Source organism: Scyliorhinus torazame, chromosome 18, assembly GCF_047496885.1.
Source record: "Scyliorhinus torazame isolate Kashiwa2021f chromosome 18, sScyTor2.1, whole genome shotgun sequence".
Taxonomy (NCBI): Eukaryota; Metazoa; Chordata; class Chondrichthyes; order Carcharhiniformes; family Scyliorhinidae; genus Scyliorhinus; species Scyliorhinus torazame.
In genome coordinates, this window is record NC_092724.1 from 120,141,125 (window position 1) to 120,429,482 (window position 288,358).

General features: G+C 49.1%; 3 protein-coding genes across 8 annotated transcripts; 2 read left to right on the forward strand and 1 right to left on the reverse strand.

Annotated features, from left to right (window-relative positions):
- Positions 1 to 6,626: 6,626 nt before the first annotated feature.
- On the forward strand, positions 6,627 to 160,724 carry LOC140395466 (protein HEATR9-like). Of its 5 annotated transcripts, none has more exons than XM_072483242.1 (17): positions 6,627 to 6,716; positions 39,472 to 39,509; positions 41,754 to 41,865; positions 43,862 to 44,010; positions 44,935 to 45,061; positions 77,390 to 77,446; positions 83,751 to 83,807; positions 111,183 to 111,243; positions 117,634 to 117,764; positions 118,633 to 118,821; positions 119,827 to 119,919; positions 122,471 to 122,590; positions 130,815 to 130,888; positions 139,574 to 139,625; positions 143,143 to 143,229; positions 151,388 to 151,479; positions 156,162 to 160,724. In XM_072483242.1, the coding sequence occupies exons 3-17, from the start codon at positions 41,764 to 41,766 to the stop codon at positions 156,223 to 156,225; spliced, it is 1,455 nt and encodes a 484-aa protein (XP_072339343.1). In that variant the 5' UTR covers positions 6,627 to 6,716; positions 39,472 to 39,509; positions 41,754 to 41,763; the 3' UTR covers positions 156,226 to 160,724. The 5 variants fall into 5 exon arrangements, with proteins under 5 accessions (XP_072339343.1, XP_072339347.1, XP_072339346.1 ...); XM_072483244.1 differs by lacking the exon at positions 6,627 to 6,716 and adding an exon at positions 38,016 to 38,036; XM_072483246.1 differs by lacking the exon at positions 119,827 to 119,919.
- A 31,503-nt stretch (positions 160,725 to 192,227) lies between these two features.
- On the reverse strand, positions 192,228 to 213,130 carry mrpl27 (mitochondrial ribosomal protein L27). Its single transcript, XM_072483248.1, has 4 exons — positions 212,855 to 213,130; positions 201,085 to 201,210; positions 200,303 to 200,370; positions 192,228 to 195,230 (listed from the first exon to the last, which is right to left on the reverse strand). The coding sequence occupies exons 1-4, from the start codon at positions 212,895 to 212,897 to the stop codon at positions 195,024 to 195,026; spliced, it is 444 nt and encodes a 147-aa protein (XP_072339349.1). The 5' UTR covers positions 212,898 to 213,130; the 3' UTR covers positions 192,228 to 195,023.
- Positions 213,131 to 213,611: 481 nt separating this feature from the next.
- eme1 (essential meiotic structure-specific endonuclease 1) lies at positions 213,612 to 245,828 on the forward strand. 2 transcript variants are annotated; one of them, XM_072483249.1, is made up of 9 exons: positions 213,612 to 213,773; positions 227,929 to 228,868; positions 230,528 to 230,667; positions 233,258 to 233,347; positions 235,714 to 235,835; positions 236,742 to 236,859; positions 237,719 to 237,834; positions 238,644 to 238,833; positions 245,149 to 245,828. In XM_072483249.1, exons 2-9 carry the CDS (start codon positions 227,971 to 227,973, stop codon positions 245,314 to 245,316), a joined length of 1,842 nt encoding a protein of 613 aa, XP_072339350.1. In that variant the 5' UTR covers positions 213,612 to 213,773; positions 227,929 to 227,970; the 3' UTR covers positions 245,317 to 245,828. The 2 variants fall into 2 exon arrangements, with proteins under 2 accessions (XP_072339350.1, XP_072339351.1); XM_072483250.1 differs by lacking the exon at positions 238,644 to 238,833.
- Positions 245,829 to 288,358: the final 42,530 nt, after the last annotated feature.

A 288,358-nucleotide genomic window follows, 5' to 3' on the forward strand; every position in this document is an offset into this window, starting at 1 on the left:
GATCCCGAAGGTGAGGGGAACGGAGTATACGGCTATAGCCATTTCGGATCACGCTCCACACTGGGTATACTTGGAGATAGGGGAGGAAACAGGAGAGCGCCCACCCTGGAGAATGGACATGGGACTAATGGCAGATGAGGGGGTGTGTCTAAGGGTGAGGGGGTGCATTGAAAAGTACTTGGAACTCAATGATAATGGGGAGGTCCAGGTGGGAGTGGTCTGGGAGGCGTTGAAGGCGGTGGTTAGAGGGGAGCTGATATCAATAAGGGCACATAAAGGGAAGCAGGAGAGTAAGGAACGGGAGCGGTTGCTGCAAGAACTTTTGAGGGTGGACAGACAATATGCGGAAGCACCGGAGGAGGGACTGTACAGGGAAAGGCAAAGGCTACATGTGGAATTTGACTTGCTGACTACGGGCACTGCAGAGGCACAATGGAGGAAGGCACAGGGTGTACAGTACGAATATGGGGAGAAGGCGAGCAGGTTGCTGGCACACCAATTGAGGAAAAGGGGAGCAGCGAGGGAAATAGGGGGAGTGAGGGATGAGGAAGGAGAGATGGAGCGGGGAGCGGAGAGAGTGAATGAAGTGTTCAAGACATTTTATAAAAAATTATATGAAGCTCAACCCCCGGATGGGAGGGAGAGAATGATGGGCTTCTTGGATCGGCTGGAATTTCCCAAGGTGGAAGAGCAGGAAAGGGTGGGACTGGGAGCACAGATTGAGGTAAAAGAAGTGGTGAAAGGAATTAGGAGCATGCAGGCGGGAAAGACCCCGGGACCGGATGGATTCCCAGTCGAATTCTATAGAAAATATGTGGACTTGCTCGCCCCGGTATTGACGAGGACCTTTAATGAGGCAAAGGAAAGGGGACAACTGCCCCCGACTATGTCTGAAGCAACGATATCGCTTCTCTTAAAGAAGGAAAAGGACCCGCTACAATGCGGGTCCTATAGACCTATTTCCCTCCTAAATGTAGATGCCAAGATCCTGGCCAAGGTAATGGCAATGAGAATAGAGGAATGTGTCCCGGGGGTGGTCCACGAGGACCAAACTGGGTTTGTGAAGGGGAGACAGCTGAACACGAATATACGGAGGCTGTTAGGGGTAATGATGATGCCCCCACCAGAGGGGGAAACGGAGATAGTAGTGGCGATGGATGCCGAGAAAGCATTTGATAGAGTGGAGTGGGATTATTTGTGGGAGGTGTTGAGGAGATTTGGTTTTAGAGAGGGGTATGTTAGATGGGTGCAGCTGTTGTATAGGGCCCCGATGGCGAGCGTGGTCACGAATGGACGGGGATCTGCATATTTTCGGCTCCATAGAGGGACAAGGCAGGGATGCCCTCTGTCCCCATTACTGTTTGCACTGGCGATTGAGCCCCTGGCGATAGCGTTGAGGGGTTCCAAGAAGTGGAGGGGAGTACTTAGAGGAGGAGAAGAACACCGGGTATCTTTGTATGCGGACGATTTGCTACTATACGTGGCAGACCCGGCGGAGGGGATGCCAGAAATAATGCGGATACTTGGGGAGTTTGGGGATTTTTCAGGGTATAAATTGAACATGGGGAAAAGTGAGTTGTTTGTGGTGCATCCAGGGGAGCAGAGTAGAGAAATAGAGGCCCTACCGTTGAGGAAGGTAACAGGGGACTTTCGTTACCTGGGGATCCAGATAGCCAAGAATTGGGGCACATTGCATAGGTTAAATTTAACGCGGTTGGTGGAACAAATGGAGGAGGATTTTAAGAGATGGGATATGGTATCCCTGTCACTGGCAGGGAGGGTGCAGGCGGTTAAGATGGTGGTCCTCCCGAGATTCCTCTTTGTGTTTCAGTGCCTCCCGGTGGTGATCACGAAGGCTTTTTTTAAAAGGATTGAAAAGAGCATCATGGGTTTTGTGTGGGCCGGGAAGACCCCGAGAGTGAGGAAGGGATTCTTACAGCGTAGCAGGGATAGGGGGGTGCTGGCACTCCCGAGCCTAAGTGAGTATTATTGGGCCGCTAATATTTCAATGGTGAGTAAGTGGATGGGAGAGGAGGAGGGAGCGGCGTGGAAGAGATTAGAGAGGGTGTCCTGTAGGGGGACTAGCCTACAGGCTATGGTGACAGCCCCATTGCCGTTCTCACCGAGGAACTACACCACAAGCCCGGTGGTGGTGGCTACACTGAAGATTTGGGGACAGTGGAGACGGCATAGGGGAAAGACTGGAGCCTTGGGGGGGTCCCCGATAAGAAACAACCATAGCTTTGCCCCGGGGGGAATGGATGGGGGATATGGAATGTGGCAAAGAGCAGGAATAACGCAACTGAAAGATCTGTTTGTGGATGGGAAGTTCGCGAGTCTGGGAGCGCTGACCGAGAAATATGGGTTGCCCCAAGGGAATGCATTCAGGTATATGCAACTGAGGGCTTTTGCGAGGCAACAGGTGAGGGAATTCCCGCAGCTCCCGACACAAGAGGTGCAGGACAGAGTGATCTCAAAGACATGGGTGGGGGATGGTAAGGTGTCGGATATATATAGGGAAATGAGGGACGAAGGGGAGACTATGGTAGATGAACTAAAAGGGAAATGGGAAGAAGAGCTGGGGGAGGAGATCGAGGAGGGGCTGTGGGCAGATGCCCTAAGCAGGGTAAACTCGTCGTCCTCGTGTGCCAGGCTAAGCCTGATTCAGTTTAAGGTATTACACAGGGCGCATATGACTGGAGCACGGCTCAGTAAATTTTTTGGGGTGGAGGATAGGTGTGCGAGGTGCTCGAGAAGCCCAGCGAATCATACCCATATGTTTTGGTCATGCCCGGCACTACAGGGGTTTTGGATGGGGGTGACAAAGGTGCTTTCAAAAGTAGTGGGGGTCCGGGTCGAACCAAGCTGGGGGTTGGCTATATTTGGGGTTGCACAAGAGCCGGGAGTGCAGGAGGCGAGAGAGGCCGATGTTTTGGCCTTTGCGTCCCTAGTAGCCCGGCGCAGGATATTGTTAATGTGGAAAGAAGCCAAGCCCCCGGGGGTGGAGACCTGGATAAATGACATGGCAGGGTTTATAAAGCTAGAGCGGATTAAGTTTGTTCTAAGGGGGTCGGCTCAAGGGTTCACCAGGCGGTGGCAACCGTTCATCGAATACCTCGCAGAAAGATAGATGGAATGGAAAAAAGAAGGCAGCAGCAGCAGCCCAGGATCGGGGGGGGGGGGGGGGGGGGGAGGAGGAACCAGAAGGACTCTCAGGGTTGTTAATATATACTGTGTAATATGTATAGGTCGTTGCTACAGATAATTATATATTGGACTGTTAAATTATATTTTTGGAGAGTGTTACTTGTGATAAGGCAGTTGCCAATTAGGGTTAGTTTTCATTTTTGTTATTTATTATTTATTCATTTTTTGTTTATAAAATAGGTCATTGTTATTTGTGTTGTTATAATATTGTGTAAAGGATGCACAATGTACTGTGTTGGTTGACCAAAAATTTTCAATAAAATATTTAATTAAAAAAAAGGAATTGTTTCAGTGACTCACCAGGAATATGTCACCTCGTCGCTAGTAGATGCCGGGAATAGACCTGATTTACAGGGCGAATGTAGTGTCCTTTCAGCAACTCCATCGCGGCATCGAAGTCGTCCGTGTCCTCGATCAGGGTGTAGACCTCTGGGCTCACCCTCGAGTGCAGGATCTGCAGTTTCTGTTCTCCTGTGGGTGTGTTTTCTGCCATTTCGACGTAGCCGTTGAAGCACGCCAGCCAGTGCTTGAAAGTCGCCGCCGAGTTTACTGCATGGGGGCTGAGTTGCAGACACTCCGGCTTCATTCGGAGCTCCATTCTTTAAATCTAGCTTATTAAATTGATGCACGATTAATGGCTACTAAAGCGATGTTGTAGTCCAACTGAAGGCTTTAATAAGCTAGATGTTTCCCCCAGCTGCTCAGGTACAGAAAGAAAGCTGCTGGGGCGGCACGGGCTCTTATACCCCGCCTTGCAGGGCGGAGCTACCATACAGCTTGACCAATGGGAAACATACATAATCTACCAATAGTGTTCCAGCAATACCAGGTACCGTAATACTTCTACACAGACTACCACAGTGTGGCTCTCTGAGTGAGTGTGTGTGATTAATGTGTGGCTCTCTGAGTGAGTGTGTGTGATTAATGTGTGGCTCTCTGACTGAGTGTGTGTGATTAATGTGTGGCTCTCTGAGTGAGTGTGTGTGATTAATGTGTGGCTCTCTGAGTGAGTGTGTGTGATTAATGTGTGGCTCTCTGAGTGAGTGTGTGTGATTAATGTGTGGCTCTCTGAGTGAGTGTGTGTGATTAATGTGTGGCTCTCTGAGTGAGTGTGTGTGATTAATGTGTGGCTCTCTGAGTGAGTGTGTGTGATTAATGTGTGGCTCTCTGAGTGAGTGTGTGTGATTAATGTGTGGCTCTCTGAGTGAGTGTGTGTGATTAATGTGTGGCTCTCTGAGTGAGTGTGTGTGATTAATGAGTGGCTCTCTGAGTAAGTGTGTGTGATTAATGTGTGGCTCTCTGAGTGAGTGTGTGTGATTAATGTGTGGCTCTCTGAGTGAGTGTGTGTGATTAATGTGTGGCTCTCTGAGTGAGTGTGTGTGATTAATGTGTGGCTCTCTGAGTGAGTGTGTGTGATTAATGTGTGGCTCTCTGAGTGAGTGTGTGTGATTAATGAGTGGCTCTCTGAGTGAGTGTGTGTGATTAATGTGTGGCTCTCTGAGTGAGTGTGTGTGATTAATGTGTGGCTCTCTGAGTGAGTGTGTGTGATTAATGTGTGGCTCTCTGAGTGAGTGTGTGTGATTAATGTGTGGCTCTCTGAGTGAGTGTGTGTGATTAATGAGTGGCTCTCTGAGTGAGTGTGTGTGATTAATGTGTGGCTCTCTGAGTGAGTGTGTGTGTTGAGGTGTTAATGCTTTTGCCTTACCACAAAAAACATGTTAAAAAGTAATCAGGACTCCAGTTCTTTGCATGTGGCAGAAGCAAGCCATGCCCAATAAAGGCATTCATTATAATATAATGCTGATGCTGGAATCTGAAACGAAAACAGAAAATACTGGACGACTCAGCAGGTCTGACAGCATCTGTGGCGAGAGGAGGGAGCTAATGTTTTGAGTTTGGATGATTTTGTCAAAGCTTTGATGTATACTTATTTGTAACTCGAAATGTTAGCTTCCTTTTCTATCCACAGATGCTGTCAGACCTGCTGAGATTGTCCAGTATTTTCTGTTTCTGTTAAAGGCATTCATTACTTTGAAAATATGAATTTGAGTCAGTTTGGAATCTTTTAGAACTGATTTCTATTTTAAAATGAACAATATGAAATGCCAAAGATGACTGCCAAAGGTCATCTGACCTGCTCTGTGAATTCAAACACGGCCACCTTGCCTCATTCTAGACAGGGCAGCATGAGGCGCAGTTGTTAGCACTTGGACTAAAGCGGTGCTGAGGACCCGGGTTCGAATCCCGGCCTGGGTCACTGTCCGTGTGGAGTTTGCACATTCTCCCCATGTCTGCGTGGGTTTCACCCCCACAACCCAAAGATGTGTAGGTTAGGTGGATTGGCCACGCTAAATTGCCCCTTAATTGGAAAAAAATAATAATTGGGTACTCTAAATTTACAAAAAAAAACATTCCAGACTAAGAGATGTCAACTACCCATATTCTGACACCATCCAAAAGACATTCCTGAATTGAATGGGTCTGTCTGAAACAAAAGTGGCAATTGTCTCAATCACCTCAGGATGAATGTCTTCAAATAGTAATGAAGGTAGTGGCTAATCAACCTAAGACCTAAGTGTTGTCTACAGAAAGACACAGCAGCAGAAAGGGCAATGACATCTATGCTTCAGAACTCGAGGTTGTAACTTTGCACTGATCCTTTTTTGGGTCAACCTATACAGCAAGCCAACCTCTGGTAACGTGACTACCAGCAACTAATTTTGTTACCTGCAGAGTGTTCAACACTTCAAAAGCATTCTGAAAATCACTTTGGTACATTAGTCCGGTTGCTGAACTTACTTAAGCTGCACTTCAGAAATACATCCTTTCCATCTGGCCTGCAATGATATTTTCCTCAACAAGACAATCATGTGAATGATAAACTGTTCCTTTTGTTCTGACTTGTAAAAGTGCACTATTCTCTGCAACTGTATTTTCTTTGAATGTGTGTGACTGACTATATGCAAATGCACAGCATTAGATTTCAGGGTGAGGGTGTGAATAAACAATCCTCTTTATTTGAACCTACAAAAGCTTGGTGGTGATTTTCAAATTGTCCACACTCTCAGGAGTTAAGAAACACGCCCATTTTCCTTTGAAAAACTTGCAGATCTACAGAGAGTGGGGAAGGGAGCAGAAATTTCAGTGGTTCTGTCTCACCCTGTGGGTAACAATTGCCATGGTGTTGAGACCTCTCACCATTGCCACTCTCAGCCATTTCTCTCTTAGGTCCCATGCCTGGATCAAGGCTGCAATGAGAGGTGGAACTGGCTGAGCCCACACGAGCACTTTGGCAAACAGGGTTTTGGTATATGCTATGAGAATTATCGAAGGAGGAAGAGCAAGCCGCCACCAGCAGGAGGACAAGGCAGTGCGACATTGACAGGGGTGATCCAGCAGACCAATGAGATGCGGAGAGGGAGTTACCCCGCTATGATTGTAGCAACCGAGTGCGGAGCGGAGTTGGTGACAGCGTCCGGGCAGCGGGACTGAGGACCCGGCAGAGGGAGGTAGGAAGCTCCTGTAACTCGGGGGGGGGGAAAACACAGTCCTCGGCAGGTGAAACTTTTTGTTGGTAACGATTTGTTTTCAGGGGATCGGGTGAGGAGCGACTTCTGCCGGCTCTGAGCCCCTGCTGAGCTGCTCGACGCAGTTCGCGGTCATATGAAAAATCCCTGGCTTCGTGAGAGGTCGGGGTCCTTTCAGTATGACTTGACCATTGGCCTCTGTGCTGCTGAACCTGCTGCTGCTGAGGGGTTGGTAGAGAAATTAAACAGCGGTTCTAATCTTGTCACATTTCACACACACCGCTAGTGTATGTGGCTCATGCGTTTCTTTTCATCTGTATGTGCCTGTTTGTGTCCATGTACCTGTTTGTGTCCATCTGCCTGTTTGCGTCCATCTGCCTGTTTTTATCCATGTGCCTGTTTGCGTCCATCTGCCTGTTTGTGTCCATGTGCCTGTTTATGTCCATGTGCCTGTTTGTGTCCATGTGCCTGTTTGCGTCCATGTGCCTGTTTGCGTCCATCTGTCTGTTTGCGTCCATCTGCCTGTTTGTGTCTATATGCCTGTTTGCGTCCATCTGTTTTTATCCAAGTGCCTGTTTGTGTCTATGTGCCTGTTTGTGTCTATGTGCCTGTTTGTGTCTATGTGCCTGTTTGTGTCCATCTGCCTGTTTTTATCCATGTGTCTGTTTGCGTCAATCTGCCTGTTTTTATCCATGTGTCTGTTTGCGTCCATGTGCCTGTTTGTGTCCATGTGCCTGTTTGTGTCCATGTGCCTGTTTGTGCCCATGTGCCTGTTTGTGCCCATGTGCCTGTTGGTGTCCAGGTGCCCATTTGTATCCATGTACCTGTTTGTGTCCATGTGCCTGTTTGTGTCCATGTGCCTGTTTGTGTCCATGTGTTTGCGTCCATGTGTCTGTTTGTGTCCATGTGTTTGTGTCCATGTGTCTGTTTGTGTCCATGTGTTTGTGTCCATGTGTTTGTGCACATGTGCCTGTCTGTTCCACGTGCCTGTCTGTGTCCATGTGTTTGTTTGTGTCCCTGGTTTGTTTGTGCGCATGTATCTTTTTGTGTCCATGTGCCTGTTTGTGTCCATGTGTTTGTTTGTATCCACATGCCTGTTTGTGTCCATGTGCCTGTTTGTGTCCATGAGCCTCTTTGTGTTTATGTGCCTCTTTATTCCACATGCCTGTTTGTGTCCACGTGCCTGTTTGTGTCCACATGTTTGTGTCCCTGGTTTGTTTGTGCACATGTGTCTGTTTGTGTCCATGTGCCTGTTTTTATCCATGTGTCTGTTTGCGTCCATCTGCCTGTTTTTATCCATGTGTCTGTTTGCGTCCATGTGCCTGTTTGTGTCCATGTGCCTGTTTGCGTCCATCTGCCTGTTTATGTCCATCTGCCTGTTTGCGTCCATGTGCCTGTTTGCGTCCATGTGTCTGTTTGCGTCCATGTGTCTGTTTGCGTCCATGTGTCTGTTTGCGTCCATGTGTCTATTTGTGTTCATGTGTCTGTTTGCGTCAATGTGTCTGTTTGCGTCCATGTGTCTGTTTGCGTCCATGTGTCTGTCTGTGTCCATGTGTCTGTGTCCATGTGTCTGTGTCCATGTGTTTGTGCCCATGTGCCTGTTTGTGTCCATGTGCCTGTTTGTGTGCACGTGCCTGTTTGTGTGCACGTGCCTGTTTGTGTCCACGTGTTTGTTTGTGTACATGTTCCTGTATGTGTCCATGTGCCTGTTTGTGTCCACGTGCCTGTTTGTGTCCACGTGCTTGTTTGGGCACATGTGTTTGTTTGTGTCCATGTGCCTGTTTGTGTCTATGTGCCTGTTTGTGTCCACGTGTGATGTGTACATGTGCCTGTTTATGTCCATGCGCCTGTTTGTGTTCATGTGCCTGTTTGTGTCCAAGTGCCTGTTTGTGTCCACGTGCCTGTTTGTGTCCACGTGCCTGTTTGTGTCCACGTGCCTGTTTGTGCCCACATGCCTGTTTGTGTCCATGTGCTTGTTTGTGTCCATGTGCCTGTTTGTGTCCACGTGCCTGTTTGTGTCCACGTGCTTGTTTGGGCACATGTGTTTGTTTGTGTCCATGTGCCTGTTTGTGTCTATGTGCCTGTTTGTGTCCACGTGTGATGTGTACATGTGCCTGTTTATGTCCATGCGCCTGTTTGTGTTCATGTGCCTGTTTGTGTCCAAGTGCCTGTTTGTGTCCACGTGCCTGTTTGTGTCCACGTGCCTGTTTGTGTCCACGTGCCTGTTTGTGCCCACATGCCTGTTTGTGTCCATGTGCTTGTTTGTGTCCATGTGCCTGTTTGTGTCCATGTGCCTGTTTGTGTCCATGTGCCTGTTTGTGTCCATGTGCCTTTTTGCGTTCATGTGTCTTTTTGCGTCCATGTGCCTGTTTGTGACATTATGCTCGTTTGTGTCAATGTGTCTGTGACCATGCATTTGCGTCTGTGTTTGTTTGTAAGGCTGGAATTTTCTGGCGGTTCCCACGAACGGGATCTTCTAGTTCTGCTGCTGGTTTGGCAGGGTTTTTCAGACGTCATGTCCACGGTCTTAAAAACAAGGGTGGTGCCGAGTCCAGAGGTGACGATTTTCGGAGTGTCAGAAGATCCAGGAGTCCAGGGGTGAGAGAGGCCTTTGCCTCCTTGGTAGCCCTGAGACGGATATTGTTAGCGTGGAGGGACTAGAAGCCCCCAAATTCAGAGATCTGGCTTGGTGACATGATTTGGTTTCTCAGACTTGAGAAAATCAAGTTCGCCCTAAGAGGGTGTGGTAGTCTGTGTAGAGGTATTACGGTACCTAGTAATGCTGGAACACCATTGGTAGATATTGTATGTTTCCCATTGGTCAAGCTGTATGGTAGCTCCGCCCTGCAAGGTGGGGTATAAGAGCCTTTGTCGCCCCAGCAGCCTTCTTTCTGTACCTGAGCTGCTGGGGGAAACATCTAGCTTATTAAAGCCTTCAGTTGGACTACAACCTCGCTTTAGTAGTCATTGATCGTGCATCAGAGGGTCAATGCTAGGGTTCGTCCGGAGATGGCAGCCGTTTGTCGACTTCTTTGGAGAAAACTAATTGTCAGCAGAGGTTGGGGGTGTGGGGGGGTGGGGTGGGGGGAGTTAGATTATTGTTTAGAGGAGGTGGGACTTGTGAGGGAGGGATTGTGAGGGAGGGAGGCGGTCTTTGCATTATGTTTATATTTGTATTTGTACTGTTTGCTGTTATTATTATAAAATTATAAATGCCTTAATAAATGCCTTTTTAAAAAAAATACTTCTCCCGTATGGGCAAACTAGTTTTAAAACTTGTTATTACCACTCTATGTGATACCAAGAAACGACCGATGGAACTTTATAGGCCTTGACAACGTTCCGGCAAAGTGATGGAAGGTGTCATCGACAGTGCTGTCAAGCGGCACTTACACAGCAATAATCTGCTCACTGATGCTCAGTTTGGGTTTCACCAGGGCCACTGAGCTCCTGATCTTATTACAACCTTGATCCAAACATGACAAAAGAACTGAGTTCAAGAGACTAGAAAGGTGAGAGTGACTGCCCTTGGCATCACAACAGCATTTGAGCGAGTGTGGTACCAAAGAACCCAAGCAAAATTGAATTCAGTCGGAATCAACAGGAAATCTCCCCACTGGTTTGAGTCACAAGTGGCACAAAAGAAGATGGTTCTTGTTATTGAAAACCAATCATCTCAGCCCCCGACTTCACTGCAGGAGCTCCTCAGGGTGGCGCCAGAAGCCCAGCTATCTTAGCTGCTTCATTCTTGACCTTCCCTCCATCATAAGGTCAGAAATGGGAATTTTTGTTGATGATTGCACAATCAAAACTGCTGGACCAATCAAAACTGCTCAGATACTGAAGCAGCCTCTGCCCACATGAGTATGACCTGGACAATAAATGGTAGCATTTGGTGCTGCACAAATGCCAAACAATAACCATATCCCACATGAGAGAACCTAACTATCTCCCCTTGACATTCAACAGTATTACAATAGCTGAATTCCCCACCATTGTTACGATCCCCATAGAGTCCGAATATATCTAAAAATATATATTTGAACTTCCAATTAATAGTTGGAAGAATGGCATGTCATGTTTTCAAGTTGTAATATGATTGCCAAATTCAATCCAAAATGGTTCTTAGCTCCAATCGTTTATTTCTGTTCTTTTTCTTACTCAGCCTGGTAACTTCTAACCCCACAATTCTCCTTCATGGTGAAAATCTTCCTGGTGATCCTCTCTAGCACAGCTAGGTAAATCATCCAGCCTCATTTTAATTCCTCATGAATTTAGTCTTTTCTATTTATGCACAAACTTCCAACCACATGTAGGTGCCATGAACTGTGGTCTCTTTCTGCTGTCTCTTTCTCTCTCTCTCTGTGCATCACATGGGCCTTGTATCCAGATAGAGATGCTGATTCATTATCCTTGAGAGCCAGAATCTCTCTCTCTCCTTTCAGACTAATCTGTCCATGGTATTCCATGATATATCCATGACTACCTCTGTACCCTTCCCATCACCATGGAAATGTGCATCACATGGGCCTTGTATCCAGGTAGAGATGCAAATTCATTATCCTTGCGAGGCAGAATCTCATCTTGGAACTAAATGGACAGTTTAAAGCTAATTACAACCTGACGGTTCATAACACTTTTCTGGTACTTTGCAGTAAGTCTCCAGCGGCTACAAGAGCAGGTCATAGGCTGGGAACTTTGCAATGAATAAGTCACGTCCTGACTCCCAAAAGCCTGTCCACCATTCCATGAAAGAGTCTCCAATTGCCTAGGTGAGCGAAACTCCCACAACTCCAAGAAGCTCAACATCATCCAGGGCAAAACAGTCTGCTTGATCATCCGCCTGCTTAAACATTGATACGTTCCACCACTGGTGCATATTGGCAGCAGTCCCATATACAAGCTTCTCTGCAGCAACTAGCCAAGCATTTTCACCAAACCCTCTACCATTGACGAACAAGGGAACACTACCTGCTGCCCATTCCCTCCAAGTCACACGACACCCTGACTTGGCAATATATTGTCATTCCTTCAGTGCCACCGATTCAAAACCCTGGAACTCCCTCCCTAGCAGCACTATGGCTACAACACATTAACTGCAGCAGTTCAAAAAAAGTAGCTCACCACCACCTTCTCAAGGGCAATTAAGAATAGGCAATAGATGCTGACCTAGTCAGCCATGCTCACATCCCATGAACAAATAACATAATTTTTTTCAATAGACACAGCAATTGGAGATCACCAGATCGAACTGGTGAGCTGATGTGAACAATTATTGGTAGAGATCATGCTGCAAAGTCTTCAGCAGCATTGTGAGCATCACCCCCAAGTCTGTATATTGTCAATTTACACAGCAGTAGAGACATTAGAGACAGGAAAAGGGAGAGAGATAACTTTATTTAAATTTTATCGGTGAACAATGTTGTACAAGATTAATTAGAAGGAGGGACATCTCGCGACCTTCATGACCTTAGAACATCAACAACCCTGTACAGCAAATAGAATACATTTTCAAATGCAGTGTTACAATCCCCATAGCACATAGGACATAGAACATACAGTGCAGAAGGAGGCCATTCGGGCCATCGAGTCTGCACCGACCCACTTAAGCCCTCACTTCCACCCTATCCCTGTAACCCAGGAACCCCACTTAACCTTTTTTGGCCACTAAGGGCAATTTATCATGGCCAATCCACCTAACCTGCACGTCTTTGGACTGTGGGAGGAAACCAGAGCACCCGGAGGAAACCCACGCAGAGACGGGGAGAACGTGCAGACTCCGCACAGTACTGATAACTTTTTTTAAAGTAAGGGATCTCCACGACGCCAACGGAAATAACTAAGATTTCACGTAAGACTTCCAAACAAACAAATGAGCACAAACAAATATTAGCAGATAACTGATGCATCAAACAAAAGGAAAAGACACATTAATAACATAACCCAAATATGCTCCCAATCATTTTAAAAAAATTTTTTTTAAAGATATATTTTATTCAAGATTTTTTTGCCAAACATAACAGTACATAGTGTTTCCTTTATACATCAATAAAACAATATAAATAACAATGGCCAGTTTTAAACAAATAAATAAATAATATTTGAACAAAATCAAAAACAAAACTAAATGGCAACTGCCTTGTCCACGATAAATACTCTCCAAAAATACAGTCCAACAATCCAATATACAATTACATATACTAAATACCTATACATATACAATAACATCCCTGAGAGTCCTTCTGATTCCCTCCCCCCGGGTTGCTGCTGCTGTCTTCTTCTTTTCCATTCCCTCTATCTTTCTGTGAGGTATTCGACGAACGGTTGCCACCGCCTGGTGAACCCTTGAGCCGACCCCCTTAGAACGAACTTAATCCGTTCCAACTTTATAAACCTTGCCATGTCATTTATCCAGGTCTCCACACCAGGGGGCTTGGCTTCCTTCCACATTAACAATATCCTGCGCCGGGCTACTAGGGACGCAAAGGCCAAAACATCAGCCTCTTTCGCCTCCTGCACTCCCGGCTCTTCTGCAACCCCAAATATAGCCAGCCCCCAGCTTGGTTCGACCTGGACACCCACCACCTTCGAAAGCACCTTTGCCACCCCCACCCAAAACCCCTGTAGTGCCGGGCATGACCAGAACATGTGGGTATGATTCGCTGGGCTTCTTGAGCATCTCCCACACCTATCCTCTACTCCAAAAAATTTACTGAGCCGTGCTCCAGTCATATGCGCCCTGTGTAACACCTTAAATTGTATCAGGCTTAGCCTGGCACACGAGGACGATGAGTTTACCCTACTTAGGGCATCAGCCCACAGCCCCTCCTCAATCTCTTCCCCCAGCTCTTCTTCCCGTTTCCCTTTCAGCTCATCTACCATGATCTCCCGCTCGTCCCTCATTTCCCTGTATATGTCTGACACCTTACCGTCCCCCACCCATGTCTCTGAGATCACTCTATCCTGCACCTCCTGCATCGGGAGCTGCGGGAATTCCCTCACCAGTTGCCTCGCAAAAGCCCTCAGTTGCATATACCGAAATGCATTCCCTTGGGGCAACCCATATTTTTCCGTCAGCGCTCCCAGACTCGCAAACGTCCCATCTACGAACAGATCTCTCAATTGTGTTAACCCTACTCTTTGCCATGCTCCAAATCCCCCATCTATTCTCCCCGGAACAAACCTATGGTTATTTCTTATCGGGGACCGCACCGAGGCTCCCGTCTTTCACCTATGCCGTCTCCACTGCCCCCAAATCTTCAGCGTAGCCACCACCACCGGGCTTGTGGTGTATTTCTTTGGTGAGAACGGCAACGGCGCCGTCACCATCGCTTGTAGGCTAGTCCCCCTGCAGGACGCCCTCTCCAATCTCTTCCACGCCGCTCCCTCCTCTTCTCCCATCCACTTACACACCATTGAGATATTGGCGGCCCAGTAGTACTCACTTAGGCTCGGTAGTGCCAGCCTCCCCTATCCCTACTACGCTGCAAAAATCCCCTCCTCACTCTCGGGGTCTTCCTGGCCCACACAAAACTCATAATATTCTTCTCAATTCTTTTAAAATAAGCCTTCGTGACCACCACTGGGAGGCACTGAAACACAAAAAGGAATCTTGGGAGGACCACCATTTTAACCGCCTGCCACCATTTTAACCGCCTGCACCCTCCCTGCCAGTGACAGGGACACCATGTCCCATCTCTTAAAGTCCTCCTCCATCTGCTCCACCAACCGCGTTAAATTTAGCCTATGCAATGTACCCCAATCCAATCATTTATTATGGAAGGATTGTTCTTGGGAAAGCTCCAGTTCTCCTCCTGCTGCTTTGCAACGGCATCTTTTCCTCTGTTACGTGAGCCTCTGTGAGAGCCGCTGTAAACTGCCGCTCGACACCATTATGAGTTTCTATTTGAGTTTCTGGCCCTTCTCAACTTCCATCGCCATGACAACGTGAAACCATGTGGGCACTACTCCAAACTGAGGTATTGACCAGGAATTCACCGCCCAACGTTTCAAAGCTATCTGTTTTACTTTGGGCTTGAGGTACATTTTAAAACATAATCGTCTTGCCAAGTTCCGCTTTCGTGACGGTACGTTACTTGATGCAATGTAGGAAACATTGGCGCCAACTTGAGCACAGCAAGATTCCACAAATAGCATTGAAATAAATGGTCAGATCATCTGTTTTTATGGTGTTGATTGAGGGATAAATATTAGACCGGATATCTGGAGGCATTGTTCTGGCCTTCTTCCGAAATACCATGGGTTCTCTTAAGTCTCCCCGAGAGGGCAGACAGGACCTCAGTGTAATACCCCATCAGACAGTGTGGTGCTGGAGAGTTAGGAACAGCTTTGAGACTGCTATATATATGCAGATAGCATGGGCGGCATGGTGGCACAGTGGTTAGTACTGCTGCCTCACAGTACCTGGGGCTTGGGTTCAATTCCGGCCTTGGGTGACTGTGTGGAGTTTGCGCGTTCTCCCCATGTCTGTGTGGGTTTCCTCCAGGTGCTCCGGTTTCCAAAGATGTACAGGTTAGATGGACTGGCCATGCTAAATTGCCCATTAGTGTCCAAAGATGTGCAGGTTAGGGGCAAAGTGTGGGTGAGGGGGACTAGGTAGGGTGCTCTTTCAGACGGTCGGTGCAGGCTCGATGGGCTGACTTGCCTTCGTCTGCACTGTAAGGATTTTATGTTTCACACTGAAGTACTGATAATTTGCAGTCCAGGTGAAAGTGTAATGAGATAATTTCTTTACCAGGTAGGTTGAGAGGTAGACAACTCACACTCGCTGCTGGATAGGTTGAAGGTTTATTTAATCACTATTGGCTACAAAGTTGACTAACAGGAAAGTTCACTTTGGTTTCATAGACGGTGTTACAAATCTACCATTTCTTGAACCATTAGCGAAAGAATCACTGGCTAACGGAAAATGAATAAGTTTGTGTTTCACGGAATGCTAAGAATGATAGCTTTGTTAATCACTCCTGGCAGTGAGCTCCGGGGAAATACTCAGGGAGTTCGGTAATAATAGCATTGAGAATTTGGAGGCAGTTTCGCCAAAACTTCGGGTTGGGGGCAGGGTCAAGGGAAATGCCAATTCAGGGAAACTACAGATTTGAGCCAGGGAAGTGGGATGGAAATTTTCGGAAATGGGAGGAGAAGGGGATTAAGACGCTAAAACATTAGTTTCTTAGGGGTCGGTTTGCAGGACTGAAAGAGCTGGAAGCGAAGTATAGGCTGGAGCAGGGGGAAATATTTAGATACATGCAGGTTCGAGATTTTGCCAGAAAGGAGATACAGAGCTTCCCGGAGGAACCGGCCTCCACATTGCTGGAGGAGGTGCTGACGACAGGGGGACTGGAGAAGGGGGTAGTGTCAGCGATTTACGGAGCTATTTTGGAAGAGGATAAGGCACCACTGGAAGGGATCCAAAGCGAAGTGGGAGGAAGAGTCGGGAGAGGTTATAGAGGAGGGGTTCTGGTGTGAGGTGCTCCGGAGAGTAAATGCCTCCACCTCGTGTGCGAGGGTGGGGCTGATCCAGCTGAAGGTGGTATACAGAGCACACCTCACGAGGGCGAGGATGAGCCGATTCTTTGAAGGAGTAGAGGATGTGTGTGAACATTGCGGGGGGGGGGGGGGGGGGGGGCGCTAATCACGTTCATATGTTTTGGTCCTGTCCAAAGCTAGAGGATTACAGGAAGGAGGTTTTTAGGGTAATTTCCAAGGTGGTGCGTGTGAAACTGGACCCGGGCCCCCGGGAGGCCATATTCGGGGTGTCGGACCAGCCAGGGTTGGAAATAGGGGTGGAGGCAGATATCGTAGCAGATATTGATCGCCCGGAGGCGGACCCTGTTGGGATGGAGAGCAGCCTCTCCACCCTGTGCCCTGGCGTGGCGGGGGGACCTGTTGGAATTCTTGACTCTTGAGAAGATTAAGTTTGAACTGAGGGGAAGGACGGAGGGGTTCTACAATTCATGGGCATTATTCATTATGCACTTTCAAGAACTGGATAACATCGAACATTAGTTGGGGGGATGGGTGGGAGGGTTGGGGGAGGGAGGCTGTGTGTGTTAATGGTGACTGTGGGTGATTCCTGATTCCTTTTTGTCATTTGTTTATGTAAACATGCGGGCTAATGTTTGGGGGTTGGTGTGAGGATGGGACCGTTGTTATTGATATGGGGATTGACATATTTGTTGCTGATTATTGTTTATTGTTGGTGGGTGTAAATTTGGGAGAAAATGTAAAAAAGGAGGAGAATAAAAATATATATTTTTAAAAATCACTCCTGGCAGTGTGCCTGTCTTCCAACGTGGGTGTTGCTCAGATTTCATGCACTTAGAATGAATGGTTTCAATGCTTTAAATAGGAAACCTAACTGGGAACAAAAGGGTTTGAGATGTCACTGGCTGCAATCTAGATTAATACTTTGTAATTACCAGAGACAGCAGACCAGAGGAAACATCATTAAATGTTAAATCAATGTTAATATTGCTGTGTTTATAATGGAAGGGAAAGCAATAGAATAACTGGGGGAGTAACTGGAGTGAGCTAACTCCGAGTGTTTCAGTATGTGTATCTGATTCCAGCGCAGTTCGGGAACAGGTCCATCAGATCCCTAAGGAATGTTGGAAAGGTTGAAGGCGACTAGGGGCTTTTCACAGTAACTTGATTGCAGTGTTAATGTAAGCCTACTTGTGACAATAAATATTATTATTATTAGATGGATGTGGAGCTCGAGATGAAGCCATTGGTTGACATCTTCTATTAAACTGGTGAAGAAGCCACAATGAATGATTTGTCACATCATTCCGAGCTTCTGGGCATTCCTCTAGTTCATAGCTCACAGCAGTGTCTCATTGTCCTAATGATTGGTGCTCTCACTTAATTAATTTCCTGGGTCTCTCTACAGAATAGTGTAAAAGCACATATCTGAAACGTTCACACTTTACTCCCTGCACAGACACTGCCTGATTTAGAACACAGAACATAGAACGATACAGTGCAGTACAGGCCCTTCAGCCCACGATGTTGCACCGACATGGGGTATACTTATCCCTTTCCATCACTAACGTAAACGTCACCGAATTGTGGTCACTGTCCCCAAAGTGCTCACCTACCTCCAAATCTAACACCTGGCCTGGTCCATTACCCAAAACCAAATCCAATGTGGCCTCGCCTCTTGTTGGCCCGTCAACATATTGTGTCAGGAAACCCTCCTGCACACATTGTACAAAAAACGACCCATCTAATGTACTCGAACGATATCTTTTCCAGTCAATATTTGGAAAGTTAAAGTCTCCCATAATAACTACCCTGTTACTTTCGCTCTTATCCAGAATCACCTTCGCCATTCTTTCCTCTACATCCCTAGAACTATTTGGAGGCCTATAGAAAACTCCCAACAGGGTGACCTCTCCTTTCCTGTTTCTAACCTCAGCCCATACTATCTCGGAAGAAGAGTCCCCATCTAGCATCCTCTCCGCCACCGTAATACTGTTCTTGACTAGCAGCGCCACACCTCCCCCTCTTTTGCCTCCTTCTCTGAGCTTACTAAAACACCTAAACCCCGGAACCTGCAACAACCATTCCTGTCCCTGCTCTATCCATGTCTCCGAAATGGCCACAACATCGAAGTCCCAGGTACCAACCCATGCTGCCAGTTCCCCAACTTTATTTTGTATACTCCTGGCATTGAAGTAGACACACTTCAAACCACCTACCTGAACACTGGCCCCCTCCTGCGAAGTCAAATCTGTGCTCCTGACCTTTATACTCTCAATCTCCCGTACCCTAAAACTACAATCCAGGTTCCCATGCCCCTGCTGCTTGAGTTTAAACCCCCCCAAAGAGCACTAACAAATCTCCCCCCCAGGATATTTGTGCCCCTCAGGTTCAGATGTAGACCATCCTGCCTGTAGAGGTCCCACCTTCCCCAGAAAGAGCCCCAGTTATCCAGAAATCTGAATCCCTCCCGCCTGCACCATCCCTGTAGCCACGTGTTTAATTGCTCTCTCTCCCTATTCCTCATCTCATTATCATGTGGCACGGCCAACAACCCAGAGATAACAACTCTGTTTGTTCTCGTTCTGAGCTTCCATCCTAGCTCCCTGAAAGCCTGCCTGACATCCTTGTCCCCTTTCCTACCTATGTCGTTAGTGCCAATGTGGACCACGACTTGGGACTGCTCCCCCTCCCCCTTAAGGACCCGGAAAACATGATCCGAGACATCACGTACCCTTGCACCTGGGAGGCAACATACCAAACGTGAGTCTCTCTCGCTCCCACAAAATCTCCTATCTGTGCCCCTGACTATCGAGTCCCCAATTACTAATGCTCTGCTCCTCTCCCCACTTCCCTTCTGAGCAACAGGGACAGACTCCGTGCCAGAGGCCCATACCCCATGACTTACCCCTGGTAAGTCATCCCCCCCACAAGTATCCAAAGCGGTATACTTGTTACTCAGGGGAACGACCGCAGGGGGTCCCTGCACTGACTGCTTCTTCCCAGTCCCTCTTACAGCTACCCATCTATCTCCAATCTTTGGTGTAACTAATTCCCTGAAGCTGCTATCTATGACCCCCTCTGCCTCCCGAATGATCCGAAGTTCATCCAACTCCAGCTCCAGTTCCCTAACTCGGTCTTGGAGGAGCTGGAGATGGCTGCACTTCCTGCAGGTAAAATCAGCAGGAACACTAACGGCATCCCTCACCTCAAACATCCTGCAGGAGGAACATTGCACTCCCTTCCCTGCCATCCCTCTAACTTCCCACCTTGATCTGATTAATAAATACATTAAAAAAAAAATAATGTAAATATGGCACCATTTACAGAATGCTGTCACCAAATCTGTGTTTGATTTGGATTTCCAACATCCATAATATTATGGTTTCTGTTTCATGCCCTGTTTTGATTGTCTGCAACATGTATTTAAGGATGGCACGCAACTGAACTATTCAAGAAGCAGCGACATTTGGGGAGCATATCTCTAAGAACATAGAAATTTCCATAATATCCACGTTCATTTTTTAATTCATTTACAGGATGTGGGCATCACTCGCTAGTTGCCCACCACAATTCCTGTGGTGGGGGAAGGAGGATCCCCCTCCTTGATGAGGGGTTAGGGGTGCTCCACTTGTCAATAGGGTGGGGGTCAACATTTGCATTATGGGGTGGAGGGGCTCTTTTCTTTGGATGCTGGGATTGGGGAGCCCATTCAAAATGGTTTTGATTTGATTTACTATTGTCACATGTGTTAGTATACAGTGAAAAGTATTGTTTCTTGCATGTTGTACAAACAATGTATTCTATACATAGGGATCAACTTAATACGAGGTAGGTCCATTCAGAAGTCTGATGGCAGTAGGGAAGAAGCTGTTCTTGAGTCGGTTGGTACGTGATCTCAAACTTTGGTATCTTTAAACTGATAGACCAGGTTAGGCTGCGCAAAGGATGGGTGGGGCAGGTGTTCCATTCGGGGCTGGATGCGAAAAACAGGGGGGTGGCTATATTAGTGGGGAAGCGGGTATTGTTCGAGGCAAAGACTATAGTGGCGGATAACGGGGGCAGATACGTGATGGTGAGTGGCAAACTACAGGGAGAGATGGTGGTTTTGGTAAACGTGTATGCCCCGAACTGGGATGATGCCAATTTTATGAGGCGAATGCTAGGACGCATTCCGGACCTAGAGACAGGAAAGCTGATAATGGGGGGAGACTTTAACACGGTGTTGGAACCAGGGCTGGATAGGTCGAAGTCCAGGACTGGTAGGAGGCCGGCAGCAGCCAAGGTGCTTAAAGATTTTATGGAGCAGATGGGAGGTGTGGACCCGTGGAGATTCAGTAGACCTAGGAGTAAGGAGTTCTCGTTTTTCTCCTATGTCCATAAAGTCTATTCGCGCATAGACTTTTTTGTGCTGGGTAGGGCATTGATCCCGAAGGTGAGGGGAACGGAATATACGGCTATAGCCATTTCGGATCATGCCCCACACTGGGTGGACTTGGAGATAGGGGAGGAAACAGGAGGGCGCCCACCCTGGAGAATGGACATGGGACTAATGGCGGATGAGGGGGTGTGTCTAAGGGTGAGGGGATGTATTGAAAAGTACTTGGAACTCAATGACAATGGGGAGGTCCAGGTGGGAGTGGTCTGGGAGGCGTTGAAGGCGGTGGTTAGAGGGGAGCTGATATCAATAAGGGCACATAAAGGGAAGCAGGAGAGTAAGGGACGGGAGCGGTTGCTGCAAGAACTTCTGAGGGTGGACAGACAATATGCGGAAGCACCGGAGGAGGGATTGTACAGGGAAAGGCAAAGGCTGCATGTGGAATTTGACTTGCTGACTACAGGCACTGCAGAGGCACAATGGAGGAAGGCGCAGGGTGTACAGTATGAACATGGGGAGAAGGCGAGCAGATTGCTGGCACACCAATTGAGGAAAAGGGGAGCAGCGAGGGAAATAGGGGGAGTGAGGGACGAGGAAGGAGAGATGGAGCGGGGAGCGGAGAGAGTGAATGAAGTGTTCAAGACATTTTATAAAAAATTATATGAAGCTCAACCCCCGGATGGGAGGGAGAGAATGATGGACTTTTTGGATCGGCTGGAAATTCCCAAGGTGAAAGAGCAGGAAAGGGTGGGACTGGGAGCACAGATCGAGGTAGAAGAAGTGGTGAAAGGAATTAGGAGTATGCAGACGGGAAAGGCCCCGGGACCGGACGGATTCCCAGTTGAATTCTATAGAAAATATTTGGACTTGCTCGCCCCGGTACTGACGAGGACCTTTAATGAGGCAAAGGAAAGGGGACAACTGCTCCCGACTATGTCTGAAGCAACGATATCGCTTCTCTTAAAGAAGGAAAAGGACCCCCTACAATGCGGGTCCTACAGACCAATTTCCCTCCTAAATGTGGATGCCAAGGTCCTGGCCAAGGTAATGGCAATGAGAATAGAGGAATGTGTCCCGGGGGTGGTTCACGAGGACCAAACTGGGTTTGTGAAGGGGAGACAGCTGAACACGAATATACGGAGGCTGTTAGGGGTAATGATGATGGCCCCACCAGAGGGTGAAACGGAGATAGTAGTGGCGATGGATGCCGAGAAAGCATTTGATAGAGTGGAATGGGATTATTTGTGGGAGGTGTTGAGGAGATTTGGTTTTGGAGAGGGGTATGTTAGATGGGTGCAGCTATTGTATAGGGCCCCAGTGGCGAGTGTGGTCACGAATGGACGGGGATCGGCATATTTTCGGCTCCATAGAGGGACAAGGCAGGGATGTCCTCTGTCCCCATTACTGTTTGCACTGGCGATTGAGCCCCTGGCGATAGCGCTGAGGGGCTCCAAGAGATGGAGGGGAGTACTTAGGGGAGGAGAAGAACACCGGGTATCTTTGTATGCGGATGATTTGCTACTATATGTGGCGGATCCGGCGGAGGGGATGCCAGAAATAATGCGGATACTTGGGGAGTTTGGGGATTTTTCAGGGTATAAGTTGAACATGGGGAAGAGTGAGCTGTTTGTGGTGCATCCAGGGGAGCAGAGTAGAGAAATAGAGGACCTACCGTTGAGGAAGGTAACAAGAGACTTTCGTTACCTGGGGATCCAGATAGCTAAGAATTGGGGCACATTGCACAGGTTAAATTTAACGCGGTTGGTGGAACAGATGGAGGAAGATTTCAAGAGATGGGATATGGTAGCCCTGTCAATGGCAGGGAGGGTGCAGGTGGTTAAGATGGTGGTCCTCCCGAGATTCCTCTTTGTGTTTCAGTGCCTCCCGGTGGTGATCACGAAGGCTTTTTTTAAAAGGATAGAAAAGAGCATCATGGGTTTTGTTTGGGCCGGGAAGACTCCGAGAGTGAGGAAGGGATTCTTACAGCGTAGTAGGGATAGGGGGGGGGCTGGCACTACCTAGCCTAAGTGAGTACTATTGGGCCGCTAATATTTCAATGGTGAGTAAGTGGATGGGAGAGGAGGAGGGAGCGGCGTGGAAGAGATTAGAGAGGGCGTCCTGTAGGGGGACTAGCCTGCAGGCTATGGTGACAGCCCCATTGCCGTTCTCACCGAGGAACTACACCACAAGCCCGGTGGTGGTAGCTACACTGAAGATTTGGGGACAGTGGAGACGACATAGGGGAAAGACTGGAGCATTGGGGGGGTCCCCGATAAGAAACAACCATAGGTTTGCCCCGGGGGGAATGGATGGGGGATATGGAATGTGGCAAAGAGCAGGAATAACGCAACTGAAAGATCTATTTGTGGATGGGAAGTTCGCGAGTCTGGGAGCGCTGACCGAGAAATATGGGTTGCCCCAAGGGAATGCATTCAGGTATATGCAATTGAGGGCTTTTGCGAGGCAACAGGTGAGGGAATTTCCGCAGCTCCCGACACAAGAGGTGCAGGACAGAGTGATCTCAAAGACATGGGTGGGGGATGGTAAGGTGTCAGATATATATAGGGAAATGAGGGACGAAGGGGAGACTATGGTGGATGAACTAAAAGGGAAATGGGAAGAAGAGCTAGGGGAGGAGATCGAGGAGTGGCTGTGGGCAGATGCCCTAAGCAGGGTAAACTCGTCGTCCTCGTGTGCCAGGCTAAGCCTGATTCAGTTTAAGGTATTACACAGGGCGCATATGACTGGAACACGGCTCAGTAAATTTTTTGGGGTGGAGGATAGGTGTGCGAGGTGCTCGAGAAGCCCAGCGAATCATACCCATATGTTTTGGTCATGCCCGGTACTACAGGGGTTTTGGATGGGGGTGACAAAGGTGCTCTCAAAAGTAGTAGGAGTCCGGGTCGAACCAAGCTGGGGGCTGGCTATATTTGGGGTTGCACAAGAGCCGGGAGTGCAGGAGGCGAGAGAGGCCGATGTTTTGGCCTTTGCGTCCCTAGTAGCCCGGCGCAGGATATTGTTAATGTGGAAAGAAGCCAAGCCCCCGGGGGTGGAGACCTGGATAAATGACATGGCGGGGTTTATAAAGCTAGAGCGGATTAAGTTCGTCCTAAGGGGGTCGGCTCAAGGGTTCACCAGGCGGTGGCAACCGTTCGTCGAATATCTTGCGGATAGATAGATGGGGGAAAAAGAAGGCAGCACAGCAGCCCAGGATTTGGGGGGGGGGGGGAAGAGGGGTGGGGGGGGGTTTGCGGGGGGGGTGTAGCTTGTGACAAGGCAGTTGCCAATTAGGGCTAGTTTTCATTTCTGTTATTTAATATTTATTCATTTTTCGTTTTTTGTTTATATAAAATAGGTCATTGTTATCTGTGTTGTTATAATATTGTGTATGGGATGCACAATGTACTGTGTTGGTTGACCAAAAATTTTCAATAAAATATTTATTAAAAAAAAGAGAAGGCTGCTCTGACGTCTGCAGTGGTGATCTCAGATACAAGTTCATCCGCGGCTTCTGGGGTGGAGGGCTCGCTCTCGCTGACCTCTTGCTCAAAGCAGGCATAGAATGCGTTGAGCTCATCAGGGAGGGGTGCGTTGGAGCTGACGATTTTAAATGCCTTCATCTTGTAGCCCGTTATGTCTTGCAGACCTTGCCATAGACGGTAGGGATCCGTGTGGCTAGCCTGGGACTCAAGCTCGGTCCGGTACTGTCTTTTGGCATCTTTGATAGATTTCTTTAGATCATATCTGGCTTTATTGTAAAGGTCAGGGTCGCCTGACTTGAACGCCTCAGACCTAGACTTTAGCAAGCAGTGAATATCCCTGTTCATCCATGGTTTCCGGTTGGGAAACACACGGATTTGCTTCTTTGGCACACAGTCTTCTACACACTTACTAATGAAGTCAATTACTGTAGTGGCATACTCGTTCAGGCTGGTCGCAGTTTTTAAATACTGACTAGTCCACTGACTCTAAGCAGTCCTGTAGGAGATCATCCGATTCCTCAGACCAACAATGCACGACTTTCTTTGACGGATTCTCCCGCTTGTTTTTGCTTATAAGCTGGGAGCAGGAGCACAGCCTTGTGGTCAGATTTGCCAAAGTGTGGTGGGTGATAGATCGGTAGGCATGTTTGATATTTGTGTAGCAGTGGTCCAGGATGTTTGAGCCTCTGGTGGAACAGGTGACGTGTTGGTGGTAACTTGGTAGTATGCTCTTGAGCTTGGCCTGATTCAAGTCCCCAGCTACAATGAACAAGGCCTTGGGATGTTTCGTTTCAAGGCTATTTGTGGTGGTGAATATTTCGTCCAGTGTGAATTTTCACGTTCGCATGGGGTGAGATGTAAACTGCCGTCAGGATAACGGAGCTGAACTCCCGCGGAAGGTAGAAGGGGCGGCATTTTAGCGTCAGATATTCTAGGTCCGGGGAGCAGAAACTCTCCAGTGTTGCTACATCTAGGCACCAGGAGGTGTTGATTAGGGGGCAGACCCCACCTCCCCTTGCCTTGCCTGAGGCCGCCGTACGGTCCATTCGGTGGATTGAGAAGCCTTCTGGTTGTAGGGCACAGTCCGGTGAAGCAGGAGTGAGCTATGTCTCTGTGAAGCAGAGCACACAGCAGTCCCTTAGTTCTCTTTGAAAAGTGAGTCTGGCTTTGAGTTCGTCTAGCTTGTTTTCTAGAGATTGGACATTAGCTGGGAGTAAGCTAGGCAGACGGGCTTTGGGGCCGCGTTGTTTCACTCTGACTTGCAGGCCTGCACGGTTTCCTCGCTTCCTGGAGTGACTGCATCTTTTCGAGTCTGGGAGACGGTGAGAGTATGCAGTGTTAAGGGAATAGTTGTGTCCAATGAGGTGACCCGTAAGTGCTGGGAAACTGGCGTTTTCGCCATTATGCATTATTTTGCTTAGCAAAGGTCTGTGAATTCCACCTCGGCGACGCTCCCAGCGCCAGCGAGACACGGTCCTAATTGTCTGCTGGTGGGAGCACCTCACCTATGGAACGGAGAATTTCGCCCACTGTCTTCCATCTGAATTCTTTGTCCACTGCATCCAATGGAGCTTTTCAGCCAGATATAGCTCAACGGTGACACCTTTTACTATCAGAAAGTGGTGGTTCAAGTCCCAGTTAAATGCTTACATGCAGAATTGATTTTATGGAGCCTTCAAGAGCTGGAAATGTGGAATTAAAGTGGGAGCTGAAATTTAAATTTTACGACAGTGGGTTGAGATGCAGAGATTAAGGCTGGTAGTTTCTGGCCCCACCCACGGCCAGTCCTGCGGAAAGTCAATGGACGTTTGGCTGAAATGAAAACAGAAAATGCCGGATAGACTCAGCATGTCTGGCAGCATCTGTGGAGAGAGAAACAGCGTCAATGTTTCCAGTCCTGTATGACTCTTTGACAGAGGGGCGGCACATGCTTAGCACTACTGCCTCACGGGTCAAGGACCCGGGTTCAATCCCGGCCCCGGGTCACTGTCCATGTGACGTTTGCACATTCTCCCCGTGTCTGTGTGGGTCTCACCCCTACAGCCAAGAGATGTGCTGGGTCGGTGGATTCGCCACACTAAATTACCCCTTAATTGGAATTTTAAAAAAAATGAAAAAAAGACTTCTACAGAGCTTTTTGCTGCTCACTGTATCCTCTGCAAAAAAGCACTAGTACCCCCAGTGGGTGATTTTGAGAATCAAGTCCTCGGATTGTAAGAAAGATAGCAAAAAAGTGAGACTTGTATAATAATTAAAGGCCAAGGAGGGTTGCATCCATAACTGGATAAAAGTTTCTGGGTTTCTGTGGCTATGACTCATCTTTCATTCTCACCCCACAGTATAAATATTTCCCACTTTCTCTGTCTGTTAGCTTTGACAAAGAGTCATCGGACTCGAAACGTTAGCTCTTTTCTCTCCCGACAGATGCTGCCAGACCTGCTGAGATTTTCCAGCATTTCCTCTTTCGTTGCATCCATAACTACCTGAAGCTAACAGCAACTTACCTTAAGAAGATACGTATGGTCCACAGTGAGTGGGAGGAAGAATGCTTGACTTAAAGCTTCTCTCAAAGTCGATCGTTTTCATATCTTGAAGGGGAATCAGATCACTGGATGTAGAATACAACATCAAGAGAGTCAGACAGACAGAAGACTATCATCCTCATTGAACGAGATTCTAAATTCTCTACAACCTAACTGGATTCCTTGATCAGAGGAAATAACGTCTCTCTATTTACCCTATTGCAATCCAATATTGTTTTAAACACTTTGATTAGCTTCACCCTTAATCTTTTATATTCAAGGGAATACAGGCTGAGTAATGCAACCCATGGAAGCCCCAGTATCACTCTGGTGAATCTGCATTGCACCCTTTCTAAGGCCAATGCAGCTTTCCTGAGGTGCGATGGCCAAAGGGTTTGATGATGTATACGCAGGTACCTTGTTGAGTTCAAAGAAGTGTCATATCGGATTTGAAACGTTAACTCATTAATGTTAACATTTCTCTCTCCACATATACTGCTAGATCTGCTGTATTTTAGTTGAGGTTCCCAGTATCTATCGTATTTTGCTTTGATACTACTTTGATGTTGACATGGCTGTGCATACCTTGTCCAGTCATTTTGTTTGATTTGGTTATGTGAAAGGGAAGCTAGGGCATGCTAGCTCCAGAGTTACAATTGTGAGATTTATAAGATTATTATGTTTTAGGACTATATCGCTTGGTTTATACAATGTGTTGAGCTTGGGACTGTGGGCGATATTCTCCCCCCGCACACCTGGTGGGAGAATCGGTGGGATGCCGCGCCAATTGCGCCACGCCGCCCCGCACGCGATTCTCCCACCCCCGGAAACCAGCGGCACGCGATTCACACCGGGCCGCTCGGAGAACCGACGAGCGGCGATTCTCTGGCCCGGATGGGCCGAGTGGCCGCTACGACACGACAGGTTCCCGCCGGCGCCGTCCACCCCTGGTCGCTGCCGGCGGGAACTCTGCGGGCACGCTGGGGTGTAGCCTGTGGGGGAGGGAGGGGGGCTCCTTCACCGGGATGGCCTCCGATGTGGTCTGGCCCGCAATCGGGGCCCCCGGGCCTACCTCCTTCCGCGCGTGGCCCCAGAACACCGGCGTCATGTTGGTGAGAGGCCGGCGTGCGTAAAACGTTCCCCGCGCATGCGTAGGATGGCGCGCCCCAACTGCGCATGCGCAGGATTGGGCTGCCCCGACTGCGCTTGCATGGGTTGGCGCGGCGCCCATTTGGTGCTGCGTAAGGACGCTGGAGCGGCGTGAACCACTCCAGCGCTGTGCTGGCCCCCTGTGGGGGCCAGAATGGGTCGTGCCCGGGCCCTGCTCGCGCCGTCGTGAAACACAATGGCGTTCACGACAGGGTGAACACTTGGCCTCCATATCGGAGAATCGCCCCCTGTATCTTTACATTTAGGGTTATTGGGGGTCACATTAAGTGCTGGAGACTTGTCTGACAGTATGCCTGGGTGGATTAATTGTAAGAGATTAGAATAAGATTTGCTTCCTTTTTTGAGAGGGATGTACAATGACAGCTGTTCCTAAATCTACAAAGGACCTGCATTTCCTGAAGTCTCAGAAAGGTTGCTTCAATAACAAGTTGTAAACAGTTGAGCTGGAACCTACCCCTTTAATTTAAGATGAAAGGGCAGTTATAATCAAAGATAACTGATTAGCATTTTAACTTCGACACAAAGCTAATGGGCGGGATTCTCTAACAATGGGGCTATGTCCCCACACCGGCGTGAAAACTAGCGTCAACGACTCCGGCGTCAACGGCCCCCGAAAGTGATAATTATCCCCTTTCTAGGGGGCTAGGTTGGCGCCGGAGTAGTCCCCGCAGCTCTAGCCGGCGCGAGTTCACGCATTCGCGGAATGGCCGGCGTATTTCCGCACATGCGCGGGGGTTCCCTTCTCCGCGCCGGCCCCCGGGCAATATGGCGGAGCCCTACAGGGGCCCGGTGCGGAGTGAAGTAGGCCCACATGGAATCAGCCCGGCCGCCGATTGGTAGGCCCCGATCGCGGGCCATGCAACCGTGTGGGCCCCCTGGGGTCGGACCCCCGCCCCCCTCCAGGACGGCCCCCGCACACTCACCTTCCAGGTCCCGCCGTGTGGGACCTGAGTAATCCACGCTGGTGGGACTCGGCCAACCTCATAGGCCACTCGGGCCATCGGGGCCCGGAGAATCGCCTTGAGGGCACTGTCAACGGCCCCCGACCGACGTGGCGGCAATCCTGAGGGTGCCTGAAAATCGGCGGCGGATAATAGGGAAGCCGGCATCGGGGCAGAGGGGCGCGATTCTTGCGCCCCCCTCCCCGGGGATTATCTGACCCGGCGCCGGGTCGGAGAATCCCGGCCAATGCATTTCCCTTTGCCGTGGGGAAGAAGCTGAGGAAACCATTTTGAGATCAGGTTACAGGTTTCCCTATAACCCAGGCATATCACAGAGAGACTGGGGTTGCAGCTTTGTCCTGTGGGGTCTGCAACAAACTGATTGCAGAAGAGCAAAGTAAGTAGTCAGCCAGGCCTGCACCATAAGCAGAGAAAATGCTGACTTTAACATTCACCATGTGGAATGCAGATGGGTGCTCATGCTCAGTTTAAAGAGTTAAAGCAAGGCTGCAGGGTTCTTCTAGCTGGAGCTAGAGGGAGCATCTCCAGGAAAACTCTGATGTTGGAGATAGTACTGCGAAAGGGAGCTGCAAATCACTTTGGTTTGGTTCCTGAGAGTTGGATGTCTGCTTCAAAGACTTGAGTAATATCCAATGTGGCTAGTTAACCTTTGGAGTAGAAAACAAGAATTGCTTCTCACTCATCTCCCTCTCATATTGGACACTTTCCCTTTCCTGAGCATGTCACGGAGTTTAGCAGCGCTTGGGAGGAGCAGGTGACTCTGGACCTATGCTTCCCAAAGTTCTGCATTACTGGGCTTTTCCTCATCTCTTGTTTAGCATTGTTGTTGATTAATTGGTGGAGATCAGTTGCTGTGATTAATCACCACCTCAATTATCATTGTACATGCAGTATTAGAAGGTGAACTCGATTAACCCTTTTTTTTCATCTAGGTATTCCTGTATTTGGGTGTTCATGGGAGGGAAATGTGGGTGGTCTGATTAGTAAGTTTGCGGATGACACATAGATTGGTGGAGTTGCTGATAGTGCTGAATATTGTCAGAGGATACAACAAGATATAGATAGATTGGAGACTTGGGCACAGAAATGGCAGATGGAGTTAAATCCGGACAAATGCGAGGTGATGCATTTTGGAGGATCAAATCTAGGTATGAATTATACTGTAAATGGCAGAACCCTTAGGAATATTACCATACAGAGGGATCTGGCGTGCAGGTCCACAGTTCCCTAAAAGTGGCAACACAGGTAGCCAAGATAATTAAGAAGGTATATGGCATGCTTGCATTCGTCTGCTGGGGCATTGAGTAAAAGAGTTGGGAAATCATGTTGTAGCTATATAAAACCTTGGTTAGACCGTATTTGAAGTATTGCGTGCAGTTCTGGTCACCACATTATCAGAAGTATATGGAAGCTTTGGCGAGAATGTAAAGAAGGTTCACCAGGATGTTGCCTGGTCTCGAGGGTGTTGGCTATGAGGAGAGGTTAAATAAACTGGGATTGTTTTAACTGGAAAGACGGAGGCTGAGGGGAGACCTGATAGAGATCTACAAAATTATGAGAGGCATAGATAGGGTGGACAGTCAGAGGCTTTATCCAAGGGTGGAAGTGTCAATTACTTTTCGTCAGTATTCACACAGGAAAAAGACAATGTTGTCGAGGAGAATACTGAGATTCAGGCTACTAGACTAGAAGGGCTTGAGGTTCATAAGGAGGAGGTGTTAGCAATTCTAGAAAATGTGAAAATAGATAAGTCCCCTGGGCCGGATGGGATTTATCCTAGGATTCTCTGGGAAGCTAGGGAGGAGATTGCTGAGCCTTTGGCTATGATCTTTAAGTCATCTTTGTCTACAGGAATAGTGCCAGAAGACTGGAGGATAGCAAATGTTGTCCCCTTGTTCAAGAAGGGGAGCAGAGACAACCCCCGGCAACTATAGACCAGTGAGCCTTACTTCTGTTGTGGGCAAAGTCTTGGAAAGGTTTATAAGAGATAGGATGTATAATCATCTGGAAAGGAATAATTTGATTAGAGATAGACAACACGGTTTTGTGAAGGGTAGGTCGTGTCTCACAAACCTTATTGAGTTCTTTGAGAAGGTGACCAAACAGGTGGATGAGGGTAAAGCAGTTGATGTGGTGTATATAAAGCGTTTGATAAGGTTCCCCACGGTAGACTACTGCAGAAAATAAGGAGGCATGGGATTCAGGGTGATTTAGCAGTTTGGATCAGAAATTGGCTAGCTGGAAGAAGACAAAAGGGTGGTGGTTGATGGGAAATGTTCAGACTGGAGTCCATTTACTAGTGGTGTACCACAAGGATCTGTTTTGGGGCCACTGCTGTTTGTCATTTTTATAAATGCCCTGGAGGATGGTGTAGAAGGATGGGTGAGTAAATGTGCAGATGATACTAAAGTCGGTGGAGTTGTGGACAGTGCGGAAGGATGTTACAAGTTACAGAGGGACATAGATAAGCTGCAGCGCTGGGCTGAGAGGTGGCAAATGGAGTTTAATGCAGAGAAGTGTGAGGTGATTCATTTTGGAAGGAATAACAGGAAGGCAGAGTACTGGGCTAATGGTAAGATTCTTGGTAGTGTGGATGAGCAGAGAGATCTCGGTGTCCATGTACATAGATCCCTGAAAGTTGCCACCCAGGTTGAGAGGGTTGTTAAGAAGGCGTACAGCTTTTATTGGTAGAGGGATTGAGTTTCGGAGCCATGAGGTCATGTTGCAGCTGTACAAAACTCTGATGCGGCCGCATTTGGAGTATTGCGTGCAATTCTGGTTGCCGCATTATAGGAAGGATGTGGAAGCATTGGAAAGGGTGCAGAGTAGATTTACCAGAATGTTGCCTGGTATGGAGGGAAGATCTTATGAGGAAAGGCTGAGGGACTTGAAGCTGTTTTCATCAGAGAGAAGAAGGTTAAGAGGTGACTTAATTGAGGCATACAAGATGATCAGAGGATTAGATAGGGTGGACAGTGAGAACCTTTTTCCTCGGATGGTGATGTCTAGCACGAGGGGACATAGCTTTAAATTGAGGGGAGATAGATATAGGACAGATGTCAGAGATAGGTTGTTCACTCAGAGAGTAGTAAGGGCATGGAATGCCCTGCCTGCAGCAACAGTAGTGGACTCGCCAACACTAAGGGCATTCAAATGGTCATTGGATAGACATATGGACGATAAGGGAATAGTGTGGACGGGCTTTAGAGTGGTTTCACAGGTCGGCGCAACATCGAGGGCCGAAGGGCCTGTATTACGCTGTAATGTTCTATAAGAGGGCACAGGTTCAAGGTGAGGGGGGAAAGTTTAAGGAAGATGCGCGGAGTAAGTTTTTGATGCAGAGAGTGGTGGGTGCCTGGAACGCGCTGCCAGAGGACGTGGTGGAAGCAGGCACATTAGCGACATTTAAGAGGCATCTGGATGGATACATGAATAGGGAGGAAATAGAGGGATACGGACCGAGTAAGGGCAGAAGGTTTTTTTTAGTTAGGGCATCATGATCGGCACAGGCTTGGAGGGCTGAAGGGCCTGTTCTTGTACTGTACTTTTCTTTGTCCTTCTTTGTTCTATGGGATGTGTGCAAACATTCCTGATACTGGCACTCATTCTAAAGTGCAATGCTTTTAACGAAGGCCTCCCTGATTAGTGCCACCAAGGTTGGAATTGGACTATTTTGTCAACTCTGTCACCATCACGATCTTTGGTCACAGAGCTTCACAGGCTCTGCTACTGTGCAAAGCATTTACTTTATCAAAGCAGGACCCCTGAGCCACTGTTCTTTACATCCCAGTCATGTTAATCTGTGTGATAGATTTGTGCTGGTCTGTATGGCACTGTCTTTACTAACTAAACCGACAGTAGGGCTACATTCTGAGCTAACACTTCTCTCTATTATTAACTTTCCATATGTGGACACTGGTTCCTACTAGCAACTAATCCTGAAGCTGGCAAATGTGTAATTAGCAGCCGAGAGGATTATAGAGAAACTTGGTGGTGGAGACTCTCCGGATTGGCAGCACTTCAACAGGCACGGAGTGAAGTAAGATCGCCATAGCAACAACATAACAATTTGGTGTGAGCCTAGAAATCACTTAATCTCTATTTAATATTCTGGACTTCAGAAATTCACAGGAATTCCTTTCCGTTCGACTTGTATCCAGTGGAGATGGTTGGTCTGGGTGGGGCGGTGTGTTGAACAGCCCCACGATCGATGGGACTGTCCGTTCCAGAAGCCTTCGGGTGTTCCTACCTCCACCTGCTGTACCAGACCATGTATCTGGTGCGCATTAGACAGTGTCCCAGGGGCCTCTTCACTAAAGTACCCAACCGGGGTGAGTGTCTCTGGGATGATGTAGGGTGTTGGAGACAGACGTGAAGGGAAACCAGTGTCATCATCGGACTCAAGCTCTAAGGTGTCCTTGGTCTCGGGTTAATGGCTCATGTTCGTGTCGGTGTCCTCGTCGCTGGTCGGCACCTGGGGATCTGGTTGTGTCTGTGGTGGGGGACACCAGAAGGGCTCGCTCCATCACCAGCAGTTCCTGCAAGACATAAGACGAGATGCATGATTAGACTGCGTGCCAGATGTGTATGTGCGGGGAGGGATGTGTGTTTGGGAGGGGGGAATAGGGGTGGTGGTGGAGCAGGGTGTTGGGGTGGTGTGAGGGTTTGGGGGTGAGGTGGGGGGGGGGGGAATGACACATATGCCGGTTCCTCACCCGATGCCTACCTCCACCCCGGCGACTGCCCTTTCCTTGGGCCCGACGACCACGTCCAGGGGAAGGGTGTGTGTTTGGGGGGGGGGGGGGGGGGGGAGTAGGGGTGGTGGTGGAGCAGGGTGCTTACATCCAGGGCACGATGCTCTGCCACGGTGAAGGGCAGTATTTGACAGTCCGATGCATGCAGCCCAACGGGGTGGGTAGCTGGTGGCTCTAGTGGCCAGGGCACCCGGTTATGGTGGCCGGTATGGGTGCCGGCATGTGGTGCAGGGTGGGGGTTCAGCCGCCCTCCGGGTGGGATGGGGGGGGGTTACCTGTGTGTGGAACCGGGCTTGGTGTCGGGCCACAGTTCTACCTACTTACCCTGGCCGTACTGAGGAGGTTGTGCAGTTTCTTTAGGCACTGCTGGCCGGTTCGGATGGTGTTGCTGATGGCACTGACAACCTCTGCCACTTGCGCCTAGGCATGGTGAACGGCAGTGGCTGGCAATCTCCTTCCCGGGTCGGGGTCCAGGATTGCCCGCCTCCACGGCATCCAGCAAGGTCTCAAACTCAGCGTCTGTAAAATGGGGTGCCGCTCTCCTCACTGCCACCTTATTGGGGAGTGAAGTGTGTATATGCGGCTGAGTGTCTATCGCAAATTTGACGAATCCTGCACCATTTCTCATTGGAGTTGATTGTGTTCCACATGATGCCAGTGCTAGCCCCTTAACAGTCGTTGAATCGGTCCTGTTGTCGAAGTCCATGAATCCTGCCCCGGTGTCAACACTTAGTCGCAGGAATGGAGAATCCTCAGTTCGGGAGGCATTTCAGGATGGAAGGGATGTCGGTGCGAACGCCGCTGTGCGAGAATCATGGGTTTGAGCCGAGGGGGATGGATAGTATATACAGGAGGTGGAGGAAAGCGGGGCAGGTCAAGGTGAGGGATCTGTATTTGGAAAAACGGTTTGCCAGTCTGGAGGAGCTAAGGGAAAGGGTAGAGCTGCCGAGGAGGAGTGAGTTCAGGTATCTGCAGGTTAGGGACTTTGCGCGAAAGGTCTGGAGGGGGTTCCCTAGGTTGCCAGGATACACCCTGCTGGAGCGACTGCTGCTTCCGGATGTGTAAGGGAAGGAAAAATTAGGGATATATGCAAGTGGCTGGGGGAGCAGGGAGGCGAGTGGGTGGTGAAGATCAAGAAGAAATGGGAAGGGGAGTTTGGAGGGGAAATCAACTGGGGAGGATAGAGTGAGGCACTGCGTAGGATAAAAGAGACCTCCTCCTGTGCAAGGATGAGCCTGATACAGTTTAAGGTGGCGCATAGGTTTGATATGACTGAGGTGAGAATGCATGGGTGCTTTCAGGGTGTTGCAGATGAGTGTGAGAATTGTGGGCAGGGGCCAGTGAATCATGTGCACATATTTTGGGGTTGCCGTAAATTGGGAAGATTCTAGGCGGGAGTTTCCGGGTTTGCTCCAGGGTAGTGGAGGAGTGAGTGGACCCAGACCCTTAGGTGGCGATATTTGGGAGCTCATTATTGTGGGCGAGGCGTTTTCAGAACCCCAAAATGTATCATGGAGTTCAACCAACCTCTCCCTTTAATGTATTTGTTGCTTTTCCGAGCACACGGCTTTTTCCGTAGGTGTGGGATTCCAATTATGGACATGTGGGTTTTTAAACACAAAACACTGTTTATTCCATGAACTCAACTTAACATCTTAAATAAACATTGGATCTCTTAACACCCCTTACTTCAAAGATAATTCAGAAAATATTGCCACAGTAAATAATTCCTTAAAATGTTCCTTCAAACTTCCAAGAGACTTAACACCTTTAAACAAAATCACATCAGGTTAAAGGTTTCACTATTATAAGTTTAAATCACCCAAATGATCCAGAGATAGTCTTTCATGGCAGATATCCAGCTCACTGCAAAACACAGTGAGGTACCCTCAATAATGACGCTTAGAGATTAAACTGTAAAGAAGGCTTTATTAGACTAATAACTATGCTACAGCTAGAGACGAGAGCTGACTGCTACACAAACCATGAGGCAGCCCTTTATGTATGGCTCCCAGATGGGCGGAGCCAGAGGCGGAGTCCCCAGGGTTCCAAGCCCGGTCTTAAAGGGGACATCACCATACATGATGATAAGGCAGTAACCGTTCGTCACACACAGACACTCCCCAAACTCTTTTCAAACTGCAAAACTAAAACTGCAAAATAGCTGACCTGACCTCAGCTCTACCCACTCTCTGACATCACTGTTTTCTTAAAGGTACATTGCTTAAACATCCATGTCTTAAAGGTACTCTCACATGACATCGTGGAGAGTAGGAAGGCCGATGTCTTGGCCTTCGCCTCTCTGATTGCACGGAGGCAAATTTTACTGGAGTGGCGGTTGGCATCGCCACCGGGGGTTGCGGCTTGGTTGGGTGATCTGTACGACTTCCTGCAGTTGGAGAAGATAAAATATGAGTTGAGGGACTCAGCGGGGTGGTTTGAGAAAAGGAGGGGGATGTTTATGACTGTGTTTGAGGAGCTGTTCATTGCGGGGTGGGGGTTGAAAAAGGAGGAAAAAGTTTGTACAGACTGTATAGTTGATTGCTGGGAAGCATGCTTCCAGGAGTGTTTATGTGTTGTAACCTGTCTGATACATGTTGATAATAAAATACATTTTTTAAAAAGGAAAGGAGAATCCAGCCGCCAAACTGTCTCAAATCCTTGGCGTGTTAATCCACAACACAAGATGTGGAATCAACAGGAACACCCCATCTTATTTGGAAAATATCATGAACCTGTGAAAAGTCAGACAGTGAGGCAGTCATGTTGTATTTGTCTGTTTATAAGATCAGCTATGAGTAGTTTTCTGATCAGTTCCACCAAAGCCATCTTTTATAATCTTTATTATTGTCACAAGTAGGCTTACATTAACACTGCAGTGAAGTTACTGTGAAAATCCCCTATTGCCACACCCCGGCGCCTGTTCGGATTCACAGAGGGAGAATTCAGAATTCGCCGAACAAGCATGTCTTTCTGAACTTGTGGGAGGAAACCGAAGCACCCGGAGGAAACCCACGCAGACACACAGAGAATGTGCAGACTCCGTACAGACAGTGACCCAAGCTGCAAATTGAACCCGGGTCCCCTGGCGCTTGTGAAGCCACAGTGCTAACCACTGTGCTACCGTGCCGCCATAGTATCAGTTCAACCAGTCGGTGAACCTGCAGGACGTAAGTTAGCCAGAATACAGAACCTGTACCAGTTTCCCAGTGTCACCTGAAAACCAACCTCCTAGACATTCATTCAGTGATTTATGAAAAGTGGACTAGTAACAGCTACTTGAAGGTAAATCAGTGTCAAGAGCGGTGGGATATATTCAAAAGGGAGATTAAAGGATTCAGAGTAAATATGTTCTCACAAAGAAAAATCTAGAGCCCACTTGATGTCAAGGAGGAAAAAATAAGTCAGTAAAGAAAGCTTACGTCCGGCTTCGAGAACTCAATAATACAGAAAGCCAAAAGTAATATAGAAAGGAAAGAAGTGAAATCAAAAGGGAAATTAGGAAAGCAAAGAGAGGACATGTAAGAATTGGCAAGTGAAAACAAGGATGACCCACAAACATTCTATCAATACATTAAGAGTAAGAGGATAATTAAGGAAAAGGCTGTTGCTGCATCTTACAATGCACATGTCCAAGCCCGGGGACCTACGGAGATGCCAGTCCGGGTTGGAGCAGAGGGTTTTGTAAGCTCCCGCCATACATATCCTATTGGGTGAAATACCACTCGTTTATTAGGGGAATTCATATTCCATAAAGCCCAGGGGGAGATCTATTGACGATCGCCGACATCCTTCGTGGCCACCATACCAATTGTGTTTGGAAGTGCATGGTTGAAGGTGTGCCTCTGTAAGCTAAGCTTGTAAGTGAATATCTAAGTGTAAAATGTAAGTTCTATCCTGCCTGGTTATCTGCAATAGAAGACCCAGTTGAGGAGGATTCGGATTTGAAGCATTTCTAGCTCCCTCAGCATTTGAGGCGACAACATTATTGTTGAATTGGAATTGTTGGACAGGATTAATATCACAGGCCCACAACACCGACAAGACACAACCACGTTCCATTGACCTCAGCACTTAATCAAATATAATCACTCATTTGAACATTTGTAATGTTCTATGACCAATTCTTATTGAGTCTTTCCTCCACTGAGACATGAAGACCAAAGATTCCTTGTTTGGAGAAGAAGATCCTCAGAGGAGCGCATTCCTGTTGAATGATTGAAATGAAAAATAAATAATTACTGAATTGTGAAAGATAAATAGACGAGGATACCATTCAGGTTATTCACAAAATGCAAAACGAGGATAAGAGAAAAAAAGGAGATGAAATTATCCTGGACAATATCCAGCACGGACGGAGGAGGGTGAGGGAAGGGGACTGGGGATGGTGCACAATCTCCAGGTACAACACTTTCAACTTGTACCTCAAACAGCATCATGACCCAGAGGCCCCATGATATCACAATGGGGCAGCAACTGCAAAATGCTGTGCCAACACTTTAACTCCAGAAATAAATGGGCTCCATAATGGTGAGTAAAAATGAAGGATGTAGACTCGGCTCTGTTTAACTTTCAATTGGGGACTTAATGAATTACTTAGCATGATGCATCTGAGTGTGTTAAAGAGTGAGGGCTGGCACTGGCAGGGTTGTATTTACAGTTCGCTGATCTTGGGGCTATGTTGATCTCGGGGTGGGGGGGGGGGGGGGCGGTGGGGATTTTCTGCTGGTGTTTGCTATGGGTGAAAATGGCCGTGAGGAGATTTTTTCAGGGGCGGGGGGGCGGGGGGGGGGGGGGGGGGAGGTGGAAAGATCTTTTGGCTGTTTGTTGTTGCCGTGGTTGTTTATTGTTTTTCTTCTTTGTTATGTATATATTTGAAAATGCATCCAATAAATTTTCTTTTAAAATGGCTCTGGGGAGAGGAACATGGCCGTGCACGGTTCTGGCACTGCCAACTTGACACTGTCAGGGTGGCACTGCCGGTAGCCCCTCTTGGGAGCTCAATTGAGGGGGTCCCCTTTTTTGTTGGGGGTGTTTCCGCAGTAATTGTGGGGAAGGCGGTGGGGGGGGGGGTGGGTGACACCCAAGGCTGGAATTGAACCCTGGAGCTGTGAGGCAGCAGTGCTAACCACTGTGCCACCGTGCCTAGATATGGAATGACATTAACCAATTTCCAATTCAATGGCAAAAGTCCTAAACCAGAGAACTCTGAAATATAATTGCCATTGTTTTACTAATATTAGAAACGATAAGTCCATATCATCATTTCTTTTTAGTTTTCCTTTTATAACTAATGTTTTACCTCTTACTCCTCTATTGTGAAAATAGAAACAAAACTTGTTTAATAAATCAGCCATTAACTTTTGATCTGTTACAATATTACCTGTGGTTTTCTTTAATGTACTTACATTTCCCTTAGCCACTTCCTCACTTCATTTATTTATGAATATTATTTACAATTACCCTCTATATTACTTGCAAAATTATTGGATTCCTTTCTTAGAGTTGTTAATTTCATTTTGTGCCTTTTGCTGCTTTCTATAGTTCTATTTGTGCTATGATTTACTACTTTTCTTAGCATTTGGTTAAGCCATTTAAAAAATTTTTTTTTTAAGAGTACCCAATTCTTTTTATTTCCAATTAAGGGGCAATTTAGCATGGCCAATTCACCTACCGACACATCTTTGGGTTGTGGTGGTGAGACCCATGCAGACAGGGGGAGAATGTGCAAACTCCACACGCACAGTGGCCTAGAGCCGGGATCGAACCCAGGTCTTCGGCGCCGGGAGGCAGCAGTGCTAACCACTGTGCCGCCCCTAAGTCATTTGTTTTAACTTCTTACTGCATCTTACCTCGTATATTGCCAAGGGCACTTGACTGTACAGTTGGAAATTTAGCACTTCATTGGTTTTGTTATTGTTCCAAATATTTCTTTCAATGCCTCTCACTGTTTCTTTGTTAACAGCCCATTTCTTCAAAGTCAACTTCCTGAAGATTAAAACGGTTAGTGTATGATCTTTACATATGACAGTTAAATGTATAGTTGTTTATGGGATGTGGACGTCACTGGCTAGGGCAGCATTTACTGCCCATCTCCAGTTGCCTTTGAGAAGCAGGTCTTCTTGAACCACTACAGTCCCTGAGGTGTAGGTACACCCAGGTACATTCTTGTTAGTGAAGGAATTCCAGGATTATGACTCGGCAGAAGTGAAGGAAAAGCAATATATTTCCAAGTCAGGATCAAAAAAAATTGTTTGGAGAGTAACTTGCTGATGGTGGTGTTCCCATGCACCTATGGCTCTTGTCCTTCTAAGTGGTAGTGGTCTTGGGTTTATAAGATCAGAGATCATAGATCATAGAATTTACAGTGCAGAAGGAGGCCATTCGGCCCGTCGAGTCTGCACCGGCTCTTGGAAAGAGCACCCTACCCAAGTCAACACCTCCACCCTATCCCCATAACCCAGTAACCCCACCCAACACTAAGGGCAATCCTGGACACTAAGAGCAATTTATCATGGCAATCCACCTAACCTGCACATCTTTGGACTGTGGGAGGAAACCGGAGCACCCGGAGGAAACCCACGCACACACGGGGAGGATGTGCAGACTCCACACAGACAGTGACCCAAGCCGGAATTGAACCTGGGACCCTGGAGCGGTGAAGCAATTGTGCTATCCACAATGCTACCGTGCTGTCTACCCTGGCGGAACCCAAACTAAGCATTAGTGAGTAGATCATTTCTAAGCAAGTGCCGTTGATGACCCCTTCCATCACTTTACAAATGATCAGAGTAGACTGACATGCCAGTAATTGTCTAGTTTTGATTTGCTATGCTTTTTGTGTTCAGTGGGCAGCACGTTACACAGTGGTTAGCACAGCTGCTTCACAGCGCCAGGGTCTCAGGTTCGATTCCCAGCTGGGTCACTGTCTGTGCCGAGTCTTCACGTTCTCCCTGTGTCTGCGTGGGTTTCCTCCGGGTGCTCCGCTTTCCTCCCACTAGTCCCGAAAGACATGCTGTTATGTAATTTGGACATTCTGAATTCTCCCTCTGTGTACCCGATCAGGTGCTGGAATGTGGCGACTTGGGGCTTTTCACAATAACTTCATTGCAATGTAAGCCTACTTCTGGCAATAAAGATTATTATATTATTATTATTACAGGAAATCATTGCCAGGTAGATGCCAGTGTTGTAGCTGTACTGGGACAGCTTAACTAGAGGCCTGGCATGTTCTGGAGTACAAGTCTATAGTAGTTTGCCAGAATATTGTCAGGGGTCTTAGCCTTTGCAGTACCCAGTGCATTCAGCTATTTTGTAATGTCACGTGGAGTGAATCTATTTGGCTGAAGACTGATATCTGCGATGTTGGGGAGGCCTAGATGGATCATCCGTGCGACACTTCCGCCTGAAGTTCGTTGCAAATGCTTCAGTCCTGTTTTTTACATTGATATGCTGGACTCAACCATCCTTAAGGATGGAGATATTTGTGGAGCCCCCCCCTCCAGTGAATTGTTTAATTGTCCACCACCATTCACGGCTGGATGTGGCAGGCCTGTAGAGTTTGGATCTGATTGTGGGATTACTTAGCTTTGTCTGTTACTTGCTGCTAATGCTATTTGGGGAGCAAGTAGCCCTGTGTTGTAGCTTTACCAGGTTGACACCTTAATTTAGGTATGCCTGACGCTGCTCCTAAACTCTTCTCCTCTTCTTTGCCCTTTTTACAATAATGGGAGAGTGGGGGACATTGCCAGGCCAAGAGGTTACAGGTTGTGGTTGTATTCAATTCTGCTGTTACTGAGAGCCGACAGCACTTCATGGATACCAAGTCTGAAGTTGCTCGACCTGTTCGAGTGGGTAGATCTGTTTAAAATCTATCCCATTTAGGATGGTGATGGAGCCACACAACATGAGGGAGAGGACCTTCAATGCTTGATGGGGACTATGTTGAGGAAGGTTTTACTCTGTGGGTGGGAGTCTCTGGTCTCATCCATGGTGGGACCCATTGCGAACGAGAACGGAAAATGTGTTATTCCAGCCGAAACTCTATTCAATTTTGGCAGCACTGGAAAATCCCAGCCGCGAAAGAGGAAGGAAGATTTTGGCCTGTATCTAACCCCTGCTGTATCTGTCCTGGGAGTGTTTGATGGAACTGTGTAGAGGGATCATAGCTCTGTACCTAAACGATTTAGTATATTGAGGGTAATTATAATGCTAGGATTGAGCTGATGTCTTGCTATTTTATCATAGCCTTTCTAAGATGAGTGAGGAAGAAGAATTGCTGCCAGAGTCAGCAGCAATATCTGAGTTTCAAATGATCTCCTTGTTTGAGAAGAAAAAGGATCATCAATATTTTAAAGAGGTAAGGCAACTTAGAGTGGAATTTTACAGCGTCCCTGTAGTTTAGAAAATGCCGTATCATAGGCAGCAGGCTTTCTGGAGAGACACCTTATTTCTCATCAAATGGGCCTTCAGCTCAAGATTTGCATTCAGGCCTCTGCAGTCTTAAGAGAACAGTAGCCAGAGGCTTGCTGGAGTGAGAGTCAGCCCTTGCAGTAGCCTTCTGGAGAGAATTAGGTGGATCCTTTTGGAGAGAGTTAGTTGGATCTCTTCACCGGGTTGCCAGAATCAAAACTGAAACCAAACTCTAAACCTCAGGACTCTGAAAGGCCTTCCAGTGGAATAATATCCAATCACCACCTGTTACAGGGCAGAGTACAGCCCTTAGGGCCAATTCATTGACCATCGCCTAATCAATCAAACTGAATCCTCACTGATGCCAGCTAGTCTGCAATCACCAATTTAAACCAGCGCAGCCTTCTGGATTCTACTGTTTGAATTAAAGCTACAGGCTTCTTACAGGCTGCTTGCCTTGAAGTGAAATGTCCCTCAATCATCTATAGGTCAACATCAAAATAAAAGGTAGGGGAAATAAGGGAATAAACAAATAATAAACAGGAAGGACCCTTACACTCTTTACCCTTACACCCTTACACCATGCCCACATGTCCGTTCTTGGCCTGCTGCAATGTTCCAGTGAAGCGCAACGCAAACTGGAGGAACAACATCTCATCTTCCAGTTAGGCACGCCACAGCCTTCCGGCCTGAACATCGAATTCAACAACTTCAGATGATTAGCTCTACCCCACCTCGACCCATTTGTTTTCATTTCATTTAAACTGTCTTTTACCATTTCATTCTTTCTTAATATACATTTAATTTACCCCCCCCCCCCCCCCGCCAATCTTATCCACCTTTCCTTCACCTTTCTCCTCTTTGCTACCCCCTCCCCCCACACCTACAGTTCATCCTCTGATGTTAGTTTCCCTGCTGTTTCACGTCTTTTGTCCTCTCTGGGGACTGCCATTAGCACTCTTTCCCCTTGGTTTCTGTGGCCATAAGCACCCGGTTTCCCTGGGTTTCTGTGGCTATGGGTCACCTTTCATTCTCACTCCACAGTATAAATATTTCCCACTTTCTCTGTCTGTTAGCTTTGACAAAGAGTCATCGGACTCGAAACGTTAGCTCTTTTCTCTCCCGACAGATGCTGGCAGACTTGCTGAGATGTTCCAGCATTTTCTCTTTCGTTTCAGATTCCAGCATCCGCAGTAATTTGCTTTTACCCATACACTCTTTGTACGGTTGGAGGCCAATAAGCTCAGAAACGTGCTCAGACCAAGTTGGAAATTACTGCAAATGTTTGACATAGTGCTAGAATTTAATTTCACTGCCACGTTACCCCTACCCATCAGCAGCTTTCCCATTGAAATGCTTATTCATTTCCCTCTTACCAGAATGTTGCCTGGTATGGAGGGCATTAGCTATGAGGAGCGGTTGAATAAACTCGGTTTGTTCTCACTGGAACGAAGGAGGTTGAGGGGAGACCTGATAGAGGTCTACAAAACTATGAGGGGCATAGACAGAGTGGATAGTCAGAGGCTTTTCCCCAGGGTAGAGGGGTCAATTACTAGGGGGCATAGGTTTAAGGTGAGAGGGGCAAGGCTTAGAGTAGATGTACGAGGCATGTTTTTTACGCAGAGGGTAGTGGGTGCCTGGAACTCGCTACCAGAGGAGGTGGTGGAAGCAGGGACGATAGTGACATTGAAGGGGCATCTTGACAAATACATGAATAGGATGGGAATAGAGGGATACGGACCCAGGAAGTGTAGAAGATTGTAGTTTAGTCGGGCAGCATGGTCGGCACGGGCTTGGAGGGCCGAAGGGCCTGTTCCTGTGCTGTACATTTCTTTGTTCTTTGTTTGTTCTTTGAAAGGGGTGAAGGAGCCTTGAGTGCTCACAAGGGTATTTTATTCAATTTGTTCTGTGGTTAAGGACTGTTCTTTACAAATCTGAAACAGGTGTTTCCATCACTGCCAACCAGGTGGTCAGGAGAGAACCCAGAGTGCATCAAACAACAGCCCCACATAATCAGCCAGAAAAGTGTGACCTGTAACACCAAGAATAGCAAACAACAACAGGTGGAGGAACAGAAGAAGAAAAAACTCAAGTAAGAGCAAATCCAACTGGTTGCTTAACATTATTATTATTAACCAGTTAAAAACCAAACCGCCACTTGGGATTGCGTCACTTTCCAGCTTACTGCACCCAGTATCCCTTAAACACTCCCAGGGCAGCACAGGGCTACATACAGAGTAAAGCTCCCTCTACCCTATTCCCATCAAACACTTACAATACTGTTTGCTATGGCAGTGAAAGTTGGAGTGTATTAAAATTTAAAGGGTCCTTCCCAATCTGTCCAATAATAATTACACTGTCCAGGTTACAGAAATAAGAAGCCAGGGAGCATGCGGTCTGTGGCAGCCATTTTCTGCTCCCCTCCCTTTTTCACCAGTGTCCTCCCTGAGAATGACAGCCAATACTGAGGCAATGTCCTACACCCACGAGGAATGAAAGACCAATTTCCAATTTTGTGAGAGGCTCCAGGATGAGAGATTTTGGACATTAGAAATAAATCTGTTCCTTTTATTTCCTTGTTGCTTCGGCACTATAATAAAATCAGATATGGAAGGGGGTGGGGGAGAAAGAGCTATTAAACTGACAGTCAAGAAACATCCAATTGGACAACTGCCTGTTTAGTTGATGAGGGAGGGCAGAGCTTCATGCGATGGATGGATTGGTTGATGAATGGCAGGAATGTGAGGGAGTGACATGGCATGTCCAGATAAATGTCCAACTAGAGAGGGATGTCTTCTCGCAGATGGGGGGGGGGGGGGGGGAAACTGTTGGTGGGCTGGGTTTGGGAGTCGGGCACCAGAGTGGAGATGGATAGGCCAAATGCACGGAAAGCGGGTGATTTACTGTCAACACATTTTGGCTTTCGTGTAACAGGCAGGTTTGTCTGTGTTTTGGGGAACACAGGGATTTAGGAGCATTTGCATTTTTCTGTGACATTAGCTCTGTTATTTTACAGGCATGATTATTACATGCATCGGTTCCGTACAGGAACTTTTGCCATCCTTCTAAGCGTTGGAAAAGCACATAAAAAACCAAGACCAATCAATCAAGAAATGCAACCCTTGAAGTGGCAGAGGGTGAAGGTCAGTGTGACATGGGTGGCAATGTGGGGACTGATGATGCTGTGGGTGTTCACAGTGATGCGGGTGTTCACAGTGGTGTGGGAGTTCACAGTGGTGTGGGTGTTCACAGTGATGTGGGTGTTCACAGTGATGTGGGTGTTCACAGTGATGCGGGGGGTCACAGTGGTGTGGGAGTTCACAGTGGTGTGGGTGTTCACAGTGATGTGGGTGTTCACAGTGATGTGGGAGTTCACAGTGATGTGGGAGTTCACAGTGACGTGGGTGCTCACAGTGATGTGGGTGTTCACAATGACGTGGGTGTTCACGGTTATGTGAGTGTTCACGATGATGTGGGGATTGATGGTGATGTGGGTGTTCACGGTGATGTGGATGTTCACGGTGATGTAGGTGTTCACGGTGGTGTGGGTGTTCACAGTGATGTGGGTGTTCACAATGACGTGGGTGTTCACGGTGATGTGGGGATTCATGGTGATGCGGTTGTTCACGGTGATGTGGATTTTCACGGTGATGTGGGTGTTCACGGTGATGTGGGTGTTCACGGTGATGTGGGTGTTCACAGTGGTGTGGGTGTTCACAGTGATATGGGTGTTCACAATGACGTGGGTGTTCACGGTGATGTGGGTGTTCACAGTGGTGTGGGTGTTCACAGTGATGTGGGTGTTCACAGTGGTGTGGGTGTTCACGGTGATGTGGGTGTTCACGGTGATGTGGGTGTTCACGGTGATGTGGGTGTTCACGGTGGTGTGGGAGTTCACAGTGGTGTGGGTGTTCACAGTGGTGTGGGTGTTCACAGTGATGTGGGTGTTCACAGTGATGTGGGTGTTCACTGTGATGTGGGTGTTCACAGTGGTGTGGGTGTTCACAGTGATGTGGGTGTTCACAGTGGTGTGGGTGTTCACAGTGATGTGGGTGTTCACAGTGATGTGGGTGTTCACAGTGGTGTGGGTGTTCACGGTGATGCGGGTGTTCACAATGATGTGGGTGATGACAGTGATGCGGGTGTTCACGGTGATGTGGGTGTCCACGGTGATGTGGGTGTTCACGGTGATGTGGGAGTTCACAGTGATGTGGGTGTTCACAATGATGTGGGAGTTCACAGTGATGTGGGTGTTCACAGTGATGTGGGTGTTCATAGTGATGTGGGTGTTCACGGTGATGTGGATGTTCACAATGATGTGGAGTTCACAGTGATGTGGGTGTTCACGGTGATGTGGGTGTTCACAGTGATGTGGGAGTTCACAGTGATGTGGGAGTTCACAGTGACGTGGGTGCTCACAGTGATGTGGGTGTTCACAATGACGTGGGTGTTCACGGTTATGTGAGTGTTCACGATGATGTGGGGATTGATGGTGATGTGGGTGTTCACGGTGATGTGGATGTTCACGGTGATGTAGGTGTTCACGGTGGTGTGGGTGTTCACAGTGATGTGGGTGTTCACAATGACGTGGGTGTTCACGGTGATGTGGGGATTCATGGTGATGCGGTTGTTCACGGTGATGTGGATTTTCACGGTGATGTGGGTGTTCACGGTGATGTGGGTGTTCACGGTGATGTGGGTGTTCACAGTGGTGTGGGTGTTCACAGTGATATGGGTCTTCACAATGACGTGGGTGTTCACGGTGATGTGGGTGTTCACAGTCGTGTGGGTGTTCACAGTGATGTGGGTGTTCACAGTGGTGTGGGTGTTCACAGTGATGTGGGTGTTCACGGTGATGTGGGTGTTCACGGTGATGTGGGTGTTCACGATGGTGTGGGAGTTCACAGTGGTGTGGGTGTTCACAGTGGTGTGGGTGTTCACAGTGATGTGGGTGTTCACGGTGATGTGGGTGTTCACAGTGGTGTGGGTGTTCACAGTGATGTGGGTGTTCACAGTGGTGTGGGTGTTCACAGTGATGTGGGTGTTCACAGTGATGTGGGTGTTCACAGTGGTGTGGGTGTTCACGGTGATGCGGGTGTTCACAATGATGTGGGTGATGACAGTGATGCGGGTGTTCACGGTGATGTGGGTGTCCACGGTGATATGGGTGTTCACGGTGATGTGGGAGTTCACAGTGATGTGGGTGTTCACAATGATGTGGTTGTTCACAGTGATGTGGGTGTTCACAGTGATGTGGGTGTTCATAGTGATGTGGGTGTTCACGGTGATGTGGATGTTCACAATGATGTGGAGTTCACAGTGATGTGGGTGTTCATGGTGATGTGGGTGTTCACAGTGATGTGGGTGTTCATGGTGATGCGGGTGTTCACGGTGATGCGGGTGTTCACGGTGATGTGGGTGTTCACGGTGATGTGGGTGTTCACAGTGATGTGGGAGTTCACAGTGATGTGGGAGTTCACAGTGATGTGGGTGTTCACAGTGATGTGGGTGTTCACAGTGGTGTGGGTGTTCACAGTGATGTGGGTGTTCACAGTGATGTGGGTGTTCACAGTGATGCGGGAGTTCACAGTGGTGTGGGTGCTCACAGTGATGTGGGTGTTCACAGTGGAATGGGTGCTCACAGTGATGTGGGGGTTCACAGTGATGTGGGTGTTCACAGTGATGTGGGAGTTCACAGTGATGTGGGTGTTCACAGTGGAATGGGTGTTCACAGTGATGTGGGTGTCAGGGTGATGTGGGTGTTCACAGTGATGTGGGTGTTCACAGTGATGCGGGGGGTCACAGTGATGTGGGAGTTCACAGTGGTGTGGGTGTTCACAGTGATGCGGGTGTTCACAGTGGTGTGGGTGCTCACAGTGATGTGGGAGTTCACAGTGATGTGGGTGTTCACAGTGATGCGGGGGTTCACAGTGGTGTGGGTGTTCACAGTGATGTGGGAGTTCACAGTGACGTGGGTGCTCACAGTGATGTGGGTGTTCACAATGACGTGGGTGTTCACGGTTATGTGAGTGTTCACGATGATGTGGGGATTGATGGTGATGTGGGTGTTCACGGTGATGTGGATGTTCACGGTGATGTAGGTGTTCACGGTGGTGTGGGTGTTCACAGTGATGTGGGTGTTCACAATGACGTGGGTGTTCACGGTGATGTGGGGATTCATGGTGATGCGGTTGTTCACGGTGATGTGGATTTTCACGGTGATGTGGGTGTTCACGGTGATGTGGGTGTTCACGGTGATGTGGGTGTTCACAGTGGTGTGGGTGTTCACAGTGATATGGGTGTTCACAATGACGTGGGTGTTCACGGTGATGTGGGTGTTCACAGTGATGTGGGTGTTCACGGTGATGTGGGTGTTCACGGTGATGTGGGTGTTCACAGTGATGTGGGAGTTCACAGTGATGTGGGAGTTCACAGTGATGTGGGTGTTCACAGTGATGTGGGTGTTCACAGTGGTGTGGGTGTTCACAGTGGTGTGGGTGTTCACAGTGATGTGGGTGTTCAGAGTGATGTGGGTGTTCACAGTGATGCGGGAGTTCACAGTGGTGTGGGTGCTCACAGTGATGTGGGTGTTCACAGTGGAATGGGTGCTCACAGTGATGTGGGGGTTCACAGTGATGTGGGTGTTCACGGTGATGTAGGTGTTCACAATGATGTGGGTGTTCACAGTGATGTGGGTGTTCACAGTAATGCGGGGGGTCACAGTGATGTGGGTGTTCACGGTGATGTAGGTGTTCACGGTGATGTAGGTGTTCACAATGATGTGGGTGTTCATGGTGATGTGGGTGTTCACGGTGATGTGGGTGTTCACGGTGATGTGGGTGTTCACAGTGATGTGGGTGTTCACAGTGATGTAGCTGTTCACGGTGATGTCGGTGTTCACGGTGATGTGGGTGTTCACAGTGATGTGGGTGTTCACAGTGATGCGGGGGGTCACAGTGATGTGGGTGTTCACAGTGATGTAGGTGTTCACGGTGATGTAGGTGTTCACAATGATGTGGGTGTTCACGGTGATGTGGGTGTTCACGGTGATGTGGGTGTTCACAGTGATGTGGGTGTTCACAGTGATGTAGCTGTTCACGGTGATGTAGGTGTTCACGGTGATGTGGGTGTTCACAGTGATGTGGGTGTTCACGGTGATGTGGGTGTTCACAATGATGTGGGTGTTCACAGTGATGTGGATGTTCACGGTGATGTGGGTGTTCATGGTGATGTGGGTGTTCACAGTGATGTGGGTGTTCACGGTGATGTGGGTGTTCACGGTGATGTGGGTGTTCATGGTGTTGTGGGTGCTCACGGTGGTGTGGGAGTTCACAGTGATGTGGGAGTTGACAGTGGTGTGGGTATTCACAGTGGTGTGGGTGCTCAGAGTGTTGCGGGTGTTGACAGTGATGCGGGTGTTCATGGTGATGTAGAAGTTCACGGTGATGTGGGTGTTCACAGTGATGTGGATGTTCACAGTGATGTGGGAGTTCACAGTGGTGTGGGTATCACAGTGATGCGGGTGTTCACAGTGATACGGATGTTGACAGTGATGCGGGTGTTCATGGTGATTTGGAAGTTCACAGTGATGTGGGTGTTCAGTGATGTGGGTGTTCACAGTGATACAGGTGTTCATAGTGATGTGGGTGTTCACGGTGATGTGGGTGTTCACGGTGTTGTGGGTGCTCACGGTGGTGTGGGTGTTCACGGTGATATGGGTGTTCACGGTGATGTGAGTGTTCACGGTGATGTTTTTGTTCACGGTGATGTGGGTGTTCACGGTGGTGTGGGTGTGTGGTAGTATGCATTAGGGGTCATGTTGGACTGTGAAGCCATGATGTCATTGGCTGACAGATCCCAGGTCCTGGTTGGACGTTGACCTCTAGCTCCGCCCTGAAGGCGGAGTATAAGTACCTGGAGTCCTCCCCTGCAGGCAGTCTACTACTGAACTGCGGGGGAAATAGTCACGCTTAATAAAGCCTCATCGACTTCACTCTATTCGTCTCTCGGAGTCTTTGTGCGCTACAATTTATTAAGCGTGACTAAAAAGGACTGTGGAGCTCAGGATCATCCCGGAATGCCTGAGGATCAGCCCCCACGCAGTGAACGCGGCAGCAGCTTTCAAGCACTGGCAGACTTGTTTTGAGGCCTACCTCAGAACGGCCACCGGCCGGGTCACAGAAGACCAAAAACTACAGGTCCTGCACTCGAGGTTAAGCACGGAGATTTTCTCTTTCATCGAAGACGCAGAGGATTTCCAGATGGCGTTCGCAGCACTAAAAAGTCTCTATGTCCGCCCAGTAAACCAGATCTACGCTCGCTATCAACTCGCAACGAGACGGCAAAGACCCGGATAATCGATAGTTGAATTCTACGCCGCGCTACTAATTTTGGGACGAGCCTGCAGCTGCCCGTCGGTGAACGCAAATGAACACACGGACATGTTAAAGTGCGATGCTTTTGTGGCAGGTATGAACTCCTCCCAAATCCGCCAAAGACTTCTAGAAAAAGAGTCGCTAGGACTCTCAGAGGCACGGGCCCTAGCAGCCTCCCTAGACGTGGCCGTGCGAAATACCCGCGCCTACGGCCCCGACTGCGTGGCAGCCCATTGGGCTCCGTACGTACCCATCGCGACAAACTCACCCCCCCCCCCCCCCCGGACACCCCACAGGCTTGCGCGGTCCATACGCCAAGTCGCACCGGGGGCACCCGCTGCTATTTCTGCGGCCAGGCGAAACACCCCCGGCAGCGCTGCCCGGCCCGCGCAGCGATCTGCAAGAGCTGCGGGAAAAAAGGCCATTTTGCGGTTGTGTGCCGGTCCCGCGAGGTCGCCGCTGTCCCGGGAGAACAGGGAGCCCTGCACGCCGCTTACGCTCCCCAACCCCCCCTGCGCCCCATGTACGACCCGCAGGCGCAGCCACTCTGGGCCCCGACCACCGCGGTCCCGGGAGAACAGGGAGCCCTGCACGCCGCTTACGCTCCCCAACACCCCCCCCCCCCCCCACGCCCCATGTATGACCCGCCGGCGCTACCACTTTGGGTCCCGACCACCGCTCTCCCCGGAGAAGAGGGAGTTCTGCGCGGCTCTAACGCCCCCCAAACCCCCCCCCCCCCCGCGCCCCACGTATGACCCGCCGGCGCTACCAATTTGGGTCCCGACCACCGCTGTCCCTAGAGAGGAGGGAGCCCCGCGCGTTCCTAACGCTCCCCAACCCCCCCAGCGCCCCATGTGCGACCCGCAGGCGCAGCCATTTTGGGTCCCGGCCACCACGAGGGTAGGAAGGGCACCGCCATCTTGGACCACCCCAGACCTGTACGACGCATGGGGACGGCCATTTTGTCCACCCCCCGCCGCCGCCATCTTGTGACCCCCCAGCCATGTGCGATGCATGGGGGCAGCCATTTTGTTCACCCCGACGCCATCTTGGACGGCAACAACGGACCCCAGTGTCGACGGATCCACGGGGTTCGAAGAAGACGCTCAACTACTACAACCACGTCTCGCTTCAATAACGCTGGACCAAGCTCGGCCCCGGACACTCCAGACGACGATGACAACGGTGCTGATAAACGGGCACGAGACACCATGCCTAGTCGACTCCGGGAGCACGGAGAGCTTTATCCACCCCAACACGGTAAGACGCTGTTCTTTGACCACCCATCCCAGCGCACAAAAGATTTCCCTAGCTGCAGGATCCCACTCCGTACAGATCAAAGGCTTCTGCATAGTTACCCTAACGGTGCGGGGGAGGGAGTTCAAAAACTACAGGCTCTACGTCCTTCCCCAACTCTGCGCCCCCACATTACTGGGATTAGACTTCCAGTGCAACCTACAGAGCCTTACCTTCAAATTCGGCGGCCCAATACCCCCACTCACTATCTGCGGCCTCGCAACCCTCAAGGTGCAACCCCCGTCCTTGTTTGCAAACCTCACCCCGGATTGCAAACCCGTCGCCACTAGGAGCAGACGGTACAGCGCACAGGACCGGACCTTCATTCGGTCCGAAGTCCAGCGGCTACTAAAGGAAGGCATAATCCAGGCCAGCAATAGTCCCTGGAGAGCACAGGTGGTAGTAGTAAAGACAGGGGAGAAGCAAAGGATGGTCATAGACTATAGCCAGACCATCAACAGGTACACACAACTAGACGCGTACCCTCTCCCCCGCATATCCGACATGGTCAATCGGATTGCCCAATATAAAGTCTTCTCTGCCGTGGACCTCAAGTCCGCCTACCATCAGCTCCCCATCCGCCCAAGTGACCGCAAGTACACAGCCTTCGAGGCAGACGGGCGATTATACCATTTCCTAAGGGTCCCATTTGGCGTCACAAACGGGGTCTCGGTCTTCCAACGAGAGATGGACCGAATGGTTGATCAACACGGGTTGCGGGCCACGTTCCCGTATCTCGACAATGTAACCATCTGCGGCCACGATCAGCAGGACCATGACGCCAACCTCCAAAAATTCCTCCAGACCGCTAAAGCCTTGAACCTCACGTACAACGAGGACAAGTGCGTTTTTAGCACCAATCGGCTAGCCATCCTGGGCTACGTAGTGCGCAATGGGATAATAGGCCCCGACCCCGAACGTATGCGCGCCCTCATGGAATTTCCCCTCCCGCACTGCTCAAAAGCCCTAAAACGCTGCCTGGGGTTCTTTTCATACTACGCCCAGTGAGTCCCCCAGTACGCAGACAAGGCCCGCCCCCTAATACAGACCACGACCTTCCCTCTGTCGACAGAGGCTTGCCAGGCCTTCAGCCGCATCAAAGCGGGTATCGCAAAGGCCACGATGCGCGCCATCGACGGGTCCCTCCCCTTCCAGGTCGAGAGCGACGCCTCCGACGTAGCTCTAGCGGCCACCCTTAACCAAGCGGGCAGACCCGTGGCCTTTTTCTCCCGAACCCTCCACGCTTCAGAAATCCGCCACTCCTCAGTGGAAAAGGAAGCCCAAGCTTTAGTGGAAGCTGTGCGACATTGGAGGCATTACCTGGCCGGCAGGAGATTCACTCTCCTCACGGACCAACGGTCGGTAGCCTTCATGTTCGATAATGCACAGCGGGGCAAAATCAAAAACGACAAGATCTTAAGGTGGAGGGAGGATCGAGCTCTCCACCTTCAACTACGAGATCTTGTATCGTCCCGGAAAGCTGAACGAGCCGTCCGATGCCCTATCCCGCGGCACATGTGCCAACGCACAAATTAACCACCTCCAAACCCTCCACGAGGACCTCTGCCACCCGGGGGTCACTCGGTTTTACCACTTTATCAAGTCCCGCAACCTCCCATACTCCTTAGAGGAGGTCCGTACAGTCACAAGGAACTGCCACATCTGCGCAGAGTACAAACCGCATTTTTTCAGGCCGGATGGTGCGCACCTGATTAAGGCTTCCCGCCCCTTTGAACGCCTTAGTCTGGATTTCAAAGGACCCCTCCCCTCCACCGACCGCAACATATACTTCCTTAATGTGGTGGACGAGTACTCCCGCTTCCCATTCGCCATCCCCTGTTCTGACATGACCGCGGCCACAGTCATTAAAGCCCTGAACACCATATTCACACTGTTCGGTTGCCCCGCATACGTCCACAGTGACAGGGGGTCCTCTTTCATGAGTGACGAGCTGCGCCAGTTCCTGCTCAGCAACGGGATAGCCTCGAGCAGGACGACCAGCTACAACCCCCGGGGGAACGGGCAAGTAGAGAGGGAGAACGGCACGGTCTGGAAGACCGTCCTACTGGCCCTACGGTCCAGGGACCTCCCAGTTTCACGGTGACAGGCGGTCCTTCCGGACGCCCTCCACTCCATCCGGTCACTACTGTGTACTAGCACTAACCAAACGCCTCATGAGCGCCTCCTTGTCTTCCCCAGGAAGTCCTCCTCTGGAACGTCGCTGCCGACCTGGCTGGCGGCCCCAGGACCCATCTTGCTCCGAAAGCACGTGCGGGCGCACAAGTCGGACCCGTTGGTCGAAAGGGTTCACCTCCTTCACGCGAACCCGCAGTACGCTTACGTGGAGTACCCCGACGGCCGACAGGACACGGTCTCTCTGCGAGATCTGGCGCCCGCCGGCAACACACACACCCCCCCGACACCAATCACCCGACCGCCCCCTTCCCAGGAGGATCAGTCCTCCTCCCAGGCCCGACCAGGAATGAAGCCCAAGCTGAAACCGTAAGGCTCCCGGAGAAGACAACACCGGAACAAGCACCACCACCACCACCGGGGCCGATGCGATCGACACGGACGACCAGACCGCCCGACCGACTCGTGGCGTCGATCTAACAGTACAATGTGGACTTTTAACGAGAACATTTTGTCTATTCCTGACGATTACTGTAAATAGTTTGAAACAAAAAAACCTTGTACATACTGTTATAACATGTGAAAGTTTTCCTCCCAGGACCAGCCTTGTAAACCCTTACCACCATGCGAAGCATCACCCCGCCGGGTTCATTTTTAACAAGGGGTGAATGTGGTAGTATGCATTAGGGGTCATGTGGGACTGTGAAGCCATGATGTCATTGGCTGACAGATCCTGGGTCCTGGTTGGATGTTGACCGCTAGCTCCGCCCTGAAGGCGGAGTATAAGTACCTGGAGTCCTCCCCCGCAGGCAGTCTACTACTGAACTGCGGGGGAAACAGTCACGCTTAATAAAGCCTCATCGACTTCACTCTATTCGTCTCTCGGAGTCTTTGTGCGGTACAGGGTGTTCACGGTGGTGTGGGTGTTTACGGTGATGTGGGTGCTCACGGTGATGTGGGTGCACACGATGATGTGGGTGCTCACAGTTTTATGGGTGTTTACGGTGATGTGGGGATTGATGGTGATGCGGTGTTCACGGTGATGTGGATGTTAACGGCGGTGTGGGTGTTCACAGTGACGTGGGTGTTCACGGTGATGTGGGTGTTTACGGTGATGTGGGTGCTCACGGTGATGTGGGTGCACACGATGATGTGGGTGCTCACAGTTTTATGGGTGTTTACGGTGATGTGGGGATTGATGGTGATGCGGTGTTCACGGTGATGTGGATGTTAACGGCGGTGTGGGTGTTCACAGTGACGTGGGTGTTCACGGTGATGTGGGTGTTCACAGTGGTGTGTATGTCCACAGTGATGTGGGTGTTAACAGTGATGTGGGTGTTCACGGTGATATGGATGTTCACCGTGATGTAGGAGTTCACAGAGTTGTGGGAGTTCACGGTGATGTGGGAGTTCACAGTGATGTCGGGATTGATGATGATGATGTGGGTGTTCACGATGATATGGGTGTTCACGATGATGTGGGGATTGATGTTATGTGGGTGTTCACAGTGGTGTGGGTGTTCACAGATGTTGGTGTTCACAGTGATGTGGATGTTCACAGTGATGTGGAGATTGATGGTGATGTGGGTGTTCATGGTGATGTGGATGTTCACGGTGATGTGGGTGTTCACAGTGATGTGGAGATTGGTGGTGATGTGGGTGTTCACGGTGATGTGGGTGTTCACGGTATTGTGGGTGTTCATGGTAATGTGGGTGTCACGGTGATGTGGATGTTCACGGTGATGTGGATGTTCACGGTGATGTGGGTGTTCACGGTGATTTGGAGATTGGTGGTAATGTGGGTGTCACGGTGATGTGGGTGTTCCCGGTGATGTGCGTGTTCACGGTGATGTGGGTGTCACGGTGATGTGGATGTTCACGGTGATGTGGAGATTGGTGGTGATGTGGGTGTTCTCGATGATGTGGCTCTTTACGGTGATGTGGAGATTGGTGGTGATGTGGGGATTGGTGGTGATCTGGAGATTCATGGTGATGTGGATGTTCACGGTGATGTGGATGTTCACAGTGATGTGGGTGTTCACAGTGATGTGGGTGTTCACGGTGATGTGGCTGTTCACAGTGATGTGGGTGTTCACGGTGATGTGGGTGTTCACAGTGATGTGGATGTTCACAGTGATGTGGAGATTGATGATGATGTGGATGTTCACGGTGATGTGGATGTTCACAGTGATGTGGAGATTGATGGTGATGTGGATGTTCACGGTGATGTGGATGTTCACAGTGATGTGGGTGTTCACGGTGATGTGGCTGTTCACAGTGATGTGGATGTTCATGATAATGTGGATGTTCACGGTGATGTGGATGTTCACAGTGATGTGGGTGTTCACAGTGATGTGGGTGTTCACAGTGATGTGGCTGTTCACAGTGATGTGGGTGTTCACGGTGATGTGGGTGTTCACAGTGATGTGGATGTTCATGATAATGTGGATGTTCACAGTGATGTGGATGTTCACAGTGATGTGGCTGTTCACAGTGATGTGGATGTTCATGATAATGTGGATGTTCACGGTAATGTGGATGTTCACAGTGATGTGGGTGTTCACGGTGATGTGGAGATTGGTGGTGATGTGGAGATTTGTGGTGATGTGGGTGTTCACGGTGATGTGGGTGTTCACGATGATGTGGATGTTCACGGTGATGTGGATGTTCATGGTGATGTGGATGTTCACAGTGATGTGGATGTTCACAGTGATGTGGGTGTTCACGGTGATGTGGATGTTCACAGTGATGTGGAGATTGGTGGTGATGTGATTGATGGTGATGTGGGTGTTCACGGTGGTGTGGATGTTCACTGTGATGTGGAGATTGCTGGTGATGTGGAGATTGATGGTGATGTGGAGATTGATGGTGATGTGGATGTTCACGGTGATGTGGAGATTGATGGTGATGTGGATGTTCACGGTGATGTGGAGATTGGTGGTGATGTGGAGATTGATGGTGATGTGGATGTTCACAGTGATGTGGGTGTTCACGGTGATGTGGAGATTGATGGTGATGTGGATGTTCACGGTGATGTGGATGTTCACAGTGACGTGGAGATTGATGGTGATGTGGATGTTCACGGTGATGTGGATGTTCATGGTGATGTGGATGTTCACAGTGATGTGGATGTTCACAGTGATGTGGAGCTTAATGGTGATGTGGATGTTCACGGTGATGTGGATGTTCACAGTGATGTGGATGTTCACAGTGATGTGGGTGTTCACGGTGATGTGGGTGTTCACGGTGATGTGGGTGTTCACGGTGATGTGGATGTTCACGGTGATGTGGATGTTCACGGTGATGTGGATGTTCACGGTGACGTGGATGTTCACGGTGATGTGGATGTTCACAGTGATGTGGGTGTTCACGGTGATGTGGATGTTCACGGTGATGTGGGTGTTCACGGTGATGTGGTTGTTCACGGTGATGTGGAGGTTGGTGATGTGGGTGTTCTCGATGATGTTGGTGTTCACAGTGATGTGGAGATTGATGGTGATGTGCATGCGTGTGCATTTTTATTAGTTTTCTTCTGTTTTAGCAAATAATAAACTTACTCTTTCTTTAACCCGAGAAAGCCTGTTTAACTTGGCTTTAGTTTTAAGCATAAATACATTTGGATGAGAAAAGGTATCCACAAGTAAATTTATCTTTTTCAAATTAACCGTGTTGCGACGATTCAAAAGATTTGAATAAACATGTAGAGCAAGTTCCCGCCTCCTCACCCGGGAGCCATTTGGTGTCCCCTCCAGAATCATAACAATTGGAGCTCATTGGAGCTACGATAGTTCCCAAAGGAGGGAGGGGTGTAAAAGAATTGGTGACCTTACCTGTGACTGGTTGTAAGAGTGTTCATGGTGATGCGGGGATTGATGGTGACACAGGGTTTATGGTGATGGGGTTTGATAGTGATGGTGGTGTTAATGATGATGGGGAGATTGATGGTGAAAGGGGTATTTATGGTGATGTGGGTGTTGATGGTGTTGGTGATGGACGTTTACACTGATGATGAGGTTGATGATGAGGGGTTGATGGTGATGGGGGTGCTTGATGATGATGGGGTGGGTTGCTGGTGATGGGGTGGATTTCTGGTGATAGGGGAGTTGCTGGTGATGGGGGAGTTGCTGGTGAAGAGGGAGTTACTGGGGATGGGGATTTGCTGATGATGGGGGATCGATGGTGATGGGGGGGGGCGTTGCTGGTGATGGGGGATCGATGCTGATGGGGGCGTTGCTGGTGATGGGGGATTGATGGTGATGGGGGGGGCGTTGCTGGTGATGGGGATTGATGGTGATGAGGGGGGCGTTGCTGGTGATGGGGATAGATGCTGATGGGATGTTTATGGTAATGCAGGGTTCATGGTGTTGGTGTTGGAATGATCTGTGACACTATCAAATGCCTTTTGAAAATCCATGAACACCACATCAATGGTGTTACCCATATCAACTTTCTTTGTTACCTCCTCAAGAAACATCAGCGTTAGTTAAACCTCATTTTCTTTTAATGAATCCGTGCTTTTTTCCCTTAATTATATTGCACTTCAAACTGACTATTGTTTTTGTTAAGAACTTTTTTGTCCTGAACTTCTGTTTCCAGAAGTTTACCTATCATTGAAATCAAACAGATTGTCTGTAGTTCCCAGCTTTATCCTTGAACCCCTTTTTGAACAAGGGTGTAACATTGACAATTCTCCAGTCCTCTGGCACCACCCCTGTGTCTAAGGAAGAATGGAAGATAATCACCAGTACCTCTGAAATTTTCACTCTCACTTTCCTCTGTCCCCTTGTATGCATCTCACCCAGTCCTGGTACCTTAACCATTTTAAGTAAAGATTATCTTTCTAACATTTCTGCCTTCTCAAATGTAAATTATTTTAGTGTAGCAGTTACCTCCTCATTCACCTCGGCCTCAGGTGATTCCTGCACTACCTGCCTGCTTCTCTTCGCGACCCATTCCCTCTCTGCCAGTGTATTTCTTAGCTGCAGTGTGACCACCTCTCTACATGTTCTATCCACGTAATGCTTAGCCTTGCAGAAGCACTGTAGTAACTCCACTGCTTTATGGGCTCTCTCCTTCTCTAAACTCTCATTGCTTTATTGGATCTCTTCCCTCTGAATTCCCAATGCTTCATGGGCTCTCTCTCTCTGTACTCCCACTGCTTTATTGGTGTGGTAATCACCACTGTTGAATATATTAGGAGATGTGTGGTAAGGCCCCTGTACTACAGGTACGGTAGTCCCTGCTTGCTGGCTCCGCCCAGTAGGTGGAGTATAAATATGTGTGCTCCCCATACAGCAACCAATTCGCCAGCTGCTGTAGGAGGCCACACATCTTCGTGAAATAAAGCCTCAGTTGTATTCAACTCTCGTCTTTGTGTAATTGATCGTGCATCAATTTATTACACTAAAGTTTTCAGAAGATGGACCTCCGCATCAAACCGGATCGCCTGCAGCTGGATCCGCAATCAGGCATCGCCAAAAAGGACTTTGCACATTGGCCAGCCTGTTTTGAAGCTTACATCAGGTCTGTACCAGACCCAATTCCAGAAGCTCAGAAGATCCGGATCCTCTACTCGCGGCTGAGCTCCAACATCTTTCCATTTATCCAGGACGCGCCGACCTATGATGAAGCCATGGCGCTACTGAAAGAGAACTACGCCCAGCGGACTGACATGCTCTTCGTCAGACACATTCTCTCTACTCGTAGTCAGCTCCCTGGTGAGTCCGTAGAAGATTTCTGGCGTGCTTTAATTCCCCTGGTCAGAGACCGTGACTGTCAGGCCGTCACGGCCACGGAACATTCGAACCTCCTCATGCGGGACGCTTTCGTCACGGGGATAGGGTCAGACCATATCTGCCAGCGATTTTTAGAGGGGGCCACGCTCGACCTCGCGGAAAACAAAAAGCTGGCTCTATCGATGACAATCGCCTCGCGCAATATCCAAGCCTACACGCCCGGCCACGCGGCCCACTCCTACGCATCGTGGGCTCTGCAGACGGCCGCCCCACCGGGGACCCCACTCAGCCAATCCTACGCCTGTGTCACGCGCCAGCCAGCCAACCCCGGGGGCCCCTGATGTTACTTCTGTGGGCAGCAAAAACACCCCCGCCAACGCTGCCCGGCCCGCAGCACCCTTTGCAAGGCCTGCGGCAAAAAGGGGCACTTCGCCACGGTGTGCCAGGCCCGCTCAGTCACCGCGATCGCCCCAACCCCCCCCCCCCCGCCCCCGCCCCCACGTACGGACAGTGGGCGGCGCCATCTTCCCCTCCTCAGACCACGTGCGGCCCATGGGCGCCGCCATCTTTTTCAACCCCCACCACGTGCGGCCCATGGTCGCCGCCATCTTGTCCACCTCACGATCTCCAGCCGCCGCCATCTTGTCTCCCCCACGGCACATGGGCGCCACCATCGTACCAGGACCCATGCCCCCCCATCGTCCGACACCAGCCGCGACTCGCCTCGGTCACGACTGACCAGTCTCGCCCGCACAACCTAGCCACCGCCTCGACAAGCGTGACGATCGATGGGCACGAGATCTCCTGTCTGCTGGACTCCGGGAGCACCGAAAGCTTCATCCATCCCAATACGGTAAGGCGCTGCTCCCTCGCGGTACAACCCGCCAATCAGAGAATCTCCCTGGCCTCCGGGCCCCACTCCATGGCGATCCGGTGGTACTGTATAGCCACACTCACGATCCAGGGCATAGAATTCAGCGGCTTCCGCCTCTACGTCCTCCCCAACCTCTGCGCTGCCTTGCTACTCAGCCTGGACTTCCAGTGCAACCTCCAGAGCCTAACATTGAAATTCGACTGGCCCCTACCACCCCTTACTGTGTGCGACCCTAAAGGTCGACCCACCTTCCCTATTCGCAAACCTAACCCCGGATTGGAAACTCGTCGCCACCAGGAGCAGACAGTTCAGCACCCAGGACCGGACCTTCATCAGGTCAGAGGTCCAGCGGCTGCTTCAGGAAGGCATCATCGAGGCCCGTAACAGCCCCTGGAGAGCCCAAGTGTTAGTGGTGAAAACTGGGAAGAAACACCAAATGGTCGTGGACTACAGCCAGACCATCAATCGGTACACACAGCTTGACGCGTACCCCCTCTCACGCATATCTGATATGGTCAATCAGGTTGCACAGTACCGGGTCTTCTCAACTGTAGACCTAAAATCCGCCTACCACCAGCTCCCCATCCGTAAGGCGGACCGTCCATACATCCGCCACTCTCCGAAACCTCACCTATAACAAGGAGAAGTGCGTATTCAGCACAAACCGCTTAGCCATCCTCGGCTATGTGGTCCAGAATGGAGTTCTGTGGCCCGACCCCGACCACATGCGCCCCCTCATGGAACTCCCGTTCCCCACTGCCCCAAGGCCATCAAACGCTGCCTGGGGTTCTTTTCTTACTATGCCCAGAGGGTCCCAAACTACGCGGACAAGGCCTACCCACCCATCCAGTCCACTCTTTTCCCCCTGATGGCCGAGGCTCAACAGGCCTTCAACCGTATTAGGGCTGACATCGCCTAGGCCGCGATGCACGCAGTCGACGAGACGTTACCCTTTCAAGTGGAGAGCGACGCATCAGATGTCGCTCTTGCCGCCACCCTCAACCAGGCAGGCAGGCCCGTGTCATTCTTTTCACGAACCCTTCATGCCTCCGAAATTCGACACTCCTCCGTCGAAAAAAAGGCCCAGGCTATCGTTGAAGATGTGCGGCATTGGAGGCATTACCTGGCCGGCAGGAGATTTACTCTCCTCACTGACCAACGGTCGGTAGCTTTCATGTTTAACAACACACAGCGGGGCAATATCAAAAACGATAAAAACTTGCGGTGGAGGATCGAGCTCTCCACCTCCAACTACAAAATTTTGTATCGCCCCGGTAAGCTCATCGAGCCCCCCGATGCCCTATCCCGCGATACATGTGCCAGCGCACAGGTGGACCGTCTCCGGACTCTGCATGACAACGTTTGTCACCCGGGTGTCACACAGTTGTACCACTTCATAAAGGCCCGCAATCTGCCCTACTCTGTCGAGGAAGTACGGGCAATCACCAGAGACTGCCAGGTCTGTGCGGAGTGCAAACCGCACTTCTACCAGCCAGACCGTGTGCGCCTGGTGAAGGCCACCCGCCCCTTTCAACGCCTCAGCGTGGATTTCAAAGGGCCCCTCCCCTCCATCGACCGTAACACCTATTTCCTCAGTGTGGTCGACGAATATTCCAGATTCTCCTTCGCCATCCCATGCCCCGACATGACGTCTGCCACCGTCATCAAAGCCCTCAACACCATCTACGCTCTGCTCGGCTTCCCCGCCTACATCCACAGCGACAGGGGATCCTCATTCATGAGCAATGACCTGCGTGAATCCCTGCTCAGCAGGGGTATCATCTCCAGCAGGACGACCAGCTATAACCCCCGGGGAAACGGGAAGGTGGAGAGGGAGAACAGGACGGCCTGGAGGGCCGTCCAACTGGCCCTCCGGTCCAGAAATCCCCCGGCCTCCCGCTGGCAGGAGGTCCTCCCCGATGCACTGCACTCCATTCGGTCGCTCCGATGCACTATGACTAATGACACACCCCATGAACGACTCTTCACCTTCCCCAGGAAGTCCACATCCGGGGTGTCGCTCCCGACTTGGCTCGCAGCTCCAGGACCCGTACTCCTCCGTAAGCACGTACGACTCCACAAGGCAGACCCGTTCGTTGAAAGGGTACAGTTACTCCACGCTAACCCCCAGTATGCCTCCGTGGCGTACCCCGATGGCCGCCAGGATACTGTCTCCCTCAGGGACCTGGCACCAGCAGATTCCCCACACACACCCCTCCGGCCCGGCGCCTCCCTCCCCTCCCCCGGCGCACCCAGCAGCAACCCCTCCGGGACCATCTGTCCGTCCCTGCCCACGCCCGAGGATGAGGAGGATTTTGGCACACTCCCGGAGTCACCGAGCACCAGACCGGCACCGGAATCTCCGCCACCACTGCGTCGCCCCCAACGTCAGATCAAGGCCCCGGACCGGCTAAACCTATAATTGGTTCGGGACTGTTAAAGCACCATGTACGGGACACCAAAATTTTTTTTTGCCCCTGTATATTAAAACTTGTTCTGTATATAGTTCTCCGCCACCCTTGCCGTACTCAATTTTAACAGGGGGTGAATGTGGTAATCACCACTGTTGTATATATTAGGAGATGTGTGGTAAGGCCCTGTACTACAGGTACGGGGGTAGTCCCTGCCAGCTGGCTCCGCCCAGTAGGCGGAGTATAAATACATGTGCTCCCCATACAGCAGCCATTTTACCAGCTGCTGTAGGAGGCCACACATCTTAGTGTAATAAAGCCTCAGTTGTATTCAACTCTCGTCTTTGGGAATTGATCATGCATCAATGGGATCTCTCTCTCTCTCACTCTCTGAACTCCCGCTGCTTTATGGGAACTCTCTCTGTCTCTCTGAACTCCCGCTGCTTTATTGGATCTCTCTCTCTCTCTCTCTCTCTCTGAACCCACACTGCTTCATGGACTCTTCCTCTCTTTCCAAACTCCTAGTGCTTTATGAGCTCTTTCTCTTTCCAAATTCCCAATTTTGACAAAGGGTCACCTGGACACGAAACGTTAGCTCTTTTAACATAGATTAACATAGAATTTACAGTGCAAAAGGAGGCCATTCGGCCCATCGAGACTGCACCGGCTCTTGGAAAGAGCACCCCACCCAAGGTCAACACGTCCACCCGATCCCCATAACCCAGTAACCCCACCCAACCCTAAGGGCAATTTTGGACACTAAGGGCAATTTATCATGGCCAATCCACCTAACCTGCATATCTTTGGACTGTGGGAGGAAACCGGAGCACCCGGAGGAAACCCATGCACACACGGGGACGATGTGCAGACTCCGCACAGCCAGTGACCCAAGCCGGAATCGAACCTGGGACCCTGGAGCTGTGAAGCAATTGTGCTATCCACAATGCTACCATGCTGCCTTTTCTCTCCTTCCAGCTGCTGCCAGACCTGCTGTGAATTTCCAGCATTTTCTCTTCTGCTTTATGGGCTCTCTCCAAATTCCTGTTACTTCACAGGCTCTCTCTGTGAACTCACACCGCTTTATGGGCTCTCTATGTGAACTCACACCGCTTCCCAGGCTCTCTCTGTGAACTCACACCGCTTTATGGGCTCTCTGTGAACTCACACCGCTTTCGGGGCTCTCTCTGTGAACTCACACCGCTTCCCAGGCTCTCTCTGTGAACTCACACCGCTTCCCAGGCTCTCTCTGTGAACTCACACCGCTTTATGGGCTCTCTGTGAACTCACACCGCTTTATGGGCTCTCTCTGTGAACTCACACCGCTTCCCAGGCTCTCTCTGTGAACTCATACCGCTTTCTGGGCTCTCTCTGTGAACTCACACCGCTTCCCAGGCTCTCTCTGTGAACTCACACCGCTTTATGGGCTCTCTGTGAACTCATACCACTTTATGGGCTCTCTCTGTGAACTCACACCGCTTTATGGGCTCTCCCTGTGAACTCATACCGCTTTATTGGCTCTCTGTGAACTCATACCGCTTTCTGGGCTCTCTCTGTGAACTCATACCGCTTTCTGGGCTCTCTCTGTGAACTCACACCGTTTTCTGGGCTCTCTCTGTGAACTCATACCGCTTTCTGGGCTCTCTCTGTGAACTCACACCGCTTTATGGGCTCTCTCTGTGAACTCATACCGCTTTATGGGCTCTCCCTGTGAACTCATACCGTTTTCTGGGCTCTCTCTGTGAACTCACACCGCTTCATGGGCTCTATGTGAACTCATACCGCTTTATGGGCTCTCCCTGTGAACTCATACCGCTTTCTGGGCTCTCTCTGTGAACTCATACCGCTTCATGGGCTCTCTCTGTGAACTCACACCGCATAATGGGCTCTCTCTGTGAACTCACACCGCTTTATGGGCTCTCCCTGTGAACTCATACTGCTTTCTGGGCTCTCTCTGTGAACTCATACCGCTTCATGGGCTCTCTGTGAACTCATACCGCTTCATGGGCTCACTGTGAACTCATACCGCTTTATGGGCTCTCTCTGTGAGCTCACACTGCTTTATGGGCTCTCTGTGAGCTCACACCACTTTATGGGCTCTCTCTGTGAACTCACACCTCTTTCTGGGCTCTCCCTGTGAACTCACACCGCTTTATGGGCTCTCCCTGTGAACTCATACCGTTTTCTGGGCTCTCTCTGTGAACTCACACCGCTTCATGGGCTCTATGTGAACTCATACCGCTTTATGGGCTCTCCCTGTGAACTCATACCGCTTTCTGGGCTCTCTCTGTGAACTCATACCGCTTCATGGGCTCTCTCTGTGAACTCACACCGCATAATGGGCTCTCTCTGTGAACTCATACCGCTTCATGGGCTCACTGTGAACTCATACCGCTTTATGGGCTCTCTCTGTGAGCTCACACTGCTTTATGGGCTCTCTGTGAGCTCACACCACTTTATGGGCTCTCTCTGTGAACTCACACCTCTTTCTGGGCTCTCCCTGTGAACTCACACCGCTTTATGGGCTCTCTCTGTGAACTCACACTGCTTTATGGGCTCTCCCTGTGAACTCACACCGCTTTATGGGCTCTCTCTGTGAACTCATACAGCTTTATGGGCTCTCCCTGTGAACTCACACCGCTTTATGGGCTCTCTTTGTGAACTCATACCGCTTTATGGGCTCTCCCTGTGAACTCATACTGCTTTATGGGCTCTCTCTGTGAACTCATACCGCTTTATGGGCTCTCCCTGTGAACTCACACCGCTTTATGGGCTCTCTCTGTGAACTCATACCGCTTTATGGGCTCTCTCTGTGAACTCATACCGCTTTATGGGCTCTCCCTGTGAACTCACACCGCTTTATGGGCTCTCTCTGTGAACCCATACCGCTTTATGGGCTCTCTCTGTGAACTCACACCGCTTTATGGGCTCTCCCTGTGAACTCATACTGCTTTATGGGCTCTCCCTGTGAACTGACACCGCTTTATGGGCTCTCTCTGTGAACTCACACCGCTTTATGGGCTCTCTGTGTGAACTCACACCGCTTTATGTGCTCCCTGTGAACTCACTGATACGCGATCAATACGCTTGAGTCCACGTGGAGTCATATCGATGCTGCTTTAATCAGATAGAACTGTACGCAGCAGCGAAGTTACAGAAGTGAAGGCTGCTGGGACGGCATTGGTTCTTATACCCCGCCTCTCAAAGCGGGGCTATGCACATTGTCCAATGGTAGACCCCGCGGTCTAGCCAATGGTTATTCCTCTCTCTGGTACCGCAATACCTGGTATTACCACATTCACCCCGTTAAAAAAAAGAGTTGGCGGGGTGATGGCCAGTATTACTGTCGCCTTTTCATGGTAGGACCAGGTATTGCAGATACCATGCTATCGAGGGTTACAGAGAAAGTTCTTGCGTTGTTAATTTTCCTCATGGTGCTGCAATCAGTCTAAGTGTCGGCGGCGATCCTGCTGAGGGCACCGGCAGTAGTGACTCCGGGAACGTGGTGTCTTCCTCCCAGGCAGTTTCGTCACCCCTAGGCGGCGCTGTAAGGTCGAAAGATGGGCAGAAGGAAGGGGTGCCTGTAGGGGGCGTCGGTGCCTGCTCGGCTCTGGGTCGGGGTTCTCCGGTCAGGTATGGAGGGGGAGGGGATGATCGGTGTCGGGGGTGTGTGTGTGGGGGGGTGTGTGTGTGTGGGGGGAGTCGTGGCTCGGGCGTGCGTGGTGCTCCGGCGGGCGCCAGGTCTCGGAGGGAGACCGTATCTTGGCGACCGTCGGGGAACGCTACGTAGGCGTACTGGGGGTTGGCATGCAGCAGGTGGTCCCTTTCGACCATCGGGTCCGACTTGTGCGCCCTCGCATGTTTCCGCAGCAGGACGGGTCCGGGTGTCGCTAGCCAGGTGGGGAGCGAGGTCCCAGAGGAGGACTTCCTGAGGAAAACAAGGAGACGTTCGTGAGGTGTCTGGTTCGTGGTAGTACATAGCAGTGACCGAATGGAGTGCAGGGCCACTGGGAGGACTTCTTGCCAGCGGGAGAGACTGGGAGATTCCTGGACCGAAGGGCCAGCAGGACGGTCTTCCAGACCGTTCCGTTCTCCCTTTCTACCTGCCCATTTCCCAGGGGGTTGTAGCTGGTCGTCCTGCTCGAGGCGATGCCTTCGCTAAGCAGGAACTGGCGCAGCTCGTCGCTCATAAAGGAGGACCCCCTGTCGCTATGGATATACGTGGGGCAACTGAACAGTGTGAATATGGTGCCAAGGGCTTTAATGACTGTGGCCGCTGTCATGTCGGGGCAGGGGATGGCGAAGGGGAAACGAGAGTACTCGTCCACCACGTTCAGGAAGTATGCGTTGCGGTCAGTGGAGGGGAGGGGCCCTTTGAAATCCAAACTGAGGCGTTCAAAGGGGCGGGAAGCCTTGATCAGGTGCATTCTATCCGGCCTGAAAAAGTGCAGTTTGCACTCTGCGCAGATGTGGCAGTTCCTGGTGACTGTACGGACCTCCTCCACAGAGTAGGGGAGTTTGCGGGACTTTATGAAATGGTAGAATCGAGTGACCCCGGGTGGCAGAGGTCCTCGTGGAGGGCTTGGAGGCGTTCTATTTGTGCGTTGGCACATGTGCCACGGGATAGGGCATCGGACGGCTCGTTCAGCTTTCTGGGACGGTACAAGATCTCATAGTTGAAGGTGGAGAGCTCGATCCTCCACCTTAAGATCTTGTCATTTTTAATTTTGCCCCGCTGTGCATTATCGAACATGAAGGCTACCGACCGTTGGTCGGTGAGGAGAGTGAATCTCCTGCCGGCCAGGTAATGCCTCCAATGTCGCACAGCTTCCACTATGGCTTGGGCTTCCTTTTTCACTGAGGAGTGGCGGATTTCTGAGGCGTGGAGGGTCCAGGAGAAAAAGGCCACGGGTCTGCCCACTTGGTTAAGGGTGGCCGCTAGAGCTACATCGGGGGCGTCGCTCTCGACCTGGAAGGGGAGGGACTCGTCGATGGCGCGCATCGCGGCCTTTACGATATCCGTTTTGATGTGGCTGAAGGCCTGGCGAGCCTCTGTCGACAGGGGGAAGGTAGTGGACTGTATTAGCGGGCGGGCCTTGTCTGCATACTGGGGGACCCACTGGGCGTAATATGAAAAGAAACCCAGGCAACGTTTCAGGGCTTTTGAGCAGTGGGGGAGGGGGAATTCCATAAGGGGGCGCTTGCGTTCGGGGTTGGGGCCTATTACTCCATTGCGCACTACGTATCCCAGGATGGCCAACCAGTTTGTGCTAAAAACGCACTTTTCCTTGTATGTGAGGTTCAGGGCGTTAGCGGTCTGGAGGAACTTTTGGAGGTTGGCGTCGTGGTCCTGCTGATCGTGGCCGCAGATGGTTACGTTGCCGAGATACGGGAACGTGGCCTGCAACCCGTGCTGGTCAACCATTCGGTCCATCTCCCGTTGGAAGACCGGGACCCCGTTTGTGACACCAAATGGGACCCTTAGGAAGTGGTATAGACGCCCGCCGTCTGCCTTGACGGCTGTGTACTTACTCACTTGGGTGGATGGGGAGCTGGTGGTAGGCGGACTTGAGGTCCACGGTGGAGAAGACCTTATACTGGGCAATCCGATTGACCATGTTGGATATGCGGGGTAGAGGGTACGCATCGGGCTGCGTGTACCTGTTGATGGTCTGACTATAGTCTATGACCATCCTTTGCTTCTCCCCGGTCTTTACTACTACCACCTGGGCTCTCCAGGGACTATTGCTGGCCTGGATTATGCCTTCCTTCAGCAACCGCTGGACTTCAGACCGAATGAATATCCGGTCCTGGGCGCTGTACCATCTGCTCCTAGTGGCAACGGGTTTGCAATCCGGGGTGAGGTTTGCAAACAAGGACGGCGGTTCAACCTTGAGAGTTGCGAGGCCGCAGATAGTGAGTGGGGGTATTGGGCCGCCGAATTGGAATGTTAGGCTCTGCAGGTTACACTGGAAATCTAATCCCAGTAATGTGGGCGCGCAGAGTTGGGGAAGGACGTAGAGCCTGTAGTTCTTAAACTCCCTCCCTTGCACCGTTAGGTTCGCGATGCAGAACCCTTTGATCCCTACGGAGTGGGATCCTGCAGCTAGGGAAATCTTTTGCGTGCTTGGATGGATGGTCAGAAAACAGCGTCTTACCGTGTCTGGGTGAATAAAACTTTCAGTGCACCCGGAGTCGATCAGGCATGGCGTCTCGTATCCGTTGACCAGCACCGTTGTTGTCGTCGTCTGGAGCGTCCGGGGCCGCGATTGATCCAGTGTCACCGAAGCCAGTCGTGGTAGTAGTGTCGCGGCGTCTTCTTCGGGCCCCGAGGAGCCGTCGATGCTGGGGTCCTTTGTTGTCAACCAAGATGGTGGCGTCCATGGATCACACGTGGTCGGGGGTGGACAAAATGGCCACCCCCATGAATTGCACGTGGCTGGGGGGTCACAAGATGGCGGCGCTCATCCTCCCCTCGTGGTGCCCGGGACCCAAAATGGCGGCACCCGCGGGTCGCACATGGGGCGCTGGGGGGGGGGGTTGGGGAGCGTTTGGGATGCGCTGGGCTCGTTCTTCTCCGGGGATTGCGGCGACCCCCCGGGACCGGCACACTGCCGCGTAATGGCCCTTCTTGCCGCAGCTTTTACAAATTGCTGCGCGGGCCGGGCAGCGCTGCCAGGGGTGTTTCGCTTGTCCGCAGAAATAGCAGCGGGCCCCCCCGGGATGGTCTGGCGCTTTAACCGCGCAAGCTTGCGGGGGGGGGGGGGTGGTTTGTCGCGACGGGGGTCCACGGAGCCCAAGGGGCTGCCGCGCGGTCGGGGCCGTAGGCGCGGGCGTTTTGTGAGGACACATCTAGGGAAGCTGCAAGGGCCCGTGCCTCTGAGAGCCCTAGCGACTCTCTTCCTAAAAGTCTTTGCCGGATTTGGGGAGAGTTCATACCTGCCACAAATGCATCGCGAATTAGCATGTCCGTGTGTTCGATAGCGTTCACCGGCGGGCAGCTGCAGCCCCGTCCCAAAATTAGCAGCGCGGCGTAGAATTCTTTTAGCGATTCTCCGGGACTTTGCCGTCTCGTCGCGAGTTGGTGGCGCGCGTAGACCTGGTTAACGGACCGAACGTAGATGCCGTTCAGCAATGCGAGCGCCGTCGGGAAATCCTCTGCATCTTCTATGAGAGGGTAAATTTCCGGGCTTACCCTCGAATGCAGGACCTGCATTTTCTGGTCTTCTGTGATCCGGCCGGGGCCGTTTGGAGGTAGCCTTCAAAGCATGCTGCCGAGTGCGCTGCGTGGGGGCTGATCTGCAGGCATTCCGGGGCGATCCGGAGCTCCATAGTCTTTTAAGCTCGCTTAATAAATTGTAGCGCACAATGACTTACGAGAGAGACGTAAATGATGAAGTCGATTCCGGCTTTATTAAGCGAGACTTGTCCCCAGCAGCTCAGCAACAGAATTAAGCTGCGGGGAGAGGCTCGGGTTCTTATACTCCGCCTTCAGGGCGGAGCCAGGAGTCGGCAGCCAACCAGGACCCGGGATCTGTCAGCCAATAGCATCACGGCTTCACAGTCCCACATGACCCCTAATACATACCACCACACTCACACCGCTTTATGGGCTCTCTCTGTGAACTCACACCACTTTATGGGCTCTCTCTGTGAACTCACACCGCTTTCTGGGCTCTCCCTGTGAACTCATACCGCTTTGTGGGCTCTCTCTGTGAACTCACACCGCTTTCTGGGCTCTCCCTGTGAACTCATACCGCTTTTTGGGCTCTCTGTGTGAACTCACACCGCTTCACAGGCTCTCTCTGTGAACTCACACCGCTTTATGGGCTCTCTCTGTGAACTCACACCGCTTTCTGGGCTCTCCCTGTGAACTCATACCGCTTTATGGGCTCTCTCTGTGAACTCACACCGCTTTATGGGCTCTCCCTGTGACCTCATACCGCTTCATGGGCTCTCCCTGTGAACTTATACCGCTTCCCAGGCTCTCTCTGTGAACTCACACCGCTTTATGGGCTCTCTCTGTGAACTCACACCGCTTTCTGGGCTCTCTCTGTGAACTCACACCGCTTTATGGCCTCTCTCTGTGAACTCACACCGCTTTATGGGCTCTCTCTGTGAACTCACACCGCTTTATGGGCTCTCTCTGTGAACTCACACCGCTTTATGGGCTCTCCCTGTGAACTCACACCGTTTTATGGGCTCTCTCTGTCAACTCACACCGCTTTATGGGCTCTCTCTTTGAACTCACACCGCTTTATGGGCTCTCCCTGTGAACTCACACCGTTTTATGGGCTCTCTCTGTCAACTCACACCGCTTTATGGGCTCTCTCTGTGAACTCATACTGCTTTATGGGCTCTCTCTGTGAACTCATACCGCTTTATGGGCTCTATCTGTGAACTCACACCGCTTTATGGGCTCTCTCTGTGAACTCACACCGCTTTATGGGCTCTCCCTGTGAACTCACACCGTTTTATGGGCTCTCTCTGTCAACTCACACCGATTATGGGCTCTCTCTGTGAACTCACCGCTTTATGGGCTCTCTCTGTGAACTCACACCGCTTTATGGGCTCTCTCTGTGAACTCATTCCGCTTTATGGGCTCTCTCTGTGAACTCACCGCTTTATGGGCTCTCTCTGTGAACTCACACCACTTTATGTGCTCTCTCTGTGAACTCATACCGCTTTATGGGCTCTCTCTGTGAACTCACACCGCTTCCAAGGCTCTCTCTGTGAACTCACACCGCTTTATGGGCTCTCTCTGTGAACTCACACCGCTTTATGGGCTCTCTCTGTGAACTCATACCGCTTTATGGGCTCTCTCTGTGAACTCACACCGCTTTATGGGCTCTCTCTGTGAACTCATACCACTTTATGGGCTCTCTCTGTGAACTCATACCGCTTTATGGGCTCTCTCTGTGAATTCATACCGCTTTATGTGCTCTCTCTGTGAACTCACACCGCTTTATGGGCTCTCTCTGTGAACTCACACCGCTTCCGAGGCTCTCTCTGTGAACTCTCACCGCTTCAGAGGCCCTCTCTGTGAACTCACGCCGCTTTATGGGCTCTCTTTGTGAACTCACACCGCTTTATGGGCTCTCTCTGTGAACTCACACTGCTTTATGGGCTCTCTCTGTGAACTCACACCGCTTTATGGGCTCTCTCTGTGAACTCATATCGCTTTATGGGCTCTCTCTGTGAACTCACACCGCTTTATGGGCTCTCTCTGTGAACTCATTCCACTTTATGAGCTCTCCCTGTGAACTCACACCGCTTTATGGGCTCTCTCTGTGAACTCACACCGCTTTATGGGCTCTCTCTGTGAACTCACACCGCTTCCGAGGCTCTCTCTGTGAACTCACACCGCATAATGGGCTCTCTCTGTGAACTCTCACCGCTTCAGAGGCTCTCTCTGTGAACTCACACCGCTTTATGGGCTCTCTCTGTGAACTCATACCGCTTTATGGGCTCTCTTTCTCCAAACACCCACTGCTTTATGGTCTCTCTCCCTCTCTGAGCTCCTGCTGCTCTGAGAGCCAATTATTTCTGTGGTAGGTTTTCAACTCTCTTTTGAAAGTCCTTATAAAGAAAATCCATTACTTTCCATTCATCAATTCTCTCTGTCATTTTATCAAAAAATTCAAACTCCACTGGCTTTTCATAAAGCTGCGTTGGCTCTCACTTAAACCTCACCAAGTGTATGTTGATATTTTTCTTTGGTAATTGTTTCTAAATTGAGGTTAAACTGATCAGCCAGTAGTTACTAAGAGTATCCTTACATCCTTTCTTGAATAAACATTTGCCACTGTAAAATCTTCTGGCACCTCCGCCATACATGGCGAGGATTCCGGCACGTTCCTCCACCTCCACCCCGACTTCCATTAGCAACGTGGACTGCAAGTGATCCAGGTCAAGTGACCTATCCACTCTTAGAATAGACAACCTTTCCAGTACATGTTGCCTATTAACTTTCATCCCATCCATTAGTCATCTCGCTTTCTACTGATATTTTGTCAGCATCCTCTTCCTTTGTAAACACCCTGACAAATTACTCATTAAGTATTCCAGCCTTACTTTGTACCTCGAAGCATATATGTCAAAATGTTGGTGAGGCCACATCTGGAGTATTGCGTTCAGTTTTGGTCTCCTTACCTGAGAAAGGACATATTGGCACTGGAGGGAGTGCAGAGGAGATTCACTAGGTTGATCCCAGAATTGAGGGGAATAGATTATGACGAGTGGTTGAGTAGACTGGGACTGTACTCATTGGAGTTTAGAAGGATGCGGGGGGGATCTTATTGAAACATATAAAATTATGAAGGGAATTGATAGGATAGATGCGGGCAGGTTGTTTCCACTGGTCGGGGAAAGCAGAACTAGGGGGCATAGCCTCAAAATAAGGGGAAGTAGATTTAGGACCGAGTTTAGGAGGAACTTCTTCACCCAAAGGGTTGTGAATCTCTGGAATTCCTTGCCCAGTGAAGCAGTTGAAGCTCCTACTTTAAACGTTTTTAAGAAAAAGATAGATACCTTTCTAAAGAATAAAGGGATTCGGGGATATGGTGTACGGGCCGGACATGATCTCATTGAATGGCGGAGCAGGCTCGAGGGGCCAGATGGCCTACTCCTGTTCCTAGTTCTTATGTTCTTATGTTCTTCCTTGTCCCTAAAGGTCTCCATTCTGCCTTTTACTACCTGGTTACTATTTACATGCTGGAAGACTATTTTTGTGTTACCTTTTATGTCAACCATCATTCTATTCTCATTCTCTCTCTTTGCCAGTCTTATTTTCCTCTTCACTTCTCCTCTCAACCCGTGTTGCCCTGGTTCTCACTTGAACAATTCACCTGACATGTATCATACGTCTTCAGTTTTGTTTAATCATATTCTCTAGTTCCCTCATCATCTGAGGAGCGCTGGCTTTTCCCTGGCGGGGCGGGTGCAGACAGTGAAAATAACGGTGCTGCCTAGGTCTCAGTTTGTATTTCAGAACATCCCTATCTTCGTCCCCAAGTCTTTTTTCAGAAAAGTTAATGGGTTGATCTTGGGGTTTGTGTGGCGGGGAAGGCTCCGCACAGGGGCCAGGGAGGGGGGCTGGCACTGCGGAATTTGTCCGATTACTATTGGGCGGCAAATATTGCAATGGTGAGGAAATGGGCTGTGGAGGAGAGGTCGGTGTGGGGAAGGGTGGAGGCGGCAACGTGTCGGGGAAGGAGTTTGAGTGTTTTGTTGTTGGCACCTTTGCCGTTCTCGCCGGCCAGGTACTTTGTGAGCCCAGTGGTGTTGTTGGCTTTAAGGGTGTGGGGGGCAGTGTAGGCAGCACTTGGGGTTAGAGGGTATGTTGTTGGGGCGGCGATCTGCGACAACCATAGGTTCATATGGGCGAGACTGGATATGAGATTCCGGGGGTGTCGGCAGATGGGGATGGAGTACTTCAGGGGCTTGTTTATACGGAGCAAACCTGCGGGGCTGGAGGAGTTGCAGGAATTGTGTGGGTTGCCCAATTGAATGGTTTTAGGTACCTGCAGGTTCGGGACTTTGTGAGGAGAGAGGTGCCTCCTTCCCGGGGCTGCTGCCTCCAGTGTTGGAAGACAAGCTTGTCAGAGGACGAGATAGGGGAGGAGAAGGTGTCGGATATTTATAAGGAATTGATGGAGAGGGAAGTCACCCTGGTGGAGGATGTTAAGCGCAAATGGAAGGAGGAGCTGTGAGGGGAGGTGGGGGCCAGGACATATGCTGAGGCCTTGCGGAGGGCGAATGCGTCCTCGTCTTGTGCGAGGTTAAGCCTCATCCAGTTTAAAGTGGTGCATAGGGCTCACATGATGGTGGCGAGGATGGGCAAGTTATTTGAGGGGAAAACAGGGTTGGGCGGTGCGTGGGGTGGGGGGCCCAAATCACATCCACATGCTGTGGGCATGTCCAATACTGAGGGGGTTCTGGCAGGGGTTCTGTCCGAGGTGCTGGGTGTGCGTGTGGTCCCCGAGTCCGGAGGTGGCAATGAAGACCTGTGGGTCCAGTGCGGGGGGGGGGGGGGGGGGGGGGCCTGATATGTTGGCCTTTGCCTCCCTAATAGCCCAGAGATGGACTTTGTTATGTTGGCGGGACTCAGAGCCGCCAAGCGGCCTGGCAGAATTCAAGAGATTGGAGAAGATCAAGTTCACTCTGCGGGGATTGGTAGAAGGGTTCACCCGGAGGTGGAAACCGCTCATTGATTTCTTCAAGGATGATTGAGGACTCAGCAAGGAGAGGGGGGGGGGGGGGTGAAGGGGGTTAAAATGGGGGAGCTGAGATGTTGTATGGGGTAGGGGACAGGGGGGCAGGAATGTTGTGGTTGTTTCTTGGGTTGACGTGTTCTTCTTCTGATATTTGGTATATTTTTGCTTTAAAGCCCTGAATAAAAATATTTTTAAAAAGGAAATGCCGTCCAGATTACATGGTTAGTCTCCCGGTATTGGTCTTCCGAAGCATCGATGACTCTTGCTCTACTTTTCAGGTGGACTAGAGGAAAAGATGCAGTTAGTCAATTAGAGTTGAGTGATTCTGGTGCACCCTCCATTCGCTCTCTGTCTTGGGACTGGGTCTGGGGCTTCACGATATGGTGTGTTCCTTATCCAGGCAGTTCATCTTCTTTTCGCCTCGAAAAGAAAACCAAAAGTAGCTTTTAAACAGTTTTCCAGACATGTTTGTTTCTCCAAAGCCTTAAACCACCGTGTGATGCTTTTGTAAACAGTCTGCCAGGGACAAGAGGTTTCCAGCTTCTTTAAAACTTCTTCAAAAACTTTTCTTGTACAATGCTGTCTTTCCCAGGAACATCAGCCACTAGAATCCTTGCATTAACCCTTTAAGGCATAGTATCTTTTATAAAAAATACAAATTCTTCCAGAATGTTTTTGATCCTTGAAGATTAAACATTTTCTCTGATTAAAGTGTTTATGACAGGAGGCAGAGTGGATATGGACATCGGATTTCCTTCCTTGAGGGACTTTAGTGAACTAAATGGGTTTTTATGACAATCTGGCCATTACTATACTATCTCATGCCAGCTTTATTTCCAGATTTATTTATTTAAAACGAAAGAAAAACTCATGTTTTTATAGTGTCTTTCAAGATCACTAGTCATCTCCAAGCACTTTACAGTCAATCAAGTACTTTTGAGATGTTATTATTGCCAGGATATATAAAACACAGCAGCCAATTTGTGCACAGCAAGTTCCTGCAAGTGTCAATCTAGTAATCATCAAATTCTGTTTTTGCGATGTTGATTGGGAGATAATGATTGACGGGACACAGGCAATACCTGCCCCTACTCTTCGTAAAGTCTAAATTGTAGCATTCCCTCAGTACTAATTTTGGTCTGCATTCATGTGCTTAAGTCCTGGAATAGGATTTATACCACAAATCTTGTTGAGAGTGCTACCAACTGAGACACATTGCTGTAATTTGTCAAGCCCAAATGCTACGGTGGGTTTTGTACTCCCTCTGGAGCTCTATGGCGGATTTCTGGATTACACGTCTAATAACATAACCATTAGACTGTGATATGAGCCAAAATGTTGGGATGGATGGGATGGTTGCCAGATTTGCTAACGTTGGGAAGAGGACCAAAGGAGGCTACAAAAAGACTCGTAGAGATTACGTGAGTGGGCAAAGATCTGGAAAATGTGGGAAAATGTAATATTGCCCATTTTGGCAGGAAGAATGAAAGAGAAGCCTATTATCTAAATGGTGAGATATTGCAGAGCTCTAAGATGCAGAGGGATCTGGGTGTCCTAGTGTATGAATCACAAAATGTAGGTGCAGCAATAATTAGGAAAGCTAATAGAATGCTATCATTTATTGCAAGGGGAATTGAATAGAAAAGTAGGGAGGTTATGCTTCAGTTATACAGAGGACTGGTGAGGCCACGTGTGGAGTACTATGTACAGTAATGGTCACCTTATTTCAGGAAGGATGTAAATGTGTTGGAAGCAGTTGAGAGAAGGTTTACTAGACTAATACCTGGAATGTGGATTGTCTAATGAGGAAAGCTTGACAGGCTAGGAATGTATCCACTGGGGTTTAGAAGAGTAAAAGGCGACTTGACTGAAACATGCAAGATCCTGAGGGGTCTTGACAGGATGGATGTGGAGAGGATGTTTCCTCTTGTGGGAGAATCCTGAACTGGGGGCCACTTTAAAAATAAGGGTTCGCTCATTTAAAACTGAGCTGAGGTGAAGTGCTTTTCACTCAGAGGGCCGTGAGTCTTTGGAACTCTCTTCCTGAAAAGATGGTGGAAGCAGATTCTTTGAATATTTTTAAGACAGAGATGGATACGTACTTGGTAAGCCAGAAATGATAAGTTATAGGGCCGGATATGTGGGCTGCAGATTTGAGGTTACTGTCAGATCAGTCATGTTCTTATTAAATGGTGGAGCAGGCTTGAGGGGCTGAATGGCCTATTCCTGCTCTTTGTTCGTATATTATATGTAGGAGATTAAAAGTGTTGCTGGAGTCTGCAGTGGGGGTGAGTGTACATTAACTATATCGGAATTTCAACAAATGGACTAATTGTTTTTTCTTGCTGCATTTCATCAGGCCTTGATTCATTTCTAAGTAAAAAGACACTTGTTCAGATCTCGCTGGCATTGACATTCCCTTTTTTTTATTTTAGTATCTTATAAAGTGTCTAAGTTCTGCTGTTCTACTTGAAAGGAAAGATGCTGCTAAGGCAAGTGCCACATTTTCTGTTTTTGATTAAATGAAATAAGTTTGGGATTGGAAAAGGTTATTAGAGACTAACATCTTCCAAGATGTGTGACTTTGTGGATTAGTCACTTTCACATTTGATGTTTGGGTTCAAATACTTCTGAATGGAAATCTCCCTAACCTGTTAGATACGGGGGGGTGATTTGTACAAAATGCATCTGGCCCATAATACACAGCAATTCACATGGGTTCTGAGAATGGGAAGTTCTTGCATTATAAATAGTATTTCAGCTGTGACATTGGATGGGAGAGTTAAGAGGGAGCGTTACGCTGCACACACATGCGTCTCTACCCCAACCACTGTCATCTCTAACATGCCATTGATCTCGCTGACCTTTGCCTTACCTTCGATAACAGAATTGTTAAGGTGCAGAAGGAGGCCATTTGTCCTACTGTGTCTAAACTGGATCTCTGAATACAAAACTTACTGAGTGCCTTTCCCTTGCCTTCTCCCTGTAACCCTGCACATTCTTCCTTTTCAGATGACGGTCTAATTCTCTTTTGAATGAATCCATTGAATTTGCCTCCACCGCACTCTCAGACAGAGCATTCCAGATGCCCTGCACTGCATTAAAAAGATTTTGCTCATATTACTATTGCTTCCTTTACTAATTACTTTAAATCGGTGCCCTCTCATTCTTGATCCTTTCATGAGTGGGAACTGTTTCTCTCTGTCTACACTGTCCAGACCCCGCATGATTTTGAATACCTCTGTCAAATCTCCTCGGAGTCTTCTTTTCTCCAAGGAGAACCGTCCTAACCTCCACTCTATCTCCATAGCTGAAGTTCCTCATCCCGGGAACCATTCACATGTCGGAACCATCCGACACCCAGAAATGGACACAATACTCCAGCTGAACGAATGACTTATACAAGTTCAACATAACCTCCTTGCTCTTGTACTCTATGTCCCTATTGATAAAGCCCAAAGAATACTCGATGCTTTATTAACTATTCCCCACCACCTGTCCTGCCACCTTCCGTGACTTAACACATATACACCCAGTTCCCTCTGCCCCTGCTCCCCTTTTAGAATGGTACCCTTTATTTATACAGTCCCTTCATTTTCTTTCCACCAAAATGATTCACTTCACATTTCCCTGCATTGAACTTCATTAGCCACCTGTCCGCCTATTCCACCAACTTACCTTGTCCTTCTGAAGTTTGCCACTAACCTCCTCACAGTTCACAATGCTTCTGGGTTTCAGATCATCCACAAACTTTGAAATTGCACCCTGTACAACAAGGTCTAGGTCATTAATATAGATCAGAAAAAGCCAGGGTCCCAACACTGACCCCTGGGTAACTCCACCACAATCCTGTTTCCAGGCCGAAAAACATCCATAAACCACTACTCTGTTGTCACTCAGCCAATTTTTATGCCAATGTTGCTACTGTCCCTCTTAGTTCATGAGCTGTAACTTTGCTGAAAAGTCTATTGTGCGTCTCTGTACCACACCTTTTGGAAGTCTGTGTATACCACATCAACAGCATTGCCCCATCAACCCTCTCTGTCACCTCTTTGAAAAATTCCAGCAAGTTAATTAAACATGATTTTCCCTTAAGAAATCCTTACTGGCTATCTTTAATTAATCTGTTTTGTCCATGTGACTATTAATTTTGTTCTCCTGAATTATTGTTTCTGGAAGTTTCCCCACCATTGAAGTTAAACTGACTGGCCTGTAGTTGCTGAGCTTACCCTTACTCCCTTTATTAAACAGGGTGTATTGCAATTCTCCAGCCCTCTGGCACCAAACCGGAGTCTAGGGAAGACTGAAAAATTATGGCGAGTGCCTCCACAATTTCCAATTTCCACTCTCCGTTCTCACCATATCTGTTATAACCTGCCTGCTTACCATTGGCTGGGGACTAATGACAATCCCACAATCCTGTGGGAGTATGAGCTTCCCCAATGAGGGGGGCGGAGAAATAAATCATTAGCAGACTCCCTGTATAAATAAAGCTGGCCAGTTTGGAACCAGCAGGAAGGAGTGAGCAGCAAGCGAAGTTGCTGCTGCTGTTGTGTATATATATGTTATTGTAAATAAATGTTCATTCTTTGTATCCTTAAAACTCGTGCTGGATTCTTCATGGCCCTCACAAAACTGGCGACAAGGGTTAAAGTGAATAGCTGTCTACACTGCTGAAGCCACCTCCCTGGATTTTTGTTGGATACAGGTTGGAAGTTGTTTTCTATTACACCATGCCTCTGTACGGACGTTTGGATGTTTTTGATGCTGCATTGGAAAGCTGGAACCAGTACACACAACGGATGCGTTACTATTTCCGGGCAAACAACATCACCGAAAATGAGCGCCAGGTGGTCATATTGCACACCGCCTGTGGCCCGCATACGTTTGGGGTGATTAGGAGCCTTATGTACCCAACTGCGCCGGACACCAAAATGTTTGATGAACTTGTGAACTTAGTGGGGCAACATTTTAACCCAACCCCGTCCACGATAGTCCAACATTACCGGTTTAATACCGCTGAGAGGACCCCAGGAGAATCCCTTGCCGACTTTCTATCCAGGCTATGCAGGATTGCGGAGTACTGTGACTATGGTGAGACCTTGTCAGAAATGTTACGCGACCGTTTGGTTTGCGGTATTAACAATGCGGCCACCCAGAGAAAGTTGTTAGCTGAGCCAACATTGACTTTTCAACAGGCCATTCAAATAGTATTGTCCCGAGAGAGCGCAGAACGAGGAGTGCAGGAGCTACAGGGAATGGAGGTGCATGCCTCGGGGCGCAACCCCTTCCGTCCGAAAACGTACCCACGCACTCCTGCGATACCTTGGGCGAGGCGACTTCCGGATTGACGCCAGTGGCCGTCGGACATTCCTTCCCAAACGGAGCCTTCTCCGGAACCAATGGATGAGGAGCCATGTCCATGTCAGACTTGTAGGCGCCGACCCTGTCGTGGACGCCGGTCCTGGGGGCGCCAGAGGCACCGTCGTTCCGACTGAAACTGGGACCAGCCCAGGGGCCGTACCTTCCATGTGGATGAACCTGCGGTGACTACTCCTGAGGACATGGAGACGGAGGACGACTGCCTGCAGCTGCATTGTGTGGCAACTCCCCGTGTGGCCCCCATTAAGGTGATAGTACGGGTCAATGGTCACCCGCTTGAGATTGAGTTGGACACTGGCGCAGCGGTCTCCGTGATCGCCCAGAGGACATTCGACCGCATCAAGCAGGATATACAGACCCTTACATTAACCGCCACACAGGCCAGGTTGGCCACCTACACGGGGGAACCATTGGACATTGCAGGAACTACGATGACCCCTGTTGTTTATGGACGCCAGGAGGGGCGTTTCCCACTTATCGTGGTGCGCGGCCATGGGCCCAGCCTGTTGGGTCGGGACTGGTTGCGCCATTTGCAGTTGCAGTGGCAGCACATCCTCCAAACAGTTTCTGGAGGGTTGACTGAGGTGCGAGGACGATACCCAGATGTATTCCAGCCCGGTTTGGGGAAAATAAAAGGGGCCGTAGCCCGTATCCAAGTCGAACCAGGAGCCACGCCACGCTATTTCCGGGCGCCCCTGGTGCCTTACGCCTTGCTCGAGAAGGTAGAAGGGGAGCTCACTCGTTTGGAAACTTTGGGCATTATCAGGCCAGTCCGTTTCGCTGACTGGGCAGCACCAATTGTACCTGTAATGAAGTCGCTTGTGCGGCGACTATAAACCTTCAGTGAATAGGGCTTCCCGACTCGACCGCATTGGATGGGCACTGAGGTTGGAGCAGCCATGCCATTTCTTTATTTATGAGATACTTGCTACAGCTATGACAGAAGTCTTACCAATACGAGACACCTTGCTACTATTAATAATCCTTACTTGTACAGGGAGTCCTCACTTAATAATAATAATCGCTTATTGTCACAAGTAGGCTTCAATGAAGCTACTGTGAAAAGCCCCTAGTCACCACATTCCGCCGCCTGTTCGGGGAGGCCGGTACGGGAATTGAACCTGCGCTGCTGACCTTGTTCTGCATCACAAGCCAGCTTTTAGCCTATTGTGCTAAACCAGCCCCACTTAAAGGGGTGGTTGCGTTCCTGAAAATTGCCACGTTAAGTAAAACCCTTTTAAGTGAAGCATGGTTTCCCGTAGGAATCGTCCTGCGGATGGTTTTTGCCCAGAAAAAATCAATGTAAAAATTGAAATACTGTACCACAGGCTTAAATACTGAATAGTGCAGTAAGTAACTTTAAAATCACTGCCTTGCCTGTAGGCTTCTTCCTTGCAGAGACATCTTTAAAACACCAAGGGCGCGATCGTGTCATTTTGGGCGAGTTTGGCGGGGTTTTATCACCGGCTTTATTGGTGAGATCCACACCAGTATTTACCCACATTTAGGGCACGATTTACCGCTACGTACTGCTGGAATCGGGACAGGACGCGGCCGGTAGATCCCGAGAGAGGCCTCTCCCTCGCCTCGCAATCTGGATCGCAGTTAAGTGAGTTTAAGAACCCACTTCAGCGCACTGACGCCGGATCAAACAGCCACCCAGCATCTATTGGCCTCACCAAGGAAAGTATTTGTCCCTACAAAAGGGGACCAGGCGTACCGGCACTTGGTCGATCAGAGGCCCCCGGGTGGTTGGCCTCCGGCCAGGTTGGCATTCTGGCACAGCTGGTGCCATCTGGACACCTTGGCACTGCCAGCCTGGCACCCTGGCAGTGCCACCCAAGTGCCAGCCTGGTCCTGCCAGGATGCCCAGGTGACACTGCAAGGCTGGTAGGAGAACTGCCAGGGTGCCAGACTGGTAGTGCCAAGGTCCCAGCTGGCATTTTTCCCATGCTGGGGCTCAGGCCCCGGTTTGCCCTGCCGGTTTGTGGGGGGGGGAGGGGGGGGTGCTCAAGGACCCCCCCAACAGGTGAGTTGGGATGTTGGGGGGATCCAGGGGTCGCGTTGGGGCGGGGGCCGAGAGATCGGGGTGCCGTTTTCTCATTTAAAATCTCTTCCTCCACTGAGGATCTCCACTTGTTGGAGCTCTTCAATGCAGGATATGCAGCTATGCGCAGCCTCAGTGGGAGGTTCCCCATTGGGGGCTGGTAAAAACCCAGAGTGTCGTTCGATAGCAGGGTCGTTCTCTGCACTTGACTGTGTTTTATTTTAGTTAAGTCACACCATTAGTCATTTTTTGGGCTTTGGGAGTTTCTCCTTGGTCCATCCCTTACTTAGAAATGTTTTCAACAGTGGCGAGCTGAACTCGCCAACAACACTGCCGTTTTGAAAGGGTGCCCCGATCTTTAAGTGAGTTTGAGGGTCCCCCACACCCTCCACCCACTTTTCACCTCACCAGGGAAGCGAAGGCCAAAATGTCAGCCTCTCTCTCCTCCTGGACTCCCGGGTGCTCCGAAACCCCCAAAATAGCCACTTCTGGACTCATCACCACCCCTGTTTTCAGTACCCGGGACATAACATCCGCAAATCCCTGCCAGTACCCCCTGAGTTTTGGGCATGCCCAAAACATGTGGACATGGCTCGCCGGTTCTCCCGAACATCTGGCGCACCTGTCCTCCAATCCCCAAAATGTACTCATCCGGGCCACTGTCATGTGGGCCCAGTGGACAACCTTGAATTGAATCAGGCTGAGCCTAGCACATGTTGTGGTCGAGTTTACCCTCATATACTCATTGTTTTGTATGATTAATACTTAATATTTTTATTGTTAATCTTCCATTTGTTGACAATTAGTGCCATAGCAGACAATCAAGTTATGATTGACCTGTGATGCTGCATCTCAATTTCTCTTTCCAAACTCTATCATGGGCACCCAGCTCCGGAATTTTTTCGCACCGGAATCTCCCCGACACACTCCCGCCCGGAATCTTGTGGAATTCCTGCCCCGGAATCTCCCTGACACTTCCATTCTGGAATTTCCTCAGAATTCCCAACCAGAATCTCCCTGAAATTCCTTCCCTGTAATCCCCCTGGATCTCCCACCATGGAATCTCCCACCCCAGAGTCTCCTTGACACTCCCACCTTGGAGTTCCCCAGAACTCCCGCCGGGAGTCTCCCTAGCTCTCCTGTCCGGGAACTCCCTGGAGTCTCCCTGGAATTGCCGCCCGAGTCTCCTCGACACTCATACCCCGGAATCTCGCTGACACTCCAGTCCCTGAATCTCCCTGATACTCCCGCCTGGGGTCTCCACCAAATCCTCGCTCAGTTTTGCGCTGCTTTCAATCATGAATCTCATTCCAGGAGCGAGTTGTTATTTCATGTCGATTTTACAATGCTTGTGGTTTTCCTAACAGGCTCTGCAGTGTCTTCGATGCAGCAACAAGGAAGTTGTTTCTGCCCTTTATACCACGGTATGTATCCAAATCAGCAGCAAACTAGACTCCAGTTGTTCATTTCCTAGATTGCTCTCATTTTCCAATCGCTTTCCTTTCTGAGAAATTGTTTTCTGGTCATTCAGTTTGAGACAATGGGCCTGAGTAACAGAACAGCCAGTTTGAGGGTCAAACTCTTTGCATCGCAAGAAAGTAAGGGGAGCACTCACAGGTATGAACCATTTTAGAGTGACATTCCATTGGATCCTAGCAAAGCTACAGGCTGAAAAATAATGAAAAGGTTTGTGCTGTTTATACGTAGAATTGCAGATATCCTGGTGTGGGTTACAGGGTGGAACCTAATCAAAGAGTCCAATGGGATGATTCCACAGAATAACAAATGTCCAGGACGAGGTACAAGCTGGAATCTAATCAAGAAGCTCAGGCTGGTTTATGTTCTAATGCCCTGTTTAAGGGATGGGAGCATGACATCACTGGAAAGGAAGTGTGTCATGCAATCCTGCTTTAGTTTCACTTTTGCTTTTCAGTTGAGTACATACACAACTCTGCAGCTCTGAGGCTGAATTATCCAAAAATGGGGCGCTGACCCCTTGCTGGCATAAAAACGCTGACATTGCTACAAAAAATAAAGACCAATTGACCTACCTGCAGGGGGCTGGCAGGGTCCCAGGGAGCTTCACGCAGCTTTAGCTGATGATACGGGCCCCTGCACCTCCGGATCCGAGTCCGCGCATGCGCACGGCGTCAGCCTCCAGCGGCCATGCTGAACGCGATGGCGTACTCAGCCGGCGGACCTGAACCAACAAACAAGGTTCCACTGATCTGCCCCACGCCGCTCCATATGGCCCGCCCGATCGCCGCCCCAGCTGCCCATAAGGCCCCCCTCGGTGCTTGATCCCCACGCCCCCCCACCAGGGTGGCCGCGGACTGAGTCCCGACCGGCCGAATTCCCGGCGGCGTGGTCGGGAACGGAATATCGCTGGGAGGCCCTCTGGCAATGGCCCCCAGCTGTGCCATATAACTTGCGCGCGAGCGATTCTCCGGGAACCGATTATAACAGCTGGAGCTTTGGAAAAGTGTGCAAAAACAGCTACAGCAACACTCATCACAGGTACTATAGAAGAAAGAAGGTCAAAGGGATAGTGTCAAAATGTCTACAGAATCCCCCAGTTTGCTGCCCAGGTTGTTGTCCGTTTTCCAGAATCCCCCCATCTTTGTCCCAAATCTTTTTTCAGGGATAATTTTGGGGTATGTGTGGGCGTGGAAGACCCCACGGGTGAGGAGGGTATTTTTTGGAGAGGGGGCGAGGTGGGGCTGGCTTTGCCAAATTTGATGAACTATTATTGGGTGGCAAATATCACAATGGTGAGGAAATAGGAAGTGGAGGGGGAATTCGATGCGGGGGCGGATAGAGGCAGCGTCATGCAGGGGGACGAGCCTGAGGGAACTGTTGTTGGTGCCCCTTCCGTTTTTGCCGATCCGGTACCCTGTAACCAGGTAGTGGTTTCAGACCGGCGAGTTTGGAACCAGTGTGTGGTGATATATATCACTGTAAGTACACAAAGGGTTAATGTACATACACTACACCTAGCTAGACACTGGAGGGAACACCAGAGACATGACACACAGTCAACCAATAGGCCAGTAAGATAGGACACGACCAATGGGCAGTCACGATACACACAGAGGTGACACTACCACAGGAGGGCATTACACCAACCCATATAAAAGGACACATCACACATGCTCAGTCTCTTTCCAGTGGAGACTCTCAGTGAGTACAGACACAGGGTTGATTGAACATCACACCCACCACGTGGATTGTAGCAGACTGGTTCATCAGTCTGAGTAGCTACAGCAGGATTAACAGTAGCGTTGAATCCAAGTAGGAGAATTGTTAATAGTTTAATAAACGTGTTAAAGCTATCTCCAAGTCTGAACCTTCCTTTGTCAGAGTGCACATCAAGGAAGCAGCTTATGCTACAACAAGAGCATAACAAAACACAGTGCAGGCAACATTTCGTGTTAGAGGGCGTGTCGCTGTGGGCGCCGATACGTGACAACCATAGGTTTGTGCCAGTGGAGCTGGATGCGAGGTTCCAGGGGAGGTGGCAGGAGGGGAAAGAGTACTTCAGGGATCTGTTTAGAGGGGACAAGTTTGCCGGCCTGGAAGAGTTGGAGGAAATGTATGAGTTGCCTAAGGGGAATGGTTTCAGATGCCAGCAGGTGAGGGACAGAGGTGCCGCCCTTCCCAGGGCTGCCGCCTCTGGTGCTGCAAGACAAGCTGTTGTCGAAGGATGATATTTGGGAGGGGAGTGTCAGATATTTATGGGGAGTTAATGGAAAAGGAGGACGCTCCGGTGGAGGAGATCAAGTGCAAATGGGAGGAGGAATTGGGTGGGAGAGTGAGGGCCGGCACGTGGAAAAAACACCTGTGAAGGGTGAATGCGTCCTTGTTGTGTGTCAGGTTAAGTCTCATCCAGTTTAAGGTGGTGCATAGGGCCTACATGACGGCTGCAAGGATGAGCTGGTTCTTTGCAGGGTTCTTTGCGACCTGATATTCTTCAACATCGTCATCAATCACATTTGGGCATGGATCAGACAAGAAGACTCGCCAGAGTGGCAACCAATTGGCCTGGTATGAACAATGACATTGAAGTTGACATCATGAAATGCAAGGCCTGTCAAGAGCAGATGTAAAATTAGCACAAAGAACCACTGATTTCACATCACAAAATCACGTCCATGGAACTGAATTTACCATCATCATTGACTACTTTGCCAAATACCCCATTATTCAACAATTGTACAATACATTAAGCACGACAAGGGCTGCACGGTAGCACAGTGGTTATCACAGGGACCCGGGTTCGATTCCCGGTTGGGTCACTGTCTGTGTGGAGTCTGCACGTTCTCCCCGTGTCTGCGTGGGTTTCATCCGGATGCACCGGTTTCCTCCCACAGTCCAAAGATGTGCAGGTTAGGTGGATTGGCCATGATAAATTGCCCTTAGTGCCAAAAAAGGTTACATTGGGTTGCGGGGTTAGGGTGGAGGTGTGGGCTTCGATAGGATTATCTTTCCAAGGGCCGGTGCAGACTCGATGGGCCGTATGACCTCCTTCTGCACTGTAAATTCTATGATTCTATGAACTGTCACGCACATTCTCAGCGTTATTTTCAGTATATTTAATGTCCCTTGAGAGATCATTATGGATAACAGTCTGCAATTTATTGGTAACCCATAGCAGGATGTGTGAGAAGTGAAATAGCAATCACACCACTTCTCCTCATCACCCTAGAACTGAGGGCCCAGCTGAATGAATGATTTGCACAGTAAAATCCCTAATTCTCAACGGTTGACAGACCAAGCAAGACCATTTCAATGTCACATTTGAGAGCAACACCATTCGGTGCAACTACTCTGGGCATGATTCAGTGGACTGAAGTTAAAGTTCACTGAATGGCACATTTAGCCCGGTGTTTCCCAGTGGCTGCAACCTTTTTTTGGCCTTGAGGAGTTTCTCCCTGCCGAGACCACACTTGGAATGATTTCCTGCTAGTGAGCTTCAGCTCGCCAGCAGGAAAGGCTCCTCGCAGATTGGGGTGCCATCTTCTTTGCAGCCCTGATATTTCCCCAGCCCCCTTTCAGGCCTACCCCAGCCCCCCCCTCAGGCCCCAACCTTGCGGAACCCACAAGAACACCCCCTTACATTCCCTTGACTTGGCAAGGCCCCTTCCCCAGGCCGGACCCTTGGCAGTGGAACCTGGGCACCATGGCACTGTCGGCCTGGCACCCTGGCAGTGCCAGAGTTGCACTGCTAGGGTGCCCGAGTGGCTCTGCTGGCAGTGTCAAGATGCCAGGGAGAGTGCCAGGGTTCCACTCTACCCTGTGCCCGATCACCCGGGGCTCTCCAATGGCTTGAGATCTTGGTATCTCCTGCCCGATGGAAGAAGTTGGAAGAGTGAGTAAGCCGGGTGGGAGGGGTCTTTGATTATGTTGCCTGCTTTCCCCAGGCAGCGGGAGGTGTAAATGTAGTCAATGGATGGGAGGCAGGTTTGTGTGATGGACTGGGCTGTGTTCACAACTCTCTGAAGTTTCTTGTGGTCCTGGGCCGAGCAGTTGCCATACCAGGCTGTGATGCAGCCCGATAGGATGCTTTCCATGGTGCATCTGTAAAAGTTGGTAAGGGTTAATGTGGACATGCTGAATTTCCTTAGTTTCCTGAGGAACTTTAGGTCCTGTTGTGCTTTCTTGGTGGTAGCGTCTACGTGGGTGGACCAGGACAGATTTTTAGTGAATTTGAAACTGCTAACCATCTCCACCTCAGCCCCGTTGATGCTGACAGGGGTGTGTAGAGTGCTTTGCTTCCTGAAGTCAATGACCAGGGATGGGATTATGCGGGAATCGGCGGGGCGGGCAACTCCGGCGGAAAGGAGTGGCGTGAACCACTCCGGCGTCGGGCCGCCCAAAGGTGCCCCTTTAGGGGCTAGGCCGGCCCCGGAGTGGTTTGCGCCGCGCCGGCCGGCAAGGAAGGGGCTTGGCGCCACGCCAACCAGTGCTGAAGGGCCTCCGCCGGACGGCGCGAGTTGGCGAATGCGCATGAGTGCCAGCGTGTGCTGGCGTCATCCCAGCGCATTCGCAGAGGGCTTTGTCTCCGCACCGGCAATGGCAGACCGCTACAGCCGCCGGTGCGGAAGAATAGAGTGCCCCCACGGCACAGGCCCGCCCGCGGATCGGTGGGCCCTGATCGCGGGCCAGGCCACCGCGGGAGCACCTCCCTGGGCCAGATCCCCCACGTGCCCCTCCGAGAACCCCGCAGGCCGCCCGCGCCGCCATGTCCCGCCGGTAAGGACCTACTCTAATTTGCGCCGGCGGGACCGTCAAAAAACGGACGACTACTCGGCCCATCACAGGCCGGAGAATCAACGGGGGTGCCACTGCTAGTGGCCGCCGAACGGCGCGATTCCTGCCCCACCAAATCCCCGGTGCCGGAGAATTCGGCAGCCAGCAGGGCGGGATTCACGCTGCCCCCCGGCGATTATCTGACCCGGCCGGGGGTCGGAGAATCCCGCCCCAGCTCTTTAGTTTTGCTGGCATTGAGGGAGAGATTGTTGTTGCTGCACCACTCCACTAGGTTTTCTATCTCCCTCCTGTATTCTGACTCGTCGTTATTCAAGATCCGGCCCACTATTGTATTGTCAGCAAACTTGTAGATGGAGTTGGAACCAAATTTTGCCACACAATCATGTGTGTACAGGCAGTAGAGTAGGGAGCTAAGTACGCAGCCTTGCGGGGCCCTGGTATTGAGGACTATTGCGGAGGAGGCGTTGTTGTTTATCCTTACTGATTGTGGTCTGTGGGTCAGAAAGTCGAGGATCCAGTTGCAGAGTGAGGAGCCAAGTCCTAGGTTTTGGCGCTTTGATATGAGCTTGGCTGGGATTATGGTGTTGAAGGCGGAGCTGTAGTCAAAAAATAGGAGTCTGATGTAGGAGTCCTTGTTGTCGAGATGCTCTAGGGATGAGTATAGGGCCAGGGAAATGGCGTCTGCTGTGGACCAGTTGCGGCGGTATGCGAATTGCAGTGGCTCAAGGCGTTCTGGGAGTATGGAGGTGATGCGCTTCATGATCAACCTTGCGAAGCACTTCATTACGACTGGAGTCAGGGCCACCGGACGGTAGTCATTGAGGCACGTTGCCTGGTTCTTCTTTGGCACTGGTATAATGATGATCTTTTTGAAGCAGGTGGGGACCTCGGAGTGGAGTAGGGACAGATTAAAGATGTCCGCGAATACCTCTGCCAGCTGGTCCGCGCAGGGTCTGAATGCACGACCAGGGATCCCATCTGGGCCCGTCGCCTTCTGAGGGTTCACTTTCAGGAAGGCCGATCTGACTTTGGAAGCTGTGATGGTGGGTATGGGTGAATTATGGGCTGCTGGAGCACTCGACAGCGGATTGTTGGTTACCTGCTCGAACCGAGCATAGAATGCATTGAGTTCATCAGGGAGGGGTGCGCTGCTGCCGGAGATGCTGCTCAGTTTCGCTTTGTAGCCTGTTATGTTATTTAGGCCTTGCCACAACCGCCGAGAGTCTGTCTGTGACTCTAGCTTGGTTTGATATTCTCTCTTGGCATCTCGGATGGCTTTGCGGAGGTCGTACCTGGATTTCTTGCATAGGTTAGGGTCGACTGACTTGAAGGCCTCAGACCTGTCCTTCAGTAGGGAGTCAATCTCGTGATTGAGCCATGGTTTCAGGTTGGGGAACGTACATACTGCTTTCTTTGGCATGCAGTCGTCCACACATTTGCTGATGAAGTCTGTGACAGTGGTGGCATACTCTTTTAAGTGGGTCGCTGAGTTCTTAAATATGGACCAGTCCACTGTCTCTAAGCAGTCACGTAAGAGCTCTTCTGTTTCCTCGGACCAGCACTGCACAACCTTCTTAGCTGGATTCTCCCACTTGAGTTTCTGCTTGTATGCCGGGAGAAGGAGCACTGTCTTATGGTCTGATTTCCCAAAGTGAGGTCGGTGGAAGGAACGGTAGGCGCCCTCGATTTTTGAGTAGCAGTGGTCAAGAGTGTTGTCACCACTGGTGTGACAGGCGATGTGCTGGTGGAACTTTGGGAGTACACTCTTGAAGTTGGCCTTGTTGAAGTCCCCGGCCATGACGAACAACGCCTCCGGGTGTACAGTTTCGTAGTTGTTTATAACTGTGTACAGTTCGTCCAGGGCCTTCCTCACTTCTGCCTGGGGTGGGATTGAGGCACGATCAATTTGGCTGGAGACGAAGTTGAATTCAAACTGAGGCTTTATTAGTATCTGAAGTGTGGCCTCCTACAGCAGCTGACAAAATGGCTGCGAGCTGAAGGCCACGCATATTTATAACCCGGCTCCTGGGCGGAGCTAGCATGCAGGGGCCCAGGTGAACCTGTAGTGCAGGTTCCACCGTACAACCCTTAATATAGGAACACAGTGATTTACCACATTCACCCCCTGTTAAAATTGAGTCCGGCGGGGTGGTGGATAACTATATACAATTCGAAATTTTTATATTTACAGAGCAGTAAAAAAAAATGTCTCTGGTCATCCGGTGGGCTGGTCAGAGGTTCAGCCGGTCCGGCGCCTTGATCGTCCTCTGAGGTCGACGAAGTGGAACCGGCAATGTTGGTGCTGTCGTGGTTGAAGTTGACTCCGGGAGCGTGCCAAAATCCTCTTCATCAACGGGGGTGGGCAGGGGGAGGACGGACTGTCCTAGGGGGGGTGATGGGGCGGCAGGGGAGGGGAGGGTGGCGACGGGGGTGGTGTGGAGACGGAACCTGCTGGTGTCAGGTCCCTGAGGGAGACCGTGTCCTGGCGGCCGTCGGGAAACGCCGCGTAGGCGTACTGTGGGTTTGCGTGGAGCAGATGCACCCTTTCCACCAATGGATCCGCCTTGTGGAGTCGCACATGTTTACGGAGAAGCACGGTTCCCGGAGCTGTGAGCCAAGTTGGGAGTGATACCCCGGATGTGGACTTCCTGGTGAAGGGAAAAAGGCGTTCATGCGGTGTACTGTTAGTAGCAGTGCAAAGTAATGAGCGAATGGAATGTAGTGCATCAGGGAGGACCTCTTGCCAGCGGGAGGCTGGGTGATTTCTGGACCGTAGGCCCAGCTGGACGGCCCTCCTTACCGTCCCATTTTCCCTTTCTACCTGTCCGTTTCCCCGGGGGTTGTAGCTCGTCGTTCTGCTGGAGGCGATACCCCTGCTGAGCAGGAACTGATGTAGCTCATCACTCATGAATGAGGATCCCCTGTCACTGTGGATGTAGGCGGGGAAGCTGAACAGAGTGAAGATAGAATTAAGGGCTTTAATGACGGTGACAGACGTCATGTCGGGGCATGGGATGGCGAAGGGAAAACGGGAGTATTCATCGATCACACTGAGGAAATACGTGTGTCGGTCGGAGGAGGGGAGGGAGCCTTTGAAATCCACGCTGAGGCATTCAAAGGGGCAGGAGGCCTTCACCAGGTGCGCGCGGTCCGGCCGGTAGAAGTGCGGTTTGCACTCCGCACAGACCTGGCAGTCCTAGGTGATCGTCCTTACTTCCTCGACGGAGTAGGGCAAATTTTGTGCCTTAATGAAGTGGTACAACCGTGTGACCCCTGGGTGACGAAGGCTGTCGTGCAGGGTCCGGAGTCGGTCTACCTGTGCGCTGGCACATGTACCTCGGAATAGGGCGTCTGGGGGCTCGTTGAGTTTGCCAGGGCGATACTTAATCTCGTAGTTATAGGTGGAGAGCTTGATTCTCCACCGCAAGATTTTGTCATTTTTGGTCTTGCCCTGCTATATGTTGTTCAACATGAAGGCTACCGACCGTTGGTCAGTGAGGAGAGTGAATCTCCTGCCGGCCAGGTAATGCCTCCAATGTCGCACAGCCTCAACGATAGCCTGGGCCTCCTTTTCGACGGATGAGTGCTGAATTTCGGAGGCATGGAGGGTGCGGGAAAAGAATGCCACGGGCCTGCCTGCCTGGTTGAGGGTGGCGGCAAGGGCGACGTCCGAAGCGTCGCTTTCTACTTGGAAAGGAAGTGTTTTGTCTACAGCGTGCATTCCAGCTTAGGCAATATCAGCTCTGATCCGGGCGAAGGCCTGTTGGGCCTCTGCCGTCAGGGGGAAATGAGTGGACTGTATGAGTGGGCGGGCCTTGTCCGCATAGTTTAGGACCCACTGAGCGTAATACGAGAAGAATCCCAGGCAGCGTTTGAGGGCCTTGGGGCAGTGGGGGAGGGGAAGCTCCATGAGGGGGCGCATGTGGTCGGGATCGGGTCCCAGAACTCCGTTCTGGAACACGTAGCCGAGGATGGCTAGGCGGTTTGTACGGAACACACGCTTCTCTTTGTTATACGTGAGGTTGACGAGAGTGGCGGTGCGGAGAAATTTAGCGAGGTTGGTGTTGTGGTCCTGCTGATCATGGCCGCAGATGGTCACATACGGAAACGTGGCCTGCAAGTCGTACCAGTTGACCATTCGGTCCATCTCCCTTTGGAAGACCGAAGGGGACACTAAGGAAGTGATATAGCCGGCCGTCTGCCTCGAAGGTGGTATATGGCTGGTCCGATTTACAGATGGGGAGCTTGTGGTAAGCGGATTTCAGGTCCACTGTTGAGAAGACCCAGCACTGTGCTCTGGAGGTTGCACTGAAAATCCAGGCCAAGGATAAGTGCAGCGCAGAGGTTAGGGAGGACGTAGAGGCGAAAACCGTGGAACTCTATGCCTTGGACTGTGAGCGTGACCGTGTAGTACCCCGGATCGCTACGCGATGGGATCCGGAGGCCAGGGAGATATTTTGATTGGTAGGGTGTACCTTAAGGGAGCAGCGCCTTACTGTATTTGGATGTACAAAGCTCTCGGTGCTCCCGGAGTCCAATAGGCAGAAAGTCACGTGGCCATTGACTTTCACACTACTGGATGCGTTTGTCAGAGTGTGTGGTCTGGACTGGTCCATTACCATGGATGCGAGTCGTGGTTGGTCGTCGGGTAGTGAGGCGGCCGCTGCGTCGGGGTCCTGAAACGCCGTTGGTCTCCATGTGCTGCAGGGTGGACAAGGTGGCGGCGCCTGGAGGTCCTGGGGGTCACAAAATGGCGGCGCCCATGGAACGCACGTTGCGGGGGTGGAGCAAGATGGCGGGGCCCATGAAACGCACGTGTTGTGCAGGGGAGAAGATGGTGGCGCCCGTTGCTCGCACATGGCCTGGGGAGGAGGGGAGGATAGCGGCGCCCATTGTCCGTGACCGGGGGGTGGGTGAGGGCTGCCGTTGAGCGGGGCTGGCACACTGCTGCATAGTGGCCCTTCTTCCCGCAGGCCTTACAAAGGGCGGCGCGGGCCGGGCAGCGTTGGCGGGGGTGTCTTTGTTGGCCGCAAAAATAGCATTGGGGCCCCCCGGAGATCACTGGCTGGCGCGTAGCGCAGGCGTATTGGGTGGGTAGCGCCCCTGCTGGGACGGCTGCCTGTGGGGCCTATGAAGCGTAGGAGGAGTGGGCCGCGCAGTTGGGGGCGTAGGACTGTATATTGCGCAGGGCGACCGTCATGGAAAGCGCTAATGTTTTAGTCTCTGCGAGATCGCGCGTGGCCCCTTCTAGGAGCCGCTGTCTGATAACATCGGACCCAATCCCAGTTACAAAAGCGTCCCTCATAAAGAGATCTGAGTGCTCCTTAGCTGTAACATCCTGGCAGTCACAGTCCCGAACTAGTGGGATCAGGGCCCTCCAGAAGTCCTCGATTGACTCACCAGGTAGTTGAGTACGCGTTGTGAGCGTGTGTCTGGCGAAGAGCGTGTTCGGCTTCTGCTCGTAATTCTCTTTGAGTCGAGTCATAGCCTCAGCGTAATTGGGTGCATCCTGGATCAGCGGGAAGATTTTAGAGTCGAGTCTGGAGTACAAGATTTGAATCTTCTGAGCCTCTGGAACAGGGGTCAGCGCCGCGTTGATATACGCTTCAAAACAAGCTAGCCAGTGCTGAAATTCCTTTCTGGCATCGCCTGCGTGCGTGTGGATCCAGCTGCAGTCGATCTGGTTTAATCCGGAGGTCCATCTTCTGAATCAGATACTAATAAATTGAGGCACGATCAATTTGACTGGAGACGAAGTTGAATTCAAACTGAGGCTTTATTAGTATCTGAAGTGTGGCCTCCTACAGCAGCTGATGAAATGGCTGCGAGCTGAAGGCCACGCATATTTATAACCTGGCTCCTGGGCGGAGCTAGCATGCAGGGGCCCAGGTGAACCTGTCGTGCAGGTTCTACCGTACAACCCTTAATATAGGAACACAGTGGTTTACCACAGGGATGTAGACCGCTGCGATAATGGCTGAAGTGAACTCACGTGCAATATAGTATGGGCGGCACTACACGGTCAGGTATTCCAGGTCCGGGGAGCAGTAGGTCGCCAGGGTCACACATCCAAGCACCAGGAGGAGTTGATGAGGAGGCAAACGCCTTCATCCTTTGCTTTGCCTGATGATGTAGTGCGGTCCGCCCGGTGAATTGAGAAACCGTCAGGTTGTATGGCACAGTCCGGTGAGGCGGGGGTGAGCCATGTCTCTGTGAAACAGAGCACACAGCAGTCTCTTACTTCCCTCTGAGAGGTAAGTCTAGCGTTAAGTTCATCCAGCTTGTTTTCGATCGCTTGAACGTTTGCCAGGAGTATGCTGGGGAGAGGGGTCTTGAAACCGCGTTGCTTCAGTCTAACCTGCAGACCGCCGCGTTTCTCTCGCTTCCTCGGTCGGTGGCTGCGGCTGGATGGTCCTGGGATCCAATGGGAGAAGTCTGACCTTGTGGAAGGTAGGTGGTTGCACCTGGCGGAGTTCAGGGCGCTGGTTACGTTTCCGGGGTTGCGCCTGTGATGCACTATCAATTAGATAGTGGCCTGGTGGGCCTCGGCCGTCAGTGGGAAACCGGTGGAGTGGATGAGTGGGCGGGCCTTGTCCGCATCGTTAGGGAACCACTGGGCGTAGTACGAAAAGAACCCCAGGCATCGTTTGAGGGCCTTGGGGCAGTGGGGAAAGGGGAGATCAATGAGGGGGCGCATGCGATCGGGGTCGGGCCCTAGAACTCCGTTATGAACCACATAGCCGAGGATGGCTAATCGGTTTGTGCTGAACACACACTTCTCCTTGCTTTAGGTTAGGTTGAGGAGTTTGGCGGTGTGGAGAAATTTGGAAAGGTTAGCGTCGTGGTCCTGCTGGTCGTGGCCGCAGATGGTGACGTTATCCAGGTGCGGGAAAGTGGCCCGCAGTCCGTACCGTACCGTACCATTCGGTCCATCTCCCGTTGGAAGACCGAGACCCCGTTAGTGACGCCGAAGGGAACCCTAAGGAAATAGTAAAGGCGGCCGTCTGCTTCAAACGCGGTGTACGTGCCTTGCGAATGGGGAGCTGGTGGTAGGCAGATTTCAGGTCCACTGTTGAGAAGACCTGGTCCTGTGCAATCTGATTGACCATATCAGATATGCGTGGGAGGGGGAACGGGTCGAGCTGCGTGTACTAATTGATGGTCTGACTGTAGTCAACGACCATCCTGTTTTTCTCCCCCGTTTTCACCACTACCACTTGGGCTCTCCAGGGGCTGTTGCTGGCCTCGATGATACCTTCCCGCAGCAGCCGCTGGACCTCAGACCTGATGATGTCCTGTCCTGGGCACTGTACTGTCTGCTCCTGGTGGCGACAGGTTTGCAATCCGGGGTGAGGTTTGCAAACAGAGAAGGCGGGTCGACCTTAAGGGTCGCGAGGTCGCACACAGTAAGGGTTGGTAGGGGCCCCCCCAAATTTCAGGGTTAGGCTCTGGAGGCTGCACTGGAAGTCCAGGCCGAGTAGCAAGGCAGCGCAGCGGTTGGGGAGGACGTAGAGCCGGAAGCCGCTGAGCTCTTGGCCCTGGATGGTGAGGGTGGCGATGCAGTACCCCCAGATCGCCACAGAGTGGGATCTGGAGGCCAGGGAGATTCTTTGGTTAATGGGGTGTACCGCGAGGGAGCAGCGCCTTACCGTATCGGGGTGGATGAAGCTTTCAGTGTTCCTGGAGTCCGGAGGCAGGATATCGACTATCGACTATATGCCTGTCGACCTTCACCTTTGTTGACGCGGTCGCGAGGTTGTGCGGTCAGGACTGGTCGATCGTGATGGAGGCGAGACGCGGCTGGTCGTCGGCGGTTGCAGGCGATGAGCGGCCTGATGAGGTGCCCAATGGGCAGGGGTCCTGAGGCCGGGAAGATGGCGGCGCCCACGGGCCGCACGTGTCCTTAGGCAGGCAAGATTGCGGCGCCCTCGGGCCGCACGTGTCCTGGGGCAGGCAAGCTGGCTCCATCCATTGGTTGTGAGGCAAGCAAGATGGCGGTGCCCACGGGCCGCACTGGTTGTGAGGGGAGCAAGATGGCGGCGCCCACAGGCCGCACGGGGTCTGAGGCGAGGAAGATGGTGGCGCCCATTGGCTGCACGCGGGGGGTGCAGGGACAATAGCGGCGATTGAGCGGGCCTGGCACACTGCAGCGAAATGTCCTTTCTTGCCGCAGGCCTTGCAGAGGGCTCCGCGCCGGGCAGCATTACCGGGGGTGTTTTGTCTGTCCACAGAAGTAGCACTTGGGTCCACCGGGGTTGGTTGGCTGCCGCGTGGCGCAGGCTTCGGGTTGGCTGGAGCGGTCGCTGATGGGGTCCATGATGGGGTGGCCGTGCAGTCGGGGGCATATGCGTGTACATTGCGTGAGGCGACTGTGAGCGAGAGCGCTAGTTTCTTGGTCGCCGTGAGGTCAAGCGTAGCCCCTTCTAAGAGGCGCTGGCGGATGTAGGCCGACCCTATGCCCGTAATGAACGCGTCTCTCATTAGCAGGTTAGAATGTTCAACGGCCGAAACGGCCTGGCAATCACAGTCTCTCACCAGAGTGAGCAGGGCACGCCAGAAATCTTCCACAGACTCACCGGGAAGTTGGTGCCGCTTGGACAGAAGGTACCTGGCGTAGATCTTGTTGGTCTCCTTCAGTAGCGGCATGGCCTCTGCATAGGTAGGCGCGTCCTGGATGATCGGAGCTCAGCCGCGTGTACAGAATCTGGAGCTTCTGTGCTTCTGGGATTGGGTCTGTTGCAGATCCGATGTATGCTTCAAAGCAAGCTAGCCAATGTGCGAAGTCCTTTTTGGCATTGTCTGCTTGAGGATGCAGCTGCAGGCGATCCGGCTTGATGTGGAGATCCATCTTTGTAAAATCTCTGTAATAAATCGATGCACTATCAATTACGACGAGACGAGAGTAGAGAGTAATCAAGGCTTTATTACACAGAGATGTGTGGCCTCCTACAGCTGCTGCCGAAATGGCTGCTGTTCGGAGAGCACACACATTTATACTCCACCTACTGGGCGGAGCCAGCAGGCAGGGATCTACCCCCGTACCTGTAGTACAGGGGCCTTACCGTAATACCCTCGTATGCAGTGCAGTATATACAATATAATACAACAGTGGTGACTACCACAGTCTGGCAGGGTCTCGGGCGCTGGTTGAGGTAGAGGGGTTGCTGGGGTGGCATATTTGCGATCCGGACGGATCCCAGCATTCTGCGGGCACGGGAATACGTTGCAGCGTGTTCGGGTCCTCACGCGGGGTCTCCGCCATTCCGGGGGTCCTGGGCCGTGGGCACGGGCTTCCTGAGGAAGGTTGGACTGGGTCCCATGGTCTGTTCCCTCCTTGGGCGCTCCTGGGATTGGGTCTTGAAGTATGCCCGGTCGGGCCTCCATGTGGATTTTTCTTTCTTCCATTTCCAGGTAGGTGGGGTTGCTGGGCGGGCCTCTCCGGGTCGGGTCGCTGGGCGGGCCTCTCGGGGTCGAGTAGGGCCGGGTCTCGTCGTCGGGGGTCGGGTCGGGTGCTCCGGGGACTGGGCTGGGCGATCCGGGGTGAATGTCAGTTGTTAGGCTGGGTTGGGAGCTCCGAGGTCCGGGTCGGCTCCAAATCAAGGTCAGGGCTTCACTTGTGGTTTGGGCCCGATCTGCTTCCAGGTCGTGGAAGTCAGGGCAGGTCGGGTCAAATGGACTCCACGGGCCTCGGAGGATGTTCAAGCCTGCAAGAAAAGATAAAAGAGAGAGGTTAGTAATAATGTTAGTCTTAGAATTACATTTTAAAAGATTAGAACGAGTATAAGATAAATAAAAAGAGGATCTGTTAGGGAGAGCTCACAGAGAGTTGCCTCGCTCCGGTGCCATCTTGCTTGGATGTTGCCCAGTGAGGGTGAGATCCAGATTGCGCCCGGTGGAATGAGCCATGTGACTCGCGATCGGCCCGTAGCCCAGTGCGGTGCTCAATTTGAGGCTCACGCACGATTTATTTGTTGCTCCCGGATCCATGTCAGAACTCATACATTTATCTAGTCTTACCCATTCTTTTCGCTCAAAAACTAGAACGCAACTTTTACAACTACAGGCGAAGATGATCAACATGCATAATAAAAACGCACGTATAGATTTTCCAATTTTACAGTTGGGGCAACATGTTCACATTCAGGATCCCACAGAAGGCACATGTCAACCTCCCGAGGTGACAAGTATTTGTTCAAAACTGAAGTCCTATGAAGTCATTACACACAATGGTGCAACAGTGAGGCATAACTGAGACAAATCAGATCCATTCCAGCTCCTCAACAACCGCCCGGTCCTATTACACCGGGGACAAGGAACCTAACGCAACCAGGAACAACATCCAAGAATGGCAATCGCACAAATCTCTGTGACTAGTTAAAGACACCACCAGGCAAGGCTACCATCACAAGGTCAGGTTACCATCACAAGGTCAGGTTACCATCACAAGGTCAGGTTACCATCACAAGGTCAGAGTGTATCGCAGATTACCTCTACAGTTTACAGACCCATAGATTCATCCCTTCTATACACTCTTGAAATGGTAATTAAACATGAGCATGTGTTGTAAATAGTTATCTGCACTTTAGATGATGCACCTTCTTTAAATTTTATTCTTTGGAAGTCATAGTTTTAAGATAAGGGGTAGCAGATTTAAAACGGGGATGAGGAGAAATGATTTTTCGCAAAGGGTTGTGAATCTGTGGAATTCACTGTCCCAGAGTGTGGTGGATGCCGGGACATTGAGTAAATTTCAGGAGGAAATGGACAGATTTTTAATTCGGAATGCGTTGGAGGGTTACGGGAAACGGGCAGGAAAGTGGAGTTGAGGTCGAAAGGAGATCAGCCACAATCCTATTGAATGGCGGAGCGGGGCCGAGGGGCCGACGTGTCTACTCCTGCTCCTGGTTCTTATGAAGGAGGAAAGTAAAAGTAAAGTCGCCATAGTCCCAGATGACCATAGACTGCTTTCTCCTTTGACAGGGAGAGCTGACTGGTGGTGATTTAACCTGAGGGTTGAGAAGGTGGGGCATTCATGAATAACCTCAGCCGGTACGGGAATTGAACCCGGGCTGTTGGTCTTGCTCTGCATCACAAACTAGCTGTCCAGCCAACTGAGCTAAACCGGAGGAAAGTATGCTTAAAATAAAGGGGATGCTGTAATGTGCCTTTCAGGTACAGGAACATGATATCACTGGAAAGGAAGTTTTAGTTTCACTTTTGCTTTTTAGCAGAGTACACGCACACAGCTCTGCAGCTCTGGTAGCTTCAATCTTTATGCCTTTGTATAAATGTTCCCATGCGCCTACTCTTAATAAATTAACTCACAACATGTTTGCACAATCCCTTATGTGTGATTATTGTAAAAACAGAACAGTTTTTATATAGAATTACAGATACCCACGGTTGAATTCCAAGCTGGAATTTGAACAAGGGGTTCAGGGTGGTTTATTTATACAATAACAGATACCAGGGAGTGAGTAATAGGCTGGAGTCTAGGGTGGAGATGTGGGGATAGGGTGGAGATGTGGGGATAGGGTGGAGGTGTGGACTTAGGTAGGGTGCTCTTTCCAAGGGCCAGTGCAGACTCGATGGGCCGAATGGCCTCCTGTGCTGTAAACTCCGTGACTCTAATCAGGAGGTTTAGGTAATTTATAGAATACAAGCTACTTGGGTACGAGTTACAGGCTGGAATCTGTAGGGATATCATGAGTGTGATGGTGCAGAACAGGTTATTCTGCCCCATTCTGAATTGTATCCAAGGGCTTGCATTCATTATTCGGCGATCAGTCCTGTGAAGAATTAGGTCTAGTGCAGTTGGTATATAGAATCCACAAAGGATTGGATCAACACTCCAACGATTCTGCGAACATTATCAGCAAATTCAGCGATGTGTTCACAGGTTTTGGAGCACTACCATTTGCTAACGAGATAAAATTTAATGAAGATGCATCATCTAAAGTGCAGATGCTAAATATTAGGAGTGAAATTCCTGAAGACGTAGATCTGCATGTCAATCTCATTTCCACACTACTACCAGTATTAGATACAAAACTATGTGAGATCCAAGAAGACACCAGGAAGGATCAAACTCTTCAAGAGGAACATCAACTCACAGAGGTCAATGTATGAAGTTCTACAATATATCTGAACTCAGTATCTTTAATGGAGTTGTACTTCGTTTGAACACTATAGTTATAGCTCAATCTCTTCGCAAGGATGTACTTAAATGTACATGAAGGATATCTCGGGATTGATGACATAAACGGAGAGCTCGTGTCTGTTTACTGGCCAGGTATAAACCAGGATATTGACGGGATGGTCAGTTGTTGTGACACATGCCAGATGCATCGTTGCAAGCAAACAAGAGAACCTAGACTTCCGGGTGCGGCGATGCGGAGCTCAGCCGCACGAGTCGGCAGCTCCCGCTACCACGGACTTTCGGGCTCGCTAGAGGAGCCCTAACGGAACTTTTTTCGACAAAAACCCGTGGGGAAGGGAAGAGAAGGTCCCCCTCCAACGCCTATGAAACAGACCCGAAGTGCAACGGCCAGAAAAGTGGCACTGGAGCAACGGGAGAAGCAGGGTAAAAAAAACAAAATGGCGGCGGCCATGGACAAAGGGGAGCTGCAGGAGTTCATCAAGCGCTGCTTCGAAGAGCAGCGCGAGGAGATGCGCAAGGAGATGCTGGCGCCTATGCATTCAGCAATTGAAGGACTCAGGATCACTCAGAAGGCCCACGATGTTAAGATCCAGGAGGTAGAGAAAAGAGTCAGCCAGAACGAGGACGACCTCTTGGGCCTGGCGGTGAGAGTGGAGCAGCACGAGGTGCTACACAAGAGGTGGGCGGGAAGACTCGAAGACCTGGAGAACAGGTCGAGGAGAAGGAATCTGCGGATCCTGGGTCTCCCTGAAGGAATGGAGGGGGCTGATGCCGGGGCATACGCGAGCACGATGCTTCGGGCGATGATGGGCGCGGAGGCCCCTTCGAGGTCGCTGGAGTTGGACGGGGCACACCGGGTGCTGGCGAGGAAGCCCCAGGCAAATGAGCCGCCAAGGGCGATGGTGGTGAGGTTCCACCGGTTCACGGACAGAGAGTGGGTTCTGAGATGGGCCAAGAAGGAGCGGAGCAGTAAGTGGGACAATGCAGAGATCCGAATATTCCCGGACTGGAGCACGGAGGTGGCAAAGCGGAGAGCGGGTTTCAGCCGGGCCAAAGCGGTGCTGCATCGGAAAGGAGTGAAATTCGGAATGCTGCAGCCAGCGCGACTGTGGGTCACATACAAGGGCCAACACTATTACTTCGAAACGCCTGAAGAGGCGTGGACTTTTTTTAAAAAAAATTTTTAATTCTCCTTTTTCACATTTTCTCCCACATTTACATCCATCAACAATAAACAATAATCAACAAGATATGTCAGTTCCCATAATAACAACGATCCCATCTACCCACCAACCCCCAAACCTCAACCCGCATGTTTACATAAACAAATGACAAAAAGGAATCAGGGATTACCCGTAGTCGCCCTTAATCTTACACAGCCCCCCCCCCCCCCACACACCCCACCCCGCAGGTCTCCAGCTCCTCCCGTCCACTGCCTCTTGTAAACCTCCTCCTCCCAACCTCGGTTCCTTCCCCCCAACTTTCCACCCCGGCTAGACCACTCGGACCCTGTTCTGCCAGGCTCCGATGGCCGCAGCCCCTCCCCCCACCTCACTCCCGTTCACTGGCCGGCTTAAACCGGCCAGCGTGGAGGCCCCCGGCCCGGGTCCCTTTCCCACTTGCCCGGCCCCAGGAAAGCCCAAAGACCCCCTTTTAGCACACAAACCCCGCATATCCACCTACACCCCAAAGAACTCTCATTTCGAGTGAAAGTCCCGTCCCTTCCCTTGTCCAAATATATACCGCATTGGCTCCTTTAATCTCTACACCCGCGCGCAGTGATACAAAAAAGAAGAAAATACAGTCATGAGGTTACATCGGCACATGGCCATTCCCCAATTTGTCAGTTCTGCCACAGTCCTTCTGCTTTCGCAAACTCCTCCGCTGCTTCCGCCGTTCCAAAATAAAAGTCCCTGAGCTTGTAAGTCACCCTCAGCTTCGCTGGATATACAATGCCGCACTGCACCTTGCTAATGTACAGTGCCCTCTTCACCCGGTTGAAGGCAGCCCGCCTCCTTGCCAGCTCCACCGTAAAGTCCTGGTATACACGTATACCAGCTCCAGCCCACTGCACCACCCACTTCTGCTTGGCCCAGCTCAGGACCTTCTCCTTCACCCTGTACCTACGGAAGCACAGAGTCACTGCCCTTGGCGGCTCACTCGCCTTTGGTACAGGCCTCCACGATTGATGAGCCTGATCCAGTTCATATCGGGAGGGATCCTCCCCCTCCCCCAATAGTTTTGCCAGCATCGCGGCAAAATACTCAGTCGGCTTCGGTCCTTCAACTCCTTCGGGCAGCCCCACAATCCTCAAATTCTGTCGCCTGGATCTGTTTTCCAGGTCTTCCATTTTTCCTCGCAGATCCTTGTTAGTATCCAGCACCTTCCGCATCTCTTTCCCCATCGAGGCAAGTTGATCACCGTGCTGCAATAATGTCTCCTCCACTTCCTTCAGCGCCTCCCCTTGCTCTCGCACCTCCGCCACTGCGCTCGCCACCTCCGTCCTCACCGGGGAAACCGTCTCCTCCACCAGCACACTCAAAACCTCCCTCATCTCCTTCCTCACCGTCTCCATGCATTTCGCAATCTGCGCCAACTGCTTTTCAAATTCCGCAGCCATCACCTTAGTTATTTCTTCAGCCGTAAGCAGTGCGGCCTTCCCTGGTGCTCCAGCCTCCATTTTTCCTGGTGACCCCGCGGTGACCTTTCCACTCCCCGACGGACCTCCAGCTGTTTTTTTTCCGGCCGTTTTCTAGCTCACCCTCGACATTTTTCTTTGTTCTTTTTTTCCTCCTGTGTCTTCACTGTGCCTCCTCCGTGCCTTCTCCCTGCTTCTGCCACCTCCGCGGACCCTGGGACCGGGCTTAAAGCCCCGAAAATGCCGTTGCCGAACGGGAGCCCTCCATTGTGCGGCCGCCTCCCGCCCGCCGTCACCGGAAGTCGAGGCGTGGACCTTTATACAAACCGAAAAGTTGGACTCTAACTGAGGGTTTGTGAGGGTGGGGGGGATGTTTGAGGTTTGATATGTGACGGTTGTTGTATATAGGGGGTCAATCACGCGCAGGAAATGTTATATGGGCTGGGGGAGAGAGACAAGGCCGCGACAGGAGCTGCGCCAGAGGGGGCGGAGTGGGCTGTGGAAAGCGCTGGGTTTCTCCCGCGCGCGGGAAGAAAGGCGGGAAGGGGAACGAAGGAACGCATATTGATTGGGAGACTCCCACACGGGGAGGTCAATGGGACGGCGGGGGAAGCCGGGGTCAGCAGGTGTCAGCTGACTTCCGGGAGTGACATGAGGGGAGCAAAAAAGCTAGACAGGGGTCTAGCGGGGGGAGGGGAGGGGGGCAGTGGGAGGGGGAGAGGGTTGCTGCTGCACTGGCCGAAAAGGAATGGGACACAGAGGAGGTGGTCGAGACGGGGGGCCCCCGTCTGGGGGACTGGAGGATGAGAGAGGCGTGGACACGAGACTGGCCAGAAAAGGAGATGGCTAGTCGGTGGGGGGGGGGTGAGAGCTCCTCCAATCCGGCTGATAACGTGGAACGTGAGGGGACGTGGTCATGCTCCAAGAGACTCACCTGAAGGTGGCGGACCAGGTCAGATTAAGAAAGGGATGGGTAGGACAGGTATTCCACTCGGGACTGGACGCGAAGAATAGAGGGGTGGCAATACTAGTGGGAAAGCGGGTGTCATTTGAGGCCAAGACTATTGCCCTTGAGGTGGACAATGGAGGGCGATATGTAATGGTGAGTGGTAGGCTGCAAGGGACGTGGGTGGTGTTGGTGAACGTATACGCCCCGAACTGGGATGGTGCAGGATTCATGAAGCGCATGTTGGGGCGCATTCCGGACCTGGAGAAAGGAGGCCTGATAATGGGAGGGGACTTCAATACAGTGTTGGATCCAGCACTGGACCGCTCCAAATCAAGCACTGGAAAGAGGCCAGCGGCGGCCAAGGTACTTAGGGGGTTGATGGATCAGATGGGGGGAGTGGACCCATGGAGGTTTGCAAGACCGCAGGCCAGGGAATTTTCTTTCTTTTCCCATGTACACAAAGCCTACTCCCGGATAGATTTTTTTGTTCTGGGCAGGGCGCTCATCCCGAGGGTGGAGGGGACGGAGTATTCGGCTATAGCCGTTTCGGACCATGCCCCGCACTGGGTGGAACTGGAGCTGGGAGAGGAGAGGGACCAACGCCCGCTGTGGCGGCTGGATGTGGGACTGCTGGCGGACGAGGTGGTGTGTGGGAAGGTGAGGGGGTGTATCGAAAGGTACTTGGAGGCCAACGACAACGGGGAGGTGCAGGTAGGGGTGGTATGGGAGGCGTTGAAGGCGGTGGTCAGGGGAGAGCTAATCTCCATTAGGGCTCATAGGGAGAAGACAGAGGGCATGGAAAGGGAGAGGTTAGTGGGGGAGATTTTGAGAGTGGACAGGAGATACGCAGAGGCCCCGGAGGAAAGATTACTTGGGGAAAGACGACGGCTCCAGACGGAGTTTGACCTGTTGACCACAGGGAAGGCGGAGACACAGTGGAGGAAAGCGCAGGGGGCGACCTACGAGTATGGGGAAAAGGCTAGTCGGATGCTGGCACACCAGCTCCGTAAAAGGATGGCAGCGAGGGAAATAGGGGGAGTCAAATATGGAAGGGGAGCCACGGTTCGGAGTGCGACGAAAATAAACAAGGTATTTAAGGCCTTCTATGAAGAGCTGTACAGATCCCAGCCCCCAGCGGGGGAAGAGGGTATGAGACGATTCCTAGACCAACTGAGATTCCCAAGGGTGGAGGAGCAAGAGGTGGCTGGTTTGGGGGCACCAATTGGGTTGGAGGAGCTGAGCAAGGGTTTGGGGAGCATGCAGGCGGGGAAGGCCCCGGGACCGGACGGGTTCCCGGTGGAGTTCTACAGGAATTACGTAGACCTGTTGGCACCGCTACTAGTGAAGACCTTTAATGAGGCAGGAGAGGAGTGGACCCTACCTCCGACAATGTCGGAAGCGACAAATTCTTTGATCCTAAAGCGGGACAAGGACCCACTGCAATGTGGATCGTACAGGCCGATTTCGCTCCTTAATGTGGATGCAAAGTTGCTGGCAAAAGTGCTGGCCACGAGGATCGAGGACTGTGTCCCGGGGGTGATACACAAGGACCAGACAGGATTTGTAAAGGGTAGGCAGCTAAACACCAATGTGCGGCGGCTCTTAAACGTGATAATGATGCCATCGGTGGAGGGAGAGGCGGAGATAGTGGCAGCTATGGACGCGGAGAAGGCCTTTGACCGAGTAGAGTGGGAGTACCTCTGGGAAGTGCTGCGTAGGTTTGGGTTCGGGGGAGGGTTTATCAGTTGGGTTAAGCTCCTTTACAGAGCCCCGGTGACGAGTGTAGTGACGAACCGGCGGAGTTCGGAGTCCTTTCGACTGTACCGAGGGACAAGGCAGGGGTGCTCCCTGTCCCCCCTGTTGTTCGCATTGGCGATCGAACCATTGGCCATGTCATTGAGGGAGTCTAATAAATGGAGAGGGGGTGGTCCGAGGGGGAGAAGAGCACCGGGTGTCGCTATATGCGGATGACCTGTTGCTGTATGTAGCGGATCCAATGGAGGGGATGGTGGAGGTCATGCAAACTCTGAGGGAGTTTGGGGAGTTTTCAGGCTATAAGCTCAATGTAGGGAAGAGTGAGCTCTTTGTATTACAGGCGGGGGACCAAGAAAGAGAGATAGGGGACCTACCGCTGAGGAGGGCGGAGGGGAGCTTTCGGTATCTGGGGATCCAGATAACCAGGAGTTGGGGGGCCCTACATAAACTGAATTTGACGAGGTTGGTAGAGCAAATGGAGGAGGATTTTAAAAGATGGGACATGTTACCACTCTCGCTGGCGGGTAGAGTCAGTCGGTCAAAATGGTGGTCCTTCCGAAGTTTTTGTTTGCGTTTCAGTGCCTTCCCATCGTGATCACTCAGGCCCTTTTTAAGAGAGTAGGTTGGAGTATTATGGGGTTTGTGTGGGCGAATAAGACCCCGAGGGTAAGGAGAGGGTTCCTGGATCGCAGTAGGGACCGAGGAGAGTTGGCGCTGCCAAACCTGGGGAGCTACTACTGGACAGCAAATGTGTTGATGATCCGCAAGTGGGTTATGGAAGGAGAGGGGGCGGCATGGAAGAGGATGGAGATGGCGTCCTGTAAAGGAACGAGCCTGGGGGCGTTGGTGACGGCACCGCTGCCGCTTTCGCCGACAAAGTATACCACGAGCCCGGTGGTGGCGGCAACACCAAGGATCTGGGGCCAGTGGAGACGGCACAGGGGTGCAATGGGAGCATCGGTGTGGTCCCCGATCAGGGGTAACCATCGGTTTTTCCCGGGGAAGATGGACGGGGGGTTCTAGAGCTGGCATCGGGCGGGGATCAGAAGAATGGGGGACCTGTTCATTGACGGAACGTTTGCGAGCCTAGGGGCACTGGAGGAGAAGTTTGAGTTACCTCCGGGAAATGCCTTTAGATATATGCAGGTGAGGGCTTTTGTGAGGCGACAGGTGAGGGAATTCCCGTTGCTCCCGGCACAAGAAATTCAAGACAGAGTGATCTCGGGTGTATGGGTCGAGGAGGGCAAGGTGTCGGAAATACACCAGGAGATGAAAGAAGAAGGGGAAGCGCTGGTAGAAGAGTTGAAGGGTAAATGGGAGGAGGAGCCGGGGGAGGAGATCGAGGAAGGTCTGTGGGCGGATGCCCTAGGTAGGGTTAATTCCTCCTCCTCGTGTGCCAGGCTCAGCCTGATACAATTTAAGGTGGTTCACAGAGCTCACCTGGCGGGGGCGAGGTTGAGCAGGTTCTTTGGGGTAGAGGACAGATGTGGAAGGTGCTCAGGGAGCCCGGCGAACCATGTCCATATGTTTTGGTCATGCCCGGCACTGGAGGGGTTCTGGAGAGGAGTGGCGGGAGCAATATCTCAGGTGGTGAAAGTCCGGGTCAAGCCAAGCTGGGGGCTAGCAATATTTGGAGTAGTGGACGAGCCGGGAGTGCAGGTGGCGAAAGAGGCCGGCATTCTGGCCTTTGCGTCCCTAGTAGCCCGGCGATGGAACTTGCTAATGTGGAAGGAGGCGAAGCCCCCCAGCGTGGAGGCCTGGATAAACGATATGGCTGGGTTCATAAATTTGGGGAGGATTAAGTTCGCCTTGAGAGGGTCTGCGCAGGGGTTCTACAGGCGGTGGCAACCGTTCCTAGACTATCTCGCGGAGCGTTAGAGGAAGATCGGTCAGCAGCAGCAGCAACCTGGGGGGGGGGGACGTCCTGGGGAAGGGGGGACTGCCTGGGAGGGTGGATGAGCAAGAGATAACATGAAGGGTTGGGGAAACTGACACGTACGGGTGAGGGCCAGTGTACAAAGACATGTAAATATATCATTTTGCCATGTATATATCTTGCTCTGCGTGATTTCTCGTTATTTTGTTACGGGGGGGGGGGGGGGGGTTATTGTTTGTAAGGGAGAAAAATTGTGTTAAAAAACTTTATTAAATATATATTTTTTTAAAAACAAGAGTACCTATGCAAATACCTGATTTACCTACAGCACCATGGCAGAAAGTAGTTATGGATCTATTTCATTTCCAATGGAAAGATTATTTAATTATCATAGACAACCCGAAATGGCTCTCCTGTCAAGCATAACGGCAAGCAGTGTAATACTGCATACCAAGTCAATTTTTGCCACACACGGAGCTCTTCAAGTCGTCATGAGTGACAATGGTCCTTGTTTTGCTGTAAAGTGTGGTAGCAGTTTGCAGTCACGTATGATTTCAATCGCATCACATCAAGTCCATTGTACCCACAAGCCAATGGCAAAGCTGAAAAAGGTGTACATAGTGTTAAGCAATTGTTGAAGAAGGCAATGGACAACCAGCCAATCTGATCCATATCTCGGACGACTGAGTTACAGAGCGTCACCATTGCCACATGGTAAATCACAGCAGAGTTACTCATGAATAGAAGGTTGCGTACCACACTTCCACACTTGGAAAAGGAGGGGAATGCAGTGGTATTGCAGGAAATGCAAAATATTAAAGCAAAACAAAAGTAGTTCATTAATAGTGTCTCGAACTTCACCACCTCCGAGTAGTGATGACACTGTGAGAGTAGAAGATTCAGGCAAGTGGTCGAGAAAAGCCATTGTACTTGAAGAAGTAGCACCTCGTTCCTACAATGTACAGACAGAGGAAGGGTTGGTTTTAAGAAGAAATCATCGCACTCTTGAAAACCAGAGAAGACTTTCACAACAACGTGATGGATAACGAATCTATATCAGAATCAACGCAAGCTGCAGTGTCAGATAGTTCAGCAGATCCTGAGCATGAGAATGTCATGGAGAACATTGAGTTTACAGGTTCTGAGCGGCCAGGTCAAACTTTGCGAAGATCAACCAGAGTAAGTAACTTGGTCCTAATCTGGCCTCCGGATCATCAGAGACTGGACATATGACTGAAGATATGCATCAGGATCCTGTGGAAGCTCGGCATATGGAATTACCTGGTTAGGAAGGCTAGTCAGGTCAGGTGGCACTGCTGCCTCACGGTGTTGAGGTCCCAGGTTCGATCCCGGCCCTGGGTCACTGTCTGTGTGGAGTTTGCACATTCTCCCCGTGTCTGCGCGGGTGTCACCCCCATTACCCTAAAAGATGTGCAAGGTATGTGGATTGGCCACACTAAATTGCCCCTTAATTGGAAAAAAAATAATTGGACACTCAAGTTTAAAAAAAAAAGTTTTTTAAAAGGTCAGATGAAGGGGTGGTCGCTTGTTTGGGATGGTAGTTATGTCGGGTCAGGAGGGTTGTCAGGTAATTGTAGGCATGTGACCATCCGACTAACCTTCCAACTATTACTCATGATTATCACCCCAACCTGACTAGCCCTCTGGCCTGACAACCCTCTCACCCACCCTTTCCTCAACCACCCCCCAGCTGACCTAACCACTTACCCACCCACCTACTCACCTACCCACCTACCCACTTAACCATCTCGTCCACATACCTACTTATTCACCCTCCCACTTAAGCACCGCACCAACTTATCCATTAACCCATCTCAGCCACCTACCCATTCATCCATTTACTAATCCATTCGCTAACCTTCACTCTGGACCTTTAAGCTAACCAAGCAGCTGCTGGTGCTGTAAAAAGGAACATGTCCTGTCCACCCCGACTCTGTTCGATGGAGTTCCGTGAGAGATGCTGCACATCACGTTTCTGTGACAGCCGAGTTCGGAAGACCCAGGTAGAAATACAGAGTTGTGTCGAACGAGAGCTCAGAAGATCCGGGCCTATATGCAGAATAGAAGATAACCTTCTAGGTTGGAATCTAATCAATGGATTTGGGGTGTTTATATGTAAAATAACCGATACTCAGGAGTGAGTTACAGACTGGAATCTAATTGAAGGATATGGTGTGTTTATACATATAATAACAGATCATTTAGAGTGAGTTATAGACTGGAGTCTAATTGAGAGGATTGGACGATTTATATATAGAATAACAGATACTCGAGAATGAGTTACAAGCTGGAATTTAATTGAAGGATTTGGGGGATTTATATGGATTTACGTGAATTGGCCACGTTAAATTGCCCCTTAATTGAGAAAAAATTATTGGGTACTCTAAATTAATCTAAAAAAACAGATATATGAGAGTGAGTTACAGACTGAAAATGAATTTGGGGTGTTTATATATAGAATGACAGATACAGGGCGGCACGGTGGCATAGTCGTTAGCACAGCTGCCTCACAGCGCCAGAGACCTGGGTTCAATTCGGCCTTGGGTGACTGTATAGAGTTTGCACCTCCTCTCTATGTCTGTGTGGGTTTCCTCCGGGTGCTCTGGTTTCCTCCCACAGTCCAAAGATGTGCAGGTTGGGTGGATTGACCATGTTAAATTGCACCTTAGTGTCCAGGGATATGCAGTTTGGGTTGGTGCTACAGGGATAGGACAGAGTGGACCGGAGTGTGAACATGGGTCGAGTGCTCTTTCTAAGGGGCGGTACAGACCAATGGGCCGAGTGGCCTCCTTCTGCACTGTAGCGATTCTAAGTATTCTAAATATTCGAAGTATACTTGGGGAATTGAGTTACAGACTGAAATCTAATTGAGGCATTTAGGGTGTTTATATATAGAATAACAGATACTTGGAAGTGAGTTGCAGATTGGAATCTAATTGATGGTGGTTTGTGGGATAAACAGCAATAATATCAGGTTATATTTATATAGCACTTTTAACATAGCAACTGCAGAGTGAAACTCTAGGCCCAGCATTGACTGTGTAGTGGTAAATCAAACTTAGCTGTAACTTAATGTTGTTATTGTGAACAATGTGAACTGATTGATCTACCGCTGGTTTGTTTCCTTTAGTTACTGACCGATGAGGACTGTGTGGTGAAATATGAAGCTGCCAAGGCTCTGGTCACACTGGGTGAGTGTTAAGAGCATGAGGTGTTAGATGAGCAATGGGGAATGTGAGGGTTGAGAGATGGGAGGTGAGTGGATTGGAACTTTTGGATGTTGAGAAGTCTGAACTAACTATGTCAAGTACTGACTGATTGGAGATTGGTTAATATTAATATTAAGAAGAACAATGACCTTTCAAACAATGTGCTGAGGAATGGGTAAGAAGGTCTACAGTGGTCACTGCTGCCAAGTGTAAACGCAGGTGTGGGCTCAGGCGGAGATCCATCGTACAGCTGAAGACAGATCTTCATGGATAAGATAGGGAGGGTGCTGAGTGTCCATGGATCTCATTCCCAACAGTTCAGACGGAGAGAAAACTGGTCAAATTCAATCTGAAACTTCTGGCCAGGACAGTGCCAGCTTCAAGCCTGCACTTCATCTTGCTCTGGTATCTCCCGAACTACGCAAACACTTTGACCCACGTTTTGGCCCAATATCTCCTTGTGTGGCTCAGTGTTTAACTTTGTTTGATCTAACGGAAACATTTGTGTCATTTCAGGCAGGTTTGGCTGGGAGTTTATACCCGGCCTTGTTGGTGAGTTCCCCACTGCTATCTGACACACAGTCACTTTTTCAGGCCCTGGGGATTTTCTCCCCGGGTTAGCCCATACTTAGAATTTTTTCTATCACTGGGAGCTGAACTTGCCGGCCAGAACCAGCTCCTCAGAGATCGGGCCACCATTTTGAAAGGCTGACCCCACCGCCCCCCCAAACTTCCTACGCGCCTTTTTGGGCACTCCCCCTTTCAGCCCCTCACCATTCATCCCCCACAACCTTCTGGAGGCCCCTTCATACCCGGTCTTTACCCCCACCCCTCCAGCCCTCCATTCATGGACATGGCCCCCCTCAGGCCCTGACCCTGGACAGTGGCACCGGTGCACCCTGGCAATGTTCCTGGCAGAGCCACCTGGGCATTTTGACAGTGCCAGGGTGGCTGTGCTAAGGTGCTAGTCTGGCAATGCCAAGGTTCCCGGGTGCTGGGGAAGGGCCAGGGTGCCACCCTGCCCTGTTCCTCATCACCCATGGGCCTTCAATGGCCTGGGAGACCCCTCGGGTGCCATTCCACCTGGTCCACATTTGTGTGGACCAGTACGAATTGGCCCTCATCTGGGGTCTCTCTGGACAGGCCGATAGATGCCAGCAGCCGGTTCGATCTGGCGTCAGCATGATTAAGTGGGTTCTTGAACCTACTTAGCCAAGCAATAGGCAGGAGCCAGATTGTGACGCCTCGCAAGATCTGGTTAGTCAGGAAGCCTGGGAGAGGCCACTCCCGGCAGCAGCATTCTCCGATTCCAGTGTGACGCGATTGGTAGATCACGACCAACGTCTTGAGATAATTGCATCCTGTTCACATTGACCAGTTTTATCTCCATGTGAACTGAGCTCCACGGATACTCAGCACTCTTAAGATAATTTGCAACATCAAACCTAATATAACACTAAAGCTATATAGAAATGCACTCCCAAGTTCTTGTTTTTAAAAAAATGTATTTTATCCCAAACGTATATATAACAAGTTACAATATATAAACAGTTCAGGAAACAAACTTCCCAACACACAACTATACAGTTTGTACAAATGTTCCTCCTTTTTTGCAGCCCCTTCTTCTCCCCTCACCCCACACGACGAACAACTCCTCAAACACGAGTGTGAGAAGCGTGGGCGGGGTGAGGGGGGAAGGATCACGAACATCCCCAAACTTGCCTGAAAACCCTCCGCTGAACCCCTTATCTCGTATTTAATCTTTTCCAGCCGAAGAAAGTCGTATAAGTCACCCAGCCAGGCCGCTACCCCGGGTGGCATTGCTGACCACCAGTCCAATAAAATCTGTCGCCGGGCAATCAGAGAGGCGAAAGCCACAACATCAGCCTTCCTCCCCTCCATCAGCTCCGGCTTCTCCGATATCCCAAATATCGCCACCAAAGGGTCCGGCTCAACCTCCTCCCCCAGTAACCTTGCTAGCGCCGCGAACACTCCTGCTCAGAATCTCTCCAACTTTTCGCAGCCCCAGAACATATATGCATGATTTGTTGATCCCCGCCCATTTGTGAAGCATCGCCCATTCTCTCGCTACCTGAGTCCCCAGGTATCTCAACCTGTCTCTGGCCACCTTAAATGGCATCCCCCCTAAATTGGCTCACTGACCCAACTCATTCATGCAGAACGCTTTGCTTTACCCTATATTTAACTTATATCCCGAGAACGCCCAAACTTCCCCCAATAGGCCCATGATCCTCTCCATGCTCTCCAGCGGGTCCGAAATATACAATAATAGGTCGTCAGCGTATAGCGACACCCGATGCTCTTTCCGTCCCCTCACAATCCCTCGCCACTCTGCCAACCCCCTAAGAGCCATTGCCAGAGGCTTTGTAGCCAGCGCAAACAGCAGAGGCGACAGCAGCACCCCTGCGTTGTTCCCCTGTGTGCTTCAAAGTTCCGTGAACCCATGTCATTGGGCCGCACACTCTCCCTCCGTGCCACATATAACAAGCGCACCCATGCCACAAACTTCAGCCCAGACCCAAACCTTCCCAGGACCTCAAACAGGTACTGCCACTCCACCCGGTCGAAAGACTTCTCCGCATCATGGACACCACGACCTCTGGTACCTGAGCTCTCGATGGGGTCATGATCACATTTAACAGCCTCCTTATATTGCTAGAAAGCTGCCTGCCCTTTACAAAGCCTGTTTGGTCCTCCACAACCTTCCATCCTTCCCACCACCAACTTAGCCAGCACTTTCCTGTCTGTATTTAACAATGATATGAGCCTATGCGACCCACATTCCAATGGGTCCTTCCCCTTTTTTGGTAATAATGTGATTGTTGCCTGCATCATCGTCTCCGGCAGTTCCTCCTTCTCCAACGCCTCATTAAACGCTCCCAAGAGATGTGGTGCCAAGTCCGGCACAAACTCCTTATAAAATTCCGCCGGGTAGCCATTGGGCCAGAGGGCCCTCCCCTTATACTATTCAATATCCCCCCAGGGGCTCCTCTTGCGCCTGCCTCTTCTCTTCCTCCAACTGTGGAAACTCCATTTGGCCTAAGAAGCGCCCCATGTCCCCTTCTTCCCCCCCCGGGCCCGCCCTATAGAGGCCGGTATAGCACAGTGGGCTAAAGAGCTGGCATAGGAGCTGGTTTAGCACAGGACTAAAGAGCTGGCTTTGAAAGCAGACCAAGGCAGGCCAGCAGCACGGTTCAATTCCCGTGTCAGCCTCCCCGAACAGGCGCCGGAATGTGGCGACTAGGGGCTTTTCACAGTAACTTCATTTGAAGCCTACTTGTGACAATAAGCGATTATTATTATACAGCTCCTTATAATATTCCCTAACGCCTCATTTATCTTCCCCGGCTCCAATACCACATCCCCTGCCCCAGTTCTAATCTTCGATATTTCTCTGGACGTGGCCTGCCTCCGCAGCTGATGCACTAACATTTGACTTGCCTTCTCCCTGTATTCGTACTGCAGCCCTCTTGCCCTACACAGCTGCCCTACCGCCCTCCCCGTTGTCAGCCTATCAAATTGCCCCTGTAATTTTTTCCTCCTTGCCAATCACTCCATGGTGGGCACCCTCGAGTACTCCCTATCTACCTCCACTCCCTATCTACATCCACATCTCACTCATTAGCCATTCATATTCCTCCCTCCTTTTCCTATCCGCATGTACCTTGAACGAGATAATCTCCCCTCGGACCACTGCTTTTAGCACATCCCAAAAAGTGGCCGCTGACACCTCCCCGATTTGGTTCAATTCTACATAATCTTTAATCATTGCCCGCACTTTGTCACAAAACCCTGTATCTGCAACAACCCCGAATTGAGCCTCCACCCTGGCCTCTGCTCCCATCCTGATCTAAGCCGAATCTCCAGCCGTGAATCTCCGGGTGCATGGTCCGAGATCACTATCCCCGCTTACTTTGTCCCCTCCACCCGGCTCACCACCAACAAGTCAATTCTGGAATATACCTGTACACATGCGAAAAACAGGAATACTCCCTTCCCCCTGGGTTCTTGAAGTGCCACGGATCCACCATACCCACCTTTTCCATAAACCCAGCCAACTCCTTTGTGATGTGTATCCTACCCATTGACCTGGGGCTCGATCTATCTAACCTCAGCTCGAGGACACAATTGAAATCTCCTCCCATAATTAGCTGGTGCGTGGCCAAGTCTGGGATTAACCCCTCATAAAACCTACATCATCCCAATTCAGTGCATACACATTTACCAACATCATCGGCGTCCTTTCTGATACCCCGCTCACAATCACATATCTCCCACCCGGGTCGCTCACTTCCTTCACGCTCACAAACCCCGTTTTTTTACTCATCAAAATTGCCACCCCCCACCCCCGCGACTTTGAATCAAACCCCGAGTGGTACACCTGACCCACCCACCCCTTCCTTAGCCTAACCTGGTCCTTCACGTGGAGGTGCGCCTCTTGCAGAAAGATCACCTCCACTTTCAAGCTCCAAAAGACGCAAAATCTTTTGACCGGTCCATTGAGCCCTCGCATGTTCCATGTTATCAGCCTTACCGGGACTTATGCCTCCATTCCCCTCTACTGTCCGCCATCGTCACCTTTCAGCAGCTCTACCCCTGTTAATGTCACCCTGTACTTGTCCCATCCAAGATGGCCCCTTTCTCTGCCCCGACCATGTTTCTTCTCCAACCTCGCCTTGTCGCAACCCCCCCCCCCCCCCTCCCCCCACGGCTACCTCTCTCGGCCTGCTCCCCCACCTCACTTCCGTTCAACAACATTACCTACTAGCGTGGCAACTCCTACTCAAAGGTTCCTCCTGCTGACCCCTCCCCCACCCTCAGCTCTCTGTTCTGTGCCGAAGGCTCCCCGCTGACCTTCCCCTGCCCCATCTGAACAAAGACTCATCTCGAACCACAGGTCACCTTCCCCAAGAACAAGAAGAAGAAATAACACAGCCCCAGGCAGCAGGAGGGGGTTTGGGGGCAGCCGTCACCTGACAACCTTTTCACCCCTGCTACCCTTTGTCAAATCAACACTTAAAAGAAGAAAAAAAGAACCTCCACATTGGAGGAAAAGAAACCCCCCAACCCCTACTCCACCCGTATTCCCAATTACTTCAAAGTGTCAGCACTCCCGTCACCCCAAAATCGCTCAGTTCAGTTCTCCCCCAGTTTATGTTCCTTGATAAAGTCATTGGCCGCTTCTAGGGTCTCGAAGTAGTATTCACAGCCTTCATACATCACCCAAAGTTTCACTGGGTAGATCACCCCAAACCCGATCTGCCGTCGATATAGAACCGCCTTGGCTCTGTCGAACCCCGCACGCTGTTTTTCCAGCTCAGCTCCAATGTCCTGGTGTACTCGGACCTTGTTCCTCTTCCATTCACAGTTGCTCTTTTCCCTGGCTCACCCACTGCAGAATCTTCTCCTTCTCCACGAACTTGTGGAGCCTCACGATCACCGCCCGTAGCGGCTCGCCCACTCTAGGCTTCTGCCTCAGAGACCTGTGCGCTCTGTCCACCTCTGGGGCCTTGTCCCACACCCCCTCTGCCATTAGCCCCGCCAGCATCCTCGAAACGTACCTCATGGCACTCGCACCTTCCACTCCTTCAGGCAGGCCCACTATCCGCAGATTCTGCCTTCTCGATCGATTTTCCTGCTCCTCCACCTTTGCTCCCAACGTCTTGCAAAGGTCTCCAAAGAGCCCCATCTCCGCCTCCAATGCCACCACCCGATCGCTGTGGTCCGACATTACCCTCTCAATCTCTCGGATCCCTGTGCCTCCAAGCATTTCTCCACCCTCTCCAACGAACCCTTCAGGGGTGCCACAGCCCCTTCGATGGCCTTCGAGTAATCTCCTGCATCACCTTCCTCTGATGGCGGAACTCTTCCTTGATGAAGGCCATCAACTGTTCCATCTAGGGCTTTCCAACTTGAACCAGTACTTCCACCTGCGCCATCCTTCCACTGGCTGCTGCACCACAGGTCTCTTCCACCTCCTTGGCCAGATCTTTCACCTTCTGCCGGGTTTGGTAACCAGCAGACATATCACTCCCGCGGGGGATCTTCTCTGACCTTCAGTTACATTTTTCCATCGAAGTTGCACCCTATTTCGGGTAAAATGAGCTCTCTTCTACACCTTCAAGCAGGAGCTGCCCTGTGGGCGACCATTCACACCATGGCCGCCACCAGAAGTCCTCCCAAGTTCTTGAACTGAGCTACTGAGCTTTGACTGGTGTCATTGGAACTGGTGTCATCTGTAAAATGTCAGCACCTACAGCAGAGGTGGAGGAGAGAATGAGATGAAGGGAAGACAGGAAGGAACTTAAAAATTGATTAATGAAACATGTTGACTTACCTTGAACTTTTCAGGTTGCTGGGAGGAAGAGGTGGTGCTGAAGTTAATCCAAGTTATGAATGAGTCGACAGGGAAACTTCTAGAAGACATTATTATAACTTTGAGGATGTCATTGTACGAATGGGCCAATGGACCTATCCGCCTGGTATAGTACACAACACAGTCCATACTGAACTCAAGCACGGGTCAGTGGGTAACACTTTCACCTCCATCAGAAAGTTATGGGCGGCAGCACTGTGGTGCAGTGGTTAGCCCTGCAGTCTCACGGCGCCGAGGTCCCAGGTTCGATCAACCCAAAGATGTGCAGGGTAGGTGGATTGAACACACTAAATTGCCCCTTAATTGGAAAAAATGAATCGGATATTCTAAATTTAAAAAAAAGAAAGTTATGGGCTCCAGTGCCTCTCCAAAGACTTGAGCAGAAAAATCTAGACTGACATTCTGTGGAGTACTGAAGTAGTGCTGCACTATTCGAGTGCCATCATTCAGTTGAGACATGAAACTGAGGCCCTGGGCGAGATTCTCCGAAATGGTGGCAGAGTGTTCGCGCCGTCGTGAACGCCATCGCATTTCACGACGGCGCGAAACGGGGGCGGGCACTACCGATTCTGGTCCCCACAGGGGGCCAGCACTGCGCTGGAGCGGTTCACGCTTCCCGGCTCAACTGGGCGCCGTGCCAACCCGCGCATGTGCAGTGCACTTCCTCAACGCGCCGGCCCCAACGCAACATGGCGCGGGGGTTCAGGGGCCGGTCGCGTAACAAAATAAGGCCGGGGCAATCGCCGTTGTGAGTGTCTCGGGCGATTCTCCGGCTGAACTCGACGGGGCCGTTCTCACCGGTTGGGAGAATGGCGGGACGGCGTCGCGCGATATAATGCCGCCGCCGGCGAATCTCCCAACTGGCGCGGCCTCGGAGAATCGCGCCCAATGTCTTTACATTCTTTCTTGAACAAGGTGGTATCACCTTATTGTTGAATGACGTACAGAAACAACTGTGTCTACTGTCCTTTCAGAGGCCCACGATCAAAGCTAAGGAAAAGCTGATTTTCCTATTAAGATCCTTCATAACAACTCTACGCTCCAAAGACCTGATCCCTGTGCAGGCCACAGCCTGCCTGTGTTACCTCAACAGAAATGACGAAGAAGCCATCGATTATATAATAAGTTACCTTCACGATGGCACCACCTACCAGAAAAAACAGGTACATGCCTCGTCTTGCTTTTTACTGGGTAGAAAGTTGAATTAGGCTCAAATCCTAGCGAGGGCAGGCATGTTATAATCGGGCTGTTCACCCAGACCAGAAGCAAGTTATGTAAATGTGTAGATTAAGGTGACTCTTCAAACAATGTCCCCAGCTTTTACCTCATAATTTCAATGATTACATCTGGAAACAGGATCCATTATATTTTTATGTGAAGGTGAACAATGAGGATCAAATTGCGAGAGAGTTCTGTAAGGAGGGAGTGCATGAACATAACTCAAGTGTTCTGTTAATGATGCTCCCCCCTCCCCACAAGGAGAAACTGGCTACACTGGCAGTAAGGTCAGTAACAGGAGGACACATTGTAGTGTCACTGGTAAAATAACTGGAGGGGAGATGAGGACAGTTTCATTAGGCAGCAAATGATTGTGATCTGGAATCTGCTGCCTTGAAGTAACTTTCAAAAAGGGACATGGATAAATACTTTAAAAGGAAAATGTTGTAGTTCTGTGGTGAAAGAGCAGGCTAGGTGGTGGGGAGAAGAGGTGGTTCTATTTGGATAGGTCTACCAAAGTCTTGGCACAGACACAATGGGTTGAAAGGCCTCCTTCTGTACTGTGTGATTCTATGAGGGCAGCGTCTGATTCAAGTACCACACAACCACCTCCCTGAATCGATTAGCTGGGATGAGCATCAGTACTTTGACAGTTAGATAATACCCACAATGATCACTTTGGTGCAAGCCACAAATCACCTGATTTATTGGCAATTTTCAAGTTCGGATTTGCACTCACTGGCTTTGAGTTCAGTTTGGTTCCTAGGGGATCATATCCTGAGTCTCAACAGTCTCAACAAGGTGATAGGTTTCCAGTGAAGTGAGATGAGGTGGGCAGTGTCGGTGCAATCAAGAAACTCTGGGAGTTGCGTCGCTGCTAATTTTATTTTTTACAAAGGAGAGAAAATGAAGAAACTGTCAAAAATTTAGCCACATTTTCCCTTCCACAGGCTCTGGAAATAGTGTTGAGACACCTTGCGATCCATGAACCATTCTCAATCCAAGCTGTTCTGAAGCAGCTCCAAACATCCCCTGTCTATAAGGTTTGTTTTAGATTTTAGCACTTTTTTTTTCCTTCAGTGGAAGTGACCAGGTTGGAATAAGATTCTTGTCGGGTTGGATCGAGATATCGGGCTTACAGAGTTTGGGCCAATACCCCTGCACCTCTTCTGACTAGACCTCCTGCGTTCCCAGCATTAATATGCACTGCTGCCCCCTCTTCCACGCCCCCTCCCCTCTCCTGCCTTCCCCTTCCTCACTCCCCACTGAAGATCTGCAGCTTACTGTCACTGGCTCTTGGCAGGCCTGCCTGATCACAGTGTTGATGCTGTGATGGCTATCCTGCAGATTTCCAGGGCCATTGTAAATGTAGCAAGAAGGTGATCTTCCATCGCTCCGTCTAAAGGAAGCATTCCATCCTTCCAATGCCTCTATTGCAAACATCCAAAACCTTCCCTGATTTGTTGGCAGGAGTTGGATTAATATTTGTTTATGAACGGCTCAGTAATCAAGTCATTCTAACAATGTCTGCAGTGACATCCGAGGTCCATTTCTTGAACAGAGGCTTTGATGTGTCGCCTACAGCGGGACTGACAATCCTGGCTGGCTGGTGGGAACTGAGGGCTCACTGTAGAATTAATGATCATCAACCAGGAGCTAAATCGTGGTAATCCGGAACTCGCTGCCCGACGGGGTGGAGGAGGCTGGAACCCTCACAACATTTAAGAAGCATTTTGATGAGCACTTTAAATGCCATAGCATACAAGGTTGCAGACCAAGTGCTGGATAATGGGATTAGAATAGATAGGTGCTTGATGGCCGTCGCAGCACGATGGACCGATTGGCCTCTTTCTGTGCTGTAAAACTTTATAACCCTATGACTCTAAATCAATATTAATTCTTCATATGAGACAGTAACTGGAGGGATAATGTTAATCAGTTTCAGACGAGAGAAGGGAACAGTATCTTCCTCGGAAGGTTGACTTTTAGCTGCCCCCTGAATTGGTCTTTCGGATGTATCGATTCAAGAACAAGGCCCAGCTTCTCAGGGCAATGAAATATAAGAAACAAATGTTGTCCTGAGAATGACACAGAGAGGAGGTGGAACGTCCAACTAGAATCAAAAGCCATACAGGGAAGTCCAAAATACTTGAAAGGGATGGATTTTGATAATTTTGGGGAAAGGACAATGCTGTGAGCCCTTTCATGGATCCAGAACTGGGTTAATGGGCTGAATGGCCTCCTATGATGCTGTAAAACCTGAAGATCTTGACATTTTGTGGGTTGCACTCCATTGCTGTGGCTGCAGCAAGCAGAATTCCAGCTTCCTTATTCAAATCCAGAGATGCTGCCCTACATCCCAGGGGCAGGGTCATCTGGTGTAATGTTTGGTCATTTGGCCACCTCCAAGAATTTGCCTTGGTCTTATAAAGATTTGGGGCCAAACGTGACCCAAACCAGCTCTTGGTCCTCGGAAGGCATTCCACTGAGTCCTTTCCATAAAGATGGAATTTCGCAGGAGAACCCTGGATATTCCCAAGCGCATCCTCTGCATAGATTCACCCAACCACAACTTTAAAAGGACTCATGTCCTTATGTAGGAGGCACAGTGGGGGTAATTTTGCAATAGTTGGCAGTCTTTGAAATCAGGAGAGATGTCACATGGACTGCGGATTCATTTTCACCATTTTCCGTCCTCATACAAAGTCTACCTACACCCAGTGGGTCAGGTAGATGGAAACACAAAGGTACAAAGAGGCATTAATTGATTAAGCATGTGGACAAAAGTGGGCTGATGGAATTCACTGCAGGCAAATGAAGGGTGGACCTAAGAAAGAGAGATTAGAGTATTTTCTAAATGATGAGAACACAGCAACTGTGGAGAAGGTGACGGAAATCACTAAAAGCAGGTATAAATAAATAATTTAAAAGATAATTGCAATGTCGCTCTTGATCTCACAGGGATTCGAAGTTATATTCCAGCTGTACAGAGCCCTCGTTGGACCCACTTGGAGCATTAGAGCTATGGAAACAGTACCTCAGAAAGGAATTATTGACTTTGAAGGGCTGCAGTGCAGATTGACCAGAATGATATGATGGCAAATAGGATTAGGTTATAAGAACAAGTTGTATAGATAAGATTTGTATTCTCTTATACTCTCCATAGAAGGTTAAGAAATGATCTAATCAAGGTGTCTAAAGTATCAAACGATTCGATAGGGTAGATAGAGAGAAAGCATTTCCTCTGGTGCAATTGTTCATATTAATGATATACAACATTAAAAGTTAGGTCGAGACCAAACGGGAGGTAAATCAGGAAGCATTTCTTCACACACAGCTAATGGATGCTGGGGCCACTTGGGGTTTTGTGAATAGACTTTTGGGGGTAAGAGTATCAAAGGATATGGAAATTGAGCGATCTGGGCAAATGGAATTGAGATACAGATAAAATGGCAGAATAGGTGTGATAGGTTGAATCCTTGCTCTTGGCACTCAAACCAAACCTGGTATGCTGCAAAATGCTTCTGTCTGATGAATTCCATTCTCAAGTCTGCTGCTGCCTCACTAATCCAGTTTCATGTTTAATGCCCCCAGCACCGGTTGAAGGCATTGGATTTATTAGCCTTTGTTGGACCATTGCACATCACAGAAACCGGCATGCATGAAGCTGTGTTTGAGGCACTGAAAGAAAAACTGTGGGATGACCCAGTTATGGTAAGGAACTTGGAAAGGTTTGCACATTGATCCCCAATTGTTCAGTGTGGTCACACTGCATGGTGCAATATTGAACCGTACAGATCTGTAGATCCCAGGTTAATAATAATAATCTTTATTAGTGTCACAAGTAGGCTTACATTAACATTGCAATGAAGTTACTGCAAAAATCCCCTCGTCACCGCACTCCGGCACCTATTCGGATACACAGAGGGAGAATTCAGAATATCCAATTCACCTAACAAGCACGTCTTTTTGGGACTTGTGGGAGGAAACCGGAGCACTCGGAGGAAACCCACGCAGACATGGGGAGAACTTGCAGACTCCACACAGACAGTGATCCAAGCCGGGAATCAAACCTGGGCCGCAGATGCTGTGAAGCAACAGTGCTAACTACTGTGCTACTGTGGTTCAGTATGGGTAGGGGGGGAGGGGGGGGGAGTTTTATTGCATCTTAATGGGATTGGGCTATGGAAAGGGCAGAAACACAGCCCTTTCCTGATTGGAAAAAACAATTCGGATGGATGGGATTGGGCTCCATTCTGACACCTGTACATTTCACTGTCCTCCTGGCACTCTCACTGCCAAGGTTGATAAGTGATGAATGGTTCCTGCTGAGAGACCAGCCTAGTATTTGTGAAAGTATACCCCAGAGAAAGGCAGAACAGTCTGGGGTTTTTCCCTCTCCAAACTCTACTTTAATTCTCCCTCCTAATTCCCAAACACCTTGGCACTGGCCCAACATCATTTTGCTTTTGCATCATACACTTAATGTGTTGCATCTTCTCCAAGTTGCTTTACAGAAACACAATCAAACAAAGTAATCATAGAATCCCTATAGTGTAGAAGGAGGCCATTCTGCCCATTGAGTCTGCACTGACCCACCGAAAGAGCACCCGACCCATGTCCCCTTCCCCCGACCTTACCTGCACATCCCTAGACACAAAGGGGCAATTTAGCATGGTCAGTCCACTTAACCTGCACATCTTTGGACTGTGGGATGAAACTAGAGCACCCGGAGGAAACCCATGCAGGCACTAGGAGAATATGCAAACTCTACACAGACAGTCACCCGAGGCCGGAATTGAACCCAGATCCCTGGCACTGTGAGACAGCAGTGCTGACCACTGTGCCACCCCAAGCACCAGGCCTAATATTAGGCAGATGACCAAGAGCTTGGCCAAAGTAGTAAGTTGTAAGGAGTGTCTTAAAGTAGGAAAGAGGTTTATGGGAGGGAATTCCAGAGCTTGGTGACTTGGAAACTGAAGGCATGGCTGCCAATGGTGGAGCGGTTAAAAGCAGGGATGTGTAAAAGACCAGAATTAAAGGGTGTCGATATCGAGGAGGGTTTGGGGCTGGAGGAGATTACAGAGAGAGGGAAGGGGGAGGCAGTGCAGGGATTTGAAAACAGGGATAAGATTTTAAAATCAAGGTATCACTTCACCGGGACCTAATGTGGGTCAGCAAGCACAGGCTTGATGGGCAGATAGGACTTGGTGCGTGTTTGGACACGGACAGCAGAGTAACTTCAGTTAAAGGAGGATGGACCAGCCAGGAGCGTGTTGGAATAATTAACTTTGGAGGTAAGAAAGGCCTAGAGGTTCAGTAGTAGATGAGTTGAAGACAGGGTGAAGTTGTCTGATGCTGCAGAATTGGAAATAGGAGAACATGGTAGTCAGAGGCTCACCTCAGGGTCAGATATGACACCAGAGTTACAAACAGGCTGATTCAGCCTCAGAGAGTGCCCAATGAGTTAGATGGAGTTGGTAGTTAGGGAACAGAGTTTGGAGTAGGGACTAAGACATGACTCGTGTCTTTCTAATATTTAATTGGAAGAAATTTATGCTCAGTAAGTGCCAGATGTCAGTTAAGCAATTTGATAGTTTAGAGTCAGTAGATGGGGTTAAGGGTCTTGGTGATGAGGTAGAGGTGGGTGCCCACCCGGTGTCCATGTGAAAATAAACTGTGGTTTGGATGATGTCTCCAAAGGGAAGCTCGTAGATGAGAAATAGGAGGAGGCCAGAGATTGATCCTTTGGGCACACAGTGCAGAAGCAGGAAAATAAGTCACGACAAGTGATTCTCTGGTTGCATTTAGATCGGTAAGGATGGAACCAGACAAGAGCAGTCCCACCCAGCTGTACAACAGTGGAGGAGGAGGGTCTGGTCAATCGCATCAAACGGTGCAGACAGGTCAAGGAGGACAATAAAGTTTATCTTTGTCACAGTCACAGGGGAAGTCATTTGTGACTCTGAGAGCTGTCTCGGTATTGTGGCAAGTGAAAGTCACTAAAGGATATGCCAGAGGTTAGTGATATCAGAAAAATCAGTCCAAGCCCTCAGCTTTATTTCCAGAAGGATAGAATTGAAAGGAGGGGAAGTTATGCTATCAAACCTTGGTTAGACCACCATTGAAATACTGCATGCAGTTCTCTTCACCATATTATAAATTATGTATAGAGGCATGGAGAGGAGATTTTACCAGAATTATTGTGGAGGAATCAAAATATGCAAATTTGAGAAAGATGGCGACGGATTTGGGAAGAAACAACATGATCAAGGACTTCGTAGAGGAAAGGCAGGTTGGAGATGGGGCGGGGGTTGACGAGCACGTTGGGGTCAATGGTCAGTCTTTGGATTGGATGGGAGGGGCAATTGTGGCAGAAAGGAAAGAGGAGACAACACCTGAAGAGAAAATCCATTAATAATGAGCTAATATGGGTAGTGAAGAAAAATGTATTGTCAGCAATTTATTAGGAATAGAGTCAAGGGATCATGGACAAGACAAGGGAAGATAGGAGAGAAACTAGAGCTAAGATACAAGTTCGGATAGTGAGGAACCTTGGAGGATGTTTGGCCAGGTGGGCTATTGGAAGTGAGAGAAAAAGTAGAGACAGCTAATAGGAAGGTCTCGAACTTCGAGCCAAAGGAATCCTCATACTTACTGTCGAAGGTGAGAATGGAGAGGGCAAGGAAAAAAGGGTTTAAGAAGACAGTTTGCAATAGAGAAAAGAAGCTGGCGGTTTGTCTTTGAGGATGATCCTTGAACAGTGAGCAGTTTTACCTAATGAGAGCAGGACCTGTTGGTGCTTTATGTGGTCCAGTTAGATATGGTAGTGGATGGCTGAGCCAGTTCCCCGCCTTGCCCTTTTCAGGTTGGCATTCCTTGGTCAGGTTGGCATTCCTTGGACATAAGGAAGTGGTGATGAGGACCATAACAGATTGAGAGGGAGAGAGAGCAGTGGTTTTATTGGGCACTAGAGTGTCAAAGGTGGAGGTGAGGGTACACTTGAGAAAATCAGTAGCTGCAGAAGTGTTGTGGTGGATGGAAGGCCGGAGGCTGGACAAGTTGAGATTTTGAAAGTTCAGTTGTGAACGAATGTCACTAAAGGATAAGCCAGAGGTTAGTGATATCAGAAAAAAATCAGCCCAAGCCCTCAGCTTTATTTCCAGAAGGATAGAATTGAAAGGTGGGGAAGTTATGCTATCAAACCTTGGTTAGACCACATTTGAAATACTGCATGCAATTCTCTTCACCATGTTATAAATTATATAGAGAGACATGGAGAGAGGGTGCAGAGAAGATTCACAAGAATTTTCCCAGAATTATGCAAGTATACAATCAAAAAAGCATTGACAGGCTGGGTCTGTTTTCTCTTGAATAAAGAAAGGCTGAGTGGTGATCTAACAAGGAAGTGATCAGATATGTCCTATTTTGTGATTGACATGATGGGAGTCGTGAGACCAAGGGAGATGGCAGGGTCAAGGAGATGAATATGGGTTGGGGTGTTTACATGGAAGGAGAGATTAAGGGTGGGGGGAGAGGAGGGGGGGGGGCTAAGAGGGCAGTGAATTAGGGAAAAGGATGATGAGCTTGAGAGAATGGTAGAGAAAGAGGATTTTGAAAGAGTGATGTGAGGGGTGGAATAAGGTGACATGCTCAAAAGTAGTGCCAGAGGAGTAAGGGGGTTAGGCCATGGAGTGATTGGATGATAAGCATCACATCAGCACTGCAACAAGTGGTGAAAGGAGTATTCAGGAGAGGCTTCAGTTAGGGAAGAGGTGCCATAACCAGGTTACTGTCGAGGCCCTGATGCTCACGCAATTATCCACAGTAGGTTCATGGATGATGAGATCCTTCGTCACAAATAAACGCACTTGGGTGGCACGGTGGTGCAGTGGTTAGCACTGCTGCCCACACCACCTAGGGATTCGAACCCGACCCTGGGTCACTGTCCGTGTGGAGTTTGCACATTCTCCCCCATGTCTGCGTGGGTTTCACCAACCCCGCCCCCCAAACCCAAAGATGTGCAGGTTAGGTGGATTGGCCACGTTGAATTGGAAAAAAAATTATTGGCCACTTTAAATTAAAAAAAATAAAAATAAACGGACATTCTGGAGGGAGATGCAGAAAGGAATGGTGACAGATAATCCTCTGGCAGAGTCCACAGGGTCAGCACAGGAGGGGTGAAAAGGTCAATGAGAATGGTTCCAGGGATAAAGAATTACAATTACCTAGATAGGGCGGAGAAGTTGGAAATATCTTCCTTGGAGAAGGGAAGGTTGAGAGCAGATTGAGAAACTGGTCCCATTGGTGGAAGGATGGAGAACCAGAGATGACACAGTGGTTAGCACTGTTGCCTCACAGCGCCATAGACCCGTGTTCAATTCCGGTTTCAGGTGACTGTGGAGTTTGCATTTTCTCTCCATGTCTGCCTGGATTTCCTCTGGGTGCTGTGATTTCCTCCCACAGTCCAAAGATGTGCAGGTTAGGTGGATTGGCCATGACTATTGCCCTTAGTGTCCAAAAGATTAGGTGGAGTTACTGGGTTTTGGGGTTAGGGTGAAGGCGTGGGCTTAAGTAGGGTGCTCTTTCTGGGGGCCGGTGCAGACTCGAATGGCCTCTTTCTGCACTGTAGGGATTCTATGATTCTAGGGCACAGAGTTATGTTAACTGGCCAAAGAAGCTTGGAGACACCTTTTTTATGCCGCATCTGGAATGTACTTCCTGAGACGCAGTAAAGGTAGCTTCGATCGAGGTAGTCAAGAGGAATTTGATCCGTAAATGAAAATATACAGGGTTACGGAGAGCGGCGCTCAGTGAACTACTTCTGAAGAGCCAGATCCCCCCCCCCCCCCAGGACCCCGGAGCCCGTCCGTGCTGCCAGTCCCACCGGTAAGAGAGGTGGTTTAATTCTCGCCGGCGGGACTTGCATGACAGCAGCGGGTCTTTGGCCCATCGCGGGCCAGAGAATCGCCGGGCGAGGGAGGTGCGATTCCCGCCCCCACCGAATCGCTGGCGCAGGAGAATTCGGCGGCCGGCGGGGACGGGATTCACGCTGCCCCCCGGCGATTCTCCGACCCGGCGGGGGGTCGGAGAATCCCACCCAAGAGCTTCCCTGCTAAAGGGCGCAGGCACATCAGCTGGAGGTCAGAGAATCAACCCTTAAAAGCCGGCCAGATTGGGACTGGCATGGTAGAAAGTTCCGGTTGGGACCGATGTGCTGAATGTGGCATTGCGGCCTTTTCTTTTGGCTGAAAATAAACTACCATTTTGATTCACCTTCTCTGGTCTCCTGAGCTTTTATAGCTTCTCTCTCCTCGATTGCGGCCAAGACTTGCTGAGTGTTCTAGTCTGTTGTATTATCACTTCAGATTTCCAGCATTCATAGGTTACCGACCCTCCGACCAAGAGAAACATTTTCTCCTTATTAATGCTATCAAAACAGCTAATAATTTTGAACATCCGTATTAAATCACCCCCGAACTGTCTCTGCTCAAACAATCCCAGCTGCTCCAGTCTCACCATATAACTGATGTCCCTCAACCCTGGTATCATTCCAGTAAATCTCCTCTGCACCTTAGTCTTCAAGACCTTGAGATCCTTCCTAAAGGCCACCATCAGAATTGAACACAATGCACCATCTGGGGTCTAACGAGTGATTTATTAAGGTTTAGCATAGCTTCATTGCTTTAGTAGTTTAATAAGAACATGGGGAGTCCACACCAAGTAAAGAACTTTGATTTATTCACAATTACGGTATATACACCTCCGGGTAGATTCCTACCAGGTCTCTCTCTGGTTAGTGCCTTACTGACCGACCTTTTATACAGCTCCTCCCTCAGCGGGGGAGCTCATACGCCGTGAGAACCTCAGGGAAAGTGATAATTCCCTCTCCATAAGTCTTGCACGGGATATTGCAAGTAGTCTGTGCCTCTAATAATATAGTCGGATCTACCTGAATGGGGACAGTGTCCCATAACACCTGAGACTAGCCAGGTGTTTCACGACTCAGAGTACAAGAAACACCCCGCTATCTAACGCCCATCTGGGTGGATCGGGGGACTCAGCAAGGAGCTTCCCGTTTTCTGCACTGAGGAGCTCTGCTCGCTGGAACTCCTCAAAGCAGCGAGACATCTCATCCCTCCAACCCCCCCAAAGCCCCAACTCGGAGGGGGCGGCATGTGGCACAGTGGATAGCACTGGGACTGCGGTGCTGAGGACATAGGTTCGAATCCCGACCCTGGATCACTGTCCGTGTGGAGTTTGCACATTCTCCCCATGCCTGCGTGGGTTTCGCCCCCACAACCCAAAGATGTTCAGGTTAGGTGGATTGGCCACGCTAAATTGCCCCTTAATTGGAAAAAAATAATAATTGGGTAATCTAATTTTTTTTTTAAAAAGGGTGTCCTCGGCACCCCACATCAAGGGCACGGAATCCCTGGGCCCCTTCCTCATCAGTAATAAAATTGCACCTGGGCCCCTTGGCAGTGCCAGGCTGGCATCCAGATGGTACTGCGAGGTCTCCGAGGCAAAGGGGTTAGATACCAATGTCTCAATTACCTCAGGTAACTGCATATTAGACAGAGACTAGGGGCGGGGTTCACATCGTGACCTCTCACAAGATCAAGTTTGGTCTTGCGAGGTGTAGCGAGCCATCGACTGGCCATGTTGCATTCCGGCACGCTGACTTTGGGGTGCAACGTGGCTGGTAGATCATGCCCTACATCTCTCAGTTTTGTGTCATCTGCAAACTTCACAATTATGCCCTGTACTCAAGTCCAAGTCATTAGTATTTCTGAAAAACACAGTCCCTGGGAAAGACCATTGTATACTTCCCTCTAATCTGAAACACAACTGCTCAACACTACTCTACTTTGAGTCCTTTACTCCATTTTGTATCCATCCAGTCACTCGCACTTTAATTTTGCTAACATGTAAATGCTGCTTTGAAATTTCATTTGCATATCAACCAGGCTACCCTCATCACCTTCTGCATTGCTCCATCAAAAAACTCAATCAAGTTAGTCAAGTATGAAATAAGAGTATGAAAATGCTGGAACGATTCATCAGGTCTGCCAGCATTGGTGGGGGGAGGGGGGAAAAATAGAGATCATGCTTCAGTGTAGTATGAGGGTGTTCGGCCTACCAGGCTTAATGTGGGATTGGTTTCCTCTCCATTGGGTGGCTGGCAGGATCCTTTGGCTGTGGCTCCATTTCCCGTTCTTCTATTCACTCCTTTCACTCCCTTCTGGAACAAGATGGGGTTCCTCTTGTCCTCATCGTCCACCAGCTTCTGTATTCAACGGATCACTGTCCACCACTTCTATCACACCAGTATGATACTACCACTTGGCCTGCGTTCTGTTGAGGTGGTTCCCCCTTGATCAGGTCCCCCTGTCCCAGAACTCATCCCACTGCCCCAGGAATCTGAAGACCCACCCTCAGCATTATTACTCCAAGTATGCCTTAATCCATCTTGTCTTACCACTCCAAGACTCACGATCATACAGCACTGGGAATAATCCAAAGATTGCAACCATTGAGGTGCTGCACTTTAACCTCTTCCTGAACTCATAAAACGGACTGTGGAACCCCAACCCTTTCCTTCCTATATCATTGGTGCCCTCAAGTAACAGCCTTTGCCCCGATGGATGTTCTGCACCTTCTGAGCATTGATCTCTACCATGGCACCAGGGAGGCACACCATCGCAGACTGATATGGTTACAGATGTTTGTTAAGTAAATGTTTACTGTATTATGAAGTATATGTAAGGTATTGCCTATTAAAACTAGTTAATGTAGCTGAAACAAGTGTCTCTGTAGTCATAGCTATGACTGGTCATCAATTTCTAATGGATAACACTGATCTTAAAGAAGCCTGTAAAGGGCTGCTTTCTCTGATAACGATTTACAAGTTAACCCTTTCCTTCCTGGCCTACAGGCTGTGCGTCGACGGGCAGCCATAGTGGTGAATATGCTGAAAATGAAGATGGCATTGTGGATGGAGATGGAACAGTGAGTCTCTAACTGTCTTATCACAGTCAAATTAATGTCAGTTATTCTTTTCCCTCCCAACCTGGGCTATTCTCTGACTGAGCAGAACAGCCACCTGTTGTAGAAGCCACCTGAATCCATCCCATTGAAAGCAATCAGCTTCCACGATGTGTGAACCATCCACTCTGCCAGAGTGCTGCCCAGACTGAGAGGCAAGATTACTCTCAGCTTTACCTCCCAGTCAACCACCCCACATTAGATATTGCTGCCCAAAGCCTCCTCCCTACCTCCTCCTCGCCACATCACCTCACCAACTCCACGCTGCTGATTAACATTTTACAAAGTTTCAATGGATGTATGCAGCTGTTGAAAGTCAGCTCACTGTGTGACTTTAACCATCACTGCCAAGCACAAACCTGATCCCAAACAGAGTCTACATGTCAGGATTCAGAGTTGATTTTGCTGTCCACAGCTGAGAGTAGATGTAAAGGATTTGGCAGTCTATTTAACAGTAGCACGGGAGTTCACCCTGTGTCTATTCCAACAGTTATCCTTCAACCAACACGCCAGAAGTAAAAGCAAAAGGTTAAATGAGCATTTATTTATTTTATTGGGATCTTGCTGTGCATAGTTGTCTGCAATTTTTGTATTTGTTCATTTGTTGCTGATAAGGCCAGCAATCATTGGCCATCCCAAATTTCCCTTGAGAAGATTCAGTCCATGTGGTTTGGGTATATCCACAGTGCTGTTACTGGGGGAGTTCCAGGATTTTGATCTAGCAACTGTGAAGGAACGGCGGTATAGGTCCAAGTCAGGATGGCGTGTGGCTTGGAGGGAAACTTGCAGGTGGTGGTGTTTCCAAGGAGCAGTTACCCTTGTCCTTCTGAGTGGTAGAGATTGCGGGTTTGGAAGGTGCTTTCAAAGGATCCTTGGTGAGTTACTGCAATGCATGTTGTAGATGGTACGTACTGCTGTCACTGTATCAGTGGTACATCAGTGATGGAGGGAGAGAATGTGTAAGGTGGTGGCTGGGGTGCCGATCATGCGGGATGCTTTTTTCTGGAGGTTGTTGAATTTCTTAATTGTTGTTGGCGCTGCACTCATCCAGGCAATTGGAGAGAATTCCATCCTGACTTGTGCCTTGTGGATGATGGACATGCTTTGGGAAACAGGAGGACACTTACTGCAGAATATAGGCCTTTGACATGCCCTTGTAACTATAGTAGTTATATGGTTGATGAAGTTAAGTTTCTGGTCAATGGTAACCGCCAGGAATTTGGTGGAGAATTCAGCGATGGTAATGTCATTGAATGTTGGAATATGGTTATTTTCACTCTTGTTGGAGATGGTCATTGCATGGCACTTGTATGGCACAAATGTTACTTGCCATTTATCAAATTAAGCCTGTCCAGGTCTTGCTGTATGCCAGTTCAATATAAACATACCAATCACACAGCAATAATATAAGTTCTTTATTTGCAGATGAGACAACATACAAATAATGTTAACCAGGAGGCTAAGTAAACAGATCTGACGCCTACCATCTGCTGTTTGTAAACTGAATAAAAGTCATGGGACTAATACATCGTCCTGTTGGAGCTGGTAGTGATTGACAGCACTTCCAGATACATGTCATATCACAACATTCCCTTTATTTCTAAACTAAAGGTTTACCTTTAAAGAATCAAACTATTTACATGATAGCAAAGGAAAATAACACTGTATCTGAACAAAACACTATACAGAGCACTAAATTTACAAGTGTCTAAGAGGAATTGGCACTTTGCTTATCCATCCGATCTTAGTTACTGTGATCTTTGCTAGAGGCTGGTATGTGTTTTCAGAATGCGAGCTGTTTGTGTTTACATTTTATTTCTGCTTGCAACAGGATTGCTCAAGTTTCTGGATGTAATATTGTTCTGATTTGGCATCTGTCTCGTCACACCACCATGGTTGTACGTGATACAGTCTTGGTTCTGGGCTCAGGCTGATGGTTTTGCTGGATTCCATGTGCTATCAGTTGGGTGTTGTACTGGAACGTTCTTTCTGATGTTCAGGTTGGGTAATTCATTACCTGCAAGCCGGTTATTTGCATCTTCACCTTCCCTTATTTCTCAAATAATGCACCTCATACCCCTCGGAGTATTGACGAGTGTTGACTGGGGAGTGTTGTCTGAGCTTGTCTGCCGAATAGTCATTCCGCATTGATTCCGCGGTGCAATGAAATGCGCATGTTTGGAATGGATATACATATTTGGTTCAAATTTTGCCTGCAATCTATTGGCTGATGATCTGCATTGCAATGTTAGGTGATCTTCTTCCAGTATACACACAGGGTTTACAATGATGCTCTTTGTGGTCTGTGGTCTTTGTCATTGCCTTGATGATGCCATTGATGGTGACTAACGACACATCCTTCCATGTCTGTAAGCCTGCGATCACTGGACCTGTGCTGTCCACAACATCAAATATCTGTGGTTATCAGAGTATGTTTCTGTGGAAACTTGAGTGTGATGGATCCCAGGCATGGAATTTCCAAGCCATTGTATGGTGTGAGTTTGACAATAATTGGTTGAATCATTACTTGTCACTTAGAATCTATAAATAGGACCATAGACACATTATGGCACTGAAAGAGGCCATTCAGCCCATCGTGTCTGGGCCAGCCAAAAAGGAGAAAAAAGAAACAGTGCGCTCATTTTAATCCCACTTTCCAGCCCCTGGTCCGTAGCTTTTCAGGTTACAGCACCTCAGATGCAATCCAGGTACCTTTTAAATGTGAATTGAGCATTTATGCCTCCACCACCAATTTAGGCAGAGAATTCCAGACACACCCTACCCTTGTGGGTGAAAAAGCATTGTCTCATATCCCTTGTAATCCTTCAACCAATCACCTTAAAGCTATGCCCCCTGGTAACTAACCCTTCAGCAAATGGAAGCAGGTCTTTCCTGTCTACCCCATCTGGGCTCCTCAATCTTGTACACCTCAATTAGGTCACCCTTCATCCTCCTCTATTCTAAAGGAAAACAACCCCAGCCTATCCAATCTCTCCTCATGGCTGCAATTTTCAGGCTCCGGCAACATTCCTGTAAATCTCTCCAGAGCTATTATGTCCTTCCTATATTGTGGTGACCAAAACTGTACACAAAGCTCCAGCTGTGGCCTAACCAACATTTTATACAGTTTCAGCATGTCATCCCTGTCTTTGTATTCAATACCTCACCCAGTAAAGAAAATAATTCCATTTAGGTTTTTTACCATCTTATCCACCTGGCCTGCCACCTTCAGAGACCGGTGGGCAAGTACTCCAAAATCTTTCACTTCCTTTGCCCTTCTCAATATCCTCCAAATTATTGGTTTGTTTTCACTCCCCAAAGGCATCACCTCACATTTTTCCGGATTGAATTCCATTTGCCACTTTTCAACCCACTCAACCAACACTTACTACCAACACTCAACCAATAATGGGCAGCACGGTAGCACAGTGGTTAGCACTGTGGCTTCACAGCTCCAGGGCCCCAGGTTCGATTCCCAGCTTGGGTCACTGTCTGGGCGAAGTCTGCACGTTCTCCCCGTGTCTGCGTGGGTTTCCTCCGGCGCTCTGGTTTCCTCCCACAGTCCAAAGACGTGCAGGTTAGGTGGATTGGCCATGCTAAATTGTCCTTCATGTCCAAAAAGGTTAGGAGGGGTTATTGGGTTAGGGTGGAAGTGAGGGCTTAAGTGGGTCGTTGCAGACTCGATGGGCCGAATGGCCTCCTTCGGCACTGTATGTTCCAAAAAGGTTAGGCGGGGTTATTGGGTTAGGGTGGAAGTGAGGGCTTAAGTGGGTCGGTGCAGACTCGATGGGCCGAATGGCCTCCTTCTGCACTGTATGCTCTATGTTCTTACTAAATAATCCTGATTGTGTTAAGAATTATACTGACAACAAATTTCGGATTATCAATCAGACTCACAATGTCGCTCGCTTACGTATGCTAGGAGACGCACATATTCACAAACAGAGCCCAGCCCTGTGCAGACAGAAGAAGCATGTCCATCCATTACGCCTCTTCCAACTAAACAAAAGCTTGGGGGACAGCCATTCTCTGGTTAATTCACCTAGGGAACATCTCTACCAATCAGAGTCCACTGCCAATTAATCAGCATTCTCTTCTCATGCAGTGGAAATTGCTGTTCCCTTTACTGTTGGTTTATCTTGCGTCTGGCTGAGTGCAAGACAAAAAACTTTGATGGCATGTTTCTTTTTTAAGTAATATTTAATTTAAGTTCCTGCTTAAACTTTGCAGCAAGTAGATATATCCTGGTTAAGCGCTCCAAAATTCAAACAATGTTGCAGGGACCTGGTGCCTGCTGACTGCCAGGAGTTGTGATCCCAGAATGAATGTACGATGTGTAGAATTCATATCGAGCTGCAGAATCATGTACACGCAGTTAGTTCTTGATAGTTGTTTCACTTTCACACCTGTTCTTTTCTTCTGCAACTTGTGATGGGTTAAGGCTTGTTTAGTTCGGCAATCGAATCTTCAAAACCATGCTGCCACATATTCCTATTCTATGTAAACGTACCAATCACACAACCAGGATTGGTGGAACAATAAAGTGAATTCTTTATTTGAACTACGAGGCTACGTATACATGTTTGACTCCTACATTGGAACACTGCCAACTGGAAGTTACATTGGAAGTTACCCTCCAAATCACTCACCGCCCTGACTTGGAAATATATTGCCGATCCTTCATTGTCGCTGGGTTAAAATCTTGGAACCCCCTTCCCATCAGCACTGTGGGTATACCTACTCCACAGAGACTGCAGTAGTTCAAGAAGGCAGCTCACCACCACCTTCTCGAGGGCAATTAGAGATGGGCAATAAATACTGGACTAGCCAGCAATGCCCATATCGCTTAAAGTTTTTTACAAATCTGCTGCTTGTAGATCGAATACAAGCCATGGCACTAATACATCATATCCTATCGAGGTGGTAGTGATTGACGACGGTTTATGATAGGCATCCTTAAAGGCACACCTACTTCATATCATAACATGGAATTGAACATTGCTATGCAACATCAGCAAATATCCTGACCTTAGGATGGAGAGGAGATTATGATGAAGTAGCTAAAGATGATTGGGCCTTTGATCAGCCATGATCATAATGAATGGTGGAGCAGACTCAAAGGACCAAATGCCTCTTCCTGTTTCTATTTTCTATGTTTCTAGGATACCACCCTCAGGAGCTCCTGCTTAGATGTCCTGTGACAGATGATTGACCTTCAGCAATCACAACCATTTTTCTTTAAGCTCAGCATGACTCCAACTTACTTTGCCACTGATTCCCATTTCAGTTTTGCGAAGGTTCCTTGATGCCACACCAGGTCAAATGCGACCTTGATGCCAAAGGCAGCTTTTGTCTCCTGTTGCATTCGGTTCTTTTATCCATGTTTGGACCAAGGCTGCAATAAGGTTTGCAGTTGAGTCCCCCAGCAGAGCCCAAAATGAGCATCGGTGAGCAGGTTATTTTTGATTGAGTGTCACTTGATGGCACTGTCAACAATACCTTCAATCATTTTGCTGATGATGGAGAATAAACTGACGAGACAGTGATTGGCTGGATTGGTTCTGCCCTGCTTTTTCTAGATAGGACATACGTGGGCAGTTTTCACATTTTCAGGTGGATGCTAGTGTTGTCGCTGTTGTGGCTTGACTAGATGTGTGGCTAATTCTGGAGCAAAGTCTTGGGCACTATAGACATACGGTTACCAAGACCCACAGTCTTTACTGCATCCAGTGCCATTAATTGATGTCATGGCGAGTTAATCGACTGAGCTGAAGGCTGGCTTCTGGGGATCTCAGGAGAAGACCAAGATGGATCACCTACTCAGCACTTCTGGTTGATCAGCTGGGCACCTCATCATTGAGGATCGCTATGCTTGTGGAGCCTCCTCCTCCAGCTATTTACTCCATTGTCTACCAACATTCGGAACTAGATGTGCCAGGGCTTAAGGACATTGATTTGGTCCATTAGTTCCAGGATTGCTTAGCTCTGTCTTTGCATGCTGCTTCTGCTGATTAGCTGAAATGTGCATAGCTCGCCAGATTGGCATCCCATTTTTAGGTATGCCTGGTGCCAGTCCACACATGCTCTCCTGCACCCCTCATTGATCCTGGATTGATGCCCTGGTTTAATCGAATTGGTAGACCGAGGGATTTGCCAGGTCATGTCGTTGAATACAATTCTGCTGATGATGTTCCACAGGTAAGCTAAACATATACAAGGCACCCAGAGTCATCTCTCTTTATTAGAGAAAGGCAATTTTTATTAGAGAGTGGCAAGTAGCTTGAGGGCCACCACTTTGCATCAAGCATGGAGCAAGGCAAGGAGGTAGGCCTCCTTGAACTATCTCATCTGGTGCAAAGATTGACCCTGCTCTGTTGGCTCCATTCTACACCACAATCTAGCCATCCAGCCAACTGAGTTAACAGCCCCACCCTGATGACCCATAGTGCCTCATGGATGCTCAATTTTCAGTTTCTAGATATCTTTTGAACCAGTCCCGTTTCGCACGAGGATAATGCCACACAACACGATGGAGGATGTCCTTCGCATGACGATCGAACTTTGTAATCACACTCCAACTAATTCTGTCACCGGTAAAACAGATGAGTTTTTCTGACAGTCTGGTAGTTTTATGATTCTCATCACTGCGACTTTTTTATTCCAGATTTTTTATCTTATTAATGGAATGTAAATTCTTGAACTCGTGCCTCTGGATCATTAGACAAGGCTTCTAGATTACTAGTCCAGTGACATAACCATTAACAACCACATTATGATGTGGTGACTTTTCTACCATATGCTGTAGTAGCATTTGAAGTAGGTTGTCAAGCACTGTGAGGCACTTTGAGGATGGGATATAGTTTTGCGTCAGCCAGTAGGAGTTTTCCCAGATTGTACTTGAATCCAGTTATTTGCAGGTTATTACTGCTTCCATCACTGGAACCAAACACCCTAGCTGTGTAAAAATGATCTTTAAAATCTACGTAGATAAATGAATAGATCTCCTTTTCGGTCATGATGATTAAGAATATTGATCAGGATACCGGATCAAACTCCCTCGGTATTTGTGGGATCCTATTGTACACATTTTTGCTGCCACGTTTTCTACATTAAAACAGTGACAGCATTTCAAAAGTACTTCATTTGCTGTAAGAACACTTTGGTTTGTCCAGAGCTCATGTAAAGCACAATATAAACCCAAGTCTTTCCTTTTTTTCTTGATAGCCTGAATGTCTCTTCCCAAAGGATATCCTCCATCCACTGTAAACTTCACTTCACCCAAAACTCTGCCGCCTGTATTCTAATCAGAGACAATCACCCTGTGTTCATTACCCGACACTGATTTCAGTTTCGGCAACACCATGTTTTTAAAATATTTATACTTGATTTCAAATCCCTCGGTGGCTTAGCCCTCCCCTATCTCTGTAATCTCCTCCAGCCCCACAATCCTCAGAGATATCTGTGCTTTCCAATTCTGATCTTTCACAAATTCCAAATTAAAATGGCTACAGATTAATTGATTTAATTCAGATTTAATGCCTTCAGCTGCCTAATTCCTAAGCACAGAAATTCCCATCTGAAAAATTTTCCTCACCTGTCCTAATATCCTCCTCCTGCAGCTTGATGGCAATTTTTTTTATCACTCTTCTTTCAAGTGTCATCTAATGTTAAAAGCACTATATAAATGCAAGTTGTTGTTAGGTTAAGCATCTTGGTAGGGTCTTTTCTGGGACAATGATTGGAGAGTTAATTCATTTAGTGTAACTCTTGGCATACTTAGGAAGCCGTGTAGCTATTTTTGTTTACCTGCCTATCCAACAGACATTTTAATTAAACATGTGAAAAGACCAAGGTTCTCAGGACACAGGCAATGCCATGGTCTGCCATTCCACTACACGGTGATAAACAATAACAGGCAGCAAGAATCTAACCTTTTTCCCTTGACGATCAACTGCATTACCATCACTGAGTCCCTACCATTAAGAACCTGGGCTTAACCATTGACTTGAAACTGAACTTGACCATTCGTACAAATACGTTGGTTACAAGAGCAGGTCAAAGCTTGGAGAAAATCACCAAAGCCTGTGCACCATCTACAAGTCACATGTCAGGAGTGTGAAGGATTACTCTCCACTTGACTGGATGAGTGCAGCTCCAACGACACTCAAAAAGCTCAAAACCACCAGGGCAAAGCAACCTGTTTGATTCGCACCCCATCCACCGCCTTCAATATTCATTCCCTCCTCCATGAGTGCACTGTGGCAGCAGTGTGTACCATCTACAAGATGCACTGCAGCAACTCACCAACTTGGACAACACCTAACAAATGTGCGACCTCTACCACCTAGAAAGCCAAGGACAGCAGATTCATGGGTTAGTACCCTCAAATTACACACTATTCTGATTTGAAATCATATCCTATAACTTCACTGTTGCTGGGTCAAAATCCTAGAAATCCTTCCCTAACAGTTGTACGAGCAGTGACTCAAAAAGGTAGCTCACCTTAAGAGCCTTCAGAGATGGACAATAAATATCTGTCTTGTCAAAAGTGCTTACGTCACATAGAAGAAATCAAACATGTCTCTGAGAACAGCTAACAAACATCACCCTCTTTCCAGCAGATTTACATATTTTCTTTCTGTTTGATAGGCAATTGGAAGACAATGATGCAGAAGTCAGAGGCAAGGCAGTCAACTCATTGGTAAAACAACATTTCTTCAATATGCTTTCATGGAGATTGTTTTAGTTTTATGTTATACAAGGGAAGGTGAAAGATGATTGTGCTGGGATTTTAACTCCTAATATTAGCATTTAAATACTTGTAGCTCAGGTTCAGCACAAGTTAGGTACAGAGTAAAGTTCTCTTTACACTGTCCCATCAAACTCTCCAGGGACACTCCAGCTCCCTGCATCTTCCTTGTATTCCTCAATTCCCTTAGTATCCATGTCCCTGGAGTGGGGGAGTGGGCCTCAGTGGGGTGCTGTGTTGGAGGGTCTGTGCAGACATTATGGGCTGAATGGCCTCCTTCTACGTTGTCGAGATTCTATGATTCTATGATCTCAGGTTACTATATGGAGCAGATGGCTGTAATCAAGGTGTAGAAAGGAGTGGAATTTGAGGTTTGGTGAGGGTGGAATTAATGAGGTGAGGTGCATGGGGATTGAGGGGTGGTATGTGGTGTGGGTTCAGAGGGTGGGATAGCTGTGGGGTTTTTAGGATGGGATTTGGTGGTGGGTGTAACATGGGATATGGTGCGTGTGTGTGGGGGTGAGGGAGTAGCGCCGGACACGAGTCTTTGATTTTGCCGATGATTGAAATTAAAACATTTGCCTCCACAGCCTGAGGGATTAATTTGATAATAAGAAAGCTGATTTTTAGGGCTAGTTTGTATTTTAGAAATTTCCAAAGCCACACTGGATAAATGGTGACTACGTTGTCTGGTATGACAAAAGGTAGGCACAAGGCTGAACATAGAAATGGAAGCTGGAGTATGTCATTTAGCCTTTCGAACCTGCTTTGCCATTCAGTTGGAATTACACCTCCACTCCAGCTCCCTGCATTTTCCTTGTATTCCTCAATTCCCTTAGTATCCATAAACCTGTCAACCTCTGTCATGAATACACATATCAGCTGAGCACCCAAATCTCCCTAGGAAACAATTTCCAAAGATTCACAATCACTGAAGAAATGTTTCTCATCACTGTGGTTAGCACTGCTGCCTCACAACACCAGGGGCCCGGGTTCAATTCCGGCTTGGTTGACTGTCTGTGTGTAATCTGCACGTTCACCCCGTGGCAACGGGGGTTTTGTCTGGATGCTCTGGTTTCTTTCCACAGTCCAAAGATGTGCAGGTGGATTGGCCATGCTAAATTGCCCTTTAATGTTCAAAGATGTGCAGGTTAGGTGGGATTGAGAGGAAAGGGTGGGGGAGTGGGCCTCAGTGGGGTGCTGAATTGGAGGGTCTGTGCAGACACTATGGGCTGAATGGCCTCCTTCTATGTTGTCGGGATTTTATGATCTTATATGGCTGATCCCTTATTCTGAGACAGAGGCCTCATGTTCTATATTCTGCAGCCAGAGAAACATCTTCCCAGCATCATCCCTCTCAAGGCCCTTAAGAATTTTACGTTTCAATTGAATCATCTCTCATTTTATCTGGACTAGGCCTAGTCTACTCAATATGTACTCATGGGGCAATCCCCTCAGCCCTGGAACCAGTCTAGTGATATTTAACTGTACTCCCTCTGTGGCAAATGTGTATTTTCTATTGTAAGGAGGCCAGAACTGCACACCATATTCCAGATATGGCCTTACCAATGTCCTTTACAACTGTAGTAAGAATTCCTTATTCTTAGACCCCAATCCTTTTGTGATCATTAACAAAGATTGTAAATAGCTGAGGACCAAGTTCTGATTCTTGCAATATTGCTAGTTATAGTCTGCCAACCCAAAACTGTCCCATTTATTCCTTTTCTCTATTTTTTTCCCATTGACTGATCCTCAATCCATACTCATTAGTATCCACAAAATCCTAATTCTGGGTAGCAACCTCCTGTGTTTCACTTTATTAAATGGTTTTGAAAATCCAAATATATTACATCTACTGGTTCCCCCTTTTCCATCCTGCTAGTTACATCTACAAAAGATACTCTAAAACACTTGGCAATTATTTTTTTAAATTTAAAGGACCCAATTTTTTTCTTTTCCCAATTAAGTGGCAATTTAGCATGGCCAATCCACCTACCCTTGACATCTTTGGGTTGTGGGGGAGAATGTGCAAACTTCACGCGGGTCCTTGGCGCCATGAGGCAGCAGTGCTGTGACTTCCCCTTCATAAATCCATGTTAACTCTGATTTTCTGAATGCCCTTTTATAATGTCCAGCATTTTGGCATTACTGATGTTAGGCTAACTAACCTAAAATTCCCCTTTTTCTCACCTCCTCCTTTCTTAAATAGTGCGATCACATTTACTACCTTCCAATTCTCGGGGACTGTTCTGGAATCTAAGGAATTCTGAAAGATCAAAATGAATGGATCCACTAAGAGACAGTGATTGTGACAGTGGCAACTACCTCTTTTAAACCCCAAGGACATGGGTCATCAGGTTCAGGGGATTTGTCACCACTTTGTCCCATTAATTTCTTCATAGAGCTATACTGACACAACTATACTGATTTTTTAAAGTTTGCCTTTCTTGCTAGACTCTTGGGTGGGATTTTCTGGCCGTTCCCACCGGTGACATCTTCCGGTTCCTGCCGAAGGTAACCCACTGAGGTGGGTTCCCTGGTGGTGGGAAGGGCATGCCACACAAAACACCGTAGACTTCAACAGGACTGGAAGATCCCACCGTCAGCCAATGGAGAGCCATCATTGCCGCCGGAAAGCACGGCAGACAATCCTGCCGTTGGTTTCTGCTTTTTTAATTTGGACCTAACTCCTGAGATTTTCTCAGTGGAACAGCATTCCAAATTCTACCTATGTTGCTGGCTCCTATGTGGACCACAACAAGTAGATACTCGCCTTCCCACTCCAGGGTAGTATTCAGATGTGGGCAGATGTCTTTATCCCTGGCAGCAGGCAGGCAATACAACCTTCGGGGCTCCAGTTTGCTGCTGCAAAGAATGATATCTATCCCCCGTGCTATACTGTCACCTATCACCATGTTCCTATTTGCTCCCATCATGTGAAAGGTTTCCTGTACAACAATCAGTTTGTCCATCAACCCTGGAGCCCTTGTTCTGAGTCGGTGTTCCACACAGTTTGGCAAGCACTTCCTACCTGTTGGACAAAGTCAGGTGCTGCGGTTCCTCCATCACTACATGCTGGATTCACAATCCTGCCTGACTCGTAGTCACTGAGTTCTGTCACTGACCATTGACCTACTCTAAAGTTCTGCTTAACCTGAGTGTGTAACAGCCTCCTGGCACAATGTGTCCAGGTCACCTTCCCTTCCCTGATGCTTGCAATGTCTGCAGCTCAGAATCCAATTCAGAGTTCTTTGATCTGTGAATATAATCCAGATATAATTTTCTGGGATCACAATGCTCTCCACAAACTCCCACATGTTGCAGTGATAGCAAATCACCTACCTTTCCATCTCTCTCCAAACATATTTATTTGGTTGGTTAATTTGCTATTTTTAATTACATCAAATACTTTAGTTTTATTAATTTATCTGAAAGAAATGAAATTATGACTTTTGACCTTGGTTCACAGAGTGTCCTTGGACTACCTAACAACAGAGTGCTCCAATTGCTGCTCGAGATGGTGGAGGTAGACCTAAGTCAGTTCGTGCGATTCCAGGTTAGTCCTTTGCCCTCGTCCTCAATAGCCCCAGTCATAAGAAACACTGCAATGAAGGCTGGATGATAAAGGGGCATGTACCATTTGAGTCTGAGCTTATAGAATAGAGAATGCCAACACAGCTAGTATGTGAGGACTCCAGAATGCCCTGGATGACCATTTGTGTGAAAAAAGTCTCTGGCTTGAGTCACTCCAATGTCTGCAACTCAAAATTAATTATTGGGAATTGTGATGGCAAATAGAAAATATATGAAATTGAACTATTTGGAAACAGGAAACAATAAAGTAATAGGTGGCACTAATTATTAAAAGGAGAATTTGGATTGGGACAGGGCTGCTAAGGAGAGAGAAAAGTAAATTGAATGGAGATGACCCTGAAATGACACAAGTACTGAAGACAATTTGCCTCACTAGAAGAATGTCGAGAGTGTTAGTGTGATGGTTATTAAAGTATGATGGAGATTTTCACCAAACCAAATTGGACAGGACAAATCCCTGCGCCCATATGGATTTTAGCCTTGACTCCTCAAACTCAGGAAGAGAAAGTAGAGACACAGGTCTTCATAGGTAACAATTCAATAGCAGAATGGATAGTGCCAGAGAACAGGTGGGCAGCAAACATGATTTCCATCTTCTGAAGGATAAAGATCGACTGGTTAGCTTATCAACAGTAAGAAACATACCAGGATCTTTGCTAAAAGATGACAAAATATCTTTGATCAGAAATTATAATTAAAAACAGCATCGATCTCCAGGGGGATCGGAGACCCCCGGTTGCATGCTCTTTGGGTGGTTCCCTGGCACAGCTGATGTACCCTGTGTACCCTGGCAGTGCCAGCCTGGCACCCTGACACTGGCAGCCTTCTACCCTGGCAGTGCCAACAGAGTGCCAGCCTGGCACTGTCAAGTGCCCAGGTGGTACTGCCAGCTGGCTGAGGCGGTGCCAGGTTGGCACTGCCAAGGTGCCCTGCTGGCAATTTTGCACGTGCGCGATTGGGCTGGGGTTGGTGTTGGTGGTGTTGGTGGGGCCTGGGGGCCCTCCCATGTTGTGTTCGGGCTCGGGGGGTGGTGGGGGGGGGAGGTCGGGAATTTGTTTTGTGGCCCTCGGAGATTGCTAGCGTCCCGTTCTCGCGCTACAATGGGGAGTTCGAGCGAGCAGAGCTCCCCTTTGTAAAAAACAGGGCTATGTGTGGCCTCCGCCACACAATCCCCATTTAGGCCCCTTATTCAAAGTGAGTCGCATTGGATAGTCATGTGTTTTCCAGCACTGCGAGTACCGGGAAACCCACGGCTAAACGCACTCGCTCGGGGACTTTGTTCCCATTTAGGAAGATCGTTCCAATAGATATATCCATTAAATCTACTCTTCATATTTCTTTCTAATTTTCTCTCACACTCCAATTTCTCTCATTTCAGTATTCTTTTTGTCGTCCTTTGTTGGTTTCTAAGCTTTTCCCAATAGTCTGGTACGCAACTAATCTTCAATGCATTCTACACCTTTTCTTTCACTCGTTTTTTTCATTCGTTCATTGGATGTGGGTGTTGCTGGCAAGACCATCATTTATTAGCCATCACCAATTCTCCTTGAGAAGGTGGTGGTGAACTGCCTTAAGACCATAAGACGTAGAAGCAGAAGTACTCAGTACTCTGACATCGACTCTGTTCCGTCATTCAATGAGATCATGGTTGATCTGATATAATCCTCAACTCTACTTTTCCGCCCTATCCCCATAACCCTTGATTCCCTTACAGATTAAAAATCTGTCTCTCAGCCTTGCACATACTTAACAACCCAGCCTCTACAACTCTCACCAGCAAAGAATTCTATCATCCTCAGAGAAGCAATTCCTCCTCATCTCTGTCATTAATGGGTGAGTGCTTACACTTTGTTTATGCCCTCCGATCCTTGACTCTCCCACAAGGGGAAACAACCTCTCAGCATCTACCCTGCTAAGCCCCCTGAGAATCCTATATGTCACCTCTCATTCTTCTAAACTCCCATGAGTACAGGCCCAACCAACTGAACTTCTCCTCATAAGGAAATCTCTCCATACCCGGGATCAACAGAATGAACCTTCTCTGGACTGCCTCCAATGCCAGTATATCTTTCCTCAGTTAAGGGGACCAAAACTGTCCACAGCCTTTCAGGTATGGTCTTAAATAGTGCCTTGTATTTAGAAAATTTAGTTTTAGTTTTAGCAAGTCGACCCTATTTTTATACTCCATTCATTTTTTTTAAAAACAATTTTATTGAGGTATTTTTTGGCATTGTAAACAGTTACAGATACAGAAATGTGCAAACATTAACAGAAAACCAACATTTCAACCAAACCATAATGCACATACCCGCTCCTCTCCAATAGACACTACCCGCCTATTTATCCCTCCTACTCTACCCTAATCACCGCCCCCCCTGCTGACGTTCACTCTCCCGCGAAGAAGTCGATGAATGGTTGCCACCTTCAGGCGAACCCCAATACAGATTCCCCCTCCATTCCCTTTGAAATGAAGGCTAGCCTTCCATTTGCCTTCCCAATTACCTGCTGAACTTGCATGCTAACCTTTTGTGATTTGTGCACAAGGACCAGACTCTGAGATTACCCTTGTTTTCAAATACTGCCATGTGCATAACATTCATTTAAGGTATCAGCTGCGACTCAGGTCATTGCACACTTTCCCCCAAGTCTGAAGACTGTAGATTTAAGACCACGTTGAACACAAAATTAGTCTTGACACTTCCAGTGCAGGACTGAGGGAGATGAGATGTTAAACTATGGCCCCATCTGCCTTCTCATTGTTTCTAAGAAGCACTTGGGAGTTCTCCATGGTGCCCCTGAGGAGGTCAACACCTATCCCTCAACCAATCTTTAAAATAGAGTAACTGGCCATTATCCATTGGCTGTTAGTGGAGGCTTGCCACGTGTCCATTGACTATTGCATTCTCGACATTACAACACTGAAAAAGTACTTCATAGACTGTCAAGCGCCTTGAGATGTCCAGAGACCATGGACACACACCTTCTCCCTCAGACAAAGTTATCTCTTGAACCTCTGCAGTCCATGTGTTGTAGGTACGCCCACAGTGGTGTTGGGGAGGGAGTTCCAAGATTTTGACCCAGTGACAGTGAAGGAACGGTTATATATTTCCAAATCAGGATAATGAGTGGCTTGTACTCTTGCTGCATTTGCACGTGGACTCCTTCAGTCTCTTAGGAGTTGCGAATGGTGCTGAATATTGTGCAGCCATCAGCGAACATTTCCACTTCTGAGATTAGTGGAAGAAGGATCATTGATGAAGCAGCTGAAGGTGGCTGGGCCCTGAGGAAGTCCTGCAGTGATGTCCTGGAACTGCAATGATTGATCTGCAACAACTAGAACCATCTTCCTTTGTGCAAGGTATGACACCAAACAGCAAAGGGTTTTCTCCCAAATTCCTCCAGTTTGACTCCAGTTTTGCTAGGGCTCCTTGATGCCATACTCAGCCAATTGGTGTTTTGAGTTCAAGAGCTGTCACTCTCACATCACCTCTGGTGTTCAGCTCTTTTGTCCATGTTTGAACAAAGGCTGTAGTGAGGTCAGGAGCTGAGTGACCCTGGCAGAACCCAAACTGAGCGTCAGTGACCTGGTTATTGCTGAGCAAGTGTTGCCTGATTGTACTCTTGATGACCTCTTCCACCAATTTACTGATGATCAAAAGTAGACTGATGAGGATGGTGAATGGCTGGGGTGGATTTGTTCTGCTTTTTGTTTTTCCTGGGCAATTTTCCACATTGCCAGGTAGATGCCAGTCTTGTAGCTGTACTTGATCAGCTTGGCTAGTGGAGCAGACAGGTTTTAGAGCACAAGTCCCCAATACCATTGTCGGAATAGTGTCAGGACCCCTAGTCTTTGCAGTATCCAGTGCCTTCAGTCGTTTCTTAATATCATCTGGAGTGAATTGAATTGGCTGAAGACTGACATCTGTGATGCTGGGGACCTCTAGAGGAGGCTGAGATGGACCATTCACTCGGCACCTCTGACTGAAGATCGTTGCAAATGCTTCCGCCTTGTCTTTTGCACTTAAGCGTGTCAAACAGCAAATCCCTTCAGCTGTTTGCAACAAGCAAAATACTGGCGGTATCCAAACAGCCCATGCTTGCAAAACTCAACACAGTGAGTGCGATTCTACCAGAAGGGAACAAAGTCCCCCAGCGAGCGTGCTTCACCGTGTGTTTCCCGGCACTCACAGTGCTGAGAAATACATGGCTATTCAACGCAACTCGCATTGTATAAGGGGCCTGAACGGGGAACTAGCGGTCAAGGCCGCAAATAGCCCTATTTTGTACAGTGGGGAGCTCCATTGTAGCGAGAGTTCGGGAGATTGTAGGAAAAATGGCATCCCGATCTCCGAAGCCTCCAAAATGATCCTAACCCCTCTCTCTCTCCCTCCTCCCCCCCCCAGCCCCCAATGCACTATGGGAGGGTCCCCCTCCCCTCAAAGACCCGTGCTGGGCACCCCAGCCCGATCACGCGTGCAGAAAATTGCCAGCTTGGCACCCTGGCAGTGCCCGTGCCAGCTAGTACTGCCACCTGGGCACCTTGGCAGTGTCAGGGCACCACACTGCCCAAAGGACATGGAGCTGGGGGCCAGCAATCCCCTAGGAGAGCCCCACGAGTGCCTTTCCGTCTGGTCCCCATTTATGAAGAGCAGTGCTGAACGGTGCTCGCCCTAGGCTCTGAGGCGAAGGGAATGAATCCCAAAGCCTCAGGTACCTCTGAAAACTGCACACTAGAGTGAGGCTTACTATCTTGCTCTAATATGCAGATTTGCCAAAACATGATCCCAAAAACAATGGGCGGGATTTACATCATGTTGAATCTTGTGAGACGTGGCAAGCCGGGTAGATCCCGGGAGCGTGGCCTCACGGCTTTCATCCACAGCGCTGCGGCGAGCTGCTTTTCTGGTACAGCGTGATCACACCCAGTATCAAACTTTAGATGTAATTCTGCAATCGGACAACATCTGTTGAACAATCCTGGGTGTTGTAAGAATTACACTCCGACGCAATTTAATATTATCAGTTGGGCTAGCAGTATGGCGCACTTAGGCGTGCTAGAGGTTGCATACTCTGCTGTTTGCAAACAGAAAGAACATGTAAACACATTGTGACTCTTTCACCTGAGCAAAATAGGTGACAGCCATTCTCTGGTTCATTCCCCAGTGCATTGCCCTGACCAATCAGTCAACTTACCTGGTTTGAATTTGAACAAAGCTTGATATTTAACTGTCAGTCATTAATTAACAGGTGCTTTCTCCATGGTAATTGCTCTACCAATTAGAGTCCACTTTTCAACCAATCAGAATTCCCTTCTCATCAAATAAAATTGTCATTCTCTTTGTATTTGGTCCTGCTTCAACATGGATAATTTTTCAGAGATACTCAAATATATTATTGTTGAGAGTTATGAAATATATCCTCAAATGTTTTCCACTGCTTCTTTACCTTCTTATCTTTCAACCCATTTGCCCATTCCACATCAACCAATTCTGCCTTCTTATCCTTGTATAAGTTTTTAAAATTTAGGTTTAAAATCTGGTTTCAGACACCCATTTCTCACCCTCAAACTGAATGTTACATTCTCTCATATTATGATCACTCTTACCAAGAAGATCCTTTACTGTGAGGTCATTAATTAATCCTGTTTCATTACACATTAAGTCTAAAATAGCCTCTTCTCTGGTTGGTGGTTCCAGAATGTATTGATTTAAGAAACTACCCTCAATACATTCTATGAACACATGCTATCTTGGTCAATTTAATTTACCCAATCTGTACAAAAATTAAAATCTCCCATAATTATTGCAGTACCTTTCTTTCAAGCCTCCATTATTTCTTGATTTATTCTCTGTTTTACAACGTAGCACCATCAGGAGGTCTATAACACCAGTGGTTAGTACTGCTGCCTCACAGCGCCAGGGACCGGGGTTCAATTGCAACCTTGGGTGACTGCACATTTTCTCCATGTCTGCATTGGTGTCCTCCGTGTGCTCCGGTTTCCTCCCAAAGTCCAAAGATTGGCCATGCTAAATTGTCCTTTAGTATCCAATGGTTAGGTTGGGTTACAGGGATAGGGTGGGGGAGTGGGTCCAAGTTAATGTGCTCTTTCAGAGGGTCAATGTAGACTTGGTGGGCCACCTTCTGCATTATAGGGATTCTATTCTATTCTATTCTATAAACTACTCCTACCAGTGCCTATGACCCTTTACTAATCCTGTTCTCTACCCATACTGATTCTACATCTTGATCCTCTGACCCAAGATTATTTGTCACTACTGTACTGATCTCATTCTTTATTAAAAGAGCTACTCCCTCAAACTCCATAATATAACTACAATCATTGAAAATTATTTCAAAACTTGAAACCTACTTAGTTAAATAAAACAAAATAATGATGGCAGGGAAGGAGACACTTTGCAACTGAAGCATGTGAGAGTTGGTGGAAACCTCTTGTGATCTAGGGCAATTAAACCTGCAGCTCGAGGAACCTTAGTGCAGAGTTGATGAGCTGCGGTCTGAGCTTTGAACAAAGCGATGCATCAGGGAGGGGGAAAGTTAGGCCGTGACACTCCTTAGGTTTGGTACATCAGATGTGATACAACGTGGGTGCAAAGAGAAAGCCATGGAGGGTGGAAATATAGGGATATGGGGGTGGATGGGAAGATGCTTGTGTGCTCTTTAGACACCAGCATCATCAAGCTGGATGAGTGGGCGACTCTGGTGATTTGGTGAAGGGGCCAGACTAACTTCTGATATATTAACCTATTAATTATCTGCAAAGGTGTTGTCTGACCGACTGAATGTTTCTATTTTAGATTTCCAACAGCTGGAGTATCTGTTTTTCTTTCCTATCAGCTTTCTTAGATACTCTTAAAGCCTTTTAGAAAAACAAATTCCAATTAAGAGGCAATTTAGCGTGGCCAATCCACCTACTCTGCACATCTTTGGGTTGTGAGGGTGAGACCCACGCAGACGCAGGGAGAATGTGCAAATGCCAAATGGACAGGGACCGGGATCGAACCCGGGTCCTTGGCTCTGGAGGCAGCAGTGCTAACCACTGCGCCATCGTGCCGCCCTTTACTTAGATTTTCTGACCATACCAGTAAATTGAGCTGATAATAATGAGTGCTCCCTCCAGTGATGTAGCTTGGAAAGGCATTTCCCAATGTAGGATCCAGTTATAAAGGGCCTGTGCTGAGTTAGTTCATCTTAGCTAGGGTTGCACCATGGACTTCCACACTTGACCAGGGTGTCCCCTGGGGTGACGCAGTTGGCTTGGCTGAGCAGAGAGTAAGGGGAAGTTGGCCCGAAGGACTGAGCTTATCACTGAACAAGGGGCATGGTTGTAAACCTCTAATTCTGCACAGGATCTCATTCACAGGGAGCATAGTGTGGTGTGCATAGGGAAATTGGGAAAATGTCATACTAGTGCAGTAGATGGGACTATTATGAGGCTGGATACAGTGTGGATGGAGCTTTTACTCTGTATCTACCGTTCTTTACTTGCCCTGGGAGTGTTTCATGGGGATAGTGTAGAGGGAGCCTTACTCTATATCTAACCACGTGCCCTGGGAGTGTTTGGTGGGGACAATGTAGAGGGAGCTTTACTCTGTAGCTAACCCTTGTTGTACCTGCCTTATGCCCAGCTTTCTGACCCCAACACCCCTCAGTTTGATGAGGTCAAAGGAAGCTTTAGTCAAGTACTTTATCGTGCTGTTGGACATTGCTGGTAGCACAGTGATTAGCATGTGGCTTCACAGCGCAATGGTCCCAGGTTCGATTCCCGGCTGGATCACTGTCTGTGCGGAGTCTGCACGTTCTCCCTATGTCTGCGTGGGTTTCCTCCGGGTGCTCCGGTTTCCTCCCACAAGTCTCGAAAGACGTGCTGTTATGTAATTTGGACATTCTGAATTCTCCCGCTGTATACCCGAACAGGCGCCGGAATGTGGCGACTAGGGGCTTTTCACGGTAACTTCATTGCATTGCAAGCCTACTTGTGACAATAAAGATTATTCATTAAAAATTATATTCTTTAACTTTTATTTTTTTTGATTTTAAATGCTCAGCCTGTCATGTTCTCCTGCAGCCATGGATAAATCGGACATTCCTATTTCTTGCAGATAATACGGGCCTTTGCCCGACTCCATCTGAATAGTGAGCACGTGAAGCGCAGTCTGTTGAACCGACAGCTTGGAGAGGGACCACTGGCCAGGTACTGTAGGGGCGGGGGGGAAAGAACTAAAGTGTCACATACAAGAGAAAGACACAACTCTGTCTAGCTGAATTGGTGGTGCAGAGCTCGATTTCCAGTTGGGGTGAAGTTAGCTGATCTCAGAAAGAGTCATTTACATTCGTTGGCTTACAGAATGGGAAGAACAGCCCAGGTCCCCTCCCCTTGGCTAACTAACAGAAGACAGAGAGTTGGGATAAGAGGGGCATTTTCAGGATGGTATCTGCAACTAGTGGAGTGCCACAGGGATCAGTGCTGGAGCCACAATTATTTACAATACATACTAATCATTTGGACAAGGGAAGTGAATGTATCATAACCAAGTTTGCAGATGATACAAAAATAGGTGGAAGGGCAAATAACGAGGATGATGCAAAAAGTCTACAGACAGGTTACATGAGTGGGCAAAAACTTGGCAGATGGAATATAAGGTACGGAAATGTGAAGTTATGCACTTTGGTAGGAAGAATAAAGATGCTGAATATTATTTAAATGGGGAAAGACTGCAGTAAAAGCTGCAGCACAGAGGGATTTGGGGGTCCTCACGCATAAATCACAAAAAGGCTAGCATGCAAGTTTAGCAGGGTTTAGGAAATGCAAATGGAATGTTGGCCTTTATTTCAAAGGGAATGGAGTATAAAAATAGGGAAGTCTTGCTAAAACTATACAAGGCACTAGTGAGTTTTGGTCCCCTTAACTAAGGAACGATATATTGGCATTGGAGACAATCCAGAGAAGGTTATAGAGTCAGAGGTTTACAGCATGGAAACGGGTCCTTCGGCCCAACTTGTCCATGCCATCCAGTTTTACCTCTAAGCTAGTCCCAATTGCCCGCATTTGGCCCATATCCCTCTATACCCAGCTTACCCATATAACTGTCTAAATACTTTTAAAAGACAAAATTGTAGCTACCTATACTGCAGCTCGTTCCAGGCACTCACCACCCTCTGTGTGACAAAATTGCCCCTCTGGACCCTTTTGTATCTCTCCCCTCTCACCTTAAACCTATGCCCTCTAGTTTTAGACATCCCCATGTTGACTATCTACCTTATCTATGCCCCTCATTATTTTATAGACCTCTATAAGATCACCCCTAAGCCTCCTGTTCTCCAGGGGAAAAAAATCCCAGCCTATCCAGCCTCTCCTTATAACTCAAACCATCAAGTCCTGGTAGCATCCTAGTAAATCTTTTCCGCACTCTTTCTAGTTTAATAATATCCTTTCTATAACAGGGTGACCAGAACTGTGCACAGTATTCCATGTGCGGCCTTACTAATGTTTTGTACAACTTCAACAAGACTTCCCAACTCCTGTATTCAATGTTCTGACCAATGAAACCAAGCATGCCGAATGCCTTCTTCACCAAAATGTCCACCTGTGACCCAACTTTAAGGAGCTATGAACCTGTACTCCATGATCTCTTTGTTTTATAACTTTCCCCAACACCCTACCATTAACTGAGTAGGTCCTGTCCCGATTCGATCTGCCATAATGCATCACCTCACATTTATCTAAGTTAAACTCCATTTGCCATTCATCGGCCCACTGGCCTAATTGATCAAGATCTCGTTGCAATCCCTCAAGCCTGACTAGCACATGGCACTGTTAACAATCTTGAGATTACAACCTTTGAGGTCCTACTTTTTAGTTTAACTCCTGTCTCACTAAATTCAGCTTGTAGGACTTCATCACGTTTTTTACCTATATCTTTGGTGCCTATATGCACCACGACAGCTTATCTGTTCATCCTACCCCTCCAGAATGCCCTGCAGCCTCTCCGAGACATCCTTGACCCTTGCATCAGATAGGCAACATACCATGCTGGAGTCTCGCTTGCGTCCTGAGAAACATCTGACTATTCCCCTTACCATTGAGTCTCCTATCACTATAGCTCTGCCACTCTTTTTCCTGCCCTCCTGTGCAGCAGAGCCAGCCACGGTCCTATGAACCTGGCTGCTGCCACCTTCCCCTGGTGAGCCATCTTCCCCCAACAGTATCCAAAACATTTTGCAGGGAGATGGCCGCAGGGGATCCCTGCACTGCCATCCTACTCTTCCTCTGTCTGGTGGTCACCAATTTCTTATCTCCCTCCGTAATTTCTAACTGCAGTGTGACCAACTCACTGAACGTGCTATCCACAACTTCCTCAGCATCATGGCTGCTCCAAAGTGAATCCATCCGCAGCTCCAGAGTCGTCAAGCGGTTTAACAGGAGTTGCAGTTGGACACACCTCTGGCACGTGAAGGAGCCAGGGACACCAGAAGGGTCCCTGAATTCCCACATCGCACAAAAGGAGCATGACATGGGTCTGGGATCTCCTGCCATTACTTAACCATCAAGTTAAGTGACAACAACAACTACAATGCCAAGAGAAAAAATAAAAGAAAAACTACTTACCAGTCACCACCCAATCACGTACCTGCTGGCTGTGGCATCACAGTTCGATTTCTTTCTATCTCTCACTTGCCCTCGAGTCTCCCTTGGAGGTCCTCCTCTCCACTCCTCCCGATGATGAGCATCTCTTTCCCCTCAGCACCGAATTCCCACTCAGCTCCAAATTCTCAATACCCTTACTCTAGCTGAAGTTTCACTTCTACTCCTACGTCTTATAGTATTAAGAGAGCAGATTGGTTCACTAGCTTGATCCAGGTGTGGAGTGAGTAGGGATTTTCTTATGAGGAGAGGTTGAGTAGGTTAGGCCTGTACACATTGGAGTTTAGAAGAATGAAAGGTGACCTTATTGAGACTTATTGATTCTCAGTGAGCTTGACAGGGTAGATGCTGAGTCATTTTTTCCCCTTGTGGGAGAGTCTTGGACCAGGGAGCATAATCTCACAGTAAGGGGTCACCCATTTAAGATGGAAATGAGGGGGAACGTCTTCTGTCAGAAGGTAGTGAATCTGTGGAATTCTTTACTGCGGAGAGCTTTAGAGATTGGGTTGTTTAGCATGTTCAAGGCTGAGATAGACAGATTTTTAATTAGTTTGGGGATAAGGCGGGAAAGAGAAGTTGAGGATTATAATCAGATTATATTGAATGGCGGAGCAGACTCAATGGGCCGAATGGTCCACTTCTACTCCTACGTGTTATGGTCTTATAGTATTAAGAGAGCAGGTTGGTCAGCTACTACTCCTAAATCAGCCTTTAGGAGTTGTACCACAGACACACATTATTGTCCAGGAAAGAACCATGTAACTGCTCAGTTATTTCCAGGCTTAGCATTGGCCAAGGTTTGAAATCACGTTATGCTCTACATGCCACCAAAAATATTCTCAGCCTGATGATATCTTTCTGTTCTGACATTTCCAATTTTCTGGCTGATATGATGTCAAACCCTACCAAGAAAATTATTCCACAACATTATTTTAAGGAAGAGCAGGGGTGTCCTTCCAGTCCCCTGACCAACAGTTTGTCTCTCAACATCACTAGATTATCAGATTGCTGTGTGTGACGTTTTACTTTACCTTACAACAGCAATTAGACTTTAGGAGCACTGGCTGTGAAGCACTTGGGAGACATCCTAAAGCCATGAAAGGATCAGTAGAAATGCAAGTCTTTTGTTGTTTCACTGATGTCCCCACGTGGTCAGGCTCTCCCATGACTCCAGTCTCACAATAAGTGGTTGGCTCTTAATGTCCTTGGGACAACTGGGAATGGGCCTTGTGGCCCACATCTCAAGAACATTTTGCTCAACTACCTCGGGTATCTCTAATTGTCCTTTAGTAATTTTCTGTTGTAGGGGTCAGCCTTTCTGCCACAGGCTGTTTCCTCCTGGGATACTGGGAACGATGAGTGTGAATACGGATCTGTGAAATGAAATGAAATGAAAATCGCTTATTGTCACGAGTAGGCTTCAATGAACATAGAACATAGAACAATACAGCGCAGTACAGGCCCTTCGGCCCACGATGTTGCACCGAAACAAAAGCCATCTAACCTACACTATGCCATTATCATCCATATGTTTATCCAATAAACTTTTAAATGCCCTCAATGTTGGCGAGTTCACTACTGTAGCAGGTAGGGCATTCCACGGCCTCACTACTCTTTGCGTAAAGAACCTACCTCTGACCTCTGTCCTATATCTATTACCCCTCAGTTTAAAGTTATGTCCCCTCATGCCAGCCATATCCATCCGCGGGAGAAGGCTCTCACTGTCCACCCTATCCAACCCCCTGATCATTTTGTATGCCTCTATTAAGTTACTGTGAAAAGCCCCTAGTCGCCACATTCCGCCGCCTGTTCGGGGAGGCTGGTACGGGAATCGAACCGTGCTGCTGGCCTGCCTTGGTCTGCTTTCAAAGCCAGCAATTTAGCCCAATGTCCTAAACCAACCCCTATACTTGTGCCATTACTGGAGAAGGGTGTCGCACTGTTACGTTTTTGCCACCTGCGTTCACAGAGAACAACAGCAGATCACTTTAAGTTTTAATCCGATAGCTAGAACTGTTTATAGCATTAAGCTGTATCAAATTGAACTTGAGTGAACTAAGAATATGGACCTTTCACTGAAGGCCTGAACTATGTTTCAATGGGATTCCAATGTCTAGGCCTGTCTTTAATTCATTGAATGCACAAAATCTTTTGTTTTGACTTAGAATTTAAAATGATTACATGATTTTCAATTATAATATGTGAATAATCAATTGTTTCTCTCGTTGCAGAGAGGCCCAAAGAGCACTGAAAAGCCTTGAAAAGACATCCAAAAATCAGAAAGAACATTTTTAATCCCTCCATGTCAATTAGGAGAAATGTACTGGCACCCTGATGGCACCACACTGGCACCCTGATGGCACCACACTGGCACCCTGATGACACAACACTGGCACCCTGATGGCACCACACTGGCACCCTGATGACATAACACTGGCACCCTGATGACACAACACTGGCACCATGACGACACCACACTGGCACCCTGACGACACCACACTGGCACCCTGATGACACCACACTGGCACCCGGATGACACCACACTGGCACCCGGATGACACCACACTGGCACCCTGATGACACAACACTGGCACCCTGATGACACCACACTGGCACCCTGACGATACCACACTGGCACCCTGACGATACCACACTGGCACCCTGACGATACCACACTGGCACCCTGACGACACCACACTGGCACCTTGACGAGATCACACTGGCACCATGCGATGTCACACTGGCACCCTGACGACACCACACTGGCACCATGCGATGTCACACTGGCACCCTGACGACACAACACTGGCACCCTGCAATGTCACACTGGCACCCTGTGACACCACACTGGCACCCTGAGACACCACACTGGCACCCTGAGACACCACACTGGCACCCTGACGACACCACACTGGCACCCTGAGACACCACACTGGCACCCTGCAATGTCACACTGGCACCCTGTGACACCACACTGGCACCCTGAGACATCACACTGGCACCCTGACGACACCACACTGGCACCCTGAGACACCACACTGGCACCCTGACGACACCACACTGGCACCCTGAGACACCACACTGGCACCCTGACGACACCACACTGGCACTCTGAGACACCACACTGGCACCCTGCGATGCCACACTGGCACTCTGAGACACCACACTGGCACCCTGCAATGCCACACTGGCACCCTGACGACGCCATAGTGGCATCCTGAGACACCACACTGGCACCCTGTGATGCCACACTGACACCCTGAGACACCACACTGGCACCCTGCAATGCCACACTGAAACCCTGAGGACACTACATTGGCACCCTGCGATGCCACACTGGCACCCTGCGATGCCACACTGACACCCTGCAATGCCACACTGAAACCCTGAGGACACTACATTGGCACCCTGCGATGCCACACTGGCACCCTGCGATGCCACACTGACACCCTGCAATGCCACACTGGCACCCTGAGGACACTACACTGGCACATCATCACACCACATTGGAATCCGAGACATCATACTCACAACATGAGACACTATGCTAGCACCTATAGAAGATACAGTGGCACCCAAATTAATATACTCGCACCCCAAGGTGATACACTGGTACCCTGAGGAATTACTCTAGCACTCCAGGCCACTACATTGATGCCCAGAAGCATTACACGTACAGCACATAACATTACAATGACATTCTGAAGTGAGACACCAGCACCACTGAGGGACCACTAGGACGATACACTAGCACCACTGCAGCATTAAACTGGCACTCCGAAATGATGCAGTACATTGGCACCTAAGGCACTACACTGGTGCTCCAAAACGTTATACTTGCAGAGTGCGATTACACACTGGCAAACTGCGACACTACATCGGCACCCATTAAGATTCATTGGACCTAAGACGCGAGACTGGCACACTACATCTCTACACTGGCATTGCAAAACACTACATTGGTGCCCCAAAACATTATACTTACTCTGTAAGGCACTACACTGGCACCCTGAGATAATGCGTTCACACCCTGAATTCTTACACAGGTACCCTGAGACTTGGCACTCCAAGGTGTTAGACTGGGGCACTGAGGCACTGCTACAATGCATATACAATCATCTCACATTTGAGTTGGCTTGGCTTAATCTGGTTTGACCTCAGAACAAGATAAACCTGAAGTTTACAGCGCTGATATTAAAACAATTTGGGTGCTCTTTATGACTGTGGTAGCAACCCCACTATCATCTCTCAAATGTCTTTTTCACTGTTCGATCACTTGTCAATGTGGATACACACACACAAACATCCTATCCATTCAGACTCACATCTGGTTCTCGGGATTCCACCCGCAAATTCAGGGAGGCATTCTAACGAAATAGTGATGGTGTTCTATTCAGGACAACTTCATTTCCCCCTCTTTGTTCCTCCTCTGAACGCATTGTGGAAATGTATGTACATGTGATCAACTGCGTCGATACTCACTTTGGGGGTAAATCACTTTGAACCAAAGAATGATGGAGTGAGAGTATTTTCTGAATGATGAAAAGCGAGGAATGGTGGAAGGGCAGAGAGATTTAGGGATTGAAGTATAGGAATCAGTAAAGGCTAATGGATAGGTACATAAAAAATTAAAAAGGCAAATGAAATGTTGACTTTTATCTCAAGGAAGCAAGTATAATGGGGGCAGAAGATACGTTGCAGTAATATAACGGTGTGGTAAAATTTATTTAGAGTACAGTCTTCAGTTCTGCACACTACACCATACTAGAGGGGATGCATTGCAGTTTCACATGAATGAAAACAGGACTAAAACGTGTTACATTATGAAGACAGGGTATATAAAATATTAGCCTTGCATCGTCTTAAATGTAGACAATAAGGGGTAATTTAATTGGGGTATTTAACCTGAGTAAAGGATTCTGTCGGGTCGATAGAAACTCATCCCTCTGATGGAAGAATTCGGAACAAGGGAACAGAACCTTAAACTTAGAGCCAGGCTGTTCAGGTTGACGTGATGAAGATTTGGAATTCTTAGGGAAGGGCTCCATCACACAAAGAAGATTGGGAATTCTCTTTCCCCTAAAAGCTATCGAGGTTGAAGGTCAACTGAATATGTTAAAACTGAAATTGGCAATTGTTGGGCTATCTTTTACCTATCTGGTGTATTCGCAAAATAGTTGGCTTCAACAGTCCCCGCTTTGATAAATTGAAAGAATAAGTGAGATATATCACAATAAGATAAAGACACCAATAATGCGATAGGATAGGTAAAAGCGCAAAGAATAACTCATTCATATTGTCATTGCAGTTTTAAAACAATAGAGTGGGCAAGCATTGCATTACAGGCATTTCAGCAAAAATTATCATTCTTAAAGAATCATTTCTTAATTTTTAATTCATCTAATGGTGGTGCAGTTGGGTTAGTTTGAATCATTCTGACAGTTGGGCCCTTGCGTTTAGCGAATAGTTCTTTGATGCACTTGATACATTGGCATGTTATGTAAACGATGAATCCAGCTACACAGGAGAATAAGATTATTCTTACTGTGGACATTCCAGTGTATCCCAACCACCCGCAAAGTTTATCCCAGAGAGAGATAACTGGGGGTGGATCACGTTTCTTGATTTCTTTTAGGATGTGTGATGCCAGATCTTTAACTTGTTTTGAGTTATCTGGAATGAAAGTGCAACACTCCGCACCAATCAGGGCGCAGGTGCCACCTTTTTCAGCTAACACATAGTCAAGTGCCATTCGATTTTGTAATCATAGATCATAGAATTTACAGTGCAGAAGGAGGACATTCGGCCCATCGAGTCTGCACCGGCTCTTGGAAAGAGCACCCTACCCAAGGTCAACACCTCCACCCTATCCCCATAACCCAGCAACCCCACCCAACACTAAGGGCAATTTCAGACACTAAGGGCAATTTATCATGACCTAACCTGCACATCTTTGGACTGTGGGAGGAAACCGGAGCACCCGGAGGAAGCCCACGCACACACGGGGAGGATGTGCAGACTCCGCATAGACAGTGACCCAAGCCGGAATCGAACCTGGGACCCTGGAGCTGTGAAGCAATTGTGCTATCCACAATGTGACCGTGCTGCCCGTAATGCCACGGTTCGAATTGCTTTCATTTCGTCAGAAATGTTATCTAGGGCAGTGGCGGTGTAATCGGTTACGTTTTGTATGATGGTTGTTATTTTATTCAATTCATTGCCCATCCTTATTTCCCAATAGAAAGGAATAACTCTAGCATAAATTGCAACTCATAAGGTTATGGAACATTTATTTCTTCGAGTGGTTGGTTCTGAAACATAAGGGAGATGAGGAAGATAACGGATGGCAGGTACTCGGTATCCTATATAGCAAGATCCTGACCAGTATTTTGGGAGCCAGGAATATGCTCTATCATCACAAATAAAATAAGTCCCATTATAAGCAGAATGTAAGTAAATACCTTCTAAGTACCAATGATCTGAGAATGATTTATTATTTGTGATGTTACGTATGCCTGTTATTGTTGAGGGTCGTTTAGTTCTTTGTAATAAATTTTGCGTACATTCATAATCTGTGTTAACATCCAAATAATTAGTACCAACACTATTGCCTATTTACATCCCTTTAGAGTGTTTACTAATGAGGCATATTGATCCTTTTTGTTTAATATTAGTTGGGAGGCCAATATATTGAGGATTATTGTTAGGGTTATATTTAAGTTGGTGCCATCCCGAAAAGGTGTTTAGTGGATAGCCTGCAGATTTCCATAAGTTAATAAATTTCTGTAAATAAATCTTGTACGTTCCTTTTTCACATGAATATGCTCCAGAACGGACCACTACAGAGCGAGGGACACTTTGATAGATGTACCATTCTGCTGTTTCTGAAGCACTAAAAGGAATAGTTAAGAAGGGAATGCCTTCTCCTGAGTTAGTAGGGGTTGCAATGCATACCCAACAATTGGAAATGTTGACATTTTAGCATATATCTTAGATGTGTGAAGGAATGTGTTATTCAGTTCTGGTATAACATTTACAAAACCAATCAAATAACTGAAAATGAATATTACGGTAAACATTTTACAGATCTTAATATTTATACGCGCGCTTCACATGTGATGCGTGGATCCAACTTTTCTTTCCTTTTAACTTTACAGCGGATTGGGTGGTGAGAAGGATTATGAATGGTCCTTCCCACTTCGATCCTAGGGGTTCTTTTTGCAGCTTTTTGACGTACACTTCTTCACCGGGCACCAGGTCGTGCCCACCTTCTGGAGGATCTCCTCACGCAGCTAACACCTGTTGAGAGGCAAAACTAACAGCATTTGTTAGATTTTGACAATAAGTTAGCAAAGTATCACTCATTAAATGACAGTCTGCTTTCCACAAATCAATAGTTCCTGGCAGAGACATTGGTCTGCCTCTGATGATTTCAAATGGACTCAGGCCTATTGTTCTGTTTGGTGTAGCTCTAATACCGCATAATACTATTGGCAAAGCTTGGACCCAATTCATGCCTTCCTGGCTGTATTTAGACAGTCTTTCTTTCAAAGTTCGATTCATACGTTCCACTTGTCCTGATGATTGTGGATGATAAGGACAGTGTAAATTCCAGTCAACAGATTTCCTTACAAACAGCACCTGTAAAGTGGGTTCCATTGTCTGAGTCAATGCTAGCTGGTACTCCCTGTGGTAGTATGTATTGGGGGTCATGTGGGACTGGAAGCCCTAATGTCATTGGCTGACAGATCCCGGGTCCTGGTTGGCCGTTGACCTCAAGCTCCGCCCTGAAGGCGGAGTATAAGAAGCCGGAGTCTTCCCCCGCAGGCCAGTTTACTATCGGGCTGCTGGGGAACAGACACGCTTAATAAAGCCTCATCGACTTCACTCTATTCGTCTCACGGAGTCTTTGTGCGCTACAATTTATTAAGCGTGCCTAAAAAGGACTATGGAGCTCAAGATCATTCCAGAATGCCTGAGGATCAGCCCCCACGCAGTGAACGCGGCAGCAGCCTTCAAACACTGGCAGACTTGCTTCGAGGCCTACATCAGATCGACCACAGGCCGAGTCTCAGACGAACAAAAACTGCAGGTCCTGCACTCGAGGGTGAGCACGGAGATTTTCACCCTCATTGAAGACACCGACGATTTCCAGACGGCGTTCACAGCACTGAGAAGGCTCTACGTTCGCCCAGTTAACCAAATCTACGCTCGCTACCAGCTCGCGACAAGACGGCAAGCTCCCGGAGAATTGATGGACGAGTTCTACGCCGCGCTGCTGATTTTGGGAAGAGCCTGCAGCTGCCCGTCGGTGAATGCAAACGAACATACGGACATGTTAATGCGCGACGCTTTTGTGGCAGGTATGCAATCCTCCCAAATCCGCCAAAGACTTCTAGAAAAAGAGTCGCTAGGACTCTCAGAGGCACGGGCCCTGGCAGCCTCGCTGGACGTAGCCGCGCGTAATACCCGCGCCTACGGCCCCGACCACGCGGCAGGCCATTGGGCCCCGTACGTACCCGTTGCGGCAAACCCCCTACCCCCCCCCCCCCCGGACACCCCACAGGCTTGCGCAGTCCAAACGCCGAGTCGCACCGGGGGCGCCCGCTGTTATTTCTGCGGCCAGGCGAAGCACCCCCGACAACGCTGTCCGGCCCGCGCAGCCATCTGCAAAAGCTGCGGGAAAAAGGGCCACTATGCGGTGGTGTGCCGATCCCGCGAGGTCGCCGCCGTCCCGGGGCCACAGGGAGCCCTACAGGCAGCCTATGCCTCCCAACCCCCCCAGCACGTCATGTGCGACCCGCAGACGCCGCCATTTTGGGTCCCGACCACCGCGGTCCCGGGAGAACTGGGAGCCCTGCACGCCGCATACGCTCCCCAACCCCCCTCCCCGCAGCCCATGTACGACCCGCCGCCGGCGCTCCCGATTTGGGTGCCGGCCAACACTCTCCACGGAGAGGAGGGTTTTTTTTGCATCCCTAACGCCACCCTCACCCCCGTCCCGTGCCCCACGCCTGACCCGCTGGCGCAACCTACCTGGGCCCCGACCACCGCTGTCCCCGGCGAGGGAGCACCGCACGGTCCCAGCGCTCGCGGCCCCACGACTGACCCGCCGGCGCCGCCGACCTGGGCCCTCACCCCTGTCCCGCGCCCCACGACTGACCCGCCGGCGCCGCCGACCTGGGCCCTCACCCCTGTCCCGCGCCCCACGCCTGACCCGCCGGCGCAACCTACCTGGACCCCGACCACCGCTGTCCCCGGCGAGGGAGCTCCGCACGGTCCCAGCGCTCGCGGCCCCACGACTGACCCGCCGGCGCCGCCGACCTGGGCCCTCACCCCCGTCCCACGCCCCACGCCTGACCCGCCGGCGCAACCTACCTGGACCCCGACCACCGCTGTCCCCGGCGAGGGAGCTCCGCACGGTCCCAGCGCTCGCGGCCCCACGACTGACCCGCCGGCGCCGCCGACCTGGGCCCTCACCCCCGTCCCGCGCCCCACGCCTGACCTGCCGGCGCAACCTACCTGGACCCCGACCACCGCTGTCCCCGGCGAGGGAGCTCCGCACGGTCCCAGCGCTCGCGGCCCCACGACTGACCCGCCGGCGCCGCCGACCTGGGCCCCGACCACCGCTGTCCCCGGCGAGGGAGCTCCGCGCGGTCCTAGCGCCCGCGGCCCTGGCGCTCGCAGTGCAGGAACTCCGCGAGGTCCTAGCGCTCCCAGACCCCCCAGTACACCATGTGCGACCCGCAGACGCCGCCATTTTGGGTCCCGACCACCACGAGGGGAGGAGGGGCGCCGCCATCTTGGACCGCCCCCGACCTGTACGACGCATGGGGGCGGCCATTTTGTCCACCCCCGACGCCATCTTGTGACCCCCTCAGCCACGTGCGATGTATGGGGGTGGCCATTTTGTCCATCCCCGACGCCATCTTGGACGGCAACAACGGACCCCACCCCACTACTACAACCACGGCTCGCTTCGGTTACACTCGATCAGGCTCGGCCCCGGACTCTCCAGACGACGACGACAACGGTCCTAATTAACGGCCACGAGACGCCATGCCTAGTCGACTCCGGGAGCACGGAAAGTTTTATACATCCCGACACAGTAAGACGCTGTTCCTTAACTACCTACCCCAGCGCACAAAAGATTTGCCTAGCTGCAGGATCCCACTCCGTACAGATCCAGGGATTCTGCATAGTTACCCTAACGGTACAGGGGAGGGAATTCAAAAACTACAAACTTAACGTCCTTCCCCAACTCTGTTCCCCCACCTTGCTGGGCTTAGATTTTCAATGTAACCTACAGAGCCTTACGTTTAAATTCGGCGGCCCCATACCCCCACTCACTATCTGCGGCCTCGCCACCCTCAAGGTGCAACCCCCGTCCTTGTTTGCGAACCTCACCCCGGATTGCAAACCCGTCGCCACTAGGAGCAGACGGTACAGCGCCCAGGACCGGACCTTCATTCGCTCCGAAGTCCAGCGGCTACTAAAGGAGGGCATAATCCAGGCCAGCAATAGTCCCTGGAGAGCGCAGGTGGTAGTAGGGAAGACAGGGGAGAAACAAAGGATGGTCATTGACTATAGCCAGACCATCAACAGGTACACACAACTAGACGTGTACCCTCTCCCCCGCATATCCGACATGGTCAATCGGATTGCCCAGTATAAAGTCTTCTCCACCGTGGACCTCAAGTCCGCCTACCATCAGCTCCCCATCCGCCCAAGTGACCGCAAGTACACAGCCTTCGAGGCAGACGGGCAATTATACCATTTCTTACGGGTCCCTTTTGGCGTCACAAACGGGGTCTCGGTCTTCCAACGGGAGATGAACCGAATGGTTGATCAACATGGGTTACGGGCCACGTTCCTGTACCTCGACAATGTAACCATCTGCGGCCACGATCAGCAGGACCACGACGCCAACCTCCAAAAATTCCTCCAGACCGCCAAAGCCTTGAACCTCACGCACAACGAGGAGAAGTGCGTTTTTAGCACCGATCGGCTAGCCATTCTGGGCTACATAGTGCGCAATGGGATAATAGGCCCCGACCCCGAACGTATGCGCGCACTCATGGAATTTCCCCTCCCGCACTGCCCAAAAGCCCTGAAACGCTGCCTGGGGTTCTTTTCGTACTACGCCCAGTGGGTCCCCCAGTACGCAGACAAGGCCCGCCCCCTAATACAGACCACGACTTTCCCTCTGTCGACAGAGGCTTGCCAGGCCTTCAGCCGCATCAAAGCGGACATCGCAAAGGCCACGATGCGCGCCATCGACGAGTCCCTCCCCTTCCAGGTCGAGAGCGACGCCTCTGGCGTAGCTCTAGCGGCTACCCTTAACCAAGCGGGCAGACCCGTGGCCTTCTTCTCCCGAACCCTCCACGCCTCAGAAATCCGCCACTCCTCAGTGGAAAAGGAAGCCCAAGCCATAGTGGAAGCTGTGCGACATTGGAGGCATTACCTGGCCGGCAGGAGATTCACTCTCCTCACTGACCAACGGTCGGTAGCCTTCATGTTCGATAATGCACAGCGGGGCAAGATCAAGAACGACAAGATCTTGCCGTGGAGGATCGAACTCTCCACCTTCAACTATGAGATCTTGTACCGGCCCGGAAAGCTGAACGAGCCGTCCGATGCCCTATCCCACGGCACATGTGCCAACGCACAAATTGACCGCCTCCAAGCCCTCCACGAGGACCTCTGCCACCCGGGGGTCACTCGGTTTTACCACTTCATCAAGTCCCGCAATCTCCCATACTCCTTAGAGGAGGTCCGTACAGTCACAAGGGACTGCCACATCTGCGCAGAATGCAAACCGCATTTTTTCAGGCCAGATGGAGCGCACCTGATTAAGGCTTCCCGCCCCTTTGAACGCCTCAGTCTCGATTTCAAAGGGCCCCTCCCCTCCACCGACCGCAACGCGTATTTCCTTAATGTAGTGGACGAATACTCCCGCTTCCCTTTTGCCATTCCCTGCTCCGACATGACCGCGGCCACAGTCATTAAAGCCCTGAACAGCATCTTCACGCTGTTCGGTTACCCCGCATACGTCCACAGCGACAGGGGGTCCTCTTTCATGAGTGACGAGCTGCGCCAGTTCCTGCTCAGCAAGGGCATAGCTTCAAGCAGGACGACCAGCTACAACCCCCGGGGGAACGGGCAAGTAGAAAGGGAGAACGGCACGGTCTGGAAGGCCGTCCTACGGTCCAGGGATCTCCCAGTTTCACGGTGGCAGGAGGTCCTCCCGGACGCTCTCCATTCCATCCGGTCGTTATTATGTACAAGCACTAATCAAACGCCTCACGAGCGTCTCCTTGTCTTCCCTAGGAGGTCCTCCTCTGGAACGTCGCTGCCGACCTGGCTGGTGGCCCCAGGACCCATCCTGCTCCGAAAGCACGTGCGGGCACATAAGGCGGACCCGTTGGTCGAAAGGGTTCACCTCCTCCACGCAAACCCCCAGTACGCCTACGTGGAGTACCCCGACGGCCGACAGGACACGGTCTCCCTGCGGGATCTGGCGCCCGCCGGCACCACGCACACCCCCCCCGACACCATCAACCCAACCGCCCCCCTTCCTGCCACCGCCGCACCCCGCGACCGCCCCCTTCCCAGGAGGATCAGTCCCCCTCCCCTTTGCACCGACAGCTGAAACCGTGCGGCTCCCGGAGGCGACAACGCTGGTACAAGCACCACCACCACCGCCGGGGCCGAGGCGATCGACACGGACGACCAGACCGCCCGACCGACTCGTGGCGTCGATGTAAAACAAAGATGGACTGTCCAATGAACATTTTGTTTTTCCTATACCCTCTGTAAATAGTTGTAACAGGACGATACTGTCCAATACTGTACTACCATGTAACTGTTCTATCCTCCCAGGACCAGCCCTGTAAACCCTTACCACCATACGAAGCATCACCCCGCCGGGTTCATTTTTGACAAGGGGTGAATGTGGTAGTATGTATTGGGGGTCATGTGGGACTGGAAGCCCTAATGTCATTGGCTGACAGATCCCGGGTCCTGGTTGGCCGTTGACCTCATGCTCCGCCCTGAAGGCGAAGTATAAGCCGGTGCCTTCCCCCGCAGGCCAGTTTACTATCGGGCTGCTGGGGAACAGACACGCTTAATAAAGCCTCATCGACTTCACTCTATTCGTCTCACGGAGTCTTTGTGCGCTACACTCCCCATCTGGGAATAAAGTCTTTGCATAGCACTTTGGCTGTATGGGCAGCTGTCCCTCTTCTAGCTGGAGCAGCTTCCACCCATCTAGAGAATTTATCCACTATTACAAGGACATCATTGTATTGTTGACATTTAGGGAGGGTGATGTAATCTGTGTTCACTACCGCGACTATTTTTTCAGTCCCGTTTTATCAACGACCGGCACCCGATTGAATTAACACAGTCTGAAAAAGGTCCTTTCTAAGGGATCGAAGCACTGCTTGATGCAGCTTTAAGACTTTTAATGGGTGAAAAAGACTGGGTTACCCCAGTCTAGCCATTTTTCTTTGGGTCTTCCGTCCTTCTGGTCTTTCTTCGGTCTTCTGATTTCTTCCAGGCTGGCTCCTCCCCTTTTGCCAACTACGCCAATTGAAAGAGATCTACCATGCTAATTTAGTGGCACTTGCGAACACTAAAACTCAGTAGAAATTTGAGTTAAAGGTTCTCGGGTGCAAATAAGAATTGTTTATTGCCTCTATTTAATTACAATGGAGAATCACTTAAACCTTATTCTCTAATAAGTCCGGTTAGCAAAAAGGACTTAAAGAGAAGCAACTTGTACACAATTTAACTTTTAAAATAATACAGAAATGGTTTCTTGCTTACGGCAAACACCTTGCATTTACTTCAAGAGTTAGAGTGGAAAAGTGAAAGTATAGAGATAGAGAATAATTTAGATCAAAGGGTAGAATGATCCGGATAAAAATGGCCGTACGGACCCACACGGTTATACTAAATCATATCAGTCTTTCGCTATCTATCTACACCCCTGTGTAATCCTAATTGGTTTGGGTTAGAATCAAATGAGTTTGATTTGATGGTTAGCTGTCAATCTTCAATGTGCAACATTAGTTTTAATTATTTCATGTCTGAATACTTGTGCATGTTATGGAATGCGATTCTGTGCTGTTATCGCGGCCAGCTTAAACTGTCTTCTGCTGACTTAGCTGTTATCTGCATTGTGAATAATGTGCCTTCATATTACTATGGCTTTGGCTTTGGTGTTGCTCTGTCCTTGATCTGACAGCACAAGTATAGTGTCAAACAGTCTTGAAAATGTGCTGTTTTAATCTATAATGGAATTATGCTGTTTCATGCTGTTTTGTGTCTCTGTATGTTTTGAGATGACCTGAGGTTATGAGTGAATTTAAAATGCATATTTAAAAACTGGGGCTTAATATTTACACTAAATAGCTATCTTTTACCTATCAGGTGTATTAGAAAATAGTTGGCTTCTACAAAGGATTATGGAACTAAATGTCAAATCCTTTGGATTTCGGCGGCAGCGGTGCGCAGGGGCCTTCTTGGAGGTGAGTAGTGAGTTTAAAAACCTTACCTTTACAGGAGCAGCCCTTTGGATTTCGGCGGCAGCGGTGCGCAGGGGCCTTCTGGGAGGTGAGTAGTTAGTTTAAAAGCTCTTACCTTTACAGGAGCAGCCCTTTGGATTTCGGCGGCAGCGGTGCGCAGGGGCCTTCTTGGAGGTGAGTAGTTAGTTTAAAAGCTCTTACCTTTACAGGAGCAGCCCTTTGGATTTCGGCGGCAGCGGTGCGCAGGGGCCTTCTTGGAGGTGAGTAGTGAGTTTAAAAACCTTACCTTTACAGGAGCAGCCCTTTGGATTTCGGCGGCAGCGGTGCGCAGGGGCCTTCTGGGAGGTGAGTAGTGAGTTTAAAAACCTTACCTTTACAGGAGCAGCCCTTTGGATTTCGGCGGCAGCGGTGCGCAGGGGCCTTCTGGGAGGTGAGTAGTTAGTTTAAAAGCTCTTACCTTTACAGGAGCAGCCCTTTGGATTTCGGCGGCAGCGGTGCGCAGGGGCCTTCTTGGAGGTGAGTAGTGAGTTTAAAAACCTTACCTTTACAGGAGCAGCCCTTTGGATTTCGGCGGCAGCGGTGCGCAGGGGCCTTCTTGGAGGTGAGTAGTTAGTTTAAAAGCTCTTACCTTTACAGGAGCAGCCCTTTGGATTTCGGCGGCAGCGGTGCGCAGGGGCCTTCTTGGAGGTGAGTAGTGAGTTTAAAAACCTTACCTTTACAGGAGCAGCCCTTTGGATTTCGGCGGCAGCGGTGCGCAGGGGCCTTCTGGGAGGTGAGTAGTTAGTTTAAAAGCTCTTACCTTTACAGGAGCAGCCCTTTGGATTTCGGCGGCAGCGGTGCGCAGGGGCCTTCTTGGAGGTGAGTAGTTAGTTTAAAAGCTCTTACCTTTACAGGAGCAGCCCTTTGGATTTCGGCGGCAGCGGTGCGCAGGGGCCTTCTTGGAGGTGAGTAGTGAGTTTAAAAACCTTACCTTTACAGGAGCAGCCCTTTGGATTTCGGCGGGAACCGGAAGTTCGACCTCTGGCAAGTCCCCCCCCAATAAATTCTGGTGGAGAGGAAACCCGAGACACTACACGTGTAGTGTCTCCCACCCACCCTCCTCCTCTAACCTAATAATAAGACCCATTGGTGTAAGGTAAGTGCCATATTATATTATTATATTATTAGCATTGTGCAGGTCAAGGATAGGAGGTGGAGGAGCAGTCTCTGTCAGCGAGAGAACCTGAGAACATCTCAGAAGGTAAGCAAGTGATTTTTACTTTTATACCTTTTTTTCAAATTGTGTGTGTCGGGGGGAAACTGAAGTGACATCACAGAAAAGCTGTGACCTGAGTGGCTGGTTGGGATTCTAACCTAAATTTTTTTGAGTATTTGGGAACTAATTAAACATAATAACTTAATTATAATTTAGAGGATATCTAAGCCAGGGATCGGAGAATATTATAGTTAGCTATCGCATTTCTATTAGAAATCTAGTGCTAGGAAACAGATAGTTGACAGTAACTTTGTAATTTAAAAAAAAAAAAAGTATTTATATTAAAAAAAAAGACACATTTTAATTTTAATTAATTGACGCAATGTCAGTTAGAGGGGTGCTGTGCTCTGACTGTGAGATGTGGCAGGTCCGGGAGGCTTCCAGCGTCCCGGATGGCTTCATCTGCAGAAAGTGCACCCAACTGCAGCTCCTCACAGACCGCATGGTTCGGTTGGAGCAGCAATTGGATGCACTTAGGAGCATGCAGGTGGCAGAAAGCGTCATAGATCGCAGTTATGTAAGTGTGGTCACACCCAAGGTGCAGGCAGAGAAATGGGTGACCACCAGAAAGGGCAGGCAGTCAGTGCAGGAATCCCCTGTGGTTGTCCCCCTCTCGAACAGATATACCCCTTTGGATACTGTCGGGGGGGATAGCCTCTCAGGGGAAAACAGCAGCAGCCAGAGCAGTGGCACCACGGCTGGCTCTGATGTTCAGAAGGGAGGGTCAAAGCGCAGAAGAGTAATAGTTATAGGGGACTCTATAGTCAGGGGAACAGATAGGCGCTTCTGTGGACGTGAAAGAGACTCCAGGATGGTATGTTGCCTCCCTGGTGCCAGGGTCCAGGATGTCTCCGAACGGGTAGAGGGAATCCTGAAGGGGGAGGGCAAACAGGTAGAGGTCGTTGTACATATTGGTACTAACGACATAGGCAGGAAGGGGCATGAGGTCCTGCAGCAGGAGTTCAGGGAGCTAGGCAGAAAGTTAAAAGACAGGACCTCGAGGGTTGTAATCTCGGGATTACTCCCTGTGCCACTTGCCAGTGAGGCTAGAAATAGGAAGATAGAGCAGACAAACACGTGGCTAAACAGCTGGTGTAGGAGGGAGGGTTTCTGTTATCTGGACCACTGGGAGCTCTTCCGGGGCAGGTGTGACCTGTATAAGATGGACGGGTTGCATCTAAACCGGAGAGGCATAAATATCCTGGCCGCGAGATTTGCTAGTGTCACACGGGAGGGTTTAAACTAGTATGGCAGGGGGGTGGGCACGGGAGCAATAGGTCAGAAGGTGAGAGGGTTGAGGGAGAACTAGGGAATAGGGACAGTGTGGCTCTGAGGCAGAGCAGACGGGGAGAAGTTGCTGAACACAGCGGGTCTGGTGGCCTGAAGTGCATATGTTTTAATGCAAGGAGCATTACGGGTAAGGCAGATGAACTTAGAGCTTGGATTACTACTTGGAACTATGATGTTGTTGCCATTACAGAGACCTGGTTGAGGGAAGGGCAGGATTGGCAGCTAAACGTTCCAGGATTTAGATGTTTCAGGCGGGATAGAGGGGGATGTAAAAGGGGAGGCGGAGTTGCGCTACTTGTTCAGGAGAGTATCACAGCTATACAGCGAGAGGACACCTCAGAGGGCAGTGAGGCTATATGGGTAGAGATCAGGAATAAGAAGGGTGCAGTCACAATGTTGGGGGTATACTACAGGCCTCCCAACAGCCAGCGGGAGATAGAGGAGCAGATAGGTAGACAGATTTTGGAAAAGAGTAAAAACAACAGGGTTGTGGTGATGGGAGACTTCAACTTCCCCAATATTGACTGGGACTCACTTAGTGCCAGGGGCTTAGACGGGGCAGAGTTTGTAAGGAGCATCCAGGAGGGCTTCTTAAAACAATATGTAAACAGTCCAACTAGGGAAGAGGCGGTACTGGACCTGGTATTGGGGAATGAGCCCGGCCAGGTGGTAGATGTTTCAGTAGGGGAGCATTTCGGTAACAGTGACCACAATTCAGTAAGTTTTAAAGTACTGGTGGACAAGGATAAGAGTGGTCCGAGGATGAATGTGCTAAATTGGGGGAAGGCTAATTATAACAATATTAGGCGGGAACTGAAGAACATAGATTGGGGGCGGATGTTTGAGGGCAAATCAACATCTGACATGTGGGAGGCTTTCAAGTGTCAGTTGATAGGAATACAGGACAGGCATGTTCCTGTGAGGAAGAAAGATAAATACGGCAATTTTCGGGAACCTTGGATGACGAATGATATTGTAGGCCTCGTCAAAAAGAAAAAGGAGGCATTTGTCAGGGCTAAAAGGCTGGGAACAGACGAAGCCTGTGTGGCATATAAGGAAAGTAGGAAGGAACTTAAGCAGGGAGTCAGGAGGGCTAGAAGGGGTCATGAAAAGTCATTGGCAAATAGGGTTAAGGAAAATCCCAAGGCTTTTTACACTTACATAAAAAGCAAGAGGGTAGCCAGGGAAAGGGTTGGCCCACTGAAGGATAGGCAAGGGAATCTATGTGTGGAGCCAGAGGAAATGGGCGAGGTACTAAATGAATACTTTGCATCAGTATTCACCAAAGAGAAGGAATTGGTAGATGTTGAGTCTGGAGAAGGGGGTGTAGATAGCCTGGGTCACATTGTGATCCAAAAAGACGAGGTGTTGGGTGTCTTAAAAAATATTAAGGTAGATAAGTCCCCAGGGCCGGATGGGATCTACCCCAGAATACTGAAGGAGGCTGGAGAGGAAATTGCTGAGGCCTTGACAGAAATCTTTGGATCCTCGCTGTCTTCAGGGGATGTCCCGGAGGACTGGAGAATAGCCAATGTTGTTCCTCCGTTTAAGAAGGGTAGCAAGGATAATCCCGGGAACTACAGGCCGGTGAGCCTTACTTCAGTGGTAGGGAAATTACTGGAGAGAATTCTTCGAGACCGGATCTACTCCCATTTGGAAGCAAATGGACGTATTAGTGAGAGGCAGCACGGTTTTGTGAAGGGGAGGTCGTGTCTCACTCACTTGATAGAGTTTTTCGAGGAGGTCACTAAGATGATTGATGCAGGTAGGGCAGTAGATGTTGTCTATATGGACTTCAGTAAGGCCTTTGACAAGGTCCCTCATGGTAGACTAGTACAAAAGGTGAAGTCACACGGGATCAGGGGTGAACTGGCAAGGTGGATACAGAACTGGCTAGGCCATAGAAGGCAGAGGGTAGCAATGGAGGGATGCTTTTCTAATTGGAGGGCTGTGACCAGTGGTGTTCCACAGGGATCAGTGCTGGGACCTTTGCTCTTTGTAGTATATATAAATGATTTGGAGGAAAATGTAACTGGTCTGATTAGTAAGTTTGCAGACGACACAAAGGTTGGTGGAATTGCGGATAGCGATGAGGACTGTCTGAGGATACAGCAGGATTTAGATTGTTTGGAGACTTGGGCGGAGAGATGGCAGATGGAGTTTAACCTGGACAAATGTGAGGTAATGCATTTTGGAAGGGCTAATGCAGGTAGGGAATATACAGTGAATGGTAGAACCCTCAAGAGTATTGAAAGTCAAAGAGATCTAGGAGTACAGGTCCACAGATCACTGAAAGGGGCTACACAGGTGGAGAAGGTAGTCAAGAAGGCATACGGCATGCTTGCCTTCATTGGCCGGGGCATTGAGTATAAGAATTGGCAAGTCATGTTGCAGCTGTATAGAACCTTAGTTAGGCCACACTTGGAGTATAGTGTTCAATTCTGGTCGCCACACTACCAGAAGGATGTGGAGGCTTTAGAGAGGGTGCAGAAGAGATTTACCAGAATGTTGCCTGGTATGGAGGGCATAAGCTATGAGGAGCGATTGAATAAACTCGGTTTGTTCTCACTGGAACGAAGGAGGTTGAGGGGCGACCTGATAGAGGTATACAAAATTATGAGGGGCATAGACAGAGTGGATAGTCAGAGGCTTTTCCCCAGGGTAGAGGGGTCAATTACTAGGGGGCATAGGTTTAAGGAGAGAGGGGCAAAGTTTAGAGTAGATGTACGCGGCAAGTTTTTTACGCAGAGGGTAGTGGGTGCCTGGAACTCACTACCGGAGGAGGTAGTGGAGGCAGGGACGATAGGGACATTTAAGGGGCATCTTGACAAATATATGAATAGGATGGGAATAGAAGGATACGGACCCAGGAAGGGTAGAAGATTGTAGCTTAGTCGGGCAGTATGGTCGGCACGGGCTTGGAGGGCCGAAGGGCCTGTTCCTGTGCTGTACATTTCTTTGTTCTTTGTTCTTTGAGTTGAAGTAGAGGGCAGCCATGGTCAACCCATTGATTATGGAACAGTATTTAGGAGCTGAATGGCCTCCTCCTGTTCCTAATCTGCTACATTGTAGTATGCGTAACCTTTAGCTGTTGCCTGTTGCATGGATGAATAGAAGTCAATTTAGATGCTGTGATCATTATACTGTTCAATTCAGCTTGATCTTAAAGCAACAGTCAGTTTATATATTAAACCTCATTAAAGACTCCAGTACAAACTGCAGAGAACATTCATCAGTTGATAGCAAGTTGTGTAGGAGGAAATGGTCATCTATTTTACAAGATAGAAATTGATATGGAATGATACAGAATTAGAATTACAACTTTACAAACAACAAGAAAAAAATTAATTGACTTAAACACTATACCTAAAACCCCAAACAGCTGACGGTTCCTAGATCCTTAAAGAACAAAATAAATGGTTGTCATCTCAGGGAGAACGTCTCCACTGAGCCCCTGATGGTGAAGTTAATTTTCTGTAAGTGAAGACGGTCATTAAGTCCCCTAACCAGCCAGAGGCACTGGACAGAATGTGGGACCCCCCAACCAAACAGTATCCTCTCCCGGGCTATCAGTGAGGCAACATCTACCTCTACCACAGGATGAATTGCCAGTGAATCCGAAACCCCAAATATGGCTCCCAGCGGACATGGGAAGAATTTAAAACGGAGTGTCTCTGACATGTTGCTGAAAAGGAAGCCCAGAAGCTGGCGAGATTGGGGCAGGACCAAAACATATGCATATGGTCAGCTGGGGCAAGCGAACAGTGATCACATCTGTCCTCAACGTTTGGAAAAAAAAACACTCAGCCTCACCTTGGTCAAGTGCGTCCTACGCAGCACCTTGAACTGAATTAGGTTTAACCGGGCACATAAGTACATGGAGTTGACCCTGTAAAGGTCCTCCTTCCAAATCCTGCTAGTATGCATAGCTAGGCCCAGTTCACTCTCCATTTCTCCCTTACCCTACTTAGATGGGAGGGTTCAGATTAGAGAATATGGTCTGAGATAGACCCCTTGCCAGACTGAGCCAAGGATAAAATACTTTTCAGGAAAGGAAGGGAAAGCATTACGAGAGAAGTCACCAACTTGAAAATAACAAAAAAGGCTAGAGTTGGATAGCTGAAATTTGTCCGCCAACTTCCTAAAACTGGCAAACCTCCCATCCACGATTTGGGCCAGCAAAATGTTCAATTCCCTTCACTTTCCATGATTTAAATGTTGGGTCCAACACAGAGGGTAAGAAAAGGTGATCATTTTAGATAGGGGCCAGTGAAGAGAGTTTAGGGAAAGCAGTTTAAAATGTTGTCGAAACTGATTCCAGACACCAAGAGAGGAGGTCACCACTGCGTTCAGGCAAATCTAGCGGGAGAAAAGTGCAATGGTGCAGTAACTACAATAATAATTGCTTATTGTCACAAGTAGGCTTCAATTAAGTTACTGTGAAAAGCCCCTAGTCGCCACATTCCGGCGCCTGTTCGAGGAGGCCGGTACAGGAATTGAACCCACGCTGCTCTCATTGTTTTGCATTGCAAGCCAGCTATTTAGCCCACTGTGCTAAACCAGCCCCTATGGCAAGGAAAGTGGATGTAGTACTAGAGGGAGTCACCACTTAGCCTCAAATGGACTCAGAATCACTGATTAACAATAATTCGTTATGAATATTAGCAGCCCAGTAATAAAACAATATGTTTGGGAGGGTCAAGGCCCCTATACGTCTATCTATCTGGAGTAGCCATGATGTGGAGATGCCGGCGTTGGACTGGGGTGAGCACAGTAAGAAGTCTTACAACACCAGGTTAAAGTCCAACAGTTTTGTTTTGAATCACTAGCTTTCGGAGCGCTGCTCCTTCCTCAGGTGAATGATTCACCTCAGATTCACCTGAGGAAGGAGCAGTGCTCCGAAAGCTAGTGATTGGAAACAAAGCTGTTGGACTTTAACCTGGTGTAAGACTCCTTACTATCTGGAGTAGAACATTGCGGATTCTACAATTGTTACCTGTCCAAAAAAGGCAGATATCAATTTATTAATCTTAATAAATAAAGGATTTGGGCAGAAAAATTGAAAGAAAAACAAAAACCTAGGGCATATGTTCATTTTTATTGTTTGAATCCTACACACCAAAAATAGAGGAAGGTTGTTCCACCTCTAGGATCATTTTTTTTAGAAAATATTTTCAAGGCAATTTCACCTACACACAAAAAATCAGAATAACCAAACAACTCAATGAACAATCATACCCCACCCCGGCCCCCCTGACGCCAACCCCCGCCACATCTCGCCTTCCCCATTTTAACCCTCTTACCCCCCCTTCACACCCCCAATGCTCCTTAAAGAAATCGAGAAATGGCTTCCACCTCCGAGTGAACCCCTCTGCCAACTCCCTCAGAGTGAACTTAATCTTCTCCAGTCCCAGGAATTCGGCCAGGTCACTCACTCACAACCCCTCTTTCGGCGGTTCAGAATCTCTCCACCCAAGCAAAATCTGTCTCTGGGATATCAGGGAGGCAAAGGCCAAAACATTGGCTTCTCTCACCTCGTGGACTCCCGGGTCTTTCAACACCCAAATATCAGAACCTCTGGACTGGGATCACCTTCATACCCAGCAGCTCAGACATCACGTTCAAGAACCCCTGCCAGATCCCCCTCAGTCTCAGACACGACCAGAACATATGGACATGATTCGTGCCCCCCCCCCCACCACCCACACACACCGCCCACACCTATCCTCTACCCCTGTAAAGAACCTACTCATCCTCGCCACCATCAAATGAGCCTTGTCCACCAATTTAAACTGGATAACTGGATGAGGCATAACCTCGCACATGACGGCGACGTGTTTACCCTCCGCAAGGCCTCTCCCCACGTCTCGTCCCCCACTTCCCCTCCCAGCTCCTCCTGCCATTAACATTTAATATCCCCCACCAGGCCTCGCTCCCACTCCATCAACTCCACATAGATATCCGGCACCTTCCTCCCCCCTACTTTGTCCTTCGACAGCACCTTGTCCTGCAACCCCAGTGGTGGCAGTCCAGGAAAGGATGGCACCTGTGTCCTTCCGAAGTCCCGAACCTGCAGGTACATAAAGCCATTCCCTTGGGCAACTCATACACTTCCTCCAACCCTGCAAATTTGCCCCCTATAAACAAGTTACCGAAGCACTCAATCCCTGCCTGCCGCCACCCCCCTAAACCTCGCATTCAGCCCTGCCGGCGCAAACCTCTGGATATTGCAGATCAGCGCCCAGACCGAGGCACCCTCAAGCCCCAAATGCTGCCTCCACTGCACTCACACCCTTAGGGCTGGCACCACCACTGGGCTCACCAAGTACCTGGCCTCAAAACGGTAAAGGCCAACAAAGCCCTCAAAACACGTACCCCTGCACAATATCGCCTCCACCTGTCCCCACACCGACCCCTCCCTCACAGCCCATTTCCTTAACATAGCAATGTTAGCCGCCCAATAATAGCTCATCATGTTCAGCAATGCCAGCCCCCCCCCCCCCCCCCCCCCCCCCACTGCCCCCATTCCAAGAAAGCCTGGAGCACTCCCTTGCTTCATCATGTGCCCTCACCAGCAGTGGCTCCAGGTCCGCTCCAAACTTTTGATAAAACTCTACCAGGAACCTATCCGGCCCATGGGCTTTCCCTGCCTGCATCATCCCCATATCATCACCTCCCTCAGCCAAATTGGGGCCCCAGTCCCTGAACCAGCCCTTCCTCCATTTTGGGAACCTGTAACCCATCCAGGAACATCCCCGCGCTCCCCCCCTCCCTCCTCCCTGGTTGGGGGCTCTGACTCGTGGAGCCTCCTATAAAATCTTCAAACACCCCATTCATCCCCTCCAGGTCCATCACCACCTTACTCTTATCACCCCTAATTACCAATTTCCCTCGCTGCCTCCTGCTTTCTCAACTGATGGGCCAACATCCTATTCACCTTTTCCCCAAACTCATACACTGGCCCTCCGCAGCTGACCGGAAAACATTCACCCTTGCCTGGAGTTAATTTATAGCCAGAGATAGCTCTGGTTTCCTCTCACAGTCTAAAGATGTGCAGTTTAGGTGGATTGGCCATGCTAAATTTCCCCATTAGTGCCCAAAGATGCATAGGTTAGGTTAAGATGTTATTAGGATAGAGTAGGGTAGTGGCTTGGATGAGTGCTCTTTCAGAGAGTCGGTGCAGATTCAATGGGCTGAATGGCCTCCTAATGCACTGCAAGGGATTCAATAATATATAAAAGTAAGCCATCTGCATAAAGTGATACACATCCCATCACGACTGATATCCCACCATTGACTAGAGGCCCTCAAAGGTATAGAGAGCACCTCTAATGTCATGGCGAATAAGAGTAGAGTATAAAATGTTTGTGTGAATGCTGGCTACAGGAGCATTATATAACAAGCGAATCCACGAGGCAATTTTATGGCCGAATCCAAAGTTGCCTAGAATCTCAAATACAAATTCCTCCTCCACCATGTCGAATGCCTTCTCAGCGTCAAGAGAATCTATCACCTCAGACTCAGGGGAGGGGGAAAAAGTAATGCTTAAAAGGTATGGTAAACCACTGTGTTCTGATATTAGGGGTTGTACGGTAGAACCTGCACTACAGGTTCGCCTGTGGCCCCTGCATGCTAGTTCTGCCCAGGAGCCGGGTTATAAATATGCGTGGCCTCCAGCTCGCAGCCATTTTGCCAGCTGCTGTGGGAGGCCACACATCTGATACTAATAAAGCCTCAGTTTGGATTCAACTTCGTCTCCAGTCAAATTGATCGTGCCTCAATTTATTAGTATCAGATTCAGAAGATGGACCTCCGGGTTAAACCAGATCGACTGCAGCTGGATCCACACACAAGCGACGCCAGAAAGGACTTTCAGCACTGGCTAGCTTGTTTTGAAGCGTATATCAACGCGGCGCCGACCCCTGTTCCAGAGGCTCAGAAGATCCAAATCTTATACTCCAGGCTCAGCTCCAAAGTCTTCCCGCTGATCCAGGATGCGCCAAACTACGCTGAAGCCATGACTCGACTCAAGGACAATTACGAGCAAAAGACAAAAATGCTCTTTGCCAGGCACACGCTCGCAACTCGTGCTCAACTACCGGGTGAGTCCATCGAAGACTTCTGGAGGGTCCTAATCCCACTAGTGCAGGACTGTGACTGCCAGGACGTTACAGCTAAGAAGCACTCAGATCTCCTTATGCAGGATGCTTTAGTGACTGGGATTGGGTCTGATATTATCCAGCAGCGGCTCCTAGAAGGGGCCACGCGCGACCTCGCAGAGACTAAAATGCTAGCGTTTTCCATGACGGTCGCCCTGCGCAATGTCCAGTCCTACGCCCCCAATCACGCGGCCCACTCCTCCTATGCTTCATGGGCCCCACAGGCAGCCGCCCCAGCGGGGGCGCTACCCATCCAATACGCCTGCGCTACGCGCCAGCCAGCGAACCCCGGGGGGCCCCGATGCTACTTTTGTGGCCAGTAAAAACACCCCTGCCCTGCCAACCATGCCCCGGCCCGCACTGCCCTTTGTAAGGCCTGCGGAAAGAAGGGCCACTTCGCTGAGGTGTGCCAGGCCCGCTCAGCGGCCGCGGTCGCCCCCACCCTCCCCTGTCACGGGCAATGGGCGCTGCCATCCTCCCCAGGCCACGTGCGACCAGTGGGCACTGCCATCTTCTCCGGCACACAACACGTGCGTTTCGTGGGCGCTGCCATCTTGTCTACCCCTCAGCACATGGACACCAACGGCGTTTCAGGACCGGAACTCAACGGCCACCACATTACCCGACGATCAACCAAGGCTCGCCTCCATGTCACTCGACCACATAACCTGACCAACGCATCCACCAGCGTGAAAATCGACGGCCATGTGACCTGCCTACTGGACTCCGGGAGCACCAAGAGTTTTATATACCTGAATACGGTAAGACGCTGCTCCCTTAAGGTACACCTCGCCAATCAAAAAATCTCCCTGGCCTCCGGATCCCATCGCGTACTGGGGGTATCTGGGGATCCGGGGGTACTGTACGGTCATGCTCATGGTCCAGGGCGTAGAGTTCCACGGCTTCCGCCTCTACGTTCTCCCTAACCTCTGCGCTGCACTTATCCTCGGCCTGGATTTCCAGTGCAATCTCCAGAGCCTGACCCTTACATTCGGTGGACCCTTACCACCCCTCACTGTGTGTGGCCTCGCGACCCTAAAGGTCGACCCACCTTCCCTCTTTGCCAATCTAACTCCAGATTGCAAACCCGTCGCCACCAGGAGCAGACGGTACAGCACCCAGGATAAGGCCTTCATCAGGTCCGAGGTCCAGCGGTTGCTTCGGGAAGGCATCATCGAGGCCAGCAACAGCCCCTGGAGAGCTCAAGGGGTAGTGGTTAAATCTGGGGAGAAAAACGGAATGGTCGTGAACTACAGCCAGACCATCAACAGGAACACGCAGCTCGACGCGTACCCCCTCCCACGCATATCTGACATGGTTAACCAGAGTGCACAGTACCGGGTCTTCTCAACGGTGGACCTGAAATCCACCTACCACCAGCTCCCCATCCGTAAATCATCCATACACCGCCTTCGAGGCAGACGGTTGTCAATATCACTTCCTTATGGTCCTCTTCGGCATCACTAATGGGGTATCGATCTTCCAAAGCGAGATGGACTGAATGGTCGACCGGTACGGTTTGCGGGCCACGTTTCCGTACCTAGACAATGTCACCATCTGCGGCCATGATCAGCAGGACCACGACGCCAACCTTGCTAAATTTCTCCGCACCGCCACTCTCCTCAACCTCACGTATAACAAGGAGGAGTGTGTGTTCTGCACAGACCGCTTAGTCATCCTCGACTACGTGGTCCAGAACGGAGTTCTGGGGCCCGATCCCGATGCGCCCCCTCATGGAGCTCCCACTACCCCAAGGCCCTCAAACGTTGCCTGGGGTTCTTTTCATATTATGCGCAGTGGGTCCCAAACTATGCGGACAAGGCCCGCCCACTCATACAGTCCACTCACTTCCCCCTGACGGTCGAGGCCCAATAGGCCTTCGCCCAGATCAGAGCTGATATTGCCAAAGCTGGGATGCACGCTGTAGATGAAACACTTGCCGCCACCCTCAATCAGGCAGGCAGGCCCGTGGCATTCTTTTCCTGTACCCTCCATGCCTCTGAGATTTGGTAGTCGTCCGTCAAAAAAGAGGCCCAGGCTATCGTTGAGGCTGTGAGGCATTGGAGGCATTACCTGGCCAGCAAGAGATTCACTCTCCTCACTGACCAACGGTCGGTAGCCTTCATGTTCAATAACACACAGCAGGGCAAGATCAAAAATGATAAAATCTTGCGGTGGAGAATCAAGCTCTCCACCTATAATTAAGAGATTAAGTATCGCCCCGGCAAACTCAATGAGCCCCAAGACGCCCTATCCCGAGGTGCATGTGCCAGCGCACAGGTAGACTGACTCCGGACCCTGCACGACAGCCTTTGTCACCCAGGGGTCACACGGTTGTACCATTTCATTAAGGCACAAAATTGGCATTACTCCGTCAAGGAAGTAAGGACAATCACCAGGGACTGCCAGGACTGTGCGGAGTGCAAGCCACACTTCTACCGGCCGGACCGCGCGCGCCTGGTAAAGGCCTCCCACCCCTTTGAACACCTCAGCGTGGATTTCAAAGGCCACCTCCCCTCCACCGATCGACAGACATATTTCCTCAGTGTGATCGACGAATACTCCCGGTTCCCCTTCGCCATCCCTTGCCCCGACATGACATCTGCCACCGTCATTAAAGCCCTTAATTCCATCTTCACTCTTCCCCGCCCACATCCACAGTGGCAGGGGATCCTCATTCATGAGTGATGAGCTACATCCGTTCCTGCTCAGCAGGGGTATCGCCTCCAGCAGAACGACAAGCTACAACCCCCGGGGAAACGGACAGGTAGAAAGGGAGAATGGGATGGTATGGAGGGCCGTCCAGCTGGCCCTACGGTCCAGAAATCTCCAGGCCTCCCGCTGGCAAGAGGTCCTCCCTGATGCACTACATTCCGTTCGCTCATTACTCTGCACTGCTACTAACAGTACACCGCATGAACGCCTTTTTGCCTTCCCCAGGAAGTCCACATCCGGGGTATCGCTCCCGACTTGGCTTACAGCTCCGGGAACCGTGCTTCTCCGTAAACATGTGCGGCTCCACAAGGCGGACCCATTGGTGGAGAGGGTGCACTTGCTCCACGCAAACCCACAGTACGTCTACATGGCGTTCCCCGACGGCCGCCAGGATACCGTCTCCCTCAGGGACCTGGCACCAGCAGGTTCCACCCCCACACCACCCCCGTCGCTCCTCTCACCACCCCCACTAGGACCGTCCATCCTCCCCCTGCCACTGCCCATCGAAGAAGAGGATTTCGGCACGCTCCCGGAGTCAACTTCGACCACGTCTGCGCCAACATCGCCGTCGCCACTTCGCCGTCGCCACTTCGCTGATCTCAAAGGACCGTCAAGGCACCGGACCGGCTGAATCTCTGACCGGCCCGCCGGGTGCCAAGAGACATTATTTTTTGCTGCTCTGTAAATATTAAAATTTCTGATTGTATATAGTTACCCATCACCCCCGCCGGACTCAATTTTTAACAGGGTGAATGTGGTAAACCACTGTGTTCTGATATTAGAGGTTGTACGGTAGAACCTGCACTACAGGTTCGCCTGTGGCCCCTGCATGCTAGCTCTGCACAGGAGGCGGGATATAAATATGCATGTCTTCCAGCTCGCAGCCATTTCGCCAGCTGCTGTGGGAGGCCACACATCTGATACTAATGAAGCTTCAGTTTGGATTCAACTTCGTCTCCAGTCAAATTGATCGTGCCTCAAAAGGCAACATATATTGACTGATAATTGCCAGCCCTTTACAAAGCCTGTTTGATCCTCCTAATTATACTGGGAAGGCAAGGCTCCAACCGGAGCGGCACAACCTTCGTGAGCAGCTTAATATCCATGTTTAAAAGAGCGATGGGACGATATGAACCCCATTCGGTCAGGTCATTGTCCCTCTTAAGAACAAGGAAATTGGAGCTTGAGTGAGAGTCGGAGGCAATGAATCCCTGGATAGGAGTCGTTAGACATATCTAATAACAAAGTTGCGAGGTTGAACCTCTTATAAAATTTGAGAAACTCTTATAAAATTTGATCAGAAAGCCATCTGGGCCAGGAACCCTGCCAGCCTGCATCAGTCCAATACATTTTAACATCTTATTGTGGCATAACGGGCAGTCTAACACACAATGTTTTGCTGCTTTGACAGCTGGGATGGGAACAAAGTCCAGAAAATTAGACATGCGAGTGGGGCTCCAGTTTATACAGGTCAGAGTAATAGGATTTAAAAGCTGCATTGACCTGGAGAGGGGCGGAAACGAGGTTGCCGCCCGGAATAGGTATCTGGGGGATCTCATGGGAAGCCGCTTGACTTTTAAGTTGATTAGCCAGGAGACAATTGGCCTTCTTCCATACTCGTATAAAGTACCCCTGGAGCACTGTCACTGAGGTACAATCTTGTTAGTGGACAGTAGTTCAGGCTGTGTTTGCAACGTTTTTCTGCTTGCGAATAGCTGTGTAGTAGGACTGAGCGAGTACTGGTGATCCACCTCTAAAAGGGGTCCACCAGCCTCTGCCGGTCCAACTTCTTCATCCTCAGCACATATGCTCTATAAGAGATAATTTCCCCTAAGGGCTGCCTTAAGAGCCTCCCAAAATGTGGAGGAGGATATTGAATTGGACCTTTTTAATTTGATACAGTCGTCAATAGAGGTGGACAGGCGCTTGCAAAATTTTTTATTGGCCAGCAAAGTAGTCTCTAATCTCCAGGGTGGGCATTCGGTGGAGCCGGAGTCTGCAATAAATCAACAAAGTGTGGGGCGTGGTTAGAAATAACTGAGTACTCAGCCATCTCGACCAAAGGGAGGAGAGTCCTATCCAAAATACAAAAATGAATGCTGGAATAGCATGGTGGACATGTTAAAAAGAAATGAAAAATCCCAGTAATTCGGGTGCAAAAAGCGGCAGGGATCTACTTCCATCTGTGTCATAAAAGAAGACAAAGCCCTGGCCATCTCTTATGAGACAAAAGATTTAGGTTTAGAACAATCTAATTTAGGGTCCAAATCACAGTTTAGGTTGCCTCCTAAAATAAACTGGTGTGAGTTGAGTTTGGAGAGGAAATGAACAGGGAATTAATGAAATTTGTATTATCCTAGTTATGGGCATAAATGTTTACCATGACTATTGCCGTGTTTGACAGGGAGGCACAAACAATAATCTATTGACAATTGGGGTCAGCCATAACCTGAGAAGAGGAGAACTGGATTAATTTATCACTCAAAATCACCATACACCTGGCCCATTGAAACTGAATGAAAAACTTGCTGGACCCAACTCGACCATTTTACAGGGCCGTTCAAACCTCTAATGGTCCAGGTAACCAGCTAGGTTGGAAGTCTCCCATCACCCCTCAAACCACAAGCAACCATTCCCAAAGAGAGGTATTAGACAAGGGACACAACTAAGATAAAGCATAAAGATCTATCCAAGATGGCCACCGATAAAGTCAGATGACTCGACAGGAAGACAAGCAGACACCCCATTAGCAAACAAACACTAAACCCCCCCCCACCCCAAAAATGCCATCACAGTTGAGTATAACCATACCCAAAAGCAAATGGAATGGTGGAAAACAATAACTTAAGCGAAAGCCTACAATTAACAAGACCAAACTAAACACAAACTCTAAGCTCATTTTAAAAACTATTGTTATGAGCTGCAGCAAACCCTCTAATTCCACTCCTGTTAATTAAAACTCCTGGTTAGCAGGGAGACTCACAACTGGAAAGTAAAAACATATTTGACTTACAATGCCACGTTAACGACTAAAAGTAGTGCCAGATGACATTAATGAAGAGAAATAGATTAATATAAGAAACAAACAGCAGAAATCTCTCAAATATAGCTAAAGGCATCAAGAGCACACCCAAAGAACGAATATGAAGAGAAACAAAATACAAAGGGCCTGCACACAGTTGAAATCTCGACTCCGAGTAAGACTCTAACACACAAGCAGTACCGTCACATTGCAAGTTTATTTTACTAGCACACAAGGGGAGAGAGTGTCTAGTCAAACACCACGCTAGCAACTCCGAAGGTCATCAATAATTGCAGCATATTTATACACTCAGATAAACAAGTTCCATATAATTACGTTTAATGTTTCATCCTTAATGCGGCTAAAGCAGTTAGCGCAAGAGTGCAGAGTTCCCTATTTTTCAACTCCTTTTCAGCATTGTTATTCTTATCTGATTAACACTTGAACAGTGTCATCCAACCAGCATTCATCGTTAAGGTAGTATTCCCTTATAAGGGATGGCCTCCCTGTGGTGGTATGTATTAGGGGTATTAAGGTACCCTGGGATGCCGAGAGGCTATTGGTGGATAGACACTGGATCCCGATTGGATCAGCCGCCTGCTGGCTCCGCCCAGTAAGGCGGAGTATAAGAGCCCGGGTTCTCCCAGCAGCTGCATTCTGTAACTGTGCTGCTGGGGAACAAGTCTGCGTAATAAAGCCATCGTTCGACTCCTTCTCATCTCGTCTTGTGAGTGATTGATTATGTTACACTCCCCTTGTTTCCTTTGCTATTTTTCGACGCCTGGTGTTGGTCATCTCCCCCTTACTGTATTTATATTTCAACAACGAAACGGGTGGTCTTTGTTTCTACAGGAGCATTGCAACATGTGGTTACATAGATTGACAGCTTGACCAGTGTTAGCTGCTGAAGTAAGCTCTAATCCTAAATTGACCAAAAGTAATGTCCTAGCAAGCCTTACGATTTATCATGGCCCTCTTTTTATACTTCGACAACACAAAGGCATTAAACAGAGCACAACTTGTGCTTTTTGGCAAAGGAGTCTACATCTCCCGGTGAATCAAAAAAGTGGCATTTTTCTTGGAATGTTACACAAAGGCAAGCTGGATAAACCATTTCGAACTTGAAATGAAATTAAATGAAAATCGCTTATTGTCGCAAGTAGGCTTCAAATGAAGTTACTGTGAAAAGCCGCTAGTCGCCACATACCGGCGCCTGTCTGGAGAGCTGGTATGGGAATTGAACCCGCGCTGCTGGCCTTGTGCCGCTTTACAAGCCAGTTGTTTAGCTCACTCTTGCACACAAGGGGAGAGAGTGTCTAGTCAAAGGTTAGGCTAGCAACTCCGAAGGTCATCAATAATTACAGCATATTTATACACTCAGATAAACAAGTTCCATATAATTACGTTTAATGTTTCATCCTTAATGCGGCTAAAGCAGTTAGCGCAAGAGTGCAGAGTTCCCTATTTTTCAACTCCTTTTCAGCATTGTTATTCTTATCTGATTAACACTAACAGTGTCATCCATAGATAGATTTTTAGACATTAAAGGTGGCTCTTTTATTACCCAGGTCCACACTCATCAGAACATAAGATCTAGGAGCAGGAGTAGGCCATCTGGCCCTTTGAGCCTGCTCTGCCATTCAATGAGATCATGGCTGATCTTTTGTGGACTCAGCGCCACTTTCCCACCCGAACACCATAACCCTTTATTCCTTTATTCTTCAAAAAACTATCTATCTTTATCTTGAAAACATTTAATGAAGGAGCCTCAACTGCTTCACTGGGCAAGGAATTCCATTGATTCACAAACCTTTTGGTGAAGAAGTTCCTCCTAAGCTCAGTCCTAAATCTACTTCCCCTTATTTTGAGGCCATGCCCCCTAGTTACACCCTAATAGAGTGGCATTCCCACTTGAAATTTCAATGTTCCCTTGCCCAACGAAGAACCAGCTAGTTTTCCTTGAAACAATGAAATCTTGCGATCACTGCGCAAGCAGGATCTCCAGAACGAGGCATAGGCTGAAGCTAGTGATAGGTTGTTGCTAACTTTTGGTTGGCTCTTAATTTGGCTCTATTTAATCATGTTTGCTCAAGAGTCGCCAGGTATCTTTCGACACCGCCACAAGGTTCAGAACCGAATACTGATCAATGACTCGATACACCAGATAGTAAGTTCAAAAGCAATGCTCATTTATTTACACAGTCAAATCGACTCATGCATAAACTCTACAAACGAAACTACCACTATTACTAAGGCCCATACTTAGCTTCGGGCGCCCACTCAGTCAGAGGAACAATGGCCGTTGCTCGGTTCTGAGGCTGCTGGATTGAGCTGTTCACAGGGTAGCAACGAGGAGCGTCTATCTCGTAGCGTGCGTTGACTTGGAACTTACTTGGTCTGCTGTAGCTGCTAGGCTGGTCTCTCTCTTCACTGAGAGCCAAAGCCAAAGGAGGGCGTTCTCCCTTGGGAGACTTTAGACCCAAAAGGGCTTCGCGCTCTTTTGGGCGGGCCTTGAACTTGGCCTCAACTAATTGGGTCTTTCCCAATAATCGGTATCGATTTTCCTCCGATAGAGGGCTGGTTCCCTGATCGCTGGGCATATCCTGGTGACTGTCAGTCTGCTTTGTCTTAGCTTCTTCTGGCGCCAGGGAGTCTGTCCTAACATTGTGTATCTAAATGTTTCCCTTTTGTCCCCGGAGACGGCTCATTAGTATGTAAATCGTTTGGTAGTTTCTGTCCTGTCTGAGCGTTTAAGGTTCTAATCAACAGACAGCTTGCACCTGCTTGTTTCTTAGCATTGTCCAATTTTCCCTGCAGCCTTTGCAATTGTCCATTTTGTAATCAGGACGTGACCATCCCAGATGGCTACAAGGTCCAGGCTAATTCTTGTGGGCAGGGGGATGGAAGCACACCCTGACCTACAATCTTGTGGAACACGCCTGAGAAATACTTAGCATGGATGCGGCGCTCGATCCTATCCGGTAACCCCACAATACGCACATTTTGTCTCCTCAATCTGTTCTCCAGATCATTCAGCTTAGTTGTTAAAGCTATGTTAACCTCAACCACAGAAGCAAGGCTGAACTCCAGGGAGGTGATTCTGTCACTATGATCCGACAATTCGGCCTCCATGTCTTTAATTGTGGTTCCATGAGCTTCGACAGGTTTCAGGACCTAAACGAATGGGAGCCAAGGACTCTTCAATTGATCTTTTAAGAACCACTGACAGGTTTTGTTGGTGCTCATCGAGCTCAATCGCCAAAATTCTGCACATTGAGTGTACCTACACCTCGAGGACTGCAGTGATTCAAGAAGGCAACTCACCACCACCTTCTGAAGGGCAACTAGAGATGGGCAATAAATGCCCACAGACACCCACATCCGTAAATGAATAAACAAGATTCAGCTTCGGCCATTAGTGGAGTGGTTGGAGAAGATGCAGACTCTGCCAAATTACCTCCAATATGGCGCACTGGGTAGCACTGCTGCCTCACGGCGCCGAGGTCCCAGGTTCGATCCTGGCCCCGGGTCACTGTCCATGTGAAGTTTGCGCATTCGCCCCGTGTCTGCGTGGGTCTCACCCCCACAAACCAAAAATGTGCAGGTTAGGTGGATTGGCCACTCTAAATTGCCCCTTGGACAAAAAAATAATTGGGCACTCTAAATTTTTTTTTTAAGATACTGGGTGGCAGAGTCTGCATCTTCTCCAACCACTCCACTAATGGCGTATATAACCAACCGCTGAAATTGCATAAGGTATATAATTAGCAGTTGATACTGGGCGAGTAAATAATTGGTGGCCAATACTGGGTGAGGAATAATAATGATAATCTTTATTAGAGTCGCATGTAGGCGAACATTGACACTGCAATGAAGTAACTGTGAAAACCCTCTAGTCGCCACACTGCAGCACCTATTCGGGTACACTGACGGAGAATTCAGAATGTCCAATTTATTAAGTGCGGCTTTCGGGACTTGTGGGAGGAAACCGGAGCACCTGGAGGAAACCTATGCAGACTACTCACAGATAGTGACCCAAGCTGGGAATCGAACTCGAGACCGTGGTGCTATGAAGCAACAGTGCTAACCACTGTGGTACTGTGCCGCCCCCATAATTGGCAGATGATAATGGATGGAATATGTTTCGAGTATTGTTACTGTGTATTATATAACTGACAGCTCATGGAACAGAATATACAACCGGCAAGTGGAAGAGGCAGAGTTTACAAAGAGCAGCGGATATTGGGGAAGTATATAACCAACAGCTGACTGGTCAAAAATTTGTAACCAGTGGCATACGCTGGATGGAGTTTATAACCAGCAATGGATACTGGGTGTGGTATATATTGAGTGGCTGATACTGGGTGGAGTGTGTAACTGATGGCCGATACTGGGTGTGGTGTCTATCCATTGGCTGATACTGAGAGGAGGAGATAACTGATTGTTAATACTGGATGTAGTATATATCCAGTGATTGATACTAGGTGTGGTATATATTCGATGGCTGATAGAGGGTGGAGGAGATCACTGACAACTGATCCTGGGCATGTGTCACGACACCCTGAGCTAATGCAAGGACAATTCCAGCCCCACTTGACTTGGAATTGCAACACAAGTGAAATTAGATGCTATGTTATCATACCTGAGGCCTTGGCTGAGCCCAATAAACTGCAGTCATCAGGATTGTAAATTTTAAACACAAATAATATTTATTTAACAGTAATATAATTAAACTGATAAAAATGTAACTGGCTAATACCCTTTTCCAACTCACCCCACTCTATACATGTGTATATATATATATATATATATATACACACACTCTCAGACAACACCAAGGGAAAGGGTGGTGGAGAGGGAAGAAAATAATGATAAAATAAAGGTAAAGGATCTCTGATTCATTAGGATATCTGCCAGTTAAAATCTTTCAAGAGTTCAAGCTTTTGTTTCGATAAACCTTCCTTCTAGGCTTGAGATGGTTCTCTGGCAAGGTTGTCTATTTTCACTATAGATTTAGGGCAGGATTCTCCAGCCACCGACCGGAGAATTCCGCCCCAGGTCAATGGACTTCTCCATTGTCCACCTCTTGTCCATGGCGTTCTAAGTGAAACGGAAGAATCCAGCCCTCAAGATTATTTCAAATATAGAATAAAGATCTGCCAGAGTTCTGGCTACCAGAATAGAGGACTGCGTCCCGGGAGTGATCGAGGAGGACCAGACGGGTTTCGTCAAGGGCAGGCAATTGAACACAAACGTGAGGAGGCTCCTGAATATTATGATGCCCTCAGAGGGAGGGGATACAGAAATAGTGGCTGCAATGGATGCAGAGAAGGCCTTTGACAGGGTGGAGCGGGTGTACCTGTGGGAAATGTTAGGTAGGTTTGGATTCGGGGAGGGATTCATAGGGTGGGTCAAGCTACTGTATCAGGCCCCTGTAGCAAGTGTGTCCACGGATCGGCTAAGGTCGGAGTATTTCAGGCTGCACCGAGGGACGAGGCAGGGGTGCCCCTGTCCCCGTTACTATTTGCCCTGGCAATTGAGCCGTTGGCCATAGCGCTGAGGACTTTGAGGAACTGAAGGGGGCTGGTCCAGGGGAGGGGAGCACCGGGTTTCCCTCTCTGCGGATGACCTGCTATTGTATATTTCGGACCCGCTAGAGGGGATGGGGGAGGTCATGCGGATCCTGGAGGACTTTGGGAGCTTCTCGGGGTACAAGCTGAACGTAGGGAAAAGTGAGCTGTTTGTAATCCATGCTAGGGGTCAGGAGGAGACTGGGAGAGCTCCCGCTCAAGATGGTGGGGAGGAGCTTTCATTACTTCGGTATACAGGTGATTAGGAACTGGGATGCCCTACACATGCTCAATTTATCTTGGCTTGTGGAGCAGATGGAGGGAGACTTTAAAAGGTGGGACATGCTCCCGCTTTCCCTGGCGGGAAGATTGCAGACTGTAAAGATGACGGCTCTTCCCAGATTCCTGTTCATTTTTCAGTGCCTGCCCATTTTCATCCCCAAATCCTTCTTCAAGCGGGTAAACAGGATTATCACGGGATTTGTGTGGGCAAACAAGACCCCCACGAGTCAAAAGACTGTTTATGGAGCGCAGTCGGGGGTGAGTGTTGGCATTGCCAAACTTCTGTAGCTACTATTGGGTGGTTAATGTGGCCATGATTAGGAAATGGGAAATGGAGGAGGAGGCGGCGTGGGGTGGCATCATGCAAAAGCACCAGCCTAGGGGCACTGGTAACGGCACTGCTGCCGTTCTCGCCGGCACGATACACCACAAGCCCGGTGATGATGGCGGCACTGAGGGTCTGGGGTCAGTGGAGAAGGCACAGGAATGAGGGGCCTCAGTTTGGACCCCGATACGGAACAACCATAGATTTGCTCTGGGCAAGATAGACAGGGGGTTCCAAGGCTGGTATAGGGCAGGCATTAGAAGGGTGGGAGTCCTTTATAGATGGGACTTTCCCTAGCTTGAAGGCGCTGGAGAAGTTCGGCCTGCCCCCGGGAAATGCTTTCAGATACCTCCAGGTCCAGGACTTTCTCAAAAAGCTGCTACCCCCTCGAAGGATAGACAGGGTAGTGTCTGGCATCTGGGTAGGAGAGGGGAAGGTGTCGGACATGTACCAGGAGCTGCAGGAGGTGGAGTATGCCTCAGTGGAGGAGCTGAAGGGCAAGTGGGAGGAGGAGCTAGGCAAGGTGCTAGATGAGGGCCTGTGGGCTGATGCCCTGGGCAGGGTGAATTTGTCCGCATCATGTGCCAGGCTCAGTTTAATTCAGTTTTAGGTGGTACACCGGGCTCACATGACGACGGCGAAAATGAGCAAGTTCTTTGGGGTGGAGGACAGGTGCGCGAGATGTGCAGGGAGTCCGACAAACCATGTCCATATGTTTTGGGCATGCCCGGTGCTTAAAGAATTCTGGCAGGGCTTTGTGAGGGCTGTGTCCAGGATTTTGGACACGCGGGTGAAGCCGAGTCCAATAATAGTGATCTTTGGGGTGTCGGAGGATCCGGGAGTGCAGGAAGCAAGAGGCCGAGATGTTGGCCTTTGCCTCCCTGGTAGCCCGGAGACGGATCTCGTTACTGTGGAGGGACTCGAAACCCTTGAGCGTGGATACCTGGGTTAGTGATATGGCTGGGTTCCTCAGCCTGGAGCAAATAAAATTTGCCTTGAGAGGGTCCTTACTGGGGTTCACCAGGCGGTGGCAACCTTTCCTTGACTTTCTAGGGGAGCAGTAAAATGTCAGCAGCAACTGGGGGGGGGGGGGGCAATTGTCTATTTAATGTATATTTTCTTTTTGTACAATGATAACAGCCACCTAGTTTTGTTAAATATTTTTCGTTTATTTTTCTGTTATGTAAAAATTCTGGTTGAAAAAAGCTTTAATAAAACAATTTAAAAAAAAGTAAAGATCTGCCAGGCACTCTCTGGTTTTAGAACAAAGCAGTTCTTGACTTCAGCAGCGAGAGTTCCTTTTCCTTTCCAGGTCGAATCACTTCTGCCAGCTCCCTCAGAAGTATCACGCAAAAGCATTATGCAGAAAACAATCACTGATGTTCTTAGCTAGAACATTGTCCCTGGCCATCCCACAGGTTGCCAGCCAGCCAATCAAACCAACTTCCTACAAAGCTGGTTCTTTGATTCACCTGGCGCAGACAAGTCTGTTTTTTCCTCTCCGAAATACAAAGCCTGGAACACGGTCCTGACTAGCAGGTTGCTTCAGTTTGAGTCCTCGGTTTAAATGCACATTCGATTATGGGTCCATGGATTAAAAATACTAAAACAGAATAAAAGGGGATCAAAGGGGAATCAAAAGGAAAGACTCTCATGGTATATATCCAGTGGCTACTAGGTGGAGTGTATAACTGATGGTTGATACTGGGTGTGTTATTCCTCCAGTGGCTGATACAGATGGAGTTTTGTTGGCAAGTCAATTTTGATTGGTAAGCCACAGGAAATAATAGGTTCCCCAAGCTCCCAGACAATTCAAGAAAGATGCAAGGCTTGAACATAATCCTTTTGTTTGCAAAGAACAGATCCCTTCATATGAATGTTTGCCACTTCCAGCATGTGCAAATGAGCCATGTCATAAGTTTGAATGATTATCTTGCATTGGATGTTAGTGCAACTAATAGTACTCAAGATTGTTCAGAAAGTGCTGCATAACTGCGGAATCACATCCAACAGTCGCACCTTGCTTTAGGTTTCATGTTCAATGTTAGAAATGGTCTAACCAGTGCAAATAATTCATTTGATCAGCAATAGGTAACCAGTAGCTCTGTGGTCCCAGCTTACCCGCTTTGCACTGCTTATAACAAATGAGTGGGACAATAGGAGCTGATCATCAGTATAACATCCAGGATCTCAGTCAAAAGTTACAGAGAACCAAGAGGATCTCACTTTTTGTTTTAAAACAATTTATATAGTGTGTGCAAGTTTTGCACTAGTTTTTTTGTGTCTGACTTTTTCTGTATAATTCTTACTTGTACCCAAATCCTGGTAGTTTTAGCCTGAACATAATGGTTTGCCCGCAACAGTCTTTAATGTTTTTTGGAGATGACAGAAGCTTGTGGCAGGTATTTGATGAAATATTTTGTGGTTGAGGAGTAATTAGACTCTGGGACCACTGCACTCACAGCTTCCATCAGCAAGCAGGTTTTACTGCATCAAAGACATTGGGCCCCTTATGGAAATAGTTATAACTGGGAGTGTGGGGAGTTAAGAGGCTGAACTCACCATGGATACCCAAGACAGCTTGTTAAAACTCACTGTCTGAGCTCTCAGTTCCAGAAGACACAGTAAAACAGAACTTGCTGGTGAACTGCAACCCAATGAGTCAGTGCTTTCAGGAGAGGAGACCATTACAGAAAATAAAATAAAAGCATTTCTGACTTATTTAAAATTACATAACACGGAATTCAGGCAGCATGGCGGTGCAGTAGTTAGCACTGTTACCTCTCGGAGCCAAGATCCACGTTCAATCCCAGCCGCGGGTCACTGTCCGTGTGGCGTTTGCACATTCTCCCGTGTCTGCATGGGTCTCACCCCCACAACCCTTGGTGCGCAGGGTAGCTGGATTGGTCACGCTAAATTGCCGCTTATTTGGGGGAAAAAATGAATTGGGTACATTACATTTATTTTCAAAAAGTAACACTGAATTTGAGAACAAGGAAAGTGGGTCACTGCTTCAGTATATATACAGGGAGCATACATACAGGGTGCCAAGTTCAAGTGTCAGTCTTTGCAAGTTCGCTCATTTCAGTGAAGGAATCATGTTAAAATTTCCAATTCTGATTACCACTGGGCCAAAGAGTGAGCTTGTCGATGTCAGCTGTAGGCTGGTTTGGGCCAGACTGCAATCCCATCTGAGTATCGTCAAATAACCTGCTGAGTAAATAATGGGAACATTTGCAGCAATATGGGGAAAGAGCAGGGGAGTGGAACTCATTAAAAAGTTCTTTCACAGAACCAGCACAAGTATGGTAGTCTGAATGGCCTGCTTCTGTTGAGTAAGATTTTACCACATCTTCAGGGCAAGCTCACAAATGAAGAGTGACTACCTGGGGGCTGTACTCGAGAATATCAGGTATTTGTGGATCTGTATATCTTTTAAGTTCCTAGCAAGAGTCAATGCTTAACCATGGAAGGGAAAAATTGGCAGAATAATGAGTGATATGCACTTTGCAGGCAAGTTGATAACAGCTCTCTGGGCTGATGCCCAGATGTTGTGCACTAGTATCTTCTTCAGTTCAGTGACATTTCAAATAACGGGTACAAAATACACAAACCAATGTAACTCGAATTACAATTAGAATGTCACACAAAAATGGTTCATTCAGAACATGAATTTTGCTCTTCTACAATTGGAACGAAAACACAATGATACTGTCCACTGCTCTGTACCGTAAGCCTTACCATCACTATCAAGAAAACAGCATCAATCTATTTCAGATCATCATTAAACATCACCAGACAGAACATTAAGTTTATCACATGGAATTCGTGGAATTCAAATCAAGCTGCAGGCAGAAACCTGGAATAATAGATCTATGGTCATTCAATGGCCAACAACTTGCCCCGTCCACCAATCTGTTATGCAGAGAAAACATTCCATAGGATCAAAGCATATCCACGAGCTTAAAGCAACCTTCCTGCTTGTTGGGGACCACGTTGATAAATGTCTTGTAAAGAACCGCCCCTTTTGGAAGGCGAGAAATCACTTTCATGGTCTCCAAGCTACGGGGTGGTGGGATATAGATCTCCTTAGTATAACGGACAGTGCCATCTTCAAGGGCGACAAGAGTCTTGTTCCGACCTATTCCTACCTGCAATAAGAATACAAGGTAAAGACACTGCGAGTTTAATACAGCATCATACACATCAGTAAACAATACGGTCAATTAACTGGGCTATAATTGAAGGGAAAACCAGCCAGTATTCTAGTCTCTCAAGCTGCTTGAGTTTGTACACGTATGCATATCAGATGAGGACAGGATTGGCTCTGCTGTGATGTCCTGCTTGACCAAGAGCCTCCAGGTACTCACCAGCCAGGCTCACATATCAAGAACAGCCACTGGGACAAGGGCCTGGAGAACAGCAGACACATGGCACCTTAAGGATTATCCCAGCAAAAGGCAACACCATCAGGAAACGAGGGGGGAAAACAGGAACAAACAAGTGGTCACGAACAAGAAACTTACAATTATACAAGAGATTTCATACCATCAGGGTGTCAAAAGCATTTTATGGCCAATTACATTTGAAGTCCAATCACAGTTTTCCTGCAGGCAAATGTAGTCAGCCAATCAACACACAGGACTCCATTGATAAATGATAAGATCTGTTTTAATGTTGCTGGTTGAATATTAAATATTGTCCAGGACAATGAGAACTCCACTGCACTTCTCCAAATAGTGTTGTGGTACTGTTTATATCAGCCTGACAGAGCCTCTGTTTAAAGCACAGCTGCTGGTGCAGTATCCCCTCAGTTCACCAAGGACCAGAAGCAAATTTACCTCCAAAACAATCTCACACAGGTTACAAAAACAGTAAGAAATATATAATTATTTTTCTTCATAGTAACTAGCAATTGGAGCATGTGTTGATTTTGTCCAGTTCCCTAACCCAGATCAATACCAGATCCACCAGACCCATACTGGAAAGGACGCTCAGGATTCTCGTTTTACACATTGTCCCTCTACATTAATCTCAATGGCCTGAGAGCTCAAGCACCTTCTTTCACTCAATCTGCCAGTCTCCACTCAATCTCAGAATTAGCTGCCTTCCTTTTTTGCAAATTCATTCCTGGGATGGAAGCATTGTTGGGAAGTCCATCCCCAAATGCCTTTGAGAAGCTGCTTCCAGAACTGCTGCAGTTCATCTGGTGTAGGTAAACCCACAGTGCTGTTAAGGGAATTCCAGGATTTTGACTAAGCATTAGTGAAGGAACAGTGATGTGGTTCCAACTCAGGATGGCGTGTGACTTGGAAGAGAAAGTGTAGGTGGTGGTGTTCCAAGGTAGAGGGTTTGAAAAGTGCTTTTAAAGTGCCTTGCCACGCTGTAGCAGTGCATCTTGTATATGGTATACACTGCTGTCACTGTGATGGAAGAATTGAGTGTTTAAGGTGATGGATGGGTGCTGATATGCAGGCTGCAATGAGTGGATGATGTTGAGCTTCCCAAGTGTTGCTGATAGTATTCCATCACGTTTCTGGTTTGTACCTTGCAGATGGTGGAAAGGCTTTGCGGAATCAGGAGTTACCAGCCTCTGACCTGCTCTAATAGCCAAATATTTCGATGACTACTCAAATATTTTCTGGTTAAAAGATTGTTAGTGGGAAATTCAGCAATGATAATGCCATTAAACACTATCTCTTGCTGGAGATGGTCATTACCTGGCACTTGTGTGGTGTGTTACTTGCTGCCTATCAGCCCAGATCTGAATGTTGTCCAGATCTTGCGGCATATGGACACAGGCTGCTTCAGTAGCTGAGGTATTGAAATAATACTGAACATTGCACAATCAGCAAACATTATCACTCCTGACCTTATAATAGAGGCAAGATCATGGAGAAGTAGCTGAATATAGATGGACATTACCCTAAACAGCATGATGGTCCTCCAACAACCACAACCACCTTTGTTTGTGCTAGGAATAACTACACAGTCAAACAGGTAGTAACTGATCAGGTTGAATTTGTTCTGATTTCTGGGGTGTTATGCCCAGAGAAAGCATGTCTTTTCACTACTTCAAACGTGGATTGCGTTCTTGTGAGGTTTCTGGAACTTCCTTTTATATTTTAAAATGGACACTCATAAAGAGCTAAGATGGCTGTCAAGAATCAGGTGGCTTTTGTTTTTCCAACACTGATGACCACAAGCTTCTGAAAAGTTCTAATTGAATCACCATGGGTGGAGGCCTCCCCCTGGAATGGGCATAGTAAGACAAATGTTATCTGTGGGATTTACAAATGCTATCGTCTACAAATTTCACAAAATGTAAAGTCAATAAATCTCTAGACTGCTCGTCTCCAAGATCAAAGTTTCACAAAAGAGAGCTGAAGAGACCAGTATTCACAGAATCAATGTGAAGAATCACTATTGTGAGCTTTAAACCATTCTGGATAGACAGTGGTTGTTGATCACATGAGTGAAACTAGCCTCTGATACGGAAATCCTTTATCATTCCATGACCAAGAAAAAGATTGGGGTTGTCTGCAGAAGACACTGAAAGAGGCAACAGCTGCAGAAAAGGGAGTGTCAGCTTTAAGGTTTAAGAACTAGGAAGCTGTAAAGCCTCGAAAAGCCTCCCTGCCTAATTCCAAAACACCAAGCCTATGTGTAAAGAAATTTAATCTCCTGATGTGAACACTACAAGTGCCTACTTTAGCGACCTGCTGAATATTCATCTCTTCGAGTAAGCCATGCAGCAATCTGGATATCTGACTCCATCTATTTAGACCCATCTGAACTAAAATCCAAGAACGTAAAAGGACTCCTTTCGCCACCCAGCCCTCAATGATTAATTTTCTACCACAAGCCAAACACATAAATTGTTAACTATTCTTTTGGCTTAACATTTTTAGAGGGTACTTAGTAGAACTTAGAACTTAAGTATTGCTGAGACAATGTTGAGGTTTTTCATTTTGCACTCATCAGGACAGAGACAAGAATGCCAAATTTCAAAGAGAACAACAATTTATACTGCATGATAAAAAGGGTGCTGACTTGTTGGCAAGTCAGCTATGATTGATTGAGACAGTCAATAAACAAAATAAACAGAAGCATGGGCTTCTGAGTAAAATATCTCTGGTTCATTCGACATGCTCATGGCAACATCTCACACCAATCTGAGCTAACTTGCTAACTAATCAGCACCCATTTTGTCATGTGGTATAATTTGTTCCCATTGAAATTTGGCATTCTTGTTTGTCCTGATGAGTGTAAGACGAAAAGTTTCGACAACATGTTTCTCTTTACTGCAATACTCGTGGGCGTGCACCATCTTTAACTGTATCTTTCTTGTGTGTGTGTGCAACTGATGTAACGTTTAGTCTTGAAGCTTGTATGTAAATAAATAATCTTTCCTTTAAAATCCATGCGTGTCTACTGATGGTTACTTGAACTGATCACATGCCAAACGGAGCCGGGATCGAACCTGGGACCTTGGCGCTGTGAGGCAGCAGTGCTAACCACTGTGCCCCGAGCTGCCCTCTCCTCCCCTATCTTTAACAGTAGACAGGATACCTGGCCAATTTTCCATATTGTCAGGTAGATGCCAATATTGATTGGCATCTACCTGACCCGTAGTATGTCTTCCAAGTGGTGTTCATCATGGAAGAACACTGATTCAACAACTGAGGGAAGGCAGTAGGTGGCCAATTACAGGAGGTTTACTTGCCCATATTTGATTTTATACTGATGCCTCACTGGGTCTGGAGTCAATGATAACTCTCAGGTTCACTCCCTCCCAAACGTATACCACTATGCTGCTGCCTCGCCTAGGTCCGTTCTGCTGGTAAGACAGGACACAGAAGGATGGTAGTGGAGAGGTCTTGTATCTGTATGTTATGATTTGGTGAGTATGAGTATGACCAATCTGTAGGACAGCTCTTCCAATTTTGGCACAGGTCCCCAGATGTTGGTGAGGAGAATTCTGTTGGGTCGACAGGGCAGGATGTGTCACTGTTGCTTCTGGTTTTCTTTAACTTTTTGGTAGCAGTTTGAGTGGCCTGCCAGGCCATTTCAAAATAGTTGTGGACCTGGAGTCACATATGGCCAGGACAACAGATTTTCTCCCCTAAAAGACATTCATGAACCAAATTGCTTTTTATGGCAATCCAGTAGTTTCATGAGCATGAGACTAGCATATTATTCCATATTTATTAATCATTTGAATTTATATTCTCCCAGCTGACATGGTGGGATTTGAATTCATATCTTTGGAACATCAATTCTGGCCTCTGGATTATAGTCGAGCAACATTACCACTGCGCTTCCGTCCCCTCTCCTGCTCTGCCAATCCCGTCATCCTGTAACACAACACTTGCGCCCAGCTGTGTGACAGATGATGCAAAGAGATGGGAACTCTATGCGCCTGTGCTACCCACTTGGTTTGTTCACTGCCAGCCTGTGCTGCTCTTTGATCCCCGTGACCCAGAAAGATTGCCAGCTGCCAGTTTTCTGCCCTGGATACTAATGCAACCCTGAATGGTCTGACTCCAGTTCTATCCAACATTCCTCTCTCCCTACAACAAATGCACGTCCCTGCTCCCAGTTTAAGTAGTTTTACAAGTACTCCAGTTCATTCCTGGGCCATTCCTTTCAAATTAAATTTAAAAGGTGGGGCTGGATTAACAATCTAATATTCCAGACAGCATTCCAATTGTTAAGAATCTCCATGGTTCCTTCCACCCTTCCCTCCCGCTCCATTATGAATTATTGCCAGCATGGGTCAGAGAAACAAAAGATGGGTGAAAAAAGCCAAAGACAGTCTGCTTTCTGGAAGAAAATTAGTCATTATGGCACAGAGGGAGGCTATTTGGCCCATCCAGTTACAAGTCATCACCACATACTGCGTTAAAAATGTTCTTCCTCACAATCCCCTGCATCTCTGTCCAAAGTATCCGTTTATCCTTGTTACATAAGTGACGAAGATCAGCTTTTGCCTACCTTATCTAAACCTCTTAATCTTTTACTATCAAATCTCCCCCAAAACTCCTTTGCTCCAAATGACCCCTGTTTCTCTAACCTAACCTTGTAGCCAAAATCTCTCATCCCTGGAACCAATCTGGCATGTCTCCTCTGCACCCTTCTCAGGTCATTTATAATCATTCACAAAAATAACAGATCTGAACCGTCTCCATTGACCCAAAACGCAGGTACAGTAGTAACTTACATTTGCTCCTGGGTGCCAGCGAATCAGGCGCTGAGTTGCCAGAATGTTTCCTGTACGAACAAACTCCCCTATGGGAATAATGGCAAATAGTGAGTCAGTCATTATTCCAGTTTCTGGAGAGGTTGATGCAGTAGTGTTCAAGTAAGGGAGCAAAGTAGTCCACTCCCCATAGCTAAAGCCATTAAATATCTGCAACTGACACTCCAGCTTGCTCTCATCAATATAACTAGATTGCACTTTTGACATTTCAATTGGTCTGGGTCTCTGAAGCAGGAAAAAGCGGAAAAATAATCAGTGAGTATTTCTAGTCCTGATGACTATCTAATACGCTCAATGTACAATATGGGGAAAACAACTGAGATCCTCCATAGTCAAACAGCCCAACTTTCATAGGGAACTAGAAAAGTGATAAAAAAATTAATATTTTAAAATTATAATAATAATCATTATTGTCACAAGTAGGCTTACATTAACACTGCAATGAAGTCCACATAAAGGACTTACTAAATTAACAAAATTAAGATTTATGGAATAGGAGGCACAGTTTCAGCTTAGATTTTTAAAAATTGGCTTAAGGACAGCAAACACTTAATTTTTCCAGATTGGAGGATGATAGATAATGTTGTTCCAAGGGCCACTGTTTTTGATAGATTAGAGTTGTGATTTTAGCTCTTCATGAAACCCGGGTTTTAAACTGAATGATAGTTCCTGCCACCATTGCTAGTTAAGCAGCATCATTCAGCTCCCATGGGAAAAAATTGCCAGTCAAGGCTGGTATATACCATCGCCCTTCTTCCATCCATAACGTCGACCTGGGCTCTTGCCACCCAGATTTTTGGAACTGCCTCCTGCCTTCTTGGATGCACATCTCAAAGTAATTACCACCGGCTGTGGGAAAGTCAAAAATCCTATAGGAATATTAAAAGGAGAAAGCATATTACTATAACAAAATTTTACTTTAGAGGATTAAAGAATATTTGTTGGGATATTTCATTTAGGCCTTGTTTAGATTGGTCTATTGTTTCTGTTTTACATATTGATGGAATCAGAAATGCAATGCAAATTAGGAAATTATATCAAATTTGGGGAACAATGGAATTAAAACTACAAGCTCAAAATTGAAAACAATGGTAGAGGGTTTTTATTGTGGACAAGTGAGGATCTGCATGAAGGGAACTTGGATACACGGTGCAGCACGATGGCACAGTGGTTAGCACTGGTACCTCACAGCGCCAGGGACCCGGGTTCAATTCCAGCCTTGGGTGACTGTCTGTGTGGAGTTTCCTCTGGTTACCCCAATTTCCAGTCCAAAGATGTGCAAGTTAGGTGGATTAGCCATGCTAAATTGCCCCATAGTGTCCATGGACATATAGGTTAGGTGGGATTACGGGATGGGATGGGACAGGGCTCATGCAGATTTGATGGGCCGAATGACCTCCTTCTGTGCTGAAGTAATTCTACGGTTCTATGTACACCATAAATTACATTGAAATTTCCTGGAATCATATTGAAAGGCAGAACTGTAAATGAAAAATGGACTGCCTTTATATTTCTTGAAGGGTAATGGTAGGACAAACAAATCCAGAGTTCCCTGGATGACAAAAGAGATATAGATTAAGATAAAGAAGAAACAGTGTGCTTAAAACAGATATCAGGTGGCTAATACAACTGGCGACCAAGCTGAATACAAAAGGTCCAAAGGAAAATTTTAAAAATAAAGAAAAACCTGGAGAATATACAAGATACTGGCAGCTGTAAGGTTTTCGGGCAATTCGGCCCTTTTGGAACTGCCCAAGCATAAAAACTCAGAGACTGTAAACTGACTTTTCAGCCAAGAGAACAGAACCAGTTTTCCCAGCAGGCTTGGTCCGCTGAGCTGAGTAGGGACATAAGTACATAAATATTTACAAACCCCCCCCTAGGAGCTACAAGGAAGAAGGAGCCAGACAACGAGATAACATCAAAACACAGACAAAGGGGCACGGGAATACACAGGAGGCTTGCATGCAAGCAGGACAATGGGATGGTCATAGCCCCATGCAAATGTAAATGACCTGGCCTCCACCAGAGCAGAATCCAATTAACACCCCATCAACATAGCGAGGTGAGAATAGCAGCCATCTCCGGAGCAGCTGGAAGACACTGAAATTCTTCACAAGAGAGCCTAACCTCGTTATCCTAGAAAACAGACTGTCTGGGTTCAGCATATTGCGCTGGAAAAGCCCCTAGAAGATAAGCGGTAGAAAAAACCAAGTTGGAGGCGGACCTGGGGGAGGTACTCCAATCTTGACAGAAGCTACCGGCAGAAACTCACTGGGAGGAGGGGGCGGAGCCAGCGCCAAATTCAAATCGCGGGCGGTAGAAAAAACCAAGTTGGAGGCGGACCTGGGGGAGGTACTCCAATCTTGACAGAAGCTGCCGGCAGAAACTCACTGGGAGGAGGGGGCGGAGCCAGCGCCAAATTCAAATCGCGCAGGTCTGCCTAGCTGGAAGAAGCGGACCTGCAAGGAATACCCGGAAACATACAGCTCTGACCGGCTCAAAGGGGGCGGGACCAGCGGGAACTTTAAATCTTACCTTTTTCAATGCAAAAGGGGCTGGCCGATCACAGAACAAAGCCAGGTAAAAAAATATAAAAGGGGCTGTGTTTTCGATTGGGGCTCTCTTCGTTCTTGGCTCGACCTCTGCACCCCTGACTTGACCTCTGCAGCCTGTGACCGTAAGTACCCTGCAGCAGCTTGCGAAACTCCCTTGACTTTAATAGTGGTTGAGGCTTTGGGGAAGGGAACTTGTTTTGTGCCTTGTGCTATTGCTAAAAACTGTGTAATCATAAGAATTTTCGTTGTGTCCGTTATATTACTTTTGAATAGACTTAGTTTGTATTAGAGCATAAGATTTTATTGTATTTTCTTCTGTTGATGATTTTGACCTGGGTTTTGCAATAAACCTTGATTTGATGATAATTGGAGTCGTTTAAATTCTTCAATCTTTCACCAGCGATCTCTGACCAAGTCATTGTTAAAATACTCCTCACCTTAATTCCGGGTTCAAGAATCGAGGGTCATCTTGAGCGATTCACTCAGGACAGACTGCTGGTTAGGAAATAAACAGCAGTGTCCTATTCTCTCTCTTGGGAAAGCTACTCTAGTGGAGTAGGAACCGGGTGGGTGTTGCACCACCGGCAAGAGAGAGAATCACCTGGGTATTGGTAGGGGTCTGGAGATCTGTGTGATATAAGTCTCAGGCTGTCGGTTAGGAATAAACGGCAGGCTTGAATCAGTGCTCTCTTCAGTGGAAGTGTCCCAGTGCGACATCCCCTGGCCTCTGAAGTTTCAGTGCCAGCTGGAGAGAGACACACACAGATATTCAAACCCCAGATAGCGGCCCAGTAGTGGAGTAGCGGAGATGGCACCCTCTACAATGGCGAGTCAGGCAGGAGCCCGGTGGTTTGGAGTATGTGACTTGGCAGAGGGGGTGAGGGAACGAAGCAAAATGGAGGAGAGAATATCCTCGTATTTGTGGCAAAAGGTCAACCTCACCAAACCTTGGGTCTCAGAATTAATCAATGCGGAGCAACCGGTAATGGCAGCGGCTGCATGGACAGACAGTAAGGCGCACAAAAGGCACTTGGAGAAGGCAGTTTGGCTGGTTTGCCTGTCCGAGCAGGTAGTCAAAACAGAGCAAAGGGTCGAAGAGTTAGAGCAGGAGTTGAGAGAAGTGAGGGCCAGCGCAGGGGACAGCGCTAGCGCAGTGAAACGACTGCGGGAGGAATTGGCAGAAATGAAACAGGAAAGCGAGTCTAACCGGTGTGAGAAGGACTATCTCCACTGCCAGATAGTGGAGGGTAAAGAAAAGGAACGGAGGCTCCAGGAACTCTATGCTCGGAGTACAGAGCAGTGTAGGAAGCTGGAGGGGAAGTTCCGGGACATCCAGGCAGCGTACCGGGTGGCTCGCGAGGAAGTAGGGGACTGTGCCCATGGGCCGTGCCAGGCACGAATAACGGAGTTGGAGGAGGCCTTGTCCAAGGTCAGGGGACAGGTACACCTGGTAGGTCCAGGGGGGTTCCCAAGGGGCAAGGTGCTCCTCGCAGCGGATGATTCCCCACAGGCCAAGGGGAAGAGACCGCCTCCTGAGGCACCGGGATCGTGCCCGGGTCGGCAGGCGGGGAACGGACTGCACGTTCAGGGGCAAGTCCAAGGGGGGTCGGCAGGGTACCCCCAGCTGGCGGCGTGTCCGCCTGGTTTCGTATGTGGGTCCCCATGGGATGGGGACAGACCGCTGCCTGGGATGCCGGTGATGGGGCCGGGTCAGCAGGTAGGGTTTGGACCGCCCGGTCAGGGGCAGGTCCAAGGGGGGTCAGTGGTGTATCCCCAGATAGCGGCGTCTCCTATATGGGTAGCTAGCCCGGGGACAGGGGGGCTACCCAACGGGGCAGGAGAGCTGGACAGTGGGGAGGAGGAGCAGGAACCCCAGGTAGGGCAGATGTGCCCTGTCAGGCAAAGAAGGTATGGTCCCCCGGCGGGGATGGCAAATAGGGGACCGGTTGAGGGCGACATTATCGTTCCTCATGGGGCATCCGCGCTCAGGGGGATGGTGGCCCACGTTCCCAGACTAACTCCAAAAGGGGATCCGTCGCTTCATTTTATGGAGGTGGAACAGGCAGCCAGCATCAATGACTGCGACGAAGGGGAGCAAATAAGGATGCTCCTGATGACCCTAGATGCACAGCTATGCAGGACAGTGACCTCTGGGAATGGGGGAAGACCTGACACATGGGCGGCAGCACAGACTGCTGTTCTGGAGGCGATGGGCTTGAATCTGGGGAGCCCTTTCATGAGGGTGGGGGAAACCAAGCAGCAACCAGGGGAATCTCCCACCATGTTCGCAGACAGACTGTGGACTGTCTATATGGAGGCATGCGGGGTTCCCGCGGATAGACGGAATTTAGATGAGAGAACAGCCCACTGGCTGAAGACCCTCGTAGCTAACTGTCTCCCTCACGTTAGGGCAAAGGCCGAACACTGGTTCGACCCGCAGAGTCCGGACCTTAATGAGGCAGAGGTCCTTAGAAAACTCACCCTTGCATATCGCAACGGGGAGAGGAGAGAGGAAAAGCCCCATAAGGGTCAGGTGCATGGAATCACACCAGCACCCCCTAAGAGCGAGTGGAAGCATGAGGGCTCCCGGACCTCCGACAAGAGACCGGTATGCTACGGGTGTGGAAAGACCGGGCATTTCAAGAGGGAGTGTGAGAACCCTAGCAAGGAGGAGAGGGCTCCCGCAGTAGAGAGTCAGACCCCGGCGGCAGGAGCAGCTGCCCCGGAAACCTTCGAGGTAAAGAAACTTTTAGCCTTTTTGCAGAGCCTAGCAGCTGGGTCGGGACAGGTGGCAATGGCAACGGGCCAGGGCCTGCCCGCACCCACACCACAAGAACCCGTATGACTACCCAGGGAGCAGCCTCAGGAAAAAGGGAGCGCAGGGGTAGTTCTAGCCCCAGACCCTGGTCCGGTCCAGGTGCAGGGTCCCATTCTGGAGGCTGCCTCAGGGGCTATTTGCAGTTTAAATCCCTTAAGGTGGGACCCATGCGAACGCCACATCAGTCAATTTAAATTGTTCCACCCCATAAGGGCAAGAAAGAGCAAGGTGGGGGGAAGACTGGGGGTGGTAGTGGAGAAACCCCCCGCAGAATTAACGACGGTGGGGGAGGTCCCTGACTCCACGGTCACACAACCGGTGACAAGGTGCTGTCCCGAAGGGGCAGTCCCAAAGAGACCGACAGTGCTGCAAGCACCCAGCCCAGGGACAGTAACGATTCCCAAGCCCTTACCTGTGGGTCAGGTGGCCTGCCTTAGTATAGAGGCTAAGGAGGCGGAGGAAGTGGAGGTATCACCTTGGGTTTGGGAACCAGTCAGGGGACGAAGGAGCAATCGGGTCTCCAAGCCCCCGGTAAGATGGTCCCCATCACACCTCCCTAGAACCCGGTCCCGCAGTAAGGGGGCCCGAGTAGAAGGGAACGATGAGGGATCACCGAACCCTGTTGGGAAAGGAGAGGCAAGGGGCAGCCCGAACCCCCGGGAGGGGACGGTCTGGCCCGAGCCGTTGGACCAAACAGGTGAACTGCCCCAGTTTAGCGGGGCACAGTTTTAATTTGGCCACCCGGAGACGGGTGGCATTGTATATATCATATTCCTTTTTCTTTCCCCCTGCTAGTTCTAATTAGTGTGTAGTTGTGTGTGAAGTATTTAGGATCGTGGGAACACAGAAGCGCCTGGTGCAATGGTAAAATGATGAAGCACCAGGCACTAGGACCCTGGTGCAGCCGGGCTGTAAACATAGAATCACAGACAGGCTGCGGCAACTTCAAAGCGGGAGCTGCTGCTGCCGCCGGATAGCGGCAGGCACTAGGACCCTGGGGAGCCGGGCTGTAAACACAGAATCACAGACAGGCTGCGGCAACTTCAAAGCGGGAGCTGCTGCTGCCGCCGGATAGCAGCAGGCACTAGGACCCTGGGGAGCCGGGCTGTGGACACAGAATCACAGACAGGCTGCGGCAACTTCAAAGCGGGAGCTGCTGCTGCCGCTGGATAGAACCCATGCACTTTAAGGTAGGTAATTCTGTGGAGGCAAGGATGTGGTTTGTTTTTTACAGATGGGGTACCCGACGATGTGGAGTTTGATGATCCTGGCGATGGTGGGACCGGGAGAACTCCGCAGAGGCGAGACAGAAGAGTCCTTCGACTGACCGGGTTAGGGTGACTGAGGGCAGGCGGGTGTGTTTAACCTGTGAGGGGGACGTTCCTTTGGGGAGATGGTGGTGGCCCAGGAAGCTGAGGCTGGACATGAGGGATCGGTCCTCGGACTGGGAACGCCTGGACACCAACACCTAACGGACCATCACGGGGTCACCGGGTAGGATCACCGTTTGCGGGGATAAGTGGTGGGCTTCTGACCGGGGCATTTATTTGTGTTCATGGGGATCTACCAAGGCATGTCCACAAGGGGCATTAATCACTTTTGTAAGGTGGTGGCAGAACCCAGGGAACGGGATAAATTGACCGCAGTGGGGAGGGATGTGTAACGCCCAGGGAAGGGATGACTGTAGAAGCTACCGAACTGCTGGTTCAGGTAAAGCGACCCCTGCCCACAGCCCAACCGATCGACCCTCACAACTGTCCGATCACCACCAGGGGGGGGCCTGAGAATGGTTTAGTGTTTGCCCCCACAAAGGAAATGTTGTACAGGGGGTACATTATGCTGTCGCCTCAGTTGGACTAAACCTCTCAGCTGCAGGTATCGACGATGGAGGATAAATGAAGAGCCCTCAACGGGAAGAAGCGAAGTGCAGCCAAGAAAGGAGGATCCTTGGTGAAATAAACAGATGCAATTGTAAATAGTTGTATGGGGTCCCGGTGAAATGTGTACTCGATTGTGATATATGTACAGGGACCCTTACGTTTGGGGTCCCGGTGAAATGTGTACTTGATTGTGATATATGTACAGGGACCCTTACGTTTGGGGTTCCGGTGAAATGTGTATATGTTACTGTCGGCTTGAATTAAGTATGGTCTTGTCTTTCCCTCTCATTGAAATCAGGGGTAGCCTAGATTAAGGGAACTGTCTTGGGAATTGTAATTTCGCGTGTTGTTGGGGGGGACATACGGTCCACACAAAAGGAAATAATTGCCCTTCACCTGTGTCGATACGGTCCAAGCAGGTAGGGACGTATCGAAGGGGCATCTGTAAGGTTTTCGGGCAATTCGGCCCTTTTGGAACTGCCCAAGCATAAAAACTCAGAGACTGTAAACTGACTTTTCAGCCAAGAGAACAGAACCAGTTTTCCCAGCAGGCTTGGTCCGCTGAGCTGAGTAGGGACATAAGTACATAAATATTTACAAACCCCCCCCTAGGAGCTACAAGGAAGAAGGAGCCAGACAACGAGATAACATCAAAACACAGACAAAGGGGCACGGGAATACACAGGAGGCTTGCATGCAAGCAGGACAATGGGATGGTCATAGCCCCATGCAAATGTAAATGACCTGGCCTCCACCAGAGCAGAATCCAATTAACACCCCATCAACATAGCGAGGTGAGAATAGCAGCCATCTCCGGAGCAGCTGGAAGACACTGAAATTCTTCACAAGAGAGCCTAACCTCGTTATCCTAGAAAACAGACTGTCTGGGTTCAGCATATTGCGCTGGAAAAGCCCCTAGAAGATAAGCGGTAGAAAAAACCAAGTTGGAGGCGGACCTGGGGGAGGTACTCCAATCTTGACAGAAGCTACCGGCAGAAACTCACTGGGAGGAGGGGGCGGAGCCAGCGCCAAATTCAAATCGCGGGCGGTAGAAAAAACCAAGTTGGAGGCGGACCTGGGGGAGGTACTCCAATCTTGACAGAAGCTGCCGGCAGAAACTCACTGGGAGGAGGGGGCGGAGCCAGCGCCAAATTCAAATCGCGCAGGTCTGCCTAGCTGGAAGAAGCGGACCTGCAAGGAATACCCGGAAACATACAGCTCTGACCGGCTCAAAGGGGGCGGGACCAGCGGGAACTTTAAATCTTACCTTTTTCAATGCAAAAGGGGCTGGCCGATCACAGAACAAAGCCAGGTAAAACAATATAAAAGGGGCTGTGTTTTCGATTGGGGCTCTCTTCGTTCTTGGCTCGACCTCTGCACCCCTGACTTGACCTCTGCAGCCTGTGACCGTAAGTACCCTGCAGCAGCTTGCGAAACTCCCTTGACTTTAATAGTGGTTGAGGCTTTGGGGAAGGGAACTTGTTTTGTGCCTTGTGCTATTGCTAAAAACTGTGTAATCATAAGAATTTTCGTTGTGTCCGTTATATTACTTTTGAATAGACTTAGTTTGTATTAGAGCATAAGATTTTATTGTATTTTCTTCTGTTGATGATTTTGACCTGGGTTTTGCAATAAACCTTGATTTGATGATAATTGGAGTCGTTTAAATTCTTCAATCTTTCACCAGCGATCTCTGACCAAGTCATTGTTAAAATACTCCTCACCTTAATTCCGGGTTCAAGAATCGAGGGTCATCTTGAGCGATTCACTCAGGACAGACTGCTGGTTAGGAAATAAACAGCAGTGTCCTATTCTCTCTCTTGGGAAAGCTACTCTAGTGGAGTAGGAACCGGGTGGGTGTTGCACCACCGGCAAGAGAGAGAATCACCTGGGTATTGGTAGGGGTCTGGAGATCTGTGTGATATAAGTCTCAGGCTGTCGGTTAGGAATAAACGGCAGGCTTGAATCAGTGCTCTCTTCAGTGGAAGTGTTCCAGTGCGACATCCCCTGGCCTCTGAAGTTTCAGTGCCAGCTGGAGAGAGACACACACAGATATTCAAACCCCAGATATCGGCCCAGTAGTGGAGTAGCGGAGATGGCACCCTCTACACAGCTAACATAAAAGGGAATCCAAAAGTATTTTACAAGCACACAAGTAGTAAAAAGGGTGGTAAAAGAAGAAGTACGGCTGCTTAGCAATCAAAAAAGGGAATTACACATGAAGGCAGGAAATAGGTGAGATATTAACAAAATACTTTGCTGCTGTCTTTACCAAGGAAGATGCTGTGCAGATCATGGTAAAAGAGAACATAAATCAGACACGAGAAGGGTTTAAAATTTGTATTGGATAGGCTGGATGTCTGTACTTAAAACGGATCAGGCAACAGGACCAGATGAGATGAATCCAAGGGTACTGAAGGATGTGAGCGGAAGTAGAGCTTGGGGACTGTGCGCAACCTGGGCTGGAGCGTTTCAGCTATGAAGTGAGACTGGATAGGCTGGGGTTGTTGTCCTGAGAACAGTGAAGGCTGAGGGGGGGACCCCATTGGAGGTGTACAAAATTAAGAGGGATAGAGATAGGGTAGATAGGAAGAAACGTTTCCCATTAGTAGACGGGTCAATGACCAGGGGGCATAGATTTAAGGTAAGGAGCAGGTGATTTAGAGGGGATTTGAGGAAAAGCTTTTTCCCCCAGAGGTTGGTGGAAATCTGTAACTCACTGCCTGAAAGGTGGTAGAGGCGGGAACCCTCACAACATTTATTATTTAGATGAGCACTTGAAATGCCATAGCATACAAGGCTATGGCCAAAGTCCTGGAAAATGAGATTTGAATAGATAGGTGTTTGATGGCCGGCACAAACACGATGGCCCAAGGAGCACCTTTCTGTGCTGTAAAATTCTATGACTCTAGAAATTGCAGAAGCACTGGCCAAAAATGTTCCAATTTTCCTATGACACAAGGTGGTGCTAGAGGACTAAAGAATTACACTCCTGTTCAAAACATGTGTAAAGGTAATTTCAGCATCTACAGGCCAGCTTAACCTTGGTGGTTGGAAGTTGTTTAGAAATGATAATTCAGAACAAAAAAGTAATAGTCACTCAGACAAAGGTGGGTTAATAAAGGAAAGCCAGCATGGATTTGTTGAGGGAAAATTGTGTTTAACTAACTTACTTGAGATTTTATGTGAGGCAACAAAGGGGGTTGATTAGGGTAACGCTGTTGACACGGTGTACATGGGCTTCCAAAAGTAATTTCTGCACAATAGACTTATGAGCAAAGTTAGAACTCATGGAATAAAAGGGACAGTAGCCACATGGATGCAAAATTGGCTGAGTGACAGGAAACAGCACATATTGATTAAAGATTGCTTTTCAGACTGCAGGAAGTTTTATAGTGGAGTTTCCCAGGGTGTTCGGATGCCCTCTCCTACTGATAAATATTAATAACCTACACCGTGGTATATTGGGCACAACTTCAACGGTGAAGGTAGTTTAGAATTTCAAAAAGATATAGGCTGGGATTCTCCGAGCCTCTGCGCCGAAACCACGCTCGGCGCGCGGGCGGATAATGGGGTCTCAGACCCGCGGTGCTGGGACTCGAGTCTCCGCGGACCGGAGAATCGCCACCAGTCTTGCACGGTCAACATGGCGCCGGTTGGGGACCGTTGAGAGAGGCCCCCGCGGCGATTATCCGCGATTGACCGGCCGAGGTCTTGCCGGAGTGGTTCCAACCTGGTTCCCCCCCGGCGGGAGCTCGGACCGGCGGCCGCCCTGGTGAGGGGGGATCAGACTCCGGGGGGAGCCTCCACGACGGATAGGTCTGCGATCGGGGGTTACCGATCAGTGGGTGCGCCTATCTTCTTCCGTGCTGGCCCGCTGTGTGGCTCCTCCATGTTGCGCGGGAGTTAGCGCGAAAACGGCCACTGCGCGCATGCGTGGACCCTTGGCCAGAAGTGTAGGGCCCCGTATCGGCAGCAGGAGCTGCGCGGCGCACGCTGGGGGCCTGCTAGCCCTCTTAAAACCGGAGAATCACTCCGGACTTTTTGAAAAAAGTCTGGAGTGATTCACGCCTGTTTTCTAGCGTGCGTGGGGACATAGCCCCATTTTTGGACAATCCCGGCCATACACTTTGGTGGTATGGGCAACATAAAGGCAGATTAATTTAGTGTGATGGGATACATTTTGGTAGAAAGAACATGGAGAGGCAATATAAACGGTACAATCATAAAGAAAGTGCACAGGCAGAGGGACCCAAGTGCATAAATCATCAAACTTGGCAACATGGAGAGAGAACATACAGTGCAGAAGGAGGCCACTCGGCCCATTGAGTCTGCATCGACCCACTAAAGCCCTCACTTACACCCTATCCCCACAACCCAATAACCCCAGCCAACCTTTTTTTGGTCACTAAGGGCAATTTATCATGGCCAATCCACCTAACCTGCATGTCTTTGGACTCAGAGAGAGCAGCTAATAGAGCATAATGACATCTGGGCTTTATCAAAGGTATATGGTACAAGAGCAAGTTAGGGTAAACCTGTTTCAAACACAGACTGGAACTTTACCCAATATGCTGCTTATATTTCTGAGCACCGTGCCTTAGGAAGGATCTGAAGACATTAAAGAGGGCATCAATAGTTCCGGGGTGAGGATACACAGTTATGTTGTTAGATCAGAGGAGTTGGACTGTTCTTCAAGAGAAGGTTGAGAGGAGATTTGAGGAGTGATTCAAAATCACAAGCGGCCTGGTATGTGAAACTATCCCCATTGGTCGAAAGGTCAAGATCCTGAGGGCGCAGATTTGAACTTATACATGCAGCAAGAGGTTAGGCTCTGGAATGCACTGCCTGAGCATTTGGTGGAGGCAGGTCCAATCAAGACATTCAAGAGATAATTATGATTTGAAAATGAAAAATGTGTGTGGCTACTGGGGACAGGCACTAGGTGAACAGATGGGGCTTGTGCCCTCTGTCTGGGCTGTAGGAATTCTATATTTCAGTAATTAACCCAGACTAATTACACAATAATGAAAATAAACTAGCGTGGACACAAGTTAGTTCCGCAACATATTGTGTTTAGAATCCACCTTCAGTGGGTCATCACTTTCATCAGCCTTTGTATCAACCCTAGGATCAAAATGCATACAAAGTAACATTTGGGCACCTTGCGAAAATTAGCTGCATCTTCTCCAGCCCGGGACTGTTTCCCAATGTCTGGGATAAGTGAGCCTTGTGTTCGCGCAACGCTCCAACTCACCGTTTTGAGCGCAGCTTCTGACAAGGGAGATGAGAACCGCCATCTTTCTGACCTCTGACCCAGCTCAATGACACCACAAGGTGCCAACGTCTGCGAGGGTTGAAGGCCGTTCTAGCAGCGCGTTCTCTTTAAACTTCCTTCTGCATGTTCCGGGATGATAGATAGTTCAGTGCGATCTTTTTTCACCTGTCGTCTGCCGCAAAAAGGAGAACATTTCAAACCCGGCTTTCCGTTTTGACCACGAGCCGGCTAACGCATGCGTGAAGCTGCCGGCGGGCGATACTGCGCATGCGTGAGGAGGGGGCGGCCGCTGGCTGGCGATACGGCGGGTGAGCGATACAGCGCATGCGTGGAGAGGGGGGCGGCGGCGGCCGGCTGGCGATACGGCGCATGCGTTAGGTTGACATGCCGGAAAGCCAGTGGCTGAGTGATCGACAGACAACTGATTGGCTATCTTTTGGCTAATGGAATTATCTGTTCAAACTTCGACGGTTTTTTTTTTAAACACATGTGACTATTTTCGTACAAATATTTCTGACTGGCCTTTTTTTTCATTTCATAGTTTTAAGTGGTTTTCGGCCATTCGGGGGTAATAGACGCTGTTTTCTGATTGGTCCCGTTAACCGTCCGTCAAATCAGTCCTGCGTTTTCATTGGATTGTTCCCGTTGGATTCTGAACTAAGGTGACAGGATGACCGGGTTTGTCCCTGAACCAATGGGGTTGTGGGTGGGCGGGGTTTAGCTGGCGTGGCGGCGGTTAGGCAGAGAGCGTGCGGGCGCGGGAGTCTGGCTGACTGTCCACAGTGGACTCCTTCTCTCTCACACTTCTTCCCTCACTTCCTCCCTCTCCCGCCGTTCTCTCGGTCCATTCGGGAGTTGCTGAGTCGCGGTTTTGCCTGATACCGTGATGACGGTCGAGGTAGGATCAGCCTTTTAGTTCATGCCCTTAGTGCCCCAATATCACCCAGTACGCACTCCCTCTCGATATATTATTTATATATGTGCAGTTTTAAAAATATTTTACCATGTCTGTATGCACCTAAACGCAAATTTATATATATTATCAATGTATAAGTAGTGCAGTGTTATTGTCACTACCAGTAATCCAGAGACCCAGGGTAAATGCTCTGGGGCATGGCAGGGGAAAATTAATAAAATAAACCTGGTAATTAAAAGTCTAATGATGACCATTAAACGCGTGTCATAAAACCCCCATCTGGTTCTCTAATGGGAAGGCAAACTCTGGTCCTCACCTGGGCAGTGCTACATGTGACTTCAGACCCACAGCAATGTAGACTGCCCTCTGAAATGACTGAATAAGCATTCAGTTGCATCAAGCAGCTACAAAGTCAATAGAAAAGAAACTGGACGGACCACCCGGCATTGACCCCGGCGCTGTAAATGATGACGCAAACGCAACCGTATCAACCCTGCAGGGTCTTCCTTACGAACATCTGGAGGCTTGTGCCAGAATTGGGAGAGCTGTCTTGCAGACTAGATCTAGTCAGACTTACTGAATCGTATGTTTCAGATAATGTCCCAGACACCGCCATCGCTGTCCCTGGGTATGTCCTGTCCCACTGGCAGGATGGACCCAAAGGAGGTGGGTGGTACGCAGTCAGCAGGGAGCTGCGCTGTGAATCCACAACATCGACTCTGGATCCCATGAAGTCTTATTGCATCAGATCAAACATGAGCAAGTGAACCTTCTGCTGATTACCACATACAGTCCACCCTCCCCCACCCAGCTGATAAATCAGTAACCCAGTAGTCCTCTATGTTGAACACCACGCGGAGGAAGCACTGAGGATGCAAAATGTACTCTGGATTGGGACTTCAATGTCCATCATCAATCGTGGTGAGGGGACCAACACGAGGGAAAAACATACTTGAGCTCATCCTCACCAACCTGCCTGCCACACAGATGCATCTGCCCATGACAGTATAGGTAGCAGTGACAACCACATGATCTTTGTGGAGACAAAGTCCCGCCTTCACATTGAGGATACCTTTCATCGTATTGTGTGGCACTACCATTGTGTTAAATGAGATAGACTTTGAACAGATCAAGCAATGCCGGTCTGGGCACCCATGAAGTGCTGTGGGCCATCAGCAACAGAATTGTCCTTGACCACATGGCCTGCATATTCCCAGTCTACCTTGCGATCAAGCCAGAGATCAACCCTGGTTCAATGAAGAATGCAGGAAGGCATGACATGTTCAACACCAGGCATACCTAAAAATGAGGTGTCAATGTGGTGAAGCTACAACACCAGACTACTTGCATACAAAACAGCATAAACAGGAAGTAATAGACAGTTGTGAGTAATTCCACAAGCAGTGGATCAGACCTAAGTTCTGCCACATCCTTCACGAATGGTGGTGCACAGTGAAATAACTCACTCAAGGAGAATGCTCCACAAATATCCCATTCCCAAAGATGGTGGATCCCAGCAAATTAGTGTATAGCATAAGGCTAAAGTATTGGCAACAACCTTCAGCCAGAAGTGCTTAGTGGATGATCCATCTCTGTCTCCTCCCGAGATCCACAGCATCACAGATGCCAGTCTTCCGCCAATTTGATTTACTCCATGTGATATCAAAAAATGGCTAAACGCACTGGACACTGCAAAGGCTATGGGTCCTGACAATATTCCGGCAATAGTACTGAAGACTTGTGTTCCAGAATTTACCACGTTCCGAGACAAAGCTGTTCCGGTACAGTGGCAACACTGGCATCAACTCCGTAATGTTAAAAGTTGCCCAGGAATGTCCTGTACACAAAAAGCAGGACAAATCCAACCTGGCAAATTACTGCCCCATCAACCCACACTCAATCTCAGTAAAGTGATGGAAGGGGCACTATTAAGTTGCACTTTCTTAGCAAAAACCTGCTCACCAACGCTCAGTTTGTGTTCAGCGCCTGACCTCATTACAGCTTTGGTTCAAATGTGGCCAAAGATTGAATTGCAGAGGTGAGATGAGAGTGACTGGCCTTGACAACAAGGCAACATCCGGGGACAGGTTGGAGTTTTACCTGGCACAAAGGAAAATGATTGAAGGGTTGGAGGTCAATCATCTCAGTTCCAGAACATCACTGCAGGAGTTCCTCATGGTAGTGTCCTATGTCCAACCATATTTAGCTGTTTATCAATGGCCTTCCTTCCATCAGAAGGTCAGAAGTGGAGATGTGCACTGATGATTGCACAAGGTGCAGTACCAATATTCATGACTTCGCAGGTAGTGAAACAGTCCATGTCCAAATGCAGCAAGACCTGGACAATATCCAGGCTTGGGCTGAAAACTAGGAAGTAACATTGGCGCCACACAAATGCCGGGCGACGATCATCTCCAAAAAGAGAATCTAACCATCACTGAATCCCTCACTATCAATGGCTGGGGTTACTACTGATCAGAAACTGAACTGTGGCTACAAGAGCAGGTCAGAGGCTAGTGGTCCTGCAGTGAGTAACTCACCTGATCCCCCAAAAGTTGTCCACCATGTACAAGGCACAAGTCAGGAGTATGAAGGAATACTTTCAACTTGCCTGGATGAATGCAGCTCCAACACTCGAGAAGCTCGATATTATCCAGGACAAAGCAGCCAACTTGATTGTGCCCCTTACACAGAAACATTCACTCCCTCCACCACCAAGAAAAAGTGGCAGCAGTGTGAAGCTCATGGCATGTTCATTGCTGTAACAGGTTTTTGGGTACCAGAAAACATTTACTTCAATCTCCATTAACCTCTTGAGCAATCTGGTGACTATGGAGTCACCGCATCCTTTCTGCAAGTTCCTGAATGAAGGACATCTCCAGTTAAAATGGGGAAGTTGCTGGTTTACTGTAACAGTTATGAGTAAAGAGTGCCTGCAATCTCCAGAAATTTCCCAGAGATTTCCCTGAATTGGCCGCAGCTTTCTATGTCCTCCATTATTTTGCCCTTTCCTGGAGATAACAATGGCAATGAGTGCAAGACTGTACGGACTAAGTGTGGAGGTGCACATTTACAGAGGTCAGGTGAGGACAGGGACAAGTTGGTGTATGTCTCTGCCACTCTTGCCCACGAACCGTTTTGTTCCAATTTATAATCGGCTGAAGGGCCAATGAGAAAGACCCCCCAAACAGATGAGATACATATTTATATATGATTTACCACACAATTTGCTGCCATTATACTGTAGCCACTTAGGTGGAAGCTAAGCACTTCTCCACTCAAAGAGAGAAGGGAAAAAAGCCATAGGGTCGATAGTTCTATCTTACAGCTGTTTCACTTGCTGCATTTTATTATGATCCGGACCAGATCCCAAAGTTTGCAAGGATACCGGACAGGAACCCCAATCACTTTTTAAAAATGTGTATAACTGTGAGGAAAGGGAGGCAGTGGTGCAGTGGTATTGTCACTGTCTAATTCAAGGTAACATGGGGTAGTGAAGAAAGTCATGTGATTTGTTCCAAATTCTCCCTGGTCTCCTAAGCGGGTATTCATGGACAAGGACGAGTGTTGTCCTAGGGTTAAGGTGCTAAATTGGGGGAAGGCTAACTACAACCAGATTAGGCTGGATTTGGAGGCTGTTGTTTGGGAGTGGCTGTTTGAGGGTAAATCCACATTTGGCATGTGGGAGTCTTTTAAGGAGCAATTGTTGGGAGTGCAGTACAGGCATGTGCCAGTGAAAAGGAAAAGCAGCGGGTATCTCTGTATGCGGATGATTTGTTGCTATATGTGGCGGACCTGGCGGAGGGGATGCCAGAGATAATGCGGATACTTGGGGAGTTTGGGGATTTTTCAGGGTATAAACTGAACATGGGGAAAAGTGAGTTATTTGTGGTGCATCCGGGAGAGCAGAGCAGAGAGATAGAGGATTTACCGTTGAGGAAGGTAACAAGGGACTTCCGTTACCTGGGGATCCAGATAGCCAAGAATTGGGGTACATTACATAGGCTTAATTTAACACGGTTGGTGGAACAGATGGAGGAGGATTTCAAGAGATGGGACATGGTGTCCCTGTCATTGGCAGGTAGGGTGCAGGCGGTTAAAATGGTGGTCCTCCCGAGATTCCTTTTTGTGTTCCAGTGCCTCCCGGTGGTGATCACGAAGGCTTTTTTCAAAAGAATTGAGAAGAGCATTATGAGTTTTGTGTGGGCTGGGAAGACCCCGAGAGTAAGGCGGGGATTCTTGCAGCGTAGTAGGGACAGGGGGGGCTGGCACTACCGAGCCTAAGTGAGTACTACTGGGCCGCCAATGTTTCAATGGTGTGTAAGTGGATGGGAGAAGGGGAGGGAGCGGCGTGGAAGAGATTGGGGAGGGCGTCCTGCAGGGGGACTAGCCTGCAAGCAATGGTGACGGCGCCGTTGCCGTTCTCACCAAAGAAATACACCACAAGCCCAGTGGTGGTGGCTACATTGAAAATTTGGGGGCAGTGGAGACGGCATAGGGGAGGGACGGGAGCTTCGGTGCGGTCCCCGATAAGAAACAATCATAGGTTCGTTCCGGGGAGAATGGATGGGGGATTTGGAGCATGGCAAAGAGCTGGGGTAGTACAATTAAGAGATCTATTTGAAGATGGGACGTTTGCGAGTCTGGGAGCGCTGACGGAGAAATATGGGTTGCCCCAAGGGAATGCATTTCGGTATATGCAATTGAGGGCTTTTGCGAGGCAACAGGTGAGGGAATTCCCGCAGCTCCCGACGCAGGAAGTGCAGGATAGAGTGATCTCAGAGACATGGGTGGGGGACGGTAAGGTGGCGGACATATACAGGGAGATGAGGGACGAGGGGGAGATCATGGTAGATGAGCTGAAAGGGAAATGGGAAGATGAACTGGGGGAGGAGATTGAGGAGGGGCTGTGGGCTGATGCCCTACGTAGGGTAAACTCATCGTCCTCGTGTGCCAGGCTAAGCCTGATACAATTTAAGGTCCTACACAGGGCGCATGGAAGCTCCATGACTGGAGCACGGCTTAGCAAATCTTTTGGGGTAGAGGATAGGTGTGCGAGATGCTCGAGAGGCCCAGCGAATCACACCCACATGTTCTGGTCATGCCCGGCACTACAGGGGTTCTGGGTGGGGGTGGTAAAGGTGCTTTCGAAGGTGGTGGGGGTCCGGGTCGAGCCAAGCTGGGGGTTGGCTATATTTGGGGTTGCAGAAGAGCCGGGAGTGCAGGAGGCGAGAGAGGCTGACATGTTGGCCTTTGCGTCCCTTGTAGCCCGGCGCAGGATATTGTTAATGTGGAAGGAAGCCAAACCCCCGGGGGTGGAGACCTGGATAAACGATATGGCAGGGTTCATAAAATTAGAACGGATTAAGTTCGTGTTAAGGGGTTCGGCTCAGGGGTTCACCAGGCGGTGGCAACTGTTCGTCGACTACCTCACGGAAAGATAGAGGGAATGGAAAAGAAGTAGATAACAGCAGCAACCCAGGGGGGAGGAGGGGGGTGGGGGGGAGGAATCGGACGGACTCAGGGATGTTATTGTATATGTATAGGTATTTGGTATAGGTAATTGTACATTGGATTGTTGGATTGTATTTTTGGAGAGTATTTATTTTGGACAAGGCAGTTGCCATTTAGTTTTGTTTTATGTTTTTGTTTATATATTACTTATTTATTTGTTTAAAACTGGCCACGGTTATTTATATTGCTATATTGTAGTGTAAAAGAAACACTACGTATTGTTATGTTTGGCCAAAAGACTTGAATAAAATATATTTTTTAACAAAAGAAAAGGAAAAGCAGGATTCAGGAACCGTGGATGACCAGGGAAATTGCGAGTCTAGTCAAAAAGAAAAAGGATGCATACGGGAGGTCTAGGCAACTAAAAACAGATGAAACACTTGAATACAAGGAAAGTAGAAAAGAGCTCAAGCATGGGGTTAGGAGGGCAAAAAAGGGGTCGTGAAATGTCCTTGGCAGACAGGATTAAGGAGAATCCCAAGGCATTTTATATGTATATTAGGAACAAGAGGGTAGCCCAAGAAAGATTTGTTCCACTCAAGGACAAAGGAGGGAAATTATGTGTAGAACCAAAGGAAGTAGGTAAGATCCTAAATGAGTATTTTGTATCGGTATTCACAAGGGAGAGGGACATGTTTTTTTTGGCGGGAAGCAGCAGATGCATTTATTATAAGTTAGTAAGTAAAATGATATTCATTGATTCTTCCATGAGCTTTTTAACTATTTCTTCACTCTATACATTATTTGCATTATTTATTTATTTAAAAATATTTTTATTCTCCTTTTTCACATTTTCTTCAAAATTTACACCCACCAACAAACAATAAGCAGTAACGAATACAGTGTCAATCCTCTTATAAATAACAACAATCCCATCCTCCCAGCAACCCCCAAACAACAGCCCACATGTCAACATAAACATCAAATAAAAAACAAAAAGGAATCAGGAATCACCCAGTCACCATTAACAAATACAGTCTCCTTCCCGCACCCCGCTAATGTGCGATGTCATCTAATTCTTGAAAGAGCATAATGAATAACGCCCATGAATTGTAGAACCCTTCCATCCTTCTCCTCAGTTCAAATTTGACCTTCTCAAGAGTCAAGAATTCCAGCAGGTCCCCCTGCCACGCCAGGGCACAAGGTGGGGAGGTTAATCTCCACCCCAAAAAGATCTGCCTTCGGGCGATCAATGAGGCAAACACTAGAACATCTGCCTCCGCACCTGCTTCCAACCTCGGCTTGTCCGATTCCCCGAATATGACCTCCCAAGGGCCCAGGCCAAGTTTCACATGCACCACTTTAGAGATTACCCTAAAAACCTCCTTCCAGCTTGGACAGGACCAAAACATATGAATGTGACTTGTGCCGCCGCCGCGCCCGCCCACGCGCCGCCCCCCCCCCCCCCCCCCACACACACACATCTTCTACCCCCTCAAAGAGCCGGCTCATCCTCGCCCTTGTGAGGTGTGCTCTATATACCATCTCCAGCTGTATCAGCCCCAACCTCGCGCACGAGGTGGAGGCGTTCACCCTCCGGAGCACCTCACATCAGAACCCCTCCTCCATACCCTCTCCCAACTCTTTCTCACACTTTGCGTTGATCCCTTCCAGCAGTTCCCTCTCCTCTTCCAAAATAGCCCCGTAAACCACTGTCACTACCCCCTTCTCCAGTCCTGACGTCAGCACCTCTCTTCCAGCAATATGGAGGCCGACTCCACTGGGAATCTCTAGCTCCTTCTTGGCAAAGTCTCGAACCTGCAAGTATCTAAACATTTCCCCCTGTTCCAGCCCATACATCGCTCCCAGCTCCTTCAGTCCTGCAAACCAACCCCCAAGAAACAAATCTTTTAGTGTCCTAACTCCCTTCTCCCATCTGTGGAAATTTCCATCCTACTTCCCTGGCTCAAATCTGTGATTCCCCCAAATCAGCATTTCCCTTGACCCTACCCCCAAACCGAAGTGCTGGCGATACTGCCTCCAAATTCTCAACAATGCTATTACTACCGGACTCCCTGAGTATTTCCCTGGTGCCATCGGGAACGGCGCTGTTGCTAGTGCCTTCAACCCCCACCCCCTTCACAAACCCTCCTCCATTCTGGCCCACTGGGAATCAAACCCTCTGACCCAGCTCCGCACCTTCTCGAGTTCATAAGACCTAACCCCGCTGACTGTCTTCCCCTCTGTAGCAGCACCTATCTAACTCTGGCCTTCCCTCCCCATATGAACAAAGTAATCATTCCTTCTATTTCTCTAAAAAATGTCTTTGGCAGGAAGATCGGCAGGCATTGGAAAATAAACGAAAATCGTGACAACACATTCATTTTAATCGCCTGTACCCGACCTGCCAGTGACAGAGGGAGACCTTTCCACCTTGCCAGATCAGCTTTCACCCTCCCCACCAAACTAGAAGTTTTGTACCTACGGAGCCGCCCCCAATCCTGAGCAACCTGCACCCCATGATATCTAAAGTGAGTCTCTGCCCTACAGAATGGCAGCCCCCCAATCCCCGACAGAGACACCACAAATACTCACACTTGTCTCGATTTAATTTGTACCCTGAGAAAGACCCAAACACCCGATGCAGCTCCAATATTCCCCCTATTGACACACTCGGTTCCGCCACGTATAACAGCAAATCATCTGCATATAAAGACACCCTATGCTCTACCACCCCCCACCCACCCAACACTATGCCTTTCCATACCCCGGAACTTCTTAACGCGATGGCCAATGGCTCAATCGGGAGTGCAAACAACAGCGGGGACATAGGACATCCCTGCCTAGTCCCATGGAGAGAAAAATATCCCGAGCTGACGTTATTTGTGTGAACGCTAACTCTTTATACAATAGCTCTACCCAGTCCACAAATCGTGGTCTAATCCCAAACCGCTCCAGAACTGCCATCAAGTACCCCCATTCTATCCGGTCAAACGCTTTCTCAGCATCCAATGCCACAACCACCTCTGTTTCCTTTCCCTCCGCAGGTGCCATAACCACGTTCAATATTCCTAATGTTCGAAAAGAGCTGCCTCCCTCTCACAAACCCTGTCTGATTCTCACCTATCACCTTCGGGAGGCACTCCTCCAGCCTACCTGCCAGTACCTTTGCGTCCAGGTTTAAAAGTGATATGGGCCTAGACGACTCACACTCCGTCGGATTCTTATCTTTCCTAAGCAACAGGGAAATCAATGCCTGCCCCAAAATTTGTGGTAACACCCCCTTCCCTATCGCCTCCTCAAACATCCCACCATCAGTGGTGCCAGCTTATCCTTTCATTTTTTTATAATATTATGACATTTATACATTTTCCAGCTCCCCAATCACAGCCCAAGACCCCTCTCCAGTTCCACTCCTCACTTCTGTCCCAAGCCTTCTGCCTTCACGAATGCCTCAGCCGCCTCCACCGTCTCAAAATAAAAACCTTTGGTGTTGTACTTCAGCCTCCGCTTCGCTGGGTGCACCATACCAAATCGCACTCCACTGTTGTACAGAGTCGCCTTTAAGCGACAGAACGCCACTCGTCTCCTCGCCAACTCCACAATCATGTCCTGGCATATCCGAACTCGAGCATCAGCCCACTGCACCTCCCGCTTCTGCTTCGTCCAGCTTAACACCCTCTGGAGGCCCCAAAACAATCCCTGACACAAAACTGGTCCTTCTTCCTGCAAGTTCCATTGGAATGAATTGCTGTTCTTGTCTCCACAGAAACAGATAACTCTTAAAAAGAGATGTGAATTTTTCAGTGACCACCACCAGGGGTCGCACGGCAACATTTCTCATATTAAGATTTTTACTATAGCAAACACATGATGCACGATCAATTGCACAAAGACTAAAGTTGGGTACAACTGTGGCTTTATTACAGTCAGATGCGTGGCCTCCTGCTGCAGCTGGCGAAATGGCAGGGCATTGGGGGTCATGCATATTTATACAGTTCCTAGTGGGCGGAGCCAGCCGGCAGGGGCTACCAGCGAACCTGTAGTGCAGGTCCTACCTTACATCCCCTAATACAGTGGTTCACCACATTCACCCCCTGTTAAAATGAGTCCGGCGGGGGTGACGTGAAACTATATACAAGTAGTTCAATTATGTACAGTGGTAAGAAAAAAGTCCATGTTGACGGTCCGGTGTCCGTCAAAGGTTCAGCCGGTCTGGTGCTTTGGTGCTTCATTGGGAGCGGCGTAACGGTGGCGGCGAGGCTGGTGATGGAGGTGGCACCGATGGCAGTGGTGGCGGTGCTGATGCTGGCCAGTCATCGGGGACCTCCGGGAGCGTGCAGTCGTCCTCTTCGTCTTCTTGTGCGGAGAAGGGGGGGGGGTCTGGTGGGGTCAATATTGGCGTCGCGATGGGAAGGGGGGGGTGTTGGGGTGGAACCTGACGATGCCAGGTCCCTGAGTGAGACAGTGTCTTGGCGGCCGTTGGGGAACTCCACGTAGGCATATTGAAGGTTGGCATGGAGCAGGTGAACCCTGTCCACCAAGGGGTCCGCCTTGTGGAGTCGGATGTGCCTACAGAGAAGGACCGGTCCTGGAGCTGCATGCCAAGTCGTGAGCGACACCCCGGATGTGGACTTCCTGGGGAAGGTAAAAACACGTTCATGGGGTATGTTATTAGTGGCGGTGCACAATAGTGACCGGATGGAGTGTAGAGCATCACGGAGGACCTCCTGCCAGCGAGAGGCTGGGAGTTTCCTGGACTGTAGGGCCAGCTGGACGGCCCTCCAAACCGTCCCATTCTCCCGTTCTCCTTGCCCATTTCCCCGGGGGTTGTAGCTGGTCGTCCTGGCTATACCCCTACTGAGCAGGATCTGACATAGCTCATTGCTCATGAATGAGGATCCCCTGTCACTGTGGATGTAGGCGGGGAAACTGAACAGAACGGAGATGGTGCTGAGGGCCTTGATGACAGTGGCAGACGTCATATCGGGGCATGGGATGGCGAAGAGGAATCTGGAGTACTCATCGACCACACTGAGAATGTACGTGTTCCGGTCGGCGGAGGGGAGGGGCCCTTTGAAATCCACGCTGAGGCATTCAAAGGGGAGGGAAGCCTTCACCAGGCGTGCACGGTCTGGCTTGTAGGAGTGCGGCTTGCACTCCGCACAGATCTGGCTGTCCTTATACCTCAGTGGAGTAGGGTAGATTGTGAGCTTTGACCAGATGGTACAATCGAGTGACCACCGGGTGACAACGGCTGTCGTGTAGGGCCCGGAGTTGGTCCACTTGTGCGCTGGCACATGTATCTCGGTAGAGGGCGCCTGGGGGCTCGTTGAGTTTACCGGGGCGATATAAAATCTCATAATTATAGGTGGAGAGCTCGATTCTCCACTGCAAGATTTTATCATTTTTGATCTTGCCCCGCTGTGTGTTATTGAACATGAAGGCTACCGACCGTTGGTCCGTAAGGAGAGTGAACCTCTTACCGGCCAGGTAATGCCTCCAATGCCGCACAGCTTCAACGATAGCTTGAGCCTCTTTTTCGACGGATGAGTGTCGAATTTCAGAGGCATTAGGGTGCGGGAAAAGAATGCCACGGGTCTGCCTGCCTGGTTTAGAGTGGCGGCAAGGGCGACGTCTGAAGCGTCGCTTTCTACTTGGAAATGCAGTGGTGATGTCTGCTCTGATGCGGGCGAAAGCGTGTTATTCCTCGGCCGCGAGGGAGAATTGGGTGGATTGAATGAGAGGGCGGGCCTTGTCCGCATAGTTTGGGACCCACTGGGCGTAGTAGGAAAAGAACCCCAGGCAGCGTTTGAGGGCATTGGGGCAGTGGGGGAAGGGAAGCTCCATAAGGGAGCGCATGCGGTCGGGGTCTGGCCCGAGAAGGCCGTTTTGGACTACATAGCCGAGAATGGCTAACCGGGTCGTGCTGAACACACACTTCTCTTTATTATAGGTCAGGTTGAGAAGAGTGGCAGTGCGGAGGAATTTATCGAGGTTGGCATCGTGGTCCTGCTGGTCATGGCCGCAGATGGTGACATTATCTAAGTACGGAAAGGTGATCCGCAAACCGTACTGGTCAACCATTCGGTCCATCTCCCTTTGGAAGACCGTGATCCCATTTGTGACGCCGAAAGGGACCCTAAGGAAGTGGTAGAGGTGACCGTCCGCCTCGAAGGCCGTGTATGGCAGGTCCGACTTCCGGATGGGGAGCTTTCAGGTGGATTTCAGGTCAATTGTTGAGAAGACCCGGTACTGCGCAATCTGATTGACATATCAGAGGGGCTGGTTTAGCACACTCAGCTAAATCGCTGGCTTTTAAAGCAGACCAAGGCAGGCCAGCAGCACGGTTCGATTCCCATACCAGCCTCCCCGAACAGGTGCCGGAATGTGGCGACTAGGTGCTTTTCACAGTAACTTCATTGAAGCCTACTTGTGACAATATGCGATTTTCATTTCATATGCGTGGGAGGGGGTACGCGTCAAGCTGCGTGTACCGATTGATGGTCTGGCTGTAGTCCACGACCATCCTGTGTTTCTCCCCAGTTTTAACCACTGCCACTTGGGCTCTCCAGGGGCTGTTGCTGGCCTCGATAATACCCTCCTAAAGCAGCCGCTGGACTTCGGATCTGATGAAGGTCTGTCCTGGGTGCTGTACCGTCTGCTTGCAGTACGCAGTTAGATTGGCAAAAAGGGAGGGGGGATCGACCTTGAGGGTCGCGAGGACGCAAACGTTAAGGGGGGGGGGGGGGGGTAAGGGCCTGCCGAATTTGAGGGTGAGGCTGTGGAGGTTGCACTGCAAGTCCAGGCCCAACAGGAGTGCAACGCAGAGATTAGGAAGGACATAGAGGCGGAAGTTACTAAATTCTACGCCCTGAACAGTGAGGGTGACTACAGAAGTCTCAGATCGGGACGGAGTGGGATCCGGAGGCTAGGGAGATCCTTTGATTGGCAGGGTGGACCGCAAGGGAGCAGCGCCTTACCGTATCTGGGTGAACAAAGCTTTCGGTGCTCCCGGAGTCCAGCAGGCACAAGGTCACGTGGCCGTTGATTTTCACCATCGTCGACACGGTGGCCAGGTTGTGCGGGCGAGATTGGTCCAGCGTCAGCGAAGCGAGCTGCGGGTACCCATCGGATGCTTCGGGTGGCGAGTGTGTGTGGTTCCGATCTCGGGATGTCCGGAGACCCTGTCGGGAACAAGATGGCAGCGCCCATGGTGCGCACATTGTTGGGTCGGGACACCCATGGGGTGCACGTGGCCGAAGGGGACAAGATGGCGTCGCCCATTGGTCGCACATGGCCCTGGGAGGAGAAGATGGCGGCTCCCATTGTGTGTCTGGCGTGGGGGAGGGGGTGATTGCGGGCGCGATCGCAGCGACTGCGCGAGCCTGGCACACAGCCGTAAAGTTATAGAACAGTACAGCACAGATTGGCCCTTTTTACTGCAGGCTTTACAAACGGCAGTGCGGGCCGGGCAGTGTTGGCGGGGGTGCTTCTGCTGACTGCAGAAGTAGCAGCGGGGACCCCCGGGGTGTGCGGATCGGCGTGCGGCGCAGGCGTATTGGGAAGGCAGGGCCCCGGCTGAGGAGGTCGGCGGCGGGTCGAGGAGGGGTAGGAAGGGGTAGAATGGTGGGCAGCGCGGCGGGAGTGGTACGATTGCATATTACGGGATGTGACTGTCATGGAGAGCGCCAAGGTTTTTGACTCCGCCAGTTCGAGCATGGCCCCTTCCAGTAATCGTTCTCGGATGCGGTCCGACGCAATCCCCGTCACGAAAGCATCGCGCATGAGGAGGTTCGCGTGTTCGGCGGCCGTAATGGCCTGTTTGGTGGTTACCTCAAATCAGTCCTTTTCTTATGCTTACCATAGCAGCATTGACTGTGGATCTTCCTGGCCAAAACTCTTGAATTAACCGCCCCTGAGCATGTGTGAATTTGGAAACAGTAAGGTCAGCTGCCCCTTCCTTTGTGTCCAGATGTTAAAGTTCACCACTTATTCAATAGGTTTTGGCATAGGCCCCTGTCCCCATGACAATCTGGTCACGTGAGCTTGTCTTTTGGCAGAACTAATATGAAGTCATATGGGTTTGTTTCTGGGCAGAACTAGTCGTAGATGTGACACATCCCCTCCCCTTCAAATTACTCCCATTTGTCTTAAGTTACAGCAGGTAGTTCAAAATATAACCATATTATAACAGCCATTGGTCAAAACACCCTAACTAGGTTCTCTGTGACATTGCATGCACGGAGTATTGAATATAAATATCAATAACATTCCTCCTCTTGCGAACCAAGTTTGTGATCGTTGGTTCGTGCATCTTTTGGCTGCTTCTAAATTCAGTTTTTGGTGTTCTCTGCAAAGCTGTTTTCATGGTAATGGATCTTTTCATCTTTGAGAATTAGGTGTGTTAGATGGACTAACCACAAATTACTGTTCCGGTAATCCATAATTCAGGAAGTGAGCCAGGTGAGGCTGAAGTATGGTGTTGGAATAGAGAGTGCCTGACTGTCTCTAATTTACGCTGTGTCGGACATGCAAGTGCTAGATACTGATACTGGGTGCTTGTAGAGGGATGTATTCTATCCCTCAGCACAGTCATTTTTCATCATGAGCAGAATGAAATGCACCAAAAAGTCTGTAGAATCCTGTATTTATTTCACTTTCATATGTTTTTCTATTTGAGGTATGATCATTTGAAGTTAACAGGGGAGGCTGTGGTGTGAAGATGGAAGAGACTAGTGACACAGACATACAAAATGATTCACTTGAGCTGCCCATTTTCAGCTTCACTGGCCTCCGAAGCCACAAAATCTGTGATGGCACATTGGATTTCAAACACACAACTTCAGAACAGTCGGATTCAATTGCCGTAGAAGGCTCAGACTCTGAAACCTGTGAGCCTCCTTTGGCCAAAACTAGATGTTCTCAGCGGAATCTCAGCCACTCTGTTAAGTGCTTTCCTAAGGACGTAGTAACAGTTGTGAGCAGTGAGAGTGATGGTAATGATGATCTAATAATTCCTTTATCCGAAAGACTGAGGGCAAAGCTCACTGGGAACCAAAATGTAGAGAAGCCTGACCACTCACTTTCTAAATTGGGTCAAGAAAATTCCAGACATAACTCTGTGCTTGGGGCTTCAATTCCCAATAACCCTCAACTTAGTCAAGACGATCCTGAAATGAAGAAGACTAATGCTGTGCTCAATGGGAACCAAACCACGGGACCTACACGAATTAGCCGAAGAGCTTTGCCTTTACGCTCTACATGGGACATTTCAGACTCGGATGATGGAGATGAAGTATGTATGTTGCAGCCAACAAACTCACATGAGCCTCATTTAAATTTAGCTCAACTGAGTGTTAGGAATGCGCCATCCTCCAGGAAAATGGCATCAGATTCATCCCATCCACAGAGAAAAGTAACATTGAAGGTAGCAGAAGTAGAAACAGCTCAACAGGAGGTAATGAGAAAACAACAAGAAAGAGAGCATCAGCGAGCAGAGAAGGAAAATATTCGTCGGCAAAGGGAAGAAGAAAAAACTATGAGAAAGGAGTTAGCTAACATTGAGAAGATGTTGAGACCAGGGGAATGCCTCAAACACATGCTGGCCTCCATTGATCCAGGTGAGTGTTTCCAAAACTATTTTGGATGTAATGAGAAAGCATTGATAGTTATTAGAAAAGGGCTTTGTTAAGTTTAATAACAGTGCAAGTACTTGATCATAGAATCATAGATTGGTAGCAGTGCAGAAGCTCATTCAGCCCATTGTGTCTGTACCAGTACTGCAAGAGCAGCTTAATTAGTGCCGCACCCTCACTGTTCCCCTGTAACCTAGTAAGTTGTTTTTCTCCAGATAATTGTTAATTAATTGCCTTACGAAAGCCACAATTGAATCTGCCCCATCACATTCTCAGGCAGTGTATTCCAGATCTTAACCACTCATTACAAAAGTACCTTTTTCCTCATGCTGCCATTGCTTCTTTTGCCAGTCACCTTTAAATTGGTGAATCTGGTTCGCGATCCTTCTGCCAACAAGAGCAGTATCTCCGTATCTACTGTTGTCTGGGACTCATGATTATTTTGGTTACTCCGTATCCATGTTTCTACTTCAGTTCGGCTTCTCGTTAAGAGTTGGCAGCACCTCAGGCCTTTCGATTCTGACCTGTTCAATATTCTCCCTCACCTCGTCTCCTTTTTCACTACTAGTGGCAGAGCCATAAAATCTTCAACTCTTTGCATGTGACATTCTTTTTCTTTTTTTTTTTAAATAATTTTTATTAAAGGTTTTCATAAAATATCAATAACAAAATGAGAAAGAAAAAAGAACCCAACAGGGTTAAGTACAAAACACAATCCCAAAAAGCAACCCCGCAAACCCCCCCCCCCCTTACCTAAATTGACATTCTTTTTCTAACCCTCGTGGCTTGTTGTAATCTCTCCTGGCCTTCAAAATCTCTCTCTCCAAGTGCTCCTTCAATTACTCCCTTACATTCTAACTGCTGTTTCAGGTCATCTTTACTCATTTTCGGTGATATGCTTTGGGGTATTGCTGTACAAATACAAATTATGGGCAGCACGGTGGCGCAGTGGTAGCACTGCAGTCTCACAGCGCCGAGGTCCCAGGTTCGATCCCGGCTCTGGGTCACTGTCCGTGTGGAGTTTGCACCCCCACAACCCAAAGATGTGCAAGATAGATGGATTGAACACGCTAAATTACCCCTTAATTTAGGGAAATTAATTCCCTTAATTGGAAAAATGAATTGGGTACTCTTTTTAAAAAAAATTAATAAATAAATACAAATTGTTAGATTTAATGTTCCGCATGTGGTGGTGTCAATTGCGATGACCAGTAGATCCAATATGGATACTACTAAGCCCCTCCAGGGTATTCCAGAATCCAGAGTTGGATACAGGCACATTTGTATTTGGTTTTTCTTCCCATCGGCCCCTCTGACCTAGTTGGTAACACACCTACCTCTGGGCCACAAGATTTGAATCCCATCTAGGACTTGCTCGTGGCAGTGCTGCATTGTCTGCCATCCATCATTTGAACTTACATTCATCATGGAACTGAGGACCATTTACCTGCTTCTGCGGAGCAACAGTCACACACTGCTCAAAAAGTAATTGAGGTGAAGTTTAAATTACATTTTTAAAAATGTATCTAGTGGTCACAGATATGAGTGCAATATTCAGCATTTATGTTTTCCCGAAATATTGATGAAATCCGACAATTGCTGTGGCACATGTGAACATGATGCATCATCTGTTTCACTGCACAGGGCTGCTGCAGGTAGAAGGAGGCGGACAACTGCTCAGTACTCTACAGACCATGGAGGTTAGCTGTGTGATAGAAAATCAGACTATTCCTCACAGTGTGACCTGGAGGAGGAGACAGGCTCGCATTGTAGGGCAGCAGATGGTATGTGATGTTTGTGTTTTAGCTGGGGTTGGAAAAGTTGAGTTAACATATTAATTACTCTCTAATGCAATGGACCTAGAAGAAGTTCCTGTTAGAAATTGAAAAATATTGCATTGTCTGCTATCCATGAAGTCCTACATTGATCAAAATGTAAGGCCTGTACAATTGCTCACATATCATGGTTGCGAGGAGCACAGTTCAGCTTGGGTTCTGCTCCTGGCTACGCCATCCAGTGGTAGATAAAGACTGAATTGGGGATGCCATAGTATCAAAACTACAGTGCAGAACCAGTTGTTAATTCACTGTTTAACTTGTGTCTGGTTGAACAGTGAGTGCAGGACAGTCAGAACCCATGGAGGCAGACCAAAAATACACTCCAGAGGAAATGTTTGCTCATGTGTCTCTGATCCTTTGGTAGCTTACTCTTCATCCTCCTGGTTTCAGTATTGGCTTAGTGGCATAGGAGCATAGGAAATAGCAATAAGAGTAAGCCATTTGGCCAATTGAACCATTCACACAGATTATGGCTGATAATCTGTCTCAAAGCCATTCTTCCTTACTATCCCCACATTCTTCCTTACTATCCCCATATCCCTTGATGTCATAGATAAAAGCAAATTACTGCGGATGCTGGAATCTGAAACTAAAACAGAAAATGCTGGACAATCACAGCAGGTCTGACCACATCTGTCGAGAGGGGGCGGCATGGTGATACAGTGGTTAGCACTGCTGCCTCACAGCTCCAGGGACTTGGGTTCAATTCTGGCCTCAGGTGACTGTATGGAGTTTGCACTTTCTCCCCGTGACTGCGTGGGTTTCCTCCGGGTGTTTTGCTTTCCTCCCACAGTCCAAAGATGTGCAGGTTATGTGGATTGGCCATGATAAATTGCCCTTAGTGTCCAAAAGGTTAGGTGGGGTTACGGGGATAGGGTGGAAGCGTGGGCTTAAGTAGGGTGCTCTTCCCAAGGACCTGTGCAGACTCAATGAGCCGAATGGCCTCCTTCCTCACTGTAGCGATTCTATCTATGAAAGAAGGAAGCTAATGTTTCGAGTCTGGATGACTCTTTGTCAAAGACATCCCTTGATGTCATATCCAGCGATCTATGGATTTCTGCCTTGAGCATGCTTGGTGATTGAGCTTCAATAACATTCTGGGGTAGAGAATTCCAAAGATTCACCACTCTCTGAATTAAGAAATTCTTATGCAGGGTGTCTTTTTGGCTTGATGGCAGCTTCCTGTCACACAAATAAGTAATGTGGTATATGAATTTCAGTGCCGGTTTGATGCAGGTATATAGGTCATATGTCCCAACAACTGGCGGATCATACCAAACAGCACGTCCCTTCGACTGTTCATAACAGACCAAGTACAGACCATACCCAATTAGTCCCTGCTTGCAAAACTCAAAACATGGTGTCCAACATATGCAATTCTAATCGTGCTAAGAATTGCACTGAAAACCAGTTTAAAATTATTAGTTGGTCTCTCCATGTGCATGCTGACAGTTACATATATTCACACGCATGGCCCAGACCTTTGCAGACAAAAGGAGTATGTTTATGCATTGCACCTTTATCGACCAAACAGGCACTCCACTGCATTGCCACTACCGATCAGATTCCACTTGCCAACCAATCAGTACTCTCTTCTCATGCAATATAAATTGTTGTTCCCTTTTACTATTGGTGTTCTTGCGAAAATGTCCTGAAAAGTGCAAGATGAAAAGCTTCAACAGCAATGTCTCTTTTTCAACAATACACCCAAGCTCTGTACTACCAAACACCTATTATCTACTTTCAAGTGTATTGGATCCATTTTCTCTGTAGATCGTTCCCCTATATCTCCGGATGCTAGGTTAATCAATTTTCTTTGCTAAAGATGCTGATTGTAGAACTGCTATTTCCAAGTGACATAAACAGAAGGTGGAGTCCAGCACATATCTATCTCAGAGGGATCCTGCTCATCATCAGACCCTTTTGGGAAAGGTCCCAATTTAAGGCATCCTTTACCTCTGCCCCTTCAGTTAATCTGTGATCCGTCGTTCAGCATTACCCTTCACATCTACTCAAAATCCTGTGTATTCATGTTTGTCTTGCAGAAATTTCACCATCTAAAACAAAACAGATGTCTAACCTTGCTGGGTCACCGGGTCTAGTAGCCCCCGTCACTGCTCTCAGATGCTACCAAGACCCCCATAAATATTCAGTGACCTGGGATTGCTTCTTGACTGAACTTTTTTTTCCCTGTCCTAGCATCACTCCCATTTGGGCTCCTCACATCTCCATCCAACTTTTTCTATTGATGTAACCCCAATTTTCCCTCAGAATATGAGATCTCTACTGTCTTGTCTTCTCTTCTTACAATCATTTGTTTTACTTGGCCTTTTTTTGCATTAGAACCTTGCTGATGTCTTGCCCTTAGGCTTCGACACTTTACCTTGGTTTCTCAATAATTTAGAATAAAAACCTCAGTTGAGCAGTTGGTATGTATTTACAGCCTGTACATTGGTCACACCAGCCAGACTATTCAATTCTGTAACTTGTTTTTATACTTTGACAGTAAAATGTGTCCTGGAAATTATCTTAACAGAATGAAACGAATGACTGGGTGAATGAGCTTCATGTTCTGATCTACATTCCACTGGAGGAGTTTGTTTCTATGGTTCACAACTACAAGCAGGTAACATTCCGCAGGGACCTTTGTTGTTCGTAGCATATATAAATGATTTGGAGGAAATGTAGCTAGTCTGATTAGTAAGCTTGCAGACGACGGGAAGATTGGTGGAGTTACGGATAGTAAAGAGGATTGTAATGCAGTAGGATATTGATTGGTTGGAGACTTGGGCAGAGAAATGGCAGGTGGGGTTTAATCCGGACAAATGTGAGGTAATGCATTTTGGAAGGTCTGCTGCAGGTGGGAATTATACAGTAAATGGCAGAACCCTTATGAGTATTGACAGACAAAGACGTAGAGGTGCACAGATCACTGAAAGTGGCAATGCAGGTGGAGACGGTAGTCAAGAAGGCATACACCATGTTTGCCTTCATCGGTCGGGGCATTGAATATAAAAATTGGCAAGTCGTGCTGCAGCTGTGCATAACCTTAGTTAGGCCACATTTGGAATATTATGTACAATTCTAGTCGCCGCACTACCAGAAGGATATGGATTTTTTGGAGAGGGTACAGGTGAGGTTTACCAGGATGTTGCCTGGTCTGGAGTGTATTAGCTATGAGGGGAAGTTGGATAAACTCGGATTCTTTTCACTGGAATGATGGAGGTTGAGCGGCGACCTGATAAAGGTTTATAAAATTATGAGTGACTCGGACAGAATGGATAGTCAAGACGCTTTTTCCCAGGGAGGAAAAGTCAATTACATTGGAAAATAAGTTTAAGGTGTGAGGGGGAAAGTTTAGAGGAGATGTGCGAGGCAAATCCTTTTACACAGAGGATGGTGAGTGCCTGGAACGTGCTGCCAGGGGAGTTGGTGGCAGCAGATACAATAGGAATGTTTAAGAGGCAATTTGACAAAGACATGAATAGGATGGGAATAGAGGGATATGGACCCTGGAAGTGCAGAAGGTTTTAGTTTAGACAGGCATCAATAATCGGTGCAGGTTTGGAGGCCGAAGGGCCTGTGCCGTTTTGTTCTTTATATACGTTAAAAATCAGCCTTCTGACACACAATGGCCAAAGTCAGCACTCAAATATTTTCCATTGTTAGATTGTTGCCGTTTTTCTAGAATTCATTTTTTAATGTTTAGAATCAGTTTCTTAGTCATTTCTGTTTTAAACAGGAGACCCCAAAATCATTTTTTCAATTAAAATAATGTTGGTTGGATTTAGTCTTTTTCTACCAGATTCAACTGTGATTTCTGGCTAACAGGGCTGGCAGAAAGTTTCTAGATTGGCCAGTGAGAATACAGGATCTTGGGTTTAATTCCCACTCTGGTTGATTTCTGTTGGAACATAAGGTCTCTAAGGCTAGGAAGCAGGAAAAAATAGCAACTGTTGTACTGGCTCCTGATCTATAACTAGCGACTCCTAGTAAAGAACACATGTGAACACCAAGTGAAGATTGGGTTAACTGATGCCGTGCGTGGTTGAGCAGCCTGTTGACACTTTTTGGCTAGGCTCATGCCTGAAGATTGGACAGTTGGGTGGTATATCATCATCTGGCACGTTCTGGTAAAAGCACTCCTTTGCCTGGGTAATGAGAAAGGAAACGTGTTCTTAGCCTCTTGTCAGGCAAGGTCGCAGTTCAACACTTGCAGCAACAGCATGTTCAGGATTTAGTCCTCTTCGGAGGGAAATATCTAAACTATATTCGCTCCCTTTGATGCACTAAGACCAGAAAAACACAAAGACTTATTAAATACATTTTCCAGAAATCCCATAGTCTAATGTGATAAAAGTGGAATTTGATGGGAAAGAATAGTTACCCTGTTTTACATTATAGGCACTGCTATTAGTTTCTGATCTCAGGTAGAATATGTTCCGTAAAATGCCATTAAAGTTCCTGGAATTCTGTGTAAAGAAACAACTGGCGCGATTTACCAACCGCGTTGCGCTCGAGCAAGAGTGCAATACAGTCGCACAGAGTCTCGCTTTATGCGGATGACCTGCTCCTGTATGTTTCAGATCCAATTGAGGGGATGGAAGAAATCATGGGAATGTTAGGGGAATTCGGCCGGTTTTCAGGGTATAAGCTTAATATGGGGAAGAACGAGATGTTTGCGGTCCAGGCGAGGGGTCAGGAGAGGCGACTAGGGGAACTGCCGTTTAGATTGGTAGGGGACAGTTTCAGTGTACCTGAACAGGCGCCGGAATGTGGCGACTAGGGGGTTTTCACAGTAACTTCATTGCAGTGTTAATGTAAGCCTACTTGTGACAATACATATTATTATTATATAAATGTGTGTATTACTATATGTCCCCAATGAGTTCCACCGCCTGAATAAAATTGTGCCCCCAACTGATAAACAATTAGCAGTCCTGATTGTAACAGTAATTAAGTACAAACGCTTTCCTATAATTTCCCACCCAGGAAGTGCAAGGTGCTGCTACTGAAGGCCAGATAACATTACAAAGCTTTGCTCTTGATATTCTTCAGAAAAGTGCGAACAGTGTTCCATGTTTCATTGTTGTAGGATTGGAAAAGTACTTCAGGTGAGAACTGTACTGAATCTTTTTTGAAGTGGTGGCTTAATGTTTATTTTACTACCCTAAAGCAGCAGCTAAAGCAGTTCTGCAGCTCAGTGCCATGTGCTCAAAATGAGGAAAATGGTTATGTTTGTGAGTAGATCCAGTTAGTGTGGCTCGTGGGACTTGAAGTATGATTAAAAAAGTAACCCAGTTTTTAAGAAAATGCTGTCTACTCTGAGGCTGAATCAGGAGATAGTCCATGAAATCCGCTGCTTATTGGCCCGCTATCAGTGGCTGACTTCAAAGGCAATCCATGCAAGCTCTTCTGCACTGAAACAGCGGAACTGTCGTAAAACCAAAACCCATCAAATACTGCAGGAGTGTGCACTCGTGGCACTGCCAGTAGCTGGAATCAATACCCAGGGCTGTTCACAACCCCAGGATCTAACACATACGTAACCTTGTATGAGTGTAAAATGTATTGTGTTGTCATCTAGTAACAATTGTATTAGAAAAAGGAAGGAAAACCCAGAAAATGACCTGCACTCCCCTTTGTTTAAATATATCCTACTGCTCTGCACCCAAGGATTCACTTAGACCATCTATTTTGTAACATGATACACGCCAGAAGATCTTAATTGATTTTAGCTAGGCTAGCAACTGTGGCCTGATTGTTGGTCTCAGCATCCCTGGGCTAGAAAGAAGCAAAACTACTGACCATTATTCTGTGATCTCTGCTGGGAACTATACTTGGCTGGATGCTGGGTGCAATACGACAGGATTTAGCTGTGATATTATTGAAGATCAAATAATTTGCTAATAATTGCTAGGGATACATGTTTGGAATTGGATGAGATACAAGAAGCATTTAGCTAGAGAAGAAGAAATGGAAAGTCAAAATAAATGTCATTTTCTGGTTTGTTTCTGCAGCCCACAGAAGAAGCAGAGGTCACAGAAGCCATCATCTAGTGAAGAACAAGACAAGCATAGAAAGGCAAAAGGCTGTGATCAGCATGTGCCTCTGATATCACGAGCAGATGTGGAATTAGTGAGTTTTCACTGGCTTCAGGATACAGTGCAACTTTGAATTCACGAAGTATCTACGTAGGAGCTCAGCAGAGGTTACACAAAATTATATCATTGGGAAGCAAAAGACTGGTTGTTGAAAGGCAAACGAAAACAGAAAATTCAGCAAACAATCATAGGTCAGGCAGCATCTGTGGAGAGCACAGGGGAGTTAGTAATAGGTATGTGCTCTTCGCCCTTGAACTTTGTTATCTCGACACAGATGCTACCTGAGCTGCTTTTGTGTTTCCAGTGTCTTGTGTTTTCTGCTAATCTTCCAGTTTTATATGGATGTTTATTTCCCTTCAGCACCTTACTGGTGATGGCATGTAGGTTTTTGACCATGGAGTGCATCTTTACTGAGTCTGGTTCTGTTCTTGAGATGTTTTATCTTAAATCTGTTGTATAATGGAGGTTATTGTTGTCCTCCCAGGCACATTTGAAATGGGATAGTGAGAGGGACAGCTTAATTATTTCACTGACTCTAACCATTTGTAGTGTTCCTCCTTGCTGAGATTAGCTAGCTCACTGGAGATCAAGGAACAATTGTTGTGTTAAAAAAAGTAGTCAGGCCCACTAAACTTCTATCGAGTGACCAATTTGAACAGTATGCATGTATTTCAATTGGGTTAGCAAAGCATTGGTCTCCATCATTAGTTTTGCTGCAATCAGTAGCCTACCAGTCTAGACCAGTTGCCTAAAACGTTTTTGCCTTGAAATAAATATCCTTCAGGAGAGGAGAAACAATGTGTTTTAATGCAATTCCATTGTATATCGTTTAGTTTGATTGAAAATCATTGTTGTGTAGATTCTTACTTATTTGCTTTTCCTCCTTGCCTCAGGCTCTAGTGCACTTGCAGCTGTTCGTCAGGGCTCAACTCCAATTATTGGAGACTTGGAAGGAGTTTGCAGATTATATCAGCATGTTCACCAAAGCTGTGGCTGAGGCCCCGTTCAAGTAGGTGCTGAGGAACAAAAATTTGTGTTTTAAATAAATTGTGTGGCATCAGTCAAATTCCAACTGGGCTACACCAATAGTGTCTTCCTCCAGGTGATCTGGTTTCCTCCCACAAGTCCCGAAAGACGTGCTTGATAGGTGAATTCTCCATCAATGTAACCGAAGAGGAGCTTGAGTGTAGCGACTGGGGGATTTTCACAATAACTTAATTGCACTGTTAATGTAAGTCTGCTTGTGACACGAATAAAGATTATTATTATTTTAGTTACCCAGAAAAAGTTAGACGGATTGAAATGAATGAAATGAAATGAAAATCGCTTATTGTCACGAGTAGGCTTCAATGAAGTTACTGTGAAAAGCCCCTGTGAAAGCAAGCACTTCTAGAGTTTGGGTCACAATTGTACAGACTGACCACCCCCCACTTCCAGTCACCCAAATGGGACTCCCACCCTTAAACTGTCTGTCTTTTAAAAGATGTTCAGTGGCTGAGCTATTCTGAGGCTGTGAAAGGTGCTATATAAATACAAACCTTCCTCTTTAAACCAAAGTAGATCAGAGATGACAATACTGGAGATACAGCAGTTATTTGAGCATTTGATTGGAGGCAAAAAACCCGATGCTGATGACCAACTGTATTTTAAGCATTTTCTGTGTACACTAAAAATCTAAAAATAATTTTGCTTATAGAACAGTCTGTTTTGCACATTGATCAGGAGAACAAGTGACACCATTTTTTCAGGTGGTTTATACATGGTTGAATTAATAGACAAGTTAGTACAACAGAGTGTTGATGAAATATGTCTTGCCAGGAGAGGACGGGAGAACAAGGGATTCTCAGTCTACTTGGAGAGTGACGGGTCCAGAGGGGCGAAGGCAGATCGTTCGGGGAAAGGTCTCCTGAGCATTTGGAAGAAACAGATCCAGCAATTAAACAGAGTTAGCTCTGAGATGGCAAATGCCATAGTGTCTGCCTATCAATCACCATGGTTACTTACTCAGGTACAAATTACTGTGATTTCCTTTTCAGTGAAACAGTATTGTTGTTAATTGTAATTGGTTGGAAGGTGGGAGATGGGACGTAAGGATAAACATTGTGTATTCTGGCGAGTGTGTGAGAGGTAGGCGTTTCCCCATGGACCGACTGAGGCAATAATATAAAAGCAAATGCTGCAGATGTTTGAGATCTGAAATAAAAATGGAAAGTGCTGAGAAAACTCAGCATGTCTAGCAGCATCTGTGGATAGAGCTGATGCGGAAGGGAGGGCTTTAGATTCAAGGAATATTGAGACTGGTTCAGGGAGAGGTGGGATCTATACAGATCAGACAGGTTGCACCTCAGACCCTCGATCAATGCTCACTTAAGGCCGTTTCTATTGCTGTTGGGAAAGTTCACCTAATGGGGATGGAAATGAAGATGTAGCATTATAAAAATGAAACAAGGACTTCCGGTTGCGGCGATGCGGAGCTAAGCCGCACATTTCGGCAGCTCCCGCTATAACGGACTTTTGGGCTCTTCGGAGGAGCCCCAACGGAAATGTTTTGATTGAATCCCGTGTGGGAAGGTGAAGTAAGGTCCCCCCTTACGTCGTATGGCGGGGATTAGCGGTGGAGCAACGGTGAAAGAGGCTCTGGAGCAGCGGCAAAAACGAGGGGGAAAAAACAAGATGGTGGAGGACGGAGATCGAGCAGCATGGGGGCCGGACCAGCAGGAGTACCTCAGGCGCTGCGTGGAGGAGCTTAAAAAGGAGGTGCTGGTGCCAATGCTGTTGGCGATCGAGGGGCTGAAGGAGGCCCAGGCGGTGGAGCTCCGTGAGGTGAGGGATAAAACTAATGAGAACGAGGACGAGATCCTGGGCCTGGCGGTAAAGATGGAGGCGCACGAGGCGGTGCACAAGAGGTGGGCCGAGAGACTCGAGGTCCTGGAGAACAGGTCGAGGGGGAAGAATCTCTGGATTCTGGGTCTCCCCGAAGGAGTGGAGGGGGCTGATGCCGGGGAGTATGTGAGCACGATGCTCCATTCGCTGATGGGTGCGGCGGTCTCTCCGAGCCCCCTGGAGCTAGAAGGGGCTCACCGGGTCCTGGCGAGGAGACCCAAGGCTGGCGAGCCGCCAAGGGCAATAGTGGCGAGGTTCCATCACTTCGCGGACAAAGAGAGTGTCCTGAGATGGGCCAAGAAGGTGCGTAGCAGTAGATGGGAGAATGCGGTGATCCGAGTCTACCAGGACGAGTGCGGAGGTGGCAAAGAGGAGAGCTGGCTTCAACCGGGCCAAGCCGGTGCTACATAAAAAAAGAGTGAGATTCGGAATGCTGCAGCCTGCGCAACTGTGGATCACTTATCCGGATCGACACCACTATTTCGAAACACCAGAACAGGCTTGGACCTTTATCCAAACGGAAAAATTGGACTCCAACTGAGGGGCTGTGGTTGTGGGGGAGATGTTGACTGTATACAGGGTTGTAAATATGGGTAAATAATGTTTCACAGGTGGGATGATGGATGGTGATGGGGGAAGAGTTCTTTTTTCTTTTGATGAGATAGTGGGGAATGTGGGCGTCGGTGCTGGAGGGAGGTGAGACTCTGGGATGGGGGAACTGGGATAAGGCCGCAACAGGGGCTGGGCCATCGGGGGCAGGGCTGGCCGAGGGGGAACTGAAAATGGAAGAGGTGGTCGGGGCGGGGGTTCCCCGTCTGGAGGGTGCGGGAGACGCGGGCACGGGACTGGCCTAAGATAGGAGATGGCTAGTCGGGGGGGGGTGGGGGGTAGTAGCCCCCCCAATCCGGCTGATCACGTGGAATGTGAGAGGCCTAAACGGGCCGGTTAAGAGGGCCCGAGTGTTCGCGCACTTGAAGGGACTGAGGGCAGATGTGGTCATGCTTCAGGAGACACATCTGAAGGTGGCAGATCAGGTCAGGTTAAGGAAGGGATGGGTAGGACAGGTGTTCCATTCGGGGCTGGATGTGAAGAATAGAGGGGTGGCAATACTGGTGGGGAAGCGGGTGTCGTTTGAGGCCAAGAACATAGTAGCGGACAATGGAGGCCGATGCGTGATGGTGAGCGGTAGGTTGCAGGGGACGAGGGTGGTATTGGTAAATGTATACGCCCCGAACTGGGACGATGCTGGATTCATGAAACGGATGTTGGGGCGTATTCCAGACTTGGAGGTAGGGAGCTTGATAATGGGTGGGGATTTCAACACGGTGTTGGACCCAGCATTAGATCGTTCCAGATCTAGGACGGGGAAGAGGCCGGCTGCAGCCAAGGTGCTCAGGGTGTTTATGGATCAGATGGGGGGAGTAGATCGTGGAGATTTGCCAGGCCTTTGACCAGAGAATTTTCTTTATTCTCCCATGTACATAAGGCCTACTCCCGGATAGATTTTTTTGTTCTGGGCAGGGCATTGATCCTGAAAGTGGAGGGAACGGAGTATTGGGCCATAGCCATTTCAGACCACGCCCCGCATTGGATGGAGCTAGAGCTGGGGGAGGAGAGGGACCAACGCCCGTTGTGGCGACTGGATGTGGGACTGCTGGCAGACGGGGAAGTGTGTGGGAGGGTGCGGGGGTGCATCGAAAGGTACCTGGAGGCCAAGGACAACGGGGAGGTGCAGGTGGGAGTAGTATGGGAGGCGCTGAAGGCGCTGGTCAGGGGAGAGTTCATCTCCATCAGGGCTCAGAGGGAGAAGAGAGAGGGCAGGGAAAGGGAGAGGTTAGTGGGGGAGATTTTAAGGGTGGACAGGAGATATGCAGAGGCCCCTGATGAGGGACTACTCGGGGAGAGACGAAGTCTCCAGACGGAGTTCGACCTGTTGACCACAGGGAAGGCAGAGGCACAGTGGAGGAAGACACGGGGCGATGTATGAATATGGGGAGAAGGCGAGTCGGATGCTGGCACATCAGCTCTGTAAGAGGATGACAGCGAGAGAAATAGGTGGAGTCAAGGATGGCAGGGGAACTACGGTGCGGAGTGCGGTGAAAGTGAGTGAGGCATTCAAGGCCTTTTACGAGGAGCTGTATAGGTCCCAGCCCCCAGGGTGAAAAGAGGGGATGCGACGATTCTTGGACCAACTGAGGTTCCCGAGGGTGGAGGAGCAGGAGGTGGCTGGTTTGGGGGCGCCAATTGGGGTGGAGGAGCTTGTTAAAGGACTGGGGAGCATGCAGGCAGGGAAGGCCCCGGGGCCGGATGGGTTCCCGATGGAGTTCTATAGGAAGTATGTAGACCTGTTAGCCCCGTTGCTGGTAAGGACCTTCAATGAAGCAAGGGAGGGGGGGGAACCCTGCCCCCGACAATGTCGGAGGCGACGATCTCGTTGATCCTGAAGCGGGATAAGGACCCACTGCAATGCGGGTCGTATAGACCGATCTCGCTCCTCAACGTAGATGCTAAGTTGCTGGCAAAAATGTTGGCTATGAGGATTGAGGACTGTGTCCCGGGGGTGATTCGCGAGGACCAGATGGGATTCGTAAAGGGTAGGCAGCTAAATACCAATGTGCGAAGGCTCCTAAATGTGATAATGATGCCATCGGTGGAGGGTGAGGCGGAGATGGTGGCAGCTATGGACGCGGAGAAGGCCTTTGACCGAGTAGAGTGGGAATATCTCTGGTAAGTGTTGCGGCGGTTTGGGTTTGGAGAGGGGTTTATCAGTTGGGTTAAACTCCTATATAGAGCCCCGGTGGCGAGTGTGGCTACGATTCGGCGGAGGTCGGTCTATTTTCGGCTGTATCGAGGGACGAGGCAGGGGTGCCCCCTGTCCCCCTTGTTGTTTGCACTAGCAATTGAACCTTTGGCCATGGCATTAAGGGATCTGGGAAATGGAGGGTGGTGGTCCGAGGGGGAGAGGAGCATCGAGTGTTGCAGTATGCAGACGCCCTGTTGCTGTATGTGGCGGACCCAGTGGAGGGGATGGTGGAGGTCATGCAGATCCTAAGGGAGTTTGGGGACTTCTCGGGCTATAAGCTCAATGTAGGGTAGAGCGAGCTCTTTGTGGTGCATCCGGGGGATCAGGGAAGAGGGATAGACGACCTACCGCTGAGGAAGGCGGTTAGGAGCTTTCGATACTTGGGGATCCAGGTAGCTAGGAGCTGGGGGGTCCTGCACAAACTTAACTTGACGAGGCTGGTGGAGCAGATGGAGGAGGACTTTAAACGGTGGGACATGTTGCCACTCTCGCTAGCGGGCAGGGTACAGTCGATTAAAATGGTGGTCCTTCCGAGGTTTCTTTTTGTATTTCAATGCCTTCCAATTATGATCACCAAGGCCTTTTTTAAGAGGGTAGGCGGGAGCATTATGGGCTTTGTGTGGGCGAGTAAGACCCCGAGGGTAAGGAGGAGGTTCCTGGAGTGTAGTAGGGATAGAGGAGGGCTGGCGTTGCCGAATCTGGGTGGCTACTATTGGGCAGCCAACGTGGCGATGATCCGTAAGTGGGTGATGGAGGGAGAGGGGGCGGCATGGAAGAGGCTGAAGATGGCGTCCTGCAAAGGAACGAGCCTGGGGGCACTGGTGACGGCACCGCTGCCGCTCTCGCCGACAAGGTACACCACGAGCCCGGTGGTGGCGGCAACGCTAAAGATCTGGGGGCAGTGGAGACGGCACAGGGGTGCGATGGGAGCCTCGGTGTGGTCCCCGATCAGAGACAACCATCGGTTTGTCCCAGGAAGGATGGACGGGGAGTTTCAGAGCTGGCATAGGGCAGGGATTAGAAGAATGGGGGACCTGTTCATTGATGGGACGTTTGCGAGCTTAGGGGCGCTGGAGGAGAAGTTTGGGCTACCCCCGGGAAACGCTTTCAGGTACATGCAAGTGAGGGCATTTGTGAGGCGGCAGGTGAGGGAATTCCCGCTGCTCCCGGCACAGGGGATTCAAGACAGGGTGATTTTGGGCATATGGGTCGGAGAGGGCAAGGTGTCGGCGATATACCAGGAGATGAAAGAAGAGGGGGGGGCTTTGGTAGAGGAACTGAAGGGTAAATGGGAAGAGGAGCTGGGGGAGGAGATTGAGGAGGGTCTGTGGGCTGATGCTCTAAGTAGGGTTAATTCCTCTTCCTCGTGTGCCTGATACAATTTAAGGTTGTTCACAGAGCGCATATGAGGGGGGCGAGGCCGAGTAGGTTCTTTGGGGTGGAGGACAGATGTGGGAGGTGCTCCGGAAGCCTGGCGAACCATGTCCATATGTTTTGGTCATGCCCGGCACTGGAGGGGTTCTGGAGGGGGGTTGCGAGAACAGTATCTAAGGTGGTGAAAGTCCGTGTCAAGCCAAGCTGGGGGCTAGCAATATTTGGAGTAGCAGACGAGCCGGGAGTGCAGGAGTCGAAAGAGGCCGGCATTCTGGCCTTTGCGTCCCTAGTAGCCCGGCGAAGGATCTTGGTAATGTGGAAAGAGGCGAAGCCCCCCAGCGTGGAAGCCTGGATAAATGATATGGCTGGGTGTATCAAGTTGGAGAGGATAAAGTTTGCCTTGAGAGGGTCTGCGCAAGGGTTCTACAGGCGGTGGCAATCGTTCCTAGACTATCTCGCGGAGCGTTAGATGAAGTTCGGACAGCAGCAACAACCCAGGGGGGAGGGGGGGATATCTTTCTTTGGGGGGGAGGGGGGGTTTCTGGGGGGCATTTGAGCAAGAAAATACATGAATGATCCGGAAAACTGATATGTACGGGAGGAATCCAATGTACAAAGTTCGGTAGCATATTGACTTGCCATGTTCATGTCTTGCTATGCGAGCTTCCCTTCTTTTGTGTTACGGGGGGTGGGGGGGGGTTGTTTGTATGGTTGAAAATTTTGTTTAAAAATTCTTAATAAACATATTTTTAAAAAAATAAATAAAAGTGAAACAAGGTGCACCAAATACATAAACGTAAATGCACAGAGCTTGATAAATAATGATGGTGGGTTCCAGACAAGAACACTAACAGAGCTGTACCCACTTCAGTGTTATGTAGTGACAGACCTATATCCACCAGTAAGAAATCCAACATTATGCAACTTAAAATGTTCACTTCCCGACACCAACCAGGTTTGATGGATGCCATGTATATTTGTGCTGCTGGGTGTTTTTTTCACAATTCAAGTGGGCACAGTGTCAGAATTTCACATTCCTGTTCATTCTCCACGAAATGCTTTACGGTGTTTCTGAGAAAGATGATTAAAGGTACCACATACTGTATATACAAGCTGGTGTGTTCACTCTTTAGTAATATTTGTATATTTTCCTGTAGAATGCATCTGAGGCAACAATATTACTGAAGTTGAATCTTTATGTTGTGAATGGGTGAAATATTTATACAATACATGTATTAGCTAGTCTTTTTTTCCTCTGATTAGGCATATCAAATGTGCAGTTCTGAACGAGAGAAGGAGAATCTGCTTGCTGACATCCCTGTTCGACGTGGAGAAGGAGCAATCTCAACAACACGAAGGATTGGACCAGAGCTGTCAAAACGGGTCTATTTGCTGATGACTTCTACGGAATCTGAATTTTTTCTTGAGTAACAGAATAGTGTCTATTCCCCAGGATCTTCGGCAGAAACGCCTGGAATCATGTAGCTTTTTGATTCCTTTCCATAGAGCCTCAGCATTTCTCTTCCCTATAATGACTGACTACTAAGTAAGCTAGTGGCAGAACAATGGTCTTGAGAAGCAGTTTGTAGTTTCATGGTAGTAGGATATAAAAAAACAATTACTGCAGCTTAAGTTACCACCATGGCAGCGGTAGTCTCAAAACATTGATAGTAGATCTACAATTCCACTTTGCTTTTACTTGTCAGTCTCCAATTATAAAGAATGCTTTTCTGGGTGAGTTGCTGGGACAGTTATGAACTGAAGCCAGCAAGAGTCAGTTGTCAAGGAAGAAGAGGAGAAGAAATTAAAATTTTAAAAATCTGTGGTGTATCTTCATCACATTCAGGATAAAAAAATAGATTTTTTTAAAAAGAGAGTGATTAATTGTAAATGTGCTGGTCTAAAGCTTTTGATCATTTTCTGCAATAAACTTCATGATCATTTCACCGAGTCATAGAGATATGCAGCACAAAGAGGCCATTCAACCATCAAGGACATACTATCTAGAGCAATCCAGTCTGTCCCATTCTTCTGCTCTATGCCTGTAGCCCTACAGGTTTTTTCTCAAGTAGCCATCCAGTTACCTTTTGCTATCATTGATTGTCTCTGCTTCCACCATCATTGTGGACTGAGAGTTCCAGGTCATTACCACTCGCTGCATTAAAAAAGTGTTGCTAAATTCCACATGCATCGCTTGCCCAAAATCTTAAATCTTTGTCCCCTAGTCTTAGTAACATCAGTTAGTGGGAACAGCCTTTCTTTTTTAAATAATTTTAGAGTACCTAATTATTTTTTTTTCCAATTAACGTGCAATTTAGCGTGGCCAATCCACCTAACCTGCACATCTTTGGGTTGTGGGGGTGAAACCCGCGGAGAATGTGCAAACTCCACACGGACAGTGACACAGGGCCAGAATTCGAACCCGGGTCCTCGGAACAGCCTTTCTTTGTCTACCTTATCTAAACTTATCATAATCATATACCGAGGCTCTAAATAAAATTATCCCCTATCAGTTCTGCCTCTGATCCGACAAATGTGACGTTTCATTACTCAATCACATCCATAACCACCTCTCTTTACACACCACAAATGTTCCCACTGTATCAAGTTTAGCATGGGTTAGATCAGAGTTAAGGTCTTTCTGCAGTTTTCCACCGAACGCTTATACATTAGATGCCGCATGGGCTAAATACAGAATAAAGCTTTATTTCCTTTTTTTATTCGTTCATGGGATATAGACGTCAGTGGCAAGACTTGCATTTATTAGAATCTACGGCACAGAGACAGGCCCTTCAGCCCAAACTGGTCCATGCCAGCCAAAAAGCCCATCTAAGATAACCCTATTTGCCTGCATTTGGCCCATATCCCTCTAAACCTTTCCAATCCATGTATCTGTCCAAATGCCTTATAGAATATACATGATGTGGAGATGCCGGCGTTGGACTGGGGAGGGCACAGTAAGAAGTCTTACAACACCAGGTTAAAGTCCAACAGGTTTGTTTAGAATCATTAGCTTTCGGAGCACAGCTCCTTCCTCAGGTGAATGAAGAGGTGGGTTCCAGAAACACATATAGAGACAAAGTCAATGATGCAAAACGGTACTTTGAATGTGAGGTTTTGCAGGTAAGAAAGTCTTTACAGGTCCAGACAACGACTGGGGAGAGGGATAATCACAGGTTTAAGAGGTGAATTGTCTCAAGCCAGGACTATTGTAAGACTTCTCACTATAGAATATAAACTCAGCGGATCTGACAGCGTCCTTGGAGAAGAGGTTTTTTTGATACATTTAAATTACCCAATTCATTTTTCTTCTAATTGAGGGGCAATTTAGCGTGGCCAATCCATCTAACCTGCACATCTTTGGGTATTGGGGGTGAGACCCACGCAGACAGGGGCGAATGTACAAACTCCACATGGACAGTGACCTGGGGCTGGGATCAAACCCCGGTCCTCAGTGACGTGAGGCAACAGTGCTAACCACTGCCGCCCAGATCCTTTTTTGCCCTTATGATGTCACTGAACTGCCTCCTTGAACCATTCTCGGTACACCCCAAAGCTGATAGGGGGAGAGATCCAGGATTTTGACCCAGTGACAGCTACCAGAATGGTGATATAGTTACAGAGCAGGATGCATTGTGATTGGGGATATTGTGGTGGTGTTCAGAGCCATCTGCAGCCTTTGCCCTTCAAGGTGATAGGTGTTACAGGTTTGGAAGGTGCTGTTGAAAAGTCCGTGGCAAATTTGTTGTACATCTTGTAGATTATACACACTGCTGATTTTGAGCACCAATGTCCTTGGAGCGGAGGTGATTTGACCTCCAACAATCACAACCATCTTTGTTTGTGTTAAATACAGTTCCAACCAATGAAAAGATTTCCCCTGATTCCTGTTTACTTCAATTTTGCAAGGGCTCCTTGGTGCCACACAGGGTCGAATGCTGCCTTGATTTCAAGGGCAGTAACTCTCACTTACCCTCTGGGCTTCAGCTCCTTTTAACCATGTTTGGACAAAGGCTGTAATGGGATCTGGAGCCGAGTGGCCCTGACAGAATCCAAATTGAGTGCAGTGAGCAGGTTACTGTTAAGTAAGCACAGCCTTTCAATGGCATATTCCATCATTTTGCTGATGGCTGATAGAATGTTGATTGATGGGGTGTTAATTTGAACCATTTGAATTTGTCCTTTTTGTGAGCAGGACATACCTACGTTATTTTCCTCATTGCCAGCTATGTGCCAATGGTGAACAGCATAAGCCTCTTCTATACCAGGATTGGAATGGATTTGTTTATTGTCACATGTACCGAGGTACAGTAAAAAGTATTTTTCTGCGAGCAGCTCAACAGATCATTAAGTACATAGGGCAACACAAGGTATACAATGTAACTACATAAGCACCGGCATCAGATGAAGCATACAGGGTGTGTTAATGAGGTCAGTCCATAAGAGGATCATTTAGGAGTCTGGTAACAGCGGGGAAGAAGCTGTGTTTGAGTCTGTTTGTGCGTGTTCTCAGACTTCTGTATCTCCTGCCCGATGGAAGAAGTTGGAAGAGTGAGTAAGCCGGGTGGGAGGGGTCTTTGATTATGTTGCCCGCTTTCCCCAGGCAGCGGGAGGTGTAAATGGAGTCAATGGATGGGAGGCAGGTTCGTGTGATGGACTGGGTGCTGTTCACGACTCTCTGAAGTTTCTTGCGGTCCTGGGCCGAGCAGTTGCCATACCAGGCTGTGATGCAGCCAGATAGGATGCTTTCTATGGTGCATCTGTAAAAGTTGGTACGGGTTAATGTGGACATGCCAAATTTCCTTAGTTTCCTGAGGAAGTATAGACACTGTTGTGCTTTCTTGGTGGGAGCGTCGACGTGGGTGGACCAGGACAGATCTTTGGAGATGTGCACCCCTAGGAATTTGAAACTGCTAACCATCTCCACCTTGGCCCCGTTGATGCTGACAGCGGTGTATACAGTACTTTGCTTCCTGAAGTCAATGACCAGCTCTTTAGTTTAGCTGGCATTGAGGGAGAGATTGTTGTCGCTGCTCCACTCCACTATCTGCACCACCCCACTCCACTCTATCTCCCTCCTGCATTCTGACTCATCGTTATTTGAGATCCGGCCCACTATGGTCGTATCGTCAGCAAACCTGTAGATGGAGTTGGAACCAAATTTTGCCACGCAGTTGTGTGTGTACAGGGAGTAGAGTAGGGGGCTAAGTACGCAGCCTTGCGGGGCCCCAGTATTGAGGACTATTGTGGAGTGGGTGTTGTTCATTCTTACTGATTGTGGTCTGTTGGTCAGAAAATCGAGGATCCAGTTGCAGAGTGGGGAGCCAAGTCCTATGTTTTGGAGCTTTGATATGAGCTTGGCTGGGATTATGGGGCGGGATTCTCCGAAATGGAGGCAGAGTGTGAACGCCGTCGAGGTTCACGACGGCGCGAAATGGCCCCTATCCGGACTGATTCAGGGCCCGATAATGTGCTAGGAGCGGCGCCGCATCATTTATGCGCGCCAGGCCTTGGCGCCGCGTAAAGGAGGTGCCGCATACATGACGCGGCCGGCGCTGTATAACTGGCGTCACCCACGCATGCGTGGTTGCCGTCCTCTCCGAGTCCGCCCCGTAAGAAGATGTCAGACGGATCTTGCGGGGCTGCGGACGAAAGGAGGTCCTCCTTCAGAGAGGACGGCCCGACGATCGGTGGGCACCGATCGCGGGCCACACCCCATTTGAGACCCCCCCCCCCCAGCGTTCCCGCGCTGTTCCCGCCGGCAGCGACCAGGTGTGGACGGCACCGGGGGGAACCCGCCGTTTTGGGCTGGCCGCTCGGCCCATCCGGGCCTGAGAATAGCAGGGGTGCCGGAGAATCGCCATTTTGGGTGTCTTGGGCGATTCTCCGGCCTGCGCCGCGCGGAACTCGACGGGGCCGTTCTCGCCGCTTGGGAGAATAGCGGGACGGAGTCGGACCGGCGTCGCGGGAAAATTTGGCGACCCAGGCGATTTACCCAACCGGCGCGGGAGCGGAGAATCGCACCCACGGTGTTGAAGGCGGAGCTGTAGTCAATAAATAGGAGTCTGATGTCGGAGTCCTTGTTGTTGCGATGCTCTAGTGATGAGTGTAGGGCCAGGGAAATGGCGTCTGCTGTGGACCGGTTGCGATGGTATGCGAATTGCAGTGGATCAAGGTGTTCTGGGAGTATGGAGGTGATGCACTTCATGATCCATCTCTCTCATTACGACTGAAGTCAGGGCCACCAGACGGTAGTCATTGAGGCACGTTGCCTGGTTCTTTGGCACCGGTATAATGATGGTCTTCTTGAAGCAGGTGGGGACCTCGGAGTGGACTAGGGACAGGTTAAAGATTTAAAGATGTCCCGAATACCTCTGCCAGCTGGTCCGCGCAGGATCTGAGTGTACGACCAGGGATCCCCTCCAGGCCCATCGCCTTCCGAGGGTTCACTTTCAGGAAGGCCGATCTGACTTCGGAAGCTGTGATGGTGGGTATGGGTGAGTTGTGAGCTGCAGGGGCACTCGACAGCGGATTGTTGGTTACCTGCTCGAACCGAGCATAGAATGCATTGAGTTCATCAGGGAGGGGTGCGCTGCCGCCGGAGATACTGCTCAGCTTCGCTTTGTAGCCCCTAATGTTGTTTAGTCCTTGCCACAATCGCCGAGAGTCTGTCTGTGACTCTAGCTTGGTTTGATATTCTCTCTTGGCATCTCGGGTGGCTTTGCGGAGGTCGTACCTGGATTTCTTGAATAGGTCAGGGTCGTCTGACTTGAAAGCCTCAGATCTGTCCTTCAGTAGGGAGTCAATCTCGTGATTGAGCCATGGTTTCCGGTTGGGGAACGTACGTACTGCTTTCTTTGGCACGCAGTCGTCCACACATTTGCTGATGAAGTCTGTGATGGTGGTGGCATACTCATTTAAGTTGGTCGCTGAGTTCTTAAATATGGACCAGTCCACTGTCTCTAAGCAGTCACGTAAGAGCTCTTCTGTTTCCTCGGACCAGCACTGCACAACCTTCTTAGCTGGATTCTCCCGTTTGATTTTCTGCTTGTATGCCGGGAGAAGGAGCACCATCTTATGGTCTGATTTCCCAAAGTGCGGTCAGTGGATGGAACGGTAGGCACCCTTGATTTTTGAGTGGCAGTGGTCAAGAGTATTGTCGCCCCTGGTGGGACAGGAGATGTGCTGGTGGAATTTTGGCAGTACACTCTTGAGGTTGGCCTTGTTGAAGTCTCCGGCCACGATGAACAAGGCCTCCGGATGTTCTGTTTCATAGTTGTTTATAACTCTGCACAGTTCGTCCAGGGCCTTCCACACTTCTGCCTGGGGTGGGATGTAGACCGCTGTGATAATGGCTGAAGTGAATTCACGTGGAAGATAGTATGGATGGCACTTCACGGTCAGGTATTCCACGTCCGGGGAGCAGTAGGTCGCCAGGGTCGCCACATCCAAACACCAGGAGGAGTTGATGAGGAGGCAAACCTCTCCACCCTTCGCTTTGCCTGATGACGCGGTGCGGCCTGCCCAGAGAATTGAGAAGCCTTCAGGTTGTATGGCACAGTCCTGTGTAGCGGGGGTGAGCCATGTCTCTGTGAAACAGAGCACACAGCAGTCTCCGAGGTAAGTGGCATTAAGTTCATCCATATTGTCAGGACCCATAGTCTTGGCTGTATCCAGTGCCTTCAACCGCCCCTTAATAATAATCTTTATTCATGTCACAAGTATGCTTAAATTAACACTGCAATGAAGTCACTAAAACAAATCCCCTAAATGTGGAGTGCATTAAGAATTGGATGAAGACGGGTCTGTGACGGTGGGCAACTCTGGACGAGGCTAAGATGGATCATCCAAACAAAACAATCTTCAGCCAAAAGTGCCAAATGTTTCCTTGTCTGTTGTACTGATTTCCGGCCAATTCAGTAGGGTGAGAATGGATCTGTCCCAGGTAAATTAGAATTAAGAATTGGCACATCTGGAATACTGTGTATAATTCTAGGAGATGGGGTGTATGCTCATTGGAGTTTAGAAAGCTGAGAAGTGATCTCATTGAAACATCAAATTGTGGGGGAAATAAAAACCCATTCGATCTGGCAGCACCTGTGGAGAGAAACCGAGTTAACATCCCAGAACCATCGTTGCTGATCAGAGACCCAGTATCTCTATGCCCATAACTACTATGTGCAAAGGCCTTCATCAAAATGGGAACTTTTTTGCACCATTGCTAACTATCCAGTCATTTGCTATTAGCCATATGTTAATTCCACTGTTGCATTGAAATAAAAATACAAGTTTGCTAAAAATTGCTTCGCAGCATCTTTTTCTTTCTTGGACATTACACAAGTTTGCCTGTACAAAGTATCACCCAGTGAACCCCAAGTGTTAGTGCATGTGAGATGTTCTCCCTCTGCCTTGGGCTGTTTTGTCCTAGTGCATTCAATGGCTGACACCTGCATCTCAGGATACCTGAACCCTTCTGTGGCCAAGCACGTTTGGGGACACTTACACCTGAACAGGGACTGCCTCAGATCCTGGAGCAGGACCAGTGTTTGTGTTACTATCAAAAGGCGAGACTATGTCTTCAGCAATGGAAGTGTCCTGAGAGGAGCTCCCACTTCTGAAGCCTGAGCCCCCCCGCCCCCCTACCTTTTGAAGCCTCACATTAAACCCTGTGGTCACCCGGAGTGGTTGAGTTGGCAATACATGGGTTGGCCCATCTCACCCAACCATCGTTCCACTGACGTCATGGATGAGGCTATGCTCTGTTGTCCATTGCAAGCCTTACATAGGATTAAAGTGCTGCAATATTTTCAGATGGTGTTGCATCTTATGAGCTTTCAAGTGTGGCGATGTCACTAGGCTGAGCCTCATTCCCTGCTGGACTTGGCGGAGATAAAGTATTGAAGTGAAACATGGTCCTTCAACCAAGGCCTCTTGATTTCTCACCCTGGTAATGAGCTTAGCGAAGGTAAATGCCCACAGAGATTTATTATGCAAGATACGGTGCAGGGAATGTTGGACGCAACCAAATACTCTCAGTCTGACTTCCTCAGACCCATCTGATTTGTATAGCCTTCTATCCCACTGTTGTCAACACAGCGATAACAGCTACCCCACCTCTGGTAGTCATCGATGTACCGGTAAAGGAGGGAGGGGACCCGGGTCGGCCTGGAACAAGGAATGCACTTATTGAAACATTGACAGATTCCCCTTTTATATTAAAACCATAGGGAAGGAAGGAAATTCAAAAACACGTTTTTCAATCCAAGCAATTGGAAATAAAGGGCTTTAATATAGTCAACACATTCCTTTTACCATATTTATATACACATAATTACAAAGCAAGAATTAGTTTCCCGTTTTGTTATAACACCAGGTGCTCCAATACATTCAACAATTTCTTGGGGCAGGCATTTCTTTTTGTAAAACAGTCTGATAATTGGTGACTTGTGTCAACCCATCATATCTTAGAAATTATCTCCAACACCGTTAGCGACCTCATATCGTCAGGACGCCTTCCCCTTACGGCTTCCAACCTCATAGTCTCCCAACCTCGGTCAGCCTGCTTTTACCTGATTTCCCAAAATCCACAAAAAGGACTGTCCTGGTAGGTCCATTGTGTCAGCATGCTCCTGCCCCACTGAACATATTTCCTCTTATCTTGACTCCATCCTCACTCCTCTGGTCCATTCCCCCCCCCACCTACATCCGGGATTCCTCTGATGCCCTTCATCATATTGTCAGCTTCCAGTTCGCGGGCCCTAACTGCCTCCTATTCATCATGGATGTGCAATCTCTACACCTCCATCCCACACCAGGATGGCCTGAGAGCTCTTTGCTTCTTTCTCAAAAAGAGGCCTGAACAATTCCATCCACCACCACTCTCCTCCGCCTTACTGACTTCTTTCTATCTCTCAACAACTTCTTTAACTCATCCCACTTTCTCCAAATCAAAGGTGTAGCAATGGGTACCTGCATGTGTCCTAGCTACGCTTGCCTTTTTATGGGGTATGTGGAATATTCCTTGTTCCAGGCCTACCCAGGTCCCCTCCCACAACATCGATGACTTTCGGTGCTGCTTCATGCTCTCGTCCGGACCTGGAAAAATTCATCAACTTCGCTTCCAGTTTCCACCCCTCCATCACTTTTACCTGGTCCATCTCAGACACTTCCCTTCCATTTCTTGATCTTTCTGTCTCCATTTCCGGTAATAGGCTATCTACTAATATCATTACAAGCCCACTGACTCACATCAATCTGGACTACAGCTCTTCCCACCCTATACCCTGTAAGGACTCCATCCCTTTTCTCAGCCCTTCGCCTCCGTCCCATTTGTTCGATGATGCCACTTTCCAAAGTGGTGTTTCCAAAATGTGTTCCTTCCTCAACTGTGATTTCCCACCTACAGTTGAAAAGACCATCAACAGCGTAAGGTCTATCTACCGCGCCACTACCCTTGCCCCCTTCCCTCCCAGAACAAGGATAGACTCCTCCTCGTTCTCACATTTCACTCCACCAGCCTCTGTATGCAAAGCATAATCCTCCGCCATTTTCGCCAACTCCAGCATGATGACACCTCCCTCCCTCCCACGTTATTCCCTTTTGTGTCTCCAGCCTTTCCTCTTCTTCCCCCCCCCCCCCCCCCCCCCCCCAACCAGGTTGCGCATTCCTATGGTTCCCACCATCCTTATTTTCCCCTTGTCCTTCCTCTTTTTCTTCTTATCTCTCCCGTTTCCCTGTCTTACTCGTTGCTGGCCTCGAACAAGTTTCGGAACAAGCCGACGAACTGTCCCCATGCGTTTAGGAAGCCCTCCTCCGACCTGTGGATGGCAAACGTAATCTTCTCCAGGTGGGGAAATTCCAAACGGTCAGCGAGCCAGTCTGCAGCTGTGGATGCTGCTGCTGATTGCCAGCCGAGCAGGGTTCTCTGGCGTGCGATTATGGAAGCGAAAGCTAGGGCATCGATCCTCTTCCCCATGTATAGCTTTGGCTGCTGCAATACCCCGAAGATTGCCTCGATTAGGCATAGCTTCACTCTCACCCCCACAACTATGGACATTGCCTCGGAGAAGGCTGTCCAGAACCCAACAAGCTTGGGGACAAGCCCAGAACATGTGGGTGTGGTTGGCCGGGTTCCTCTGGCATTATTCCCATTTGTCCACCTCCAGGAAGAACCTGCTCATTCGGGTTCTGGTCAGGTGCGCTCCGTGCACCACTTTGAGCTGAATGAGGCTGAGCCTTGTGCAGGAGGAGGTGGAGCTCACCCTGCTCGGTGCTTCGCTCCAGAGTCCCCCAACCCACTTCTGTCCCTAGTTCGTCCTCCCATTTCTGGCTGGACTCGTCCAGTGGTGTTCGAGCTCTGTCCAGTAGCTTACCATACATTTTCCCACATAGTCCCCCATCTTTGCTGCCTGTGCTTATCAAGTCCTCTCATAGTGTGGTTTCTGGGGCCTCGGGGTACCCAATGTCTCTTGCGGAGGAAGTGTTTTATTTGCAGGTGTCTCATTTCCCATCCTGTCAGCAGTTCCCACTTATCTATCAGTTCGTCCAGTGTCGCCAGTCTGTGTCTTACGTAAAAGTTCCTAACTGTCAGTGTGCCCCCGTCCCATCTCCATTTCCTAAAGATAGTGTCTAGCATGGTTGGGGGGGGGGGGGGGGGGGGGGGGATCTGATTGCCGCAGATGGGAGCCATTTGGAACATCCTAGTTAATCCTAAGTGCTGTCTCAGTTGGGCCCACGTTTTCACTACCACTAGGCTTGTGTATTTTGTCGAGGGGGATGGGAGTGCTGCTGTAGCCAGGGCCCGGAGGATCGTTCCTTTACAGGAAGTCTCCATCCGTACCCACTCTGTCGGATTCTTGTATCCATCCCCTCACTCTTCCCGCTGTTGCTGCCCAGTGGTAGTACTGCAGGTTCGGTAATGCCAAACCACCTTTGATTTTCCTTCTTTGCAGTGTCAGTTTGGGAATTCTCGGGTTCTTTACATTCAGCAGCTGCCTGATGTTCACTGTGAGTTGCCTACCATTGACAAAGCCTGTTTGGTCCTCTGCGACCACCTTCGGTACGCAGCCTTCCAGCCTTTTGACCAGGACCTTTGCGAGTATTTTCACATTCACATTCAGCAGTGAAATGGGTCTATATGATCCGCATTCCATCAGGTCTTTATCCTTTTTGGGTACAAGTGGGATTGTGGCCTGTGTTAGCATAGGCGGCAGAGTGCCCCTTGCTAGCGAGTCCACAAACATGTCCCTTAGGTGTGAGGCCAGGACTGGCGTGAATTTTGTATAGAAGTCTGCCGGGGACCCGGTACCTTCCCCACTTGCATGGAGCTAATGCTCTTCATGATTTCTCCCAGGTCTATTGGTGCTTCCAGCTTCCCCCGTCTGTCCTCCCCCACGACTGTCGAGGAACTGTTGCATCGCCGTGTCTCCGTCGGGGGCTCGGAGGTGTACTGTTCTCGGTAAAAGATCTCAAATGCCTGATTGACCTCTTTTGGTTCTGCTACCAGTCTGCCTCTGCTGTTCTTTACCTGTGCTATTTCCCTTGTGGCTGCCTGCTTTCTCAGCTGGTGAGCCAGTAGGTGGCCAGCTTTGTCCCCGTGTTCGTAGAAGGTCTCCCCGTGTCTGGCGGAGTTGGTGCACTGCTTTCCTGTTGGATAGCAGTTTAAAGTCCATTTGCAGCTTTTTCCTCTCAGCCAGCAGCCCTACGGTCGGGGCCTCAGAGTATTTTCTGTCGACTTCCAGAATGGAGACGGAAGTAACCCATTTTCAACAAGACTGATCTCACGGAGAAATGCTTGACGCATCATTCAATCCGTAAACATACACATTTAATTTTTGCAATTTTCCTTCTGTATCGGAAGCTTCCTTAGGTTGTTTTAAAAATATTTCTCTTTGAAATCGCTCACCCAGCAAAAAAATGCTGCCTTTATATCTGTCGATCTGCACTCCCAAGTGTATGTTGCCAAAATGGCCTCCAAAAAAACTTTCAAGCTTATCTTCCCTGCAGTAGGGGAGTCCACACTATCTTGATCCCCAAGTCTTTCCTCAAAACCTCGAACTACGAGAACAGCGTTAGCCTTGTGTGTATCGTCGGGGAGCACTTGTTTGGTGCATGACCACCTATGTTACAAGGCTGCTGCCCTATCTGGAATTTCAGTACATACTCCAATTTCTTTCCAACTTTCTAGCTCTTTTTGTTTTGCCTCTTTCATCAGCTTATCTTATAATTTATTGGCAGCTACTAAGATTTCTCATCATGGGGGCTTCTAGTAGCATTCCTAGTTGTTCTGTAGTTCTCTTTCTGGTCAAGCTACGACCTCTGCTCACCCCCTTCTCTCGGCGTGGACTACTGCTACATGATCTTACCCGCATGTGATCAGAGTCCTGTCTAAAAATCTGGATCTAAAAATCCATGGTGCCTCTTTACTTCTGCGGCTTGTTCCGAGTCTGTAAAGATATAATCAGTGTCAGTTAGACTTGAAGTATGAACACTGATAGTTTGGTTCCATGCTGTACACTTACTAATTTTCCTTCACTGCCTATCATGTTGTCAGGGCTTTTCCATTCTTCACGCCCTTCTCTTTCATAATATACAAAGTCTCCCTGTCTAAACCGTATTCCTGATGGCCTTATGTGGGGCAGTAAAGCTCCCCCCATTTTCTCTGAACCTCAACTGTATAAAAGCTGTTTTGCTTGCAATCAAAACATTCAAATGAGTAAGAAAAGTAGAGCTAATGCTTCTAGAGCAGCTGATAGGACCAAAAGCAATTTCAGATCCCTGACATATATTAATTGGTATGGACTGTACCCATCCCCCCAACCATTTGCAAATAGTTCTTTGCATGCACTTCCATTACAGCACCATTTGCAATTTACAAACTGGTTGTTCAGCCAATATTTTAGGTAACATGCCATCTATCACTGCATCACTGAGTGGTTTCTCTCACATATCATTACTGAATGGGCTCTCAGCCGTAGTGTGCATAAACTAAGATGTTCACATTTTCACACGTCTTGAAATTCCTCATTGGTAAATTCCCCACCATTGTCAGGAATTCTTCTGATGTCCCTAATCCTGTTGCCACCCATTTTTTTTTCTATGACCTTATCAATAATAGTTAATTTGTTCTTACCATATATTACAGTGGACATGCTAAATTTTTATCGCCATGTCTATACAGGATAGGGATCTACTGGCCTCCCGGGATCGACCAACCTCTCCAGCGAGGCTGCAGCTGGGCGCTATTCAGTACTGGTCCACACAAATGTGGATCATGTGGAATGGCATCTGGGGATCTCCCAGCTCATCAGAGGTGGCCCCCTGGTCCTCTCCCTGGAATGCGGGCACCATAGCACTGCCACCCTGGCACTGTCACGGTGCTTGGGTGGCCCTGCCAAGCTGGCAGGAGCACTGTCATGTGGCAGTGTAAGGGGGCCAGGGCGGCACTGCCATGGGTCTGGGCCTGAGGGTGCCATTCCCATGAAAGGAGGGTGGAGAGGAGGTTTGAAAGGTGGAGTGATGCTGGACAGGTAAGTAGGGACCTTTGGGGGTGGTGGGGGGCCTGGAATAGGTTCTGTATGAGGGCGTGGGTGTTCCTAAAGAGGGGGGCCCCAGGGACAACATAGCGTGGTGTCCTCACTGGGGGGGTTGTGGGATAGTGCCCATGTTTGTAGAGAGTGACATTGCCCATGAGTGGGGGTGTGGGGGATCCACAAGCTTACTTAGAGATCGGCCTCTCTTTCAAAATGGCGGCCCAATCTCTGAGTTCAGTTCCCCAATGCTGAAAAACATTCTTAAGTGTGGACTAAAACGGTAAGACACACCCCAGGGCCTAAAAAAGTGACTGTCATTTGATAGTGGTAGGGAACTCACCGGCAGAGCCAACGGGAAACTCCCTACAAAACCCACCACAAATGTACTTCAGAAATGTTTCCTTTAAACTCTGCCTTGGGTGTTACAGACATTGAGGGATATGGATTAGTGCAGCAAAATGGTGTCAAGATAGAAGATCAGCAATGATCTAGTTCAGGCTTGTCCAAGGTACAGCCCTCGGACCACATTTGCCCCGCAAAGTCCTTTATGCAACCCCAGAGGCAGTTATCGATGTTCCTGTCAACCAGCTGAGTTTCAATGCAAGAGTATGCTTGGAACTGTTCCACCAGTTAGTGGTTTCTCTCTCACCTAATGCTGATAGGCTCAGCAGCAAATGAGGGATTGATGGAACAGTGAATACTGTGTTGAAGGCTGGTGTGTGAGAGAAGCAAAGGTACGTCGCAGCCCTGCGAGCCAAACTACTTCAGGACTGGAAGCAGGGGAGCCAAACCTGTCAGGGCTGGAGCCCGGGGAGCCAAACCACATTGGGGCTGGAGCCTGGGGAGCCAAGCACAGCGGGGCTGGAGCCCGGGTGCCTGGTGGGGTGGGGCTGGAGCTCGGGGCCAGGCTGGAGCCCGGGGAGCTAGGCATGGTGGGGCTAGAGCCCAGTAGGGACTGGCACAGTGGGATTGGAGGGTGGGGAGCCAGGCATGGTGGTGTTCGAGCCTAGGGGACCAGGTGGGGATGAAGCCCGGGGAAACTTGTATGGCCGGATAGAGGAGGGAAAAGTCAAATCGGGCCTGGGAAGGTTGAAATTTTGTCACTTTGCTGGGGCCAGGAAACAGAGGGTGACTCTGGGGGGTACCTCAGATGTGGGGAGGACCTCCTTCCTTCCGCGGCCCCGCAAGATCCATCAGACATCTTCTTGCGGGGCGGACTTAAGAGAGGACGGCAACCACGCATGTGCGGGTTGGTGCCGGCCAACCCGCGCATGCGTGGATGACGCCCGTTATGCGGCGCCGGCCGCGTCATCTATGCGGTGCCACTTTTACGCGGGTGACAAGGCCTGGCGCGTGTCGATGACGCGGCCCCGATCCTGGCCCATTGTCAGGACCTGAATCGGTCGGGACCGGGGCCGTTTCGCGCCGTCGTGAACCTCGGCGGCGTTCACGACGGCGCGGCCACTTCGGCGCGGGAGTGGAGAATCCCGCCCCATGTGAGGTAGTGAGTGACTGGCTGAGTGGGATTGAGTGGGTGTGTCTGTGTTGAAGTGGGTTTCCTAAGGTAAAGGCATCTGCAATAAATATTATGTAATCCACATGTACTTCTATATAAATATGAGTGACAGTGTGGGAATGGGTAACTGCATGATGGTGTGTCAGTGTGTGTGCGTATCAGTGTGGGAGTGAATGACTGTGTGGGAATGAGTAACTGCATGACGGTGTGTGTATGGGTGGGTGAGTGTCAGTGTGTGTGGGTGTGAGTGACTGGGAATGAGCGACAGCATAGCGGTGTGTGGGGGTGGGGGGGGGGGGGGTGGTGAGTGACCAAGTGTCAGTGTGAGCTTGCTTGTGTGTGTGGGAATGAATGAATGACTATATGATGGAGTGAGTGACTGAGTGTCAGTGTCAGGGAGTAGTGACTGTGGGAATGTGCCACTGCATGATGGGTGTGTGTGTGTGGGAGTTAGTGACTGTCAGCGTGTGTGGGAGTGAGTGACTAGGTAAGTGTCTATGGGTGAGTAAGTCTGCCTTATGCCCAGTCTCAGTTTACTCACCAACACACACACACTCCCATCCACATACACTGACCCTCAAACATACTGCTAATTTTTTTTGCTTAGACCATAAGACATAGAAGCAGAATTAGGCCACTCGGCCCGTCGAGTCTGCTCCACCATTCAATCATGGCTAATATTTTTCTCGTCCCATTATCCTGCCTTTTCCCCATGACCCCTGATCCCCTTATTAATCAAGAACCTATCTATCTCTGTCTTAAACGCACTCGGTGATTTGGCCTCCACAGCCTTCTGCGGCAAAGAATTCCACAGATTCACCACCCTCTGGCTGAAGAAATTCCTCCTCATCTCTGTTTTAAAGGATCATCCCTTTAGTCTGATATTGTGGCCTCTGCTTCTAGTTTTTCCTACAAGTGGAAACATCCTCTCCAGGTCCACTCTATCCAGGCCTCGCAGTATCCTGTAAGCTTCAATAAGATCCCCCCTCATCCTTCTAAAGTCCAATGAGTACAGACCCAGAGTCCTCAACCGTTCCTCATACGACAAGCTGTTCATTCCAGGGATCATTCTTGTGAACCTCCTCTGGACCCATTCCAAGGCCAGCACATCTTTTCTTAGATACGGGGCCCAAAACTGCTTACAATACTCCAAATGGGGTCTGACCAGAGCCTGATACAGCCTCAGAAGTACATCCCTGGTCTTGTATTCTAGCCCTCTCGACATGAATGCTAACATTGCATTTGCCTTCCTAACTGCCGACTGAACTTGCACATTAACCTTAAGAGAATCATGAACAAGGACTCCCAAGTCCCTTTGTGCTTCTGATTTCCTAAGCATTTCCCCATTTAGAAAATAGTCTATGCCTAAATTTCTCCTTCCAAAGTGCATAACCTCACACTTTTCCACATTGTATTTCATCTGCCACTTCTTTGCCCAACCTCCTAGCCTGTCCAAATCCTGCTGCAGCCCCCCTGCTTCCTCAGTACTACCTGTCCCTCTACAGATCTTTGTAACATCTGCAAACTTAGCAACAGCACCTTCAGTTCCTTCTTTCAGATCATTAATGTATATTGTGAAAAGTTGTGGTCCCCGCACTTTTTAAACTCAACAGTTCATTGCTATGTCAAGTTGCTATGGCAAGTTTCGGGACACTTAGACAATGAGGAATATTGTGAGCCTAGTCAAGAAGAAAAATAAAACAATTGTAAGGGCTGGAAGGTTGGGAACAGATGAAGCCAGTGAGGAATATAAGGAAAGTAGGAAGGAACTTAAACAAGGAGTCAGGAGAGCTAAAAGGGGTCATGAAAATTCATTGGCAAACAGGATTAAATAAAATCCCAAGGATTTTTATACATATATAAAGAGCAAGAGGGTAGTCAGGGAAAGAATTGGCCCACTCAAGGACAGGGAAGGGAATCTATGTGTGGAGCCAGAGGAAATGGGTGAGGTACTAAGTGAGTACTTTGTATCAGTATTCACCAAAGAGAAGGACTTGGTGGACGTAGAGTCTGGAGAAGGGTATGCAGATAATCTGGGTCATATTGAGATCAAAAAGGAGGAGATGTTGGTCGTCTTGAAAAATATTAAGGTAAAGTCCCCAGGGTCTGATGGGACCTAGCCCAGAATACTGAGGGAGGAAATTGCTGGGGCCTTGACAAGAATCTTTGTATCCTCACTAACTACAGGTAAGGTCCCAGAGGACTGGAGAATAGCTAACGTTGTTCCTTTTTTTAAGAAGGGTAACAAGGATAATCCAGGAAATTACAGGCTGATGAGCCTTACGTCAATGGTGGAAAATTATTGGAAAGGATTCTTTGAGGCAGGATTTGAGGTGGATGTATTAGCAAGAGGCAGCATGGTTTTGTGAAGGGAAGGTCGTGTCTCAGTAACTTGATCGAGTTTTTCGAGAAAATAGCAAAGGTGATTGATGAAGGATGTTATCTACATGGACTTCAGTAAGGCCTTTGACAAAGGTCCCTCATAGCAGACTGGTACAAAAGGTGAAGTCACGCAGGATCAGAGGTGAGCTGCTGGCAAGATGGATACAGAACTGGCCCAGTCATAGAAGACAGAGGGCAGCAACGGAAGGGTGCTTTTCTGAATAGAGGGCTGTGACTCGTGGTGCTCCACAGGGATCAGTGTTGGGACCTTTGCTGCTTGTAGTAGACATAAATGATTTGGAAGAAAATGTAACTGGTCTGATTAGTAAGTTTGCGGACGACACAAAGATTGGTGGAATTGCGGATAGCGATGAGAACTGTCAGAGGATACAGCAGGATTTAGATTGATTAGAAACTTGGGCGGAGAGATGGCAGATGGAGTTTAATCCAGACAAATGTGAGGTAATGCATTTTGGAAGCTCTAATACAGGTGGGAAATATACAATAAATGGTAGAACCCTTAAGAGAATTGACAAGCAGAGGGATCTGGGCACACAGGTCCACAAGTCACTGAAAGTGTCAACGCAAGTGGAGAAGGTAGTCAAGAAGGCATACCGCAGGCTTCCCTTCATTGGACTTGGCATTGAGTATAAAAATTGGCAAGTTATGTTGAAGCTGTATAGAACCTTAATTAGGCCACACTTGGAATATAGTGTTCAATTCTGGTAAGCATTTTTATCAACTACAACCATAAATACCCCACACAGCTACAGTAATCCATGTATCACCCTTAATAACTTCCCTCCTTTAACTGTTCCAATGCCAAACAGCACGTTCCGAGGTGGTGAAAGGCGGCCGGAGTTCCGGCAAAGTTAGCGAACCCGCTTCTCTTTTCCCAACCAGGATTATTTTTGGCAGAACGTGTGCGTCTGGCTGCACTGCTGGGGGGGGGGGGGGGGGGGGACGCGAAGGGTGGATTGAAGTCAAGAGGTAGAGAAATCGTCCCCCAGCTTTGATCTTGTGCTCAGGCTCGGTAGAGACCAGAGCTCCTCCGCTCCCCCTTCTTACCGACTGGCTGATTGGTACCTGAAAGCGGGTAGAGGAATCAGACCACGCATGGCACAGAGCCCTGCCGGATTTGTAACGATGGGTCAACTCCACCGAGCTTCACAGCTGGGCACAGGAAAAGGACAACCCACCCCCACCCCCTCAGCCAGTAGCTGCCTGTGGAACAAAATAATTGGCTTCAGAAAACGAGGGGAATAAAACTGCAACTAAAAAATACCGAGGAAAAGTTTTCACATGGCGTTGTGTAGTTAATTATGGACTATCTTTAAGACTTGGTATGGATACACCTGTCTCCTTTCCAGAACAGCAGGTTCGAATTCCTTCCACAAAACAGTTATCACTTTTAAGTTATCAATCTGGAAACAGCTTTTAAACTGAAGATAGACACTTCTTTCCAACCTGTGCAATATAAACCAGGTCAAACTCAAAGCGAAAGTAAAACTCAGAGCCACAGCCCAGCGCTACCCACACAATGACATCACTGAAGCTATGTGATAAGACAAAAAACATTTCTTAAAGGGACACTTCCATGACACTACAACACAGTTCTTGTGGAGACACAGTCCCATCTTCACATTGGGAATACCATCCATTGTGTTGTGTGGCACTACCGCCATGCTGAATGAAATAGATTTCAAGCAGATCAAATAACGCAAGACAAACAACTCCATGAGGTGCTGTGGGCCATGAGTAACAGGAGAATTGTACTCAACTGCAATCTGTAATCTCATGGCTCAGACTATCCCACACTCTATCATTACCACCAAGCCAGGGGATCACCCCGGGTCAATATAGAGTGCAGGAAAGCATGCCAGGAGCAGCACCAGGTATACCTTAAAAAATGAGGTGTCAACCTGGTGAGGCAACAACATGAGACTACTTGTGTGCCAAACAGCATAAGCAGTAAGCAATAGGCAGAGCTAAACAATTCTACAATTAATGGATCTGATCCAACTTCTGCAGTCCTGCCACATCCAGCCCTGAATGGTGTTGGACAATTAAACAACTCACTGGAGGGAGAGGCTCCACAAATATCCCCATCCCCAATGGTGGAAGAGCCCGGCACATAAGTGCAGAAGACAGGGCTGAAGCATTGGCAACAATCACCAGCCAGAAGAGCTAAGTGGAGGATCCATCTTAAACGAAGAAACATAGAAGGCAGCACGGTAGCCTAGTGGTTAGCACAATTGCTTCACGGTTCGATTCCCGGCTTGAGTCACTGTCTGTGCGGAGTCTGCACACTCTCCCCATGTCTGCGTGGGTTTCCTCCGGGTGCTCCGGTTTCCTCCCACAGTCCAAAGATGTGCAGGTTAGGTAGACTGGCCGTGATAAATTGCCTTTAGAGTTGGGTGGGGGTTACTGGGTTATGGGGATGGGGTGGAGGTGTGGGCTTGGGTAGGGTGCTCTTTCCAAGAGCCGGTGCAGACTCGATGGGCCAAATGGCCTCCTTCTGCACTGTAAATTCTGTGATTCTGAGAACATTAGAGCACAGGAACAGATTGTTCAGCCCTCCAAGCCTGTGCCATTCCAGATTCTTTATTTAGACCTACTACTTATTACCCAAGCAATCTGTATCCCTCTATTCTCCGCCGTTCATGTGTCCAGCAAGATACATCTCAAACGTTGCTATTGTGCCTGCCCCCGCCATCTCCATTCACTGGCAACGCGTTCCAGGCACCCACCACCCTCAGCATGAAAAACTTCCCCCCCGCACATCTCCCAAAACATTCCCCCTTTCACCTTGAACGTGTGCCCCCCTTGCAATTGAGTCTTCCATCCTGGGAAAAAGCTTCTGACTATTCACTCTGTCTATGCCTCGTAATTTTGTAGACCTCAATCAGGTCTCCCCTTAGCTCCTTCTTTCCAACGAAAACAATCCAAGTTTATTCAACCTCTCCTCATACCTAACACCCTCCAGACCAGGCAACATCCTGATATACCTTCTTTGCATTCTCTCCAAAGCTTCCACTCCCTTCTGGTAGTGGGCGGCCAGAACAGCACGCAATATTCCAAATGTGGCCTAACTGTAGTTTTATACAACTGTAACATGACCTGCCAACTCTGGTACTCAATGAGTACATTACCTCGGCCAATGAAAGCAAGCATGCCATATGCCTTCTTGATCATCTTATCCACCTGCATTGTCACTTTCATGGAATTATGGACCTGAACATGCAGATCCCTCTGTGTGCTCCTAATGGTTCTGCCATTTACTGTATAATTCACACCTGGATTTGATCTTCCAAAATGCATCACCTCGCATTTGTCCGGATTGAACTCCATCTGCCATTTCTCTGCCCAACTCTCCAATCTAGCGATATTTGCTGAATTCTCTGACAGTCCCCTTCACTATCTGCAACTCCACTTATCTTAGTGTCATCTGCAAATTTGCTAATGAAACCCATTTTCCTCCAGATCATTCATACATATTACAAACAACAGTGGTACCAGCAGTTCTTCCGGTGGTGTCCATGGTGTGAGTGGCCGCACATTTGGTAGCTCCCGCTCGCCGCGGTTTTTTCGGACCTTTTCCCCGGTTATCAGGTGGATGTGAGGTGGAAAAAAGGTGCAGGAGAATGAGTGGAAGAGATTGACCCTCTGGTGTATGGAGCAGTCGAAAAAGAGGGAAACTCGGTTGGGGCTCGTGTGGCACCTGTGACGCACGTGGCGATGGCGGAGGGGCAGGGAGCAGCCCTGCCTGCTCCGTGGTCGACGGAGCAGCTGGTGAGCTTTGTGAATGAGAAGTTCACCCAGCAACGGAAGGAGAGTCTGGAGGACCTGGCCCGGGCGGTGGATTTGATCAAGGTGGACCGCGTGGAAACAAAACTGGCGGCCCAGGGTCAGGCGATCAAAAGGTGGAGGAGATGATAGGAGAACACGAGGAGCAGTTTGCCTCGACTGCAGCAGAGACGGGGCTGATGCGGGACTAAAAGCGGCTCCAGGAGAAGGTTGAAGACCTGGAGAAACGGTCACGCAGGCAGGATCGTGGGCCTGCCAGAGGGGAGTGAAGGAACCGATGCTGGCGTGTAGGTGGGGAGGATGCTGGAGACGCTGCTAGGGCAGGGTGCATTCTCACGGCCTTTGGAGGTGGATCAAGCGCACAGGGCGCTAATGAGGAAGCCCCAGGGGAACGAGACGCCGAGGGCGATGGTGGTGCAGTTGCACCTGTTCCTGGACAAGGACCATATTATGAGGTGGACCAGGCAGACGAGGCGTTGCATCTGGGAGGGCAGTGAAATCCGAGTGCACCAGGACCTGGCTGAAAAGTTGGCCAAAGGAGAACGAGCTTTAACAAGGTCAAGGCAGCCCTCTACAAGAAGGCAGTGAAGTTTGGGCTACTGTACCCGGCATGTCTGTGGGTGACCTACGAAGGCCGAGAATTGTACTTCGGTTCGGCGGAGGAGGCGGTGGAATTTGTTAAAAACAATGGACTGGCAGGAGAAGGTGAACCTTCAACTTTGGTGGAGATGCTGTGATGCTGCTTTTAACTTGTGTTTAGGGCCATTTCTTTCATTTTCGGCTTCAGGTTTGCTTTTTGTTCTCTGTTAGGGAATGAGGAGTTGGTCTTTTTGTTTGGGCTTTGGGAGGGGTTGTTGTTTATGTTTGTTTGCACTAATATTCGAGCAGGGAGAAGGGGAATCAGTGGGGGTTAGGATGCTAGGCGCCGTGGGCGGGGGGGTGCCCGGCTAGCTGGGCGAACTAGTTCACGGAAGCGCAATGGGGGGTGAGTGAAAGGTCAGTGGGGCAGGGGTTGTTGCTGGGGGATTTGGGGTGGGGGAGTTTGGGGGGGGGGGGGGGAGTTCTGCTGACTGGGGTAGAGCTTTTAAAGTGTAAGGGGAGGAGGACTGGTGGCGGTGGACGCCCAAGGGCGGGTCTGGGGAGGTGCGGGACACAGGCCGGAGGCTGGCTGGTTGATCCGGGGAGGGGGGCGGTTACTGGTCATGGATTGAGTGGGCCAGTCAAGAGGGCCTGTGTGTTCGTACGCTTAAAGCGATTGAAGGCGGATGTGGCCATTTTACAAGAGACGCACCTGAAGGTGGGGGAGCAGATTAGGCTGAGGAAGGGATGGGTTGGGCAAGTATTTCAATCGGGATTGGACTTTAAAATGAAGGAGGTGGAGCTTTTGGTCAAAAAGCGGGTGGAGTTCGAGGTGGGAAATATAGTGGCTGATTCTGGGGGAAGGTACGCTATGGTAAGCGGGAAATTGGAGGTGATGCCAGTGGTGTTGGTGAACATCTATGCCCCGAACCGGGACAATGTGGAATTTATGAGGAGGGTGCTGGGGAGAATTCCGGACCTGGACTCTCATCGGCTGGTTATAGGGGGGGTACTTTAACGCAGTTCTGGTTCTGAGACTGGACCGGTCGAGCTCGAGGTCGGGGAGAATGTCGGCTACAGCTAAGGAGCTTTGGGGGTTCATGGAGCACATGGGGGTGGGTGGGGTGGGGTAGGGGGTGGGGTGTGGGTGTGTGGGAGGGGGGGCGTGGATCCGTGATGATTTGGGAGGCTGAAGGCAAAAGAGTCTTCGTTTTACTCCCATGTGCACAAGATGTACTCCCGAATAGATTTCATCGTATTGGGTAACACGTTGTTGGCAGGGGTGGTAGATGTTGAGTATTCAGCAATAGTGGTGTCGGACCATGCCCCGCACTGGGTGGATTTACGAGTGAGCAAGGGGGGCTGGATGTGGGACTGTTAGCGGAAGAAGAGGTGTGTGAGCGGGTGAGGAAGGCCATTCGGGGCTCTGTAGAGATTAATGGCACGGGGGAGCTATCAGCAGGTACGGTTTGGGAGGCACTGAAAGCAGTGGTCAGGGGGGACCTTATTTTGATTTGGACGCATAGGGAAAAGGCTGAATGGGTGGAGATAGAAAAGCTAGTGGAAGATATCCTGCAGGTGGACCGGAGATATGCCGAGGTCCCAGAGGAAGGGCTGTTAAAGGAACACCAGAGTGTGCAAATGGAATTTGGGTTGTTATCCACGGGTAAGGCAAAGGAGTTGGGAGTGCTCCCCCCAACATTGTCACAGGCATCGATCTCTCTCATTTTAAAGCGGTTAAGGACCCGGAAAACTGTGCATCATACAGGCCGATTTCCCTGTGAAATGTGGATGCCAAACTATTGGCGAAGATCCTGGCCACAAGGATGGGGGACTGCGTCCCAGGGGGAATAGGGGAGTACCAGATGGGGTTCGTTGAGGGGCGGCATTTGGCGACCAACATTAGGAGGTTGTTTAATGTAATTATGATGCCTCCAGAGGGGCGCGAAGTTGAGGTGGTGGTGACCATGAGCCAGAGAATGCCTTTTGATCAGGTAGAGTGGGAATGCTTATGGGAGGTCCTGGGGCAGTTTGGGTTTCGGCAGGGATGTGTGGACTGGGTCCGGTTGCTATACCAGGCACAGGTGGCGAGTGTGCGGACGAATCGGGTGAGATCTGAATACTTCAGGTTACACCGGGAGACGAGACAGATGTCCACTTTCCCCATTGTTGTTTGCCTTGGCTATAGAGCCATTGGCATTGGCATTGAGAGCATCAAGGGTCTGGCAGGGATAGTACGGGGGGAGGGGAAGGGGGATGGAGCGCAGGGTCTCGCTTTATGCAGACGATCTACTTCTGTACATATCGGACCCATTGGGGGGGGGGGGATTGGAGGGAATATGGGGATTTAAAAAACATATTTTTTTATTCTCCTTTTTCACATGTTATCCCAAATTTACACCCACCAACAATAAACAATAAGCTGTAAAGAATATAATGTCAATCCCCATATCAACAACAACAATCCTATCCTCCCACCAAACCCCAAACAACTGACAGCATGTTAACATAAACAAATAACAAAAAGGAATCAGGAATCACCCATAGTCACCATTAGCACATACAAGCCCTCTCCCCCCAACCCTTCCAATGAGGAGGGCTGGCTCTTCCGAATTTCATTAATTACTACTGGGCGGCGAATATTGCGATGGTCAGGAAGTGGGTAGTGGCTGAGGAGCCAGTGTGGGAGCGGGTGGAGGTGGCATCATGTAAGGTCACGAACTTGGGGGCATATTTTATCAGCATGTTCCTCCTTAGCAAGCATTGAAAAAAAGTACTCATTAATGACCCCTAACTTCCATGTCTGACGGAAAGCAATGGACACCGAAACTAAGTGAAAAGATTACATACTTACCAGCGATCAAAAAATACAATGTACCTTCTGATGGGAGCAGCAGCCTTCAACCTGTATCGGGACAGACTGCTGTGGTTCCAGCTTGGCACAATTTGAATCATGTCCCCTTGTGATGGGGCTAGTATGGGAACACCCATTAAGGTCAGTGCTTTAAACATCAACTTTGTGTTGAACAGCGAGAGAGCTAAAGGATTCCCTGTTGTTTTCAAGATATAGCTTGAAGCTTTCTCCGTTGCGTTGGCAAAGCACCCATGCCCAGGGATTTCCTGACGGCGTGGGGCTGCCCACAATGGGAAATCCCACTGACTGGCTGGCGGGACGGAGAATCCCACTGCTGGCGGGGTCGCACCGCATCACAATACTGGCGCAGCGGGATGGAGAATCCCGCCCCTTATATTAAAATGTTGTGTTTTGACAATAAGATATCTGTAGAAGTCAGTAAAGTTTAATGGAAAACATTTATTCACAAAAGAAATGTTATAAATACAAAACTTTGATACCATGTGAATATTTAACTTAACATTTAACTTTAGCAGCAGCTGTATGATATTTTGGTTAATAACCTTTCCAAATTTTGTGCAATAAAATGTTTTTTTAACTTTAACACAATGGTTCTGTTTTCTTATTTTTGTAAATCGGGAGAGAAAAGGGGGAGGGGAGGGAGAGAGAGGGTTTGGAGCCTCTTGAACAATGCTGCTTAAAATACAGAGCAAAATCCAAATGAACTTTAGCTGAAGCTTAATACATACACTCCAAACTCACTTTGTAAACGCATTTTATTCAAACTTGTATCAAAGTAGGTAACAGCAAATAAACACCCCGGGAAACATTCTTCTCAACAATCAACTATACAGTTTGTACAGATTTTACTCCTTTTTCACGCCCCCTCCCATCACCGCCCCCCCCCACCCCCTGCGACGAACAGCTCCTCAAACATGGTCACAAACATCCCCCACCTTTTCTCAAACTTCCCTGCTGAACCCCCCATTTACCCTTCGCAGTGCCTCACTCCATACTCCCCAATTGATCTCCATTCCCAACTCCGCTTCCCATTTCTCCTTGATCTTCACACCCGCTCGCTTCCCTGCTCCCCCAGCCACTTACATATATCCCCAATCCTTCCCTCCCCTTCCACATCCGGAAGCAGCAGTCGCTCCAGCAGGGGGTATCCCGGCAATCTAAGGAACCCCTTCCAGACCTTTCGTGCAAAGTCCCTAACCTGTAGATACCTGAACTCACTCCCCCTTAGCAGCTCTACCCTCCCCCTTAGCTCCTCCAGACTGGCGAACCTTCCTCCAAATACAAATCCCTCAACTTGATCAGCCCCACTTCCCTCCACCTCCTGTATACACTATCGATCCCCCCAGCTCAAACCCTTGATTCTCGCACAGCGGCGTTAGCACCGACATACCTTCCACCCTAAAATGCCTCCTCAGCTGATTCCATATCTTCACCGTGAACTGCACCACTAGGCTCCCTGAACACCTACGCGGAGCCATTGGCAATGCTACCATCACCATAGGCCTCAAACTAGACCCCTTACAAGATTCCTCCTCCATCTCTACCCCTCTACCCTTCTCCTTCCCACCACCGCCGCACCTTGTCCACATTCGCTGCCCAATAATAATGAAGCAAGTTTGGCAACGCCAACCCCCCCTGCTGCCTCTGCCTCTGTAGCAGGGTCTTCCCCACCCTTGGCACCTTCCCCGCCCATACAAAGTCAGAGATGGTTGTGTCCACTTTCCGAAAAAAGGCCTTTGGCATAAAGATCGGGAGAGCCTGAAAGATAAACAAGAACAAGAACATTTTCACCACTTGGACCCACCCTGCCAACGTTAAGTGCAGTGTATCCCACCTCTTAAGATCCTCCCTGGCCTCCTCCACCAGCTTTGTTAAGTTCCACTTATGGAGCCCCGTCCATTCCCTCGCTACCTGAATCCCCAAGTACCTAAACCTATCCCTCGCTACTGTAAATGGCATCTCCACTAAACTAGCCCGCTGTACCAGCTCATTCACCGGGAATACCTCACTTTTCCCTACATTCAGCTTGTATCCCGAGAACCCTCCAAACCTCCCCAACAGGCCCATAATCCTTCCCGTACTCTCCAACGGATCCGAAACATACAGCAGGAGGTCATCGGCATAGAGCGACACCCGATGCTCCCTCTGTCCCCTCATTATCCCCTGCCACTCTGCCGACCCCCTGAGAGCCATTGCCAATGGCTCTATGGCCAGCGCAAACAGCAGCGGCGACAGCGGGCACCCCTGCCTCATATCCCTGTGTAAGTCAAAGCTTCATGAGCTCATATCATTCGTCCTCACCCTCGCTCTTGGCACCACATACAGCAACCACACCCTTGCCACAAATCTCAGCCCAAACCCAAACCTTCCCAAAACTTTGAACAAGTACCGCCACTCCACCCGATCAAATGCTTTCTCCGCGTCCATGGACACCACCACCTCCAGTACCAGAGCTCTCGACGGATTCATCACCACATTCAACAGCGTCTTATTACTCGCGAGCTGCCTGCCCTTCACGAACCATGTTTGATCTTCTGCAACCACCCCCGGGACACAATCCTTCATCCTCCCCGCCAACAACTTAGCCAATACTTTCACATCCGTATTCAATAGTGCTATAGGTCTATACGACCCACATTCCACCGGATCCTTCCCATTTTTTGGGATTAGTGTGATTACTGCCTGCTTCATCGTCTCCGGCATCTCCCCCTTCTCCAGTGCTTCATTAAACGCCCCCAACAGATGTGGTGCCAGGTCCGCCACAAATTCCTTATAAAATTCTGCTGGGTACCCATCCGGCCCAGGGGCCTTCCCCGACTTCATACCCCTGATACTATCCAGCACCTCCTTCAGCCCCAGGGGCTCCTCCAACACCTGCCTCTTTGTTTCTTCCACCTGGGGAAATTCTAGCTCGTCCAGAAACCGCCCCATGTCCCCCTCCTCTCCTCCTGAATCTGCCTCACAAAGTCCCTGGTAATACTCTCTAAATGCCTCATTTATCTTCCCTGGCTCTGACACCACATCCCCGGCCCCAGTCCGGATCTTCAATATTTCCCAGGACACAGCCTGCCTCCGCAGCTGGTGCGCCAGCATGCGGCCCGCTTTCTCCCCATACTCGTACTGCACCCCTCTTGCCCTACGCAGTTGTCCTACCGCCCTCCCTGTTGTCAGCCTACCAAATTGCCCCTGCAACATTTCCTCCTCGCCAATCCCTCCATGGTGGGCACCCTCGAATATTCCCTGTCCACCTCCACTATCTCACTCACTAGACGGTCATGTTCCGCCCTCCTTTCCTTATTCGCACGATTCGTAAATGAGATAACTTCTCCCCGGATCACTGCCTTCAGTGCTTCCCAAAAAATGCCAGCCGACACCTCCCCATTCTGATTGAACTCAGCAGCACGGTAGCATTGTGGATAGCACAATTGCTTCACAGCTCCAGGGTTCCAGGTTCGATTACCGGCTTAGGTCACTGTCTGTGCGGAGTCTGCACATCCTCCCCGTGTGTGCGTGGGTTTCCTCCGGGTGCTCCGGTTTCCTCCCACAGTCCAAAGATGTGCAGGTTAGGTGGATTGGCCATGATAAATTGCCCTTAATGTCCAAAATTACCGTTGGAGCTGGGTGGGGTTACTGGGTTATGGGGATGGGGTGGACGTGTGGGCTTGGGTGAGGGGCTCTTTCCAAGAGCCGGTGCAGACTCGATGGGCCGAATGGCCTCCTTCTGCACTGTAAATTCTATGATTCTATAATCCCTAATCGCCAACCGCACCTTATCACAAAAACCTCCATCCGCCACCAACCCCAAGTCAAACCTTCACCCCGGCCTCTGCTCTCGCCTGTACTGAATCAAATATCCAGCCAGTGGGGTGCACGGTCCGAGATAACTATCCCCGCATACTCTGCTCCCTCCACCCAACCAAAATTTCCCGACTCACTACAAAGTAATCAATCCTCGAATACACCTTATAGACGTGTGAAAAGAAGGAATACTCCCTTCCCCCTGGGTTCTGAAAGCGCCATGAATCCACCATACCCATCCTCTCCATAAACCCCCCCAGCTCCCGTGCCATTCGTACCCTACCCATCGACCTGGGGCTTGATTTATCCACCCTCGTCTCCAGGACACAGTTAAAATCTCCTCCCATGATCAACTGGTGCGTGGCCAAATCCGGGACTGCTGCCAGCAACCCCCTCATAAAACCCACATCATCCCAATTTGGGGCATACACATTTATCAACACTACCGGTGCCCCTTCCAATACCCCACTCACAATCACATATCTCCCACCTGGATCCCTCACCTCCTTCGCACTCACAAATCCCATTTCTTTGCTCATTAAAATCGCCACACCCCTCGAATTCGAATCAAGCCCCAAGTGAAAAACCTGCCCAACCCACCCCTTCCTTAATCTAACCTGGTCTTTCACACGGAGGTGTGTCTCCTGCCAAAAGACCACCCCCACTTTCAAGTTCCTGAGGTGCGCGAACACCCGCGACCTTTTAACCGGCCCATTCAGTCCCCGGACATTCCACGTTACCAACCTTACCAGAGGCGTGGGCCTCCAATCCCCTCTACCGTCTGTCATCTTCCCCACTTAACTCCTGCCTCTTTAATTCCACGCTGTCCTTGCCCATCCCAGATGGCCCCTTTCTTCACCCTTGATCATGTCATCTCTCACCCCCTGCCGCGTCGCAAACCCCCACCCCCCCGCTGTCCCCTTCCCCTTCTTCCTCCCCCCCCACTTCCCCTTTCCACCCTCCCCCCGGCCACCCCTCTTGGCCTTCTCCCCCACCACCTCACTTCCGTTCACCAGCATAACCTGCCAGCGCGGCTGCCCCTGTCCAAAGGCACATCCTAATGACCTCCCACTCCTCAGCTCCAAGAAGAAGGCCTCCTACGGGCCTAACCCTCCCCCACTCAAACAATGACTTCTCCTGAACTCCAGGTAGCCTTCTCCAAAAGCAAACAAACAGATGTTAACACAAACAGTCCCGTAAAACAGGAGGGGGGATGGGAACATCCATCCCCACATAAACCTTTCACCCCTACAACTCCTTACAATCTCAAAATTGAACAGAACCCCCCACCCCCCCACAAAAAAGGCGAAAATCTCCCAATCCCTATACCCACTTCAAACATGCTCCCGACCATTACATAGTGCCAGCACCCCGGTTCCCAAGCATTGTCCACTCAGTTCTCCCCCAGTTTATGCTCCTTAATGAAGTCTTCGGCTGCTTCTGGGGTCTCGAAATAATGTTCCCGGCCTCCGAACGGCACCCATAATTTCGCCGGGTAGAGCACCCCAAACCTGATCTGCCGCCGGTACAGCGCCGCCTTGGCCTTGTTGAAACCTGCCCGCCGTTTTGCCAACTCGGCTCCGATGTCCTGATAAATCCGGACGTTATTTCCCTCCCAGTTGCAGCTACGCTTCTCCCTGGGCCACCGTAGAAATTTCTCTTTCTCCACAAATTCATGGAGTCTCACGATCACCGCCCGCGGCGGCTCCCCAGCTCTAGGCTTCTGCCTCAGTGACCTATGCACTCGGTCCACTTCAGGTGCCTTATCTAGCACCCCTTCTGCCACCAGCCCGCCAGCATCCTCGAGATGTACCTCGTGGCACTCACACCTTCCACTCCTTCAGGCAGGCCCACTATTCGCAGGTTCTGTCTTCTCGAGGTATTTTCCTGCTCCTCAATCTTTGCCCTCAACGTTTTACAAAGGTCACCCAGGAGCCCCACCTCCGTCTCCAGAGCCAGCACACGATCGCCGTGGTCCGAGATCACTCCTTCGCTCTCCAGAATCTGGACCCCTGCACCTCCAAACACCTCTCCATCCGCTCCAAAGTACTCTTCAGGGGTGCCACAGCTTCTGCAATGGCCTTTGCATGATCCTCACACATTTCTTTCCTCTGTTTATGGAACTCCTCCTTGATAAAAGTCATCAGTTCCTGTATCTGGGGCCTTACAGCTTGCGCCTCCCCCGCCTGCATGCTGGAAGAGGCTGTTGCTGCAGCACCACTGTTTCAACTTTCCAGCCAAATCTCTCACTGCTTTCTGCCAGGTCTGGCGATCAGAAGACATACCATTCCAGGGGTAAACTACTCCTCTAACATTCCCCTACGCCTTTTCATCAAAATTCCAACCGGATGTGTGTGAAAAGAGCCCTTTTATGTGATCACTCACTCCATGGTCACAACCGGAAGTCCAAACTCACTTTATACATGAAAGTACTTTTAAAAAAGTTTAGAGCACCCAATTCTTTTTTTTCCCCAATTAAGGGGCAATTTAGCGTGGTCAATCCACCTACCCTGCACATCTTTGGGTTGTCGGGGTGAGGCCCAATCACACATGGGGGAATGTGCAAACTCCACACGGACAGTGACCCAGAGCCGGGATTGAACCAGGATCCTCTGAGCTGTGAAGTAGCAATGCTAGCTACTGCGCCACCGTGCCGCCACCTGAAAGTACTTTTCACTAGAATTAACAGCCACATGACAAATCAAAGTATAAGTAAAAATATATCTTTCTTTCAATTTCTGTACATTTAAAACATCTTTCAAACACTTTCACAGAAGATTGGCCACCTAAAAAATCCTATCTGATATGTCTCCTGCCACTGCTCGCCACAGCTAGAAGAAAGAAAAACTGAAAATAAACAGGCCTAAATACTTACGGGACAAACAGGCCAAATGATAATAATAATCCTTATTACTATCACAAGTAGGCTTACATTAGCACTGCAATGAAGTTACTGTGAAAATCCTCTAGTCGCCACATTCAGACCCTGGTCGGATACACAGAGGGAGAATTCAGAATGTCCAATTCACCTAACAAGCACATCTTTCAGGACTTGTGGGAGGAAACCAGAGTGCCTGGTGGAAACCCACACAGACACGGGGAGAACGTGCAGAATCTGCACAGACAGTGACCCAAGTTGGGAATTGAACCCGTGTCCCTGGCGCTGTGAGGCAACAGTGATAACCACTGTGCTACGGTGCTGCCCATTAATTTCCAATCAGCCGGTTCATTGCTGCTCTTCCAAGAAAAAAAAAGACGGGGTTGGGAGTTTGAAAGCGGCGCACTTTCAACGCGCACCTCCATGCGTCGTTACTTCTGCATAGTCCCAACGCGCATGTGCGGCCTGCGATCCCCGCACACGAGAATAGGTCCCGGAGGTTATGGGCTATTACGTATTCTAGCCTTGCCCTGCAATTCTAAGTATTCATCACCTTCTTTGTCCTTAATAGGTAGGGCGATGGAGTTAAGGCCAGGATGAGATCAACCATGATCAAATGGCGGGGCAGAGTCGATGGGCCAAATGGCCTAATTCTGCTCCTATATCTTACGCACTTATGGACATATAATAGGTCCCACCCCACAACCTTACTAGCCACTTACTATTTAAATGCCGGTAGAAAATCGTTCGGCCCCCTTTAATGTTAACTGCCATTCACATATTCTCTCTTTGCTTCACTTTTTGCTTTCTTCTACCCTCTACTTCCACTCCCTACATTCTCTTCTTTGTGATTATCTAGTGTGTTGCAAACTGTCCCAACATGAAACAAGAGCAGAGGGTGCTGGAAAAACTCAGCAGACCTGGTAGCATCTGTTGGGAGAGAAAACATTGCCTTATTTTCCCTCCTCAAAACTGCTCAGTATGAAACCTGTATCAGACTGCCACTGAACCTGTTTTCACAGAACAAATGTACTGCAGCCTTATTCTCATCGCTGCCCAACTGATGATTTGAATAGGTTTAGTGTTATCGCTATATTCCCACTTATAACATTTAGAATCCCAGAGGTAGTTTTTATATTTTACCAAACCTTATCCACTAATTAAAGCTGGCATATATTCTGGGATTCATTCTTGAACCGCGACAATCCATCTGGTGTAGAGTGATGAATGTAGATATGTATTGTATTATGATTCTGGTGCAGTAATGGTTGAATGCCTGAGTTACTGTGTGTAGATACTGGCTACAGAAGGGGTCATTAAGGCATCGTAATAATGAGATCATGCATATTTCAAACAATGCTTTTGTGTAAAAGGACAAGCCTATTGTTATAATTTCTGGGGAGGGGACTTCCGGGTGCGGCGATGACCAGCTGAGTCGCACGTTTCGGCAGCTCCCGGTGGAACGGACTTTTGGGCTCTTGATAGGAGCCCCAACGGTAATTTTAACGGCTAAAAACACCGTGCGGTAAACCAGAAGGGAATTCCCCCTGGACACGGATGGAAAAAGGAGAGGAAAGTGGCCGGATTGCAGCGGATCCTCTGGAACAGCGGCAAGGAAGGCAAGCAAAAACCAAGATGGCGACGGAAGGTGGCAGTTTCACATGGGGCCCTGAACAACAAGAGTTCTTGAAATGCTGCGTGGAAGAGATAAAAAAGGAAATGAAGAAAGAGCTGTTGGCCCCGATACTACAGGCGATTGAAGGGCTAAAGGAGGAACAAAAGACCCAGGAGCGGGAGCTTCGGGTCGTGAAGGCGAAGGCAGCCGAGAATGAGGACGATATACAGGGCCTGGTGGTGAAGACGGAGATACAGGAGGCACATCAGAAACGATGTGTGGAGAGGTTGGAGGCACTGGAAAACAACGCAAGGAGGAACAACCTGAGGATTCTTGGTCTTCCTGAAGGTGTGGAGGGTGCGGACGTCGGGGCATATGTGAGCACGATGCTGCACTCGTTAATGGGAGCGGAGGCCCCGGCGGGTCCGTTGGAGGTGGAGGGAGCATACCGAGGTATGGCGCGAGGACCGAGAGCAGGAGAAACTCCCAGAGCCATAGTGGTGAGATTCCTCCGTTTTAAGGATAGAGAAATGGTCCTTAGATGGGCGAAGAAAACTCAGAGCAGTAAATGGGAGAACGCGGTGATCCGCGTTTATCAAGACTGGAGTGCGGAGGTGGCGAGAAGGAGGGCGAGCTTTAATCGGGCCAAGGCGGTGCTTCATAAAAGGAAGATAAAATTTGGAATGCTGCAACCGGCAAGACTGTGGGTCACATATCAAGGGAGGCACCACTACTTTGAGACGGCGGATGAAGCGTGGACTTTTATTGTAGAAGAAAAACTGGAATGAGTGGATTATTAAAAAGAACGTTTGGACAAAGTGGTGGGGCGAATGTGGGGGGCGAAGAGGGGTTTTATGTTCTAATCCTGCGGTGTGGTAACTTTTCTCTCTCCCACAGGGGGTGATGGGGGGAGGTGGGGAGGGAGAGGAGATGGGGCGTTGGCCATGGGGGGCGGGGCCAAGGGAGAAGCGCGGGCTTGGCTCCCGCGCTATGATAATTATGGCGGGAATAGAGAAGCAGGAAGGAGGGGGCGTCGCACGGTGCGAGCCGTGGTCACGGGGGGAAGCCGAGGTCAGCCAGAGTTTGCTGACTTCTGGGAGCAACATGGGGGGAGTAATTACGCTAGCGGGGGGTCTAGCGGGGGGGGGGGTGGGAGGGGGGAATTACTGGGTTGCTGCTGCTGGGGAAAGGGGGGAGCGGGTACGGGAGAGGATGGGCGGGGGGGCACCGCCTGGGGGAGAAACAGCTGCGTGGGAACTGGGTGAGAAGCTGGAAAAAGATGATGGCTAATCGGCAAGGGGGGGGGGGGGGGGAAGCCCCCCAACTCGGCTGATCACGTGGAACGTGAGAGGGCTCAACGGGCCAATAAAGAGGGCACGGGTACTCGCACACCTTAAGAAACTTAAAGCAGATGTGGTTATGTTACAGGAAACGCACCTGAAACTGATAGACCAGGTTAGGCTGCGTAAAGGATGGGTGGGGCAGGTGTTCCATTCGGGGCTAGATGCGAAAAACAGGGGGGTGGCTATATTAGTGAGGAAGCGGGTAATGTTCGAGGCAAAGACTATAGTGGCGGATAACGGGGGCAGATACGTGATGGTGAGTGGCAAACTACAGGGAGAGACGGTGGTTTTGGTAAACGTGTATGCCCCGAACTGGGATGATGCCAATTTTATGAGGCGGATGCTAGGACGCATTCCGGACCTGGAGACGGGAAAGCTGATAATGGGGGGAGACTTTAACACGGTGTTGGAACCAGGGCTGGATAGGTCGAAGTCCAGGACTGGAAGGAGGCCGGCAGCAGCCAAGGTGCTTAAAGATTTTATGGAGCAGATGGGAGGTGTGGACCCGTGGAGATTCAGTAGACCTAGGAGTAAGGAGTTCTCGTTTTTCTCCTATGTCCATAAAGTCTATTCGCGCATAGACTTTTTCGTGCTGGGTAGGGCATTGATCCCGAAGGTGAGGGGAACGGAGTATACGGCTATAGCCATTTCGGATCACGCCCCACACTGGGTGGACTTGGAGATAGGGGAGGAAACAGGAGGGCGCCCACCCTGGAGAATGGACATGGGACTAATGGCGGATGAGGGGGTGTGTCTAAGGGTGAGGGGATGTATTGAAAAGTACTTGGAACTCAATGACAATGGGGAGGTCCAGGTGGGAGTGGTCTGGGAGGCGTTGAAGGCGGTGGTTAGGGGGGAGCTGATATCAATAAGGGCACATAAAGGGAAGCAGGAGAGTAAGGAACGGGAGCGGTTGCTACAAGAACTTTTGAGGGTGGACAGACAATATGCGGAAGCACCGGAGGAGGGATTGTACAGGGAAAGGCAAAGGCTACATGTGGAATTTGACTTGCTGACTACAGGCACTGCAGAGGCACAATGGAGGAAGGCACAGGGTGTACAGTATGAATATGGGGAGAAGGCGAGCAGGTTGCTGGCACACCAATTGAGGAAAAGGGGAGCAGCGAGGGAAATAGGGGGAGTGAGGGACGAGGAAGGAGAGATGGAGCGGGGAGCGGAGAGAGTGAATGAAGTGTTCAAGACATTTTATAAAAAATTATATGAAGCTCAACCCCCGGATGGGAGGGAGAGAATGATGGACTTTTTGGATCGGCTGGAAATTCCCAAGGTGAAAGAGCAGGAAAGGGTGGGACTGGGAGCACAGATCGAGGTAGAAGAAGTGGTGAAAGGAATTAGGAGCATGCAGACGGGAAAGGCCCCGGGACCGGACGGATTCCCAGTCGAATTTTATACAAAATATTTGGACTTGCTCGCCCCGGTACTGATGAGGACCTTTAATGAGGCAAAGGAAAGGGGACAACTGCCCCCGACTATGTCTGAAGCAACGATATCGCTTCTCTTAAAGAAGGAAAAGGACCCGCTACAATGCGGGTCCTACAGACCAATTTCCCTCCTAAATGTGGATGCCAAGGTCCTGGCCAAGGTAATGGCAATGAGAATAGAGGAATGTGTCCCGGGGGTGGTTCACGAGGACCAAACTGGGTTTGTGAAGGGGAGACAGCTGAACACGAATATACGGAGGCTGTTAGGGGTAATGATGATGGCCCCACCAGAGGGTGAAACAGAGATAGTAGTGGCCATGGATGCCGAGAAAGCATTTGATAGAGTGGAATGGGATTATTTGTGGGAGGTGTTGAGGAGATTTGGTTTTGGAGAGGGGTATGTTAGATGGGTGCAGCTATTGTATAGGGCCCCAGTGGCGAGTGTGGTCACGAATGGACGGGGATCGGCATATTTTCGGCTCCATAGAGGGACAAGGCAGGGATGCCCTCTGTCCCCATTACTGTTTGCACTGGCGATTGAGCCCCTGGCGATAGCGCTGAGGGGTTCCAAGAAGTGGAGGGGAGTACTTAGGGGAGGAGAAGAACACCGGGTATCTTTGTATGCGGACGATTTGCTACTATATGTGGCGGATCCGGCGGAGGGGATGCCAGAAATAATGCGGATACTTGGGGAGTTTGGGGATTTTTCAGGGTATAAATTGAACATGGGGAAGAGTGAGCTGTTTGTGGTGCATCCTGGGGAGCAGATTAGAGAAATAGAGCACCTACCGTTGAGGAAGGTAACAAGAGACTTTCGTTACCTGGGGATTCAGATAGCTAAGAATTGGGGCACACTGCACAGGTTAAATTTAACGCGGTTGGTGGAACAGATGGAGGAAGATTTCAAGAGATGGGATATGGTAGCCCTGTCAATAGCAGGGAGGGTGCAGGCGGTTAAGATGGTGGTCCTCCCGAGATTCCTCTTTGTGTTTCAGTGCCTCCCGGTGGTGATCACGAAGGCTTTTTTTAAAAGGATTGAAAAGAGCATCATGGGTTTTGTTTGGGCCGGGAAGACCCCGAGAGTGAGGAAGGGATTCTTACAGCGTAGCAGGGATAGGGGGGGGCTGGCACTACCGAGCCTAAGTGAGTACTATTGGGCCGCTAATATTTCAATGGTGAGTAAGTGGATGGGAGAGGAGGAGGGAGCGGCGTGGAAGAGATTAGAGAGGGCGTCCTGTAGGGGGACTAGCCTGCAGGCTATGGTGACAGCCCCATTGCCGTTCTCACCGAGGAACTACACCACAAGCCCGGTGGTGGTAGCTACACTGAAGATTTGGGGACAGTGGAGACGGCATAGGGGAAAGACTGGAGCTTTGGGGGGGTCCCCGATAAGAAACAACCATAGGTTTGCCCCGGGGGGAATGGATGGGGGATATGGAATGTGGCAAAGAGCAGGAATAACGCAACTGAAAGATCTATTTGTGGATGGGAAGTTCGCGAGTCTGGGAGCGCTGACCGAGAAATATGGGTTGCCCCAAGGGAATGCATTCAGGTATATGCAACTGAGGGCTTTTGCGAGGCAACAGGTGAGGGATTTTCCGCAGCTCCCGACACAAGAGGTGCAGGACAGAGTGATCTCAAAGACATGGGTGGGGGATGGTAAGGTGTCAGATATATATAGGGAAATGAGGGACGAAGGGGAGACTATGGTAGATGAACTAAAAGGGAAATGGGAAGAAGAGCTGGGGGAGGAGATCGAGGAGGGGCTGTGGGCGGATGCCCTAAGTAGGGTAAACTCGTCGTCCTCGTGTGCCAGGCTAAGCCTGATTCAGTTTAAGGTATTACACAGGGCGCATATGACTGGAGCGCGGCTCAGTAAATTTTTTGGGGTGGAGGATAGGTGTGCGAGGTGCTCGAGAAGCCCAGCGAATCATACCCATATGTTTTGGTCATGCCCGGCACTACGGGGGTTTTGGATGGGGGTGACAAAGGTGCTTTCAAAAGTAGTGGGGGTCCGGGTCGAACCAAGCTGGGGGTTGGCTATATTTGGGGTTGCACAAGAGCCGGGAGTGCAGGAGGCGAGAGAGGCCGATGTTTTGGCCTTTGCGTCCCTAGAAGCCCGGCGCAGGATATTGCTAATGTGGAAGGAAGCCAAGCCCCCGGGGGTGGAGACCTGGATAAATGACATGGCGGGGTTTATAAAGTTAGAGCGGATTAAGTTCGTCCTAAAGGGGTCGGCTCAAGGGTTCACCAGGCGGTGGCAACCGTTCGTCGAATACCTTGCGGATAGATAGATGGAAGGGGAAAAAGAAGGCAGCAGCAGCAGCCCAGGATTTGGGGGGTGGGGGGGGGGGGGGGGGGGGGGGGGGGGGACAAGGCAGTTGCCAATTAGGGCTAGTTTTCATTTTTGTTATTTAATATTTATTCATTTTTTGTTTTTTGTTTATATAAAATAGGTCATTGTTATTTGTGCTGTTATAATATTGTGTAAAGGATGCACAATGTACTGTGTTGGTTGACCAAAAATTTTCAATAAAATATTTATTAAAAAAAAAATAATAATTTCTGGGGAGTAATAATTAGAGACATTAATCTAATGAAACAAAAAAACAGAGTCCATTCTGGGCAGGAATCGAGGGGATGTTTCCGGTGTTTGTAGCACCGAGAATGACCCTGCTATTTAATGGCGCTCTGTTTTTTTATCGGCCCCCGACGGACATTCCACACTGGGATTGCACTTCGCCGCATATCCTGCGCTGAGGAGCTTCAATGAGCGGAGCTCCTCAGTGCAGGAGGAAATTGGGGCGCGTTTCTAAATGGCACCCCGATCTATTGACCCCCCGATACAACCACCAGGCCCCTCCCCCCGACGTCCTAACTCACCTGTTGGGAGGTTCTTGAGACTCTCGCACCCCACCACATACGGGCAAGGTACCCCTGGGCCCAATCCTAGTGGGGAAAATGCCAACTTTGCACCTTGGCATTGCCAGCCTGGCACCCTGGCAGTGCCCCTGCCAGCACCACCTGGGCACCTTGGTAGTGCCAGGCTGGCACCCAGATGACACTGCCAGGCTGGCAGTTCCAAGATGCCCAGGTGGCACCAGCAGTGCCAGGGTGCCAGCCTGCCCAGAGGCTGACCACCCATGAGCCTCTGATTGCTTGGGAGACTTCCCCAAGGACCATTCACCTGGTCTCCATTTGTGGGGCCTCCTCAGCAAGACCGGTAGATGCTGGGTGGCCATTCGATCCAGCGGCAGCTAGCTTAGTGAGCTTTTAAGCTTTTTTAGCTATGCAAGTCTGAGGGTGGGATCAAGACTGTGATGTCGTGCGAGACCTCGTTAGATCTTGTAAGACGTAACAGCCAACAGAAATCCCAGGAGAGGCCTCTCTCAGGATATACCGGCCGCGTCCCATCCCAATTCCAGCAGGATGTAGCCGGTAAATGTGCCCATTGTGCTTAAACTTAAGTAATCAGGTCATGGGATTTGAGAGGGAAAAGGATGATGTAATAAGTGGGAGGAGCCATGGGTGATGCAGTTTGGTTTTGAGTCAGTCAGTTTAGATTTGGTTGTGAACAGAACAGCAGCTCTGGAAAAGCTCTGGTTTGACACAGGTAAGAATCGGCAGGCTGTTTAGAAAATAGAACATAGAAAAATACAGCACAGAACAGGCCCTTCGACCCATGGTGTTGTTCCGAACCTTTGTCCTAGATTAATCATAGATTATCATTGAATTTACAGTGCAAAAGGAGGCCATTCGGCCCATTGAGTCTGCACCAGCTCTTGGAAAGAGCACCCTACCCAAGGTCAACACCTCCACCCAACACTAAGGGCAATTTTGGACACTAAGGGCAATTTATCATGGCCAATCCACCTAACCTGCACATCTTTGGACTGTGGGAGGAAACCGGAGCACCCGGAGGAAACCCACGCACACACGGGGAGGATGTGCAGACTCCGCACAGACAGTGACCCAAGCCGGAATCGAACCTGGGACCCTGGAGCTGTGAAGCAATTGTGCTATCCACAATGCTACCCTGCTGCCCTTAAGAACAAATTAATCTACATTATATAATTCTACCGTAATCCATGTACCTATCCAATAGCTGCCTGAAGGTCCCTAATGTTTCCGACTCAACTACTTCCACAGGCAGTGCATTCCATGCCCCCACTACTCTCTGGGTAAAGAACCTACCTCTGACATCCCCCCTATATCTTCCACCATTCATCTTAAATTTATGTCCCCTTGTAATGCTTTGTTGGGGAACAAGGGGAATTTGGGGAACAAGCTGGGGAAAAAGTCTCTGTCTACTCTATCTATTCCCCTGATCATCTTATAAACCTCTATCAAGTCGCCCCTCATCCTTCTCCGTTCTAATAAGATAAGGCCTAGCACCCTCAACCTTTCCTCGTAAGACCTACTCTCCATTCCAGGCAACATCCTGGTAAATCTCCTTTGCACCTTTTCCAAAGCTTCCACATCCTTCCTAAAATGAGGTGACCAGAACTGTATACAGTACTCCAAATGTGGCCTTACCAAAGTTTTGTACAGCTGCATCATCACCTCACGGCTCTTAAATTCAATCCCTCTGTTAATGAACGCTAACACACCATAGGCCTTCTTCACAGCTCTATCCACTTGAGTGGCAACTTTCAAAGATGTATGAACATAGACCCCAAGATCTCTCTGCTCCTCCACATTGCCAAGAACTCTACCGTTAACCCTGTATTCCGCATTCATATTTGTCCTTCCAAAATGGACAACCTCACACTTTTCAGGGTTAAACTCCATCTGCCACTTCTCAGCCCAGCTTTGCATCCTATCTATGTCTCTTTGCAGCCGACAACACAACTCCACCAAACTTCGTATCATCTGCAAATTTACTGACCCACCCTTCAACTCCCTCATCCAAGTCATTAATGAAAATCACAAACAGCAGAGGACCCAGAACTGAAGGATCTCTCTCTCTCCAAGACATCACAATACAGCAGGAGTTCCCATGTTGCTACCGTATTAAAAAGTGGGTTTTGACCTAAGATGGGTTTTGCTTGATTGGAGAAATTGTGTGTTGAATAAATATTGTTGAACTTGAATTTGTGTTTGTGGTTTGTTCTCCTTGTTATTATAGACACCTAGATAAAACCTTTAAGTGAACTGGTTGAAAGCATCAGAGGTTTTACAGATACAACACCCGCCAAACACCTTGTCCAGGATGGTGTTTGAGTTTTTGAGTAATATTAGAGCTGCACTCATCCATGCATGTGGAGAGAAATTAATCACACCCCTTGTAGAAGATGGACAAGCTTTGGGGAGTCAGAAGTCAAATTACTTGCCTCCGTCATCCCAGTCTTGACCTGCTCCTTGTAACTACAGTACTTACATGGCTGGTCCAGTTCAGTTTGTGGTCAATGATTACCCCAATTCAGCAATTGTAAAGACTTTGAAAAGGGGATATATATATATTTTAAAGAGATGGTCATTGCCTGGAACTTGTGTGGCACAAATATCACTTGCCACTTTTCAGCCCAAACACCAATGCATGCTGGTATGTACTGCTCAAGTATCTGAGGAGTTGTAAATGTTACTGAATACTTTTGTAATAATCAGTGAACATCCCACTTCTTTAGCGTGGCCAATCCACCTACCCTGCACATCGTTGGGTTGTGGGGGTGAGACCCACGCAGACACGGGGAGAATGTGCAAACTTCACATAGACAGTGACCCGGGCCAGGATTGAACCCGGGTACTCGCCGTCTTGAGGCAGTAGTGCCAACCACTGCATCACCGTGCCACCCTACATCTGCACTTCTGATCTTAGGATGGAGGGAAGGTCATTGATGAAGCAACTTAAGTGAGTTGGGCTGAACACTACCCAGAGGAGTCCCTGTAGCATTTCCCTGGCATGGAGATGTTTGGCCATCAATAACAACTCTAATTTTCCTTTTTATTTTGTATGACTTTAACCAAGAAGTTTCCCCTGATTCCCATTCACTTCAATTGTGCTAGAGCTCCTTGATGCCACTGTTAAATGCAGCCTTGATAGTCAAGGGTCACTCTCGCTCACCTCTGGAGTTCAGTTTTTGTCCATGTCACAACACCCTGGGCTAGTGCACGGTCAATTCTAGCCCATTTGACCTGGAGTCGCAACACAGATGAAATAGATTTATTTTAATAGTCGTGGCTTTGGTCCGAATGGGTCAAACCTGGCTCCAGGTGGGACTGCCCCAGGAGGAAACTGCCCTGCTATTCCTGCCGAAGGATCAAAGCCATGAATCGTGGTACTCCTGACCTTAAAAGGATCGACAATCATTCCACCTCTTTGATCGCCAAATGGGTCGAGATCATCTCCTCCTGAAATAAATGGTGCCATAGGGTCAGACCAGAGGGGCTGCCTCTGTGGTGCATTGGGTGGAATGGAGTGTCCCTGTGTGGTTCAATGAGGTGGAACGAGAGTGACCTTTGACATCAAGGCTGCATTTAAGTGTCATCAAGGAATAGGATGAACTGGTTTCCTTCCTTGGGGCTGGTTTAGCACACTGGGCTAAATCACTGGGTTTTAAAGCAGACCAAGGCAGGCCAGCAGCACGGTTCAATTCCCATACCAGCCTCCCCGAACAGGTGCCTGTGGCTACTAGGGGCTTTTCACAGTAACTTAATTGAAGCCTACTTGTGACAATAAGCAATTTTCTTTTTGTGGCGACTAGGGGCTTTTCACAGTAACTTCATTTTAGGTAATGCATTTTGGAAGGTTTAATGCAGGTAGGGAATATACAGTGAATGGTAGAACCCTCAAGAGTATTGAAAGTCAAAGAGATCTAGGAGTACAGGTCCACAGGTCATTGAAAGGGGCAACACAGGTGGAGAAGGTAGTCAAGAAGGCATACGGCATGCTGGCCTTCATTGGCCGGGGCATTGAGTATAAGAATTGGCAAGTCATGTTGCAGCTGTATAGAACCTTAGTTAGGCCACACTTGGAGTATAGTGTTCAATTCTGGTCGCCACACTACCAGAAGGATGTGGAGGCTTTAGAGAGGGTGCAGAAGAGATTTACCAGAATGTTGCCTGGTATGGAGGGCATAAGCTATGAGGAGCGGTTGAATAAACTCGGTTTGTTCTCACTGGAACAAAGGAGGTTGAGGGGCGACCTGATAGAGGTATACAAAATTATGAGGGGCATAGACAGAGTGTATAGTCAGAGGCTTTTCCCCAGCGTAGAGGGGTCAATTACTAGGGGGGCATAGGTTTAAGGTGAGAGGGGCAAGGTTTAGAGTAGATGTACGAGGCAAGTTTTTTTACGCAGAGGGTAGTGGGTACCTGGAACTCGCTACCGGAGGAGGTAGTGGAAGCAGGGACGATAGGGACATTTAAGGGGCACCTTGACAAATATATGAATAGGATGGGAATAGAAGGATACGGACCCAGGAAGGGTAGAAGATTGTCGTTTAGTCGGGCAGTATGGTCGGCACGGGCTTGGAGGGCCGAAGGGCCTGTTCCTGTGCTGTACATTTCTTTGTTCTTTCTGTGGCCCTTCTCCAGCCCTCTGTTTCGTGCCAACTAAAGGAGAAACTATTGTTGATTCAATATGTCTCCACAACTCCTCTTCCTTTCTTGACGACTGTCATACTGCTGCAGGTGATCTGATTTGACAAAACTACTCCAGATAAATGTTCACAGATGTGATCAAAATAGCAAGTACATTAGTTAAAA

Coding starts and splice junctions, on each gene's coding strand:
- mrpl27 (XM_072483248.1), bottom strand. CDS start 212,897: ATGGCGGTTCTCATCTCCCTTGTCAGAAGCTGCGCTCAAAACG. Junction 201,211..212,854: donor CAGAAGCTGCGCTCAAAACG/GTGAGTTGGAGC, acceptor ATATTCCTATAG/GATTTTTGACTTTCCCACAG. Junction 195,231..200,302: donor GCTGGCACCCAGGAGCAAAT/GTAAGTTACTAC, acceptor TTCTTATTGCAG/GTAGGAATAGGTCGGAACAA.
- LOC140395466 (XM_072483242.1), top strand. CDS start 41,764: ATGAGTGAGGAAGAAGAATTGCTGCCAGAGTCAGCAGCAATATCTGAG. Junction 143,230..151,387: donor GTCAGTTCGTGCGATTCCAG/GTTAGTCCTTTG, acceptor TATTTCTTGCAG/ATAATACGGGCCTTTGCCCG. Junction 151,480..156,161: donor GGAGAGGGACCACTGGCCAG/GTACTGTAGGGG, acceptor CTCTCGTTGCAG/AGAGGCCCAAAGAGCACTGA.
- eme1 (XM_072483249.1), top strand. CDS start 227,971: ATGGAAGAGACTAGTGACACAGACATACAAAATGATTCACTTGAGCTG. Junction 235,836..236,741: donor GGATTGGAAAAGTACTTCAG/GTGAGAACTGTA, acceptor TTGTTTCTGCAG/CCCACAGAAGAAGCAGAGGT. Junction 236,860..237,718: donor CACGAGCAGATGTGGAATTA/GTGAGTTTTCAC, acceptor TCCTTGCCTCAG/GCTCTAGTGCACTTGCAGCT.